The sequence below is a fragment of the Amphiprion ocellaris genome, chromosome 15 (assembly GCF_022539595.1).
Source record: "Amphiprion ocellaris isolate individual 3 ecotype Okinawa chromosome 15, ASM2253959v1, whole genome shotgun sequence".
Classification (NCBI taxonomy): Eukaryota; Metazoa; Chordata; class Actinopteri; family Pomacentridae; genus Amphiprion; species Amphiprion ocellaris.
Genome location: NC_072780.1, coordinates 13,824,081 through 14,112,438, shown reverse-complemented (window position 1 = coordinate 14,112,438; position 288,358 = coordinate 13,824,081). Strand labels below are relative to the sequence as shown.

At 40.6% G+C, this 288,358-nt stretch overlaps 1 protein-coding gene and 1 long non-coding RNA gene across 25 annotated transcripts; both read right to left on the bottom strand.

The window, feature by feature from the left end:
* Positions 1 to 14,740: 14,740 nt before the first annotated feature.
* On the bottom strand, positions 14,741 to 19,157 carry LOC129350748 (uncharacterized). Of its 2 annotated transcripts, none has more exons than XR_008604244.1 (3): positions 17,165 to 19,157; positions 16,378 to 16,536; positions 14,741 to 15,426 (listed from the first exon to the last, which is right to left on the bottom strand). It is a non-coding gene; the product is annotated as an uncharacterized LOC129350748 (long non-coding RNA). The 2 variants fall into 2 exon arrangements; XR_008604243.1 differs by having other exon boundaries at positions 14,742 to 15,446.
* Positions 19,158 to 57,827: 38,670 nt separating this feature from the next.
* adgrb2 (adhesion G protein-coupled receptor B2) lies at positions 57,828 to 284,763 on the bottom strand. Of its 23 annotated transcripts, XR_008604242.1 has the most exons (38): positions 283,859 to 284,763; positions 215,003 to 215,906; positions 175,853 to 175,933; positions 173,869 to 174,057; positions 164,183 to 164,344; positions 158,419 to 158,583; positions 157,881 to 158,045; positions 156,473 to 156,574; positions 152,053 to 152,159; positions 150,846 to 151,040; positions 150,324 to 150,392; positions 149,759 to 149,867; positions 149,284 to 149,430; positions 143,407 to 143,494; positions 142,446 to 142,548; positions 136,148 to 136,191; positions 117,052 to 117,178; positions 106,423 to 106,526; positions 105,353 to 105,455; positions 104,693 to 104,843; positions 101,554 to 101,623; positions 99,879 to 99,945; positions 96,603 to 96,688; positions 94,711 to 94,809; positions 91,523 to 91,622; positions 89,535 to 89,606; positions 87,152 to 87,244; positions 85,580 to 85,840; positions 83,140 to 83,179; positions 82,708 to 82,722; positions 80,042 to 80,214; positions 78,958 to 79,671; positions 76,569 to 76,604; positions 74,398 to 74,511; positions 71,803 to 71,884; positions 66,372 to 66,423; positions 64,106 to 64,159; positions 61,118 to 61,151 (listed from the first exon to the last, which is right to left on the bottom strand). XR_008604242.1 is itself a non-coding variant. In XM_035949391.2 (37 exons), the coding sequence occupies exons 2-36, from the start codon at positions 215,889 to 215,891 to the stop codon at positions 64,122 to 64,124; spliced, it is 5,130 nt and encodes a 1,709-aa protein (XP_035805284.1). In that variant the 5' UTR covers positions 215,892 to 215,906; positions 283,859 to 284,763; the 3' UTR covers positions 61,009 to 61,151; positions 64,106 to 64,121. The 23 variants fall into 23 exon arrangements, 22 of the variants coding, with proteins under 22 accessions (XP_035805281.1, XP_035805277.1, XP_035805275.1 ...); XM_035949391.2 differs by lacking the exon at positions 71,803 to 71,884 and having other exon boundaries at positions 61,009 to 61,151; XM_035949393.2 differs by lacking the exon at positions 64,106 to 64,159 and having other exon boundaries at positions 61,064 to 61,151.
* Positions 284,764 to 288,358: the final 3,595 nt, after the last annotated feature.

The window sequence follows — 288,358 nt, the reverse complement described above, 5'->3', positions numbered from 1 at the left end:
TTAAGAGCTCTCGTGGGTTACGGAACGCTGGCAGATATACAGGCGGGCTGTGGGGGGAAAACAGACGGCGTAAGCAAAGTAGACAGAAAATATTCCAGCGGCTACGGGAAGGAGGGGAGAGAGGAGGGTGGCAGTGAGAGCAATAAAGCAGAGAGAGAAAAAAACAAGGTGGAGGAAATGAAAGGCAAGAGGGCCGAGTGAAAAAAAGAAAAACAGTCAGAGACGAGGAGGAAGAAGTGGGGGGTAAAGGTTAGAGGTGAGTAAATACCAAAGCAGAGGTAAAAAAAGAAAAAAAAAGAAAAAAGAAAAGTGAACGGCAAAAGGTTAGGTTGGGAATATCAGGTCATGTGTAGTGATGGCAGCAGGGGTGAGCATTGATCTGGAAAGAGTGAGAGTGGCGGACAGAGTAGATATGCGCTACATCTCCGTGGAGGCGATTTGGTTGATAATAGGCTGATAAAACCGCCGCCTGCACTCAATGCCTGTCATAAATCTTTCATTGTTACTCTCCTCTCCAGCATCTCCCATTTTTTTTCCTTCATTTTCATTTGGCTTTTCATGGGCCTTCAGCTCTACAATACAACCACCACAGTTAGGGGATGCTTTTTTAAAAATAAGCACCATGGGGGGGGGGGGGGGGGGGGGGGGAGGGGGGGGGGGGGTTGTCTGCAAAAACAATGACTAAAGCCGCGGCGTCTTGACAAGTGGCAATCCTGCTGTCTTCAAGAGTCAAAGTGGATATGACTTTGATACGAGCTGTGTGAAGCCTCGAGGATTCTTTCTAAATAGGTTAGGAGGGATAAAAATGGAAAAGGTACAGAGAGGAAATCCCCGACTTTGACATGCAGAACTTGTATTAACTTTGTCTAACCTGAGGATTTGTTGAGCCACACTTGGACGTTTCATATTTCCGAGCTTTCACCTGTCCTCTCCTTCATTTCCACCCACTGCACCAGACTCACCCCTACCCTCTCCCTTGCCTCCCTTCCCCTTCTCTCCTCCTCCTCCTGCCGATCTCTTCCTTGCTTCCATGTCTCCTCTCCCTTGACACGACCATAAATCACAGGGACTGAGAGGGTCTTGTTTGCGTTGGGGGGTAATTATATGTACCGTATGTAAGCACTCAGGCCATGATGAATTAGCTGCCCTAAATAGGCCACTCCTGACTGACGCAGATGGCACAAGCATCAACCGCCACTAGGGTATCAGAACAGGTAAATAGGTGAGAAGGAGATGGAAAAATAGATTCAAAATGGGAATCAAGGGAGATTTGGTTTGCTGCAAGCACCTCAAATATAGCCATTCAATCCTAATGTTACACCAAGGAGCAGATAGAGTTAGCTGCAAGCTGTGGGATATATTTAACAACTATATAGGTAGATATTTCTAGTTAGGTTTGGTCTCACCAAAGCAGAGCTAAAAGTTGAATAACTATGGAAGTGATATCCAAAGGGTTGCCAGATAAACTTGCCAGTTAACGAATGCAAATATTACCCCATGTCTGCTGGATGAAAGCAGGGAGAACTTGGTTTGTTGAAGTTGCTTTCCAGTCATTGACTAAACCTCTGAAGACGTTTATTTTGTGCATCAACATTACATGTTTAGATGTTGTTTTTTTCCCCATGAAAGTATGCTCAGACACATCAGCTCACCTACAACTCTACTCAAACACTGTTAAACTACCTGTATTTTAATATTAGACTAATTTTGCCATACATGTTATATGTCAGCCCTATTCAATTAGCGGCCCGCGGGCCACATGCGGCCCGAAAGCAACCCTCGAGTGGCCCAAAAGCAACTGCCGAGTGACTGGGACTTGGGTCCGAGAAAAACAGAAAAACATTTTTCAGTAACACTGACAAGTTCTTACAAAAATTCCAACATTATTGCAAACATTGAATGCAACACTTACCGTAACCGAGCAACTAACCCACAATGCATTGTGTTGAGGAGTCACGTTTGAAAAGTTAACATTAGCAGTTCTATACAGGCGAAAATGGCAGCATGTCTTTTTCTATCCTGAAACGACAAATCGGCGAGGAAAACCGTCGGTTTAATCCTGCGTGGACTGACAAGTATTTATTTATTTACCACCAAGTCAGAACGCCAAACCAATGCGTTTACTCTGCAACGAGTGCTTTGCAGCGCTGAAAGATTATAATGTCCGAAGACACCACATTGGAAAAACATGCCGCGTTTCGGACAAACTTTCCCGAGGGATGTCATGAGAGAGCGGCTATAATTCAGAGTTTGACTGCATCTTACAACCGGAGCTGTACTACAATGAAGCGGACCTGCACAGCTCAGGAAAGGGCCACGAAAAAGAGGCTGTTCACAGACTCAGAAACTGTGAAGGACTGCATGTTGGCTGTCGTGGATGAAGTTTTAACGGACGATAAAGTTAAGACGAGTGTGGTATCTGCTATCAAACAGGTCTGACAAGTCAGACATTCGCAGGGTTGATGTTCTCACCACAGATGTCTTCGAGACATGGTAAGTGCAACAAAGCAGCGTGCTGTAGCAGACACTAAAGGTAGTTTTGTGTATTTATGTGACTATTTTCTGTTCACTTATTATAAGTTTAATATTTAAGAAAGACATTTTGTTTCGACAGTTATTTCACTTAGTTGCACTTTATTATGCACTTTGATGTCAGCTTTACTTCATTTCAAAGGGATAGTAACTATCACTGTGCCTACTGTTTATTTTTTTGATTATATGCACTGAAGATGCGACTGTCTCAGATGAGACCAAATATGGACAGGGACAAACTCTGTTTTTTGTTATTTCAAAAGAAGAAAAATGTCTCAAGTTCTGAAAAGTTACTGTTAAGCAAGTTACTTTTTAATGCACTTTGAGATGTGACCAAAACAAAAGATGGTGTTTGTAATCGGCACTTAGTTTTTATGTTCATATGCACCTTAACCTGTGCTTATATTTACCTATCAAAATGTGTTGAAGTTGTGTGTTTGAAATGTAAAATTTAAAGAAGCAGTATTTCAGCACAGGTTTAGTTTAAGTACTGCTCTTCTATTGTGTTTATGTCCTTTTGGATGTGGCAATACGTTAGTAAACATCCAGTGTGTTTGTTATCTTATCTGTTTGTGTTTATTTTAAATGTTTGACTTTGCTCAATGTCTGCTAAAAACATCCGGCCCAGCTCATGTTCTTAGTCTGAAAATCCAGCCTGAGTCAATTTTTAATTGAATAGCCCTGTTATATGTTTATATATATATATATATATATATATATATATATATATATACGAAAATCTACCCTGCAAATTGACAGAATTGGTTTCTTAGGTTTTTTTTTTTAATGTATAAAGCCCTGAATGTCTGAATCTGTGCTTTTAAAACCATTATTGGTGCACTGCAGTTTCAAGGTAGAACTACTCAGCCATGGCACTGACTGCTTATTCCGCTCATGATGTGTGTTCCACCGTATAAAAAGCACCATATGGACGTGTTAACCTGATTTCCACCAGAGGATCTCTTTAACTTTTATAGCTCAAACTGTCTAAAATGCAAATGTTTAACATGGCATGTTCACATTTTGAGACACCCTGAAATGAATTTTTAAAGCTATGCAGCTCAGTAAATCTCTATTAAAAATAGATCAAATGACTGCTCTTCATGTAAGATCCATGTGAACTTTGTAAAGGTCTAATATGTGTTATTTTCAACTGGAACTATGTCAAAGAGACTACAGAGCTCACTGAAACGTGTTAATAGAATTGAACTGTTAGTGTTCTTGGTAACACTTCCTTTTATTCCTCAAAATGTCTGCTGTGAAAAAGACCTACAGTCCTGAACATCTGAAAACAACTGACCTTGAAAGTGATGCCATAGTTTTATTTTTTTAATCTCTAAATCAACCTTCATAAATCAAAATGTTTTAATAACCAGTTAAACTGCTGCGATTTAAGGATCAGATAGATTGTATTCCTTAGTTGAACATACTCAGAATACAGATTTATTACATTTTGTAACATATATCTACATATCACAGTGCAGCTGGGAAATGCTTACACTGTTTGGCTAAACCAAATCTTGCAGCTGACCTAGAAATTGTATAAGCTGTCAAACTGTGGGACTCATCTCTTCTAAATTTAATGCCTACAAGTGGGAACAATATCACACGATTCCCATAAATGTATTGGAAGATTATGTAAAACAGTTTGTATTAGGGAGGCACTCAAGATCAATCCAACCTGTATTTGTTTTTGAAACACATCAATAATGAAGCACACTGAAAAGAAAAAAAAAAGATATCTTATCACTGAGTGCTTTACTTTCCCACAGAATTAATCGATAAAGTGGCTTTTCTAAGAAGGTTTTTGGAAGTTTTTAGTGCCAAGCAATATTAGATGCATTTGATTCTCTTTAATAGCTGGAGAGCATTAGCATTCCTGGCCTAACACACAGAAGAAAATATTTTGAACGCAGAGTGAGACACTCATTGACTCCCAGCCAAGAAAAGAGGACTCCAGTCTGCCTATAATGGGATTTAAACAAAGACGGAAGTAGGTTGAAGTAGAATGTTTCGCTTTGCCCGCGGACCCTCTGCTCGATGCCAGCCATTGTCATTCCTCAGCTGACAAGTGATGCTCAGTGTGTTCCAAACACCGTGACAGAATACTCTATCGTTTCGTGTCAGCCGGCCAGACGGCGGCAAAGAGGAGAGGGAGCAGGAATAATGTGACTGGACCGAAGAATGCAAAATGAGGGAAGAGGGGGTGAGGAAGAAGAAGAAGGGTGAGGAGAAAATACATTTATCTTCTGGCATATGAATAAACTTCCATTTTTTTTTGGCTGTCCTCACCCTTCCACCCCTTCCATCCATGCATAATGCTTTTTTTTTTCTCCATGACTGGAAAAAGGTGCCTGTGTGTAGCTGCAAAAGGTGAGAGAAGCAGCCTTGATGATGTTGATGTTGCCTCCAGTGTGTCGCAGAGAGATATAGTACATGTGCAAACAATCACACACACAGCTGGACATTCTCTTATGCGGCCAGTCTGAGCTGTATTCATGACTCCTCTGATGGTCACCATGACAATATGACACATGCCGGAGAGTTTTCCCCGAGAGGCCGCTCACCTGCACACATGATTTCTCACATCCAACCTCACATGGAGGTCAGGATCATAATTATACGTTTGGGTGTGTTAGATGGGTTGCTGGTGACTTTATCTATGTCATTCGCAAGGTGTTCGGTGTGTTTCATCTTTACCTCCAGGATGGATCTTTCCTCTTCTGCCTGTGGCACCATTGTCTCCTGCCTCCTCCTCCTCCTCCTCCTCCTCTTCCCCCTCTCTTGCTTGCGTTCTTTCTCCTTGTCTCATTGGCACAGAGCTCCTCTCTCAGTGGAGGTGTGTGCCGATCCAGCTGGTGTGTGTCATGCTCTGCTGCTTGGTGCTGCTCAGTAATGGCCACAGTGGCCAAGAGAGCAGCTGGACACATATACACACTTACACACACACACACACACACACACACACACACACACACACACACACACACACACACACACACACACACACACACACACACACACACACACACACACACACACACACACACACACACACACACACAATCGCAGGCGAGAGAAAAGTCTTCCCAGAGACTCACTATTCATTCCCCTCATTACCATATTGCCTGTCTCTCAGAGAGAACAGGGGGGGCCAGGGGGGGCCAGGGGGGGCCAGGTGGGGCGGGTGGGTGGCCAGTGTGGAGGAAAATATGTGCTGTTGTTTCACCCTGGAGCGCCATCCAAGCGCCTTGGAATAGCTTTCAGTGTGATGACCAATGGCACATTTCCATTTCCATCAAACCAGAAATGCCACGGGAGTAAAGGTTTAAGCCTGAACTTACAATTACTGGATTTAAGCCTAAACTGGCATTTGTAACAATACAGCGGCAGTCACAAGAGCTCTGTAAACAAATCCATCTTAGTTAAGTCTCCCGGTGTTTTTTTTTTCTTTTTTTGTCTTTTTTTTTTCTTCCTCAGGCTGATAACTGCTCTGGATGGGCTGCCTCACATCACTCCGACCAGGGGATGCTCACTGGAAACTAGCACCAAAAAAAAAAGAAAAAAGCCATTACATTCCAGCATGTAGGTTAATACATAAACATTGAAATCTTAGCTGTAATGTGATTTTTCTGTACTTGCAAATCTTAAGATTTATTGCATCTGCATTACATCATAAATCTGATCTCAGTGAGGGTGAAAAACCTACAGTTTTTAAGCGATGGCTCTCTGCTGGCTCCTCGCCTCCATGCTTTCAGGGGTTGTGGGTGGTCTGCTGCGGGGAGTGCAGCGAGACAGTAATGGTACTATTCAGGTAATGTTTTGGAAGACAGCATTTTCACTGTCAAATTATTGAGGTTCTACACATCCATGCCTACACAGACTGAGATTTCATGCTACAACAGCTGGGTCCATCACTGCGTTTTTTTTTTCTTGAATCTGTTGACGCAACTGGAAAAAAGGTATCATTTTAGGTAATTCAGCGTCGCAGTTTTCGTGCACACAATATTCCGCCCAACTAACAGGGTAAAAAGAAAGACCATCTGGACTGCGTGGTAACTCATGGCGGCATAGTTAAGCTGCATTGAAGTTGGTAATCCGTTGTGTTTTGATGCTATAATTTTAAATGTTGTTTGGGTTTTAAGTTTATATTCACGTGTCCTGCTGGGTGCTGTTGGCTTCACTCAGTATTTGGAGACCAAGAGTTCTGGCAAAGTGCATGTGGACTAGAACGCGTGCAGCTGGTTCAGGTCGGGTAAAGACCTTTGTATTTTAAGCGCTCAGGTCTCCGCAAACACTGACTTTGTTCCACATGAAAGCAGTCACAGATTTGTTAAAGATCATTTGAGAATCTGTGTGTCTGTACAACTTGTACCCAATGTTCCCTCTAATTTTTCATGAGTCTGAGCGAACACACAAACTCCCTGAGCGTCCCTTGGACCACTGTGAGCAACATCAGACGTGTGCACTGTGGTCACACCAGCATCACATCCATTCAAGTTACATGGTTCATTAAAAGAATCAAATTACAACATTTACATTTCTGTTAAAACAGTTTGTCAACAGGAGCCAGTTGAAGGCTGCAGTGATTTTAGTGACACTACAATGTATAAGAGTGAAGTTATTGAATATTTGTCTCTCTTTACTGTTGCAGCGGTTTTGCAAATTGCAGATGGACCCTGTTCACTCCATAGACACCAATGTTATTCCTGTAGCTTGAAAGACAGCTACTTTTGATAAAACTGGGCTTGTAGCACATTGTCTGCCTTGCAACAATGGGAAAGAGTCACCGTTTATGTTTTGACAACCTATATCGAATGAGTTATTGATGCTGGAAGTCCGAATCTGTGAATATCTTTCCAACTTTACTGAACTTGGGGCCACTACCACCTAAGGCAGGGCTATTCAATTAAAAATTGACTCGGGCCGGATTTTCAGACTAAGAACATGAGCTGGGCCGGACGTTTTTAGCAGACAGTGAGCAAAGTTAACCATTTAAAATAAACAGATAAGATAACAAACACACTGGATGTTTACTAACGTATTGCCACATCCAAAAGGACATAAACACAATAGAAGAGCAGTACTTAAACTAAACCTGTGCTGAAATACTGCTTCTTTAAATTTTACATTTCAAACACACAACTTCAACACATTTTGATAGGTAAATATAAGCACAGGTTAAGGTGCATACGAACATAAAATCTAACTGCCAATTAGAAACACCATCTTTTGTTTTGGTCACATCTCAAAGTGCATTAAAAAGTAACTTGTTTAACAGTAACTTTTCAGAACTTGAGACATTTTTCTTCTTTTGAAATAACAAAAAACAGTTTGTCCCTGTCCATATTTGGCCTCATCTGAGACAGTTGCATCTTCAGTGCATATAATCAAAAAAATAAACAGTATGCACAGTGATAGTTACTATCCCTTTGAAACGAAGTAAAGCTGACATCAAAGTGCATAATAAAGTGCAACTAAGTGAAATAACTGTCGAAACAAAATGTCTTTCTTAAATATTAAACTTATAATAAGTGAACAGAAAATAGTCACATAAATACACAAAACTACCTTTAGTGTCTGCTACAGCACGCTGCTTTGTTGCACTTACCATGTCTCGAAGACATCTGTGGTGAGAACATCAACCCTGCGAATGTCTGACTTGTCAGACCTGTTTGATAGCAGATACCACACTCGTCTTAACTTTATCGTCCGTTAAAACTTCATCCACGACAGCCAACATGCAGTCCTTCACAGTTTCTGAGTCTGTGAACAGCCTCTTTTTCGTGGCCCTTTCCTGAGCTGTGCAGGTCCGCTTCATTGTAGTACAGCTCCGGTTGTAAGATGCAGTCAAACTCTGAATTATAGCCGCTCTCTCATGACATCCCTCGGGAAAGTTTGTCCGAAACGTGGCATGTTTTTCCAATGTGGTGTCTTCGGACATTATAATCTTTCAGCGCTGCAAAGCACTCGTTGCAGAGTAAACACATTGGTTTGGCGTTCGGACCTGGTGGTAAATAAATATACACTTGTCAGTCCACGCAGGATTAAACCAACGGTTTTCCTCGCCGATTTGTCGTTTCAGGATAGAAAAAGACATGCTGCCATTTTCGCCTGTATAGAACTGCTAATGTTAACTTTTCAAACGTGACTCCTCAACACAATGCATTGTGGGTTAGTTGCTAGGTTACGGTAAGTGTTGCATTCAATGTTTGCAATAATGTTGGAATTTTTGTAAGAACTTGTCAGTGTTACTGAAAAATGTTTTTCTCGGACCCAAGTCCCAGTCACTCGGCAGTTGCTTTTGGGCCACTCGAGGGTTGCTTTCAAGCCGCATGTGGCCCACGGGCCGCTAATTGAATAGGGCTGACATATAACATGTATGGCAAAATTAGTCTAATATTACAATACAGGTAGTTTAACAGTGTTTGAGTAGAGTTGTAGGTGAGCTGATGTGTCTGAGCATACTTTCATGGGGAAAAAAACAACATCTAAACATGTAATGTTGATGCACAAAATAAGTGATATATTTAATTTTGAAAAAAGCATTTAGCCATACTTAAAGCTTTAAGTGCTTTATTAACACGGAACTACAAATTTTGTATTCTTTTATTATCACAGGTTCTGTCTGAAAAGAGGTGGCATCATTTTAAACAGTGAAATCAAACTAACAAAATGTAATGACCAACCAGTGTGCAATACTGGATTCTGCAAAAACATAAATAACTTTTTTAAAAATCTAAATCTTAACAGTTAATGTATTAACTTATTTTTGTGTGTATGCATGTATTTATTGATTTATTTAGTAAGCATTTTAAAAAAACAACTTAGGCATTTATTGAGTCACTAAAATACTGTAGAGTACAGACCACATCATCATGATTATAAGCATCCTCTGGTAAATTAACAACCAGATACTGATGTCTCTCACCATATGGACTTCAGGAGATGACTGGGGGATGATAAACTGTGACCTACTGGTTGGGTTCTCTCTGTTCTCATGTTTCTTACATGTTTGTCCCCTGACAGCCGGGTCGTAATGTTTTTTGAGCAACGCACCATACTATGACGTTTATACAATGATGGTTCTACTATGGAACCAGTTTAACATGTTCAGGCGTTCTTTGTGTGAAAACTCAGAGATTTCAGGTATCAGAAGGTGGTTTTCAACTTTCTTTGTTAACTTTCTGCTTCAACTTTAAATTAAATTTCCTTCACTAACCCAGCCCTCTGGACTTCCAGTAAGCTGTGTTCCTATTGGCTGTCCAGGTGGCTGCTTGGTGTTATCAGGAACACCTGAGCAGCTGCTTGGTGTTACCAGGAACACCTGAGCAGCTCACTGTCTTCCTGCTTTATTTAGCTGCAGACAAACATTTCCTCTGCTTCTCTTCACCACTGTTTGGCTCCGTTTGTTCTTTAGGTGTTGGCTTGCAGCTTCCAGCAGTAAAATCGTCTTTAATGTGTTTCTTGGTGTGTTTTAGGGCTTTGTACTGGATAGTTGTCTTGGTAAATGTGGTTCTTTAGCCACAGTTAGCACATGGTGGTAATGTGTGCAGTGATTAGTGGATTTGGTACAGCTGAGTTGTGTCTTTATCTTGGCTGTAGTGAGTCTTCAGAGGTTTTTGGTCAGACACATTCTGTATTCCTGTTTGTGAACCAGCGTTGGTTGTCCAGAAGGTAAGAGTTCCTGTCCTGATTCTCTGTTCTCAGAGGTTCTCTGGTAGGCTGCAGGAGGCTTTAGCGTTTGGGTTGTGCTAGTTTGGTTTTTGTATGGTTTCATTTGGACGACTATCTTGAGGCCCCTCCATGTGGTTTAGTGAGGTTTTCTGCAACAGTTCTACAAAGCAACCTGCAGCAGAAGAGACTTTGAGAGTTTTTAGGAAGTTCTGGAGACCAGACTTGAGAGCAGCAGAAACATTTGTCAGTAGTTTGAGCAGGAGAAGGTGAGCTTCAGAGTAGAAATGAGACAGAAACCTTCTTGACCCGTGTGGTGAGGTCCTGTATGAAGAGTTTGAGCAGGTTGTGAAGAGTCTGTAGTTCTTTGGTCTAAAAGCACAAGAATCGACTCATTAAAGGAGAAAACAGGAGATATTGTTGGTTCTTCTGTCGCTCTGCAGTTTCCTTAGACTGCATATCAAGTTTATATTTTAAATGATTTACCATGTGACCCCAAGAAGACTTCAATAAACTCCCTCCATCCCCTGGACACAACATATTTTATTATGATGTTAATTCTTTTTTTTTCTTTTTTTTTTCTTTTTTTTGGTTTGTTTTTGAGTTTTACTCATAGTTTCAGCATAGTTTTTTCTCTTTGCTTGTTTAGTTTTGTAATCTGTGTGAAAGGTGCTAAACAAATAAAGCTGAATTGATAAACTGAATAATTGACTAACTCGTGATTGTGACAACAGAAGTTTTTTCATTGTGATTTAAGGGTTTGTTTCATTTTTAAGGTTGGGGTTAAAATCTTGACAGAAAAAAAAGATTAGAGAAATAAACTACAGTAAAAAAAGTAATTAAATCAAAGGAAAAAAACATTTAATATAATAAAACTTTTAAAAAGAAAATTAAACATTAAATACAATTAAATTATATTAGACAAAATATTTAATTGGATAATCAAACGGAAGATACAAAGCATGTAATTATGAAATTAAGCAAAAATTTTTAAACAAAAATATTAATAATTAAAGATGAAATATTTTAGATAATTAAACATTCAAAAAAATACAATTAAACAAGAATATTACACATTTAGAAAAATACAAAACATTTAATTAGCTTATTAAACCTTTAAAAGTCAAAACATGTAACTAAAAAATTAAATGTTTAATTAGAAAATTAAATCTTAAAGACAATAAAACTTTAAATAGGAATTAAAGAGAAAATACAATGAAGCATTTAAAAAGAAAATTAAACATTAAAAGGTGGTAAAACATTTAAAAAGAAAAACCTTAAAGATTTAATCAAAAAATTAAACATTGGGAAAGAAAAAGGAATTTTTCAAACAAGCCAATAAAACATTTGAAAAAACAACAATTAAACATTAAAAAGACAAAACATTTCGAAATCAAATCAGACATTAGAAAAGAATAAAAGGTGAGAAAAGAGCAAAACTAAACATTTAAGAAGAATTAAACTAAAGACAAAACATTTGAAAAGACACCAGTTAGACTTTAGAAGATCAAATTAAACAGAAGAGACAATAAAACGATCAAAAAGAGCAAGAACAGATAAAGTTCTTAAAGTGTTTTCTAGTCTGAAATGAAAACATCAAGTTGTTTCTTCAAACATTTCCTCATTCTATGTTCTTGGTTTGATTGTGGACAGATTTACTAAGAACTCATTTCAGAAAACTGCTTTCCAGATAAAGTCTACTAGTAGTTGAAGGCATTGACCAAACTAATGTTATGTTCTGATCTCCACAAACTTTACTGTTCAGTGAAGAGAATCAAAGTTTGTTAAGGATTTCTAAAAAACCCACAGGTGAAGGTTTCAGAAGAACTCAGACGGATGGTCTAAATGTGAAATCAAGACTCATGGTCACAAGTTTTAAGGCTTCTGTTAACCAGAAAGTTCAAACTAACAGAGAAGTACTGAGAAACTTTTAAAACTTCAGTCCTCAGAGTGTCTGAAGGTTCAAACTAACAGAGAAGTACTGAGAAACTTTTAACATTTCAGTCCTCAGACTGTCTGAAAGCTCAGACTAACAGAGAAGTACTCAGGAACTTTTAAAATTTCAGTCCTCAGACTGTCTGAAGGTTCAAACTAACAGAGAACTACTCAGGAACTCAGAAGATTTCAGTCCTCGGACTGTCTGAAGGTTCAAACTAACAGAGAACTACTCAGGAACTTCGAAGATTTCAGTCCTTGGACTGTCTGAAGGTTCAAACTAACAGAGAACTACTGTGGGACTTAGAAAATTTCAGCCCTCAGACTGTGTGAAAGCTCAGGTCCTGAGGACTCGGGAGGTGTGGAGGCTTTGGAAAGTCTTGGAACTGAGGGTTCCACCCTCCAGCACAAAGGCTGAAGTCCAACCTCCTGAGAAAAACGGTCAAGCCGAGACTCGAGTTAAAAAAAAAACTCGAAAACGACAAAAAATAGATGATAAATGCGCAAAAAAAATTAGAATTAGTATCTGAGCGAGTAGCTCAGGGGGATAAGAAGACGGACTACGAAGCGGAGGGTCGTAGGTTCAAGACCCACCACCGGCCTTTTTCTTTCTTTGTCTTTGTCAGGATTTGAGAAAATTTAAGAAGTGTCTGGTCTTGAACCAGCGACCTGCAGCTCCATAGGCAAATCCTTAACTCACTGAGCTACAGATCAGATACAAAGAAATAAATTCGTCGTCCCTTTGACATCGTAGTTCCTGAAGTGACCACATGGGCAGGGCCAAGGCGGAGTCTGGGTGGAGCCAGGGCGGAGAGTAGGCGGGGAGGTGGGTGGCGGCCTCCCCCTCTACTCCCCCACCTCCCCCAACCGCCCACCACACCTTCCCCCGCCCGACGAGTTCTTCGAGTCTCCACGGGTTTTCCCGAGTTTCTTGAGTTTCCACGAGGTCGGAGGCAGAACAAGTTGTCGTGAAGAGGTGTTGAAGTCGGCCAGGATGGACTGACTTTTTACAGCGACTAGAAGGAAGACCACTAGAAGAGCAGGTCTTTAACCACCATCCATGAAATCCATGGAGTCGCTCCACAGAAATGAAGGGAGGTCAACTTTTATGAACCTCCATCCAGATGTTCAACTTGATATCTTTACTTGGAGATTTTTAGCACCACAAACCTTTAGTATCACACTTTATTATCATTTATTAGGACTTTCATGGAATCCACCAGCAGATTTAGTTTTTGTTGAGAAACTTTATTGTCGTCGTGGGACTGCAGTATTTAAAACTGTTCCTTCTATTTGACCTCATGTTTATTAGTTTTAGTGGAGAAAGTTTGAATTGTCAATTAGTCTCTTAAAAACTAAATAATAAATTGGATTAGTCAAGAGGTTTAAATTTCTTACTTTGTCATATTTTAAATATGACAAAAAATATAAAAATAAAGCATCTTGAGACAATTTGACCTGTAATTGGCGCTATATAAATAAAATTGAATTAAAATTGTATGTATCTTGTAATGTTGGAGTAATTCAGCCATATATGTTGGAAAACACATTTTCTTTGTCCATTAATCTGTCGTTTTCTCCAGTAATTCATTTCTTGTTTTGGTTTATAAAATGTCAAGCCCAAATATATTCAGTTTACTGTCATAAAAACCAAAAAGATTTACATTCATGATGCAGGAATCAGACAGTTTTTCACTTTTTATCTTAGTTTAGTCAGAAAGATAGTTGATAATGTGTGAATTATTGCAGCTTGTGAGCCGGAAAAGGTTTTAATCTTTGGGGCCGAGTGTCAAAAAACATTTAGAAACCAACATCAACAAAACACTCAACAAATTGAAATCCAACTTTTGCATGACAATGTCTAATTAAAGGACATTAATTTCCAATGTAAATGTGTGATATTCATCCTCTGGAGCTTTCTCTTCACATCGTCTTCCACCTGGACTGGTTTGGTCGGGAGCATGTGCAATAAACATTTGAAAAACTGCACTTTAACATCAATGAATGACACTGAAGTTTAATCTCTACATAAATGAGACTGAATCTGGATGTGCTGCTCTGTCATTAACTCTTAAGTTTAGGGAAAGTTAAAACAAAAGAGGACAGTTCAGAGAAGACTTGAGAATGAGCTTATTTTTAACAAACATCTCAGACTTTCTGAGCTTCAGCACCTCTAGCAAGATAATTTAACAACAAGCAACTCGAGAGATCCAGAAGTTGGCGAGAGTTAACTTTAGCTGAGCCAAACAACATGTGGGACGCTAACCTAGCAAACATTTCAGACTTTTCTTTGTGAATTCTGAGAAATAATTTCCTATTTAATGACAGAGCTACACATCTTAACTCAGTCTCATTAAAACAGACTCTAATTCAGTATCATCCATCCATATTAAAGTGCAGTTACCCAAAATGTTTGTTGCATGAGCTCCAACAAAACCTGTCCAGGTAGAAGGCCACTTTGACAAACAGGAAGTGGAAGATTCCAAGCAGATTTATAGAAGGGGGAACCAGACCGTACTAAGTGTCGTCGAGTGTAGAGGGGTGTTTTGTGGGTTTTTAAGGCTGATATTGATTATTAGTGAGACATTTGGAGTAGATATTCATTTGCAGTAAATGAAAGTATTTAAAATCTTGAGTTAAACTTAGAAGGACACAAACTCTAACAGAAAACTTTGTTGATACATATTTGTTTTGTTTACAGATGTTAAGTTAAAGGAGTTTTATTTGTGACATATAACCAATCAAATCACTCCAGAAGACAGAGCGACCACAGGTAGATAAAGGTTCAGAGCCAAAGTAGCGCCATTTTAAAATGTATTTATTACCATAAATCAGTAAAAAATAAAATACTGATAATCAGTAAATCAGTCAGCCCACAATTACTACAATTCTACAATGTATGTCTCTTTCCTTTGACTTGTTATTTGTACAATATACGATGTATATGATGGCGTTTTTTCATACCAAAGGCTATACTATGATGTTTTCTAAGAGACATACCATGCTACTCTGTTTGTTCTGGCTCTGGGCCGCTGCACTCCTCCTCTGTTGTTTTCTGGATTGTACTCAGCTGCATGCCTTCGTCCACCAGGCCTCTGTTGACTCGTCCCGCCTGCCGTCTCTGGAACTGAAGCTGGATTGGAACAGACCAAAGTACAGTCCAATCACGATGCCAGCTGCCTCTCAAAAGGCTCCTTCATCTGGCAGGTGGCGGCACTTCTTCTGAGGGGAAGCTGAGCTGGCCCGGCAGAACTTTGGAGATGTGTTCCAGTGGTTGGTGGATGTCTGGGGAGATAGAGAGGGACCTTTGAATTGTTCAGAAAGGAAAACAGGGAACCCATTGGTAGTTTTAGTTTAGGGTGCTACTGTGGTGTGTTTTTGGGCTTGAAGAGGTGAACAGGAAGAGGTTTTTTTTTCGTATTGATTATCTTTTACTTTGTTCCTGGTTGGAATGCCCATCAATATCAACATGAAGTTCACTTTTAGTTCTGTTGATTTATTTTTATTTTACTAACACCCATTTGTTTTTAACCCCCTCACATGTTGTGTTGTTGTAAACTTCCTCTTTCAAATAAATACTCGTCTAACCCTCTGGAAACCAGCGTTTGGACTCTTTTTGTGTTGCTCCTCACCTACTGACAGCTGTGGACTAAAGGCTATACTGTGACGTTTTTAGAGCGACATGCTATACTATGATGTTTGTTGGGTGACACGCTATACTATAGGCTTTTTTAATTGACATATTACTGACGTTTTTTTTTTAGTTTTTTTTTAGCAACATATAAGAATTCGAACAGTTTTAAAAGTTACTATACTTTTACTTGTGCAATGAAATTATTATTCTATGACAATTTTTAGATGACATATTATACTCTGAGGTTTTCTTGAATTACATACTATTTTGACAATATACTGCACTATGACATTTTTTGAACCACGTATCATACATGACAATTTTAGGCAACATCCTATCATTTTGTGCTTTTTGAACCACATAATAATCTATGTTTTGTTTTTTTTTTTCTTGCCAACATGCTGTACTATGAACTACAGGCCATACTATGTTATTCTTGAGTAAAGCATACTATACTTTGACATTTTCTGAACTACATCCTATACTATGGCGTTATACACAGAGTGCTTTGGTTACATGTTGATTTATAATCTAGATTTTTTTCTGTTTTGTTTTTTGACGGGATTACTACAGACCTGACTGTGAACACCGTTGACACCCACCTCAGGGAGACGGTGTCTAAGATCTCAAGGCTGCTTGGTCGTGGTCTTTCTGGCACGTGCTCTTCCAAGATGAGCCGGGAAGTTTAACACTGATGGAATGACACCAGGTCTAAGCCGACAAACTTCCAATTCCTCCTCAACCCATAGTCTCTGGGAAACCTACGATGGAGTGAGAAAAGTAGACAGAGAAGTAATAAGTCTGTACACAACATATTAAAAGAAATCAAGCTAATAATTAGAGTACCAAAGACCGAATTCGCCAATATACTGGAGCCAGAAGCTATTTAATTTGATAAGTATAACCTTGATAGTAACATTTCAATCTATTTGAGAGCAAGTCCTAAAGACATGACTGTAATCCCAATCATAAAATGGGTTTGGAGGAAGAACATAGATGGTAATCTGGATATACATGGGTTAGGCTTTATAACTACTATTGGTAGTATTGGTGGTAGTAATACCAATGTGACTACTACTACTAGTAGTAGTAATACACACTACTGCTGCTGATACTGGCACTGCTACTACAACTTGTAATACTATTACAAATGCTGATACTACTTCTATGACTCTAACAGCTGTTTATACTACTACTGCTGCTTGTACTTTTAGTATTACTACTACTGCTTGTACAACTATACTACAGCTAATATTAATCGTGTGGTATTTGGTTGTCAAGCTGCTAGCTCGCCTTAGTGTTTTGCTAGTGGCTAACTAGTTAGCTCTCATAGACTGGAAGCTCTCAACAAGATTTCATAATGAAAAAAGAGCCAAAAACTATTCTTACCTATGAAAAGTCATTCCAAGTTTCCTTGTCTCAATCGTACGACGCAGTGTGTAATTGTATGCAGCACAGTGAGCCGGCATACTTGTTGTTTCCGTTTTCACGCCGTCTACATCAACGGAATGCACTGAAACTTTGCCCCCACTAGCTTAGCCTCGCTGTAGCACGCAGCTCAAAGGGGCGTGTCCTATCTACTCATTCATATCTATGAGAACAATGGTGGCTGCACATAAGGACGCCTGACGTTGATTAGCTGCGTAAATACCATTATATACAGTCTATGGCAGGGCTATTCAATTAAAAATTGACTCGGGCCGGATTTTCAGACTAAGAACATGAGCTGGGCCGGACGTTTTTAGCAGACAGTGAGCAAAGTTAACCATTTAAAATAAACAGATAAGATAACAAACACACTGGATGTTTACTAACGTATTGCCACATCCAAAAGGACATAAACACAATAGAAGAGCAGTACTTAAACTAAACCTGTGCTGAAATACTGCTTCTTTAAATTTTACATTTCAAACACACAACTTCAACACATTTTGATAGGTAAATATAAGCACAGGTTAAGGTGCATACGAACATAAAAACTAAGTGCCGTTTAGAAACACCACCTTTTGTTTTGGTCACATCTCGAAGTGCATTAAAAAGTAACTTGCTTAACAGTAACTTTTCAGAACTTGAGACATTTTTCTTCTTTTGAAATAACAAAAAACAGAGTTTGTCCCTGTCCATATTTGGTCTCATCTGAGACAGTCGCATCTTCAGTGCATATAATCAAAAAAATAAACAGTAGGCACAGTGATAGTTACTATCCCTTTGAAATGAAGTAAAGCTGACATCAAAGTGCATAATAAAGTGCAACTAAGTGAAATAACTGTCGAAACAAAATGTCTTTCTTAAATATTAAACTTATAATAAGTGAACAGAAAATAGTCACATAAATACACAAAACTACCTTTAGTGTCTGCTACAGCACGCTGCTTTGTTGCACTTACCATGTCTCGAAGACATCTGTGGCGAGAACATCAACCCTGCGAATGTTTGACTTGTCAGACCTGTTTGATAGCAGATACCACACTCGTCTTAACTTTATCGTCCGTTAAAACTTCATCCACGACAGCCAACATGCAGTCCTTCACAGTTTCTGAGTCTGTGAACAGCCTCTTTTTCGTGGCCCTTTCCTGAGCTGTGCAGGTCCGCTTCATTGTAGTACAGCTCCGGTTGTAAGATGCAGTCAAACTCTGAATTATAGCCGCTCTCTCATGACATCCCTCGGGAAAGTTTGTCCGAAACGCGGCATGTTTTTCCAATGTGGTGTCTTCGGACATTATAATCTTTCAGCGCTGCAAAGCACTCGTTGCAGAGTAAACGCATTGGTTTGGCGTTCGGACCTGGTGGTAAATAAATATACACTTGTCAGTCCACGCAGGATTAAACCGACGGTTTTCCTCGCCGATTTGTCGTTTCAGGATAGAAAAAGACATGCTGCCATTTTCGCCTGTATAGAACTGCTAATGTTAACTTTTCAAACGCGACTCCTCAACACAATGCATTGTGGGTTAGTTGCTAGGTTACGGTAAGTGTTGCATTCAATGTTTGCAATAATGTTGGAATTTTTGTAAGAACTTGTCAGTGTTACTGAAAAATGTTTTTCTGTTTTTCTTGGACCCAAGTCCCAGTCACTCGGCAGTTGCTTTAGGGCCACTCGAGGGTTGCTTTCGGGCCGCATGTGGCCCGCGGGCCGCTAATTGAATAGGGCTGCTCTATGGTAAATACGTGTGTGAATCGCATCATTGGCTGCAGCAGCCAGTCACCGGTCACTCACTGACTCACACTGAAAAATAGCACAAAATGAATTGTGTTTATTTTATTTCCAATTTAGGTTGGATTTTTTTTTTTTTTGTGCGCAGCGCAGATTTTCTGTGCGCGGAGACCGTGTCAGCAGTGCGCAATTGCGCACGCGCGCAGCTTAGAGGGAACAGTGCTTGTACGCAACCCTCTCTGTCTCCCTTTACCCCTCTATGAATCTGCAAATACCACGTTTTACGTTTGAGTCCGAGAGAAGAGACAAGCCTCTTTAATGGTCATATTTTTTTATACTTCATTGCATCTGCTTACCTATTTTTAGGTAAGCTAAGCAATTCTTGGTGCTTGCACGGACTTCCTATGTGCACATTAGTAGTGTGACAGAGTTCGAACAGTACAATGAACACAAATAGAAAGAAACTTTTAATGTATCAGAGGCGCAATGTTAGAATCTGTCCCTCTCCGATTGTTGATTTAAACTTTAAAAACTCATCTCTGTTTAACAGAGTTATATATTTGGACATTTTGTTTCCATGAAAACAATCCCTTCCTACTTTAAAATGACTTAGACCTAAAACTGTTGCTTCCTCTATAATGAGTGGATCCACAATCCCTGCCTCTCTCTCCACTGTTCACTGCAGCTCACCTATGACTTTTTTTCTGGAGCAAGAACAGTTTCAGTGAGCTGAAATTCTTCACGAAGCTATAACTATAAAATTACACACGACATCACGGACATAAAAACACTTCTATTATCCAACAGACTACATCCATAAGCCGAATAAAAAAAAGCTCAGGTGTCTGTGCATTAAATTAAGAGCTTATTCAACTATAGAAAATGGCATAAATTAAATTTTTCTACTAACTGTACAAATTGTGGTAAACTATTTTACGTCACAGGGAAATTTTCACAAGACACAACTATATTCTGGTGATGTATAAAATAAAATGAAAAGCAAAAAGCCTCCACACAAGCGATAGTAATGTATGATACATCATTGTTATGTATTACCACATCATACATCAATGTATTCATAAAGTCAGGCATATTTAAATGTTCTTCTTTCTTGAAAATAATCCCTACCTGCCTGTGGCTTAGATATAACTTGACGGTTTTTTCCTCACTTAGACAGTGCAGATCTATGAAGTCCCTGCCTTTCTCCCCACAACACACCACTAACGTTCGCTGCAGCTCGAGCATACCAGCTCACCCATAACCCGGTTAAAAAAACTGTATAACTTCTCAATGCTACACAATGGAAATGTAATATTGGTGTAATTCAGTAAGTTTGTAAGTCTGACTCAATGCAGTTTGAAGGCGCATATGCTCAGCATGGTGATAAATACCTATTTCACTCATGATATGTCCTGTTGTATATAAAAAAAACAACATTTAGACATGTTGACATAGTAAAAAAAACAAACTAGATTTTTACCAAAGCGGGTCTTGAAAATGTAGTTTCTATTCTAACTTGGTTTTGATCCATAATGATTCCCTCTAACTTTTAATTCATTTAGTTTCAGCTTAATGTGATCTTGTGTGATGTGTGGGATAGTAGCTAATGTACTGTTTGGTATCTAGCTCTTATAATTACTTAGGGATTTCCATTAAATCTAAAATCAACAGTTCAAATGTCAACTCATCTTACAGTTTCCTTGCCATCTAATTGTATTTATATGAGTGCTAATTCTAAACCCAGTGGCAACTATTTTGCCTGCTTTTGCTTCAGGGAAAGAAAGGTGGTTTCAGAGGACAGATAAGAGGTTTTCTCTCATATACAGGCTACATTTTGCACAGTGGAGTTTACATCTTGGCATTATTTCAGTGCTGAATCCCATGGAAACACTGACCACACACAGTGCACTGCGAGCTACACAAGAGATTTTTACACCAGGTGACTTTGTCCACTGCCGTCTCAATCTGATTTTCGTAATACAGCGTCGTGGAAACGTTCCATCATTTGCAGCTACTAAAACCTCAGGCTGCTGATTAAAACCAGGCAACATTCACAGATGCATAACTCAGACATTATTAACAGTAAGCTGCTTGGCCATCAAACTCTCACACCCGTAGTTCTGGCCCTGCATGAACCTCACTGATGGATTTAGTTGGGTTTTTAATTCTTCCATTTTGCCTGATTGACTGCACCATCAACACAGCTAACTGGGGAGTAAAAGTTCATTTTTTTCCATTTGAAATACAAAGTGAAAATGGAGTCTCAGTAGGGAAGAAAATTCCACATCTTCCAATTAATTTGACTGACAGGTGCCAATCCATCGCTCTCATCCACTGTGGTTTGCACTTATTTGTCAGACCCCTATGGGAAGAGTTAAGAGACGTGTCACTAATTTGTGCAGTCTGTGTTTGAGTAAGTGGTATATTTTTGCAAATTTAGATATAATAAATAATATCTTCCTATCATGAAATGTAATATTTTGCTCTTTTTAATTTGTCAACCATATACATATGTACAGTTTATTTATTGGTTGTATTTTTTTAATCTCATTTTCAATCAACTCAAATCACAGTAACAAACAGAATGAGAGAAAAAAAGAGGAATAAAAATTTTAAAAGGCTCTAGTTCACAAATTAATATTTCAAAAGTGTGGAGTGGTGATGCTATTGGAATTCGTTCTTTTTGTTTTGTTTTTTTGGAAAAACTTCAAAAACATCTGACTTTGTAAATGATTGACGAACCCTGGATCAAGATCATATTTTATGGAGGAAGTTCAACGCGCTCACACACGCGCTGGCGTAGAGCTGCACATTTGTGAAGACTGATTCGCAGCCATAGCTACGAGGTTCAGCTGTGTTTCAAAGGAGATATAAACATCAAAACGTGGGAATGAGGGAGCAAATGAAAGTGATAACGAGGGAAGGGTGAGAGAAATAAACCAGCATCCAACCTTTAAAACTGGTAAAAGAAGACAGGAATAAATGCAATAATGCGAGTCATAGGAAACAATAAAAGATAGATAGAGGGAGCACATGCGATGAAAACATGAGCAGAAGCAGGAAGATGCAGTGAGAGAGGGAGAAAGGAAGATAAATGGGAAGAGGCAAAACATATCCATGACTAAGCAACTGAGATGAGAGCTGAGAGTCCTGAAGATGAGAGAGGGGAAACAGTCCGGGAGCATGGCAGAAAGAAGAAGGTGAGGAATGGAGGCGAAGATGAGACCACTGCAGAAAGACAGAGAGGGATACATGCTAAAAAAAAAATAAGAAAGGAGATAGTTTTATTTATTAAATCAGCTGATTTAATATAATAATCCTAGACACACATAGACATATAGGAACACACTGTAACCTCTTATACAAAGATGTGTCTCTCTAATACTCTTACTGAGCGAGTAACTGCCACTCACACTGGCTCTTACTGAGGGATTATTTTCGTTTTACCAGCTGCTTCGCCATGAATCTCACTCTGCAGAAAGCGCCTCTGTCAATTATAATCCAATTTTTGAGGCCTCTCTTCTTACAGTACTCGCACGCCTTGTGTTCATTGACGGAATTCACCTTAATCACTCCTGCTCTCCACAACTGGCCATGCAGCAGTAGTGTAACAACACTCTTAACGGTGCAGAACTGTTAAAAGGACGGGCGAAGGACAAGTGGCAGAAAGGTTAGGGGAAGAAAGTTTTATCCAATGACAGTGAAATTGACCGTCAAAGAGCGATGCAGTGGTGAGACAGATCACTGCAGTTTCTTTAATCCCTCTTTGCATGTCACTTGCCTCCAGGAATACAGATACAAAGAGAATGACATAAGCCGTGTTTCTATATAATTGTTAAGCAAAGTTCAAGCGAACCTTTGAAATGTCAAAAAAAAGACAGAAGAAAATGCGAATTAGGTCAGACAGATGACAGCTTATTTCGCACTATAGGCTGTGACGATCAAAGCTTCAGGCAATATTATGACAAAGTAGTGTGTCCCAGTTGTATGCATACTACATGCAATGGTACATACATTGTAAGGACAGCTGTATATAAAGTAAAAAGAGAAAGCAATTTGATTCGCATTCCAGCAGTTTGACAGCTGCTAAAAAAAAATGCAAATTGAGAGAATCAGGTTGTTTTCAGTCATCAAACTTGTAGTTATTCATATATAGCTACTGGTATCGGACATGTTTCATGCTGTCCGGGGATGAAGACAACTATAGAAGTGGTGATCAGTCATGTGAGCTAAACATTTGCTGCATCAGAAATTATTCGTTAAAGTCATTTCCATCTCTCATTATGCACATGAACTCTTTATCCAAAAGCCAAAAACCACTTCAAGCAATCTTTACAGCTTTTTTGTAAAATCGGACAAGTTTTTTTTTTTAGAATTTTAGATATTTACATTTACTTTTTATAATGTGGTATTTGAAAATGTGTATCAAAATACATCACGGGAACACAGCTATGGTTTGTCTACCTGCACAATGTTTGCTAAATGTGAGCAGACCAGGCGTATGTTGCACCTTTTGCACGGTGATGGTCTGGTCACATTTAGTTTTGGATGCTTGCTGTAGGTTTTCACAGGAAAAAATGGTATAAAATGATGTGGATGAAACCCATAAATCTACTTTCTGGACACAAAAATGCATCTTTAGCCATTTGCGGGTGCACTGATTGTGTTTTGTCCCAGCAATACAACTGTGTAGCAACACAAGCAAGAAATTTTGCACTAATGGGACAAAAACCACAATAGAAATGACTTCAGTTAAGCAGTTTGAACAGTCTAAACCTCTTTTTAGATGTGGCTAAACTTTTGAACACATTTTTGCTGAGAACAACGGCTGTGATTTGTCCTGTTTATACCTTCACAACTTTCCCAAACTAAGTATGTTCACCTGCATTTCAACAACGGGAATGAGGGTCACTGGAAAATGCTTTACTCTACGAAATGTGGCTGCTCAAGTGGTAGAACCAGTATCCTGAAGGTGCAGCCATGAACATTACTGACTGGTCAATTGTAATAAAAACTTATCACGGGCATTATTAAACCCCTACATCCTCAAATATGCACATTTTCTATTTGTTTGTTGTGCTTTGACACAACAATGTGGGACTACAGTTGAAATTCTGTTGTAGATGATTGAAAATCATAGACATCAGTGAAAAGTTCCAGGCTTTGGTCAGCAATACACAATGAGAAGGTCTATAACACGGTTTTCTTAAGTTTGTCATCATTTTTGCTTTGTATTGTTATAGTAAAACACCTGTGGCTAGTTGAAATATCAGCTGGCTCACCACTCTGGGGCTTTTTACTGTGATAATAACACCTTTAGTTCCTTGGAAGTAAACACTGCTGTACTGTGTTGTCACTCCTCATCACTTTGTGGCCAGCATGAAGATCAGGAATGATTACAATGACCAAAAACTATATCAGTGTGACATATGAGGTATTGCATATAATGCTGCATAAACACCTGAACCTTGTAAAACAGTAAAACTACACACTTTCAATTTAAATCATCCACGTCATTTAGCTCTGCTGGTTAATATTTATATCTAAACTGGCAGACTCACACATACAGATACACAGCAGAATAGGAAAAGGTACAACACTACTTATAATGGGTTTTGCATATCACGTCACTAGTTCATCCAGCTCCGTTTTAACACATACAGTATAGCCCGATACACAAAATTTTATGCAGCAATGTCAGACGTACTGAGTCTCATCAGTGTTTTTTTTCTTATGTCATCAACAGCTACATCCAGGATATATGAGGTCCCTCCCTCTCGGCTTATTAAACGTCTGCAGCCATTATACAGCAGCAGTAATGATGTGTGTGTTCCATCTGCAAGCCTCTAATTTGAGGGACGTGCCACACATTTTGAAAGTGCTGCACAATTATGCAAACTTTAAACAGTGTGGATGACTGTATTAGAGTTCATCATTTCAAATGACGACAAGCTCCAGCAGATGATGCATACAGCATTCAGTGATCATAGTTTGGCTGTTCCACACAGATTTGAGAGCAAGAAATGTCTTCTAAATGGGTCCAGTCAAGATTTCAACAAGGAGAACATTCTTTTTTCTTTGACTTTACTGAGGAGACACATCCATATTCCTTCAAATTCCTCTTGTGCTGGAACCAAACTTTCGAAAAAGTTCTGCACAGGGCGAGGTTTTCTGTTCAAGCAGAAAATCAAGAAAAGATAAAACTATAACCCCATTAAATCTGAAGGGGAAGGTAATAGCCAAGACCAAATATAACCGGAATTAACCTGTAAGTGAAGGTTGAAGAGAGGAAATCCCTCTTTGTCTTTTCCTCTATCTCTGCAGGGCCAAGACTTGCAGGGGTATTTTGCTGTATGTGCTTGGGGTTTTGACGGCATGTGTGTATATTTTTTAGTGTCTCTTTAAGCAAATTGCAATCGGCTGTTCAATATGTTTACTTACTGGAAATTTAGTTAAATAAAAACGGTATTTTAGTACTCATTAAAGTAATTGTTTACATGAATCATTGCTAAACCTTTCTTACTCAGCACTGCTCAGTCAAAGATGCTGCTGAATGACTACATGTCCTCGACCCCTACACATCACATATTCCAAATAACCATATATAGAGACATTAACAGGCAGCATTTCAGAAGTTCTGTACCCACAGTGAAACTGCAAGGTTCACACACCATCTAACTTTAAAGTACTTTCTCGCATAGCCAGGCTTGTCTCCACAGTGTCAGCACCAGAGAATGGTCTGGCTACACCCCATTAGCGCTCTGCTGGAAGGAGGAGGAAAAAAACCTTGGCCTTATTTGTATTTCTTTAAGCAAACACCAGTTTGTTGGGCGGTGCTAAACCCACTTGTTGTTTTAGTGGAGCAGTTGCACACATTGAGGTGGGCACTGCTTAAATATGGCAAGCTTGAATCATACAAAATGATTGGTTACTTCAAATTTACATTCAACTGATGCATTATTTCTGTGTGAAAAAAGGCCAATTCACCAAAAGAAATGGCGTGTTTGCCTCATTGCATGGTCCAAGTCATGCAAAAACTTGCCATTTTGAGCATACAATTTGCTGTTTGAAGGTTCTAGGTGTTGTTTCCCATAGCAAAGGGGATCGTAAACATGGCAGCATGCAAACAGCAAAACAAGAGGATGTGAAATGAAGATTTAGACCCATAGTCCACTTTCAGTGAGTCAGACTAACTTTGAAGACCAGAGGGCATTCAGAGTCTCAGTAATATAAGGAGAAAACATAATTACTTTTATTTGGTACAGAAATGTGACTGAAGCTTAAGACTTCTTTTTTAAACCTATACTCTGAACAACATATGTCAAATTAGCTATTATCAATTTCTTTCTGTAATGTACTCATAGATGTACTGAAAACTCAGTGAAATGCTCTGATAGAAAAGCAGGTAACTTTAAAAACTCTTATGAGGACTGTCTTTTTGATGATTTCTTAACTGCTTTACTTGCAGTGGACATCAGCGATATTGATATTCTTGGAAGGTTTTAAACCGCACTGAACCAAAAATATGAGAGTTATGTCTGTGTGTGTGGCTGAGTTATGACTCAGAAATGAAGTCAAGTAGGCGGGAGAAAGCAAAAGCTTCTGTCAGTGTCGGAGCATATGGCTATTTCCTGGAGGCAGTATGTAGCGGACCCTGTGCCAAGACAGCACACATCAGGCCAGTATGTGCATCGAAAGCAGAGAAGCCAAACTTTTACTATCCATCTACCCAACTTCAGGCAAAACAGCAAACAAGTTGACCCCCACACTACCAAACCAGCAGAGGATCACACGGATTACAAACTGTATAAACTTCAAATTTCAATCTCTTGAACTACTCCCAAGTAAAAATAATGACACTACAGTTTGTCAGTGCTCAACGCTGCAAATCAGGCTGCATATTCATAACATGGAGCCCTAGTGAGCCATTGTTCAGCTCACTGAAACCACAAGCAAGTTAAATGAGCAGCATTTACACTTTCAGAAAGAAAAAGGAAACAGCATGACAGTTTGACATTTTGAACACCATTATACAGTAAATCAGCGATGACAGAATAATTAAAGCAGTTCACATCCAATCATCTGGATATGTTTTCTCCTCTTCTAGCACTTGTGAGACCCTATTGAATTCACCATTAGCAGAGTCACAACAAAGCTCACCTCACGTGTCAAATCCCCTATTCTTGTCGCAAGACCTCATTTGGATATTGGTACCCAACCAGGGAGCTCAGTGATGAAGAACAAAAGCTCTATAACCCTGTCATTTTCAAATCAGTGAGTGAAATTCCTCCTTTTGTGGAGTTTAGAGGATGACATAAATTTGAAATAAAAAAAAAGTCTGTAAGATAGATTGAGGTTTCGAAGACATTGTTTGGCAATAAGATATCATTAAAGTGCCAGGAACATGGAAAAAAGACTGGAGTGAAGACACTGAAAAGAGTGCAATTTGTTTTAACCCTCAATTATCTTTTGCGTCTCTATTCCCAGCTTTTCCAAGTGGCTTCGTCCATCTCAGCGGCTTTGTGTTGGCTTAAAAAAATTCACAACTGATGTCTTTGCATCTCTGCCCCACCTCCAATTCCTTACCAAAAAGTTCCTTCAGCTTCTTAGTAATCATCAGCCATGCATAGGAAATAAATTGACTTGTCAGCGGACGATTGCTTACGTCTAGTTTGCCATCTCATCTTTTCCCCCTTGCACCTTCCCCCTGCTCCTTGCAGCATCTCTCCCACCTCCCTTCTTCCTTTTCAATAGACGTCCTTCCTCTAATCGCCTCTCTCTTTTACCCTCCTCTTATTTCTTTTCTCCTCCTATCATTTTAGTAATCATTTTCTTTCCTGAATGTGTTCTTCGCTTCTCTATTACCCCCTCCTCTCTCCCTCTTCTTCGTTCTCCCTTTCCTCTCTCTTCCTTTCTCCCTGGCTGTGGGGTGATGTATGGTCCCTGTCAGTGCTGGAATCAATGGGACGCCGGTTGTTTTAATTTAGCCTGGGAGCCCAGCGGATCCAGATCCTCAGTGTCATGGAAGAGCGATAGCGGTGGCCTTTCTCTCCTCTGTTTTTTTCTCCCCCTCCCTCTGTCCTCAGTCGCTTTGCTGCATTGATCAACACTTAGCTCCGGTTGGACGATGCTCCGTGGAGGCCCGCACCGTCTCAAGGCCCAAGAGAAGAAGCGAGCTCACCCTTTGACTGCTGGCATGCTCTGGGTTAACACCAGTGTCAATCGATGAGCTACCTCACAGTCTGAAATGCCTCCAGCAAAAGCATGTTAGCACTCAAGTTGGTTGAAATGGAAATGGATGGGTGTGTGATAGCTGTCACCTCTGCTAACATGGCAAACATATTTCAACTAGCATACTTTTACTTTGAAAAAAAGCACATATCATTCTCTGCTTAATATCTCATAAAAATGTGCCAAAATATGACAGTGCAGCTTTGCAGCTCTGACTCCAGTATGCGAGAATAGGTTGAAAGGTAAAAGGTTGGATGAGCTTCATTTGAGCCATGATATGTGGCTCATCAACCACATTTTCCCTGACAGCTCCTCCTCTCCTTCTGTCTCATATCATTTTCCTCCCTTTCGTCATCTCCCCCTTCATCACCACCCATCGTTAATACAAATAATCTCCCCCAATATTCCCCAATGCCAGGCTTGAGCGAAAACTGTCATGCAAAGCTCACCTCGCGGGCTAAAGTAATTAAAGTGGCAGCTTTGAAACAAAAAGCTGGCTAGAGGAGGGCTTCGGAGATAATGAAAGAAATGTACACAGCAAGAAAAGGAAGCAATCAGAGAGGTGGGTTCCACCACAATGGCTCTGCTGATGAGAAGTGCGCAGCACACATGGGTCATGTATTATTGGGCTTTTAACAGAAGGATGCATGGTGTTGCATCAAAGGCTGGAGTGGTTTGTTTTTGTTTGAGCTGAAGAGTTGAAGAAATACAAAAATAATAGACCAGTTTGCTTAATGGAGATGATGACTTTGAAGGCCATGACACAATGTCATTATTTTTTTAGTCGAGGCCAACTGAGATCACAGAGCCAACTTCTTGTTTTTATATAAGAGTTACACTTGTGCTATTTGGCTCGCTAATTGGCCTTATTGCCTTGCAAACTGACATTAGCGATGCACTTTTCTCAAAGGTGAATGTTCAAATACTGATGTTGACGTTTTTCGAATAGATTAATTAACGGTAATGTTTCTTCATTATGTTGAAAAGATGAATAAATGCGTCAGTATAACTTATTACAGGTTGCAGTTCAAACCTGTGGCTGCTTTCTGGCTGTAAGTAAACATCAGGACATAATAGAAAGATAGTGATTCATACTTTTTGCAAATGCAGTTTGAAATCAAATGATTTGATTAGGTCAATGCAATGAATTTCTCCCTCTACATAGATGGAAATAAACAGCCTTGCAGGTTTTTCTTAAAAGAAGGCTCAACACATGCAAGTTCCAAAGATGATCTGCATGCTGTGAAAGAAAGAAAAAAGTTGGATTCCTAACTGTTAAATTAGTGTTCAGAAGTGACTCGCATTCCACCATATGAAAGGTCTTGAAAGGTACCAATCAAATTTACCAGGAAACATGAGGAAAACATGACAATCCCTGGCAGAGGGATGACAGCAAAGAAGGTGGCAGGTGCCCTCAGGTGGAAATTAACATGGTGCAACATGACAGAGTGAAAAGAGGAGACTTGGTGCAGTGTAGGATTGATGGTTGTAGGATAGGGGTGTTGAGGTGAAGGCAGCGTGGTGTCACAGAGCACCTGCACCTCTGCCTGGTCCGCACTACACTCCATTTAACATTACAGCACTGTGAATTTGTCAGAGGGAGCCAGGCAGAAGAACTGTTTACTGTTATTTCAAGCTGTCACCTTGGATCTGTGTCACACAATGCCTCGTAGGGCTGCCCTGTTTATGACACAAGAAAGAGTGTAGGTGGTATGTAAGGAGGAGAAGAAAGAATCCGCATTATTATATATAAGAAAGACATTTTCTTATCTGTCACTTGTGACACAAAAAAAGTAAATATTTTAGTGAGACTCAACAAATTTTAAGGCACAGAGGGATTATCTTCAGGTAGAAAAAAAACACAGAGATACACAGAGATGATTTTTTAAGGGTTAAATCAACAAGTGAAGAAGGATGTTAGTGAGTTTAGAATCAGTGATTAATTAACATTAGTGTTAGCTTCTTATCATTTGCTATAATTAGCAGCAATGTTGTTTTTGTGCCAAAATGTGTACTAAAACACAGAGATAAGTCTCATGAATCAGTGGTTAGACACCAGAAGGTTATTTCAAAAGAGTCATGAGTTAAACAGTCTGAGTATATAGTGCACTGTCATGCAACTTTCTTTTCTTTACTTACCTGAAATAATCAGAAGTGCCAACAAATTTGATATTACCCCCGAGAAGAAAGCCCTTTCACAACATTTTCTTCTTCTATATTGCTATAGTAAACAGTAAATAATTTAAGTGCTATTAAGATGTGCAGGGGATTTTCGGCTTTGTGTCTAATATCCGGATAGATTTTAAAGTTTTCAATTTGAGCAAATAGAACAAATAAATGGACTCCCGTGTGGATCTACTCTAAGTTGCAAATAAATGTGTTTTATGAATCTAAGCTTTTAATGACAATGTTATGGGATTGTAAAACTGCATCCCTTCATCTAAAAAACCAAAAAAGAGAAAATGATGCATGACACCTCTGTAAGTAAAAACACAAATGAACACACACACAGTACTGAACAATAGTTACAACTCTTAATTTTCAATGATGGAATGGCTGAAACACATGCATCTTTGTCATAATTCATAGATTTATTACAGGTCGTCCAAAAATATGACAAAATCTGCTGGATCAAAAACATACATGCACCAATTCGAATAACTGATTAAATGTCCACTGGCCATTTTTACCTCACTTAGGTGCTTTTGGTATCCACGTGCCTCTGGTTTTATCTTTGACCGCTCTTTTTGACAGAATTGCTGCAGTTAAGCTGAATTTGTTGGCTTTCTGACTCAGACTTATTTCTTCATCATAGTCCACAGTTTCTCGATAGGGTTTAATCAGAACTTTGGGGAGGCCAGTCTAAAACTTTCATTTTCGCTTCTTTTAGCCATTTCTTTAAAACTTTTTTGTGTGTTTGGGCTCATTGTCTTGTTGAAACACCCAAGTGCATCACAGAACCAACCTTCTGGCTGACGATTTTAGGTTTTCTTGATGACTGATGAGGTAACCCTGCATTATCATTGTTCCATTTACTTTGTGTCAAACATCAGTTTCACTGGCAACAGAACAGGCTCCAGAACATAATACTGCCACCACCATTCTTGACGATAGGTTTGGTGTTCTTGGGGTCAAAAGCCTCACTTTCTCTTCTCCAAACATATTTCCAGTCATTGTGGCCAAATAGTTCATCTGATCACAGGACTTTCCTCCAGAAGGTCTTTTCGTTGTTCATGCTATCAACAGCAAACTTCAGTCGAGCCTTAATGTGCTGCTTCAAAAGAAAGGGCTATCTTTTTGCACAGCAGTCTCTCAGTCCATAGTGATGTGAAGCACATTTTACTGTGGACACTGACACCCGTGTTCTAGCAGCTCATAATTCATTGCAGATTTTCTTTTTGGTGATTATTGGTTGACTTTTGACCATCCTGACCAATTGTCTGTCAGTAGCAGTTGATAGCTTATGTTTTCTTCCTGATCGTTTCAGCGACACAACTGTACCATGCACTTCATGCTTACAGACAGTTGTTTGCACAATTGAGTTTGGGATCTGAATCATCTTTGAAATGGCTCCAAGTTAGTCTTCTTGGCTTGCTCAAGTCAGTGATTTGCTTCTTCAGATCTGTACTCAACTCCTTTGACTTTCCCATTGCAGTGCTTGTGGCATTGGAGTCTTAAGAGTGCATCAAATGGTCCTTATTTAAACTGGCTGAGAGACGTCAACAGCTGTAGTGCTTTCATACACAAGAAGGTAAGAGGTCATGCTACTAAGACAACTGGACTGACACAACTTTCAACATCACCACAACCGATCATTTATGTCACTATCTATATTTTTGACCCAGCAGATTTCATCATAATTCCAGAAGACCTGTAGTAAATCTTTAATAGAGCCAAAATGTATGATTGTTTTTTGTGACAAATATGTGTTTCAATGAATCCATCAAAGGAATTAAGAATTGTAGGAGTCACTGGAGACTGAAGACTGCTGTGATATGCATGGCCTTTAGAAGTGCATGTGTATACTGTATACGTGAAAACATAGAAGCTACATATAAAGCAATTTTGACTTGACAGGATGCTGGACTCATTCTTTCCACTTCTTCCCTTCCTCCCTCCTATTATGCAAAGATGAGCAGCCTTCTCCCTGCAGCCACCATTTGTGACACAAATGGCACTAACTTTAAAGCACGTAGCAACAGTTTGCAAAATGTCAGGAGCTGCAGGGCCAGACGTTCTGCCTGAAAATATGCTTCTGTGAAAAAACTGTATGGTGTTTGGCTCCAAATGGAATGATCTGTAGTTCAAGTATAATTATCTCCAATTACATTACCGGGACCTTTTTTTTTTTTTTTTAAAGTTAACTACCATTTCACAAAACTGATCAGTGCTAGGATGACTTTTTACAGAAATATGTATACATGAAAGCACACAGTGTTCAGAATTGAAATAGAATAAATTAAAATAAACCAGTACGGTGCTGTTTGGACATTTCTACTGGCAATAGTGCCCACACATTACTAAGAGTGACAAAATGCAACATTTTGTACAAACAGGAATAAATAGGGACATGCTTCAACTCAAACAGTGTCTCCTGAAAGCCACGTTGCACTCAGCTCTAATCATGAAAAGAAAAAGACAGCTCGAGAGGGAAGTTCAAATCCTGCATGCTGTCACACCACCAGACCAACTGCTGTGTCAAGTTTTCCTGTAGTTTTGTTTGATATTAGCTGTGCTTTTCCATGTGCATGCTTAGGTGTCCTGTATGCAGCTCTTATGCACTGACAGAGTGCCTTTTTGTCTAAGCACCATACAGCTGAACCATTATTTGGGTGCAAGCTCCTATTATCAAGTGGTTTAAGGCATCATCTTTGATTTGGAATGCATAACCATGAGGCATTTCCTCAGTTGTATCAGTAATGATGCCAAGTACTAATTAAGGTTGTTGTCTTGGCACAAGTGCGTCAACATCTTGTCAGCTGAACTGGCCATGTTTGGCTAAATGAAAGTCATCCGTCTCTTTTGGACAATGCAGCTCGTTCAGTTAAATTCACTGGACATCAGCATTTAAAAAAAATAATGGATCAGTCCATGTGGCCATTGCTACAATAATGGAGAGTGGATGGGTGATAATACTTATAGTGGCACATACAGGCATATAAAAATGTTTCAGAATAGAAACAATGCAGAACAAAGACAAGTTTTATGGCTCATATTATGGAAAGTGGTGACAAATCCTGTGTGCTCAAGTGCTCGATTCTGCTTTACTCATTCAAACTCCTAAAAAATTGTTGATCAGCTAAATCCAAAGAAGAAAACAGGCCCACACATGTGCTGTACTACACTGATAAGTCCACTGAGAATAGCCTGTGTGCAAAATAACTTTGACACCAAGTGCTCATGATGTAAAGACTGACACACTATGACGTGGTCGAAAAGTCCACCTGTTTACTCCAAAAGTTCTCAAACTTGACTCACAACTCACGTCAATCAGTTTTATTTGTCTAATTGGCTTGCCCCAAAAACAAAACTTTCTGGGCAAGACATCTATTGCTTAATCCAGGATTGTCAAAGCTTTCATGATGATGTACAAAAACCTGGACCAAAGTCAAATGCACACCAGAGAATTTTAAATTACCGCTGAGTGCACAGACTAGTGCTGCAGTCAACACAAAAACTGCAAGTAAATACAAATAACCTGAGAAAAATCTGATGAATGACAGTTGTAAAGAACTCTAAAAACCAATTCCCAACTGAAGCAAGCTAGCGATTGTCACAGCAAATATTCTGGAGAGGCCACTGATGGTTTTCAGTTTGTTTTGGTAAGAAGATGAAGCCAATTCAATTATTTTCTTTTCATGAATCTCTACAGTTACCAGAATAAAGGCCATTTTTACACAGCTCTCTGAACAAAATGGAAAAAAAACTTTGACTAATGTTTTTCCTTATCAAACTTGTGTGATGGATGCTTAAATTATATAAACTGATGGTCTACTTTTTGTTGAAAAAACAAACAGGAAGAAAAGAACAGAAAAAAAGACATAACCAACAGAGAAAATACTAGATCTTCTGTGATGGGGTACCTGACTTTCTACTCTGCTGTTACCTTGGAGACAGGACACAGGAGTGTATATGTGCACACATCCATGCACGCCCAGTCACATAAGAGAAAATGCACCAAAAGTGGAAAGAGAGGGCAGAGGAGGGGGCAGTCGGCAGCCTGACATTTCAAGTTGAGTTCCTACTACAGTGTGGAAATGTCATATTATCCGGTCAGACACATCTATCAAAGTCAGGAAGAGTTTCCTAACAGTGGACAGTAAAAGAATTATCACTTCATTGCATCACTCTGTGTGTGTCTGGCTCTCTCTAAATTTCCTTTTTTCTTTTTACAGACACATAAAAAGGCGTTAAAATGTCTACACGGGTGTATATTTGTAAGTCATTTTAGCTTTGAATCTTCTGACCGCACCAAAAAACCCCAAAACAACCCTCAGCTGTACAAAGGTGGAAAATGTTGGCAAGTGCTTGTTTTCTCCCATTTTCCCAGTGTACTTAGTGGATGGAACATCACTTGTGAAACACATAAATTCCATTTGACAGCTCCAAAAGAGTCCGTAGCGCTGCTGTAAAAACACCGTTGTCTGGGGAGAAGGAGAAGTGAAAAGAGATTGGAAAGCAGTGGGTGCTACTTTAAGCCAAGATACACACAAACACACACACACACACACACACACACACACACACACACACACACACACACACACACACACACACACACACACACACACACACACACACACACACACACACACACACACACACACACACACACACACACACTGTACTTGCCCTCTGGGTAGTCAAAAATGTCAAGGAACACGCACCGTGCTGTCAGTCAGAGACTCAAAATGGACAGCATGAAACAGGAGTACTCTCCCAGCAAGATGTGCCACCCACAGGACACAGCATCCAGAGCACAGCAGTGGCCCTACGGCTAGCAAACAGTCATCACAAACTGAGGCTGCAGGACTTGAGCACTCCTCCAACAGTCATCACCCCACCCTGAGCCGCACCCCCCCCCACCTCCTAGCCATCATTATGTCCGGCTTAGTTGCTTAAAGGCCATGCGCTCCATTTGGAACAGACAAAAGTGCTTGCTCGGACACAATGCAGAATTATTGCAGAGGAAATGTTGCGCCTGCTGCTTTGCCCAAAGGCATGGATATGCTTGTCTGCAGTGGAGCAGACCACCTAGAGCAGTGCTGAAAGCAGAGGGGAGGGAGTGTGAGAGGGAGAGTGAGGGGAAGGTTCTTGTTGTGGGGGGCAGAAATGACAAAAACTGCATCATTGAAATCAAGTGGAGAAAGGAAGACATTTTAGCAATGTAAGCAAAAATATGAAAATGTCTGTCTCCTTTTCTATCTGAAATATTGTTGTAAGTGCATGTGCAATGTGTCAGCCAGTTTTAATTTCGCTATTGACTGGATGTAAGTCATGATTCAAGTGAATGAAACATCCTGTAATTAAAACTCCACAGGCAGCATCCAGTTCTACCTGTTGCTACTTGTGATAAAGCTGGGTTAGGCAGTATTATTGTGGCACAAAATGTAATGCTAACCTTTTAGCATATTGTATTTCAATTTGGTCTGAGAGGAAACTACACATCTGCACCTCCTTTTGGCTCCATTTTCAGGCATTACAAAGTCTAGCCCATTGCTGCCAATCAGAGGTGTTCACCCAGGTGAGAGTTTATGAATAACAACAAAGTCAGCAGTGAGAGTACGCTGAAGTGGTGCAAGGGCTTCCACAAAGGGTGTTCACTCAGCAGAGTGGGGCCAAATTCCAGTTGAAGTCACAAAATAATACTGACTTTTGGTTTGACTAATTTTCTCTCTTTGAAGTCCAGAGACATTTTCAGATTTTTTGCCTTGCTTACTTACATAACCGCATCCTTTGCACAAGTGTGTAGCAGAGACATCACATATTAAAGCTCAATAAACAGCTATTCTGCTGTTGGAAAATAGATTTTCATTTCTCTTGTTCGCTGATGCAAGACCTCATCAAGATAATTTCACGAGATAGTTTTGCACTCTGTCAAAGCAGCACCCGGTCCAAAATTAACCATCACAGATTACACAATACATCCTTCCGTCAACAGACCAAAACTGTTAATTATCCACTAGTCATGACACAGCCCTGAGCCAAGTTTGCAAATTTTTGCATCCCAACATTCTAAACTAAAATGGAGACCACGGTAAATACAGTACTTGCTAAACATGAGTATCAGGACCCTGGCAGTATCACAGTCCTTTCTATGTGGTTTCTTTGTTTTACCCTTCCCCTATGTTTCTTGTCCAGTCTTCACCAGATCATTCTGCTGTCACTCACGGTAGTATTGGCTCGACCAGACTTTATGTCTATGCTTCCAGTGTTCTTCTGGTACTCTCAAGTAACTCATTGAGTTCTTGTGCCTCTGGTCCTCATCTCAAACTTGCCAGAAAAGCTGGCATCAGTTCACCACAGCCTGATGTCCACCAACAACCTCCTGACCCTGTGCTCAGTTGCTTTAGCTCCTATATGGTCAGTCAACCACCACACCTGTTCTGCATCACACCCAGGGCCTCTGCCAAGTCTGCCTCAGTCATACAGTTCCTGGATTCCCAACCTGAAATCGTCCCTCGACGAAGCCAGACATGGCATCACCTCGCTGGATCCTCACCAAGCCTCCAACATCAATGGGAACTGTGACAACAGATTTAAAAAATATTGTTTAAAGCCTTCTTCCTGTGCATGCTGAGTTCTGTATTTGGATCTAGTTCTTGATTCCCAACATTATAACAGTCATTATGTTAAGATTGTAATGTGAGTGTGCTACCATGCTGATTTTAGTGCTAATGCACTACCATGTTCATGTATAGTCTCACACAGATCCTAGCGTGACTGCAGTCTTGTTAATAATACCAATTTTCCAGAGTGTAGTTTCTTTGGAGCTGTCAGTGACATTATAGTCCCTCAATATGCATGCAAATGATCAGAGGTGTAGGGGGAAAGCAATTGAGCCCTGGGCTTACACGCTGGTGACTTTTGTCACAGTACGGATAATGCAATGCAACCACAGGGTATTGCATTACGAGATAGAAACAGTACGATCTAACTATAATACGAAATTTACACCTGGGTCCAGCAAGCTTAAACCTTTTTTCTTTGGATTGTTGGAAAATATAAATTAACACATTATTCACCTAACACTTGGTAGGCTAATAGAAAGTGAGTACACCAAATGGAACAAATTTAATGGTACATGACCTGCTCTGTAGTGTATCTTGGGCTGGACAGTATAGCTAAACAGTATATAAAGCCATAAATGAAATACAGTTCTACAATTTCATTTAGCAGATGCCTTTACCCAAAGCGACATACATCTGATAGTAGATACAACACAAGCAAGGATCTAATCAGGAGAAAACAACCTGGATAAGTGCCATAAAAAACAAGTGTGCAAGTGTGATAATAGGACCTTGGTGCCTACAGGCAGCGTGGACATAATAGGATTTTTTTTTACTTTATTTAATTTTTTTGCAGTGTCTCAAGTGCAAAGGTGTTCAGTGAAGAGCTGGATATTTAATATTTTCTTCAAGCTTGAGAGTGACTGCAGATCGAACAGCATTTGTATAGCTATCGACCTTGGGCCCTGTTGTGGTGGTTGTATCAGGCGCCTATTGTTGGCCGAGCATAGTGAGCGGGAAGGAACGTAGATCTGAATGAGGCAGTTCAGGTAGGAGGGAGCTGTTTTCATTCTAGTTTTGAATGCAAGTGTCAGAGTTTTGAATTTTATGTGGGCAGCAACTGGAAGCCAGTGAAGCAATCTGAACAGTGGGGTGACATGAGCTTGTTTTGACTGGTTGAAAACCAGACATTCTGCTGCATTCTGGATCATCTGCAGATGTTTGACCATGCATGAGGAGAGGCCTGTCAGGAAGGACTTGCAGTAGTCGATGCATGATGTTAGGAGAGCCTGTACCAGGAGTTGCTGCATGTTCAGACAGGAAGGGTCTGATCTTCCTGATGTTGTACAGGGCGAATCAACACGACCGAGCAACAGAGGCCACATGAGCCTTGAACATAAATAAATATGGTAAAGGAATGATCTCACCTCAATGCATATTAAATAAAGAAGGCAAGTAAAACTGAGAAGCACTTGGAGAAGATCATCAGGAGTGCAAAACTTAGGTGGAAGCGTGTTCTTTGTTTATCAATGTTCTTTCACCAGCCCCTATTGGCTGCATCCTCCACCAGATGTAGTCTAGCAGACTAACATGCCTCAGGAGACCTGCACAAAGGCTACAGGGAGCCAGGAAGGGAGCATGTTTGCGGTTTGTTAATGCAGTAGAATTTCCCTATTTTATCGTGCACTTTCATGGTGGTTTGCATCTCGTTTGTAGTGAAACCATCAAACATTCTGTCATGTTAATGCTATCAATGTAGTGTGTATCACTGGTGCATACTGCTATCATTTCATTTGAATAAATGCATCTGAAGCTGCATCCTTCTATTCAGGTGTTGTTGAAGGACAGAGAGACACAGCAACCTGCATGTGCTTAGAGGGTGGAAGAGGAAAACATCCAGATAAATTCATAACTTGCCTGGAGGTGGCCCTGCCAGTGTAATCCCTATTGCCAGGAGCTTGGCTTTAACATGGCTGAGAGGACTGTCCCCAGCTAGCCATAAATCTGTGACTTTAGCTGCCTAGAGAGCCAACAGGATCCTCTCTCTGCCTTGTTATCTTTATGTCCCCCATTGTGAAAATCCTGATTAAAAGGTGCTTGATTTAAAGTGGCTTTCCGTGTCTCTCCCTCTCCTCATTTTGCATTTTTTCTCTCATTTGTTCTCATTCTCTTTTTTCCCCCTAATTCTATCTCTGTGTCCCTGTTGTAACGCTGGTGTAACGCTTCACTTCCTTAAGAGCATCCAATCATGGCCTCACGCGGTCATGCACAGCTGAACCACACACACACAGACACACTCACAACATATAGGCAACAGAAGAGAGGGAGCTGGCTGCCTTTTATACAGCAGTGCTATAATTAAAGAGGCAGGACTTTTGGGAAATTGATCTGCCTGTTGCTGTTTGAAAAAGAAATAAAGGAGGAGAGGATGGGAGAATTACATTCACAAAAGAAAAATGTACAGTAATGGTTTACTACGTTAATTCCTTCACACTCATTTTTTGATATCATGAGGCACTGTTACTATTATTACAATATAATTTAATATGTATTGTTGTTATTATTTAAACTGAGAAATATTTGGAGATATAGACGGAGAATGTGGATCGGAGTGAAGTATATAAATAGCAGATTTGACATGGCGACAATGTGAACATTGAGCAATAGATGGGGTATATTGATTCTATCTCATGCGTATTAATAACACCAAGGCATTCTTTAATTTCAGGGGAAACGCTTGAGAATCACATTACCCGCCATCCATAATCCATTTCAGGCCCTCCGGACCCCGGGTCATGTTTCCCAAATTAGTTCCGAATTTCTGCCACGACAGGCTGCAGACGACAGCAACACTTTCCCTGTCGAGTTGATACCGTAGCATCAGGGGAGAGTCGGGAGGAGGCAGAGGAGCAACAGCGAGGGAGTCATGATACTTCATTAAAGTGATACACTTCGCTGATTTGTTCTCCCTCCCCTTCCTGGACCAATCTCCCTTTCACCTCAGTAGACCTTTATTTTTTTTATCTTGATATGCCTCATCGTACTTTAGACCTTGCCCTCTTCTAGTTTTCTCCTCTCCTTGAGCACTACTTTTCATTTGATCACGGCTTTATTGTTATATATAAAACAGAACATCTCAGTTTAGAATATTGGACTGTAATGAGACTGCATTAAAAAAACAACAGGACAGGCCATTTGTTCAAACAAGCTACATTTACCTGATGACCTCTTGTGGCCATGTGCATTATGGCTATTGTCTTTTAAGATCAAAGGCAAAAGTAACTTCACTTTGTTACTGAACTGAGCGCTTACTGCAGAGGAAAGGCTGGGTGAGTGATTTGAAAAGCATGTATCTTTCAATTTCCATCTTGTAGAAGAATGAAGGGCTCATGGCACTTGTGATGCAAATACATGAATATATAGAGAGATGGGTCATAACTGAAAAGGTACAGCAGGCTAATTGTTAGCCACATGGTGTTTGATTTGATGGAAAAGTGTTAAGGATAGCAACTTTACCAACATAGTTTTGTGCGAAACAATATCCAAAGCTAAACGTTGCGATAGCAAATCAAGAAGCATATGAATAATTTTCATGATTTATGTCATTCTGCAAATAGAGTGACAAAATTAGAAATCCCTCATAATGGTAATTTTTGAATGCAATAACAAATGGCCAATTTTATCATTTAGTTTTTGTTAATTAGCCAAAAACTTTTATTTATTTTTTTAACCCAGAAATGATCATCTGTATTTCAGCGTAATTCCTATCCAAAGTGAGCTTCTGTGCACAATCCATATGGCATCCTAGAGGTCATTGTCCATGGCTTCTCTTTTTTTAATGCACTACGTTTTTTTTTTTGCCAACGGCATCAGCAAACTCATCACCCTGCCCACCCTACTCCCTTTCTGTCCCCTCTCCATCTCTATCTCTCGCTCTCAGTCCATCTCTTCCATGATTCCAGCTTGGCCCAGGGAGCATCCCGACTCGCCTGGCCAAAGATAGTTCCCCCTCTTTCTGTGTGACTGCCTGGCTGCTCTGCTCCAGGCCCCAGGGCTCTCTCTAGTGCGACTGGCTGGGCATTGCTCCACATGACATGTCCATTTGCAAGACGTGCCCTTCCCCTCCTTGTGAAAACAGCAGCCCTCTAACCACAGAGCACGCTGGCTGACACCACAAAGGCAGCGGGAGAGAAGAAAGTTTTTAAGAGGAGAAGTATTAAAGGAAGGCACACCGTGGGATACAAAAAAGATATGAATTCGGGAGATGAGAAGGTGATAATGCAAAGGAAGTTTAATTAAGGATGCAAAAGGATAGATAAAAGAACACGAATGGACAGCCAGTTTCGATGTTTTGGTCTTTGAAATCCCTCAAATCCATTGGCCTTTCTAGGGTTTATGGCTGAAGCGCCTCATCACATTCAGGAGTGTTTATAGCTCTCTGACCTGAGGGACAACTTAGGCATTAATATGCCACTGGGGAGGCGTGACATGTATTTGTAACATATTTCCTCTCTTGCTTTGCAACAAGACCATCCACTAAACCACCCGGTGCACTGCGCGAGAGTCAAGGGAGAGTCGGATAGGGAAGGAGAGGAGAGAATGTGTTGTCAAGGTAACTAACACGAAACCAGACCGATTAACAAACAGTGAGGCACAAGCCAGACAGACAGAGAAACTGAATGTATTATGCACTTTTTACAGCGCTGAGAATCTGGCACTTCGGAGACGTATAAATGTGAAGTCATAATGTTGTCCGGTGGTTTCAATTCTAGGTCCAGTGGGACAAATCACTGTGTCATTGACCTGTCATTGGACATGTTATAAAGAGGCATCGTTTAACAGTGGCCTCTAAAGCATTTGATTACTTCTTATGACCTGCATCAGGCACCGCGGAGGCTCATATATCACACAGCATATCATGAATGTCTGGAGGACAAACAGGCCGTCTCCATCATAAACATAACGGTACGAGGCGAAATGAGAATTTCAGTTCTCGTGGCACAATTTTTCAAAAGTGTTAGCTGTATTACTCTCCAAACTTATTCATTTTCTTGTGTTGCACTGCACTGTTCCTCAGAATGACTAATCTGTCTGTTATTAATCTCGCACACTATGTGAGAAGCAGTGAAAAAATAAAAGCAGGACAAAGTGCTTTTGATGTCTATCACTGGCCTATCTCACAGAAGAGATAGAACATCCATTCTGTTCAATGTATCACTCCGTACTGACTCGGAGACACCACTCTTTAAATGCCACAAATCTCTGGCTACTTAAAAGCTGCAAACACTCTTTTGCTATTAGTAATATTAGCTTTTGGAAAGAACTCTCTAAATGACCACATATTTAAAGAGCCTTTATGCTTTTTGTTTTTTTTCCTCTTTTTTATGTGTTACATGGTGGCTTTCTATTGCATGTAAAAAGTCTGCCAACTTGTAAAGTCCAAAGTCCACATCAAGGGAAGTTGTTCTCTCTCACAGAAAACTCCTCTTCTTACTTGCTTAAAACATGCCATTTGAAATCCAGACTTTTCTTTCATTAACTATCTATGTCACTTTGTAACATATTTGTGTAACACCTTTCTGGTGGCTTGTTTGGACACATCCTCAAAGAAAGAATCAACAGTTTCCTTACAATCAGTTATTATTTCTGCCTCTCTACTTAGATCCATAACCAACATTGACTCGCTTCTGTCAGGTCAGCTGACCACTCAGAGCGGACTGGACTTTTCAGGAAGGGCTCCTTTAATTAAGAGACAGGAGCTAAAATAGGACTTTTCAGATGGAAGATGATGCAGCAGTGATATGCAGTGAAATAATTAAGTGTTTTTTGAACTTTAAAGCATGTAAATCAATTTCAGTAGACCCACAAAATAAAATAATAAACCTGGAAAAGTGACTCTTTAAAATAAATGCTTTGCGCCAACTAGTATTGTCGACTGTGCTCTAAGCTAATTGCTAACATCAACATGATAACACACTGATGGTGTTTACATTCTGAAGATATAATATTCACTGTGTTAACCATCTTGGTATAGTGTGGTATAATGCTGCTAATCAGAGGTAAACACAAACAGTGCTGAGAAATACACAAATGCTGTCAGTTTTGCGAGTAGAATGTTTCATATAATGAATGAGTCAGGTGATTACCACAACTGCTGTAGTTCATCCTGGGATGAATGTAAAATTAATCTGTGAAAACATTTATGGAAATATTGTGTATCCAAAAGCTGTCGAGACATTTCACTGACTGTCAACCTGCTAGTGGTGCTAATGGACAAGTCAGGGTCATCAAAGTCATTAAGATTCATCCTGTCTGTAAAAAAAAAAAAAAAAAATGAGCCAATCAATCCAGGAGATTCAGAGATATTTCACTGGATAAAAGCACATATTGACCTGCTGGGGAAACAAACTGAAGAGACGAGAGACTTCCATACTCCAGATTGCCAAATTAGATTTGATATGGTTGGACCATAGGTATATGTACCATATTTCTTAACAATCCATTAGTCGTTCTCAAGACACTTCCCTAAAAACCAACAACTATCACCTTGAAAAGTAAAGGGATAATCAACACCAGCAGGGTTCATCTTCTGGGAACCACAGACCTACACTGCATGGCTTAAATAAGCTTCAGAATCGTACGTGACATACTAGAAAAAAATGGTATGACTATGATTGCATGATTATAGCCCCTTCACATGTGACAGTAAACATGCACTTTCAAATTATGAATTGCATATGTGAAGGCAGTAGTTGTCTCTGCAACCTGTTTTCAGTGCAATTTTGAGAACAATAGGTGCCTATGGCAGCTAGGAGATGGGATAAATCTCCAGCCAGTGTAAAAGCTGGCAGTAAAACAGCTCCTTACTGTGGAAAATAATTCAGTGATTTCAGATTTCTCATGAGCATTATTGGCTGTATAAAAACAAACATTTAACCAGTGATAGCATGTAACTTCACTGAGTGAGCTGCATTCACTGAAACAGTATGTGACACCTGAGTATTTCAGCTTTATTGTATTGAGTTTTATCATCTGTTATATACATGTATCATGCAAGCCACATTTAAAACATGCATTACATTTAAAAGAGCAACTAAAGGAACAAGATGATGAATATACTCCCCTTAACTGAATTAACTTCGTAACAGGTTATACTTTAGAAAGTTCAGTGTTTGCATGTCTGTGTAGATTCAAACTTTTTCAAGCTACAGGAACCCTAAGCGCTTCAGTAAAAGAGAATCTGATGTCTTGTTGGTTTTTAAACATGTTCCATCTCTAAGTAGAGGAGGAGATCTGCAACATCAATTATCAGGTGCTTATAATACAGTCTTGAGTTCTTTGCCCCAGAAAGTTTCACCACCATTATCACCTTGAGTCACCCATGAGTTGCAGTTTCACACCCATTTACACCTGGAGAATGGTGAGTCTTAGGTTGTCAATGGGCCTTTAGCCCTGTGATTTCGGGGTGATAATATATATACCTGTGATTCCCTATTAGTTAAGTTAGAATTAGATACAAAGAGGAGGTGAAACGTCATCAAGAACCAAAAGGAGAAGTTTATATTCATTTTGGAAATGCATATACCCCACATTGGCATTTTAGTAATTGCAATGTCTTTTTGACAAAACTTTTATATACACTGCAATAACTACAGTTAGAAATGCAGCCCGTTCTTCTCCATATGTGATGAGTTTCAGAAAAGAAAGCATGATAAACAAATGCGCATAGTTGTGTCTCATCTTTGGGATGCAATTCGTAAAATGATGTTTATTTTTAATAATGTGCTGCTTGATCTTATATATGAGAACACTGAATAATTTTGAGCAGAAATGAGCTTGTCTTAGAGTTGCATCATTGCATCCAGCAACTTTATGAGGGGACAAAATGTGCTGACTGAGAGCTTCACATAAAAAGCCTGCCAACTTGAAATGAAAGTGGGCAGCGCTATTTTGGTTGGAACATCCTCATCAATATTAGTAATTTGTTAATTAATGGTTTGACTCACTATATTGTCTAAGTAAAAATGGCAGAATAAGCACATGCGAACAGTTCAATCTGGAGCTTTTCATTTCTGCACATCAGGCTTTTGGCTGGTTGAAGCAAACTGCGGTGTTATAAGTGGCCTGTTAAAAGAGCTAATCTGATCCACAGAAATGCTGTAGCAGCCTATTGTACATGCGAACTCTAAGGACCTGCTGGGAGCCCAAATGTTACATCAACCCGCTGGGCTCTATCTCATAGAGAAGTGTCTAATTGCTTTCTCTAATGCCATTTCTGTACCAGAAGAGTGGAACACTCCTCTTTGCTTTTGATTTTCAAAGGAACCATAATCATCCTATTGGGGCCGAGGCGGGATGACGTTCCCGCTGACGCTGGCTCGGAAAGTGGCAGCAGCTGGCTGGCATGGAGTGCTAGGTTGAATACTTATAAGAAAATCCACAGTTTTAACCCATTATTATATAGCAACTTTGCAGTATCAATGCACTTGAGGGTTCACAAGGCCAGTAACTACTGATTTACTGCAGGGAATAGTAAAGAATGTCTGGTTATTGCAGTTAAGACAGCTGTATAGAGTTTAATATTATGTCTTGACTGGACTTCAAGCTGATAACAGACACTGAAGGCCTTCAGCATGACAATACTGACACTGGATTGTTGTGATGCTCATGATTCCTTCCTGGAGGCTGAAGCGGACAGAGAGGCAGGTGTAGCAGCAGCTGCATTCATCTTACCGAGATCACATTAATGGCAGCCATTCAAGGCTCATACTGGCTTATTGCTACAGTGGGAAAACAGACTGCACGGCCTGGAGCTAATACAGTTCTACAGGTGCAGGTCTACATTTAAGGTGGAAGAGCTTTTATTTATATATATATATATATATATATATATATATATATATATATATATATATATATATATATATATATATATATATATATATATACAAAACTGTTTGTAGCTCATTCTTACTGTGCCCTTGCTACTTCACATTCATATGTTTACATACTCTACAGTCGTAATTATTTATTATCCTAATAAAACCTTTTTAATAAAAACAATCAAAACACATGCACTTATGATGCTATTCTTTTGCTCAAGAGATTATCTTACTTTAAACATCTCCTGTTCAGAGAGGAGTACTTTCCCTGTAAGTTAACTAGCCCTTTGTTTCCTTAATAAACTAATTTCAAGCTCCAATTTCTGCTCGAACAGAGTTGCTGATGAAGCAGGACCACCACCAGCTGCTGCAGGACTCACAGCATAGAGCCAAGAGAAGGGGCAGGTTGTGGGGGATGTGGGAGAAATTGCCTTTTTCTGTGTGTGTGTACTGTGCAGAGAGGTTTCTATGACAGCTTAAAGACAGAACTATGCAACCGATTAAACACAATGATGAGGTAATATAAAAAAAATCTTACCTTGTGAGCTTGTGGGAAGTATTTGTGCCTTGAGTCTGAGCTCTGCGCTGTTATTATGGTGTCTGCAAACCGCTCTTTTGCCACTGAGATTGTAGAGCCTTCATGCTGGGTTTCCTTAAGGAGTTCTGTGAATTTTATTAAAGATAAATTGCCAGGTATTAGCCATAATGACATGTACAGCAAGGTTAATACAGTTTTAATAAATGCTGTTTGTCTTTACTCTAATACCAACATAATTTGTTTTTTTTACATTTCAACATCCATTTATTTGCTGTTCTGGAGTTTTCGGTTGCCTCAAGTTTTAGTCAACATGGATGAAAAGTCATAAAAGGTTGAGCGTCTGAACATCTAGTTCTATGGCATTTGAGCTGAGTCAAACCAGCTCAGGGGGAACTGTGTGATTTGGCCAAAAGTTCCAGAACAGCTCTGAACCTTGAGGTCTAAGTTCACAATAAATAAAAAGATCTATGCTCTCTGCCTTTCAGTGTGAGTGCTGTGTTTTTCCACATTCCTCTGTACCTCATGCTTCCTTTTGCTTTCTTATTGATCATAGTTCACCTTTAACTATACCCCTGTTTTTGTGAACAAATTGTGCAGTAAGCAAATGCTGCACCCAGTTTCCCCGTCATCACTAAAAAAATGTGTTTCTGACAGGTTGTTCCAGGCAGCTAATTAAAAGGCAGTTTAAATGCATATCAGCTAATTGCTTTACGAGGCGCTGGACACATAAAATGCTGACATTTAGCTGAAGTCTTGTTTTATTTCATGGCCCACCTTTTACTTAAAATAAATGAATTCCAATTATTTGTAAGTTCTCCTTTTTTAGACTTTAGAATGACTTGCTGACGCTGACTGATAACTGGCTCCTTTCTGTTTGACAATGACAACTTAATGCCACATTAGTCACTACCAGCAACACTTCCACATGCAAATCTCTGACCAAATGTTTGGCATTCAAGCTGCACCCTGGTTAATGTAAGAACATATGGAGAATTAATCATTAAAAAAATATAGCTCTAAATTGACGCGACTTGTGTCTCATCTTGTTAGTTTATGAATTCAGACCAAATGAGTGAGAAAAGGCAGTTATTACACCTGTCTGTAAAGCAGGGGATGATGCTTGTAAACATGATCCAATATGCAGATGCTGTCCTATTCTCTGTCTTGTCAAGGTACCTCAGTTTATTAATCTGAAAAAATTTGGATTAAGACCAAAATATTTCAAAAAATCACAAATAGTTACTTCATTACAAAAATAACTATTCTTTGGATGAGTGAAAGGGGGAACGTCTGGGAACATCAAAGTTCCAAAAACTGCAGTTTCTTAAATGACTACTTAAAGCTGGCTCCAAAAGTTATTCTATCCCCATAGACTCCAATGTTGACATGTCTACTTTTGCTGTAGGAATAAACATGTTTACAGCTGTTACAAGAACAAAACAAACAAGCAAACAAAGCATAACAAGCAAACAAACAAACAAACAAAAAAAACAAAACAGTTGTGACCTCTATAGCTGACTTCCCCTTTCATGATAACTGCATTTTTTTTTAACCTAAAGATGTGGCCACTTTGATCAGTTACACTTGAATTACACTAGAATGTAAGTATCTGGCTGCACCACATAAATCTGCTATGAGAAAAAAAAAGCTTTGCATTGTTTATATTTTTCAAAAAATCAATCACAGTCATTGTGGGTGAGGGTCAGTACTGATGTACCTTCAGTGTTCAAAATAGTGATGATGGGATTGTAAAGATGGAACCTTTGTGCGCAGGAACATGAGCACTGGTACTCAAATGGAATACCAAAAAAAGAAAATAAAAAACTAGCAGGGCTGCATTACTGCCCTATCTAAATTTTCAGCAGAACTTGGCAGGCTTATACCCACATCCTACATCCGGTGAGTCAGACTACTCTTTGAGTAACAGGTGGGTGTCACCAGAGGACAGTCCATGGCTTAGAAATATTTACGTTACACACATCAGCTCCACTCACTCTCCCCGTCTTTGCTCATTTTTGGACCAGCTAAGAGTTAGGAGGAGTTATGCGCTGCCAATATGGTGAATGCTGGAGTCACCAGACTGAGGTTCATCCATCCTAATACATAATCAAACACTGTGAGCCATGGGATTCTCCAGAGTTTTTCGAAAGTTATGTCTTCAAACTTCAGTGAGCATGAAAAAGCATCCCTGTTAAACAACATAATGGGTATTCTACAAGGTTCAATCCTGGACCCGTTGCTTTTCAGTCTATTTGCAAATGGCCTGCTTACAAGTAGCCCGAAGGTCAGCTACCATCTGTATGCAAACCTAGTCTAAGTCAGATAGCATAGCAGTGGAGATCCTAGCTGTACACGTGGATGATTGATCAGTGACTGTCACATAATCATCTTGTACTAAATTCAAGGAGAAAAAAAGAAGTTTCTAGGTTCCTTTATTACACAAGGCTCGCTTAAAGATACACAATGAAATAATAGAGGAAGTAAGACCCACCTTAATTATTTCAGATTAATTAGGCACTACATACTAATTCAGCCCGCCCACTTATTTATGTACTCTATGATTTTCTCTCCTTTTTTTCCACATCATATGACAGCATGGGCTCCAGCATCGGCATGTACAATCACACAGATTATTATATTTCTGTCAAAACAGCTTGTCCACTGGCATCACTCTCACATCCTGAAATAATATGATCGACCTCAGCTTTGAGACCTTCAGTCATTTTTGTTTTTTCAAATCAGTTATCAAATACATCAACAGTGTAGCTCCAGAGCATCTTTCCACATATATCCAACGACAAGACAGTAACTAGGAGCATGGTGAATATCAACTGTAAAACGCCACATATAGCTAAATTTGGACAATCATCTGCCTCTATAAAGGGACTGTCAACTCTGAACCACATTACCAGCTGAGATCAACCCAATTAGATATGAAATATCCCAAGATAAAAAGCAAATGGCTTGCTAAAAGCAAACCAGAGCTGACTCCATTTTTAGCTTTTATTTTCTAAATCACAATAAGTGTATTTATTTGTGTGTATTTCTATATGTGATATGCAGTTTTCTATGAGGATGAGAGCTGTAGGATGATAATTTAATGCAGCCGTGTACATAAAAGCCTGACCAGGGAAAAGAGAAAATCGGAAATAGCTGTTAACTCTCTGTGCAGCACATCAGTTTCCTGCTCTTTATTGTAACTGTGTAAAGTGACTCTTCCCTAAAATATTAAAATTCAAACTACTGAACCCAAGCCACTGCAATGCATTCTAAACTTGTGGCATGATCAACCTAGTTACTGTTACTGACAAAAATACCAAATGTATTCTTAGTTATTCAGCTGTGATGTTTGGGAATTTTCGGTACACAGCACTGAAAGTGACTGCGCAAGAAAATCTTCCCGTCTCTTCTTTTCAGCACAATTATTTGGACCTCAACAGACTGCACTTTTCTTAACTCTTGAAAGATTAATGAAGTCCTTGGAACAAGTTTCCTTTGGTGAGGGAGGAGAATCTAATAGGAACAGATTCTGTGCATTAATCACAACATTAATCACTCCGGCACAAATGAATGTCAGTACAGGTGCTGTGATTTACATTTGCCGAAGGTACTGCATCCCCTCGAGTTGCAGCAGTTGGGTGATTATGTGTAAAGAGATATTTTTCTGTTCGTGCTCAATTTAATTGCATTTCTCTGAATTACATGTTGTTTTAGAGTGTGGAGATGATGACTGCGCCACTTTTGAAAGCAGAGACGTGATTCAGACAGTGCTAATGCATGTTTTTCTTTGACAGCTCGCAGTGATTCATCTGTTATCACAATGGGTGAGGAGAGAGGTGTGTGTATTCAAGTCTTAATGGAACAGTGGAACATAGAAATATTCTCCAGTGAGGCAAACGCAAGATTTTGTGGCACTGATGAAAATGGAATTAGTCAGTTGCTCATTTTTGAGCTTTTATGTTTGTTTCATTTCAGCTGCAGAAAGACATAGTTTGTCTTATTGGCTTTAAGCCACAAATAACTTCTGTTTATCAGCAAGATTGTAGGATTTTAAGATTAGAGCTAACTAGCTATAGACAATAAGAATAAGCTGTTTTCTGTTGCAGGAATTTTGGTTTTGTGATCTCATGAACCTTTGTGCATGTTCCAACCGAAGAATGCAACCATGTAGAACCTGCAGCTGGTTTCTTATGCTGGAGGGTCTTTAGAATGAGCTGGAAGCACCTGTTTAGGCTTTTACACAGTATATGTAAGCCAGGTCTGAACATTCTTTGTCTCTCTCTCTCCTAGGATCTACATCTATTGCCTTTACTTTGCTTCTTGTTTTGTTTCTAACTGACAAAACCTATGCATTCGTTTCACTTATCCACTCACCATCAACACTACTGATACTTTGATTCCTCCCACCTCAAGATTGTCATTATTTTCCCTTTTTTTGTTCAATTAAACAGAGATTTAGCATCTTAAACCTGTCTGGTCTCTCCTCTCTATCACTGGCTATGAGTTGGCTTATGGGGGATTTGAACCAAAACCTCTCACACAAGGTCAACAAATGGCACACAGAAATGGATCCAAAAACAGCCACACTACAAGCAACAGCAAACAAACCAATTTCCAACAACCTAGCCACGCCAGTCACCTTTAGGCCTATGACCCAAAACAAATAAAGAAACCAACCAAAAACATAGACCAACATACCAAAAAGGTCAAACCAGACGAACCTCAATTTACTTCTAATGTAAGATGAACAACCCCCCACTTGTCAGGGCCATTTTTAAGGCATATATACACTACCATTGAAAAGTTTGGGGTGACTTAGACATGTCCATATTTTTGAAAGAAATGCATTTTTTTTCAATGAAGATAACATTGAATTCATCAGAGATACGGTCTAGACATTGTTAATTTGGTAATTCTAGCTGGAAATGGCTGGTTTTTAATGGAATATCTCCATAGAGGTACAGAGGAACATTTCCAGCAACCATCACTCCTGTGTTCTAATGCTACATTGTGTTAGCTAATGGTGTTGAAAGGCTAACTGATTACTAGAAAACCCTTGTGCAATTGTGTCAGCATATGAATAGAAGTGTGAAACATGAAATTGCCTGGGTGACCCCAAACTTTTGAATGGTAGTATATAAAAAAAATACACTTGCTTCAAGGTAGATATATGAGTTGCCTCGAAAAAATTGCTGTTCTTGACACTGATTGCTTGAAAATGTTCTGCTCCATTGTGTCCTTGTTGAGTCTTTTCATCTCTAATATCTCCGCCATCAATGTGAAATTTGCCATACATGTCAAATCCTTCTTTGTTGTATTTCTTCAATGCTCATTGAACTAACCTCCAGTAACTATTATTTGTTGTCATTTTGACGCACTCAGAGTTAAAGTTGGGGTTAAGGTGCTGGATCCTACACTGCAATAGAAACAGATACATATTTGAACATTCTATTTAAATATTAAAGGTAAAGAAGGCGTAACTAATCTAAGACACTATTTGTCAGATTTAGTGACTATCTGCTGCAGTTTCAGTGCTTGTACACAGCTGTGGCTCTGTAAATTGTAAACAAGCAAAGTGGCATGGACCAATCCGTTCGACGTGATTTCACCATTTTCTGTGAACGTTTGTGTTTGTGCACAGGAAATGGGAAAAAAGAGAGGATGGGGGGTGAGATGGGGGTGAGAAGGGGCCATGGAAGCAAACAAGATGGTGAATCTGCATATGCTATCTATTTAAATATGCTAACTAGATGAATACCAACAGTCTTACTTCAGAATCACAAATTTCCCCCTTTAACTGACTCAACTCAACCAGAGTGTTTGTTGAGTCCAATTATGACAACGTAGCAATGCAACTGGAAGGCCAAATGGACAGCAAATTATTACTTAAAGTAATTATAGTAGTTTCATTTGACATTTGAAGTGACTCCATCAAATAGTAGTAAAATTAAAATAGTGTTCAGATGTTGCCTTTCAGAAATTCTTTACTTCACACTGACGTGTTTCACAGATCAGTAAACACTGTGTACACTTGTTCACATTTGTGACATATTGACTGTGACAGATGTCATAACGACACTGTGCAAACTTCTATTTGCAATGCAAATAAACCCAATTGCTGCAGTTAGGGCAGTTCATAAAGAGGGGCGTGTGATAGGGAGACAGGCAAGGAGATGGAGGAATCTATTCCTGCATTGCTGTGGGTTGACTTGACTTGGCACAGAGAGGCTCTTTGAGAGGGATCAAATAATATTTCCACTCCCTCAGGGGTGAGACGAGGTCCCTGAACGCATCATGCTTTTATCTCAGGCCACTCTTCAAGGCCTTGAGCCTTACCTAGGAGAATAGAGGGATGAATAGGAGGTGAAGTGAGATTGAAGCATCCAACACATATTGTCTGTACGTTGATGATAGAATTTATGTGGTAGATTTGCTTCCCAATAGCTTTGTTTGAAGGTTAGGAATGAGGCCATGTGCTCAGCCATGTGTGAATGGGTGGGAGATGAGCTAACTATATAATGGCAACACTGGTCGATATCATGAGCGTGCATGATTGTGCCATGAAATTACATGCATACACACTGCTGCCACACACATTGTAATATAAAAAGAAACCATTCACACTCAATACAATGTTCAAAAATACCCGGGCTCCAGCTGCCAATACAGACTCTTGTTGGAACAGACACCACACAGTGCTGAAACGCTACATCAGCATCAGCTCAGTCATCAACTGAATCGCTCACCTTTCAAGCTCAAATGAGTAGCTGCTGAGGGTACTAAACTTAAACGTACCCTGTGGAGTTTATGGACGAAGGAGCATTTTGGAGCAGTGCTTTGATGAGTGGATGCCCTTTTTGTGTGCATCTTTTGTGTTCACTTGCATGTTGTGTGTTGAATATGTGAGAGTATATACACAACACCAATCATGCATACATTCATTAGCTGTACCTGTTTTAACCTGTAGAGGGTTGGAGCCCTTCCCAGCAGACACTGGGGGAGAGGACAAGCTGCCAGTCCATCACAGAACTAAGACAGACAACGTTGCACGCTCACAATAGCACCTACGCCAATTTAGAATCGCCAGTTAACCTACACATGTCTTTGGACTGTGGGAGGAAGCTGGAGCACCCTCAGAAAACCCACAGGCACAGGGAGAACTTGCCAACTCCAATTAGAAAGGCCCCAGTCGACCAAGAGTCAACTTAGAACCTTCTTGTGTTGGCACTACCACGTTGCCAACACCTTTATAATTTATTTTCTATGCTACTGCTACAGCTGCACATATGAATTCCCTTAAATGTGTGGATACTATGTATAAATTTCTTTACACACAATTTTAGGTGTGTGTTTAATGTGTGATGCCATTGGACATCACAACAGCATGCATACTGAAAGAAAAAAAGTATTACTTACCAGTGGTAATAGCCCCAAAACTTAACTCACCAGGAAAATACTAAACAGCTTTTATTTGCACATGTTTGTTCTTGTATTTGTGAAAAAGACAAGATACATCTGGTACATAAATAAGCACAATTTGTAATTTCAGACACAGCCAGCCTGTTTCACCTTGTGCTCAGACTTAGTCGAAGCTAGACTAACAATGTCATGACTACAGGTCTGATCTTAATGTAAAATTATGAGATTTTAATATTGTCATCCAATTTTCATGACAGCAAAGAAGCAAATTTTCCAAACTTTCTACTTAAACAGCCATGTTTTGGATTTTGGTCCAGCTCTATTGAATTTCAGTATCTTAGCCAGCAGAGCAACAACCTCCAACACACACGTAGCTGAAAACAATGACTAAAGTGCAAGTAGGAGGCATGGAGGTGGTTGCCCTCATTTGGAGTCTTCACGACTGACCGCTATTGGACAATTGCAGTTCGAGAGGCCACCATGGCTGTCTCATTACCCCCGCAACCAAAGGTGTGTGTGGGCACATCACGACACCTCACCTCGCTGTCCCTGTCAAGCATATCTCCTCCGCCCTGTCCTCTGACAAACGGCCTGGAGGTTTACAGCCCCCTGCACAGCTTCAACCTGTGTTCTTTTCTTGGTTTTTCTGGCCTTTTGGTATGACACAAGAGGGCAAAGTCGCTGTAAAACATCTAGCATGTCTCAGGCACTGCATTTCTGGGCGTCTCTGGCTGCAAGAGAGGCTGTGGTGGATTGCATTAGTCTAAGCCTACCACTAAATTATGCCAGTGTTTCGAGAAGCCCTTGGCAGTGTGGAGAGGCAATTCATTCTGACTAAATGTAGGTTGCCATGATATGTGAAGAGTGCTTTGTGGAGAGAGCTTGGTGGAGCCAAAAGAAGCTTCAATGAGTCCTTTACCTCAGTTCTGAATAAATCACCCTCAAAGTGTCAAAGACCACTTGTGTTTTATCCCAGTCTGTATGATGGAGACGGAAACACTCAATGGATTAGCAGGGCCAGAATTTGGATGAGGTACGGCGGGGGCATTTCATATGGACTGCCATCTAACACCATTGTTGAAATGCAGTCTCAAAGGGAAAATCTGGCAGTGCAATCAGCACCACAAAACTGGGCCAAAACTGAAATACTGGCGTTGCAAAGCATTCGGGGATCTGATCCATAACAGCACAGATGAGAATAAGCGGTTTAGTCAAACATCAGAAAAAGAGAAGTCTATTACAAGGGGTTAATAGCAGCTTTTAGAAGGTTCAGTTTACATTGCAATCTTCTACTTTGCATTATACCCTCAAGAAAAATTTCCAGAATTATTTTCGGTGTCTCCGTTTGCTTATTAGGGCACTTGTCCACTCCATTCTCCTAATCCGTCAGCCTGCATCTTTCTCAGTGTCCTCTCTGAGCAGCATGTCACTGGAGCCTGTGGGATGGAACCATCTGTCAGCCACAGAGGAGGGACAGCTAGACATGCTACAACCATTAGAGCAATGGATTTCTACTGTTCCCTGTCTCGGGACTAAAACTTCTCCCTTGCATGGCCTGCACACTTTCACTTTACTGCAGTGTCAAAGGCAGACATGCTATTCCACTCGCAGGTTGCTGCATACGGTATCCCCCAAGGTACCTCACACTTGTCACTTTGCTCAAATTCCTCAAGGTTCCAAAGATGCTCATTGCTTTCCTCCCTGGAGTATTTGTTTTGCTTGTTTTTTTGACTTTGCTTGTCAATCGAACTCCTTCTCCTTTTGCTTGCACTTGAACATCTACCTAACTGCAGAGTTAAATTAGCCTGAGGCTTGAGCTGTCAGTTGTGTGTGTGTGTGTGTGTGTGTGTGGGTGTGTGTGTTTTACCTGCCTTTGTACAGATGATTTGACTCGTCTTCTGTCAAAAGAAACATGTATTAGTTAACATACGCCTTGCTTAAGAAAGCTTTACAATTAATTAAGGATGCCATATTGTATATTCTTGTAAATAAAAAAAAAAACAACAAAAAATGACACTGATTCTTTGAGGGTTTTCTGCCCTTGTAAAACATTTGTAAAGCATGTTCTTTGTATATATATATATATATATATTTTTTTTTTTTTTTTTGTCTGCATTTATTCTCATTGTTTAACTCCACAAAAGAGGTGTCAACATTATATGAGATTGATGCATATTTTAGTCTTGCAGCCAAATATTTTAATATTTAGTGCATGTGTGTGACCATCACCAGCCCTCCCTGAAAGCTAAGCAGATATTCTTTATTAGAATTCCCTGTTATGAGCCAGGGAGGGCAGTGCTACACCTCAGTGATGTGCAGGGGAATTCTTTGTATATTGTAAACCAGATGTAGCTTACATCCATTCTTGTTAGAGGTTGCAGCCTTCTGTATTGCTTTTACTGCCCACGCCAAACAACTTCATGTGTCTTGAATGGGCAGCATGTTATGATTATCACAACTGATGTTATTCTTGTCTTCATACATTAAAACAATTTAATCACAAGTTGCTGTAAACCTGATTATAGCCAATTTTCACTCTTAAGGCTAAATCATGGTCATTACATGACAGACAATTATACTACAATAGGTTTTTGTCGGTCTGCTACACAGGTGGTCACATTGTCCTTCATATCGAACACAGAAAAACTGGTTGCCATGGATGTTGCTGAAAGGTTGGAATTTTACTTTTTTTAAAAATTTTACAGGATGTAACAGTTACTTGCAGATTGATAGATGGTAGAGTACCATGTGTGATTATTCCTAAGGGCAAAGTGGGCAGATGGGGGGGATAAAATAAATAAATAACCATTGTAATTGTTTTGGGACATGCATACAGTCTATATAATGACATATTTGCATGTATACCAAGTAGTATGGTCTATGCTGGACTCACCATAGTTTTCTGTGTTAGTGTGCAGTAATATGGAGAATCACAGGTTTATTTAGGAATATGCACTGTGTGAACATGATAAAAGCACCATAAAAATCCCTAAAACAAGATTTTGACAGACACCCTAAAGTCATTGCTCCTGTTTCTGTGCTCAAAAGTACAACTCTTATTTTGTCAGCTATATTAAAGTTTCAGGACTTGCTGTTCCGAGCGCTAAAAAAGGCTAATCTCTCAGCGCTGTCAGGATCACGCAGTAGCGTGTCCTGTCTTTATTGTAAATATCGGTCAGAAGGCAGCTCTGACAGGAGGATCCTGGTGGACACAGCCTCAGTCAAGTTCAAATTTCTTATAGTTGGTCCACTCTTCACTTCGTCTCCCTGTTATTTGTCATCGGGGCCTCTCCTTAGGTCACTAGTGACACACCAGTACCATAACTTAACTACCCACAAACCTTTGGGAAAAATAACCAAGAGGCACTCTTATCATTGTGACTCCTCTGCCAGAGGTAATGTGAAAACCCCTTCCTTGCTTATACTCTGTCACCATGCATTTCGTCCTTAAGGCTGTCTTCTTTATTTTCTTCCTCCTCTGGCCTCTTTCTCATCCCTCTCACTCCCTTGAGAAAGTTCCAGTTGGTGGCCTTACTCCAGGGTGACTGATGGCAGCTCCATGGGCAGACTCATCCACACTTAATTACCCACAAGCCCCTTGGAAGGCAAATGCAGAGTGACTGAGGTATGCATGCTACGTCGTCCCCCTCTTCCTCTTTTGTTCCTTCATTCCAGCGTCCCTGAGTTGACTAGTAAAGCCCGACCACTGTGGCTGTTTTCACTGTTGCATAACAAAACCATTTTTGGGAAGTTCCATTTGGAAGAGGATTGTTATTAGCATAAACATTGCTCAAGGTTGAGACATTTTTAATGAAATAATCACTTTGACTTGACATATTCCCCGTCGGATATTTCAGTGCAACGCAACTTCAAACTCCCAGAACCGCTCTTCTCACATTTTCAGACGGACCAGCAGGCCTCTGATTGGTCACAGTAAAGCTTCAATGCTTCTGGGTAACAGAGTTTGTCATGCCCGACACCCAGAATGATATTCTGAAAACATGGGATTGCGAGCACGCTGCGAATAAAGGATGAGGCCGGCTGTACTCCTCCGCAGATGCCCTTGAAGCAGCGCATATGCACATATGAGACACTGAGATCAATTTGAAAATTTATTTTCATATAAAAAGACACTATGAAAACATTAGAGGACTACTTTGTACAATCTTATGTATAAAAAGAACAAAAATGAAGGAGAAAGGGAGGGTCTTCAGTAATAAATCAACTGGAATGTTGGATGGTTGGAGAAGTTGGTTAACACTTAAGCATCAAAGGCTGAAGAGTGGAGGGTGAAGGTGAGCATCGAGGGTTTTTGAGTTGGCTTCTACATGGAGTTTCAAACTGTCTTTCGCATGTTTCATATTTCTTTATGGGTTGCTGAGTTTGGCAGGCTTTCAAAACTAAAAAGAAAACGACTTGACATAGTAACATACTCTGATAGTCATCACACCAGAGTTTAAGGAAACTTTAAAGTTGCAAGATGCAAAATGAAACATCTCAATCTCGATCTGTCACTTACCGTTCGTCAAGATGAAAACTTAAAATCCAGCCATCACTGACTCTGAAACTGTCCCTGTACTGTGAGCAAAATATGAAAAGTAACAAAATCTCATATGCTGCTGAAATCAAACCTGGACACTTTATCATTCTTTTTGCAAATCCTGTTTATAATTTACTATGGGAACAAGGCTATGTGTGGATTCAATTTTGAGGTTTCTCTCTAAAATCAACAGCTATGTATGTGTATATATGTATATACATGAAAAACTGAAAATGCTATTGTGGCTGTGGAGCTGGCAGACGACTGCTTTGCTCTGTTGGACACTGCAGGAGGCCCGGATAGTGAATCTCACAGAAGGTCAGGTGAATGTGACCTTAGCTCTGCAACTTGGGATCAAACCCATCTCGCTCCTCAGAGAAAGGGCGAGCTGTAGGTTTGCCTATCAGCTGATTAGCTTGAAAGGTTAGAAGGGCTGCACTCTTGTCTCACCATCTGCGCTGTGCTGCTCTACTACCACATTAGGGATCTTTAAACAGATGGTTTGAGGGCTGCATTGGAAAATGTCAGGACAAATCGCCGTCCCCGGATAATTACTGTTTTGAGCACTCCCCTTCTTCTGCATCCCTGCCTGCCTCTAGCTTTCTGGCGATGTATTTTTGGGATCTTTGTTCTTGGCTACCATTTCCTCCCGCGTTCTTCGAATTGTCTAACATCTCTCTTTCTCCGCACTGTTAGATTAATGGCGGCTGCTTTGAGCACAGAAAAGTTATCGAGCTATCTATCGAATGCATCCCTGCGCCCTGGCACTTTCTTTCTGTCGGTGTGTGGATGTGCTGATGTAGCAACAGCAGGAAACTGGTCGTCCTCTTCTAATGACTGAAGGACGGATGTGGAATGTCAAGCAGGAACCGTCACCGACAGCTCCTCTTCAGTCTAAAACCTTACGGCCCTGTAACCTCCGCGGCTCCCTCTCTGCCATTCTATTTCGCGTTGGCTTTTTCTTTTTTTTTTTTTTTTTTTGGCAGCTGTGCTCACAAGCACAGTATACAATCACATCACAAAGAGCGAAGAAGGAATTATATATCTGGCTTCGATGCCAGCATTAAGATTTCATGCCTCCTAGTAGCACAACGCTGGGTGGGCAGAATGAGCAGCAGAGATGTGGTAGACTATAAACAAAGACAGGAATGTTTGATGGACTCATGTACGAATCCACGATGACGTTCTCGGATCAGGTGATGCCTTTGATTGGATTGAAAAACCTCCTCAGGTAACAAGATTTCCTCAGTAAGTGAGGAAGTTGCTGCCAAACTGATCAATACTTCACTCTAAGCTGCACATTTTTGAGGAATGAGAAATGCTAAATGGAGCTCACGGAGATTCCATTTGGGCATTTGAGATATCCTCTTTTCTGGCATTACTATGACTGGTGATGGCTGAAATGGATTCAGATGCAGCAATCTGTAGAGGCTTTTATCTCCAAGCAGTGGGGGAAAGAAAGAAAGAAAGAAAGAAAGAAAGAAAGAAAAGAAACGACGGAGATGCGAGAATCTGCATGATGATCACTATCCTTCTTTGTCCCTCATGGGGGGGATAACATTCTACGCACATTATCTCAGAAAGCAAGCTCACGTTTATGTGCAGTGTGTCCTAAGTAATTTTTAAAAAAGTTCCACGAGTTATTTCTCACAGGAAATGAAAAAAAAAAAAAGAAAAAAAAAAATTTAAAAAGCAGCACAAGCACAAAAAACCCCCCATAAACCAGTCTGAAAATAAATCAATTCTTCTTGAACAGTTAGACCATAAGAACACAACTCAGTTGGTAGTTATTTGTTTCAATCTTATTATTTTTTTCTTTAAAAGTTTCAAACCATAGGGGAGGAACTTTTTTTTTTTAACTAAACCATAGAAAATACACAAAATGAAGGAACGCTGTGGTGACACCGAGGATGCGAGAGGAATGGATGGGTAGGAGCGCTGAACTGGAACCTGAAAACAGCAGAGAGAGAGGGGATGGCACATATCATATGAGCAGCTCGGTCCCTGCCCCCTCATCCCCTATGCATTCGAAATGACGAAAAAGAAAAGAAAAATGTAAAGGAAAGACTGACTGACTGACTGCTTTCGTCATCCATTAGAAGGGAAAAGGGAATAAATGAAAGCAAGGTGCCTAGGGGGGCTACCAGTGTGAGAAACCTCAGTGAGATCTTTTCCCCTTTGCTATAAAAAGAACTGAACGGTGCAGAAATATTCGTCTTTTACTCTCCCCGCCTTCCCTCCCCTCCCCCAAGTCAAACAATTGAAAGAGCTTTTCTTTTTTTTTCTTCTCCAGAATAAAATCAAGACATTTTTTTCTCAGAAATAAGTTTTTTCATAGTTTTGTTTTTCTTTTAAAGTTCATTTAAAAATTCTCTTCAGTCACAGACGTGTCAAGCCCCTGTTCTTTCTTTTCAATAGCCTCTTTGCGAAAATATAGAGTAGAACAGTCTTCTTTCCATGTCTGTCCACTGCAGCAGTAAACAAATACAATATGGGATCCGACAGAGCACATTGCAGGAGACGGGGAGCTGTGTGTGTGTGTGTGTGTGTGTGTGTGTGTGTGTGTGTGTGTGTGTGTGTGTGTGTGTGTGTGTGAGAGATCCTTTGCAGAAAAAATCATGTACCTATGTATAGCTTTTCAGGAGTCCAGTATCTCTGTGTGCATGTGTGTGTGTGTGTGTTTGACTTGAGTGTGTCTGTGTGTCTTCACACTTCAGTCTGGAAATCTCCCTCGGATGAGTCGGGTGTGTTAGCTGAGGAGGAGTCCCAGTTCTTATTGTGCAGCTCCATCCGGTCCTTCTGCTCTCCAGGCACAATGGACAGCTCGGGGGTCATGGTCTTGAAGCTGTCCCAGGAGCTCTGGTCCTCCGGGGTTGACTTGTCCTGATGAGAAGAGGAAAACCGCCTCGTTAGGAAAGCAGATTCACAATAAAGTCAAATCCTTGTTTTATACAAGATGGGTCACATTTGCAAGGTACTGAACATCGTAGCAGAAGCTCAGACAGCGTTTTAAATCATCAGGTTGGAGTCGTGTTCGCAAAATTATCTAAACTTCCTGTTTCCAAAGCCTATGTTAGCTCTAACCCCAAAAGCCCTAGAATGCCCATGCAGCAGGTGTTGTGGTAATTCGATTAACTGCAGATTTGTTTTGCAGTATGGATTACAGCAGAATATGGACGCAACTGATAAGTGACTTCTTGAGTTTTTCCTGTTGCATCTTTACCTTTAAGGCAGATCTGCAATTTTACCTGTGTTGTTTTGGAATCCTAACAGTTTAGCATTTCAGAAAAAAACTAATTAGCGGCCAAGTGGACCACATTGTAAACAGGTACTTTTGAAAACAAAGTTCACTCTGCCTGTATTGGTCTGTTGTTCACGTACAAACTAAGTTTTAGGTCAATGAAAATGAAGTTTTGGAAAAACTCCTTTCCAGGGTGAAGATTTTCAAAAACTCCATTTCTAGTAGACTGGCAAAATTGTGTGTGGGCCATTATCTCCTTCATTGACACTGGGTGATTTTGTGCAATAGCAAGTATGACCAAAATAGTGCCAGTGCAACTTTGCTAACAGGACATTTTACATTAATGTGCAGTTATTCTTCCACAGAGATAGAATCGGTTTACACATCTGTTTCACCCCTTCCTTGACATACCATTGTTGGTGACCTGCCAGGACCAGCAATAGCCTAATTTCAGGCTTCTGATTGGTAAACATGTCTTTAGAATTAGGTAGATAACACTGTCTGTGCTTTGGCATGCTGTTGATACTGCTTTGATTGTGTTTTTAGCTTTTCATGTGGACTGAGATGATTTTTGAGAAGGACGATGGAAAAAATTAGCTTTAAAAAAAATGCATGTGTGAATGTGGACTGGCACTTAGATTGTTTATAGGGTAATATAATGTTTTTGAATATCAGCTTACAGAGTGCAGAGTCCAACAGCAAAAATCCATTGACTAGCTCATGTAAAACTCAAAAAATATCACAAAATCTAGCTTGTATAATCTGCACTAAAAACGACATATAAAGACGACTTTTCGCTGGTTTATTAGAGGTTGTATGTCAGACTCTTTTTGTGGCAGGGCACCAGCCAACGCTCCAGGAAGCTCGGTTTTATTTAACAAACAGCACACTGAGCACAAATCCCAAAATATCAAAGTGCAACTAGTTCATTTTATGCTTACGTGCACAGAGTACAGTTTTAAACGTGCTGTTCATGTTTGTCCTGGGGCCCATTAGTACCTTTTTTTTGCTGCAGTTTTGACCTTCTATACTCACCGTGGCGGCGCGCACAGTTTCCTGTGAAATAGATGATCATTACCGACACGAGGGCACACTCGCTTCTGCTTTTACCATCAAAGAGATTTAGATAATTACACTGAACTGTTTACCACCTGTGTGGTCTTCCGACTGCCGGTGGTTCGTTCCACGTTGGACTTCCTAGTCATTACTTTAATCATTACTTTATGTACTGCACAGATTTGGAGATGGATACATTATTTGCACTCGCAGAGGCTGAATTACATCTTATGCCTCTAACCTTTGCAAATGTAAGCATACACGCAGAGAAGCCAGTCACTCACAGATATTTCCTAACCTCACAGATAGTAAAAAAGCAGCACAGTACATACCTGTAGTTCAAAGCACCTTTCCATCTTTGGATAATCAAAAAAAAAAACCCGACTTCTGTTCTTTTATTTCCAGGAATGACACCTGTCCTCCTTTATCTCCCAACTCTCCCAATCAGTAACCTTTCAAATTAGCTGATAAAAGCATGAAACCTTCAAGGCTTGGTTCTGTGATCACTGCATGTGGTCTGCAGATGTGCCTACCATGCATGTAAAATACATGTTTGGGGATTAGCCCAAAGTGGAATTAGAGGTGGTATTATGCATGAGATAAGGGCCATTATTCAAATTGGACTCGTTATCTCACAGAGATCTCACAGGATGATTTCACAGATACAAGCAGGGTAAGACACGAGGGATCGCTAGCCCGGATGACACTTGGTGGAGCAAACCATGCAAAGACAAAAAAACAAACAGCAAGATGGACGACTTGTGGTGCTTCCCATGGACAAAATAAACCCAGCTGCTGCAGAGGTTGTTTTTTGACTACATGGTGGTGGATATACATACTCTAAACAAACATTCAGAAGATGAATATTCACCGAATTTTCAGTGTACCTTGAGAGCAGATTCACTGAAAATCCTAAATGTCCTTACTAATGCTTTCTTTGTGCCTATTTGTACATATGCACAGAGCTCAACTGTACGCTCCTTCAGCTTCCTTTATTTCCTTTCTCTGCATTCATTTTCTACACTCCCACCTTTTACTTCATTGCAGCAACTCTCCCAAAATTCTCACATGTAACTTTGAGTTATTCACACCCTCAGTCCTTGTCTATCTCTTCATCTGGCACACACACACGACTCATTGATCTGCAGCAGCACAGTGCTACTCCGCTCCCTCACCTTCCCTCTTGCAGTGTGTGATGATCGTTGCCCAAGCGCTAGGGGGCAATATCTGCCTGATTATCATTTTCCCTGCGTCACAGCCTGACAGTTGGTAAAATGAATACAAAAGGCATAATCTGGGAGCCAATTTGCATGCTAAATGCTGGCGAAGGAACATTTTGTAATGCGGGAGTGTGGGTAATGCTGCAGTTAAGCCCAACTTTATCCCTGGGAGACTAGGCTAACGCGATTGTGCTGCTACTGCATGTCTATCCATTCCCTTTCGCCATCTCTGCCTGCCTCCATTCCCCTCCTTGCCCCAAAGCCCCATCTGATCCCTTTGCTCTCTCTCTCTCTTTTTGCCAGAAACCCCCTCTACTTACACTCGACGAGTTCTTTTCACCTCCGGCAGACGAAATGCTCCATCGCTTTTCCCTCTGTGTTGATGACATGGGAGGGAGAGGACGAGGAGGGGGTGAGAGAAAGAGAGAGACAGGAAGAAAGAGAGGAGAAAGGTGGAGGGGTAGAGGGAGGATCACAGTCACTGACAACTCTGCCCCAAAACAACACCACTGTTCCCACACCTTCATCAGGTGAGCGGGCAGTTGTTGCTTTTGTTCTTACACCTTACCCCTTCTCTCACTCTGTCTCCATCTCTCAGTTTCCCTCACCAGAACAAAAATAAATAAATACATACATAACACTCGCACACAACATGTGCACATGAAGACAAACAGTGCAGACAGTGGTCAGTATCGGTGTAGCTATACAGACAGGCTCAGAGTGTGTTGGAACGCCCTGTATTTTCAACATCCGGACCTGTCAAAGCTGAGAGGAGGAAACTGCGAATGCAAGGACAGAGTGATGGGAAAGAACTACTACAAAAGGGATGAAAGAATTGGAAGACACGTGGGTGTAAAGTAATCTTGATTCTACAAGTCCTCACAATAAATCCACTGTGCAGTGCTAGAGGCTTTGCAGCTCATGTTTACGAGATAATGTTGAGGGAGAAAAAAAGGACAGCTAATCTGGTTATTAGTACATGGCAATGCTACAGTATCTACACCATCTGCATTATTGATTTTATACCTTATGTGTTAATATAACACATAAAATAGTTAAAGCATGGCTATAAAGTGGACATTGCTGACTCTGTATGTTTCGCCTCTGGCTTAAACACATAAACCGAACCTCCCCTGCAGCGCCTCTGCAGAGTTATCCATCGTTCTTTTTTAATGTCCTCATCTTTTTTTTTTCTTTATGCAAACTGTTGCTTGTGGTAACTTGCTTCTCTATGATTGGGCTTTTTTTCTTTCTTTTTTTACTGCTGCTCCAAAGTAACAGGTGTTTCCCAGTGGACGGGTCAGAGTTGGAGCTGGTGATGAGTCCAGCAACACCAGTAGAAAAAGCAAACACAAATACAATAGTGTCTGGTGTTGCAGTTCTCTTGGTGGTTGTATTGACTGGGCAGACTGTGTGTGTCTGTGTGTTCATGTCATCATGGGGTTTGGGTTGGGGATTCGTGTCATTTGTACTGTCTAAATCCCAGTCTGTCTCAGAACTGGCCCCAGACTGATTCCCTGCAGTGGATATTATTGAATGTATCGAGTGGAGCTTGTGCTGTGGTGTTTTTTTCATTCACAGTTTGTGTTGGGCTGCCACAATGGGATATAGGCATGACATTATCTCTACTGTTAAAAAGCAAATGGAGATCTTCAAATCAGCGCTATTTCTTGCTTCTTTCGCTCAGCTTTTCCTACTGACACACTCTTTTATTCTTTCTTTTTGGGCTAGTATTTTCAAATATACGCAGTGCTAAAAACTTTCTTTATACCGTATCAAAAGCCTAAAAAAGCCAAAGAGGTTCAGCGATAGTTTGAACATTAACAGCCATCTGCGAAAGCTGAAATAATGACTTATTTTCTGGTCTGTTTCAGTCACCCTAATGAGTGCTTTTATATTTCTGCCTTATAAGCAGTCAAAGCACCAAACATAATTCAATAATTAACCTCTTAAATCACAGTTGTTGGGCCATCATTGGTCACAATTGTAACCACAATATGGATTTTCATTAAGTGATATCACACCTGTGCAATAGCAACCATTTAAAGAAAAACTCACCTGCAGTGCTCCACTGCTGCTTTTAAAAAAGGCATCAGGGGATAATAGAAGTGCTTTCTATTATACTTTGGCAGATATAGCAGGGGAAATTGAGCCCATGTTGCTGCAAGCACCACAAGACCCCCGAATACATTATCTAGCACTGGATGAAGGGGGTGACAGTCAGCTAAATATGATTTTTTTTTGCCCTGCGCTTAAAGTTTCTGGCGAGCTACAAGAGAGAAAACGCTAGAAAGCTGCAAGCGTGACAACGGAAAAGGGACGAGAACAGTTGATTCAGTGGGACAGAACAGACTAGAAAAAGGATGCTACAGCACAAACATCGAACTACATCTCTAGAAGCCTCTGCTGCAGTGTTGGTGGATGAGGCCCACTCTCTGCCACTCAGAGCGCCCTCCCCCCACCCGCCCCTCATTTGGACTGTGGAATTGGAAAATCGTGTCTGGATGTGGGTGAGCAATGTGACAGGCTGTCTTTGGGAGATGATGGGGGAGGACAGGTGGTTGTGGGTAAGTGGGTTAACTTTACCTTTGTTGACTCGGATGCCCATGGTTCTGCTGACTGTCTGGCTACATTCAAACTGGGACATGGCAACAAGCATGCAACACCAGGCCCAGTCAGCAAACAAAGGACGTAAAACAAGAAACAAACAAACAACAACAAAAAAAAAACAGAAATCAATAAAATGTAGCAGTAAGGCAAAGAAAAGACATACACTGAGTGTGAGGTGGACATGAAACAAACTTAAATTACATTTATACATGAACAAAATGAAAGAGGAGGAGATCGAGTGGATGCCAGAACATGATGGTCATTTTATTGCTGTCAGTGGGCTTTGGATCACTGAGCCAGAACTGCATATCTCTTTCATTATATCATCAAGACAATGATAGAACTAAGATTGCCTATTCAGCACTGGCATAATTTATTAAGGGGCTCAAAAATAGACCGTGCATAGCGTCTTTAGCACCACTTACCCCCTTAGCAGGGAAGGAATCTGTGTCACAAATAATAAGGCCCTTCAAAGGAGCCAAATCTGGTGAATGTAGGGTAAATAAATTCCATTAGTGCAACACACTGCAAACAAACGAGCAATCAGACACACAGGGTCGGTTTGCTGCTGTCTGGGCCTGTGCAATCCAAGGCCGGAGCTCCTACAGAGAAAACAGTTCCAGCTAGCGATCCGGACCTTTTCACCTCCCTTTAATTGGCCCAAGGACACTAAATGAGCTAAATTAGTATTGTGCCTGTTGGTGCACGAAGCCACTGTTAGGCTTGTTCCGCCCGGACTATCCGTCCCCTCATTAGGAGCCACTGATAGAGCCAGTGTGCTAAAGCTACACTCCGCCAACCCTCAGTTTTCATGGGCAATTTGTGTGGAGGGATGAAAACAGCTGATGAGTTTATACTCGGCATGGAGAAGGGGGCAAGGAAATAATTAAAAACAAGCTAATGAGAGGAATTAATTATTCAATTAATGCCTCAAACGTGCCACCGCGGGCTGAGTTTAGAGGGAGAAATTGGAAAATAAGGGGAGACAACAAGAGAGAAAATGTCAAACTGTGAGGACGAATAGAGGAGAGAATGAGATATGGAGAGGAAGAAGAGGGGAGGACTTGCTTTATTGCTGGAATGTGAAATTGAAACCCCTTAGCTTAATGCCAGCAAATTGACTATCAAGACCTATGGGTTTAGAAAACGCAGGCAAATTGCCCTCCCTGAATCAACAAGAACTGGCTCTTTGTCATTTAAAATTATACATCTTCATTTTACAGGAGACATCCTCAAAGCGTACACATTACTTTCGCTAAATTCCCTCATAGTGGCCTCAAAACATTGCTGGAATATCAATAACAGACATGTGCATAAAGACAGGACCCTATCTCCCTTTCATGGGCTTTACAAATCAAGAATCCCCTCAGACTGTATCAAAATACATTTCCATATGTAGCCTAACAGACAAGAATTTCATCATGTAATTCACACTAAGCCATTAAGGTAGAATCCCGAGCGCATCTTTCATCATCGAAAATTTGCTCGCCGCTCCTGCTCTGATCCAGCATCAGTGAATCCACAACAAAGTAGACTTGTTGCCTTTGTCTTTCTCTCCTTCCCACCGCGTTCCACACAGCTCCTCGCTGTCTATCCGGAGAGGCAAACCAATCCACGCTTCATTTAATCAAGAACGCAGCAGACGACGGGATGGAAATATATCCCATTTGAGAGCTAAAAAATACATCAGCCAAGCCATTATGCAGTGCAAGCTCTCTCCCTCTCTCTCTTTCACACACACACACACACACACACACACACACACACACACACCCACCGTTCATCCCACACACAGCGAGGCACAATGCTGCATCATTGGGCACTGCATGCAAATTTGTATTTTGACCTCCTGAACCCTGTGGAAAGGATAGAAAACGACAGGCTAACTCAACAGTGACAGAGGCCAAGAAGCTGCGCTAAATCTCAACATTAGTGTCGACACTAATGCTAATACTTACTGTCTTCGGTCCACATTGCATCCTCTCTGTCTTTTGGTAACCCCAATGACTCCATTTGTATCCTGCCCCAATTGTGGAATACGCAATGAGCGTGGACTCCATCCATCTGCTGGCCATATGGCCCCTGCCAGAGCATTCACTGTACTTAAAGCAGGGTAGGATTTGAATTTGTTTTTCAGCATTAGCATTAATGTGAAGAACACTTTCTATTCACTCCACCAGAGTGTAGTGGAAGGATTAACCCTGCAAATATTCATCTTATATGGGGGCAGACGAATGTGTATGCATCAAAAAACCCACTTGATTCCTGTTAGGCAACTGTTGTTTCAGGGTCAACAAAGCAAAGTAAGAGCTAACAACCTAACATTAACATACAGAAACCTGTATAACTCTTTAGTTTTCAGAATGCAAACTAGTTGCTTTCTGCGCTGAAATGGATATGGATGTCTAAAAGAGGCATGAGATAAATATGATCATGCCTCCAACTGACCTTTGTTAGCCGTAGTTTACCAGTTCGGCATTTTGCTGATAGGTTTTAAAGGTCATGCATATGTTTTTCAGAAATAATAACAGAATAAATAACACAGAGCTGCATTTACATTTATTTTCAGACAGCAAGAATAGCTCTGCTAGCTTCAGCAGCCTGATAGAACAGACAAGGTGATTTTCAGCATTGAGGTTAATGGGGACTCCCCCTTTTCCGGTCACGTCTTTCCTCTTCATTTCCGTCTATTAACCACAACACGACAGCTATGCATGTGATAAATACAGGGTTTACCGGTTACCAGGTGACATAGAGCTAACAAGAATATGAGTGGGTGGGATGGAGCAAGGAAGAAAGAAAAGGAAAAGCAAAATTCAACAGTTTGAAGTACGTGGATTCTATCTGTGATGACACATGTAATGCCCAAGACCACTTTAAGCCCACCACACTTACACAGAAAATTGGATAAGATGTGAGTTTAAAAAAAAAAAAAAAGTGCCCATATCTCTCTGTGTGAGACATTTTCTGATATCCACTCATCTCCTCAAAACAGCCAACACAGAAATCCTACCTTTCCAGAGTAAAATGGATCAGGTCTCTCCTGACCCTTTTCTGCCTTTGTAATATTTCGGAGAGTCTCTCCTCAGCACTCATTCAAAAGAGCATAGTGTTTGGCCCTTTTTAGTGCCAATGAGCTAGTTTATGGTCAGAATATCATGGTTTATGAAGTGATCATATACCGGTTTGGATGGGTCATTGTCTTTATGAACTGATTTACCACTTGGCAGTGGTGTTTAGATCATATTTCAGGCACTGAAATGGACTTGGCGACTGTATGGGGTGTCACAACACAAACAAAAACAACAAATACAACAACAATAAAAGCAAACAAACAAACAAAAATCCCCACCATGTTTTGTTCCTCATGGAAGAAAAATCCAGTCCTAAATCAGACCAACATACAAATCCACCTCTCCTGGTATAATGCTTCCAGGTTGTGTATTTCTATATGGATTTGCATAGGAGCCTGACAAAGGAAGGGGAATTAGCATTCATTACCTGAATGCTGAAGGGGTTTGTGCTATGATGCACCGAACTGTTACACAAACACACCACTAGGGGAGCATATAATATCAAGGTTTATCAAAATACAGTCACTTCACAATGAAGCAGCACTGACAGGTAGCAGACGAGCAGCTACATGAAGTAAATTTATAGTTTGACACCATTTGTGTTACTGTAATTACACATATTAGTCTATACACTGATGAGGTCATTCACTTTTAGTTACAAGTTACTCGGCCTGTCAAGCTTTCTGTTCCCACATTGCACACACACACACACACACACACACACACACACACACACACACACACACACACACACACACACACACACACACACACACACACACACACACACACACACACACACACACACACACACACACACAATGCAAAAAGTGGCAGATTTAACTTTATTCTAAATTTTATTTAGGACTTTGTTTTAAACAGGGATACACTTAGCTGTATTCTCACTTGTACCTAGCAGCTGCTGATCTTACCGGCTAAAAAGACCGCTGAGGTTTTCACATTTTATAAGCTAAAATTAGCTGGCAAATAGAACTAATATTAATTATTGTGCTTACATGCATACCAGTATCCCATTTATGAGGCATATCCTGGTTTTAGGTGCAGCGATATTTGGTTTTTCAAATCTACATATGCATGAAAAACACTAGTGTTCCGATTACTGCATAGTGTTTGTGCAAGTGTCTGTGATGATTACAAAACAAAAAGGCAATTTAATCTGACATTCTGCTAACTCTAAGTCTAACCTTAAATTAACCTGACAGTGGCTATAGAAAATGAGGTCACTTTGGCTAATAGCTGGCTGTGCAAGATTAAATGCCAACATAGTGCTGCAGATTTGGCTTATCCACCTTATTTCCAGCAATGGGAGATGACACTGACAGAAAGTATTGAACAAGTCCTCCACTTTGACCTGTGTCAGGCTCTTATTGCCACCATGTAGGGCCAGGTAGCATGGATGAAGATGACTGATATAGAATCATCATGATGGAGTTCAGTGACCCCAAGTGGAGATAATTTACCCATTGTGTGACATAGTTGAACAGTTCATGGGAACAAAAGGAAAAAAAAAAAACAGTACAAGCAGCAGCTACAATATCAGTGAAACAGTAATCGTGGGAAATATCGCTTGGTTTTTGTTTGTGTCTATTGAGGTAGCCACAAGCTGTCAGAAACCAGGATAACATGTATACATGCAACAGTAGCTCAGTTTCTTTGGGGGTACTCCAGTGAGCATATCTAGGTCTCTAAATACCAGGATATGAGCTTCTTAAAGCCAGGATAAGAGCTTATCCAGGTTGTGAAATTGAGATATGAAGTTTACATGCACAAACGTAAAACTGGGAAACCCAGTTGTAACCACAATACTCAAATCCATGTAAGCACAGTCATTGCTAGTTCCATAAGATGTATTAAACTGCTGTCTTTGACTGACTTTAAACCAGTCCTTTTTTAAATCCTTGTATTAGGGTGTTAAATGTACACTTCAAGGGTGCACATGTGATATCATCCTTAAAAAATTCTGCTAAAGCTGCATGTCCCAGGGAAAATTCAGTATCTTTAGCTTCCATGTGGTGTAGTTCCTAGTATTCCAACTACGGTAAAGATATATGTAATATTTCTCACTTTGCATATAGACACATACACATCACATCTCACACATGTGGACAGATCCAAAGCTTGACAGACCGAGTTACAGTTGCTAAACTATAATTGAGCACAGTTTTGCTGCATGAAAACACACCTACAGAACAAACAGTGACAAACTATGATAGATATACTGTTACATGTAGCGCATCGGTTCCAGTCTACTTTAGCGTGAGTTAATGGGGGCTCTACTGCACGAGGTTTATGCTGGGTTTAGTATGTCTTACGTTGACTTTCTTTGTAAACAAGGGACGTTCTGCGCACTAGCGACGGCTCTGTGTTGTGCCTCGGTGGTGGGGGAGGGGGCACCTGTGGTGGGCGAACACCAGCCGGCGTGGTTAGTAGGGTTACAGGGTGTTTAGGGTTCCTGGTTAAGATACTGTTTAGGCACTTTTAAGGAGAGATAGGCCTGCAGAAGTGAGGGGGTTAAGGAGTCTGATGATGAGTAGATGGGAGTGAGGGTTTTCCTTCTACTGGTTTTTCCTGGAACTGACCAGCTCCCTTCATCGTTAACAGGTGAGATGCTTCACAGCGCCTGTCCTTAAGCAACTAAGTGTGTCAGTTTCAACTTCTGCAGTACTTTGGGTGTCCATCCGTGAGAAGACATCCTAATGAAATGCAGTTATGTTTGCTATTAAATCACTCACTCATGCTGTATATGTGGCGATCACTGTCAGCGTCTGTCATATGGCTTGGAAAGGAGGTTGTTAAAGTTATTATGAAATGATTATATCGTTAGTCATGCAGTAATTGTCTCCTAAACACAGTTTATGTGCTTTAAACACAGGCAGCGCAACAGAGTGATCTCAGACATAAAACAATAAGCACACAAACAAAAAAGAAAGACGTGGATACACTCATGCACCACCACACACAGAGGCAGGCAGCCACACACATAGGCACTTGAATATGATAGTGTATGAGCAAGCACACCCACCCACACACACACACCCTTCTCATCTCCATAATTACTGTATAGTCAGCATGTCCGTGTCTGGGGGTGACTCTCAAAGTGAGATGTTGACAACAGCAGCGCTGAACTCAAGCTGGGGCCCGTCAAAAGGCCTGACACTGATAGCATTATCCATGTAATTATTCACAGTTAAGTGAACTGCCTACTTACTTGTACCACAATGGATTTGGATGAGTAAGCCATATCTGCACTGCCCTTTTATTTCATAACTTAAGTGACGTCACTAACCCAGAGGAAATATGCACTCCAATTTTTCTTAATTAGTTTAAATACAACCTATCTATTATTTGTGGCCGGTCTTTCATTTCTTTTTACATTTGGGCATAATTTCAAAGCACACCTGAGCTCCCCTCTGAAGCACATTAGCATGCTGCGGCACAACTATTAGGAGCCACAGTCTTGTAATATATGGCTCATGGCTTTGCAAGCAGCCTGCCATTTTTCTTCTCGTCCATAAAATATTTGCTTGGCATGGAGGAAGGGGGGAGCCGGCCAGCGCTTCTGAAAATCTTGATCAAGACGTTGAGCAAATGAGGAGTGAAGGAAAAGGCCGTCGGTCTGGCATGGGGAAGTGGTAGCATGTATGCATGTGAGAGAGAGTGTGTGTGTGTGTGTGTGTGTGTGTGTGTGTGTGGATGGTTTGTGCGTGGCTACGCGGCATGGGGAATATGAGAGATGTCAGACTAGCCTCTGTTCCTCTGCTGGCCGTGTAAATTAGATGTGAACCAGCATGCTGCCCATGCCAGGGGAAAGTACACCTATCAGGGGTAGGCTAACTCATCATGGCTCCATGCACTAAAGCTCAGCAGATGAGCGGAGAGAGTGTGTGTGCGTGTGTTTAAATCTTAATGAAAGTGGCCCTCTGAAGGTCAGTGCGGAACGAGCAGGGACTCTTTCGTCTGCCGCTAATGGCGTATTAATGATTCAAAGATGCTGCTGCGTCTCATCCGCACAGGTGCCCACCCAAGCACCCCACAGGCACGCACACCCTCCCCACACACATGAAAGAAAGTCACATACGGTACATAGAAAATGATACAGACAATTTACCAGATTGACACAGGTATAGACAAAGCACTTATGGGCAGATGTGTGTGTTTTTTTCCAGCAATTCATTATGTGGTTCGGAAAGAATGACAAATAGTTTCATAGGTCTTAAATTGCAGAATTTAGATTCCATTAACCTGCTATGACTGATTATCCCGCAGCTAACAGCTCATGTGATCAACTTTTTTTTTGATAAACATTTAATAAGGCACCAACCACAAGTGAAAATGAACGAAGCTCAGGCCAGTTACATCAGGTATGAAACTCACTTCCAGTATGAAAGATGGAACAGCATGTGCCTCTGAAGAAATATCTATGAGGTAGTTATTGTGCGATTCTTCCCGGTTGCGAGAGGTGCAACAGTGAATGAATCAAATAGCAATGAAAATTATATAAAGCATTCATATTGCATTCAAATTCCCTTGTTAGAGCAAACAGTTTTTTCACATTTCTAAGGCAGCAATTTGGCTGGAAAGAACGACCATAATGAATACAACTGCTTTCAAAAGTACCTCATGTTTGTAAATGACAGGGTGCTTTGCCATGAATTTTTATGGCTATAATTGTCTGAAAGCTGCATTTACAAGTAAATACAATACCACCACAGTGCTGATAATATTTAGCCCATTCTGACGGTTTTTTGTGAAGCATATTAATACAACTTTGATCACAGCGTGCTTTTCCAGTAGAAATTCTTCAGTGTTTAAAGGGGTGGGATTTAAGGATTGTGACAAAGTGTGGGAGGGAGTGGAGGTGCATGGGTACAGCGGGTTCCCATCCCGCCTCTGGGCAATGATCTTACCTTGAATGTGGACATGGCTGGGTCCCTGTTATACCTGTCTATGGTGTGGAACTTGGACGAGTGGTTGAGCTCATGGTACAGCTCAGAATGTCTTTTGCGAGTGTGCATCACTTTCTGGAAGGGAAGAAAGGAAGGGACAGCAAAAATGAAGCAAATAGAAACAAACTAAAAAAAAAAGCAAAAGGAATGGAAGTAGAGGGTAAGCAAGGTAGGGGCAGGCAGGGGAATGGGTAAAAAGGCTTGAGGGACTGCAGTGATGCCAGCCATGAAAAGGGGTTAGAGAGGGACGCCGACAGATCGATCGATTGCTGGCTCATGCTCATCCATCATCCACTTCCTCAGTCTTTAAGAATTTGGCAGCTGGGAGTGCTACAGAGCAGTCCTTTAAATGAAAATTTGGTGAAAATGACTGACAAAGATGCCATTGTTGCAGACTGGTGCCTGCTAACTGGTGGTTCTGTTAAGCCAGGGTTTTGTCAGAGTCACTAAATGGCAAACAGACGGACTGGAATTTAACTCTTGCCCTAGTGTGAGAATGTTTGACAAAAACTGCCTTACTTGTGTTCTGAATATGCCTGTCTCCAAGGCAGCTAAATCCAGATCTGTAATTCTCTGACAGCGAACTGCATTTGTCAGTGCCACTGCTGTCTCTCTGTGCTAATGGGCAGTGCTGGAGCTGCTCGGCAGTAGCTAATCGTCAAAGCAGCTTGTGAGGTTGAAAGTGACACAGGGGCGAGATGCCAGCACTCACACCCGCACACTTACTGGCCAGAACTGGTGCTTTGCACTGGCTCCAATTACTTCAGAGTGGGCACTCTTATCTCTGCTCAGCTGAGAAGGTGCTACCATCTCCATGCTATATGTTTTTTTTTTGTTTGTTTTTTTTGCAGTTCTAGATTTTCAAGTACTTCAGTTCTAACCTGAATGAACTATGACCTTCAGTGATAACACTCAACAACAAAGCAAACACTGCTGAGTTGGACTGTGGAAACCAGGACTTTTGGTGCTTAATCCATAAAAAATCCGGAATTAAAAGATTTCTCTTCTGCTGCAGAGATGTTGATTATTTCCTGCAAGTACCTCTGCTTTAAGTGCATTGCTAAATCCCTAGAGTGCTCTTTTGAATTTTAACAAAGGTAGTATTTTCCCTAAATGACTATAACTTAATTAAGTTTCAGAGTTGTTGTTGTTTAAGAATACAATATATTCACAAAAAGTTAACTTTTGACAGTTTGAATGGGTGGGCAAACTCAATGGAAACAAAAACTAAAGCAAAAAAAAAAAACCATGGTTGAAAATGAATTTACCTTTAGCTAACTCATAGAAGTTTACTCTTTCTTGTTTAAGGTTCTTCTATGTCAAGCTCTTTCTCAAGAGTCAATTTTCAATTGATGAGAAAAGAGTTGATATCAAGGAGAGCCAGTCTCCTTGTTCATGCAGTGACCACATATGACTCTCCAGAGGATTTGCCAGATAAGTAAAACAATCAGCCATAATCACTGTTAGTAGCTTGTCATAATTCATACCCTCGACAGAAATGATAGGCCTCCACAGTGGGAGGTGAATGTCCAGTCTTTACAGCAATCAAAATCGAGTTCTCAGGAACAAAAGCAGCATATATAAAAGGATGCATTACATTCTGCGGTCTAGGAATATTTGCTCGAGACTGGAGATTCACAGGACACAAACATACTCACGCACACTGCCAAACCATCTCGTTCCAACAGATATAACCAGCAAGTCAACTGCGGCCACATACTGTACGTGTCGACCCAGAACTGAATTACTAGTATTCATCCAGACACAAGAAGCACTCTACTTTGCTGTTTCTTCAACCAGGACCCACAATGAGATCACAGCCTTGTCTGATTTAATTGCATGTGTTGGTGGGATATTTTTGTTTCCATGGTGTGATGATTAATTTACACTTAAGCTGGCAGGCAGTAGGTAGGGACAGTTTCGAGGCCATTGTTGGAGAAACAGCATACTATGTAAGATAGGTCTAAAACGGTTCATTGTTCTAAGTGCAGGGGAGACACAGGTGCGAGGGGGAGGGTTTAGCAATGCTTTTTTTAAAAAAAAAAACTCCTCTATGCGTTAATCAAGTCCTGGCAGAAGCACAAGAAAGCAGAGACAGGCTGATGACAGGGGGATGAGGTCCGAGATCTTACCTCGAAGTCCAGCTCAGAGTACCGTACTCTTTTCCTCTGGAAGAGGAGGGGGCAGGGGGAGAGAAGAAAGCATCAATGACCACCCCTCGACCACTACTGAACCTTCCCGATGTCTCTTTGTGGATCTCTCAGTGCCATTGTTCAGTAACAAGAGGAGGGCTAATATGTGCTGGTTGCCCAACAAGATACAGATATTCTTACAAATGTCAAGGCGAAAAGCAGATTTTTCAGTCTGTTTCAACATAATGAGATTAGTGAAGTGGAATAACCCAAAATTACAACGAAATAATAATTTCTCGGCTCACATACTCTCAAATACAATCGTTACAAGCTCGACATAAATCACCCTCTTTGCTATTTCGGGAGAGTTTGTGGGAGACATTCCGATTAAAGGAGCTGCAACAAACATATGAGAAATGGTTTTCATCATCTAATCTTGTTTGGCCCCTACTGCTCTCATCTTAAGTGCCTCTGTAGCTATAGCAAGTGGCACACAAGCTGCCAATTTAACAGCTGCAGACATTTCCAACTCATCTGGCCCTGACATTGCATTGAATTACGATCCATCTCTGACTTCCTATCGGCTTTCGCATTTGCATTTGGCAGGGAAAGGAGCTGCTCTCCACAGTTAGTTAAAAGCTGTATTCATTCTTTAAAAGGGCAGAGTTGCTGATCTGATGCTGGGGCAGCCAAGATTTTAAAACTCAAAGAAATGTGAACAGATAGAGGCATCTCTCTGAGATGTCCTGTTCACTTTGTGAATTCTCCCACTACTGCCTCCAAAACAGAATGTGATTATGCTCCTCTTATGGAGGAATCCTTACCTTAAACAGAGAAATTCCGTGATTGAGTTAGCTTTGTAACATGGTAGACATGCAACATGCATATACATGTGCAGTATATTGCATGTTTTGGTGGGGACACACAGAAAACAGTCTTTCTTCACTCATACAAAATTCATTCAATTCATTGTGGTTTGCTGTTGTGATGGCATAATGGTCCTAAAGTAATACCCAGTCATATAGTTTTTCATTTGTTTGCAAACATGCACAGTTTCTCATAAGAAGATACCATTTTATATCAATTTACTACTTTCTATAGAACGACGACGGGATAATGTGCCCTGTGAATATTTTTCACGCTTTGACTCGACCACTTGGAGTTGAAATTTACAAGCTTCTAACCAAAAATCAACAGCGAAATGAACACTGTGAGTGCATTTGCGTGATCCCTCCATTATGTGGTACCATGTTTGAATTGAGGAGTAAAACACTGCTGTGATTTAATCTTGAGAGGCACGCTCTGATATCCATCTCCAAATCAAGCATATTCAAACAGGGTGAAATTATAGCAGTAAATTACATCCTGCAGGTTTCTCTACGGATTTTAGTTTTTTTTTTTTTTTTGGTATTCATGAGTGCAGCTCTTGTGACAGTGATTTTTTATGAGTTTTAATGACTTGTCCTTAACGTCCTCGGCCCTAAATGAAGCATCTGCACTTTTCGGCGAAAGTGTCGTTTCCATCTCTTTAATCAACCTTGTGAGTCAGCAAGATGCCAGTGGGGGGGATCCAATGTGTGTGTCTGTGTGTTTATGTGTGCTTGTTTTCGTGCGTCACTGTGTGTGTCTAAAATTAAGGTGGGCTAAAGAACATTCACCAGGGGTATTTCCTCTGATCCTCTCTGTCACAGGCCATCTGTTGAGCCACCTTGTACCGTTAGGAGGGGGTGTCACACATATTAAACTCACTCACATGGAGATGCTAAACTAATAAGAAGCTGTCTGTCATTATGAAAATAACTCATTTCAGCGCTCATTGTCTCGGCCAGCAGTAATAAATACTACTCAGAAGAAAATAATAGCAGCTGTGAACACAAACTTGTTCTTAGGCACCTGTGTTATTACCATCAAGTGATGGATGTATTGATACTGTATATGATGGACAACACGTATTAGAAACTGCCTTGTCTGAAGTATGAATTGACTCATTTGAATACTATACTAATGTATTATATATATATGAGCAGCACATTTCCTTCTTCCCACAACCTTTTGCAGCGACAGATTGATGACTCAAACAAGTTATTGAGTCTAGAATAGAAAATTACATCTCATTATTCCCCAAGCAAGAAAGAGATGTTCATTGGACAAGACAGTTGTACTTTTTTTCCATTGCAAATCAGCTTATTTCAATGGCTTTGTTTAACTGATGGACATTAGATGCAAATGTTTGCATAGACAGATTAAATAATTGGACGTCTTTTGCAGAGTGCTTCTTCTTCGTCCATAATTTTAAAACATCAGCTACGACAAAAAGTTAACATAAAAAAACAAACATTAAACCGCCACTGGGAACCCTTCCTTCCCTTATTCCTTAACCTTTACCCACCTCCAGAGATCCTGCTGAGAGGCTGGTGTTGGCATTGGTGCTGCCCAGGTTGCGTGGCAGGGTCCTGGTTCTCTCCACTGTAGTTCCCCCTGTCAGAATCTGTCTGACTGATGGCCTCTGGCCCGGCTTCAGCTGGAGAGAATGCCCATGGGAATGCATGTGTCCTCCGTGGGAGTGCACAAGACCACCCTGAGCCATCAGGTGACCGTGCCCATGGGGCATGGTTTTGATCGTCCCATAGGAGCGGTTGAGGTTCATGGTGATGTTCATGTCGCCTACACTGGACGGCACAAAATCCGCCGGGTAGGCCTCACTCTCAGCCGGGTGTAGGGTCAGGGGGGAGGGAGGCGGGGGGAAGGGAGGATCCTCCACTGCGATGTTGAGAGGCTTGTCCTCGCCCCCCAGTCCCACGCCTCCTCCCGGGGAGGAGGACGCTGGAGGTTTGAGACTGACCGTCCTACGAGGTAAGACCATGTAGTCTCCCTCCCCGCCTCCGCCACTTCCTCCTCCGCCTCCACTTCCTCCGCTCCCGGCACTTCCGTCCTGGGAGGTGTTGGAGGAAGCTGGCAGTCGAGCCCAGCCCAGGCCACTCTCGGTGCACAGGTAGATTGGAGCACCACTGCGTTGCTGCCCCTGCTGTCTCTGCTGGTCCACATTCACCTCCTTCTTCAGGGGGGTCTCGCTCAGCTCATTGAGGCCTCCTAGGGGTGGAACCTTGTGGAAAAAAAAACAAGAACATTTCAGTTAAATATGCATTTTCTGGATGTGGGTGAATTATTTTGGATAATGTTAAGTAGAATTAATCTTTCATTGTTAGCAAAGCTGCTAATCTTTACAACAATTGGCATTACGTTTTCTGTTTGACTAGATTTCTTGTATTAATATAGTCTGAGAAATTGCTCAAAAATAAGAAATGAGAAAATGTGGGGGGGACTGCATTGCCATCTGCATCTTGACACTATTTTTGGGTGAACACAACTTTTACTCATGTGTCTTCAAGAACAACTAATATGTACTGTATTAGGCCTGTCTTTTTTCAGATTTTAGACAGAAAAGTTGAGCATTGTCAGCTTTAATCCTGTACCTGTACAATAAGGTTGGGAGGAGGGATGTTCCCAGGGAGGGAGCTGAAGTTGACACCCACTCCACCCTCCTGATGGGCTGCCAGCTTAGGATCGTCCTCATCATCCAAGGAGATGCGTGAAAGGGTCCCAGTGATAGTGGCTGGGTTACAGGTGTTCACCTCTTTGAAAATGACTGGAGGGAGACGAGGGAGGCACAAAAAGTCGGAAAGACAGGGAAGGGAGTGAGGACAACCATGAGTGAGCGGAGGATGAGTTAGGGTAGGTGGTGAATTGAAAAAAGCAAAGGTAAAGAGTTTATGAATGGGGGGATAGAAAGGGGAACGGAATATTTGGAGTGAGGAAGGGCAATGGATATTGAATAGACATGAAAATATACATTTTATGTCAAAACAGAAGACAGTAGACAAGAGAGGTTGGCAAAACAGACATAGACAGCATGAATTAGTTACTGCTTCTGAAATTTTTTTGGCAGCTTTGATGCAGCTGGGAGACAGATTGCATCTCTGAAGTAAAGTTTCACTTATCCTTTTGGGCTTATGTGGTTTACAGTAACCAAGATGAGTTTTGTCTGTGACACTGTGACCTTAAGTCTTGGTCCAGCTCAGGATTTGCTGGTGAGCCAGGATTTTTATTAGCCTGGAGAAAGCGTCTTGGTGCAAAATGCTGTGTGCTTCAAATGAAATGGAGCCAAATTCCCCTGCTACTGAGTCCAGTCTCATATCTTGCTCAGAGGCTTATTTTTCCCTGCCCTGTTTGTCGCATATCAGTGTAAGTCTGTGTGTGTTTAGGTTTTATTACGTGTGTGAAGGTGTTTTGTGTGTAAGTGTGTGTGTACATATATATATATATTCCACAATATTGTCAATGACACAACACAAAACTACTGGCAGAGGCTTTAGGTTACTTTTCATGCATGTTGATCAGGAAAAAAGCTACAGAAACTTTACATTTTTTTGAATAGCTACTCCCAAAAATTAACTAAGACATGCTTTTGTTTTGTCACAACTAGCATCAATCTATCAGCACAATCAAACACAAATCAAATCATCTGGAAGTTCATGCCAGATATCATGCTCATTCTGTCACCATCAGAGGAAAAGAAATGTACTCCGTTGCCCCAAAAATCCAATTCTAGACCAAAGCGTGTAGCACAAACCATTTTCATGCAAACTCCATTGATGTAACAGAATGTCAGGCAACACGTTTGATCAAAAATTGAAGCTGGATCCTGCTGAGAGTGAGCATAACAGCAAGGATGCTGGCTGAGTACAGAACTGAGCGTTTTCTCTGTTTCACCGTCCTGTTGGTGCATATTGAAATGGCAGGATTGGACAGGTTTTGGGAAGTCCGACCAATCTGATCCCTTCACATCTGCATCAAACAGCGGAGGCCCAGAGAATAAACTATAGACGAATCCGGTGCTGTTCTGTGTCTTCTAAATCGCCACCATCATTATTGCAGTGGCAGAGTGGAAATGAACACATTTACATTGAAAGCAGGGATGTTTGGATTAATCACGCTTGGCACTCGCCCCCTCTGACAGATGAAAGTAGTCTGCATGAATGTGGAAGTTATTCAGTCTCAAAACACTAATCTGAAATTAATTACTACATAGCCTTCGGGAAAAATAACATTAATGTACTGTTCCTCTCTGTCTTTCACAGTGTGGATGTCAAAGGGCTGTATGGGATAACGGTAGCTTAAACCCAGCACAAAATACTTGCTAGTGTATGATTTAAATGAAAGAGCTCTGAGATTTCTTGCATTGTCATAGAAGTAAGAAATCCACATTTAGTTAAAAATAGGAACACAAGATACTGTAGAAGTGAAAGTTTTGCCACAAAGCTTTTGAACATAAATTGCATTAATATAGCAGTAAATACATATTTGCTATGTAAAGCTATAGTGGAATAATGGCGTCTTTAGGAAACAGTAAAGTCAAAATCCCTCTGAGTGTTATAATCAGAGCTTCTCCAGCAGCTGGTATGGCAGTGCATGGCTGCTACTACATGTTTGTACATGTGAATCCCTCCCGTTGAAACTGTTGACCCTCCCCATGCTTACAAACAGAATGAGAGTTACCTCCTACACCACACTGACAAAGCTAAAGTGGAGGCTAACAATTAACCACTGCCCTTAATATCCCAAGAATCTAAAAACAAAGTATTTTATTGAGGTTATTTGCCTAAACTATGTGCATTTGTTTTATTTTGGTGTGCCCATTTGTTTTTGTTTGAGTTGCTAGTACTCTAGCAACATCTAGTGATTCTGAATGTTGCACATTACACCCGTGGCAAAGCATCAGCTCAGAAGAAATATCTGGAGTGGTGGGCTCAACATTGGCTCCGTGTAGGTGGATCACTTAGCCCGTAGTGGCAAAGACATGAAAAAATAATCTAATGGTGAAAGACGGTGCAGATGATGACGGCTTTCAATTCCTGTTATTTCCACAGTTACAGGTTCCTGTTAAAGCATCTGAAGGTTTTAGAATATAACCTGTGTTTAAATGGTATTATTACTACTTACAGGATCTCTAGACAAAATGGCTTAAGGAACTATGGTAACATTTTAACATATACCTAAAACCGGATTCGTCTATAGGAATAATTGAAGTCTAGGGGCAGATCAGGCAGTGTTAAGCAGGTCAGTTGGGTTCAAAACTTACATGGGTGTCCTCTCTCTGCAGGGGTGGAGGGGGAAAGTGACTCTTTATTAATATTTCAAAGCACAGCATGAAATAAACTGTGGTACATTTGTAACACATTCAGACAGACTATCATCGACTAACGAGTGAAACAGGTCTGAACACATAAAGGAGTGTTATTATCATGCACAATTAAACACAGTCTCATCCAAACATATGCTCACTGAACACTTACTGGGCAGAATCAGTGTGATTGATAACTCAGAACAATTTACACAAAAATGTGCAGAGATGTATAGCCCATCATCTCCTGTCATTTTATCAACATGCACAGCAGCAAGCTGAGTATGCAACAGCCTGCAATGTTAATCCTGTTTGGGACAAAGGAAGATGAAAGCAAAGAGAGACAAAAGGAGACAGGAAAAGAGAAATCAGGTGGAAAGGAGAGCTCACCTGTTTGACAAGCCAAGTCCACATCCTTCTCAAAATCCGTCTGACAAAAGGAGGCATGGTAAGAAGAGAGGAAATACAAAGATTATGTGCAGTCTTCACTACAATAGCAGCAGAAGAGGCCCATTGAGTGATTGGATCGAAAATGATTATGATGTATCCAATGACTCTGATGCTCTGATTCAACTCTATAGAAAAGAAAATGATCGGTTGCCATGGTGACACTTTACAACTCAGTTGATTAGTAATGCCCTTTATGAACAAGAATAAAAAGTGTTGCCTTAAGTCATTCTAGAAAGGTTCAGTTTTCAATTCTTTATGATGAATTTGTCCAAAGCCTTTTTTAAACCCAAAAAGAGCAGAGAAAATTGCTGAATTCTGTGAGCAGCCTACACTGCTGCTACTTTGTTCATGATGTGTATCAGTTCACAGTAGCAGATCCAAATGCAGACTTTGAGAGAGAAGGCTGTGGAGTGTTTGCGAGGTATGTAATGCTACTATATGCCTCATCAGTCACCTCCCTATCATCTCAATGGAAACAGGGACAGAAATTTACACGGCGGCAAAAACTATTATCTGCTGTGCCAGTTGAAGCACAACTTTGCCATCTCCCAGCCGGGCTGAAAAAAAAATGTTTAATGTAAGAATATAAATGCTTTCTGCAATGTCTTCGCACTGGCGACCAAAAAACACACACATACCCACAATGCTGAGTTTAACCTGTACTCACTATTCAGATTTTATGTAGATACGGTACATTGGGCGCTACCAGAAATGATGTTTATTTGCTTTGATCTTGAATTTCACTGGAGGAATGGAGGGTGGCACTGCTCCTTGGGGTACAGAAATACTTCCAAACCCGGAAGGCATCAGGTTGAATGAACAATTGTTTTGTTTTTTTTTCTTTCGCAAAATGGCCACCATTCAAGTTTTTCTAAACTTTAGTGAAAGTGAAGCTCATTGCTATGCAGATGTGGTCCTGCATTCTCTCACCACAGAGCCTCTTCCTGTCCTCGGCGGGATTCACTTACAAAAGCCTTTGTTTGGATAATAAACTACAGATTTTAGACAGTTTGGGCACGCCACGGAGGCAAACAGAAGAGGAAAGGGAAAAATGAAAAATTGAAAGAGAGAAGGAGAGAACGTGCAAAGGTCTCAGAGGAGCAGAGAAGCTCTTAGTACGCAAATCACCCACAGCACCATAAATGGGACTCTGCTAAATGGACGAGGGAGGATATGAAAGAAACCTCTCTCTCTCACTTAGTCTCTCTCTTTCATCCAAATTGAGAAAAACAAATCATCTTTATTTTAACCATTACGCACTCTCTCTGCAGTGGTTAGTACAGTGAGTCATCAACTGTATGTAAATACCATATGGGAACAGGCTGCAGCATAGACTGAGCACACATACTGCAGCGTACACATACAGAGTACTACTGAAACAAATGCCATAAATGTGCTAGTTTTCATAGCAGCTACTCGAGTTTCTTGCACGTCACAGCTATTGCTACTTACATTTAAAGGTGCAAAGTGTAATCAACAAAAATTGAAATCTGACGAAACTATGATGTTTTTTGCTCAACGGAATAGTTCATTTCATCATTATTGGCTCTCCTGCTGACATTCAGGCAAGACTGGTACCGCTCTCACACCTATTTGCTACAAATAAAGATACAAATTCATTTATATTCCTCAGCAGTTCTTGTGCCGAGACCATCGGCTGATGTAGTTTCATTTTTGAAAATCAGATGAGTGGACAAGACAGCCAGGTGCACAGCAGTCTTGTCCAAATCTTTTATCATTTCAGTATAAAACAAGTAGGTTAAAAATGATTAAATATGCTTCAGAGACTAGCTTTTTATGCTTGTTTATAATTCATAAGGCAAGCAGGAACAGTGCATTTTGTTAATCCACAGACATTGTGCAAATCTTTCTTTTTCTTGCAACCAATTGTCTGGTTGAAGAGTAGTTAGGATTTCAGCAGGCCAAGACCTTCCTTAGTTGACCACAGCACAAAGTATAAAAATGACATGTTGTGGTTTGATGCAGGGTTTATGAGGTGGTGTATATCAAGGCTTGGAGCAGCATCTTCCTGGACTTGATCTTGAAGATGATAAAAAAAAAAAAAAAAAAAAAAAAAAACCGAAAACAAACAAAACTTAAACTAAAAGCAAAATTCCAGAAAGTCCTGTTCCCTGCTTATTTTGTTACTTTTGGACAGAGCCAAGCTAGCGGTTTCTCATCTTTGTGATAAGCTAAGAGAATGCTAGCAATAGCTTCATATTTACAGATGTGAGAGTGGCACAGATTTTCTCATCCATTACATCTCTTGTCCAAAACATTTATTCATATTTGCTGCAAAATATTTTACAGATTGCACCTTTTCCACTCATGCACTTCACTATTCTTACTAATGACTTTATCTTTTCTACAGGTGACATACTGGTTGGCTGCTGATGTGATTATGGGCGTGGTTGTGGTTGTGGGTATTGTTGAGGAGAGGTTTGTGCTCATGTGCGTGGCCATGAGCGTGGCCGTGCTCTAGCCCGTAGTTGTTGCGGGGCAGACTGTGGTGACAGGCTTGCTGGCATGTCTGGTGGGCCGTTGGAGGCAGCGGCTGCTGGTGGCAACCCGACAGGCACAGGGTGGTGCCGTAACGCATAGAGCCACGCTGCTGTCCACAGGAGCCCACATTTGAACACTTCTGATGGCATAAAAACAAATTTACGGGAAGCATGAAGTTGAAAAGTTAGAGCAGAACATCCAACCAGTTTAACCAACCAAAGGATTTTCTAAAGGTGGCTTTGATTCGGTTTTAGCAAGAAGGTGTAGCCACAGCTCTACATCTTTATGGCGTCTCGAAATGTCAAGGGTTTAACTTCCTAATGAGATTTCCTGTGAATATAGCGGGGGAACCTGAGAGAATGGTGGTTGCTGTAATTATGAAGCTGACATAACTGGTGGCAGCTTCACCAAATTATCCATCACAATTAAAATTCTCAAGGGAACCGTGTCTCTCATCCAACAGCTCCCCGTGTATGTGTGCAGTCTGAAGAGACGTCTTCAAAGTCGCACACTGTTAGATGAGAAAACTGGAGCAAACAAGAAGCTTTTTCAACTGTCTTCCAGAAGTACAACAGTTGGCATAGCAACCAGCTGACAGGGCGAGTTGGTGTATGATGATAAAAAAAATTATACCAAAAATTAAATAAGTGGAGTTAGACTGTAAATGATAACAGAGGATGAGGATGCGTCATGACGCCTTCACTGAGCAGAATGATAGCTCCAAAGTTTGATCTTGATAACCTCTGAGGAGCGTTCAGGAGCCCATAATCGTTACCACAAAAAGGTCTGAGGGAGAAATAAAGGCAATAGAGATGAGAGCTGCTCATGCTCTCGTTGTGGCGTGACTGTACTGACATTGGCAAGGCAGTTCAAGACTATGATTTATCACATTATTAGTCACATTTGGAAGGCACACAATAACTTTACGGGAGCTCTGTCCTCTTTAAATAAAGATGAAGAAGTTAAGGTTAAAAGTAAATAAAAGTGCTGAAGTGTTTGCGGAGATAATACATGATTAGAGTCTACTGGGCAATTAACTGTATCTTGTACTAAGTACTGTATAGACAATAAAGATGTCAAAAAAACAGTTATATTCATTTTATAAAATGATATAATAGCTGGGTGTTGTTTCACAAAGCTGTATTCGTTACGGCATTACAGGGAGTTAGTTTCAGGCTCAGAACTGGAGAGTGTAGAGTGAAATTGCATTTCTGGGAAAAAAGAAAAAGAAAATGCATAATGCATAAACAATAATGAGTTCCTGTTCAGGTAAAAGTGGTTAAGGAAAAAAAAAGAGAAAGCCAGGTATGAGTTTAAGCACTTCAGTAATGGCAATCATGCTTTTTTTTCCCCTTCTACTGAGGTTGAAGCTTGCAGAAAGCTCCTGCCTGGTTAATGTTACTCTAAGGCAAATGGGCTGCAATGTGGGATGAAATGGAATGCTATTCACCATGATCTGCACCTGTCCATTCTTGCAGGAGTCTGGTGAGTTTTCACTGTCGTCTTTACATCCCCCCATTCGACAGCGCACCGCATCCTGCACCTGGGGTGGGCGAAGGGAAGAGGGAGGTAGCGGGCAAAAGAGAGATGCCGCAGAGGGAGGGTAAAAAATAGAGAGGAAAAGAGGGCGAGGGAAAAGAATGATGAAGGAGAAGAAGAGATGATGCAAAGGAAAGAAGTTAGTGGAGGAACTTTCACTCGAGTTAGTTTGGCGAATGTCGGAACACGCGGGAACTGGCTCCTTAGACAGTGCAAATTCTTCATCTTTATCACCGCCATGACAGGTGTACAGTGAATTCTAAACTGTGTGAAAAATGTAAAAGTAAAATTCTTTACAAGGTAGCTCAGCTTGTAGATTATATAACAGCCACTGGAGTGAAATAGAAAGCACACAGCAGTGCTTCAAAAGTGACCTGTTTGAGCCTTGTGAGATCAGTGGCTTGCAGTTTTAATTAAAATCAACAGTAGAGCATATAGATGTTTTAAACCCTGGGCTTTTGCTGTGTCACATTGTTTTTCTTTATCCTTCCACATAAGTAAACACACAGGAGTCCACTGTCAAAAGGCTAGTTCGTGCAACACAGATCAAATCAAATGCATTCTTGCATTATCTTTCAACTTCGAGCTCCTCTCCCTCCACCAGGCTCTGTATTATAGATATCCTGCTTGCTTGCTGAGAAGCAACATCGCTTCTCAATGTTGCTGCTGTCAAATCCCATAAGAATGTCACGGGTGGAAACAAGAGTGCTTGTGTAAGTAGTGGTACAAGAGCTTCACTCTCATCAGGTGGTCCCCTACATTTGTGTATGTGCTTGTGTACTGGAACTAATGGAGTGGATTGCATCCATGTCTGATTAATACTGCATGGAATAGTGTATTTGCTCCATTGTTTCCTTTTGCCTGATGTTTTCCTCTATATCCATACTCATCCTCAGTGGCATTTGCACACTGTTCTTTGTTAGTATGAGTGTGTTTATGTGCGCTGGCACCCAGTGTAGCTCCTTCCTACTTCAAAGTAGCAGCCCCTCTATGAGTACCTACCTCTCTCTCCACCTTCCAATCCATTTCCTCCTCCCCTACTATCATCCCCTGCTTCACTCTTGAATCATCTTTTTTTTTTCCTCACAGATCTCTGCTTGTATTTTTTTTCTCCACCCTCCTCACTTAGCTCCCTCCATCACATCCATATCTCCCCTTTGGTTTCCTCTCCTAAACACAGCGCCTCTAACGTCGCACATGTTCATCTTCTCGTCTCTGTTCGGTTGATCTCAGCAGGTCACCGGTGTCACCTCGGTCCTTTCATTCTCCACCGACACCCTAAATGCTGTCACAGAGCGCTACACGGCTCTATGCTCACCGGCACGCTTTGTGTCTGGAGTTTACTTTATGTCTCTCTTGTTTTGCACTGTAAACCACCACCACCACCCCCAACACACACACACACACACCACCACCACACCCATCCTCCGTTGCCGTACCCCGCTCTGCCTGTTGTTCTGTTGCAGCTACGACGGATTTGCGCTCAGACTCTTGCAGGGGATTTTCATACATTTACAATAAATAATTCCTGGATTTACTGTACTCTGATCCCTGCCGCTTTTGTGATATTGATTTAATGCAGCTAAGCATTCAGAGCATTTAAAAATTCACTTACACTATGCTCCGTATTCAATATCATAATGATCTCTTGGATGGAGGCAAAGCCGTGTTTGGTGAACAAGCATCAGAGACACAAGACACATTTACAGTTATGGAAATACTGATCACACTGTAAATCTGATAATTGTACCTGGTGCAAGATCTAGATAGTCCAAAATGTGTGTGTGTGTGTGTGTATGTGTGTGTGTGTGTGTGTGTGTGTGTGTGTGTGTGTGTGTGTGTGTGTGTGTGTGTCATTGTTCTGTCTCAAGGGTATGAATACATGTATGTGCATAATGAGTTTAAAATTCAGGCTCCCTAAGGGCACAGCAAAGCCTGTAGCAAATAGGCACTAGGGGTTATTAGTTGGGGACTTATCGTCTTATTCCATACAGCATCTTGGTAAGCTCCTTACAGCAGACTTGGATCAGACGGACAATACTGCATTATGAAGAAGCACCGCAACATAGGACATAAGCGCCACACTAATCCATCTCACGTCTGATCCGCTTGTGTTCTGACATGACTTCAAAATGACCCGGACACTGACGTGATATTTAAGAAAATGAATCCCACCTAGTAGGGGGAGGAAGTGTCGCCGAAGTCACAGAGTAGTACAGGATTATGTAGAACGAATTCAATATGAGTCAGATGCACTCACGGCTTGCTCAAGACAAGGAGGAAAGCTGACTCACCTCTCGGCGCATGGCGCAGTGGACAGTGATGATGACGAAACCTTGGACAGAGTCAAAGACGGCAAAGAGGACCTACAGGAAGGAGATAATATGTGCTCATTAGTTATTGCACAGTGGTTTATTATTGCAGTGGCTTCTAAACTTTTCAAACTCCGGCATCCCCTCTGAATGATTTCTGTTTTCTAAACAGTCCTACATATCTACCAGACAACTCCAATGAAAGTCTCAAAAAGTCAACTATGGATTAAGTTGATAACATTTCTGTGCAGATTTATAAAATATTGAACTTGAAGTAAACAAAGAATGAAATAAATACGTGCTTGTTTGTTAAATGTTTTTCTTTTGTTGTCTATGAAAGTAAATACGCTTGCATTTCAGATTTTCAAGAACAAAAATAAGTATATATGCCGCCATGGATTAATTATACTTCTCTTTTTCACCCAAAGCATTCAGTAGATTTGTGAGCTAAAGAGAAGAAAAGGTGCTGTATTTCATTATTTCTCCTTGCTGAAAAGCACTCCAGTGGGTGGCAACTACTCTCTTCCTTTCAATAAAAACCTGTACGCTGCTGACTGTGACTCTGGCGTCACTATTTCTGATTTCAATACACCTGTAAAGCTCACGAGCCAGAAAGCAGGTTTTATTTTACCTTGACAACCCACAACTGTTAGCTGTCATCACTGTTCTTAGCTGAGGTATAATGAGAATTTAGTGTTTCGTGGCTGTCTTTTCTGCTACAATGGAAAAAGGGGGAACAAATCTTGTGGCATGCTTGAACTCTTTTTAAGGCACCACAGGGTGCTGCGGCACCCTCTTTGGAAACCACTGTGTTATTATACTCTGTATTAGTGTAATATTGTAGTGAAATGACTGAGTAATCATTAGAGAGGCACTGATATGAGAAGGAAATGAGTCAGCTAAGTTGTGATTATTCATAATACATCATCACACTCATTAATGCTTTCATTCACTATTTCTACTTGTGATCTTGATATGGTGGGTTTTCTTGGTTGTTCTTTGTTTTATACATTCTTTATTTATACATGGCATCATAAAGGTTTAATCTGCTGGGCTTTATCTCGAATTGTAGTAAAATATTAAGGAACGCAGCCTTAAAGAAGGCTTGTTTAACTTCAGTTATAGATCTAATAACAAAGATTTTAAAGCCCCTCTTTGGTTATTGTTTAAACCTCTAAAACCTCATGTTCATGTATCAAAATGACAAAGGTAGCAGTGTTTTAGATTAAATAATTTGTTCATGCCTTAAAATTATTCAGATGTAACTCTACACTGTTGCTTCCTCCAGAGTGTGCTGCTCTATGAAGTACCTGTCTCTCTCTCCACTCACCCATCTGCTATTTGCTGCAGTTCAAGCACACCAGCTCACCTAACACAGTAAAACTACGCTGCTTGACACAATAGAAAGATGTAATATTTGAGTAAGTCAGCCAAACACATTTGAACCAGAAACTGACTCTAATAAAGAACAATGATACAGAAAATCCCACCCTCTAGCCAACTACACTGATTCCTTGGGTTTGTTAAATATGAAACCTCGGAGGTCTAAATCTGTTTTTCAGACTGATCAGTACACTGCAGCTTCAAGGTAGAAATGATCCGCCATGGTTTTGATTATTTCTTTTTCTCAACATATGGACTTGTTAACAATGTAAAAAAACTGATCTTCACCACACAAAATAAACAAGTCAATGGAAGAGGCAGCACACGCTGATAATATATAATGCACATAAAAATGCCTGTACAAATGGTTTTCTATTGTGATTCAGTCACATTTTGATAATGAAACACCTAGCGGCAACAAGTGTATATTAACTACATCGTCTTTCTGTACTACAACACTGATATATGCTTAACTTTCTGATGCCATACAAACAAACAACTCAAAGCAGCTTTTCTGCAAAGTGTCATAGGTGTACGAGTGTGAGTTACAGTTTGTCAGCCTGTGCAAGTGTTGTGAGAACCATCACCTGGAAGAGTGTTGAGCGGCGGTCGGTTATGGCCAGCACTGCTGACATCCAGGTTAATGCTAACAGAGGAAGAACCACACAGGAGCTCCACAGAGATGCCCTGTCGGAGAAAAAAGAAGAAGACAGAGGTGCAGGGTAGAGGAGGAGGGGAAAGAAGGAGAATGAACAAGGGATTCAGTCTCAAACCAGACAGGCCGGCTCCGGTAAGTCACGTAACTCCACTCCTCACATGCACGCTCACACACACGGCCACAGATCAGTCAGAGGTTCGCTGGTGGGCAATTTGAAGCTGATTGGCACGCTGAGGCTTGGATCAGACTTAATATTCGAACTGATAAGTGGAAGATGATGTGTAATCATGTAGATAGTTTTGAGACTGACAATTGCTCACAATTACATGGTTGATGCACTCCAAGTGTCATGCTGGTGGACTGCGAGACAATAGGCAGAGACCCAACAGAGAGGCGGAAGACAAGCCATTGACAAGCGCTGACACAGGGGCTTGTGAGGAATAAGTATTTGTGTGTGTGTGACTTTGACTGTAACTCCACAGAGTCACACAGCAATTTAAAATGTTCATGCTGTTTGAGCACATATTTGCGTTTTCAGAAGCGTCAGTCTGACAGACGGACAGCTCCGTCTAACTACACTGAAAAATAAGCATGTCCCTGCAGAGGTGCATGGCCAAAAGCAATGAGGAAAGGAGAATTAAAGCCAAGGCTGTGTTGTCCTCTTGTTCATGTGTAAAGTTTCTCGCTGCTGTTAGCTGCAGTTTCAACCACATAATATGGTCCAGTAGAGTAACAGTAACAACCTGAGGAAAAAGAAAAAAAAACAGCATCGCAAATGTACCTCATCACATATAATAAGTGTTTTTTAATGAGTGGGTATATTTCAAAGTGCTGCAAAGTCATTTGGGAAAAGAGAAATGTGAGGAAAGCTTGGAATTGCTTTGTTGCAATTTTCAAATGGCGGTTACCTCATTTTAGAAATAAATTCCCAAGTAGTCTTTGAAATTTTCACTTAGGTGAAAAGAGACTGGGCGTCTAGTACAGTAATGCTACAGAGAATGAAGAAGTGGGTAATATTTCTACCATTTAGGCCAAAACACCATTTCTGTAAATAACACCTATTACACAGCAGACTGTTTGGTTACAGCTTTACAGTATGGATTTCTGTAAGCAGATTATTTGAAAGACCTTCCAACCAAACAGTATACTGCAAGCAGCACGAAGAAGGGCAGCAACATGAATATGGATGACCATATGCAACGATGGACTCCATTTGTATAAAGCAAAGATATAAGCGGTAGCAAATAATGGCCCTGTGTGCTTGCACTGACAGCAACAGAAAACTGATACACACTTGTTACTGCAAATAAGCAATCCCATCCCATTACCCTCCAATCATGGCAGCCAATCATGCAACAACACAACTAAGACCAGAGCTGCTGCTTTAAATTGAGTGCTTTTCCAAAATAAACACAAAGCCGTAATGAAAGATTTGCACAAGGACATAGTTAAACATGCATAGGATAGTTTGCAGTAGCGAAATGAGAGGAGGGTCTTTAATTCAGAGACTGTCTGCACTGATCATGAAATGACCTCTTGCCAATAGAGCAACAGTGTTGAAAAGGAAATTGGTAAAAATCTTTTATTCTCGGTACACCACAGTGGTTTTAAAGGGAGACTGTGACATTAAGATCATGGGAAATTAAAAAAAAAATACATGTAACTGTATTTACTTCTGTCTCTTTAATCTGTTTTCAACATTGTTTTCGGGGAAAACTAACGTGACTTCACTTAGTTTGGATGCCAGTTGGTGTCTTATAGCAGCATCAGCAGCTTTGGGCACTGCACTGCTTGCATAATGTGTATTTGCAAATAGGAAAAGATAAAAATGTTCCAGAAATTTTGCATGGAGAATCCACAAAGTTGTGAGGTTTGTGAGGAGCTGAACAAAACACAACTGACACAAACTGATTCAAAATCGAGGCCAATATAGTTTCAGTTTTAAGCTCATCCCGTTCCAAACTGGAGGTCCCTGTACTGGGACCAGACAGTATCTGTTCTAAAAACGCAACTGGTGCCATTTTACGAAAGCTGCCAAGCATGGCACATTCACTGAAGAAGCTGCTTAGTACCACTATGACTAAATTCACTGTTGCATTGTTGTGTTTCTATCTCTGTTGTATCAAGTCTGGTCCAGTTTCAAGTAAAAACAGGTTCAATAACAACAATGTCCTCTGGCTCATTGCTTTGTTATTTGCTTGGTAATATACAAGTTGGACCAGGTGGAAGCAAAAATGTCAATTGCTGGAGGTTTTCAAATCGAAGTATTACTTTATACCCTCTATTTCTTATTACTATAAAGCATGATTGTATTTCAGAAGTTTCCCACGTATTTCTTATCCACTGAACCCAAGGTTGTTCATTTTGGTCTTGCTTAAGGGGTTAATATAGTTGTATTTTCCAGAATTTAACATCATAGAATTTCTTGTTAAACTTTTCAAACTCCATCCTGTTATCTTAAGACACAATGTCACTTTAGTAGTTTCTCCAACTGAACAAAGCCCTCCAGAGCTACATTAAATAGCACTCTCCAGGGCTAGTAATTGACTTTCCCAAACATGGCACCTAAAAAAATGCTACAAACTTTGTCTGCTTTGTTGGTTTTTTCCCTCCTTTCATTATTTACCTCCATTTGATATTTGATGTGCTTATGTGACCACCTGTTTGAGGGGGTTAAGATAATGTGAGAGTCACGTTTACACAGTAATGTGGTTAACTGCAGTGCCGTTTGCATAACTGACAACCTTCCTGACATCCTACTGCACAGATGTGTTAAACCTCTGCAATACCGCACTATAAACAAGTTAAAAGAGCCTCTGAAAACGGTTCACAAACACTGATTGACACAGGTCAGATTTGCTCAGTGCGACCTGAGAAAAACCTGCTTTGGATCAAAACAAGCTCTCATTAAACAGCAGCGGCTTGCAGTGCAGGTGTTTTTTCCTTCCATTAGTTTGTATTTTCTATCCAGGCGAGTCTGAATGTCATCCTGCATCATTACCGACAGCCAGAGATTAAAAGGATGGAGGAGAGAGAGGAAGATGGCGAGGGGATGATGGAGAGAAAGAGACAGAGAAAGAGAGCGACAGAGAGATAGAAAGATGAAGATGGACTAACATGGCGCTGCTGGCAGTCGAGCTGGACAGAGCGGTGCTCGAGATCACGCCACACTTGGAGCATTTCAGGAGCAGTCGGCTACGCGCCTCCGCTGGGACACTTTAGGACATGTGCACGCACACACACACACACACACACACGCACGCACGCACGCACGCACGCACACATATACACACAACCATGAGGACAGGAGAGGAGAGGGGGAAATGGGGTGGGGGATGTGTGGAAACAGGTATGACAACAGGTGAATGTGTGGGTGTCACAGTCGCGAACATAAATAAAGAAAAGAAATTAAAAAAAAGAGAGGAAAAAAGTGGACACAACAGAGAGAGGGAGTGGAAAAGAAAAAACGGGGGGAGGGGGAGGGAGAAAAGAAAGAAAGGCAAATTAAAATCCAGATCTTAAAAAGTAGCAGTAATGAAAAAACAGTCAGAATACAAAGATTGATTCAAGTAGAGAGAACGTGAGAGACGGACATTGTAATGTTACAGCAGTCGTGTGGATTAACAGATTACAGCGACACAGACGGAAAACACACCAGCCATTTTATTTCCACTGCCAGTGCATGCAGGTTGGTGTGTTAGTTATCTGCATGTGTCACTGTGCACACTGAAGCTTCATGAGAGGGAGAGAGAAGAAAAAGACTCCTTTGGTTGTTTACTTACAGTTGACTACTCGGATGGAGTGAGAGCATAGGTGTGTGTGTGTGTGTGGGTGTGTGTGTGTGTGTGTCTGTGTGTGTGTGTGTGTGTGTGTGTGTCTGCATATACAAGTGTAGAATGATGGGGCCATGCACGGGCTATGCTACATTAGCGTCCCATCACAGCTCATTGCCTTGGTGCCAGCCACATCCCCATGGCTTCATAAGGAAATACATTACGCTAATGACAGCCTGTCCTGTTAGCAACACTACCAACTACTGTGTGTGGGAGCGCTTAGGTACGCATGCTTCCGTCTGTGCACACGCTTCTGAGAACCTGAGAGGAAATGTGCTTAAGACTCGGATAAGGCCAAGGACTTTTCCTGTAACACAGACGGCTACACCTGTTTGTGTGCAGCTCTTAGTGTGTTTGTACACAACAACTGGTTTAATCTCAGTTGCATCACCGGGTAACAAAAGCTAATCAACCCCCCGGAGAACCAGTCTGTACGGTTAACCCTTGCAGCTAAACACAAATTATCAATTTCAATTTGTGGTGGAATTAGACACTGGGGGGAAATGCAATGAGACCGAGGAAGAGAGAGAGAGAGCAAACGATGGAATCAATAGGTGTGAAAATTAAAGAATGGATTTAGCTGTGAGAGCTCCGTTCAGGATTAGGAAACACGATGAACACCCACTAACTGCTTTAATAGATATAATGGTGTAGACGAATGCATGTGCATGCACGTGTTACATTTCACATGCATGTTTGTCTGGAGGAAAATCTTATAGGATTTCAATAAGTTTCATCCACACAATCCCAGTGTTTAGTGGATATAATTAGAGTTCCATCTGCTATTGATTTTCATAACCACCATATTCATCTATGTCACATAAAACAGAAAAAACGAGATGGTAACCGTATGTGGAAGCGATACTGAAACGCTGATACATTTCACAGAGCAACAGAATGTAACAGATGTCTTGTCATTTTGTTGCCAAATTGGATCGTACTTTTTGATTATTTTTAGTGGAGGCACAGGTGCACAAGTGTGTGCAGAGACCCTTGAAAGCAGTTTGAGTTAGTTGCCATGAAAATGTTGTTTGCCTGACAGAAGGTAAAATTTACCCAATACGGCAAATTTGTCATCAGTTTCCACCAAGAATTGTGTGGATGGATGAGTAAGTGGCTGTGTGTGTTCATGTGTGTTGTGTGTGTAGTGCAGAGTGTTTTGGGAAGTTAACTTACCCCGCTCGCTGCTTTTTCGACTTGTCTGAGATGCCGTCTCGAGACATGAGCTTGTTAAACACCACAATTCCAATGAGCATATTCACCTGAGACACAGAGAGGAGAGTTTCAGCACTGCTGTAACTGCATAACAGTTCATGCATATTATTTTTTTTCTTAATGTTTCCATAGATTGAAATTGCTTTTATCAATTCCAAGACTGAAAATGGCATAGGTCACTTGTATGTAGCTTGTCTAAACAAGGCTATATACATTTGAATCTATTCTTGCTTTGTCATGATGTAGTTGCACTACAGAGGAAAACTATTTCCCTTTTCTTTCTTTTTTTTCTACTATTATGTGCATGCACAAGCTCACAGGTGACACAGTACACATTTCCATCACTGCTTCCACATTACTCTTTTGATCGACGGGTTGCAATAAAAGAAGAATTCTTGCAAGTTCACATGAATGCAAACAATTCAGGATTTAATATGTCATTAATAAATGAAGAAACATCTGTCTGTGTGTCTGTTCTTTGCATATTTCAATGACAGTTCATCTGATCTATTTCAAACTTGGCAATTATTTCGCTGGGACCCGGAGGAAGTGCAGTGTCGAGTTTGAAGCAGATCAACTGAACAGTGTTTGTTTTGGGGATCTTTTAGTGGTCCCCAGCCTAGCCTTGCTCGGACAAAGTGCCTTTTGGTAGGGATGATGTCTCTTTGTTTGTCTTTTTAAATGAGCTCCATAAGTTTTCTACAAAGAGGGGAAATGCACTCAAGAGATAATAATCTGAACTTTGTTTACAAATCACATTAAAAAAAAAAACTTTAGCCCTCAGTTGTTTTTTTTTTCTGAGAACTGATCATCCTTTTTCCAACCTACTATGTTTCTGAATGCCTGAGTCACTGAAATTCCCTAAGACAGGCTCCTTTAACTGTGTATCAACTGCATGACAGACCTGGAACAGGGTTGCTTATAATGAATACCTAAAAATAAAACCAGGGGAAAACACTGATTGCTTCTCATCCTGGCTTCTCTTACTAATGAGGAGTCCGTAATTAAGCCGCTAAACATCTGGCTATTGTGACCCAGTAATGCAGATTCTATTGGACACAGAGATTTGAGCCAAGGCTTGCTGCATGTAGACCTTTTCTACTCTGAAATCCTGCCCATCTGGGAGATTTTCTATCCTGGCGACACGTTCCTTATAATCCTGATCCAGCGTTCACCCATACTTCTTCCACCAGCTATGGGTTTCTCTGTAGAGTCTTTGTTTGATCATTCATCTGGTCGCATTCTTTAGGATGTCAGGGATGAGATGTATTGATATTCACCCCCTAAAGCATACCTATACTGTGTATGCAATGCATTTCTATTCTTATCAAGCTCCTAAGCATGAATGTCTGCTTGCATTCCTTCCTTCAGCTGTCACAAACGGGCAGCTCCTGGCAAAGAAGGAAAAATTTATATATTCAGTACACGGTTGCAAAAAATCCTTAGAGCTGAGCAGCTGAGCTGTTAAAGTCTGACTTTCATGTGGTCAGTTGAATTTCCAGTTTCTGCTGCTTTCTGCTTGAAGCCATTTGCTTTGGTACATCTAAAGTGCGGTGCATCTGGCAGCTTTTACAATTTGCTAAAAACTATTTCTCTCTCTGATCTCTTTGACTCTCGTGTGTGTTGCAGCTGACAACTGTCTGCGATGTGCCAGATTGCGAGAGCACTATTGTCATGCCAGTCATGTCTGGCCCCGGCTCTGTGAGTCAGCATCATCCTGCTCTGCTATTTGCCCAAGGCCAGGTTCATTAATTAGAGAAGAGTCCTGTGGGAAGGTCTGTGTTTCTCTGCCCGATGTCCCACTCTCATTACAGCTGTTTGCTAGAGTGGGGCCCCGGCAACAACACCGGGGGGCCAGGTACCACATAGCAGCGGGGGTGTGCATCGACATTATGGAGGCAGAAATGGAGGAAACATACAAAGAAACACTGAAAAGAACCTTTTACATAATTTTTACATAACTGCTAAAACCTTTTACACATAAAGACCCCCAAAATACTGCAACATTACATTATGTACACATTATGTTATGTGCTGAATTTAACCATTTTAGATTGATGTATTTTGCATCTTTTTAACTAAAGCACCGCCCTCGTGTGTCCTTACAAAATCCTGAATCCAAACATAAAGGTCACACATTTTTTATAAATAATATTTAATATTTTCACTGAAAATCATTCTTGGTTTGCGCGCAGTGTTTTCCGACTATTTAACTGTTAAATAATAGCATCATTGCAACATTGCAAGCCACTGTATTATCATAATCATGAATATTCAACACTATATAATCCTGTATTCCCTTGCATCTCAAATTGCAGCTTGAACAAACTGTCAAAACTGCTGTTCTCCTGTCAGGATTTTACTTCAAAAACGTGCGTATCACTCTGCACACCTGTGACGCTCTCTGATCTGTGCTTCCCTTCTGACATGTACTATGCAGTGAGCGTGCAATAAACAAGAAAATAAAAAAAAAATTCTAACCCATGAGCACACACATACAACAACAACAGCAGTGGCAGCAATTACCAAAGCAAAGTTTAGTACCCCATCCAGACTTATTAAGCTTAGTGGTGGAAATATCCACCCAGGGATTCATTTAGCAGAAATTAGCTGAGCCTCATACAGCAGCACACAAAGACGGATGATTTAAACACCACTGAGATGCAATGAATGCACTCCATTTTGCTGTAGAATAATATAGAGCGATATTTGTTTCTCCATAAAAGCGTATTTTAAAGCAATTGATAAAAACAAACAAAGTGAATATTATGTTTGTGGTGCACACTGTTAGTCACAGCCTGATGTTGAAAACGACATTTGTAATAAAAATGAATGTCTTCTCAACAGTGACTCACGCTTTGAAAGTACACATAAGAGTGAGAGATTGAGGGCTACAAATGCGCTAGAATTAAGTAGAGACATGCGTTGCATAGCTGAAAGCTCTTGTCTGCTAGAATATATTTTAGGTTTTTTCTGGGCTGACATTTTAAACTCAAGGATCAAAGTGCTCAACTCATCATTTTGTCGTGTACGCCCCGGGTGCGTATGCTCACATGTGCATGTGGGAGTGAGGGGAAAGGAAATATCCTCAGAGGTCAACACACAGTTGCTTCACAGCGCTGAGCTCGGAGGCCTAACTTAGCAAAATATTTGTCGAATTATGCAGTGTGACCAGTGAGAGGGAGGCTGGTTGATCTGAGAATGAGGGAATCTCATACGGACAGAGTACAAACTCACCAGCACAATGACAGCAGCAGGCCCGACGAAGGCATAAAGCAAACCGCCCTCCAAGGACAACCAGCAACTAGAGGAAGAAAGAAAACGAAAACAAGAACACAAGTGTTTAAAGTGCAAAACCCAGCAAAATCACAGCACGTAAAATATCACTTCGCCACATTCAGGTCTCACATTTCACTTGCGGAGAGTGCCAAGCACTTAACCACAACAAGTACACATTCAATTAAGTATCACATTTAGTCAGATTTCTTTTGTGAGGGATGAAGCACTTCAATGTGCGGGTAAGTGCCTGTTTCTGTAAATAATGCCCTCGGAGCTGAGCAAATTTATTATGTACATTACCTAAAACATACCCTCAAACTGTAGATTTCATTTGGTGTGAAAGCTATTGAGACATAATGACTTTCAAAGTGTCCTCCAGTGATGTCATCAGAGCATACTGAAACCCCTCTGTCATCTTAATTGCAGCTCAATAAAGAGGAAGCTAAAGATGAAAAACACATGGCCCAAAAGCTAATACACTGTCCTCATATTAATGATTTTGTAAGTACAGTACGGGGGAATACATTAAGCTGTGTATTATTGAATCAATTACATTACTGCCTGTAATGGGAGGTTTTTGTTTACCGGTGAGCCCAGCAGCTTATGTTTTTCATATTCTGCTGACAAATGCAAACAAAAAGCAAAACATGACTATCGAAATGTCTCTATTTTGGACTCAGTATGCAAAGAAACTTGTCCATCTGGACCATCTGTCCATTTGGAGATCAACATTTAAGTTGGATTATCATGTCGACATAGCCTAATTAATCCTGAAAACCTATTCTATCAGTCTGAAAAGGGTATACGTGTTATTTTACGACACACATTTTATGAACATCCACATCAAAAAGCTTGACAGTGACCTGACAGTTGTGAGGTTATCGGTTATGGTGTCATTGCTTTCAGTCAAATCAGATTAGAGTCAAACAGTCCCCAAGCAGCAACTTAGCTCCATTAGCTTTTGACTGTTAAAATCTTTATAAATAAGACTTAAGGCTGTTATTTTTTTCTACTTCGACTTGGACTGTTGCTAATTTAGTTATGAATATTTCAGGTTGCAAAGAGATACTTAAGATTTAAAACCTCATTATCAGGGGGTTTAATGTGTCTTGAGTAGAATCGTGATGTAAATGGCACTGACAACAAAGACTTGTGCCCTGTTAAATGAGCAGCAAAGATGTACTGTGCATGTCACACAGTGCATGTTGGGACAGGCTTCAGCGCCCCTGTGGCACAAAATAGGAAGAGATGGATATAAAAATTGGATGGATAGATGGATGGAGGAAAAACAGACTATTTTGTTGATGCAAATAATGTGAAAAATGCATTCAGGGTTTACACATTCCACTGTTTATAGCAGAGACAGGCTGTCTTCACTGAATAAACAACCAACCTCTGCAAGGGTATAAAATAAAGATGCATAAAATACACACATACTAAAGGGAATGGTGGGATAATAAAGGGAAAACTTTTGACTGCTGTGAATGGTTACCAAGAAGGCCAATGAATGGCGCTGTTCCTCCAGCTCATCCAAACGCAAGTCAGAGGTATGAATTAGTATTAAATTAAGATATTCAAAATGACTGGTGGTTGGCGTGTGAGACGAGACAGGAGGTCTGGAAGCGATACTCACTAGCTGGCTGTGCCGTAACCTCTTGCTCTGGTGAAACCCACTGACACTGCTACAACGAGGGCTGGAAGACCTGCAGACAGATAGTGTAAGAGAGAGATACATCAAAAGAGTGAGACAAAGGATAAAAGGGAAGCCTTAACGACGATGATAAAGCATGTCAGCCAAATAGGATTCTCCAATGTGGTCAACTCCACACGGCTTCTTCCCATTCAAATGCTAAGCAACCACGCAATAGCACGTAACATGTGCATGTATGATTGAAACTGACAGAGTGCTCTGTAGGTGAGCTCTGCGTGTGCTCCCCGATACAAGGTCCAAATACAGGCATGAAAACTGGGCTCACATCCCAGCTTATTGCAAGGATGGAAGCTCTTCTAGGACATTCTTATTGTAGTGACATTCTGTTTGTTCATCTACAGGTGAACACATGCAGCATGACATGTGAGCATATGTTATTAGGAGACAGTTTATAAAAATGTGAGCTATAGCTTCGAACGGTCAATAAGTCATGCATTAATTAGCTAAATCAAGCCATTTGTGTGTGTGTGTGTGTGTGTGTGCCTGCATGTGTGTGTGCAAATGAGAAGGAAAGAGAGTGAGACTGAGTGTCGCACAGTGCGTGCCAGGAAGAGAAGGAAATATGCTGGGCCCGTAATGAGCTTGGCTCTGAAATATTCATGTAATTAACAAAGCTGTGATTATGGTTGCAAATGAAAAGCAATTAGAAAAAGTCACATTAACATTAACAAATAAGATGGTGGAGAGCCAGGCCGGTCCGCTCAGCAGCATGCGCAAAGTTTCAATTAGCCAACAACTACATCAGCCTGCCATTCAACGATATATAATATGGTAACGCGTATAGATCAGCTAATCTAACACTGATCCAGTCACACCCTAAATCCCCCCGTTTCCATGGCAACTGATTTCAATCACATAAGTTTGGGAGGGGAAATTGCAAAAAATGGATGTGAGGAGGATAAGCTGTCTGATCTTCGCCACTCTGCTCAACTGTTTCATGAATTTCATGTACATTTGTAAGTGGGTCGGATAATTCTATGTACCCAACATGCACTCACCCTGTCAGTATCTCGCCATCTCTGAATGTACAACGCTCTATACATTCTGCCTCCTCTGTATCAGCTAAGGGCATCAGTGGCTTGCTAGATTAGACTGGTGGGATCAATATCAAGTGAAATGAGCAGATTGTGTGTCCGTGTAGGGACGGCATTCGGGGTTGTGGTTGTAATTTCTGGGGCTATCTCCCAACATCTTGCCAGTGTTGTGCAGATGTTATCATGTGTTTTGATTATCCTCTAACATCCCCGGTGCCTGTTGCATCAGGTAGAGTACACCGAGGGCACGACATAGTAGAGAGGCAGCAAAGAAAAGAGGTGATGTGCAGCTGAATGGCACAGACGAGCGAGATTACCTGTCGTCTGAATGTATAGCGTGAAAGCTTTTGTGTGTGTATGTATGCATGAGGAAAAATTCATATCAAGCTTTGGCTGAATTAGTGAAAATTACATTAGAAACTGTAATGAATGCCTTTTGGGAAACTAAGCAGCAAATAATAGCATAGAGCAGAGAAAAATGGGATGTAAATGAGAATGGAGCAAATGAAGATTGTTAAGCATTTACACTGCCGAAAAAAAATCAACAGTACAACATAATAAGCTGTTACATTCTCATGCAAAATAAGCCTTTCTCACTGCTCTCCATCACCAAGGCATGACACACAACAGTAGTTCAATCAGCACCCAATTCATGAAAACGTCTTCATTTGCTATGCTGAAAATCATCTGGCACACAGGGACAGGCTATATTCAGTGAAAGAAACCAAGTGTAGTGAATGCCGCTATGATTCTGGATATTAGAATTCATGCATGTCGCATTCCCAGACAAATAGCTTGCTTAAAAAAGCAGCAACTATTAAAAGTTCAGCCACAACAAATGGTGCACTGGTCAAAATGATTGACTTACATGTGATTTCTGGGAAATCAAATCAACCATGTTACCAGACAAAATCACTGAAACTGTTGTGTGGCTGCATTCAGAACACTACAATGAATTTATGCATATACAGGAACTGTCATGCAGTTTTGATTTCAATGAAAATTATAACCACAACAAGACAAAAGAGACCTTACAAAAATGTAGGTATATTATAAAAATGATTACTAAATAATGTAAGAGACTGCTTTAATGCAAAGTCTTACTTAACAACCTACATCCACCTGTGCAATCACACGTAATTGTAGCCTTTTCAGGAGTAAAGTGATTGTCATTTATAGTTCAATGACCAATAATGAAGAAACAACAACCTCACAGGTTAAAATATCCACAGTCTGAATATAAATAGTACAAAATAAAGCCACAAAACACTTGAATGCATCACAGAATCATGCATGTTAGCATTGCAATGTTTCTCAAAAAGTAAGCTGCAATAGCAACTAATGTAATGCTAATATCACTCATTAAAACTGTAGGGCTGGGAATTGGGTTGAAGCAAGCTGTCAACTACCTCAGGTTTTTCTCTTAGCAAAAGGAATATTTCTGTGTTAATACTCTCTTACTTTCTACCAGTTTCTGTCAAAGCTAAATCAGGACAGTGTTTCTTTCTCTTTTTTTCTGATTGAATGCAGCTTCTGCTCTCCAGTAGAGAGCAAAGGTAGCTGCAATAATGTCAGTTGAGCAAAAAAATGTGCCAGTACTAGCTGCTCTGCTCAAACAGCCCGAGTTTGGGAATGAAAACTGCAATTATGAAGGAGAGCAAGAGAGTTTTATAACCGACGATCATGGGGGCTCTGTGTGTGAAACCACTCCAGTCTGGTTCGAGTTAGGAGACAACAGCTGATGATACAGAGTGAATGTACAGAAAGTCTGGTAGCTTCTTCACTGACTAGTGTCATAGCATTAAGGCAGCCAGCTACAGGGGTTAAGAATCTAGCCCTGTGAGTAGTCCTCACATCACTGAGCTTGTAGAACTAAATATTTCACAGACACACGTATGGATTTTTGCCCTGCAACTTTCTGGTGACCGGGCACTGAGATTAAAACTGAATCACAAATCAGCAGCTGAAATGAACACTGCAGCGCTGTGTGTCTGAGCGTGTAATGCTGTGCTCGTGTGTGCGCTCACCCCAGCCGAGGCACAGAAAGCGCTTGCGAATGAGTCGCGACCTCATTTTGCCGATGACGGCCAGGTAGGACTGCCACGCCTCAGTCAGCACCCAGCAGAAGGACGCCAAGAAGAAGAAATGCAGGAAGGCAGCAGTCACAGTACAGAGGCCCTAACGAGAAAAGAAAGTTACAACAAAAGAGAGAGATAAAAACAGTTGAAGATGGTTTATTTAAAAAAAAAAAAAAAATCATTATAATGAATCATGTCTGAGAACTAGTGAGAGGAAGAAAATGAAACGTCTGCAAAATACAGAGGACAAATGGAAAAAAGAGGGAGTCTGATAAAGCAGCACATAAGAATAGGAGTTGAACCTGGCTCTGCTGTGTTCCTCAGTTTGATCGATATTGACCACCACACAATGCAGCTTCGCTTAGTCAGAGAACTCTGCTTGCTAAAAATGTCAGCCTACCACTTTGAGAACTTCACTGTGTGAACTTTTGTCTACACTTGAACCCTGTGAGTTTTAGGCACTTTTGTTTCTAGGCAGTGTAAGGAGCTAGGTCAAGAGCACTGTTACTGGAATCATCAGAGCTTTGACAAAAACTGCTGTGTAAAGCCATCTGTCATGCAAGTAAATGGAATTTTATATATGTGTATCTGTGCTTTGCTGGGCTTTACCTTGCTAAGCGTTTGCGATTGTCCAACCAAAATCAATAAATTGGAGGCCAGGATGGAGAGGCAAAAATTCACCAAGATGATTGATCTCTCCGATCGGATATACCTACAGAGCAGAGACAGAAAATCACAGAGAGAGAACAGGCGTGCGAGATGAGTGTTCATGACAGATTGATGGACCGAAGAGTGACTTTTTGGACGTTGCAGAGTCATTAGCTTGATTTCACCATCTGTCTTGTTTGTTACCAAAAAAAAAAAAAACCCAACCAGCACCCCCTGCTGTAAATGAACCATTTGTTTCCCATTAGGCCTCAATGGAGTTTTGGCAGAGTGGAGGAAACACACAAAACCGAACTTTTCTGCTGGTGGGAACTTCAATAGAGAGGGGAATTATCACTGTGTGCAGGGGAGATGTGTGAGTATAGACACTGGCATAACACATTTAAATATATACTACCATTCAAAAGTTTGGGGTCACTTAGAAATGTCCTTATTTTTGAAAGAGAAGATAACATTAAATTAATCAAAAATACAGTCTATACATTGGTAATATGCTAAATGACTTTTATCTAACCACAAACCATTTCCACACTGTATATTTTGCTCATATATTTCGGTTGCATATATATATATTTTAGGGTGTGTTAATATTGCCTTATATAGTGTATTTTTAATGCTGCTACACGGAGAGTGCTAAACTGATTTTCATTGCTTTCTGTAACAGTGACAATAAAGACCTATTCTATTCTATTCTATTCTATTCTATTCTATTCTATTCTATTCTATTCTATTCTGTTCTATTCTATTCTATTCTAGTTGGAAATAGCAGATTTTTAATGGAATATCTACATAGGGGTACAGAGGAACATTTCCAGCAACCATCACTCCTGTGTTCTAATGGTACATTGTGTTAGCTAATGGTGTTGAAAGGCTAATTGATGATTAGAAATCCCTTGTGCAATTATGTTAATACATGAATAAAAGTGTGAGTTTTCATGGAAAACATGAAATTGCCTCGGTCACTTCAAAGTTTTGAATGGTAATGTATGTGAGTGCAGGGTGTGTGTTTTTACCTCCAGAAGGCAGCGTAGATTAGCAGCAGGATGAGCAGAGCAGTGCAGGAGACCCCACAGCCCACCATGAGGGGCACAGAGGGCATGCTGGTAGGACCCATGTCCTGAAGACAGGGACAAGGAAGAAAATGGAAGGGAGGGAGTTAATATGTATTGCAAAAGGCATTACCCCAAAGATATATGTTACATATCAAACCGTAATGGTTAGCTTTTGTCATTGAAGTGCACGGTATTCAATTAGAGAAAAAATACTGCACGGGGTGTTTCAAGTAACAGTGAACACAGCAGGAGCTTCATCAGCCTCTGTCATGCATTTCCAAATGAAATGAAAAACAATATTTGACAGATAATTAAGCACACATCATTAAATGAATCATCAATCAAAACAGGAACATAGGACAGAGAAATAGATAGATGTGCTATGTAGAGTAATAACTTTTCTGCACAGATAAAAAATCATTGTTGGCATATCTCCTGCTTTGCATTTACAGTATTGTTTCACTCTTATGCTCCCCTAGTTGTAATTCCTCTGGTAGCCCATGCTAATTACATGCAATTACTTTTAATTAGAATTGCAAGACTCTGTTATCGTCGATGAAGCTGGATAATGACACATAATTACACTGCTCTGAAAGTTGCTACCTATCAGAAGTAATGTAACTATCTGGACCAATGTTTTGTCACTTGTGTAACTTTTACAGCCTCCTAATTATAGTTACAGTCTCAGTTTACTTATATTTGCTTTGATGGACATAAAAAAAGCCCCTAAAAACAAAAAACTTGGGATGACTAGTGCCAAAGAAGAACCACACGACAGAGGGTTAAGCAAAGTTTCCTTTGCACCTGCTGTGAACCCATTTACAATTATTTTAGGATTTTCATATATACAAGGGTAAAAGCACTAGACCACAGCACATAATTAAGCAATTTGGGTCATGATGTACAGTGCACCACTGCTCCCAAGGTGTGCCTTTGAAAGGATGAGGATCAGACAAATGAAGCTGCATGGGAAGCATACACCCCACCGCGTCCCAAATGGTCTAGATGTTTGGCCTGCTTTTAAGTTTTCAATCACACAATTTACCTCAATTTACCTCCCACAGTGGTTCGCCCTTTCATTCCAAAGATTTATCACTGTACGCTGAAACTGCACAAGGTGTCTTTTACCGCAAATAAAGTACATAATTACACACAAAGGCGCGGCCAGGTGGAAGTGCTGGCTAATTGAAAGTAAGTGTTTAAATTGCATGAGCTTATGCATGTCTGTTCTAGAGGATGGGAACAAGAGAGAGGACTTCTTTATTCCTTCAGAAAGGAATATAGAATCCAATACAAAAAAGAATGGGATAGAAATTCAGAGACCGGTGGAGTACAAAGGCTTAAGGACAAGTAAGTGAATGTAAAGAGTAGGAAGAGGAAGAAACAGATATAGAAAAAGAAAAATGAGTGAAAGTCAAAGCTTCTCTTATAGTGGTTTTCCCTGGCCCATCAAAGGAAGCCAGTTTCTCCAGAGGAATGTGAAATGGGCTGGAATACCAATACGGCATGCGCACAAACACACTGGGAGGAGAATGGAGTGGAAACATAATCAAAACCGCCTCATAAGAAAGAAGACAGCCACAAAAAAGAGAAAGAGGGCATATGACACGTATCTATTCCAAGAAAAAGGGAAGGTCTTGGAGGACAGTGAGAAGTAATAGATACTGGCTGTTTTTGATATTATGTAGTAAGGAAGGTCAAAGAGCACGCAGTCATTTCTGTGTTTTTGAGCTCCATAAGAACAAACGTGAGGATACATGGGAAATGACAAGCACAAACACCTCACAAGCCTCTGGAGTTACCTTTCCTAAATTAGCCTCAACCAGAAATTTAACTGCAAAAATTATACCTTTCCTAAATTAGCCTCAACCAGAAATTTAACTGCAGAAATTATACTCATACTTGTAATGTGCATCCACAAATTGTCCCTCAACTCTTCAGAGTGTCAATTTGTCTAATATTGTTTCCTTAATTGACACATTTAGGTTTTGTGTGTGTGATAAGATTAGGCATCTAATTTCATAATGTGGAATTAGGAAATGAAAAGAGGAAACTCCCATACAAACAGATGCACACAAACACAACACATCCGGCCGGAGGCGACTGTGCCACGCAAACGACCTGCCCCAAATAGATGTGGCGATATTCTGTTGCAGTGGGAGGAGATGTGCGGCGCCTGTGTTTTGTGTGTGTGCAGTGGAAGCGAGAAAAACCGAGACAGAGACTACAGATTAGAAAGAGTGTGCTGAGGTTTTGCTGTATATGGCCAGGCTCCCCTGGGCAGCTTGGCTACCATGTGATGGAGAAGATAGCTATTTTCAGCTCAGGAAGTTTAACCTACTTATCTCCGCTCACTGACACTCCTCCTCCACCTATCCCGCTACCAACTCCCTCCCTCTCTGTGTCTCCCATTCATCCCCGACTTCCTCTCTACCTTCACTTCTTTCTCACCAGCGGCTCTCTCTCTTCTCTCTCTCTCCACCTGTACCTCACTGGCTCTTTTCCATTAACTCCCCAATCTCTCTTTCGACTGCAAGGAAAAACATGAAGAGCAGAGATTTCACAATACTGCACTTGTTACTTAAATAATGCATCCTCCATATGAGGACTGTTAGAGAACTTGCATTGACTGTGTATGCCTGTGTGTATTCATCACCACTACAGCAGGTTTGTGTTTTGTCTTCTAGTCCCACATAGTGCAGAATGCGAAAATATTATGTCTCTTATAAATCCTAAAAATGTCCACAGTGGACTTTGTTAATCTTTGAAAAAAAAAATGCTCCCATATCAAAAACACCAAATAGTTACACTGTAAAAAGAGTCAGAAAAAATTGTGGCAATTTGGCAGCAAGAGCATCAGAAAAAAATATGTTCACTCATTAAATCAAAAGTGCAATTTTGTAGTTGAACATTGGAAAAAAATCACATTACTATTTGTAAAAATACAGATTATTGACAGGGGACATTATTGACAGTTTGACCACTTTTTAATTTTTATTTTTCTTAGGGTTAACATGTAAATTAATACTTTTTTCTGTGATATTACTAAAAACTATCTGTAATTTAACAAAAGTGGGAAAAATGGTAAAATATCCCTTAAAAATTACAAGTAAATACATTTACAAATGCATTTTTACAGTGTATTTTATTATTGTCTGACAAAGGTACGCATCACACCTTCCTAATCACAGATTCATATGAGCATTTTATAGTGTGAGAGCTCATAAAACTCAACCAAGACTGATGGGAATATTATTCATGTTGCAGGTATTAGGTCATGAACCAAAGACATGGTGAAATTGAAAGATTAATGATGCTTAATTATAACTTTTATATTAAGAATGTCACATCAAAATAGAAGCAAGTGAAAAAATCTGATCCAAACACATGCAAACTGTATAAAAGAAGTGGACAGAGACACTTGATGGGACCCGTTGGTTTGTGGACTATTGTTTTGAGGTCTCCAGTTTGGATGAGAAGGTGTAGCTTCAGAGGAGCAAAGGTTGGATCTGACTGAGAATCTGTAGCCACACCCTAAAGCACACCCTGCATTATTGTGTATTTTATTCTAAATGGAACAACAATTTATAAACAACATAATACATTAAACAAGACATGAGGCTATCATTTGGAACCATCAACCTATTAGAAAAAGGTTTGTTGAGGTAAAAAAAAAAAAAAAAATCTAGTGAAAAGCTGGGACATTTCCCCAAATCAGACTTCTTTTCAGAGGAATCGCACCTTGCTGGCCAATAGAAAGGCATGTCTGCACTGGCTTAACCTTTCAAACCTGGAGGCTACAAACGCTTTCTTACACAGCCGTTATTATCACCTGACACTTCCTTCAGTTCCTTTCAGCTCTACAGAGTGTTCCAGCATCTTACAGATCATTTTTTTCCCCACAACTTTGCTGCTTTTGGTTTGGTCTCATTGCTCTCATCATAGCTATAGCCCACAGAGATGAAGCATGCAGCTGTTTTCAGAGAGGAGGCTTTATAAACTCACTGTATTCACCCTGTCTAGCACCAAATGAATGTTAGCAATAAGCCAGTGGAACATTTAGGTGCTAAAAGGCTACATATTTCCCACAGGAGTTGTCAAAATGCAAAACAGAGCAAAGATGAGACTGAATATTGGACCTAAATTCATCAGGTGCTGGAAACATGCAAAACGAACGCTGGATGCATAAATAAGCAGCAACACATTCACTTATCAGCTTCAAAGGTGACAACGTGTGTAATAAAAAGTGGCCACAACGAGCTTCCGCTGCTTCCAATTGGACAAAAAAAAAGTCAATTCAAGTTTAAGGTTTAGGAAAACATGTTAAGTGACTGTAGAAAATGGGAAAAGTGAGTCAAAGTCACAAACTTCTTAACCCAGCCATTCAGTCCAACTTATCCCCAAATAGGTCTTGCAAAGATAACATTATCACGTCACTTCCATCAGAAGAACAGACATGACTTGCACAACCACAGGAGGATTTTGTCAGGAAAAGGCAAGCGACATGTGGATGATTTCATGTATTTGAACACACAGCCAATTTATTATTTCTGGTAAGGTCATTCACAGGCTGTGGATGCTCGATATGTGTGCATCTGTGCGGTTTCATTCACACTCACCACGGCATTTTTTTATTTTTATCTTTTGCAGTGTGCATCACAGTCCCATGGAGACTGCGAAAATGCTATGCCCCTTGTGAAATGTTGAATAATTCCTGAAAAGATGGCATTTTCAATTCGAGGCGGCCATGTGCTCCTTTTGTGCCCACGCAGGTACATACAAAAACACAAGACAAAACCGTGCAGCTCCACAGATGTTACAACTGTACAAGCTGCTAATCTAGCAAACCTGTTATTCAGTTGCATGTTTTGTTGCCATGGCACCACTTCGGCTGAATCAACTTCAGCAAACCCTTGAGGTTTTAGCTGGACAACCTCTGACTTCTGTGGCCTCAAGACAAACCATAAATCTTCTTCAATGTGTGACAACCTGAAGGGGCCCAACACTGTGAGGCAAAAAGTGAAGGATTCAAGTCACGCGTTAGCCTTTGTTGATGCAGAATGTATCAGCAAGAAAACAAAGGTATTGAACAAAAAGTGCAAAGTAATAGCCAGCATTCAAGATACAATTTTTCTTCAGGGATGCTGAGGATTCACTGTGACATGCCATATTTGTTCACAAATTATCACATTTTATTTAGGCGCTTATCCTCCATATATTGGACAAAATTGATTTTTTTCTCTTTTATTTATTTATTTTTTTGTTACACTGCATGAAAACATCAGCCAACACATCTTGACCCCCTACTTTTTAAAAATTGTTTGCAGGGATTTTCAGACTGTGCCAAAAAGGGCACCGCATCCAAAACAACACCTTCCACTCAAATTAAAATATCTAATTATCAAGTGAATGTGTCCTCGCCATACCCACGCTCAGCCATTATGCATCATGAGCCAGAGAAACAGAGATAGATCATCTCACCCTTCTACCCATCATGTTCTGTGTCATCATCTCCCCTGTCACTTTACTAACCTTCAATTAAGGCGACGAAGGATTCAGAGATCCTAATGCAATTCCACGCCGAGTCCCTCATAAATTTTAGTGACCCTCATTCTTTAATTACATTTGACAAGTGCAAGATATTTGCATACTGTAACCTTGCAGTCCTGCTTCATCTCGGACAGACCTTATTTTCTTTCTAAAAACTGTCTCCAGTTAAATTATAATAAGTTAAAATATGAGCTGCCATCTTGCAGCGCTTCAGTCATCCCAATCGTCCTTCCATAGTCAAATCAGGCACAGTGGCCATTAATAGTCTAAATAATAGACCCAGCTGTTAAATGTTTCCATTCTGATTAGGTGCCTTGAGCACTAATGATAGCAGACGAAACAGACTCGATTCATCTCAAGTAGAGCCAATCATTTCTTGAGAATGATTGGGCCAAAAGCAGTTAGCGTGGCAGGTAAAAGAAACTGTGAGAAAAGACATCACTTCAGATATTGTTCTTCGGAGAAAATTACTTTGATAAAGTAATTGGCTTATAAATAAGTTATGGAAAAGCAGAGAAAAAAAGAACTTTTGCCCACGTCGGCTGTGTTATTTTTCTCCTCCTCGTCAATGCATTTGTGTACTCATGGACTGAATCGAGGTCTCAGCTGCTGTTTGAACCGCTGACCTTTTCGCTATCCTTTCTAGTTACCTGCTTAGGCAAGCACGAGCCGTGAATCCCACTGTAGGTATGACAGGCGCTCGAAAGCTGTAATTAATTTACACGTCAGCTCGGCTTTATGTGCTGACAAAACTGAAGCAAAAGGGGTGTAAGTCACTTTATCGACTTGAGGCGCAAAATGTTAAACTGACTTTTATGAAGCCAATACCTCCTTCAACTCCCAATCCCAAGATCCCCGTGAGCACTGAGGAGGCAATGAGTCCAGACACATCCGTAGGGTCCCGCTTCCCACTGCAGTCACTTTAAGAATTAAGTGGCTCGGTGTATTGTGTTGCTTCATGACCTCACTCAATCAACTCCACCTTCTTTCCCTCTCTCTCTCCCTCATCGGGTTCTCTGAAGTAAAGAAACCTCTGCATTGTGTCAGATAGTGAAGGTCTCTCTGTAGGCACGCACGCACATACAGCAGAACACACATATTCGCACACGGAAATCTCAGAGGCTATAGAAAGTAAACAGGATTAACTGGCTATCCCTCGCTCCACTGTAAACGGCCTGTAATGGCACCACTGCTTCTAAATCCCTCCATCTCTTTCTCCCGCCCCTCCCTCCCTCACCTCCCTCCCTTTTCTATTAAACATGGAGGTTAATCCTCAGCACCCCTTGTCCCTAGCGCCGTGGCCCAGGATAAGCTGTCAGAGCTGGGCTGCTGATACTCAGCTCTGTTCCAACAGCCACACAGCCTGGACGCCCGCATATATGAGTGTGCGTGTTTAATGGCCTTCATGCACATTTATGTGTGCGTCGATGCCGGCGCGTTTAAGTGATTCTAAGTGCATACGTCCAGATCTGTGTCGATGGATGCCTATGTTTGCATGTCTGGATTTTTTTATTTTTTATTTTTTATCTTCAGCCAAATCCAATTTGCATCCCCCTCTCAACCTCTCTTCTTTTATACAATCCAATCTCTGCTGGAGTAAAAAGCTAACTCTGGAGCACTCTAAAGCAACAAAGTGCACTCAGCACCGTCACAGCAGCTCCAGTCTGAGAGCCAATGACACAAAAACACTGACCCATACCTTCTGGTCCTCTGCACTGGGTCTAATGGTGGTACTGGGGGGGCGAATGATGAATTGCTAATGACTATCGCACTCTTCACAGATGTCACAAATGCCACAGAAGTCAATGTGTTTTCCCTTCTAGCCCTCTTTTGCTCAACATGGCCGACCTGCTCGCTGTGTGGCCAGGGAAAAGTCAATATTGTTTAGCTGGAAGAGGAGTCACAGGAACCAGAAACAGCGGCTCGACTGACCCATTCAGCTTATAGGTCATAGCCATCATGTTTTTCTATATTATGGGAATTAATGTTTCCTGGAGTTCTGTAATAGGCTTTAGACCCCTGTAAAGTAACTCAAGCTTAGAGGGACAAAATAATGAATAACCACAGTTGCTCACCTGAAGGCCATCACCTTATTTTGACCCTCTTTGCACTTAATAAAAAAAAAAAAGAATGGGGAAAACAGGGGGTAGAGCAAAAAGGAAAGAAAAGAATAACTGCTAAAAAGTGTGGTAAAGAGACCTCTACCTTTTCAAGGCAGCCGATAATTTCAGGTTCCTGCTTCTGGCTGCCTTTTGAAGGTGACATAAAACCTAAGGTACAAATCGTGGTCATCAGTGTACATTTGCCTTACCCATGTCTAGTTGGATTAAACTGCTTTATCCTTCCAAGGAAAAGTTAAAGACAGCTGCTCTTGGATGGTTACATCCAACTTTGGAAGTTATCAGAAACAGACGTGAAGACTGCTTGACAATTTAGCAATGCAAAGAACCTTTAACCTTCTTTCAGCCTTAGTTTGTGACATACTTGAATAGATTCCCAGTCATCCAGGTCATGGTAATCTGGAAGGCAACTGGACTGAACCAAAAAAAGAAGTCCAGTTGTCTTCTACTGTGACACTCAGGATCACTCTGTGACCTGACACCATTTAGGCATCACCACGTCAATCAAAATTAACTTAAGGAGGCTGACTAATTCATGAAAACAGGCATATGGTGCTAGTTTGTCTGGTCTCTATTATAACAAATGATCATAATGTAGTTGTGTAGTTGAGTGAGCTGTTTCTGCCTCCCTTGGTTCTATTGATTTTCTCAACAGACAATCATAAGTGAGTCACGGTTGGAGCATTTTCACAATTTGGGCTTGAAACCTTGCCACTTGAATCATCACTAAATTATGAACAACTGCAACATTTGAGTGAATGGTTCTTTGATTAAGAAGTCAAAGGTAAGTCCATGGACATTAAAAAAAAATAAAATTAAATGACTCCCAAAGTACATTTTGGAAAGAAAAATCCAATAACAAAGGATAAATATGTGGTATGAGCACTGCTAATGGTGTGCTGCTGCTGTGAGAACTAAAAGTACTGTCTGCAGCTTGAATAAATTCAGTTAAATGATCTGGTTCGGTGTCAATTTTGGGTGAATCCGGCAACCATGACACCAATATTTTTTTCTTAATGGTAAGACAAAAACATTTTAACTGTATTATAACCTAACGCAGACATTAGACCGTATAACCAGAAATTGCTGATATCATTAAAAACTGGCATTTCATTTTGACACTTGAGTAAGTAGAAATAAACTGTGAAAACAACACTGACACACCTTTGTCTTAAAGTTGAGTGTGTGTACAGTAAGTCCAATGGCCAGCCTCTTTTAAGTCTATTTTTGGTCTCTACCAACTACTGAGGGAAATATCTGACTCTTTAGCTACTCTGTGTTCATGATACAGACCGTCTCTTTGGTCTCTGGTCCTGTCCAAATAAAATACAATACAGTTTTCAAGGTTTTCTTTTAAAACAACTACCTAATGAAAACAGTAAAGTTGATGATAGGGCACCTAAAAACTGAGCAGACAACAATGTATTTTGAAAAAGCAAACAGTAACTGCACAGCCCCACTGAGAGCCATACAGAAGTGATGTTATACACCGAAAAGGTTTCACAGGGACAGGTGCCCACATAAGCACACAGCTCTTTATCTCAGCAACACTGGCTGTTAATGCATTACTGGTGAACGCAGACAACATCCACTTTCCATCTTTCCATCTCTGCCACCAGAGACCGGGCTGCCATTTCTGTTTGGTTGAACATTTCCTCCCCAAAATCCACCATCCTTCACAATCACTTTCCATTTCAGTGATGCATGGAGTTACCCTCCAGTACTTACTAGGGATTGGTTCCATTTTCTAAACTAGCTATTAAGTGGGAAAAATCACACAGAAAACACTCATTGATTTGAATGTGTGACAACAGATGTAACCAAACCCGATCTCCTTACACTCCCTGATTATTATATGTCATTTCTGTCCTCCTGGGCCTTAGATGCAGGTAAGCATGGAGACAAATTAACATCCAACACTAAAGGGAGCATTTCTGTGACCACAGCAGTCAAAGAGCTGTGAGAGCAGCTGAAAGTGTTAACAAGGTGAAAAGGAGTGTAGAGGAAGTGACAAAAGTAGGGTGCTGAAGAGGAGGAGTAGGAGGAGGAGGAGAGGGAAAAAGAAAAAAGACATTAACAGAAAACATGGTAAGAAAAATAAAGGTAGCAAGAAAATAAGGGGATAAATAATAAACTGAATGAATTTGTATGGAAGAAAGGTGTGAAATAAATGGGGTGATGGTGTGGGGTGCTCTGTAATTACTGAATTAGGATCTTCTGGATGAAGGTGAACCAAGTGCTCACAGGTATTTGGATGACCATTAGTGCTCTATAGAAGACTTGGCCAATGTGTCAGAACAAGCACTACTCTGAACTGCTAAAAAACCCTTCCTTAATCAAGTCAAACACAAACTGCAAGCCATGTGAACTATTTATAGAAGCCCAGGTTATGTGCTGCAGGCAAAATCACACACAGACGCAACAAAATCTTTCTTTTTTTTCTCTTGAAGCCTCTTGTCTTCCACATCACATGGCAGCAGCTCACTGAACAACTTGACCTTTATTGAGCTTAAGCTCCAAAAAGTTGCATAATGTGGAGAATGGCAATCATCACATAATTAGACAAGCAGAGATGGAGTGATCGAAATAGCATCTTATATAGAATCGTGACAAATTTAAAAACTGACAGCACAAAGTGCACCTGTTTTCCATCAAGAAAAGATGCTTGTTAACAAGTAAGACACCTCATATTCCAACTCTGCCAGTCAAAGAAGCGCTAAATATCCACAGCTCTCTATAAACACAATAAATGACAGCCTTAGGAGGCTGTTGGATTTTACAGTATAATCCGTCTGACAAGGATGCCAGCTAAATTCATAGTATGGAAATTCGTCAGCTCACTGACCTGCCCCCTGGTAGTAGTTTCCTTGTTAGCCCCCCAAGTCCCACAGACAGCATCAGGCATGCACTGGTGACTCACCGGGTCTTTAGCTTGCTGCGCTAACACGGCGTAGGTGGATATTCTGCTGCACAGGCATTTGGTGTGGACAGTGGTTGACGCGAGCGTTTGGCAGCCTTCTGTGCCCCAGTTTTCTGCGCCAGCTTCCCTGGAGGTGGAGAGAAGGGGGGGAGGTGGCACATGGGACATAAACAGTGACTGTAAGACAAATGCAACAAAGAAAGAAAAAAAAAAGCTGTCACATGACTGCACACGCCTATAGTAAACTCCAGCTCCAAAAAGCAGTGAAACGGGGACAGGGAGTTTCAGAAGGCAGACAGTCTGCACCATCAAGTTCACTGAGTTCACCCATTCACTCATAGGTTTAACATTCAGTGATCAGCACTCATGCACACTGACAGGCTTTTTTACCCTGCTGGCATTAGAAGCCAGTGTCACCCCACTTGTTCTTCTCCGTGTTTAGCACTCTAAACACTCTCTTTCACATCTTTGTTCACTCTTTTCCTCTTTCTATCCCATCTCCCTTCACTTGGAAGAATGCCCTACGAGTCTCGAGGGCTTGAGGAAAAATGGAAAGGGTTGCATCGGCTAACAGTTAACAAAAAGCAGCATGGCTTAAGTGGTGGACGGGGGTTAAGCAGGACTAAATGCTGAATTGCTTCGACACTCAACAAGTTACTGGGAAAGCGAGTGCCCAGAATCTCACACAGTGGAAACTTGTGTAGTTTATTTTTGCTACATGTCTCTGCTCTGACCTTCATTTGCCCTGCACCCCTCCATTTCACTCTAAATGCTCCCAATAGAAGGTTGAGTGTGGAGGTCGATCAATAAGAGTCGAACTGAACTAATTACCCTGGCAGTTCACACTGCGCATTAACCTCACATTTAACCCCTAGATATACTTCTATTCTAGTCACCAGAGACCTACGGGAGCATAATGGGAGACATAGGAGCAGCTAGAGAGATGTTCTGATGGGGTCAAGCAGGTCAAATTCATGACTGATGGCAAAGAAGGCCGCAAGAAATGTTTAACTGACTGCTGACCCTGAAGTTCTCACAAGTTTTTGGGAATTTTTGTGTTTCTTTGTTGCTCTCTGTCTTCTTGTCACTGGTTTGAAGTTGGTTAAATGCCGAACAGGATTTAGCAACATGAGATCTTATGACCGTTGTCTGGGTTGTTAGAACACTAATCCAACCTGATCAGGTCTGCCTAATGATCCTCATTGAGCAAATGAGCTGAGTGTAAAATCCGCATAATTAGCACCTATAGATGTTTTTAAGATCCAGGTTTGGTTTCAAGTAGGGCCTTCAATCTCACTTTAAGAAAAAATGAAATAATTTATTGGAAACTACAGAAGAACTAACGCCACTGCTGCTTCATTACTGCAATCGCTGCTGACTTCAGTATGCATGGGTTTAGCGTGGGAAAGCAGTCCTAGGGGAGGTAACCTTAAAGTGTGTACAAGAAATGCTCCACAACAGGGAAAATGTTAATTTAAGGTAATGAAAACAGATCCGGTGACTCTGATCAGTGTAGTCTTCGTCTTCATCGTGGTATCAAACAGTTGGCAACAATACTGAATCTCATTTAAGTTGGAAACTGACAATGACTAAGCTTCACAGTGGAAACCAAAAAATACAGATTGTGTTTGTTCATTTTGTTCTTTCTTCTATATAATGTTTGTGGAGCTGAAAATATGAACTGCAATCATTGCCGACAGCACGTTATGCACTGTTTTTCCACTGCTAATGCTTTAGTGCAGAACTTAATTACCTCTTGCCAAGCTAATAGCAATGAGTACCCTCAACAGCTGATGGAGAGAAAACTTTATAAAGCATTTCCTGTATAAAGACTTCACGATATTATTATCTGCAACCTTCAAATCACTCAACAGGGCACAAAATGTCACCTTTGACTGGAAAAACTGTAAATGTGAGCACTATTTAAATCTCCAACGAATGCTTTGGTGACGGTTTGATTGTATGAAAAATAATAAGCTGCTTTGGTTCTTGTCATAAAGCATTTTTACCTGACCTTTGGTGAAAAATCACACAAATAAATCACTTCAAAAATGCAGTGAAATTCTCTTCTATGTATTATTTTATCTATTTTGAATAGCAAAAAAAAAAAAAAAGAAAATATGGAGAACTATATGTTTCTATGCAGCCACTCTAGTATCAACTGAAAAAAAAACATACATGACATTGGTTTTTAAATGGCACTCTTGGATTTGGAATTGCAGTAATTAAATTATCTAATTATCCCCAACATGGGGACAGGAACAATAAGGATCATCAGTAAAATGGTGAATCACATTGCATCGTGGTTGTCTTGAGCTTCATCATATTTCCTTACGACTGTTAGTTCAAGTGTGATCCATTTACTCAAGTCCAAATTATGTTTCTGTCATGTTAAATGTTTAATCTTTGCAGTATAGTACGATCATTTTGCTTGCAGATGCTTCCCATAACTATATAGAACATATCTTTGTGAACAGTCTAATCAATAACACAACTACCAAACTACTGCAGCAAGTAGCAGTAACAATGGAAACATGTTCTAAGGTGTCATACGTTGTTGAAGAGATAAATTTGCATTATTTTGGGATTTCATAGATCCAAACACGTCGTAGCATCTTTTTCTGCTGGTTTAAGTGACCTTCACTGAATGTATGAGTGCACCCCCAGCCAGGAACACACTTCCTATCAGAGAGTAATTATCCTGAAGGGACAACTGATTACAAAACCATTTGCATGTTTTGAAAATCTGCGAGCATGGATTGCCAAACTATGTGCACAGATTGCATGTCCGTGCACATGGATTACTAATTCTAAAACCACAGTTTACAAACAGAGCACCGATTGACACATGGCTCTTCCTCGTTTTTCTTTCAGCTGACACAATGGGGACTCGGTATATTTGTCATTGTGTAGTTACAGGTGTTGATTTTTGTTTTTGAGGTATTATTGGACTTCATTTATTCACAGTCTCCCTTCAGACACACTGTAGAAAATTTTCTGCTGGTCAAGAACCACCTTCACTGAATGTATGCACACTCCCACTGCGAGGACCACACTTCCTATCAGAGGGTAATTATCCTGGCAAGACAGCGGATTCGCATGGACTGAAAATCTGTGCCCAAAGATTACAAATCCATGCACATGGATTATGGATCCAGGAGCATGATTTATAAACTGAGGACATGGATTTACACACGGCCCTTCAGTTTTTTCCTCAGCTGACACTCATCTTGTAGTTACAGGTACCAGTTGGCATACTTTTCATTTATGGCTAAGCATTTTCTTTATACATGTAACATTAAAATTCAAATAAGCCAATTTAAAACTAGCTGTTGCAGTTTTTGTGCTTTTATATTGAAGTTCAGACTCAAAACTAGTCTTATTTTGATGTTATTTGCCAACATAGCCCAACTTTGTTCATTAAAAATTCATAATAAATCCAAAAAAACTAAACTGACTAAAAGCGTACAAAGCAAAACATCTATCAAAATCATCTAATAAAGCAAGGAAACAATTAAAAACCATTTTTCAATGACAAATAACCACAACACAGTACATCACATCAGTCAAGAATAAACACACTTTTGCTGTGACAAGATCTCAAACACGATTACTGTGATTAGAAATGCCAAGAAGGCATCGACATTAATTCTCAAAACTATGTCTGAGCATGAAGGAATGTACACGCACACACAAACACACATGCACGAACCAGACAAGCACACAGAGAGAGACTGACGATTCATAATGTCAGTAATGAGATGTGAGTACAATTCCCTGATGATCATCATCTGCACGGTGACACTTCAAAGACTGAAGATCGGAAAACGAGTCACAGCACTGAAGCAGAGACAGCTTGACAGGTAGCAACATGGTGCAGGGCTTTGTGTGTTTCTGCGCACGTCAGAGAGAGAGAAGATGTATGAAAAAGACGAGGAGAGCGAGGAAAAAAATATATGTGCACTGGTTACCTTTCATGAGGAAATCCACCAAAGCGTGTGAGGTATTTTTAAGCTTTTTTTTTTGTGTGTGTGTGTCTTACATCTATATTCCTAATTAAGGGAAACATGCACATATGCAATCTGTGGAGCTTTCAGCTATTTATCCAACATCATATGCATAGATAATTTGAAAAACATGTGAGCTCTCTATGTGAACTCCCCAGAGATGTCAAGTAAAGTATTTACAAATGGCTTTGCTCACACAAGTAAAACGTAGCCATATGGATGAGATGTGCATTGATGACTGTGTGTTTCATGAACGGATAGAAGAAAGTGTAGACTGACTTATTTATGTTGGTTACCTTGCAGTCTTGTATTATATGCACATACTAGCGAAAGCATGCCTGCCTTTCATTTACTGACACAAATGGACTGCCTCTATGCACACATATTCAGCATTCTACACCAGTCTGGCAGCAAAACAGGAAGTTGGCATAATGAGAAACTGTCTGACAGCTCACAACAGGGGGTCGCTAAAGATAACACCAGCACACAAACACACACACAAATACACAGTATCTGTGACCTCTTTGTTTCCTTTGTTGAATGTCAACCTTAATAGGCCGCTGACCCTCATCTACTTTAGCTAGATTTGATTGTTGGTTTTGATGTATTTCAGCAAAAATCTAGCTTTGACTTTTTATTTAGTTTAATGTCATACAAAAAAGTTGGCTGATCTTTGTTATTGCAGATCCACTATGTTCTATGGATACACGCTGCTGCTGCTGGGCTGATAGAAGTATTAGATCATCAGTTAGGCTTAGCTAGAGGAAAGATTAAAAGGACGTGGCTTTTGTTTTACTTTTGTTATAGCATTTGAATTTTCCAGGAGCTGCTGCTGACTCTTCTTATCATGGAAAACAGGTACCAGATGTACAAACACATCTACATATCGGTATAGTTGGCTTATAGGCCACGGATCCCAAATCAGCCTGGCACTATATATATATATATATATATATATATATATATATATATATATATATATATATAAAAAGTGTAAATATACATTGCATCGTTCAGTTAGCTAGCATTACGATAATCGATGCATCTGTTGTTTGGTCTTGACTTTGACAAAGAATAAAGTTTGACTTAATGGATGTTAGAGTTGGCCTCATTTTGACAGGTAGCTATCCCTCAGTGCACACGGAGATTACAGAGTTTACTTTGATCAACCTGAGCCACAGCCTTACATATACACACAACGAGACACAGAGATTGCAGCCAGGCAAGTGGCTCTGCGAGGTGGTATAGAGGCTCTGCTGCTTTGAGATAAATGCTATCATCAGCATGCCAAAATGCTGATTTTTCTGTATCTGTAACCTTTACCTTGTCCATCATCTTCAGCTTGTCAGAAAGTTGAAATTTGCCAATTACAGCCAAAAAAACAAAGTGCAGTTGAGGATGATTTGGTCTGAATCCAGAATTTGTCCAATCCAAATTCAAATTTTGACTTCATGATGGCAATATTCATTCAGATGTGCTGCCAATTTTGCCATTACTTGCAGTTGAAACATTTCAATCAAAAATGCAAATGTCTGCCAAAGCAGGGGGATACATCACTTGGCAACCGTAAACACATTTTATGACAATCAATCTTGCAGATGTTGAAATAAATGCATTGGATGAGCAAAAATGTTGACCTGCTGGTAGCACAGGACAAAACGTCACAGCTCACCAAAGCCACTAGGATTAATCCTCTGGGAAACATGACTGTATAACTTTCATTCAATAGTTGTTGAGATGTGAGAAGTGTCAGTCCAGCAAACTGGCATTACCATATGTGTAGCCACACTGTTGCATGGCTAAAAATACGGTTTCATGCTTGAGATAAACCCACGGCGTTACTTCCCTACACTACATTAAAACATATACAGTACAGTGACAGCCAGAGCGTATCAAAACGCTTTCCCAATTTGCTCCCTAATTGCTAATAGAATGATGTTGCAGCTGTTAGGAAAAAAAACAGAAAAAATACTTCCTGAGCAATAGCGTAAATTGACCTTTTAAGTCTTCTGAGAATAAATTGGCACCAACTCTTGACTGAAAGGGCAATGCTATGAAAACCAATTGCCCCCTGTTAAGAAGCACAAAAAAAAGGTTAAACATGCTTTGAATTCTAAAAAAACTGAAGGGCTTGATGCAGGGATTTCAGCTGTATAAAAGTAAAGTCCCTGATAAAGGCTCCCTCCACCTGCCTCATGATGTGTTGCCAGTGTCTTTCATCCGAAGCACCTCTTCACAGCCATGTGAAAAAATAAGCACATCCAATGGAAATTTTGGTGCTTTATTTTTTTTTACATTTTCACATGTCTTAGTCAAACATCTGACATCCAGGATCTTGTGCTCTCTTTATTAGTGAAGCCTGTGGTGTTATCATGCCCAATTCTAAAAAAAAAAAAAGCTCTCTACGGCATTCAGAAAGGTTGTTGATCCCTCTGAGTCTGGCAGGGGATTTAAAGAGATCTCAAAATTATGTGAAATAAATCACTTCACTCTAGGCAAAAACCACTGCCAATTTGTCCAGGATTGGCCGCCCCAGCAAATTCAGTCTAAGAACATTTGATGTGAAAAGTAGACATCAATTACCCCAAAATTTTCTCACAAGATCTCCAGGTAAATCTGAAGCTTTTGGCATCAGTGTTGTCTACAATCAGACAAAGATGGCTCAACTCTGACCTGCACAGTAGGCTTGCAATATAAAAGCCTTTGCTATTCAAAAACAACATTAGAATAACGCTAACAAATACACATCCTATTGGAATAGTCTACTCTAAGTGGAGGATTCAAAGATATGTTGCAGATATATCTGCTTGGCACACACCAACAACAGCTTTTCAAGAGAAGAACCTCACGCCAACTGTGAAGCATCGTGGTAAAAATATTATGCTTTCGGGTTTCTCGACTGCCACAGGGACTGGACAGCCTGCATTCTATCAACTATGATATCCTGCATCATATCAAGGAGTGTTTGAAGATAATGTGAGACCATCTGTCCCACAGTTTAGCAGGAATATGACCTTTCAACAGGATAATGATCCTAAGCAGACTAGCAAATCCACCATGGAATGGCTCAAAGGGAAGAGATGGGGGGTTATAGAACGACCTAGGAAAAGCCCTAGATTTGAATCCCATTTCAAATCCCCCTCCGTCCCCAAACATCTTGCAAATGAAGGACTTTTGCAAGGAAGAATCATCAAAAATTTCACCAGGTTAATATCAGAGATTGCTGGACAGCTTTGCAAAATGCCTACAAGAAACTATTTCTGCTAAAGGGTATAATACTGACGTCTGAGGCCAGGAGTGTACTGAAGAGAATATTGTTTCTATAATTTTTTTGTTGAATAAATGATTGAAAAAATCTAATTTTTTTAATGAAGTAATTCAAGGATACCAAATTTATTTGTAGGCACAGATTCGACGAGAATCAAATGTGCGTTTGTCCAAATGTGCCAAAAGACAGTACTTTAAAGTCAATGGGGTCAAATGCACTTACAATTACTCCTTTATTTGAAGCAATAGGTAACATTTAGTACATTCAATAAAAGCCGCCGTTAAGCATTAAACCAGTTATACATGAGAAAATGTTGTTCTCCATGGCTGTCTGATTTAATGAGGATTACCATCATCAGCTTGTTTCAGCTGCTGGCAAATGCTGCCAAAATTGATTTATGAGATGACTGTAGCCACAACATACAGTTTAGTCCATTTTTACTTGATAGTAATAAATTGCATTCCAATTCGTCCACTGCTCTGCTTCGTTTTGCTCCCTCCTGGCAAAATGTGCCGTCAAATATCTGCAAAATATTCGCCTTTGTGTCATCAGTGGTCAGAAGGGTAGGGAAGCAAATATATTACTCAGAGAAAAAAAATGTGAAAAGAAAAGGGCAAACAGCACCAGAAAGCAGAGATGAAGAAGCACTGGGGGATGACAAAAAGAATTTCATGCACAGATGGAAATCAGTAGCATGTAAATCACAGAAAGTTTTGTCCTCATTACAAAAAAGAATGCTTTCAAGTCAAATTGCTGTAAAGTCTCCACAAGATATTAGGTCTAATATTCAGTGCATAATATTGTGAAGTCAATGAGCAAATTACCCCAGACACTGTGTAACCCAGTGTTTTTATGCTTTTGTGAAGAGAGGAGCGAGTATAGCCACTGTCTGAAACAGAGTGAGAGTTGGTGACACGCCGGAAACAGAGAGCTAATGAGTCACAGACAGAAGGACTAGCAGGAAGGAGAGCGACTGTTGTAGTATGAAAGGATTTGAAGGATTATGGAGGTAAATGGTCTCAAGAGGACATTGATTCAAATACACCAGCGGGTTAAAACTCATCTTTGCACATCAACATCAATGACACTCAACAGCGATAACAACATGGATGTGTTTGCTCAGTTTCTATAAAGTGTGCTGATTATTTCTGTACCTCATTCATGTCATATCAAAATATAAAAGGCATAAAAGTAACAAACATTTAAACATCCTGCTATAATGTACAATAATACTATTTTACGCAACCAATGACGCACTCAGAAAGGTGTTTTCATTTATCTGGCATGACTCAATATCCCAACTTTATGTTTAGATTTGGTTATTTTCCCTAACGTAAGTCACACACAATTCTTTCAAGGACTGCTGGAAAGCCTTTACTGTTTCTGATGAACGGCTTACTTTTGGTGATTTTTTTTTAAAGATAAAACGCAGCGGGTAGCTCAACAGGTTGAGCTGGCGACCCATAAACAGGGGCTATAGTTCCCGACACAGCACATGGGTTCGAGTCCAACCCATAGCCATTTGCTGCATGTCTTTCCCCTACTCATCTCCCCACTGTTCTCTATAATAAAGGCTAACAAAGCCCCCCCAAAAAACTTAAAAATAATGCAGTTTAAACTCATTTGTGGGTTTTGGGGTTCACAGGAATGATAACAAAATTCCAAGTTAAGGTATTAATGCAAAAGACATATAACAACCTAAAAAAATGATGTATAGGCCCACAGTGTCCAAAGATACAGTAACAGGAAGGATGTAGAGGAAGGAAGATGATCTTAGAGAATTACATAATTTACAGTGAATGTGGACCTTCTATAACATCCAAGTGGAAATCTAACATATTAAGGCCTTCTAGATCCCCATTGACTCACAAGTTACACTTGTTAGGGCAGTACAACCTCCAGCTTTTTTCTTGGTAAAAGGTGGAGTCCACATATATACATTGACATTTTTTTCAGGAGATATTTTTTAAGGTTGGAGTTAATGAATTAATGATGGCTCAATTCCATTTAGCTGCTTCATGTTCATGGTCCTTGTTTTGTGCTCCATTTCTTTGGCCTATGTGGGCAAAAAAAGCCATAATCAATATTATCTTGCAAGAAAAAAAGCCATCATAAAAATCACCACATCTCTGCCTGTAATTAAACTGATGGAAATGGATCTGTCTTCATTGTCTCCCAATATGGGACAGACTTCTGCAAAGTGCCTGAGTTAAAGTTCTCAGTATACAGTAGACTGAGTCAGATTAGTAAACTCCAAATGCTCAAATGTCATGAACTGCAAACTTGCAATCATTTTGTGATTATCTGCCTGTATGTTGCAGGAGAACACAAGGGCTGGATCATCCTGCTGGCCCAGCTGGCTGTAACCACAGCAAACATCAAAGGTTTTCATCACAGAATTTCCAAATATTATCCTCTTTTTCTCCCAGGATTTTCCAATGCTCCAGATTGTTACATGTAGAAAGAAAATATCTTTATTTATGTTTTTGTCATAGCTTAATTTGATATTTTTACAATGTAATCCTGTGTGTATTCAGTGTCTGTGACTAGTTTCTTCAGTTCAAGAAGGTTAGATTGTCTTTAGCCATATGTGTATGATACAATGTGGATTATATGATTTGTCTGGACAAAGTGCTTAAGAAAAAGTTCGGTGCAGGATTTAGGTGTGTGTGCTCACAGCGTAATATGTCTTGTCTGCTGATCTTGTAAAAAAAAAAAAAAAAAAAAAAAAAAAAGCATTTTTATACATTTATTGGATGTATCTAACAAAATGTAATCTTTTTTCCCCCAGTTTGAGAATCAGATCAAAAGTGAAAACTGTGCTGTAGGTTATCTACCTTGACACCACACATAGCAGTAACCTCTTTATGATATGAGGGGTTTAGTTTCAATCAGAATTGAAGCTACTGAGAGAAAAAAAAAGTGTATAAGAGTTGACGTTATACAGCTGATGGAATCTATTCTGGTAGATGTGACATCTATGACTACCATGGGCAGAAAGTGCACGCTCACCAGATGCAGCGCATACTGGCCTTTTAACTCTCAATTCAGCTGGAAAGCAATGAAGCAAATCTTCTCATGACACGAATCATCTGTACTTACTCGACCCTTCATAACGCCTATTAGGCAGGACTGACCGGCATACATTTATGCGTGAGTGTTCACCACAGTGTAGGGCCATGCTTGCATTCCTGTGCTGCAGAATGCATAAATGTATTTGACCCAGATATTCTAAACTCTGTAGGAACTAAGCTTTCCTCTTGTCCACTGGCTGATGTAACGATGGGTCTCATAAGCAGAAGAACATGCTATGAGATTATCTGAAGCTTGTTGTGATGTTTATGTGCAAGACTGTACAGCTTATGTTTCTAAATGCCATCTCCACTGCGGCAACTTGAACATGAAATATTTATTGATGCGAGTCCTATGTGTTATGGAACGTATCAGAGGAAAAAATGAATTAAACATCTTTCCTGATGCATGCATCAATCAATATGGGAAAAAAAATGAGGTAGCTATCACAAGGCCAGTGATATGAATATTAGAAAAGATTTCTATAGGATGGCACAAAGGCAGCTTAGAATAGACTCATTCTGGGTCACTTACTTTTAAATGAAAATTTAAATGGGTCTTTTTTTTTATCAGTGACAAATGTACCGTCCTTGCCTAATCCTACTCGTCTTTCTTGTAGATCGTGTCATGTGAGGGTGTCACACAAAAACCTCCTTCCTGCTTCTTTCCTGATTCTCGTGTGAGTATGCTTTGTCAATGACCTCAGCTGTCCCTATCTGCTCCTCTCTGGCATGGCCCTGGGCTAATTTATAAGCTTCTTTCCCAGGATTATCTTTCTTCCTGGTGTGCAAGCTAGTGAGAAAACAGGAAAAGCAGAGACACCGGTTTTGGCTATACCGCCATGAATGGCCTGCCGTTCTACTGCCTGTGTTAACACGGACACACAACTATGAAGGAACTGTCTCCTTTAGAAAATGGATTATTAATCCTGGCTGGGGGATAAAAAGCCTTAAAGCTTGTCTTTTTTAGTGTTTTTTCAACCTTTCAGGCGATGCATCTCATTGAAAATGCAGAGATTTCTCTAAAATATAGACATGTACTGAGTGTCTTGCCAGGGGCTCAAAAAGAAGGCCAAAGAGGCAAGTCTCTGTCTCATAAAGCACTAACACAGTGCCCTCTCAGCCTACTTCCAGCAGCACGTGACTAAAGAGGATAATGTGTGAGTCAACAAGATAAACATAAGGCAAAAAATGCACTTGACAGAAGGCTACATACAAGGTGTTGTACGAGTGTATTTGCAGTGCATAATTGTTAAGGGAGCTTAACACAACAACCACTAAATGACCTAGAATAGATTTTAAAGGATGCACATTCTACTTACCTAGTGGTTCTCAAGCTCTACAGGTCCGGCAGTGAAGAGGTAATGTATTCCAACCGTCTACTTTTCCACTCGCTCTTATCTAAACTTCAAATACTAATCACTACAAACACCTAACATCATCTTCATCTAAGACTCTGCCCACGGGAAGCAGCGTCGGTTCTAAAGGTTACCCCTGTCTGTACAGTGAGATCCATTCGAGCCACACTGGTCACATGGTGATGCAATCAATAGCAATCATGCATGCAGTAAAAGAAATTAGTAAACCCCCCCACTAACCTGATTTAAATAACTTCTTCACTCATATTAAAAAGCAGAACTTTCCTCGAGCCACCCACATGTTTCCGTGAAGTCCAGTCCAAGAAAGGAACCATTGCTAAAGGTTGGTACATACAGCTACTTAAGAGTTGATCTAAGCACATAAAGGCTACTTAAAGGCATCAAAAGCAACCTAAAGCTGACTGTCCTCAACAAGCCCTCGAGCTTTATGCAACGAGAACTGAATCTACCACCTTAACACGCTCTCCAAGGACTGTTGTGATAGCCGGGGAAATGAGCTGAGAGCCTGTCCATGTCTGTAACGCCCAGCGGAGACAGAGCCCACATAAGCCCTACTGGCCGACTCCCTCTTGCCGTACTGACTCGCTGTTTGACACAGTCTTGATCCCTTCTGCTCTGTCAGATGGAAAAGTGGAGCAAGCCGTATCAGCCATCCGCCCCCACCTCCTGGTGGCTGCACTGTAAAGCGTGTTTGTGTGTGTGTGTGTGTGTGTGTGTTTCTGCTTAAGTGCTGCAGGAAAGAAATATGAATGTATGAAAATTTGTCAAATGGTAAATTTCTGATTGAAGGCTAAAAAAACTGACAGAAATATTTTTTTTCGCATTTTGAAAAAAAAGAAATGACGTGCTCAAAAAAAACTGTTTAATCTCAAAGCAATCTCTGACAAAACATCCTTAGATCAAGCATTGGAACTAAGTAGAATGAAGAAGACACCTTGTGTAAAACACTGTCCTATATTATCTCCACCATGTTGTAAATGCAGGGGCTATTACCTTGTATTGACGTAAACATATGGAGAACCATTTTGAGCCTCCTTATGTTTCTCATATACTTAATCTACCACATCCTCAAGAAAAGCAGTCTCTATAGAACCAATGCCATTCTATTATTGCTATCTCCCTAGCTGATTCTCCTTACCTACTTATCCTGCTTAGGGTCACGGTGAAGCGTAGTGTCTCCTAGAAAGCAATAGGCTCGAGTTTGTTCACACAAACTATGGACAGAGGTAATACACATCCAGACAAAAACATGGCTGGTCTATAGGATCCTATTACGTTGAGTTGACCATGTTAGCCACCGCTTCACTGCGCCACATTCAATGCCTACTGTAGAATAAATTTTATTTTATGTGTGTACATGAGCTGATACTACATATGAAAACCTAAAATTGATGCTGGTTATGTAAAACACAAAAATATAACAATTAAGACATCTGTACATTAGTTGCAATACCTGTTTAAAGGGAACTGCAGTTATTTTAAGCAGATTTACAGGTTTTGGAGAATATTAATGCACATTAGAGCGTGACCTGGATATCTGGATTTGTTGGACATTGGTTTGTTGTGGGGCTATTTGTGTTTCAACTTTGGGATTTAAGTATTTGTTTGATTTGCTTTTTGTTAGTGTTTTGTTTCCTAAATGTAGGCTTTCTGCAGAAGTGTATTTAGTCATCACAGTCTTAATATATATTTAAATGTTTTTTAACTGCACTGTCAGTTGAGTGCTTGTTAGACTGATCAACATTAAAACCACCTGGCCAATATTGTGTGGATCCCCCTCATGTCTTCAAAATGGTCTGAAGGCTGTCCTGTGCTACACTAGGACTATGACAATGGAACCCAGCAGGATGGGGCCTCTCTGGATCGGGCTTGTTCCATTGGGGAGTCCCACTGTTGTTGGTCTGCCGCAATGTTTAGGTAGGAGGTATGTGACAAAGTAACCTCCACATGAATACCAGGATCTAAACTTTCCCAGCAGAACTCTAATGTTGTGGCTGAGTAGTGTATATGTTGGTCACCTGACATCCTGCTCACTAGCAGTGAACATCACGCTTCAATTCTCGTTGGCAGTAAAACGGAAGACAAAACGCCCAAGCTGTGTGGGAGCGCTTTAAATTGAGCGATGGCAAGATGGAAACAGCGTGCCAAATATGCAGTTTGAAAGTGGCCAACCAGAACGGTACAACTAGCATGAAACCTAACCACCTTCATTTTGTGAGTAGTAGGCTATTGTTGAGACTATACTAGCTTTCAAACATTGCTAGGTTGCCATGGTGAAGCTGCTTTCATCCCGTGTTCAAACAGCGATGCCACACATGATAATAACGCGCTCTTGTGTTGCTTGAAAAATCGTTGCAACTGGGATAAGTAGCTAAAATGAAATACAAGGAGAAATGTGGGAACATGTAGGAATAAAGCAGGTACAAGTATAAAAAAAAATAAAAAAATTGAGTAGCCCAATGTAATTTTGTCCAGCCAACAACTATACTCAAAGCTACAAAACAGTCCCTACTGTCCCAAAACCCAATGAAAGAAAAGAAAGAGGGAAACAAGATGCTGTGGTAGAGTTCATCACAATGGATATGAGACCCATTAGTGGAGGCAAAGGCTTCAGAAAATTAATGAAGAAGTCGGTCTGTAACTACATTACCCCCTACAAGCGTCAGTGTTTAACACACTCAGTCCTGGAAATACAGCAATATGAAAGACGGAAGTTTAATCTTTGTTCTATGGACTCACAATTCATCAAAGGATAACCCTGCCATCCAAGAAGCTGTGGATATTTGCTGTTTCTTGCTCCTGAAGCTCCAGAGGCCAATAGAATGTTATTTAGGGCAGCCTAAAATTACCCAAAGGTAATGTAGACACTAGGTTTTGTGTGATACACTATTTTTAAGTTGTCTATTGAGTCTGAAAGCATTATGGATGTGCAACGCTAAGCAGATGCAGTTGTCTTTTAATGTAAAGGAAGAGACTTTGAAAGTCAAGTATTATATCCAAAAGGGACAGACAATATACTGAATTTATTAATCAGTTCCTTCACTCATTTACTTAGGTTTACTTGTTTGTTTATTTCGCAGGGGAGATATAGATGGCATTTGGCAGGCCATGAATCTGCCAATATAGGAATTAAAATTGTCACACACTTGGCTAAAGTCACAACTTGCCGCCATGCCTTTTTTGTAAAGTAAATGCGATTCCATTTTGGCCAGGTTTGTGCCCAGCTAGTTTTTTGGCAGTGTGAAGAATATGCCTTTGACTTTTTACTTCATTTAAGGTTGAGGCCGGTGCCAAAGCTGATAGTGGCTCCCGATGAGTCTGAGCCCAAAGCAAGCCTCAATCTACCATGTCAGACTGAGGATGTTAAAGCCACTTGCGCTGCACACCAGGTCTTTATTACTCCGTGGCAGTGATGGGCGGCGATGGTGGGGGGGAGTAGGGTGGGGTTCCCGGCTCTTTAACCACTGATCCCCGATCAAGCTGAAGACCAGTGGGGATTAGAAATAGGATTAAATGACCCTCAGCCCCTTCGAGAGCTTACTGTCATCCATCTATCTAAAGTGTATATTACATTCATCTCGTCCTACTGGGTTATATTTTTAAGCATGCTTTTAAATGAGATTGCTCAGTCGACTGAGTCTGTGTTGCATCGCTGTTTCAGCTTTGTCATTTGTGTGACAGCGAGTTGCTTCTGTGCTTATTAGAAATGAAATGGAAATGTATGAGTGAGGCATAAATAAATGTTTGAGCAGTGCAATGTATATTTTATAGACGCCAGCAAATCTTTCAACAATCTGACGGAGCAACAGTAATCCATAATGCACCAGACAGGCGAAACGTGCTTCTCAGTAGAGTGAGTGTGTGTCAGTGGGGGTTCGGCTAGATATCCCACACCGAGGCAGAGCGAGGGTCAAAGCACAGAGATGCCAGAGGCAAGGTCAGGAACCACAGCAAAGACAAGTAGAACACCCATCACCATTTCCAGTGGAATAGAGAGACAGTAAGAGACAGCAGGAAAGGAAAGAAAGCGAGGCCTTTGGAGAGAGTATCAAGTGAGGATTCAAGATAGACAAAGATGACAACATGAAGACAGTCTTCTCAACTTCTTCTTTCATTCTAGTGCCGTGTATACCTCTGTACACGTTCAGAAAATGTGTATTTTTACTGCTAACAGCCTCCCTTTTCGTTGGCTAACCTGAGCTTGCAGGTTTGAACCCCGTAAAACTTTTATGAGCGCTAAACATAACGGCATCTATTCGAGCCGGCGAGGCAAATGAAAACAGGTTGAGAGTTGGTTGAGCAGGGGGGGACAGGCACGGGGGAAGACAGGGAGGGATGGCAAGCTCAACGATTTGGGTGGGCAGATGGCACCGACATATGGGCCTGTTAGGGGCAAAATAAATAAATAAACACTCACACATAAATACTGAGATGAACTGTGAGTGCCACAAACTGTCGGCCAACTTAGCCAGCTGAGAGAGAGAGCTACTGCTGAAATCGCTCGCAGACTTCTAAACAGAACACCGCTGCTTCAAATCACACGCAGCTGTGATGGGGATGACAATAAGCTTTGCAGATATGAGCCTCCGTGTGATCCGTAATCTCCAAGTAAAGTGTACATTGCACATGTGTGCATTTCGACAATTACACACAGAGAAAATAATCTGTTTCAAATGTAAATGCATCGTTATGCACTAAATATAGGCTCCATATACAGGTTGCAGAGCGGCAAAGTTTCTTTTTTTCTATCTCGGAGCTGAACTTCTTTTCTGCCGCTGTCTGGCTCAACTGCTTGCCGTGTCTGCCCTCTCTCCACACTGCTATCTATACTTTCTCCACCTCTTGTCTGCCTCGTGCTCAACCCCTCAAAGCCTGTGGCTCAGTTGGAGAGACAGCCAGGTTGAGAGAGGTGATATCCTCCAGCAAACAAACGGCTGCTTTGTACAACATGTTCTCTGTCCATATCAATGCCGTGCTCATGCCCAGCTCCAGTCAAGATCTGCTGCCTGGCACAAACAAACAAATGGTAGAGGACTGAAGTACCGACACTGCAGAGTCAGGATATACTGGATATACGCGCTATTTCGGTCCCTGTCCTCATCTCTGCATGCAAGATTTACAGGTGTTTGCATGCATGGGTGTACATTTCGCACGTGATCGTGAGATTTTGCAGTGAAATCTCGACTTCTTGTGTTTCACAGCCTCACACCCTTTAACTAAAAGCATCTCTGCAGGATGTTGTAATGACTCGAGGCTGTTTACCCTGATATGCTGAAATCTGTGCATTAGCTCAGAATGTAAACAACCCATGGATCTCATGAGCAGCCTCTCGCAGTCAATTCAGGAGAGCAGGAACGGCTGACATGAGCATTAAAATTTTGCTGGTGGTCCCAGCTAGCTTCAGTGATTGCAATTGGAACATTATTTTTTTGTAGTTTTGTGTTGCTTGCTACAGGATATCAAAACAATCCATACAGCATAGTAGATTTAATTATAGGCTACACCTCTTGCACGCCGGTGTATTAACTTGGCAGGGACGTGCGTTTGTGTCCTCCTCTCTGTATGTCTGTAAACATGTTACCTGATCCCTGGCAAACACATTTGGATGTTTTCCACATTCCTTCCAGTTTGGGTATGTTTGGTTGATAGTCATCACTGCCACATTGCCACTTTGCATTCTGTTTGGCTCCCTGCCCTCGTCATGTCTGCAAATTTAATTTGATTGCAGCTGTAATCTGTCAGCTACTTAATTGACTTTGCCAAGCATTGTTCCTCTCCCACCTTGATGGGGGGGGTAGTTTGATAAGTTACAATGCCTTATCCTCTCCCTGCGAACCTGCACTCCCATTGTTTGAGTTATTCACTGGAAAGCACTGCCCTAGAACTGGATAGACTAATGTAATCTCGAGGGGGGAGTCGAGCTGACCAGAATTTTTCCACCTTGTTGTCACACGAGACAGTGAGTCACTGGCTCTGTTGGTGCATCATGTGTCAAATATTTCTGATAAAAATTACATTCATAGACAACTTATCTGTATTAGCAAATGCATTTTGAAGGATATGCAATGTTGCCAGAGTTGCATTCTCAATTAACACAACACTGAAGCAATCGACAAACCAATCCCCACTCAAGGTCACACTTATTCACTTGCTGTGCAGCATTTAAAGGTATCTCAGAGTCTTTGTAATCAGATTAAGTTTGCTCCGCTATCATGGAACTGCTCGTAGGTGAACTGTCAAGTACAAGCTCTACACCAGCAAGGTCAGATCCTGAAAGTGCACAGAATAATGGCAAGTTTGAACTTCATTTTCTGACCAAGATGACGTGAGAAGGTTACAAGCTGTAGTACAAGCAAGTGAGAAGACCTTGAGTAAAGAATGATATGTCGAAAAGAAGAGAAAATGTCCATAGGAAGCGCATAATTGTAGAAGAGATTTCGTGTTTCATCCATTGTTCAACTTCATTGTTTTTCCTAATAAAATGACTCAAATAAATAATTAATGGCCTAAACCTAACAGCATGTCCCATATTTTTTTGGTCAATTAACCACACTGACCTCAGCCCCCCAATACTTCCTCCCTATGCTTTCTAGATAGTATAACCCCGTCACACTTGCTCAATTATAAAGAAAAAAAAAAAACATTGCTTGTAAATGTCCTCCAGGCAGCTTTTACACATGTTTGAGCGACAGGATGGAGTCTGAATATAGGCCATTCAAAGACAGTGGTTTGCAATAATTACAGTGCAATCAGACAATGACCTGGAACCAAAGCCTGGTTTAATGGCTCTGAACAAGTTTAACTCCTTTATTGACCAAAAGTCAATCACTATGTGGGTTAATGGCAATACCAGCATGATCAATTGTGCTGGCTTACATTATGTAGCTCACTAGCTGGTCCACTATTCAGGGGAAAAAGTCAGTGGCCTACTTTTACAAATGAGAAAAAGCCCATTAAGTAGAGACTAACACTTCAGGACAGCGATGTCCTGCGACTGCATTGTCCACATTAAACTGAATTCCCACAGTAGAATAAAGACGAGCAAATTAAACCTCCAACGTGGTGCGAGAAAAGGTAGAGACTGAAAAAGAGGGACAGCAACAAAGACAAGCGGCTCCACGGAGGAGTTCTGAGCAATGTTACTTTTGAACTCTTAGCAGCACAGAGAGAATTGTGTTTGTTCTCAGTGAGTAATTTAATTACCACCAACACCGAGAACTTCATTAGACTGTTCTCAGTTCATTAATAAAATGAATCCGACTGGGCGCCAGAGCACACCAGATACACATCGACGCGCACTCTGACGGGCACATGTATTTCTGCACTGTACACACCAACACATGCACGCGAGAGCATCTGAATGTAACTTACGGGTTGCCGTAGTCCCAGACAACGCACTGAGGATCCGATGTACCCTGCAAGACACAGAGGGGAGAGGAGGGGGGAGAAAGAAGGGAGGAGGAGAGGGGGGAGAGAAGATAAGCTGTTATTGCCAGTCGAGAGGATGAGTGAGAGAGGGAGGCAGGGAGAAGACAGAATAGCGCGTTGCCAGAGGAGAAAGAGAAAGATGCTGCATGGCCAATGGAGAGAGGTAAACAGACAATGAAAGAGAAGGATTGAGACAGACGGCAGGAGGGAGAGATGGAGAACGAGTCATTGTCAGAGGACGGAGTAGTTAATAGCTGATGCTGCTGCAGAAAGAGGGAAGGTGTGCGGAGCCATGAATCGAGAGCATTAAAAACAACAAAAGAAAAGCCATTTCATGGACAATAATATGCAGCAAGTTGGGGTCATAAACATCGTGCAGCAGAAAAAGCATTCAAATCCTTTCCTTAAGTACAACCAGAGGGGGAAGTAGCGAAGTAAATGTAAACAGCTACGAAGCAGTAAAAAACAAGTTTAGGGAAATAAAGAAGTGGCCCTTTCAGAGTGTCACCAAAGTAAGTGCAAAGCATGTTAAATCTGTAAAAAAAAAAAAGCGAGATAGTCTCTCAAAAGGGCCTAAACGTACATGATTTGCTGTCTCCTCATTCTTAATCCATCGACTCGCTGGAGCTAACAGCCAATTGTTGGGGTCAAATGGCAGGTGAATCCTGTGGTAATCAGAGCTCAGCGGCGCGTAGTGGTGAAGGAAGACTTGCCACGACTCAATCAGTGAATGAATCAGAGGATCAATATCTTTAACTGACTCATCACAACTTGTTCCAGCGGTGATCTTCAGTGATATCTGCATTGATTACTTTTAAATGGATCTCCGGTGCCCTTTCAACCTGTATGCCTCATTTGATAAGGATTGGATTCTGGTTTAGGTGAACTTTATAGCTGTCTGGTCTGGATCAAATTTTCAGTTTCTTTTACATTTATTCCTCAATGAAAAGAATGAAAAGACACAAAGGGCAGACAAACTGAGCAACTCTGATCCCAGCTGGAGAGAATCAACTATCCACTACACTTTCTGGGCTCTTCAGAGAAGAGTGGTCAGGCCTGCAGTTAATCACCCATAGCTGAAATGCCACTTCTTCCACTGGGCTGATGCAGAGGAAAATGGATCCCTCTCTGTACTAGTCTGTTGGTCCTTCCTGAGTCCTGCATTACGCACTTTGCCTTTGAGCTCCCCCCTATGGCAAAGGGGATTATAGCAGTAACTCCACAGCCAGACTGCTGTGTCCATTATTAAAGGGATGATGTTCACACAAGACTGACTGCAGCCTGGGGATAATTTCAAGAAATTACTTCTTCATGAATGAGGAGCAAACTTTTTGTTTTTTTTTCTTCTTCTGATAATCAATAGTGTTTTAAATGAGCTAAAAAAAAACTTTCAAAATCTGCACTATGAGGATTTATTCCTCCAAAGGCAAGGCATAACTGATCTCCAATGAATCACTGGTCTCTGCAGTACCGGACTTGAAAGGACGGAATGATGCAACATTTATATACAGAGGATCAGAGACGAGGTGACACGGATTGATGGATGACAGCGCTTTGTTCTGCCTCACACGTAGGCCGCCGTCGCCGACATCAGATGTCCCTGGGCGTGCATTAGCGCGGCGAGCTCTGTTAGCATTCAGCTATCAATCAGCGAGCGCCGTGCCCGACTGTTCGCTACAGCAGGAGTGACACCTGTGTACTCCCACGATGTCTGCCTCCTCTTTAGTGCCTTGCATAACGGCAGCGTCTGCTCACCGGAGGCTTCTCAAAGGGAGCAACATGTGTCTGTGATTCTGTCGCATTTGTGGACAGCAATAATGACATCTACCTTAAAAGCTCTGTCTTCTTTTTGTTTCTTTTCAAAGGAACAGCGGTTTTTTCTTCCCCGCATATGGTGAAGAATAACAGCTGTGAATGTGCTCAGCTAATAAAATTAAATGAACTAATGTAACAGAACATGACCGCACTGGTTCGGGGAGTCTTAAAAGCCTTTCAATTTCATATCAAATATTATAGATTCACACAATGAAATGGACCAGCAAGGGTGGTGCTTCTTGACTGATGAAAGTAACCTAGATTACAGGGATATTACCAGGAAGGCTCATAGCTCAGGTCTGTAAAGCTAACTAAAGCTGCCTATTATGATTGCAAAAGCTACATGAAGGATGGCTAAAGGAGGAGGGAGGAGGTTGTAGGGGAATACTTGGCATATGGTGCGCTGGTCTACTGTAGGGATATGGGGCTTTCTGGCCTCCTGCTTCTGACTCACCACACACAAGACACACACACACACAAACACACACACACACGAGGGCACCAGGGAAATGCATGGAGGAATCTGACTGGAGCAGATGTCCTCTCAGTGAAGACATGACCCTGCACCGGGCTCCCATACTCCCCTTTGAGAGCGAGGCCTGAGGCAGCTGTTGCCAACGCCACTGCTTCAGGAGTTGGATGTTTCTACACTGGCCAAGGTCGACACCAACCACAGCTGAGGAGCATGGCAGGAGAGTTGGCACTCTTGAAGATATAATATTTATCGTGTGTACATTAATGCTTGTGTGCAGTAGAGTTTTGTGGGGGAGTCACCGATAAGTAGAAAATGTAGCTGTAATTATGTTTAACCTTCATTTTGTTTGGTTTAGTTTGAACCAAATACCCTGTTTGGATAGGGTTTTAAAGTAACAGTGTTTGGATACACTAGTTGTCTGTGAAAGAACTAGCACCTTGGCTGCTGAAAACAAAACAGAGCAAAAAAATGCAAAAATGCAGCCAAATTCGAACAGTAGTGTACTGTTTTTGGTTTTTTGTGTGTGTGTGTGTGTGTGTGTGTGTTTGTGTGTGTGTTTTTTAATGTTTAAAAACTATAGAATCTGGTATTTCTGGGAGTTTTTTTGGAGCCAAAAACCAAGACTGTCATTGATGGCAATTATAGTGGTAAACATCTATTTATCACTGACAAGTCTAGTCACAGCATTCAACCATAAGCTCACTTACTACTGTGGAGTACTGAAATCACTTATACACTTATTAAATTTTTAAGCAGTTTGCAATTGTAACACTGTAAAAATAAAGTAAAATACCAGCAACTACATCTACAAAAATTTTATTGTGATTTTCAAAGAAAATTTCTTACAAAGTGTCTCTGTCTGAAGGTTGGATTTTGTTATCTCTTGTACAGCTCTACTACAAATGCAATCTATTTTACTTATTTAAGACACAGCTAAATTTCTTCTCTTTTTAAAGTCCTGTATTTAGGAGTTGGTAAAACCACAATTGTGCATTAACACTTGTGTGTAGTTGAGTTTTGCAGCAAGTAACTGAGTAATTATGTTTAACCTTTATTTTGTTTGGTACAGTTTAAACTAAATTTCCAATTTGGATTGGATTTGAAAGAGACAGTACTGAGATATATTTAATCTCGGTAAAACAACTAGCTAGTATCCTTTAACTATATCATTTAGAGATGTTTTAAGTTGGATTTTGTTACCTTCATGCAGTCCTACTACAAATACAATATATCTAATGTATTAAAGACACAGCAGAATTTATTTTTTTTTAAATCCTATATTTAGGAGTTGCCAAAACCAAAATTAATTACAAGTAGCAATAATGAATATGTGTGGCTATGATTAAGACCATGAGTAGTGGTTCCATATCAAGTGAAACCCATAATTAAAATCATAAAAAACCCAAATTAATATTTTTCTAATCACTTGCATCTTCTGAAGTCGTGTGATTCTCTTGCTAAGTGTGAGATATGTATTCATTTCACAGTGTAGCATTAATTAAATTTCCACATCACATATTTCTCTTGATAATAGTTCAGAGTAAAGACGCAGTTCAAAATAGAGAATGTAGGACTAAGCGTTTTTGATGTGTGGAATATACGAAGATTATATAAATATGTGGAAGCCAGGGTATCTTCTTTTCTCAGTTGATCTCTTGTGAATCTACCAAGACTTAGGGAAGAGTCATTCTAAATCATTAGAGAGCACTGGTTCGGGTTGTGCACAGCAGCATCTCGCCCTGTGTCCACTGTCCTAGCAAAGTGCTATGCTGTGTGCCAGAGACGAGCCTGTCCTCAGCGGGAGCCTCCAGCTAGTAGTACAGAGCAGCATGCTAGGATCAGCATTAAGACATCATCCTCTGGACAGAGGGTGTGCAACCTGCAGCGGCTTCTGCTCTGCCAAAAGTGTTCAAAAGCAGAATAATAGGAAGATAAAAGATAGAGGCATATAAAGGAAATGCCATTATTATGTAATGAATCAGCGCTTTAAAGCAGGGAGATGGAGTAGCGGGGGATGGAGAATGAATACAAAGTCTCATTAATGAAACACCCTTAGGTCCTGGTTGACGCAGCAAGAGACTGATTTCATTGGGGAATTTTTAGCATGTGCGTACATATATATGCACGTTTATTTGTGTTGTCTAGAGAGAACAATTAAATATTCAACATTATTTTCAAAACTGTGCCCACCTTTTAGGCAGCAGAATGGCTAATGAAACCCACTTCTTATTGAGGTCGTGAAGCGTGCCTCTCATTAAACCAGCACTTAGTCCTTTCCACTGAAGACACCCCACGAGTCGTTTATAATAACACACTTCACTGTAATATAAACCGAATAGGTATCAGGAGACACTGCGATATAAAGAAGTCAAAAAGGTCTGCATTTATTCAGGCAATTCACCGAGCGCTGTGGCGCTTTATAGCATGCAGCACTTTCTGTTTCATCTGAACTCCGGAAACATGGGTCAGCAGGGAGAAGAGGATTTCTTTAAAGCCTTAAACAAATGTATTTTCTTGACCCACTACTTGCTCAATCTACAAGTGCAAAAGAAAAGAAAGAAATAAATAAAATAAAATAAAAAATAAAAAAAAAAACTAAGTCTTTCATTTGAGAGTACTTCATTTGAAATAATTTACATTTTTGTCCAATATAGCCTACATTGATATTTCCAGGAAAATAAGGTGAATTTTCTGAGAGGTTGTCTGTGGTGATTGGCTACATTTGCATGATAAAAAAAGAGGGAAAGTTCCTAATTTTCTTGAAAAATAACCTGATTGCCCTGAAGCTTGTACAACAAAGCAGGATTTGAGGTTAGCGATGTCAACTCAAGGTTTAAACTCAGGTTTTTTCAGAACTATGACGGTGGTTTGTTTATTACCAGGGTACATCGCCATGGTGATGAATGCTAAACACCTGCTTCTCTTATGGAAAACAGAATAACCATTCCTGGAAGATCTCGCAGAGCTCGATGAGCAGAGAGTAAATGGAGAAGGTTGGAGTTGCTGCAAGAGAGTTCAAATCCATTCCACTGCTCTATAGGCCTTTGTAGAGCGATAAAATCCTAAAGCAGAACCTGATTAAAACATTAAACCTTTATTTCCTCCTTGTTGACCTTATACGATTTGCAGTGATTCTACTTATCGGTTTGAATGATGTTTTTACATTTGTTCTTTACTTGCTCACAAAACCATTAAAACCACCAGGGCTGCAGCTACTGTCTAACATGCAATAACAAGGAGACTGAATGTGAGATTACTGAATTCATCCTTCACATAACCAGGAAAATAGTTAGAGTTTTACAACTTCATTAGTTATTCTTTAAAAATAACTGTGTTTTTTTAAGTATTTTGGGGCATAAATTGACTAAATCTGCAATTCTGTTGAAAAATCTTGTGACACACGATGATAATTAAAACTGAATCTTTAATATTGAATAAGAAGCCCACATCTAAGCAATGTAGGACAGTGAAATTGACAAGCCTAGTTATTTTGCAGTCATAAAATCAGAGTTTTTGGTCAGCTTTGCTTTCTGACTTTGGCTGCAGCAGTCGTGCTGCTTTTAGCCTGTACTATATTTTAAAAACTCCTCATACTGGTTTAGGATTCTAGTTTGTTCTTGCTGTGAGAAATGTGCAGCTCTAGACCTCTTCATGTTTACATCAGGTCATCTGATGCCAACTCCACTCCATTCATGTGAATGCGCTTGTAGCCATTTTCAGAAACCCCGGGTTGACTTACTGAGCTGATAGTCAACTTTGAGCGACCATTTAGCCTGACTGACTGTGGAAGTTAAGTATATTGAAGCCATATCATGAATCTAAATGGTGGGTATGCTGAATATTTCCCATACAACAGGCTCCCGAAGAGCTGCCAGTTTTGTATTGCCTAAAAACAGCATGGGTCCTGCAGTTAGGTAATAAAAAAGAAAGTCTGATTTTTAGTTTACTTACATTTAAAAGTGGTGACAGCTCCACCACCACCATGGGCTCACTGGGTTGCGGTTCCGGTCGTACTGTCACAGTCAGGATCTTGGAATTGATCACCGCAGGGGGACTGCAGAGATGCAAACACATACAAATGAGTATTATTTTTGGATAATTTTGCATCACATTCAAGTTGGGCTCAGATTGTGCCTTTGATTTTCAATAATGACATATAAAGTGCTGATGAGCTCTTTCTGTTTCTCGTATACATGCATGCACTCAGATCAGTCCCATGTTTCGGAGGGCTTTCGAGTGTATTTGCAAAAGTATCACACAAAAAAAGCTAACGAGGAAGATGGAAATCAAAAAAGAGTGCTTTAGTAAAAACAGAATGCAGGACCTATTAACATTCAGCACAGCTACAGGGAGAAAAGGGTTTTAACAGATCCAGCTCATCCACAATCAAGAGCGCTGACCTGAATAAAAGGGCCCGGGGCCAGTGCAAACACCGTATCACAGTAACCTTTTGACAACCTCCTAATTTCTTTTAAATTTTATTTTTGCAAGTTCTAGGTATGTTTCACGACCCATTAGGCCCGCAACAATTCTTAGCCCACTGTACACTTCCAAAAATACAATGACAGTACAAAAGAAAGGAAAAAACACAGAGGGAATGTACTTTCTAAAAGAAATCTGACAACCAAGCAGACAGAAGGAGAGAGGACAAGTAACGGAGAGGATAGTAGAAGGAGACTAAGGCAGGATTGGAGTCTGGAATGAGATCGAGGGAAGGAGCTACAGAAGAAAGGCCACCGAAATGAAAGGTAGTGAGAATAGAGATGAAAGAAAATAAAAGCGAATACAAGGGAGAAGAAAAGTCAGACAAAGTGCTGGAAAAAAAGAGTATCAGAAAGGTAAAAGAAAGGACAAGAAAATAAGAAGGTGAAATAAAGTTCTCACAAAAAATAAAGAATAGCTATATACTCACTTTGGTGCAGGTAAGATCACACCCAGTGTCCTATACAAGATGGCTCCGATTACATAGTACATTGTAGATTCCGAGTCCGTTTCTGTCTCTGAAAGAAAAGAACATTTTGTAACTGATCAGACCAAAGAGATGCTCTGGATTGGCTGGAACACCTTCAAGATGAATTATAAATGTACCAATCCATCAATACTTTAATGCTGTGTATCCCTTGTCATCGTGTGCAAAACGCTGCTGAACACTGAAAACAAAGACATTTCTGGAGAAGCGAGAACAGCGTAAAAAGAGTGAAAACCAAAAATAATTCATGTTTCCCATCTTAAGTTTAAAAAAGATCAAATAAACAGGTAAATGGGTCATTTCCCTGAATTGAAATTTAGAACATGACCAAGAATATGACATAAGCAGATTGTATGTTGATAAGGGAGATACAGGAAGGTATACCAATGTAGGTAAACAGTTTAGCTCAAAACCCACCAGCAGTTTTAAAAATCATGTTATCTTTACAAAAGAATTGCCAAAATCCCATCACGTATCAGAACTCAGAAACTTTCCACATCCTTGAATTGACAATCTGTGGCTTGCAGTTCTGCCAGGAAAATTACTAAAATCTAAGCTCAAAATGGCAACATTTCACTCAAAATATTTCATTTTATATGTTTCATTTAAATTTTTATCAAAAATAAAATGTTTTCCCTAAACAGAACAATGCTGTTCTCCAAATTTGAAACGATAAATTCATTACTGAATCACTTGCAACCAAAAGGCATGTGACAAAAACTGACAAGGTGTCTTTAGTTAAACTGGGCTGAATTGCAGACAGTGTTTAAACAGAACAGATAGGAGGCATGGAAACAAATTAAACATCCAAAAAAAAGCAGCAAAATACCTTTTGCATATATAACCACCATTTGTTAAGTATTGGTAACACCTGTTGGTGCATGGAAAAATTTGATTAAAGGTTTTAGCAATTTTACATTAAATAAATAATGAAACAAATTCAAGTATCCTTTATCATTTTTATGATTTATGTCACTAGAACTTTCTCAGACTGCAGAGAAGCCAAGGTTGTGCTGCTTCCACAGAGGTGGAAGAATTGTGGCAAGAGAAAAAACACTCTTTGGAGTTCAGAGGGTTAAAAGCAAAACCCCGAATTTCTCTAGGCACTTTTAAGCCTAATAATTTAATATTTAGGCTGGAGTGCTGCAATTTAGGACTAATTAAATCTGAGCCAACCTTTTATCGATCGAATAAATGCATTTATTAGGTGGTGAAGCAAACAAGCAATGATTTCAAACATCTCATCAATCTGCAATTTCAGCTTCATTTATTTATGTATCACTAACAAATGCCCTGCTGTCTATATCAAAACAGGTAGTCAGTGAATTGCAGTGCCTTCTTGAAGGATTTGACAGCTACATATTCCAGCCTTATTATGATTCCGAGATGTAAAAGTAAGTCAGATGCTAGATCCTGGTTTCACACTCTGTGTGGGCAGAGACACTGTTTGTGTACATTTGTTTGCCTTTGAGCAGCTAGTAGCTCGCTTATGGCCCAGCTAGACCTGCTGTACTACAGAAGCTTCGTTTCAAAAACCAAGTCCTTCACTGCAGCACGCGCTAAACATTTGCTGGTGTTTCAGACGTCTTTACACAACGTCCTTGCTACTCTCTCTCTTTCTGCTTGCTTCAAATCCCCTTTCTTTCTGCCCTCCTGAGCACTTGCCCCTCTTATCCTCCTCTGTTGTTGCTATTCACCGGCCCACTTTTCAACTTTACCACCCTCTTCAATGGTCCTTCTTTACAACCCCTTTGCCTTCCCATCACTCTATTCACTGTTCTTTCACTAAAAAGAGCAGGGGCTCCCAAGGAGACGGAGTGTCCCTCTGTAAATGTCACTTTGTCTCAAGTGAGGGGAGGCAAAAGGAAGCAGAGAGGAAAAGTATGAGGGAAAGAGTTCATGTTGAGAGATGCCACTCCCTCCTTTGCCCTTTTAGGCTGCAAGAAGCAATGGATGAGCATCAGCAGAGAGAGAAGGGGAGAGGAGGAGACAGAGGGGGCTGATGGTATCAGACGTACTGGGTGACTCATCCAAAATCTGTCTGCCTGCTGCCTGAGAGGTAATACTCGGGAAGAGAGATAGCTGTGCGAGACAGTCGACGAGGAGAAGGAAGAAGAGACAAAAAGATCTCGACAGTGGGGGGAAAAAAGGCAATTTCGAAACTGTGAGGAGGCAAAAAACAGATCAAAGTCAGCATGAGAAAGCCTGTGAGTTTGATGGATCCTAATTGGACAGTGTCTGCAAAGGCATGCAAATGAGAGAGTCAGTGTATTATGGGTAAATGGTAAATCAGTATGTGAGGGGGTGGCGCTCCAGTGCTCAAGGATGATTAATGCCACAAAAGCACTCAATCACAAAACTCTAATTTCCCATGAACACACTTTTCGGCACTCTCCCCTTGCTGAACATCTAGATGATTGGTGGTCAAGCAGTAATCCGGCAAAATGGCAAACCACCAGTCACCAGCTGTGAACTTTAGTGTGCCGTTTATCAGGAAAAGATATGCTTGGAGTTGATGCTAAGCCATAATTTACAGGTTTAATCAAAGATCAAAAACGCCATCCTAGCAGCTCCTTGTGAGTCACTCTTTTTCTCTCTTCCAGGATTCTTCTGCAGTTTTGCTACTTTTTTGTCGCCACTGTGTACATGACACAGAAGATGGACAACTTTCACACAGTGATATTAACTTTCTCATATAATTTCTCGCTTCCTACTCTTTTTCTCTGAATTAAATATAATGTATGCAACAATTTCTAACTAATCAAGCCACTTCTTGGGCCAGTAGTTATAGGAAATATGCACGTCTAGTTTTTTTTTTTTTTTTTTTTACCAAGAAGAAGACAAGACCAATAGCACTTGCAGATGTGCTGTCCAAGATCCAAAAATACTCACTGAAAGCAGCTGCCTGGAACAGTTACCATTGTAATTTTGGCTCATAGTGGGTCAAGCAATACAATCAGATGCTAATGTTTATTGCTGATGGGACAGACATTTTCTAATCCCTCACCCAGCATTGCATTCACATTTCTTGCCAATGAGCAGTGCCTTTGCTCACCAAATTAAAAGTGTCCAGGACAACAGTTCAGTAAGTGTTGCAAAATCGTTTCTTATAGTTTTCACGCTGGAATTAATCTTCATCGTAGACACATGTATCTTTATAAATCTTGAATCAACAGGTCTACCGCTAGGTTTTCCTTCTGCAGAAAGTTGTAACTCCAGGAAGACCACCAGCTTCCCAGGAAACAATGTCTTTCAGGATGAATCTGGCCCTTTCATCTATGCCTCCACCTTTCATGTCTCCTCTTCCAGTGGATTTAGCCACTTGTCAGTTTTCTCAAGTTAGGATGAATGCAGTTGACCATCAAAGTGAAATCAATTGACCTCAAAACATTCCAAAGCGTAATCCGCTATAGCAATTAGCTTATTGAGTTTCCCTGTAAATCCCTAATGCAGTTATGATAATGGAAGTTTCACGCAACTATATTCTGTGTTTGCTTCCAGTCAAGCTCAGAGACAAGCGCTAAATGATTTATGTAAAAATCCTATTTATTTTGAAAGCAACTAGAGGCTTGCACCAATATACATTGTTCTGTGGGAGTCCTGTTTGTCTGAATGGCTTCAAAGTAGGTGGCAACGGTACAACCCAAGCAGCTGGTATAGCCACTTATATAAGAAATACATCAGGTTAAAATAAAATGGAATTGTCCTTTGCTGTGCAGGTATGAAAGTTGTACCATTCTTCACATTTGTTACTCTTTAAGGACAAGTGGGATATCTTGGGAAATACTCTTCTGTATTCTCTTAAAAATGCACAACTTGCTGATTCACAATTTGAAATTCTGCGTAGTAACAGGTAAAACTGCAAAGGTCAATCTTGCCCACGTTACTAGAGTGTAGAGCTCATGTGGTTTGTGTTCTTGCTTGAGTTATGCCTAAACGTTAACGATGCATTGCCGTGTTCATGTACCAACAATGGGGCATTTGAAATATGAAGCCATTCCTGACTTGTATGTTTGGATCTAGGCAGCGTAACACAGTGTGCTGTCTGTATGTGTGTTGGCCAGACAAAAAAAAGGGCAGCCGTGGGAGAGAGGGAGTTTGTCACCTCGAAAATCAGTGAAGAACAGTCCCAGCCTCTGCCCACCGAAGCAATTCATGAACCTATCAATTGGCTGCGTGTATGTGCGCCAGTGTGTGCACGTGTACACACAAAGGTACCGATGGGCCTTTATGAGCATGTTTAAGCTGTCCATCTGAAATAGGCTTTCATTACGGGGTAAATGAACCAAACAAACCGATAGCAATCAACTGAAGATCTCAACTCCTGGACTGCCAATGGGAAGAGGCAGAGTTCCCACAGGGGCAAAAGAGTATTAATAACGTCCTAACTTATGAGGCAATACGCGGCTTGGGTGAAACAATTTACCAAATAGCGCATGCTAAAATGGCAATGGCATGTGCTGAATATCGTATGAGAAAATCCCAGTGTAAATGTGATGCAGCTGGTCACTTTTATTGCACAATAAGCACCACGAGATACATAATATCCACCACGGCAAACTATGAGGGTAAAGGACACAAAATAAACCCAGCAAGATGGTGGTGAGAATAAACCATAACAAGCTGCAAAATGAAACAGAAAGACATGACAAATGGAGAATTGTAAAGAAGAAAACATGCTGCAGCACTGAACAGCCCTAACAAACACCCTAGTATTCAACCTTTCCGATACCTACATTTACTCTTCTATAAAATGTGGGGAAAGAACTTGAACACAAAAACTTACAGACAAATCATAAACAGGTTCCATAACATATCAAGTGTGAGAGGATTTAAAATGAGCATATTGTACTGTGCACAATAGAGAGATTGAGTCTAGCATACAGGATGTCTTGAACGCCAATCAAAGAGAGTCTGTGTCATCAGTGCGAGTTCAGAGGTCGGAGGGAGCTCTGCACTCCTGGCCTGCAGCCTCTCTGAACTTTATTTGGGGTAAGGGATGAGGTGCCAGACAGAAAGACTGCCAGTGTAATTTCCTGTGGGATGTAACCTTTGCCTTTGTTGGTAGTGGATCATATCTGCCTCAGTAATTATACTATCTAGTATGAACCTCTGCCTTCCTATTTTTATATCCTTTGTGTCCCCGTTACAACTTTAGCTCAAGTGCATTCTAAAATCATCTTGTTTTCTGCCCCTTTTTGATTTCCTGGTGTGTATCTGGACAATATCTTTTCATGTTTCTTGCAGTTTACTGGGAACAAAGTGGAATTAAATAAGATAATAGTTAAGACTGGCAGAATTTAACAATCCGGTGTTGCAAAATTTTCTAAACTGTATCAGGACTTGAATTTCAGCACATTTCTTTCCAGATGATCGACCTGCATCTACTTGAAAACCTTCCAGGGACTCTTTATAACCCATGTCCTTCTCAGTGTTACCCTTTAACATCCTCAAGAAACTGTCTATATGATACAATGACATACTCTCTGAGTATGGGCATTTATACTGAGGCAGTTCTTGTTGCTGATACGGTCTGACCTTGGTCAAAGAAAGCAATGAGTGGGGTGATGTCATATGTCTAAGATCCAAGAATGGCAGTGAGAATGACAACTACGGTCCTTTAAGTCTGGTATACATGTTTGCGGGGCTAGAAAACAATTGTTACTCGAAAAATCCTCAAAACTAATACAATGGATCTTGTGTGTTATGTATACAGACTGGATGTGACCACTTAACGCAATGAGTAGTAGAGATAAGTTCAAAAAAAGCCCAAAGTTTGGACCAAAACTGGCCACCGGATATGTGTGTTAGTTTGCTTACCCTCGGCTGGGATGGTGAACACCTCTTTAGGGATGTAAAGCTTGTCTTCTGCTGTTCTGGCCCAGTCCTTCATTCCTCTCCGGCCCTTCATGGGGAAGTTGATATCACTGGAAACTGCTGACACTGGCTCTCGTTGGATGGTTATCACTGGATAAACGAGAGAAACCAAAAACACTTGAAACTCACTGCAGAGGAAAACTGAGGCTTTAGCAAAGACCACTGTTTAAAGGTAAGTAAGAAGAACTAAAAGAATGAAAGCAAAAATCCCACCTTGAAAGGTCACATTAATTTTTAAATTAAGTAAATAAACATCTTGGCTGAATCTGACTGAGGCTGAAAGAATGGAAAAAAATTCACACTCAAACTCTGACCTTAACTCTATATGATACACAGATAAGTAATATCACTGAACGTTAATGGTGTAAAAACTGTCTCTTTCACGCGCTATAAGGTCTCAGCATTGTGTGACACTTACTGAGATTGTTGGTAACCACTAGAAAACTTTGAAAAGGCTTCTGGGCTTCTCCAATGAGGTGAATGAAATCTTCTAATATCCTCATCAGCAAAGCGGCACCGGGAGCGACCTGTGGATGGCGGGATGCAAAAGAAAAGGTGCCCAATGAAAAATGTTTATTCATTGCTTTATATAGGCCACTGAATGTGTCTCAGGGCTGTAAAATGTAATTACGCTGGATAAAATATCATATTTTCTTGCTTGTTTATAATGTCCAGATGGCAAGTAAACACACCTCAACTCAAGGGCACCAAGCTGGGTCACACACAAACAAATGTGCAAGGACACGCACACAAACAGCCAGTTTAATTAACAGGTAGCCATTGTGTTTTGTGAACAGGTGTGCTTTTATGACCCTAGCAGTAAAAAGACAATATATGTTGTGCTCACAACCACCCTCACACACATCCACATATGTACTCGCATGCATTTAAGACACTTGGTACAGTGGGCACCACTAATTATGCTAAATAAGTGTGTACAGGCAAACACATCACCACACATTATGATAAATAAAAAGCTTTACCTGGTGAGCATCCTCCCATTTCTCTAGATTTTCAATGTCCAACATGAGGCTGACTATCTGGAAGAATTTCTACACACAAAACAAACAGGTATTCACTTGTTAAAGCAGAATTGTCACCTCAAAACTAACTTTTAACCTACATTCACCTCTACTAACCTACCAGCTGCTAGCACTGCAGCAATACTGCAGTTAATTCTCTGTCAGTTCTAGTACAGTAGACTTCTATACACAGGCATAGTGTAAAACATTAAAAAAAAAATCTCCGTCAAATGATTGAGTGAGACAGCAGCATTTTGCTCCCTCTTACAGGCAGTGAAAAGAGAAAAACACTGCTAAAAATCCCCCTTTGAGGCCATAGCAACTGTGCAGCTCCAGTTCATTGTCATGCACACCCTGTGCAGTAGAAAGTGGAACTTCTACATTGAATAAATTTCAAGGTGTAGCGAGTGTAGCGGTGTGTGGGTGAGACTGTATCAGTGATTTGTATGGTTTGCGACTTGTCTCAGAGGCTCTGCGCTCTACCTGCACGTCGTCGGGAGCTGGGATGTAGGTTGCTCTTTTGAAGGTGTCCGTCACATTTCGCAGGATCTCCGTGGAAAAGAGAAGGTCGCCACTGTAGTAGCTCCTCCTCTGCAAGAGCTCCAGGAGACTCCGTACGATCTGAGACATGCCCTCCCCAGCCAGGGTCCTCTGACCCTTCGCGAGATGCTCTCGTAACTACAACGTGTAGAGAGAGACAGAAATTCAGAAGGGTTTCATGTCTGCCTGACGATTAAATGCCCTTTGGCACTTACTGATGCACGTGTTGCTGCTCAAAATAAGCAGCTGGAAAAAAGTGACAAAAAACAGCAAGACCAAACAACCACAACTGTGTTTTTGACAAAGGAATCACATTAATATTTTGAATGTGAGCTGAGACACACACACACACACACACACACACACACACACACACACACACACACACACACACACACACACACACACACACACACACACACACACACACACACACACACACACATATATAGCAGTACTTTCAGGCAGAAACTGGATCTCATCATTTCAGAGAAAGAGATACACAAAGCAAGACTGTGTGAATATGAAATGCAGAGGGAGAGAGAGAGAAAGAGAGAGGCAGAGCAAGAGAGACTGGAAGAACAGAAGATAACAGCAATCACAGAGAATTAATTATTGACTCCTGGTGTTAATGAAAGGTTGGAACAGAAGCTAACAGTGCAATCAGCTCCGTCACGCACAATCCCTGACCCTCATCTCCTTATGCCATCATCGAGTAGATGGAAAAGGTTGAAGTTCACAGAGCAGGAAAACAGTCTCGCTGATGAACACATTCATTAGCCATATTCATTAATTGATAAGTGTGAGTGCAAAACTCTGGAAAAGCTAATTAGAGATAGCAGCAAGCCTCGAGTAAAGACACTCCTCTATTTTGAGAAAACTTTTTGAAAAAAAACAGAAAGTTGCACAGAGGTACATTACGGGTATAAAGGTGTAAATTCCAGAAGAACTTGTGAAAACCTTTCTTCACTTTCTCCTAAACTCACTTAAGACACAGATAAACATGATGAAAGTGAGTCATGATTGAAAGTAATACTGCAATTACTTGACAAAGACATTATTTTTACTTGTCGCTGGAGATTATAGAAAATATAATCAGTAGAAAGGGTTTCTGAATTCAACAGTACTTATTTGTTGAAAAGGAACTTACAGATAAATGTAAATATCTATAGTCAAGTGAGATGCATCTGGCGAAGCTCGGAGGACCCCAGAAAGCAACTCCATTATTGTCCAGCATACAACGACGACTAGCAGATCCTAGAAAACAAAAGAGAAAAATATTTAATAGAGAACGCAACAAATCTAAAAATCTAATCAAATCTGAACAACTGCTGTGAATGCAGAGTAAAGTTCATACTTGCAAAAAAAAAACCAAACAAACAAATAATGTAAATTCTGAAACTGTGTACTCCCATTTATCATACAGTTTGGGATAAAATGCACATTCTGACTGCTCAATGGATTTTTTATTTAGACACTGGGAACAATATTGCCATTTATAAAACACTAAAATAAAGGTCAAGTTTGCTCATGTGCCTTTTCGTGGAGTAAATTGTTGGGATTGTTACAACTACAAGATGTTTCATAGTGGCAGTTCTCCAGTGTTTGGCAGCCTACACTTTACAGGCAGAAGATAAACTAGTGAACGCTGCCAAAATAGTTCATCAAGACAAAACCTTTTAAACCAAATAAATATGAACAATAAAAGTGTTTCTCTCTCTTTTTTTAATCAGTCGTAGATTGACATAGTAATTAAATGTAAAGTTTCAGTTAATTAAATGCGACACTTTGATTTAAGATCAAATGTGACATGCTTTAGGCTGTAAAGTTCACTTGCAGGCTACTGGATCCTGTCAAGCATGTTGATGCCAGAGGCAATGCCGTAGTAGTGGCTTAAATTCTGAAGTGCCAATGGAAGTTCACAGTAAAGGTCTGGTGGTTTGAGAATGTCAGCACAGATTGAAAGTACAGTGATAAGTAATATATACATAAGGTTTGACTATATTCAAGCAGGACACCTCTGCTGTATTAATTAAGTGCATATGCTGGTTAATGCATGAGTTGGAAGTGTGTATCAAAACAGCAATTAAATTTTAGAAAAAAAAAGATTTTTCTAGGCTTCAGACATGAATATGGGAATTTAAGACCTTCTTTATTTTTCTCTTTCTGTATCTAGCTCTGCTCAGGCTGTGTATCTGCTGTTAATGTACATTTATGGAGGTAACACACTCTGTAGTCTCTATTGGATGTTTTCCATTTTCCATGCTAATGTAGATTCATGATTCGAACAAAAAGGCTCCTGCACACTGTCTATCTTGATAAAAATCAATTTTTTTTTTGCGACGCGGCAGACCTTCATCAGGCAAATGGTTTGTGACAAAGAGAAGCCATCTTAAGTAGGGAGTTGCTGTATGTCTGTAATCATCATTCATGTTCCCCACAGGAGACCAGAGGGAGAAATCCAGTCACGTAATACAGATATGTTTTGCACCCTATTCCCAATGGAAACTATTGCCGTGGCAATCATGCACAGTGCAGTAACACCATGGAAAGTAATCATTTTTCTAATCCCCACATGACAAAAAATATTGTCCATCACCAATGTCATCAGCTGTGTATTCACACATATGATCTATACGGTACACTGCCAATGTCGGACTGCATATTTTGGAAAAAACACCAGACAACAAAAGTAATCAGTGGGCTCGAAAGCACAATATGGCAAAACGATCAGGATTTTCCCATTGCTGTGCATTTCAATGATAACCACCATGGCATCTCTTCATCATGTGTCTGTGGGTTCAAACTTGTCACCCGGAGATGGTGATCATATAAAATTCTCCAACAGTGTGAGGCTTACTAGATTTTTACTCTTCAAACTTTGGCTCCTAACTGACTAAATGATGCATCATTTCTTTGTATTGTCCTGTGACCAATTAAATTGAATATTTTTTGTGTATATAATTTGCTAGATTGTTTTCTGAATTCTGAATTTTATTGCTGCACAGTGGATCGGTGGTTAGCACCGTTGCCTTGCAGCTAGAAGATCCCCCGGTTTGCGTCCCACCTGGTTTCCCAGCCTTCGCCCCAAGTCAGCCGGGTACAGACTCCAGCCCCTCGGCGACCCTAATGAGGATTAAACAGTGTACAGATAATGGACGGATGTTTTCTGAATGTCCTTCCTGACGAAAAATTAACTCAAGGGATTCCTTGACCAGACAGTCTGTGATATGAATATGTGCATATATTATCAGGTTTATTCACTGATATAAACTGTTGATTTCATCCATGTACAAATGTCTACACTGATTAATTTTTCAGACATTAATGTTTACCGTATTTACATATGGTACAGGGTATGGTCTTGAATATATTTATCGTTGATGTAAATATATTACTGATGTCAACCTTTTACTATATGCTAAGTTAAACGTAATCTCCTTAATATGTGTACTTTTTCCCATTGCGATTGCCTCTGGAGGCCTGCAGGATCTATTTATAGTAACTTAATTTAATGTATACAGTTCTGACATGGTAGAGGCAAATGTGATTACTGTTTTTCACCATAAGTAATTAGTATTTGTAGATTGGAGTTTTATGAAACTTTTTTTTTTAGGAAAAATCCTACTTCTCATCAATGCTCTTTTTCACTTACCATGTAAATGTATCCCTGCAGGTTCATTTAATTACAGTATACAACAGGGAGTAGACCCTTGTACAACATCAAATGACTCAAAATGCAGTAGGAACTCAATACAGTGAAAGTTACTGCACCTTTCATTACTGAGATTCAAATCTTTTACTCTTTTCAAGGCTCCATATGTCCACCTTTACTTCTAATTCCAACTTCCTCAGTGTGGAGGATATTAGTGTTGCTGAAATTTCCGAAGAGATGTTCTGAAGATGTGCTATTCTGAAGGGATTTTCAGGGGCTGCTCGAACTTTCTCTTTAAAATCCAACAAAAGGTGTTCTATCGGATTCAACTTAGATGACATTTTCAGTCAGGTCATAGTCTTCACTTTATTCTTCTTTAGAAAGTCTTGTGTGATTCTGGCAGTGTGCCTTGGATTGTTATCAAGCTGGAATACTCGTCTTTGGGAAAGCTTCTGCAGACTGGGAGTCATTTCATCAGCAAGCGTTTTGGTATATCCACAGGTATTTGCGGTGCCATCCATAAATGTCATCTTCCAGACTTCCTATGTAAACATGCTGGCCCCAATCATCATACTCTCCCCTCTGAGCTTCACTGTCAGGACCATGCATTCACTATGGGAGTCCAAGAAGGGTGGGCACCATCTGGGCCAAATTTAGCACATTTATCTTACTCTGTCATTACAAGATCTGTAGCAAAGTTTAATGTTCCAATTTTGTGCCTAAAACCAAGCAACTCTTGCTTCCTTTTTCTTGCATTTCGTTCTTAGAGGTTGATGTGATACACGGTCCTCCACATTATCTGGGCTGTCAAAAACCTCTGATTTTAACTGATAACCCAAGTGCTATCTCTGAAGCATATAAATGTCTGTTTTTCAGAGCTGGATCTGATGCAAACATGCAGGTGGACACAGCTGATCGGTCCAGAACTCAGAATTGATTGTAGAAATATTCACAGGTCATTTTAAATCACGTTCATACCACTGGGCTGCTTGGAAGTCACAAGTTTACATAATTTCATGTTAGTAATCACTGGGGTATTCACTTTTGTTGCACCAACTTTAAACTTTGGGATGTTCAATATAGTCTTCTAAACTGAATAAAAAAAACAACAATTCTTTAGAATCTAAAGTATTGGTTTATATTACTTGTCAACTTGGAAAAAAATGTCGTTATTGAGCAGTGATACAATTTTGAATCATTTGACATTTAAGTAATCGAATAGAGGTGCACTCACTTCTGTTGTACACTGTATATCTGCTAGATTTCGGAGATGTATAGGATTTTTGGAAATGCCATTTGGAGCGTGGGCTTTTTGCAGGTACAGTAATGATTGTTAGATACTTTATAGTGCGTTCATTTTTTAACTTTCTCCATGTTGTTGGAAGTTGTCATTAGGTGGAATGATATGTGAGATTACTGCTTGTCTATATTATGCAGGTAAGATTGGTTGCAGACTTACAGGCACTCTTCATTTAAGCCGGCTTTGTAACAAACCATTTGCCTGATGAAGGTCTTGCATCGAAATGTGATAAGTAAATGCATTTTTGCAAGTTAGACTCTACGTGGGAGTCTGTTTTTTAATACGCTCAGGCTGTCTTTTTGATATACTCGTCTCTCTCCAATGCACATCTCTCATGAAATAGATGTGCGAAGAGTTCTTTTGTCTAAAGCCAATAGTCTTTCCATAAATTTTCTGCTGATTAAATTTTACCAGGGGTCTTCTTTCTTCACTAAAGCTACTGAGCTACTGTAGTTGTGCTCTTGCTAACAGCCAAGTGCTAATGTAAGCTCATGGGACTAGATAGAGATTTTTTAGACCATTTTCTACTGCACGTTTATGCCTTGTTTATATCTTGTATAAGTGTATCCCATGAACTGGCTTGTTACAGTTTGGTAGCTTTATCATGTGACTGACCAGTGGCATTAGTAGGACACTTGTTGTAGACAGTTTCTCCAGCGGAGGCTCTCTTCCATGACATAGCGAGGAGGTGTTCCTCTTTGCATATCTCATGAGGTGCTGTGGAAGTAGGTGAGAAACACTTAGACAAAGTGAAATGAAGCACAGCTTAGCAGGCGAGCTGAAAAAAGAAAAATCACTGAGCACACATACACACACCGCCAGGGAGGGAAAAAAAAAGAGAGGCAGAAAAGCACAAAAAACAAGATTCAAATCAATGTTCTCCTGCAGCTCCCTATCTTATTCCCTTGTACATTTCTCAGTGCTCTCTGTCAGTGTCATTGCCTCGATACAGTATCTCATTCCCTCTTCATCTTACCCCCTCTTTTTATTCATCTGTTTCCCCCCTCTCTCTCTCTTTCATAACCCTGATGAAAAAACGGGGTAGAGCGCTCTGAAGATATTCCGAGGGGGCAGATGAGTGTTGGCAGAGGCAGATGCAGCGAGATGAAGAGGGACGGAGAGTGAAGAGCAAAGGGAGAGAGAGACACAGAAAGAGAGAAAATATGATACGATGTTCCTGCGCAATGCCAACGGACAAGATCCTTGTCTTGTGTAAAAGCGGCTCGAGAGCTCCCGAAAACAAAGAGGTCATGGTGGAGGCTGCACTCAAAGGTTTATCATTTGTTGCCTGTCAGGGCTCAAAGCGAGCACGTACACATGGGGCACTGGAAATACACTTGCATATTCACACACACACAGCTTCAGTCAAGAAGCATACTTATTAAAGCAGTGTTTCCTGCAGTGGCTGACACTCTGAAAAATAGCACCAAGCAGACCACTGAACACCCTGCACTCTACCGGGGGAGAGAAACACAAAGAAATAAAGCAAGTGAGAGAAACCAGGGGAGATTGGTGTGTTAAAAAGAAAAAAAAAAGAATGTTGAAGAGTAGAAATATAAGGAGAAAGGGAGTAACTCACAGGTTAACAGGGAGGGGGATAAAAAGAGAGCACCACAAGGCAAGGACGTGCAAAATCAATGAAGAGGTAAAGATGGATGGGTATGTGAATTGACAGGAAGACAGACAAGAGACAGATAAAGATGAGAAGAGTGCTGTTTGAAAATTGCAATGGAAGCCTTTGGCTGTGGTGCGAACCGCAGGGAATCGCTTCCATTCTGCCAGATAAACAGTGTGCATGTGCAGATTAGGGCGCACATGCATACACATTTTTCAAAGTCCAAGCTCACAAGAATAGGGATGTAACCACAGAATGGAAAAAAACACAAAGAGGTCAAAGGTAAAAACTAAAACGTTTATACAGGCCTTTGAAGTATGAATACTATATATACACTGACTGAATTTATCCATCTATATTTCATCTCTATCAATCACACACTTAAAATCACACACTGGAGTCACTGACCGGGGCATTTCTTCTCATTACAGGCCCGAACCTCCTCTCCCGAGCCATCGCAGGGGTAGCCCTGGACTCCGGTACCCTCGCACATCCTGAACCGTCGCTGCCATCCGGAGTCACACGTCTTGCTGCAGAGACTCCAGTGGTTCCAGCTGCCCCAGTTACCTCCACCTAGTGCAGGAGAAGGTGTAGATAAGGGAATGGGATGGCAGTGTGGCAACGAGAGTTGTTGATGAATAGTAGCCTACAGCTGTAAAGCTATTTTTAAGATATTTTCTTCACGTAAAAGCCACAATACTTCAACATAAGGCCATTCTGGAGCCCAGGCTCATTAAAACACACCAGCGTTTTTGTCCTCCAGGGCTCCTGTTGACTCAGACTCGCAAGCCAAATTGGGTCTCAACCCACGAATTACTCATATGTGGAAACGTGAAACCGAAACAAGCATGCAGATGCCTTTAGATAATGCATGATCTATGTTTGCATAATGGCATTTGAGAGCATCTGAGTGAGAGAATACTAAGTATTCGTTTGTATGCCTTACCGCTGCATGATGGGTTGGTGCATTCTCTGCTCTCCTGATGCGAGCCCTTACATTCAGCCCAGCCGTGCACCGATGCACTGCAGCGCCTCTGCCTCTGCTGGGTTCCTGTGTTACACGTCACACTGCACTTGGACCAGGGGCCCCACTCCAACCACTGGCCCTCCACTGGACAGCGGGAGAGAGATGAAGGGAGATAAAGAGTAGACAGTGGGGTGGATGAAGTTTTTAAGAGACCGGGGAAAAACAGGATAAATTGATGCAGAGTTTTGAAGGAAAGGAAGGCGAATGTAAGCGAAAAGAGAAGTAGAAGGGAGGAGAGAGACAGGGCGAAGACAGTTAGTAGTTAGGCTACAAGAAAACAGAATACACAATGAGTTAAGATGGAGAACAAATAAATTACACAGGCTATTTGCTTTCCATAAATAGCAACAAACAAACAGAACACACTTCATGGGTCTATGGATATTTTAAATATTTCGATCTTTTATGAAATAGCTGATTACAATTCCTTTCAAGCTTTGTTTTAGTTCACGCAGAGTACATTCAGTTGGAAATTCATTCCTGGTGTTGGAAGAAAAGGCATTTCAACTCTGTAGGCTGGTGTTTGTGCAGAAGTAGATAAAAAAAAAAGATGTAAATAACAATAGTAATTTAAATACAATGCAGTGCCGCCTGTCAGACAGTGCATGAATACCAAACAGCTTAACCAAAGCCTGATGACATGCACCAGTGTAATCAAAGCAACCGCTGTCCCCTTTAATAAGCGGTAGAAAAAGAGGGGGTTACTGGAGTAATTGAGTTGTCAGATAAAATGTCTGAAGTGCTGAAATATATCAAAAATCAAAACCACAGAGATTACATTTTTGTGCTGTGTTATCATAGCTTGTAATAGTTCAGACATTTTTTTGAAGATCTGTGTCACAGAAAAGGCAAAGTGTTGTGATGTGGAAAAACTTGACTACAGGTGAAGATCTGTGCCATGATATCAGTGGATACTTATTAAATTGTTCTTAGAAACCTTTGTAGCAAATACCTATTACACAAACTAATTACTGAACTGTGGCCTCAATTTATTTAAGAGTAATGTCCAAACGTCAACTCCAGCAATTGCCAAAACCTTGCAGGCAAAAAAGCTGGTTTGAAAACGCACAAATCACGTCCGTTGACATCTCTGAAGTGCTTTTGTTGTCTGCGGTTGGTCAACAAATGATCGACAATAGTGTTTTAGTACTGTCTAACTGTATTACTGTAATTAAATGTCTTAAATGGATATTATCTGTGTAGCAGTAACATGAAGAGAACCATTCCGTAATTGTGTTTTCATTGTAAAACTGTCACATCAATTCTGGTGGGTTTACACAGCAATTAATTGCACTAAACAGTCAATTGCTATTTTGAAATAAATAGTTTTGTTTTGCTTCTACTGTCACACATTCCTAGAGGTAATACTTTGAATTGAGTAATAATGCTTCCCTCTGTTGGCAGCAGTGTCACTTGTATTGAAAACACACACACACAAAAACACGTGTGATGCCTCCAGCTGGAATTATTGAGGGACTTGAGCTATGCTTTGACTTTTGCACAAATTTGAATTCTGAACAATGTGTAATGAATTAACAACTGCCTCCCGAAATGTGCTTAAATGTTCGAGCCACATTAATTAATTTATTTATTTATTGATTTAGCCAGTTCTGGGCACTAAAACAAGCTGCAAAACACAACATTGGCATGTCATCACCTCAGAAGATTAATAAGGGTGGACATGCTATCAAACAATGAGCTGTTTACACGTCCAGCAGACTGACAGTAGCATTAGCTTTCATTTAGAGTCAGGTTTCTGACTATGAGGCAAATCCAAGTCTAATATTTACTTTCCTTTTAGCTCTGTTTTGTCCCCCCACGGATTACAGAGAAAAATACAGCATTCAGCTCTTTAGCAGCGAAATTTTACATCGTTTAAATTTGCTTTTTGGTAACATACAGAGGATTTATCAAAGCTTGAAAATGCTGCCAGATAACAAGGTTGAAGCAAACTGAGCCAAAGCAGTAAAATAAAGAAGCAAAGAGCTAAAAGACATTAAAATACCTCATGAAACTGAAAGAAGATACGCTGAACGAGAATTCTCCACGGGTTTATCGTAACAAGCAACACATTACGAATACATTTGATAGGAAGTGAACAGAACAAGATAGAACACTGCAGCTTTAAGATTGATTACAAGTGACATCATTGAAACACTGATTATCATTTGATTATTTTAATGTGAGCTTGAGTCAAGCTAAACTAATGTGGTAGAAATAATTCAGTGCGTGGTGACTTATCTGTGCTGAAAATAAATAAGGAGTCCTACAAGTAGTAGCTTTGTAAGCGGCTGCATATGTAGAATGACTTAAGCTTAGTTATTGCTAATGAAACTTTTAAAAAGGATACTTACAAGGCACCAAAGCTTTTGTAGTGGAAAAGTAAATCTGAATACCTGACTATAGTGTATGTGTGGTTCATTTGCACAGTATTTCTCTACACTGTTAACAAGACAATCACTTCAGAGTGAAAACTCTTCTTGTTCTGGCTTAAAATGATACATCGAGCCACAAATTCAACACACAGGGGCTATAAGTAGCAGGAAAAAAAAATGACGCACAGTGCTGTAAATGTATTTGTCTGCTTCTCCCAAGTGTAAAGGCATTGCCAGCTCTCCTTGGCAATGTGGTCAATCACGTTGTGTGTGACTTGTACAGTGTTCCAACGAGCCTGAGCCAACACTGTGTTGAGGAGATGGTATGTACAGAAGGACTGAACTGAACAGAAGCGTGAATGTGAAACTTCCCAAGGGTAATCCTGATTAATAAAACTGGCGAGTCTAAAATAGGATTTAATTAGAGACATTTTCAGACTCTCTGTCAGTGCCCGCTTCTTAAACACATGAGTGTGCACCATCACATACATGATACATGAGTGGGCTGTGCATAACACAATAGAAGATGAGAACGAGCGAGAACTACATAACTTCTGGCCGGACTATCATGCATATATGAAAAGACGGTACACAGCAGGAACAGCAAAAGTGCCACATCAACAGACAAAAACACAAACAGCATATTTACAGTGATTGTAATAAAGTTGGAATGCAGCATGGCAGCTCTCTGGTAGGAAGCTGTTCACTTGCCAAAGCCACCGACTCTCAGTTTGCTCGCGTTGAAGACAAAATCATTAATCTCTGCATCTGTTTGACTATGAAGTTAACTATTCATATTGTGAGCAAAAAAAGGAAGGTGTCAAGGTGTCACATAATAGACATTTTTAGTATCTCAAAAAGGTCTATTATGATCAAATTAATTATTCATGCTGGCAGTTTTTACCCTCACCCTGTTGTTTGTCTTTATTTGATGCAACAGCTGTAACAATTGCAGCTCGGCCCACATGTGCATGCATTTGTTTGATGTGTAAGCTTAGCATGTGTCTAGATAATAAATAAGCCAGTGTGACAAAAGGTGAGAAATTAGAGTAAAAGCGGCAGTTCTGAATGAATTCAAATCTACGTTGGTGCAATAGAATGTAGCATAAACAGCACAGGCCATGTTGTGAGATTTAGCATAAGGTTTATGTATACAATTTGCAGTGAGATCAAATTATTGAGACAAATACACAAGCATGCGTGCGCACATACGCACACAAACATATCTAGACAGGATCCATCAAAGCTTTATTCTCCATGCATGGTCATTTGTGCCAAAAGGCCTATGCTGGTATTCATCATTTCAAAGGACCGTTGCCTTTGAACTCCCAAAAGCAGGCTGAATCTGTTGTGATAGATTCACACACACATGCATAGATTTCCTCAAGGCCCTCCGAAGAAGAGCCTACCCTTTCTCGCAAACCCTCTATTTCCATCACTGTTCCCAAAACAGCATAGCAAAACATCCCGGAGGCCATACTTTAGATTACAATTTCTCCCTTTTCGTCCCTTTCTGCGACACAACTTTACAGCCTCTTTATCGGGCAATGGGGACAGTTTTTGTTTTATTTAAATATTAACCTTATAAAACCTCAGCTTTGGAAAACATAAAAAAAAAAAAAACAACAGGCAAAATCATGTGTTTATGTATATGTATATATATATATATAGGTCAGTAGGGAAGGTGAGGAAACAAAAATCTCCAGCTCAGATGGCTCCAGCAGAGTTCACTTAAGTGTAAAGGTGCATGCTTTCGCCATCCAGGGAAAAATGATGCACAATTCTTTGTCTTAGCAGCGTTAAATAAAAAGCACTTACCCTGTGATAATTGCTCAGGCTGTGAGTGATTACACACTAAGCAAACACACTCTCACTTGAACTGAAATCGATTCGGGGGGAAAAATAAGAGGTTATTATACAGAAAGCGGCCACCATTTTTGTTTTAAACTCTCTTATGCTTTAATGTCTGTACGTCCATTAATGCCTTTACTCCGACGTGGAATCCACTTATAGTCTGACAACACAGAAAGCCAGAACAAATTAAATCACTGAAATTAATATTCTTTTCTAATGTCAGTGCTTTCAAAGTAAGTGTTTTTGTAAAGGGACACTTGAAATACAAAATTAAAAGTGCACAGAGACAATGCTTATCCCTTAAGTATACTTTAAGTCTTTAAAAGTCAGAGAACTATGCCTTATAAAAGGTACATGCTAGTATTTACATCTGGGGTGGTGTCTAGATCTAGAAAGCTGTTCTGCAACAGGCTACAGTAGTTGTTGTTCAAAGCCTGCCCCAGTGTTTCTTCAGAGTCGGTTGCATTAAGACTTTATTTCAATCACTAGTGAGTCCTATTCCACTCCAGTGGCTGCCTGATAAAGATGTTTCAGCTGGACAGCCTGAGTCAGATTGGAATAAAGTCCTGAGGTACCCTCGACAGCAGGATTAGATGGGGCTGCACCAGTGACTTATTGCGGTTCTTGACAAGGTATAGGCCTAATAGGTAGTCTCAGAGACAATAACTGAGGAGCTGCACGGCAGAACTGCTCAGCAATCTAAACCAAGCCAACCATGGAAGAAGCATATAAGTCCAACCTACGGGCTTTGCTACGAGTCTACAGGTGAGTGAGAGTTTGAAAAGTGGGCATGAAACCCATGACTGACCACAGATGACGATGGAGCTGAAAACTCCGGTGAGGATGCAGGACTTAAAGCAGTGAAAATGAACAAACAAGAAAGATGGTAGCGAGGCTGCCTTTATACAGTGTCTGCATAGCGGGAAGAATGGGACGTTTCCAGTTTTCTGTCCAGGAAGTTACAAATACAATTACCAGTCTTGTAATCATACCAGATCAATAGCAATTAAGCCAAATATTGTGTTTAATGTGTCTAGTAGTTTGTTAACAAATGAATACAGATACAAAGGACATTATAAACATCCTTTGTCCATCATCAGACAGTGAAGAGAACAATACAAATGCAGGAAAATGTTTTCAAACCTCCTCGCAAAACAAACTGTCTCAACAGAGACACAAGGCTAACACGGTTAAACAGTTTCTTTTTTCCATCTGGATGCTTTGATGAGGTGATGAAAAAAGCAACATTTGACCACAGACATTTTGTCAGTAGAAGAATGACAATGTAAGAACACAAAATATAAATGCAAATGCATGTAAATTCAGCTGTGACAGTGACCTGGTTGTTTTTGGTTTTGATTCATGTGACTTGGAAGGAAAAAAAGAAAAGCTGATGCTTTAGAGAGAGAGAAGAGAGAGACTGGGTGTGTCATGTTGATGGGGATGGTACTAACCAGGACACACTGCTATGTTGCAGAGTTTGGTCTGAATCTCAGGCCGTCCACAAGCCACGACCCCGCCTCCGTCCACACAGTTCCTGGTTCGAGTCCTGGAGCCCCGCCCACAGGTCACAGAACACAGACTCCATGTTGACCACTCCTCATGCAGCCCATGCACTGAGACACCCACGAATATGACGCACAAACATACATGACACAGGGATGAGGAATGAGGGAGGAAGGGAGGAGAAGGGGTGGAGTGCCCCATCGCAGGCAAGAGGGTTAGAGAATGAGAGAAAAGAGCGATTAAATGAGTATGAGCACATTCCTTAAAAAAAACATGAAGGAGGTGACCTTCTGACCTCCTGAAAACATTCCAGTTGCAAAGGAAAAGACACGCCGGGCATGAGGTTGCACTTATATGTTACTGCACGAAAGAAAATGAAGGCTAGGAATGGACACTCTGATATTTTATGTCATGCAGTTATGCAGCTTGAGTCATGACGAAGAAATGAATGCGGTAAGTTTGATTCTGAAATTATAGGAGCTCTCATTCAGGCAAGCATTAAAATGCTCCTCCTCATTTTCCTTCTTTATTACACATCTTGTCCCATTTCAGCGAGACATGCAGTTGGAAACGACTAAAAATGCAATAAATGAGCAGTGGAGTTGGACAGAAACTTTGCAGATAATGAACCCGAGACGCTGCTCAACTGAGCGCTAGTTCTTGTAGAAATTTATGTACTTGATCCGTGTTTCCAGTATGTGGCAGTGGCAGATGCCATGTAAGGGAGAAGACACAGATTTGCGCGCACACATTCACAAGCATAAGTACTCAAATATCATTTGGAGACCTCGTAATAGTGGGAATAATGGTGGAGAGAGATATTTTAGAGGAAAGGGAATGCATATATTTCCAAAGACAGAAAAGATGAATGGCAGGATTAATTAAAAAGTGTCAAGAGAGGAGAGAGAATATCAATAAGTAAACATTTAAAAAAAACATTTAAAAAATAGGAGATGAAATGACTAAGTGAAAAAACACATACATTCAAGCTCATAAAGTTGGAAAGACTATGAAATGAAAAGAACAGAGGGCAAGACGATGAGATTATTTCGTAATCTTCAACCGAGAGACCAGAGGAGATTAAACTGTGTTGAAAAGAGGTGGAAGAAAGAGAGAGGAACAGATTTTGGAGAGAAGCCGGAGAGAGAGAGAGAGAGATGGAAAGCAGGATACAGAGAGGAGGAAGGACAGAGGGAGAGAAAGTTAGAGACAGCAGGATGAAGATTGCTGGTCCTGTGTTGAGCAAAGCTAAATAAATCATGGCGATAAATAATTAAGTCTACTCTGTGAAGGAAGGCTCAGAGGAGCAGGAGTAGAGGGCTAAGAAAGAAGGAGAAGATGGTGATATTAAAAAGTACGGAGATACGGAAAGCTGGTAAATAGTGAGATGTCCTTAAATTCAGAGAAACATGGTACCAGCATGTCTTTAAAGTGCTCTACAAAGAGAATATACTGTATGTTGCAAGAGCAGAAGAGAGGAGTGATACAGTAAGTATTTGTGATTCTCTAAATACACATTTTATGAAATACCTTTTAGAATAAGCTCATTAGTGAAGCAGTGTGTTTAGGTATATATTGCTTCTCTTGGATGTTTGAGCTTTATTGTACAGAATGATGCATGTGCACAGTTACCATGAGGAGGATGTTTTCTAATTTATCTGTTGAAGTAGGGATGTTATCTGTGCTCATCTACAACCAGGCTCTAAGGGGGGCACCTGCAGACAGGATTTGTGATATTATAACTAGTTTGGAAGCCAACCATGTGTGATATGGAAACCTAAAGCCTGAATTGCACATGCAATGAACGTTGTCTTTCAGTGATGTTAGCGACATCTTATGAAAATGTATTTCAAATATTTGAAGTTCAAAAAATGAAAAATATTTGCATATTAATGATTTTTTTCCACCAGAGCACACAGGCACATGCCAGTTTAAGAATGCGTGATGAAGTAACTGAACTTCTCTTTTATAGAAAAACGGTATGGGACACCGATCATGATTAAACGTAGAATATTTTTGTCTTTGAGCATACAAGTGACAAGTTAAGTCTTACATTTCCCATGGATGTGTATTCAAAGCTCAGATTACTGCATAGATTGTTCACTCTTCCATACCTATTATAACCCCAGTTTTAGCCTCATTCTTAACATGCTGTTTCAGTATCTGTGGCTTAAAATACAGCTGAACTATTACTGCTGCACACAAGAATTAATCGATTAATCGAGTATTCCGATTCCGGCTTCCGACATACACACTACAGCATCACAAGCAGAAGTGAGCGCGCTGTGCAACAGAAATCACTGTTCTGGCAGAACATAGGCGGACATCTGCGGTGTATTGTATCTATATTTTAGTACAGGTGTAGTCAACTAAAACTAAAGCCATGGGAACCAGACATGTATTTAGTTGGTGATGCAGAAATCACATAAATATCTTTTTATGTTTGGTCCGTTTGGCCACAAATTTAAGTGGCTTCCTTCATTATGAGACCGTGTCAGACCTACATGCACTTGAATACAATATCATGTTTGAATATATGAAGTTTGATAGTTTTATTGTGCAGCTGTCTGTCAGAAATAATCAGTTGCGCTGATCGGTAAAATATAATATGCACGTTTGACGGTTTTCTACCAGCATTCCTGTCTTACATCATATCCAGTAGGGCTTTTTACCGTCCTAAATTTTTATATTCCTCATTGTTCTCCAGCCTGTTAGCGATTCATTTTATGTGGAAAACGAGTCAAATGATGCGTTAAATGCTCCTGTTTGTGTGTATGAGTTTAAAGATGAAAGTCTGAGTTAACAAAGAAAGCTGAAAACCATCTTCATACTTGTTAACTCTGACTGAGGTCTTTGTTTTTGTCGAGCTGACTTACATAAAGAAGTCAGTCTTAAACTGCCTTCGTAGTTCAGCCCTTTGACTTGCTAAATGCTGTAAACACTAGAAAATCTGCAACGGTTAAAATAGAAGTGTCACATCCAATTTAAAATCCCTTTATAATTTATTGATTATAGGTCTGGGTCTGTATAGGATGAAGTCTGGGTTCGGACTCAGACCGCAGTCCGCCAGTTAGTGACATGGGGTCTAGTATGAAGTGGATTAAACGAAGCCTCAATTCAGAGAATTTTGCCTAGAGGAATTTTTGTAATTGAAATACTCGAATAACTCAAGGAATTGTTTCAGCCCTAGAATAATCTCATGCATGCTTTATGAGCTGTCAGACACACTAGGAACATGCAATTCTGTTCACAAACAATGAATAAAAGTAAAATGATCTTTAAAAACAGTCATTTTAAGTAATTACTCTAGCTAGTTGAACCAACTGACAATTTGCTAATGGTTTGATAATATCTAATAGGACTAACATGTTTGAGAGGGTATTTATTGAATGTTGATGAATAATGAATAGAAATGACATTTGAAATGAAGCAAAACATTGGAAGTTACAAAAGTTATGGTGAAAACATCAAACCACACAAAATGCAGTTAGTTAGGTTAGTCTATGCTAATATTTCTGTTTACATAGTGACTGCTTTACGTTGGACAGTGCAACAGATGTTCCCAGTATCTCATTTACACATTACTATATATACTTTTATTATTACATCCTGTATAACAGGCACATTAAATTTTAATGATGCAGCTTCATTAGTTTGCAGTGAGTAGGAGCAAGAACTTGACTGTACATCCAACGGATTTATTAAGAGTTGGTGCAACCTAATCCTGAATTTCAAGTATGGTTGTAATTTTTAAGTCGTTCTGTGGTTGATAACAATTTATCCTAATTTTATGTCTTGTTCCTATAAGCACATTATTCTGGAGTTGAAAGTGATTTTTGAGCTTTGCAGTTGCAATTTAGCACAAACCACTGAGGAAGCTGTGGCTCAGGCAATCATCAATGGTGTGAAAACTGGTACTTTAATGCAGCCGAGTGCATCAGTTTAAATATTTCAGTATCAAGTTTAAAATAAAACTCATTTCCAAAATATTTAACAGAATACATCACGATAATAATAAGATTTAACTGACATTCAATAGATTACTTTGAGATATTCCCTTATGAATTGCAAAACCTCCTCAGGACTGTCACAGACCAGAGAACTCAATACAATAACAAGCAGAGAAAAGCCAAAACAGAACAATACACATCTTTTTGCTGCAACACTACCGGATTGCTTGTAAGACATTACTTATTCATCTGAATTGAATCTCCATCTCTCAAGCGGAGTAGAAGTGTATCTGAAGTCTGACTGCGCAAAGCCAATCAATTAGCCTATAAAATCAAGCTTGAAGCAGCTTTGGGTCTAGGACACACTAAAAGAGGAAAATATCATCTGGAAATGAGGAGAAGAATGGAAAAAAATGTAGAAGCTGATAAACAAATGTATCAGGAGGAAACCCCAAACACCTGAGCACCACCTGACCAGGTAAGTGTTGACCGCCAAGTGATATTTTCAATGACTAAAAACAATGCAGTTGCATCAAAAATGTCTTTTTTGACACCAGTAGCTAAATTAGCATAATAAAGCACATCTTTTAGTTCAACTGTGCACATTAAAAGGGAGTTTATTGCCATCAGGGTTGCAGTCACAGTGGGAGGTGAAAAAGAGCATGTTTACAGCAGCAAAGCGCAGAAAATAAACGCATTAAATGAACTGATCAATGCTGATCAAACAGCCACCGTGACAGATCCGTGCCTCATAACATTCGGTCACAAAATCGAGTTCATGAACTCTACGTTTTCTAACTTTGTATGCTGAAGAATTTGTTGAAAAGGAGGCGTACTAACGCACTCGCACTGGCCTCCATTTCTGATGCAAATGCAAGTAAGCTCAGTTAAGTGAGAGTCCATGCTCACCCTTTTTTCACTTAAAAATATGCATACACACGCACTTTGCAGAGCACATTTTCACAGCACCGACCAGGATGAGCTCTTGTGTAATGAGGATTCATGTCGTCTAAATACGTCTTTAAAATCTATGCTGGGCAGATACGCAGTTATGAAATATACTCACTTATAATGGTGTGCTGTAACATGAGAGAAACTTTTTTTTAATTTCTCACTTCTACCTTTGAGATGAATTGGCTATAATTGGACACATGCATCATATTGATCCTGAAGATAATTACTAGCAATCTCAGCTCGGGTCATAGGACAGCACGACTACATTATTTAAAACCGCTGTATGTAAGAGTGTGTGCAGTTTCATGTGTCATCTGCATGACTCTGCCATGAGTTCATGACTGCATCCTTGGATACAACCTCAGTCTCTTGCTTGAATGATTACTAGAAGTGTGTTGTTGCTGCATTTGACTACGCACTGACCCAGACACACTGTATTCATAATGCACTATTGTTCCACTCCGTGTTTTAAATGTCACTGAATCTATGGTAAATGAGCAGTGGCTAAATAGAACACGAATAGGGGTACTACTTCATTTTGCATGCTTTGGGGCAAGAGAGTTTTATACTTCGTTGCATATTGGAAAAAAAAAACTGAAATTAATTTGCTGGACCAATTACTGCCTAGTTTGCTTTGTCAAGAGCCAGACCATTACTTAAAATTGATTATCTGTATCACCTTAATTTAGGAGTTTTACCCATGAAAAACGCAGTGAAAAAAAATGTCTGTTTTCACTCCATTGGCTTTCTGTCCAAGCTACTTTTCTTTGATGTTCCCTAACTTGTGCAGACACGCACACGCACACGCACATACACACACACAGCCATGCACAGAGATGTGCCCAGAGACATATCCACCCACACTCCCACTCATAACACATCCATACTTCTAAGTCGTAACTTGCGCACAAGCACAAATTAATGGTAGGAAAAAAGAAAGAGAAAGAAAATTCTGGCAGTTCCATCCACCAAATTAAGCATGCAGAGTGCATTCTCCCAACCTCAGGACACTCGAGGAGAAACTCCGAGTGTGTGTGTGTGTGTGTGTGTGCGTGTGTGTGTGTGTGTGTGTTCAGTTATGCCTGTGTGCTTTTTCATGTTTGCTGTGGCGAGTAAACGCATATGAAACAGAACAGTGGATGTTGGGTAAAAACATCTTATACAAAGAAATCAGAGAATTTGGCAGAGGTTTTTTTTTTTTGAACAGCAGCATTGAAAGGCACAACTGTGGTAGTCTCAAGCTGTGCCTGTGTTTGTATACTCAATTTTCTCTAAAAAATGAAACCAGAGTTGTTTAATTTTCAAACATTTCCTTTTCGAGTGAGCATGTTGGCAAGCTTATTGGCACTGTGAGTGTTTCATATGCGAGCGTATAGTGGTTTTTTTTTCAAGCATTTGAAGTTGAAAGTTGTGATGTCAATTGAATTTCACTGCAGTCCTAATTAGTGTGTGTGTGTGTGTGCCTGTGTCTGCCTCTCTGCATTGCACTTTATATTTGTTTATGACTTCCCATCAGACGAAAGACAGGCAGGGTTTGAATCCAGCAATAAAGAGATTAACAAATCAAACAAGCATACAGATCCTAGCCCCCCAAATATGAAATAAAATGAAATTACTTATAAAAAAAAAAAAAAAAAAAACTCAATCACATCAAGTTCATTGAAGACTTTTATGTCTTTTTGCTACCGCCCCCACATTCCCAGTCTACTTAAATTAGATATGATCCCATTCAGGCAATCCCTGGAGTGCCCCTATAAACCCCTCCAGAACCACGTCAGAAAACATCAGAGGAGCAGGGGGAGGAAATGAAAAAATAAACGGAACATAACACAGCAACCAATATCCCATCAAAGGAGCTGCTGAGGATATTAATATCGACACTGAATGGAAAATGAGGCACTTAGACATACAAATCGGGCTGGCACATTTGCATAAAAACAAGATTAGCATATGCACTGACAGGGAAGGAAAATGTTCCTCTCACTTTTCTTCTTTTTTACTTTTTTTTCCATTTAGTTTTATAGAAAGCAGTAAACACTGTCTCCTATCTCACATGTGAAAGTATGGGAATGCACATGAGTACACTTTATGCAAATTCATAAAGAACTCACAAAGATGTGCATAAAGAGCACAAAAAAAACTGCATTTGGAAGCACTAATAGCACTTCTTGGCATGAACAATGTCAAAGCAACACCTCTACTTCATCGTGTGATCGGCAAACAAACCAAATAACCCATTGACGTCACAAACACAACACTTAGAGTGTGTGCATATTTCAACACTGGATGAATCGCATGCAATACGCTGCACAAAGAGAAATGAATGAACACTGCCTACAGAGTCCACAAGGACACTGACTGTGACGCCAGTGCTGGACCGCTTTAGTCTGTATTTAAAGCATTTATACATATTGCTGTATCATTAAAGTGCTGTAAGTTTGATTAAAAACATTCATTCAGACACCATACAGGATGATCACAAATGTTACCTTTTATAGCCCTTGTTCAACAATGAAGCTCCCTACAGAGAAGTTAAAGGCTTACAGCCACCTGTTTTTCAAGCAGTTACATTTGCATAGATGTGAGTAGCAAATCGGCAAAGTCTGGTCAACCCTATGGACGCTTCCTCATTCACTAACTGCTTAGCAACTGGTGAAAATGTGCTGTTCAGTCATGGAGTTGTACAGGCCCAGTGACTGCACGCCATGTTGCGACCCTGACATTACGTCCCCCAACTCCTGCTTTGAATTATGTTTATTCAGAAAAGTCATGGGCCTTGACTTCTCACTCAACAGTGTTCTCAAACACATCCTTTCATCATTCACTGACATTATTAGAGCACTCAGTATGCAGGATAGTAGTGCCATATTCCTGTGATCCAATCTCCAACCTATGAGTGGGTTCAAACAGGTTAACCAGGAACTCCTCCTGCCAGCCTGAAAGGAAGGCTGCATTATCTCTATAGACAGGCCCAACTGCCACATAGACGTGAAGTCAGGACACCATTAGTGACCATTGCCATCATCATAACCTGGTGTGGAAAGCCAGTGGAGTAGACAGCTTTACATTATATCTCACTTGATTCTCTAGATCTCTTGATTCTACTGCAGGACTGATATTCTATAGTCCCTCTCGCTACAATGGAATACCTATCACCAATGCTCTACTTTGTAAAACAGCTCTCACTTCGCTGACAAAGAGGCATAGCCTGATAAAAACTTTGACAGTGAGGCACCAAGTTCACATAAGGATTCACCATTCCTTTGCTGTTGGCAACGCATTCTAAAGCTGGCAGATACCTCGGCCTTCTGCCCTGTGGTGAGGACCATAATGCCAAAGGTTCGCTCTTATGAAGTTCTGATCAAAAAGCCTTCGTGGACTCTCAAACTTCCTCAAGCGTGGGTGGGATTAAAGCTGAAAAATTGGCTGTGATGCCTTAGCCAAGTTCATAGCTGTATGACCACAGATATGAGAAGATGGGTTAGGGGGCAGCTGCATCAGTGAAAGGATTGAAAATGTCCACAAAGGATGTGTTGACTGCAGTTCTATCAAGAAGAAGTGAGTTTTTGTCATCCAGTGGTCGGGGGCTGATCATTAGCAGTGGACTGAGGGAAGGACAGTCAGGAGAGAGGCAATGTGATACAGCAGTCTGCCTCCATTGCAATCAGGCCAATCAAACCGGAGGAGGACAAGGCAGCACTTTACAATTTCATCTGGCAATCAAAGCAGAGCAGAACTAGGATTATTCAGGGTGAAGTATAGTTGCCCCGGTGACTAGATCCAGCTTGATTGTGTAGTCGTGTGTTGCTGAAAAAAAAAGTTGCTCTCTTCTTTTTTTTTTTTTTGCCTTTTTATAGCAAGTGGATAGGGTTGACTGCACTTAGCCTGATTGACAGACCATGTACGCATATGAAAATTTAATTCGGCTGGTTAAATATGTTTTGGAGCTGTCATCGCTGCTAAAACGAGACAAATTCCACTGAAGTCAAAGCAAAAATAAATAAATAGCTGCAGTTATTATTTTGGATGCTTTTTATGTTTATCGCTGTTCTGCGATGACAGATTCACTGTGCAAACCCGTCTTTGTACAGGCGGTAATCTTCGTTTTCATTGTAAATTAAGATACCATCAGAGGTTTGTGTGCTAATTATGCTCGTATAGATAAATTTCCCATCCATGCTATCTCTGGAGACATTTGTAAACAGCGATATATAGACAAGACAGGGGGGGGTGTGAACTGAAATGACAAAAAGCTATTCCCATTTTTTCTCTCCCTTCTACTACATCATGGTTAAGATTATATTTTGGCTGAGCAGATCCCTTGTGATGTGCGTGTTTGACGGTGTGTGCGCACATTCGCATCCCGCCTACCTTCCTCGAAAGTGACAAGAGATTCACACTGTCATTATTTTCTTCAGTTTTCTTAACGCTTTTGCAAAAAAGACAAGTAAACGCTTCATGGGTGAGTGAGGTGCTAAGCAGGAAGATTCTGGTTGAAAGCTACAATTTGACAATTTTTACATTTCCAAAGCAAAACACAGTGGCAAACAACACCAGGAGGCATATCCCAGAAAACACTAGGAAGTAGCGCCCTCCCTTGTAGCATGATCTTTACCACTTGCTTGTTCTACTACATAAACTTCAGCATCAAGGAAACTGCTGTGGGGAAACACAATTTACCGGTGAGTATCATTGAATCAGGTCAAATGGAGTGAGTCTGCTCAACATACCTGAGCCTATGAGTCCAGGTTCACCTGGACAGGAGGCGGTGTTGTTGCACATGCGTGTCTCCCGCAGGGCGCCGCTGCACAACGTCCCGTAGGGAGAAGAAACACACGATCTGGTCCTCACTTGCCAGCCCTGCCCACATGTGAGAGAACACACACTCCACTGTGACCACTCCTCTGCTGCAGGGTCGCCTGAGGAGCAAGAGGGAGACGGACAGAAAGAGGGCAGGTTTTTACATTTTCAAGGCTTCCAGCTTTATATGAGCTTAATGTGACTAATGTTTCTTCAAGTCAAGAGGAAGGGGGCGGTGTGAACCGGACCTCAGCTCACTGGCTCACACTTTGTAGTAGAAAGTGAAAGTGTTGCATACATTTTAACGAAAGTGCATGGAGTTGAAGTTGAGCATGGAGTCACACCAACGGGAGTAGACAGGGACTGTTACTGGAGATGTATGACTATTTCCAGGGACATTTTCATTTCTAGCTTTCACCACACCAAAAACATGTTTTCTTTAGTGGTGAGTAATTGTGATTTTTCTTTGCTCCTTTCTGTCTCTCTTTACTGTAATAAAATGAAAATGTTCTTTTTCAGGTAGTAGTTACACCGCTGCAATAGTACTACAATAAAAAATACAAATAAACAAAACCATAAACTATACAACTGTCAAGAGAAAAGCATGGAACTATCTGACAGATGATGAAAGGAGTTTGTGGTTGCAATAACCAAACAGTGTAGTTTTTGTTTTTCCCGAATGGATTGAAGATATTTTGATAAGTTAAGAGAGCCTGAGTTCATCATTCTCTGGATATAATACAACTTTGCTTTGGTGTGTTTTTAGTAGATTTTCATCATGTATCCCTTTAACAATGACTGCTGTGATGTTGTATATAGAGAGACACTCCTGCACAGCATAGAAACATGGACAGCAAGTGAATTATGGAGGTCATTAATGCCTTTAAGCCTCTTAATGTAAATAAATCTTGACTGAATATTCAAGAGATGATTATGTAAGAGGACTGTGTGATGTTCAGGTGATATTCAAAACATTAATGGAATTATGGTAACACATTTAATCTCATTGCTGAAGGGCTTTAAGCACAAAAGCCTGCCTGCGTGTCTCATTCAAGCCTATGTCGATGTGCACCCATACAAATGTCGGGTGTTCAGCCAGGGCTGACGTAGAGCTCTGCAGGTGGCTGTGGAGAGCGTCCCATTGTTTCCCGCAGAGTTAGCACCCTTGGATGCGAAAAAAACAGCGAGTCAAGTCATCCCCACTTCACTCTTTCTAAATTGTTTATGAGCGCCGTGTCCTTTGATGGAGGCGTCATCACATGGCAAAGAAGGAAATCAAATTAATTGCATGTCCGTTAATCGCATTACATCTTCATTAACATGCCGTGAGTCAGGGCTTAAGCTCATCACACACGCCTAGAGGAACGGGAGAACGGGGGAGAGGCGACGGAGGGGTGGAGGGGTGAGGAGGAGGGGGGGACGGAGGAGAAGGACAAAACAGAGCCAGGGGTTTCCCTCGCGGTAGGGACTCCCTCCTCAACACAGTTGGCAGCTGTGAATATGCAAGCGTGTGTGCATGTTCTGTAAACTCAAATTTGAATATGACCTATCCTAGTGTGGGCAAAACAAGCAACATGTAATGTCATGGATGTAGATTCCTGTTCAAATATACATGTGATATTCCTAATATGTTTAATGTATCACGCCATGAATAATTCACTCGTCCTTTTTCAATCCTATCAATTATGGAAGATTCTAAAATCTCACACACTATTTCACACTTTCATATAGTCACACAAGTGAATCATCACCGATGGCAGCTGCCCTGCGTTTCTTCGTCTTCTTCAAAAGGTAAATGTATAGCAATTATTCATGAGGAACTCACTATTTTCAGTTACACATACAGCTTAAAGGTCAGGTTGTCTTCTTTTTTCCTCCCGGCTGTGAACACTATCACACCCTTATAATACTCACCTGTTTGTGCCTGAAACACACCTGGCTGGTCAGCTGATCGTGGTCTTTGGGTCTTCACCTTGAGATCGTCATCATACGGGTCTGAAACAAACATGAAAAAGAGTTTGTTTTTCCATTAATTTATACTCCTTCTTTGTAATATGATGCAACTTGTGAGGCATGATTGAGCAGTTCAGTAGTCTCCCGGTTTGTTTACTACATGTAATTATATCGTAGCATACAGAAAGTTGGTTAAAAAGCTGCAGTAAATAAGCGTTCATCAGCATCCATATCCACTTTTGTATATTCTGAGAAGTCAAAAAAGGCAACACAGCCAAAACACGACTTTGGCAAAATAAAAATGCAAACGCCTACATTTCCTTGGCTTAGTCCTGGTAGCTGAATATTTAAAGAACATGCTGATACATTTCAGCACACATCGTGCAGAAACAGATAACAGAATGTCAGGTTTGCTGCATAATCTTCGAAAATCAGAAGGAAGTCGAATCTGACTGGCTCATTAGCTTGGTGGGAAAACATGAAATGTCATGCAATCTAATACTGAAATGCAATGTGATAATATTCACGATTCAGCAGAGGAAAGTAAGTAATAAAAAAAGTTTTGGCTTGATAATGAAACTGTACCAATATATATTTAAAAAAAAAAAACATGTCGCTACTCTGGAGAAAAGTCTGGCTCTGATATATCAGAGAGATGATGTGAAAAGCTTCACAGAAGTGGCAAGCATTTGTGGAAGCAGAAATACCTAGAGAGAGGAAGAAAGTATGGAGAAAGTGAAATCATGCAACATATCTAAGCTGGTTTTATCTCAATTGGTACAAACATATGGAGGCATGAGCGCAGACTGTTCTGTTCGCTGTAAATGGATTTGTAGGCTTAGTTTCACCAACATAAGACTTAATCAACTCCCACGGCGGGGGAACAATCTTTGATTTAGCAGATCTTTCTCACTTGGGTACTTCTTGCCCACGGGATTTTTTTGTGACGGTTGCATTTATGAAAAGAAGCGGAGACATACAGCGTGTCTAAGGTACATTATCCATGTGGAAAGCGATTGTGCGTCTGTGTACTAGATTACAGTGGGAATAGGTGATTGACGCTGAAATTTCCTCGCATTAGCTTCTATCAGGGAGCTGACCTAAGGAACAACACAGGAACACGCACAGAAACACACAATATCCTCCCTTCTAATGCACACACACACACATACACACACAAGTATGAATGCCTGGGAAGCATGCTGAGACTCTGTCATGACTACTCCAACGCTTTTTGCAACCAGCCCTCTAATTTGGCCTTTTACAGAATCAACTCTGTCAGGAAGAAATTAAAAAAAAAAAAAAAAAAACACAAAAGGGAATGAAAAGACTTGTTGTTTTTTACTCTCTGGCATCCTTTCTTTTATTCTGTCTAACTCTCTCTCTCTCTCCTATTTCCTTGTTTTGCACATTGTTCTCAGCAGGACCACTTCTGCTTAAAGGCCAAAGTACAACATTTTACCACAGGAAGCATGTAATAACTTTGTTTGTGTGCACTCCAGATGCAATCTGCAGCGCCCTGGGCAAACGCAACTACTAACCGTGTGTTGGTTTTGAAGCAACCTGGAATTAGCAAATGGTGCAACAAGGGATCTGAAGGAATTAGGAGACAATGAGCAGATTTTAATGTCGCCTAATTGCTTTTGAAAAAAAAAAAAAACACAGAATATTGTTGCATCAGATGTGACAATCCAGCATTAAACTACAGAGGCGTATGCCAACAGCCCTGGGACTTTAAACAAGTTTTCGTTACACAACTGTTCTCAGGTCAGCTCACATTAAAAACACCCACTTGCTTCGCTGCAGGTTTTACTGGCATATTTTACACCAAAAACATTAGCGTTGTACCAGCATATAGTCGTCCTTTATGTCTTACAATACCACTGTGTGTGACTGGATTGATTGCACTCATCTTTCTAATACCGTTATGTTTGTGTTTAACTTGTGTGCAAAAAATAACTTTTAAACTGTACTTTTTTTTTCAATTTTTTCTCCGCAGCTCTGACTCCCTCTTAACCTCAGCCTACGAAGACAAAAATGTTACTACAATTAGCTACATTTGCTCCAGTCGTACTAGTTTAACTCAGTGAGAACAGAGTGTTATTTACTGGATTTAGCCTTCAAACATTTCAGAAAATGTACCGACTTATTTTGAGACCAGCATAAGTCCTGATCTCTAAGCTTCCAAATCGTTGGCACAACGTGGCACAAATTAAGCCGTGTGTGTGGGTGTATATTGTATGCTTCTGTGCTCCTGGGAGATGGAGGTCAGTGAGGCAGTACGGAGGAGTAATGTCTCACATAAAATGACCAGTGAGGACTACTTTTCTCCCTTTATTTCTCCCTCTGTCTGCCTCTGTTTGTCTCTCTCGCTCCGGTAGGTCCGCAAGCACGAAAGAGGATTTAGAAGGACACCGGTGTGGAGTCCAGCACAATTGAAAGTAGAGATCAATATGGATAAACTCCTGAGAGTACTGACCTTTACAAACCCCACTATATTGTTTAATGTTCTGGACTGCACTTTAATGGACACATCATCACACACTTCATCAAATTGTCTTGCCCTCTTTCATCCCTACTTTTCTCCCCCTACAGTTGTAGGTGTACCTCCATCTCCAGGGGAATTTATTTCCATCTATATTTGGCAGTATCACTTCAGAGGTGAAGATTTGATATTTTACTTGTACTTGTGCTGAATGGAGTGTCAGGAAAGTAAAAACAAGTTTCAAAATTCTCCTCTTACAAATGCAGAGATGGTTCATCAGATTGCAAGGCTGTGAGGTAACGTGGATCTGCCGTTATAAAGCTGATTTAAAGATGACAACATGGTAGTGAAAGAGCAGAGATATAAAACTGACCTAAACAGACCTCCCATTTCTGCAACCTTTTTTTTTTAGCCTCTGTTCTATTCTTCTCCTGCGGAATACGTTTTCCATCGATCCATCAAGTTGCATTTGGACTCAGGGTGCAAACTACAGGGGAGCCAGGTGGAGCTTGGCTCCTCTCAATAAGACATGAGCTCCCTTGAAAACACCTTTGTGAAATGTTGCCAGGGTCTCTAAAATATTGACAATATGCTATTTTTTGGTATACATTTCTTTTTTGCTGTATCTTCATGACTATAAACCATGTGTAAAATCCAGCAATTATTGATTTATGATTCATGCATGAGGGTGATCCAAAAGGCATGTTTTTCCAATTTCCTGGTCAGATACAACATTTATAAAGGACTTGATTTTCCTTTTCACCTTTGTAAAATAGAAAACAAAATATTTCTACTGAACGTCTTTTTTTTTTTTTTTTTTTAAAATCAGCAATAAAGTCTGCCACCATTACTTCTGGATGGGACTGAATGATGTCCTTCTCCTCACTCTCCAAGCCTCTGTGGTGCTGAAAGACACACAGCGATGGCTATTTTTCATGTGTTTACTTTTTTACATTTTAATCTTCTTCCTATTAAAAGGAATAATGATAAAGGCAGGCTTAGTCAAGCACTTTATAAATGTTGCATCTGTCATTTTGACCAAAGAAAAGAAAAGAAAAAAAAAAGCGAGCACCCCAAGGTAGCTGGCACACAGTCTGGACTGGATGATTTGTTAAGAGTTAGTGTAATGTGGTCAGAGATGTTTGTCAGAGAAAATGACAAAAAATTAGAGTGTCGGCAAACATGCTGTTAGTCATTTCAGATACGTATCAACAACTGGCACAGAGTGAAAGAGAACAGGTTTACTCTTTTCCGCTCGGGGCAGATGCTGGTCTGCATGTGGAAGTCTATGCATGATGCTAATGTAGAGGCTAAAAGCACAGCTACCTGGTTTTATTTTCTTTTCTTTTTTTTTATTTGGCACTGTCTATGGGCCTTTTATTATGTAAGAAATTGCCGGCAAAGCCAGGTGAAGTGCACATTAAGTGATAATTTGTGGCGTTTCATTTAAGTAAACATCTGTTATCCTATTTTCTTTTGCCAAATGACCTTAAACGAATGACACACGTTAATCAAATGAAAAATGCAAGAAAAAAGACATCACAGCAGTAGTTTCACTGCTGGTTCATTTTTGGGATGTGCAGAAGCATAAAAACAGTTCCACAAAGCATTTAGATGTGCTGGTTATTTGAGGGTAACCACTTGAATTGTTTACCTACTTGGACCCTAACTGCTAAGAATAAAGTGACGGTCCTCCCCCGTCCTCATCTTTGCTCGAGGCTAGTGTCTCGACACCACAAACAGCTGATGAAGCAGCATTTAGAAGAACAAGTCGCATTCGCATCACTCAGCAGGCAAGGCATTTGTGAGCTTCCTCAACTCAATGCAATGAGCAGCAGGATGCTTTCAGTGAGCACAGACAAGCACAGACACGCTCACTGCATCTAAATACGCACACAAGCAACAACTCCAAAGCACAAACATACCTGACACGGTGCACACACTTCCTCAGACACACACACAAACCTACACAATAGGAAGTAAATACAGCTGATAAATAAACGTCACGGAGTAAAGCGGTTTTGAGCCAGTACAAAGCAGCAGGCTGGGGAAGGGGATTGGGCTAGAGCCAGTTAGAGCCACAGGCTCCTTTGTCAGACTGAGCCGGGATTTAAGCCTGCTGGGAGGACTGTATGCACGTGTGTGTGTGTTGGTGTGTGCAGCTAGGAGTGTGCGTATGCTAATATGCTAAAACAGCTGTGGGAAGTAGGTGGCATGAACAAAAACATAGTGACACGGAAATGTTTGCCGTTGACCGGCAGCGCTTTTGTTGCAGCGTATATGATTGAATGCACACACTCCTGAACAATTACACAAACACACACAGAGCTATTTCTCAGCCGTATATCAAATCTGAGCTTATAGCTCTCTGGTGCTGTCCATTTACTCCAGGGTCCATCTGGGAGAGCCCAAACTGATAGAAGCGCACCATAATGGACTTTTTATAAGCTACTGGACAGACAGACCCACTCCATCTCTCTCCCTCTCTACCCTCCGCCCTCACCTCCTTCTCTCTCGGCAGCAGATATGAAGAGAGAAGTTAAATCTGGTTGGTGCAGGACAGTGTGCGGCTGAGGATGGGGGCCTCAAGGTCAGTTTTGTGCCTTCAAAAATGGACTCAGTATCTAGTTTTCTCAGCCCCATGGGCACACTGGTGTTGTTGTTTCACATCTACACACACACACCCACCCACACATATACACAGAGAGCAACACAAGCCCCTGTGTGCTTCCCAACTGCCAAATTGGCTTTGTTTCATTTCACTTACATTCTCAATCTCAAAGTGCCTCTCCCCACCCCCACCCCCTCCCCACCCATTTTTTTTAAATTTTATTTCTCTTATTAGATATTTTCAAATCTTCCAACTCCCACACCACATAGTCACTTGGTCTATCGTTCTGCCCTCCACCCCCTCTCCCTCTGTCTTGTATCTCGCTCTCTTCTTTTTTTTCTATCTCAGTTCCATAACAAGATGAAAATTTAGATGGATTTACGGTCCAGCTGACTGTGGGCAAAGCTGCCTCACTACAATCAGACAGCAATCAATGCAGTGATAGCAATAAGCAAGGCAACAATTCATTCAAAGCACTGTAAGCAAGATTACTGCATTGCACTGGCCTGATCAATTACAGACAATGGGTTAGCATGTTTATGAAGGAACCTCTGTAAAGTGCATTTCCAACAGGCCGGGGTAGCAGGGTTTAAAATTGTGGCTTGCAGCATGTTAAATGGATCGATGCGAGATAAGCTTGAGCCCCTGGTGAACTTGTTGCAAAGCCAGTGTTGCTGCACTTTATATCTCTGCCTCAGCCTGACACAGGTTATTCAAAAGTGTGTAAGCCTCATGCTCAGATTTAGACACCTGACCGTCTGTCCACACAGCAGGGAACTGCTAGCAGCAGGTGATTCTTTTACCTGGGTGGGGCCGCGGGCACAGAGAGTTTCTGCTTACACACAAGTTGCTGTCAAGCTCAGTGTACTTGGTATGACTGTAGAGGACAGGATTCACTTGACAGTTTTATCAGAAAAGAAAACACACTCCATCCAACCAACAGCTCAGCTTGGCAACTTCGTCTGTCTCTTTTCTCGCCGAGCATAAGGATGCAGGAGAAATAAAACAATTTGGACTTCTGACATGTCTGTTTAAACTTAAACATCTAACTTGAACATGCATTAATTGCTGAGTGTAGTTATTCAGATAATCCGTGAATTATTTGGCATGCCTTTTTGCTTCATAATTAAAGACCTTCTCCTGTGATAGCTACAGAAATACAGCTCAGCCTAGTTTAGCCGAACAACCATTGTTCTAATGACTGATTATATTTGTCATGTTGTATAGTGGAGCTGGAAATGACTAATGTGCCAACAGATAAGTATGACTTATGATTCCACCGTAACATGGGAAGATGTTGAATAAAGTCCATGAATATATTAAGTAGAAGTGGATACCGCACTCAGAGATGGGACCAAAGTTGCCTCCTACTCCATATGCGCTCACACATCCATCATGTTTCCTCCAGCTTCCTAAAACTGCTGTACCTTGGGGAACATAGAAGATTTATTTTCCGTTCTCAAGTAATCTGAAAGCATGTGTGTCTGAGACCTCTGCCTGGCAACTTCCTGCTGGTTCTTCAAACACATGAATGGCATAAAATAAATCATGACCTTCTCTTCTCTCTAATTTTTCATTTTATTAACGTGTGTGCAGGGCTTTTGATATGCTGGGAGACATATAATGAGCAAAATAAGCACCTTGGTTGAACCTTTTGACTTTGAAGCTGCAATGTAGTCATGACAATCTCAAAAAAACACACTCAGACTTCCAGGGTTTATGCAACAAACCTAAAGACCTTTGAAACCAATTTAGTCAACTTGCAGGGTGAAAGTTTCTAAATCATTATTCATCTTCAAAATTAATTTCAATGGTGTAGAGGCACATCTAGGACATTTTTAGATATTTCATGAAAAAAACACTTCTGTTTCTGAGTTTTTATGGATTAAATCAACTACTGGAGAAGGACTTTAAATCATTAAAGTGCAGCAGACCGAAAAGTGGCACCAGTAGCAGATGACACTAATCAAGATGTAATGTTTGCTATTTAAGTACAACTGAAGCTGACTGGGATTGACTTTTTTTCAGGTTTCTAGTCATTGATATTTTGAACGAATTAAAATTTTGAAGTGGTCAGCTAAATAGTGCAAAGACTCAGCTAATCTGATGTGTTCTCTGTTGTTTTTATGTCCAACAAGTACGCTTTCCAACAATTAAAACCAGCACACATGGTATGTAACTTGCTTTTTGCAGTTGAACAGTGATTTCTGTCAGGCTCATTAGCACAGTGGCTGGAAGGATCCCACAACATGGAGATGCCTGGAATCTCTCATCAGAACCTAAGAAAAAAGAGCTAAATCTTGAGCTCAGCTGACAGCACAGCCTACCATCTATGTCACATGCCATCTCCCCCTCTCTGCCTTCTTTTTTTAACATTTTTTTTTTGCTGCTTCACTCCCTCTCGTGCACGTCTGTCAATAACGTCATCTGAAGACATCGACCAAAGGGAACTTGGCACTTTACTGTGCTGCTTTTTTCACACGACAACAGTGACATGTATGCACACGATGCAGCCACACAGAATAGATTGATTACCGCTCACATTTGCCTCTGCAGTGGGATGCTGTTGCCATAGCAACACCATCATGCTGATGCCGTAAAGGAACGGAAGGGATGCATGGTGGTGTGGGGGGGACCGTGCAGGGGGGACGGAGGGAGGGCGGCGGATTATAAATCAGCATCCGTGATCAGTTGCCGATCCTGTGTCTGAGAGAGGTGAATGGAGTCAGCAGACAGTTGTTTGCAACTGCAATGAAGGGCAGCTGCTGTGCTGTTGCTATGACTCTTGGACTTTTTTCTGCTGCTTCTACTTGTTATGCTTTAGTCCTCTCATTTCTTTTCTTTTCTGTGTTTAATTTGTTCTACTTTCACAAAAAACAGTAGCAGTTCCTTCGACATGTATTACTACCTGCGTGTCGGTGCCTACACTATCTGCATTCCATGTGTCAGAGCAACTGTTAATATTGGACTTGTATGTTCATTCATGCATGGCATTGATTCCTTTCTCTTGTAATCAACAGTGAAAGCAGTCTGTGTATCCTTCTAATAAGAAAACCGTGTGCAATCTGTGACTGCAAGGAATTATTAGTCACATTGGCATACCTGAAATGCATTCGAGCAGGCGTTCATTCATAAACACACACAAACTACATTTGCATGGGCACTTCACTTGTGGGCCAAAGCAACCCTGAGCAAACTCTGGCAGGTGTTTTTTTTTTTTCATGAATCACAACAGAGTACCACGAGAAGACTCTCAAATAGCCAGACTTTGGTTCTCCACTTGCTAGAAGGGGCAGAAAAAAAAATGATACTCAGAAGCTGACTCTTGCCCTCAACTTCTCTCCTGAGTATACAAACACTCACAACACCACTTACTTCTACTCTGTCAACTACCTTTCATCAGCGGGAAGGGTCAGCACAGCAGGACAGAGGGGCAATCTTTGGGGCCTCTTCCTCTCAATACACATGGACATGCTCCCCACATGCGGGCGCACATAAACACACTCGCAGTCATTCACAGACATACGTAGTTCGGCCTGGCAGCGGTGAGATATTGCGCCAGTCCACAGCAAGTGAGGGACCACAATCATTCCCACCTTCCGTTGTTGTATTTTCTTTTCTCCTTTTGAGATAGAAGGATCAACCCATGTGAGAAAAAAAGATGAGAGAGCAGAAAATAGAGGTGAAACCCGAATAAAAAAAAGAGTAAAACAGAGCAGCTTAACGAGTCGGTGACACAGCCAGGCGCTGATAACCCCCCGTTGATTCATCACAATGAGATTGTGTCCTAGATTTTTACATGGTTACTCTCTTTTTTTCAGGTGGGAAATGGGAAATTGAGTTGTGAGATGAAAACTGAAAAAGATACAGCATTTATTCTAACTGTATAACTGATGTTACTATGTTTTCCTTAACGAATGTTCTACGTATGCGTTTTGTTCCGTACTGTATGTACTTCTTTGCAGCTATTATGCTTGGCTACAGACGGGCGCTGATAATGCGTTATCCATTCTTCTGCATTTGTGTTAATATCTGGTTTATTTTTGACTATTCCTTTACAGTGTGTCCTGCTTTGTTCCAAGCAGATTTTCTACTATTCTTAAGATACAACAGTTCTGCACTTACATGATATAATGGCTTACATAATATAACTACTACCGTGTGTTATTTCTCTAAATATTTGTAATTTTCGAGGGGAGGCTACACATTTAGAACAATATGTTCTACAAACCAATGTGCCTGAATGCGCCCTGTGCACCCACTCGCACAAGCAGCCACAACCATGACTTCATGCTCATGTAAAAGGCAAACGCTCATGTTCACTTCCACCCACACGCTGCTTCTACTCCTGCCGGTCGAGACTGACCTCAGTGGCTTCTGCTCAGTAATCAGATGAGGCTGGAATGCGGAGACTTCAGTGACCAACAGTTCAGCTCCTCAGACTAGCAGTAAAAATCGACAAAAGCACTACTAAGGCAAATATCCATCAGTTGCTCAGTGACACAGTGAGAACTCTCACAATTTCGGAGGTGAGCTTGAAGGAACTGCATGATGTCATTCAGCAGAAGTGCAGCTTTAGACAAGGCACAGCACTGAAGTTGTCCTTGCATTAGCCGGTAAGCATCAGCTGCTTCATGCATGCTTAACAATCTCTGGCTCATTATACTTCTTGGATACCAGCTGGCTATAGTCTGACTCACCAGATGTAGACTGTGGGTTATTGCTAGTTCCTGTAGCATTCTCCCTCTCTTCTGCTGTGTGTGTGTGTTTCCCTTTTCGATGGGAAATCTCTGACCTAGCAACCTGCTGCTTATGGAACAAAAATATATAAATTAAGCATGTTCCAACAAAACATGTTCCACCCCAACACTATTTGGCAGGGGCACTGTTGCTGCATCCTGGGCTTAGCATCATTTAGGACAACTGCAATTGGTTTAAAGAAATGCAAACAAGCCAGAGCATAGGGAGTCATAATGAATGCAGGCAGACAATTCTATAGCATTAAAACGATGCTATGAACAAAGTTCTGGCTATGTAAGGGTAGCTGAAGATTAATGGCAAACCAAATTCATGTTGATGTGCTATGCGGTGACTAGAGACATCTCTCACTGCTATTTTGTTAATGCTACCCCAGCCTCTTCTGTATGTGCTAAATTTTTGGGATCATTGATTTATGTATGTAGCTTAAGATTTGGATTAAGAGGGGATTAATTCAACTTTTTCCTTCTCAGTGTTAACATTTGTTGCATTATTTATGCTCCTTTACAGAGCATGTATTGTATATACCCTGCAGAATACCTATGAGGTGTTTTGGGTAGGTGGTGGTGGGAAAAAAATGCAGGATTTGACTGTAGACACCAAAATTTGCATTATAAATGCTGCATGAGGCTAGGTCAAAAGGAAGTAAAAGATAAAGTAAAAGATCAGTATTTAAGAACATCTTTGTTTCATATTAACCAGGTGCTATGAGTGCCAGGTCAAGCAAATATTACACTGCAAGACCAAACAGTCATTGAACTTAAAATAGAATATATAATTCTAACATCCTGTCTTTGCTGTTGCGAATTAGTATTATATAGATGTAATGCCTGGAATGCAGGGTTGTTATGTGTAACCAAATAACCAGATGTCTTTTCTTTTCATAAGTGCCTCTGACTGAACTTTCTTTAGACAGACAGCTATCTTTCTTCAGGGAAATTAGTATTTAGAAGTATTTATGCAATAGCTTAAACTAGGATTTAAAATGAAATGAAAACGTTCAATATCACTAAGCAGTGGTTTTGAATGAAGCATTTATTTTACTCTCCTGAAAACCTTTAATTCAGTTGCTTTGTTTTGGCATGCAGTCCTGGACGATCAAGGACATTTCATGAGCAATAAATCCACTATGGTTCCATGTTTGTTAGCTCTATACCTATGTATCAACACTGTCTAAGATTTTATCTTTGCTCTAACTCCATACTCCGGAGAGGTCTTTCTTGCTTGCTGTGCACTTTGGGTATCTTATGTATTACTGTCTCTGAAATGCCTGCTGGGTAAGGCAAAGTGAAGCATTAATCACATAGGTCCTCATTCACAACAATTCTCATTTCTTTGGCAGAGAGCATTATTATCTGGCATTAACATATGTGACTCTGGTGCTGTTAGCTGCCAACCTTTCCCCCTGGTGTATTAGAGAGAAGAATTCCTGCACCTTGCAGTCTGTAAAACTGCAGTTTGGAGCACATATAATGTTTACGGTAGTTTAAAAAAGAGAATAAAAAGAAAAAGAGATGGCTGATGATGTTGAGCGACACAAATGAGAGGAACAGTGTGTTTCAGATGAACTTTGGTATGTTTGGGCCTATGTGGAGACTGGTAATCCAAATTCAGTACAAACTATAAGAAAACATGAGTCTGCCTTTTTCCAGATATTTTTCTCTAAGTAACGAATAGAAAAAGTACAGTTTTTTGTATCACTGCCAAATCTTTAAAAAAAAAAAAAAAAAATCATAATCCTTTCCTCCACCTCTCTATGTCCTGCACCCCCACGCTCCCATATTGTTAACCTCTCTCTGCATGTGTCTCTTTCTATTGGTTGGACAGTGTCTCCTGGGAAAGTAAAAAAACAAAAAACAAAAAAAAAAAAACAAAACGCAAAGACAGGACTGTGGCCTTGACCTAGAGTTAAACAGTTCCTGAGTTCTTACCAGTGTGCAGCAGTCCACATGCAGCAAACACACCCACACACACAGACATACATATATGGCCTGAAGTGAGAACAATCTTCCTCTTTACAGGGCTCAAGGACTGTCAGGGCCTCATCAGTTCTCGAAACGAAGCCTCTCGGCTCTTTGTTTCCTTCGACTGCCCCGCTACAAAACGTTCCAGGCAATTTATTCCAAGGAGAGAAAAGGTGTTGGGCGAGAACGAGCATCTGGATAAATAGCTGAGAGCAGTCAGGCCACAAGGCTAATCGAGAGAGCGGTGCAGTCATGCAGCATGAAGGGAGCTCCATGCTAAAGAGTTAATTTCAGCCATAGAGGTCAGCAGGGCTAATCAGAGTTGTGCATTTTTCCCAAGGAGAAACGCTCCGTTATGTACACTAGTTATTGGGTTGCTGTGGGAATTTTAATACCCCTAATTTGAAGAACACCATAAATGATTCTGCCTTGAATGATAAAATAAGGACTCTGTCCCAGATTTTTGTATGGTTACCCGAGCTGACGGAAAGTCTGTGTGGGTGTGTGCATATTTGGAAGTGCAAGATATAACATGAAGTAGTTATTCTCCGAAGAAATTTTAGTGAGATGTCATTAAAATGACATAAGACAATCTAATGTTTTGATTCGAAGGTCTGTTCCACTTCACCTTCTGTGGCCTAATTTTTTTTTTTTGTGCCAGTTTTCATCAGATATCCTTCCTCTGTCAGTGTGAAAGAATTGCTACTTGTTGTTTATATCCTGAAGCGATATTTTCAGCATGAGGTCAAGCCAGCATCTCTATTCTAGGTGACCTTCCGTGGTCGCTTAGATACGAACATCTGGTCTCCTCTTCGGATACTGTAGTTTTGCAAAAACTATTTATAGAACCAAATCTCATTCATTTTTTTCTCCATTGGGTTTGCTATAATGTGTCAGAATTTTATGTGTTGGTTTTAAATGTATTTTTTTTGCATTCAATATAAGGAAGAAACAGTCACTTTTACACCACTATGGAGCAACATCAGCCCAGTTTTACTGCCTTGGAAATGGGCATCCATGAACTTTGGGAACAGAGTGTCAAAAGGGGAGGTGTTTGAGTTCCAATATCATCAGTCTTTCTATAGAATTTCTAACTTCTCCTTCAGCATAAACTAATTCAAATTATTGTAATGTGTAAAAAGTGCTATATTTTAAATCCCACTGAGAATCAGGCAAACAGTTTGCAGAAACGTTGTGTTCTTTGGCAATTTTAAACCAATTGATGTGGGTGTAAGGTTCAGTGCCTTCACCTTTCATCCAAAGAAAATGATCTGCAGCTGCTTAGAGTACACAAACTAAGAAAGCCCAGCATCTTCTCGTCATATTTTCTTCTATCTGCCTTGTGGAAGTAGCAGAGAGCTGTTGAAAATCAGGGGGAGAGAGTCAAATATCTTGTTACAAAAAAAAACATCTCTAAGTTATTTTCAACTTAGATTCATCTGATTCAAAGAAAAAAATGGATAATATATCAAATCTTAGTTTATTTGAGATCAAATAAACCAACAAATGTGCAGAATTTGAAAGGGAGCATGAAGTATAGAACTCTTACTGGTAGACCTCTCAGCAATACTGGCATTGTCTAAGTACATTTATTTTTTCAGCAAAAACAAGCAGCATTATATATATGTATACACACACACACACACACACACACACACACACATATATATATATACACACCCTTCAGCTGTGACGCTATATAATTTAACCAAAAAAATGTAGAGAATAAATTTATGTCTATAGACACTTAAATGCAAAGTGCCTTACAACATACAGTAACAAAACTGTACATTTCGACAATTCAGTGGTCCATTGGGAATGAGACTCGCACTGTAGCACAGCACTAGCATCGCACCGAGGTATGGGATCAAAATATTTATAGAGTTTTCCTCTTCTCCACAATGCCTTGTGGAACCATAAGACATTTTCAGTACGTCCCAGTGGGAGGCAAACCCTAAGCCCTGCAGTGTGAGCGCCATCTGCAAACCGACCAAGCTGCATGATCACATGCTGCATGGAAATACACTGTATGAGCCGCTTCCTTTGAAATGGAATATATATAAATATTTTTTTTTATGTAACACTACCATTTTTTCCCCGTCTCTTCCCACTGAGAGTCTGTGTTTATTTTGGATTTCCTACAGTTAAATTGGACATAAGCACTGAATATGCCAAGGCTTAAGTGAATACATCTCGTACTAGAAATACACGGAAATGATTTTGTAGTAGTTGTTTTATGGATAGGAAAAAAACTGTGAATTGGGTGTGACATCAACAAAATGTATTCAGGTAGATCCTGCGTTTGTTTAATAAATACACACATCATTACATAGAAAAATTCACAGAAAATAGAATGACCTTCACTTTTCCTCCTTTTCTTAATCCTTGGAGCAGACCACACAATATAAACACAACACTGACAAACCCTTACCATATAAGGAAAAAACTTCCTGACAATCTATGAGGCACAAACCCATCTTTTCCACTTGGAGCGAATACATACCTCAGATTGGATCAGTAAGCTCTCAGATGAGGACAAGGTTTTTTGCTACCAAATTAATGTAACCTTGTTTGGAATGTAAATATATTTGCTATATAGATAACCTTAACTATAATGTATAATTAGTAATGAAAAAAATATTTTTCTGTAAATACAAGGACAGAGATACATGGCCATGAACAGCACACATTGTAAGAGGCTTTGTTATAACAGAACAATACATCTGATGTGTATGAATCAGTGTGTTCTTATTTGTTGGGTTGTTTTTGTTTACTAGTAAGTCAATAAAATCTATGAGTGAGATGCATGCACAGAGGTGCACAGCTGGAATAAAGAAGATTTTCTTTGCAGAAGATGATCCAGCTTTTGCTCCAGACTCAAGGTCATCTTACACTTGTTAGTTCTCTGTTGGTAAAAATGTAAAACCGATCATTTTCTATGTGTGTTACAGTGATGGCGAGCAGTCAGGATGGAGCGCCATGTAACTGCACCAAAGTACAGAAGGGAAACAGAGACAGTAAGGGGGCTGGAAAACTAAGAATGATTCAGAGATTACACCACCATCTCTGACATTCAGACCACTCTGGACCTCAGACTGATAGAACAGTGGAACATTACCCCCTCAGTCTTTTCCAATTAATTTTCTCCTCTTCAAAAGAACTGTGCACATGTATGCAGCGGAATCTACATTTGCTAAGAGACATGCTGAAAGTAATGTAGATGTTGCTGAATTTCTAACGTTTTTCAGTTTACTGCTATACATGACACTGGTTACACTGCCAAGTTGCCAGACTATTGGAACCAGGGCAGCATCCCTGATGTACAAACCTGCACATGAGTGAAAGGGAAAAAAAAAGAAAACGACAAGATAAAGGGGACAACATGATATGATAAACTGTTTTGCCTCCAGCCACTGATGGACGATGTCTGTGCTGCTTGAAAAGCGAATCACCACACAAGAAGGAGAGCTGGCCATGAGCCGATGGTCACCAAGACAGGTATAACTCAGCATATGAAAGATAAGCCAACAAACTAGAGGATAAAGCTGTTCGTCTTGGCTGATTCCAGCAGCGGCAACACTGTCGACTTCAATGCGTGTGCCAGGAAAGAACATGCTCCCAGTAGTCAGAGCCTGTTGTATGATTCAGTGGCAAGTCTGGTACAGTCGTCTTATCTTGGCACTGGATACCCTGCACACATGGACAGTTTTAATACCAATCCTGAATTATTTCAAGACGAAGTTTGGTGCCGGTGACACCTACAGGGAGCTCTACAAAGAGGCCTTCTGGTTAGGGATTCACCAAGGATTCCCCATGTGACGGAACATGCTGGATTAAAGAGGATCCCATTGTCTTGTGAAGTGGATCGACACATGGGACGTATCACACTGTTTACCCTGCCTTTGCTTGGGAAACAGTGAAAAGGAGGGTGAAGGATGGTGGGGACTGTTCAGCATTCCTTGTTCTGCTCCAGTGGTTGTGTAAAATAAGAACATGGGGGAATAATTTTACCCAGAGGATACCATCCTGGTGGTACCACACTATGTTCTTCCATCTGCTGGTCATCGCCACCACCAATGTGTGTGTGTTATACTGCTGCTAGTGAGCCAGCTGTGGAGGAAAGTGGCTTTTCACTGAACAGGTCCATGGAACATGTTCCAGTGTCCTGTGCCCAAGACTCTAACCAGACCAACAGAGCCACACGAGGGTGTTTCCAGAGCTAAACAGCTAAAGTAGCGCACAACACAACTCTTTGGTGTTACTGGGCGCCTGACATGCGATTGCTCAGTGACTGAAAATGCATGGATGATTGGCACAAACGAAAAGAAATACAAGAAAAATAGTTCTCCATCTGGGCTGTGTAATTAATTTTTACTGTACACAGTTGTGTTCTGATTTGAAAGATGACAAAATCTGATATATATTAGACAGAACATAGTAAAGCTAAATAGTTTATCTGAAGAATACTAGCTTTTATAGTTGAAAAACTGTACATAGCATGCTTGAGTTTTATTTGTGGATGGAATCTGAAGCTGTCATGACATTTTAATATGTGTGTTTGAATGTTCGGCAGCGAAGTAACTTAATTTTTGGTTGTTTTTGGGACTGATGTGCCAATATAGTTTGTGAAATTTTAAAATATATCTTTTTATCAGGTGGCTTAGTTGCATGTTACACATTCTTACAATCTCAATGTGTCAGACAAAACAAAATAATTCAAAAACAGGCAAACAACTTTCAAGGCTTTGAACTTTCAGACCTCTGTCCTTTCAAGGTCTTAATGTGTCCTCCTAACCTCAGTGTTTCTGTGCTATTATCAGTCACTATTTCACCTGCTTGCGATGTGCAGTACTTTCTCTTGTCATCGTGACTTTTCTCTTTCATGATTCTCTGCCCCTGTCAGACCCCTTGACCCAGTCCTCATCCTCTACATCCCCTTAATTACACTCTTCTTCTACTGCTGCCAGCCTCTCAGCAGAATGTCAGTCGAAAAGCTTGGTGCCACTGAGTGAAATTATCACCTCCTCAGCTCCTTCCTCATCCTTCATCTATGCCTTCCTCTTGACTTACTGCTTCTAAATGTTGAAACAATGAACTTTGTCATGAGGCTGCAGACTAGACACATGGCACAAATAAAAGCATGTGTTTTTTTAAAAAAAAAAATTACTATTTGGCTCAATCAAAGTGCAAACTGCACAGAATAATATCACAATGAATTGCAAAACTATCCAATTTAGCAAGCGTTTTTAGACAAATCAAAGCATATCGCAGGTTGTTAGATACAATTTCAAGTTGAAAAAAAATAACTTCATGGATTCTGTGAAATTTGTGATAAGAAAGTCTTGGTATACTCTGAAAGACAAAAGAGAAATAAGAGAGGTAAAAACTGATAAATGAGAGAGAAAACCATAGCAGATACAATATTCCGCTTCAAAGTATATTTTTATGATGAAACGAGCTCGGCTTTATTATCCCCATTTTACAGATTTGGTGCATGATTTTTAATTTAGAATTTTCAACAACAATTTATGAGCATGTTTTTCTGCTGTGTTTTTCGAGATAAACTAGTGATTACACAGTGACAGGTAGACAGCCTGAGCTAATATCTGACTGGCGCATTTGAACGTGTGTGTTTGCGGCTGTCATCTAAAGCTGCGTGAACAACCTGTCAAATATTTTATGTATTTTAATGATGCCTTAAAGACAGCTGGGAATGGAGGAAATGTGAGCGGTTGACTTTGCCATCACCACATTGCATCATATCATGGATATTCACGCTATCACCTCAAGTAAAAAATGACTGCCTGCCTCATCATATTGCATTCTGTAGCCTCAACCTCCCCCCACGTCAACACGCATTTCTGGCTTATGATTGATGTGTGTGTGTGTGTGTGTGTGTGTGTGTGTGTGTGTGTGTGTGTGTGTGTGTGCTGCCTGTGTGTGTGTTCTGACAGACTGAAAATGAAGAACCAAGAAATGCACTGCTTCATGTAGCCACAGAATGCATCAATTACAACCAATCTTTAATTTTAGGCAGTTAAAACATGGTATTGATTAGAACTTGAGTATTGTTTTCTGCTTTGAGAACAAGCTTCCAAACCTCCCACGTTCACAATTATTTTGTGTTTTGTTCACTGGCTTTCTTATGTGAGTCTACCACAGTGTTTCTCTCTATTACGCCTGTTTTAGTATCCATAATCTTTCCACAGAATTGCCCGTGTCAGCAAAATGCTGCGCTGATTAATCACTTGATTACTTCTAGCCAATAGTCACATTGATTAACTTTGCCACATGGTGGCTCTCTGTTGGACTCCTCAGAGAGCACGACTCTCTTTTTGCACACTTCTGATGGGAAGCAAGTCATGACCAGGGTCATCTTTGCAAAACACTGCCATGGAAGGTCAGTCATGTCCATGATATCTTAGAGAGATCACATACCGCTGAGCGACAAAGAACATCGGCAGAAGACAGAGAAAAAGCCTTCTGTTCAGACAGCTACACAATCCCTTGAGGGGATGTTGAAGTTACAGAGAAATACAACATCTTAAAGCCATAGAATCTTGAAGCTGACTAGTGTTTTATTTTCTTAAGCTTAGCTGCCCTCTTTGAACCTAAACTGTTTCAAGAAAAAAAAGAAGACATGTGATGCAACAAATATAACATCAAGCTTGTGCTTTGGTACATGAAGAAAAGCATTTCAATCATTTGTTTCTTTAGAAAAACCTCTTGGGCTGCAATGTCGCCTCATCCAGAAATGTTGAAGGGCCACTGTTACCTTATATCATTCTCTCACTGAACTCAGCCATCACAAATTCACTTGAATGCTTCAAACAACCCTCAATATCAGACATACCGGCAACCAAGCACACACCCATACATACACAAATCAACAAAGGCAATATAACACTAGGTCTATCTCTCGCTCCATAGGTGGTATCTGGTGGTGCAGGAGATCATAAGCGAAATGAAGACACAGAGATAAATGGAAAGGAAGATGAGCTTGAAGGCGAGACAAGTCACGCTTTCAGTGGCTCCCCTCTTTCCATAAGGGATCTGTACATGTGTGGCCGTGTGCACATCTTATATGACTTAGATGAGGGCCAATAGATTTCACAGAGCACATGACAGAAAGCACTCGGAGCAAGATGGAAATGGAAAGACAGACAGGAAAAGAAACTGGTTGGAGGGGAGTGCACGCCTAGCTGAGATCACCTAAAGCTGTGATTAAACACTCTGGAGGTGGAGGGTGTAGAGAGCTCAAATCGCTGCACTTAAGCACTTGAAATAGTAAATGACGCTCGCTAAAAAAGCATACAAGCAGTGTTCATAATCATCATTTGCAATTAACTTGCCTGAATAAGTGCCATTGAGACTTTTTCAATAAAACTTTTATCAATTGAGATGTAATATTGTGGGATCAACATCAACTTTAAAACCTTTTATTTGTCAAGTGTTGCTGTGTCAGCCCCTCGGTGCTCCAAGGATCATTAGAAGCCATTACCGTGGTAACGACCCCTTCAGCCGCGAGGTTCTAAAGGGATAGGGGCAGCTGTCCGAGCAACTATCACAAACTAATCCAACTCTGTTACACTTCATCAAAGCCGCCAGCTGTTTGCGTGCAAGCGCTTCTTTCCTTCGATCTACAAGTGCTGCTGTGCACTCGCGATTGTGTGTTCCTGCATCGGTGTGCATGAACGTACCCAGGGAGAGGGTAATGAGGACCGCTGGGGCTAGTTTAAACAACCAGGGTTCACTAGTGGAGAAGCGAGCTGGAGCTTCAACGGTCCCCAGAGCAAAGGAAAAGCAGAGCGGCGTCAGGAAAAGCAGAGCAGCTTCAGTGCTTCTCCTCGTTTTATAGTCGCCAGCCTACATTGCATCAGGACTCAGCTGCATGGCTCAAAACCTGCACCCTAACCCCTGAACACCACAGGTCCACCACTTTCAGATATCCAGTCCTGTAAGTGTGACCCGTGGAAGGTCCATTATCTTCCCACCTCCACATTGTGACATCTGGAGGCAGGCTTTCTCTACTAATGAGCACACGCTATGCTATACTATGCATTTGTAAAGAATTTGGTTCAAGTTCTGTTAAATAAGCCTGAAAGGAGAAAGCAAGAAGCTCTTTCATAATTAGCATATGAGCGTTTTAAAGTCTATGTCTCTCAAACCTGCAGCTGTTGAATGGAGTCAATTTATGGCTGTCACCTTGGTACAAGATTTTTACACTTTGGGTATTTTTCTCAGTCTAATTGAAGGTTATGCACAAAGATGCACAGGTACATATAAAAACACACTGACAAACAGAATCTCACACACACACACACACACACACACACACACACACACACACACACACACACACACACACACACACACACAAGCACACACAAACTAGCCTCATCACCTTACATTGATTTCCCGCTGGTCAACCAACTGCTTAGCCATCTTTGTGGTGACAGGTTGACCCATAAGGCCTGTTAGATGCCCGTGCACACACACACACACACACACACACACACACACACACACACACACACACACACACACACACACACACACACACACACACACACACATGCACAAACACATGCACGCACACATGCACACACACACAGGGAGCTATCCTGCAGCCTTTAGGGAACTCCCCGAAGCATTTATTGACCGCAGAGAGAAAGTGGCTATTAATCTGACAAAGGCTTAAAAGCCTGTCACTGTCAGTTTGTGTGCGCACGCTCGTACAGGTGAGTACATGCATGTAGGTGTTTGTTTCTGCAATTTTATGCGTTCGCAAATGTGTGCCATTGCTTCAACATGCACAAATGTGTGTGTTTCTCTTTGTTTGCATGCATAAATGAGCATAATATTCGCGTATAAACACCCAATTAAGACATAAATCCAGTTCAGAATAAAAAAAGGGGGTCCTGTTACATAATTAGTTGCGGTGTCAAAGGTCTGTCGCTTGGCCCGCATGACACCTTTTAAAACGTAAGGTGAGCCTGTCTAACCTTCCATTCCAGCAAATTACCGTCATACTGTTACTTCTGCCAGTTCAATACCCCAGAGGCAAACCTACAAGCCTGACAGAGCAACAAGATAATGAGAGGGCCAAGAGAGAGAGACAGAGGGGTACGGGAAGAGAAAGAAACAATGAAGGACAGAGAATGACTTGAAATTGCCTGTGCCTGAGCGTGCATCTGTGCCCGCTCTTATGTCTCCATCCATCAATTAAAGCCTCAACTCTAAGATCGCTCGCTTTTCATCTTGGCAACAAAGGCACAACTTATTTGTTGAGCATTAAAAATCCATGCCGCGGGAACACCGGGGTGTCGTGAGGTCAGAGATGGCGAGGGAGAGAAAAGATCTGTCTTATGTTGCTGTGTTTCTTTGCCAAGAACATCAACTTTGAGGAATTTGTCTCCGGAGACTTGTTATTGTCGACTCAGTGGTAGAGGCCATTGTGCTCTGAAGTGTCACACCAGTAGAAACGCACACACAAACTCTGTATTCAATCATCTCAAACGAGCAATACCAATGTTTTCAGGTTTTATTTCTGCTATTTCTTTTACATAGCATGAGAAGGTGTTGCGAGGCTGTTGTGCAAGTGCTGAAGTCCACGTACGCGGCCTCTGTGTGTGTACGTGTGCGCGCCTTTGGCGTGTCCTTTGTGAATGATGGCTTTGCTAAAGTGCTGCGAAAAGAAACATTGGTTTGCTATGCCTTTGATTCATTGCTGGTGTGAGAGAAATTTGCATAGCAGGCAGACTCAGGGCAGATCTGGGCTCTCGTTAGCCGGGTGGCTAGATACTTCATCATTATCATCAGGCTGGCGCTTTGGTTCCAACCACTCTGCCCTTGCTCATAATCTTCAAGCGGGCTTTGCAGTGGGGAAAAAAAACAGTAAAAGTATCGAACAAATTAGGCTTTGTTGCCTGGGTAAAGACAATAGCAGCCATCTCTGAATGGCATGCCCCGTGTATAAACATTTTTTTGGCTGATCAGTGGTCACTCGTGCAGTAGGTTTGATTTGTCAGCTTGTTATTGTGTCTACAAAGGTATCCCACATCTCTCTCTCTCTCTACCTCTCTTTTTCCTTTTCCTCTGTCTCTCACCCTGACAGGCTTGCTGCAGTCCTTTTGGGGACAGTGCTTGTTATAGAGGACATGCTGACGAGTGTCAATCGATACTAACTCCCCAACCGCAGCATCAGGCTGGGAGCTGTGTTTATGTGTGTGTGTGTGTTGCATATCTGTTGGTGTATGAGCAAGATGTTTGGCACCCAAGACAAACACATGCAGGTGCTGCTGTCATTCATTTCACCGTGCCCTTGAGGCTGTCAGGTGTCATTGCATGGCTGTATGGGCATGGGTGTGTTTATGTGTGCACACATGTGTGTGATGGATTTAGATATCAGTTTATGGGGTAATATATGGACAGCTTCCACAGCTATTTTTCTCTATGAATATTTTACCATCATTTAAACAAAACACAATTTCAATGCAGCTGTGCACACGGCTGAGACAGAGGAGACAGAAAATAAAACTGTGGCTCGGTGCCAAGCGTGTTACCATCAACAGAAATTATAGGTCAGGATTAGAGGGGGGCTGGCACAAATGTAGACTCTCCCATTGAAAAACTTTAGCAAAATTTGCATTCCAAAATGACTATCTGGTTCCACTTGACCACATTTGAGTGAGAATTGGCTGCAGTGGCATAAAAGCACTTGCAGCAGGGTGCAAAAGAAAAGGAAAACGAGACTGAGATGGAGACTAAGAGTGTTTCTTCTTCCCTGAGTCTTAAATCCGCCATGGGTAACTGGTGGAGTGTGACAGTAGGCTTATAACAGCCAGTGTGTCGATAAATCCCAAGCGCATTTATTTCCTGCAAGACCAAGAAAGCATACCTCGCTTTATGTCCCTTGCAGAACAAAAAGGCAAGGTGATTTTTTTTTCTATCCACGTATTTGGCCGGTTATTTATATATTAATGGGTTCACATCCATCATAAAATTTTATCCCCAGCCAGTGCCTGGAAAGATTATGAGCATTAAATATGAATTGTTTGTAGCCTCCTTAACTTTTCATCCTCGTTTTGAGTATCTCTTCTTGTTGTGTGTTTACCAAATGAAAATTCACTTCATTTGCATGTTAGCGTGCACAGTGGCTCACTGAAACATTAGGCAGAATTGTTAGTGATTACGTTCACTCCTCCACACATCGCATTAGATATGCAGATTACTGTATAGCACAAAAAGAGCAATAAACGCCGCTGGTGGACTCAAAAATTATGAGAAAAAAAGCCTAATGGGATCATTATTCAAAGTTGCCCAGACAATTAAGCATAACATATTTATTTGAAGTGCAAAAAGGAACCTCTGAATCAACACAAGCTCTCTAATGGACAAGTCTGTAATTGGAGGCAAACGTGACTGTTGAGGACTTTTTATTCAGTTTTTTGTTCCGTTGTTTCCATTTCTTTCTTTTCTTATTATCACACTAAAGCAAATCAAGCAGAATAATCTGTCAGATCAAATATTATATATAAAATATAGCTCCTTTAATGTCGGATTCCAATGTAGCTTGCTTCACAAAGAGCTGATAAGATAAGGAAAGCAGAAACAGGATGAAACTGATTTGAGAATAGGCAACTCTGCATGTAAGAGGTCACACATCCCACTAATCCTATATACACACATGCATACAAAACAATGCCACACACACGCATACTTAACACAGCCTCCAGTCAAGGGCATTTGTAAGGGGAATATGGAAACACAATTGGCCACTTCTTAAAATGTCACACCCTGACATCCATTTTTCCGACACTCTCATATACCAACAAATGCACAAACACCAAATCTGTAGTTGGCCACGGTGTCTCCCCACTGCTCCATTACTCCCTCATGCAGATGATATCATCTCTAGCTGGCACGCAGGGGAGAAGGCAGGGAGAGAGGGAGGGAGGGGAGGTTTCACAGCCCTGCAGGAGATTGTCTGAGGGGGAGAGTTATCTCAGAAGCAAAGAGCCATGGATGAGTGGAACAGAATGACGGATGGTAAAAGTAAGGAACACACAGGCACCCACCAAAACGCACACACGCACACATGCACACACAGAACCGACAGACAGAAACACACTTTCCCATGTGTTTTTGCTAAACTCGTGGGGCAAGATTTCCTTGTCTTGTAATGATTTCTAAATAGGGCCTCATTGCCCAGGGATATATTTAATTGCCACACACCGGCTGGTGATGCTAATGTGCACTGACAAAAAGAGAGCAAGAGATAGAGGGAGGGAGGGAGGGAGGGAGGGAGGGAGGGAGGGAGGGAGGAGAGAGTCACACTTGTTTTGAAGTATAACTTTGACTTGGCAAGGGCAAGAGTGACTGTCACACAGTGGTCAGCCCTATGCGGCCTGTTGTGTCTTTGGTGGTGGGTTTTACTGTTGTTACTGGAAGCAGCTGCTGTCACATGCCACCTTGCTCGCCCACACCGCCCTCTCTCTCTCTCTCTCTCTCTTACACACACACACACACGTGTCCACCTTCATGCCAAGCTATTGTATTCTTCCTGCACCGCGTTGCCAGATTCCCTCGCAGTAAACATTATGTCACCCCCTCCCTGCTGCAGGCTTGTGGGTTTTTAAGTTGTATGAGCTCCTTTGGGTGGTGTGTTTTCACATTCGTGTGCATGCCTGTGTGTGTTTGTGTACCTTTAAGGTAGTATTTCATTGAGTGTCATCACTACCAAGCGAGACCCACACTGTGGTTCTTTAACTCCCTCTCACTGGTACGTTACACAATGGAGGAATTCACAGGCGGATGAACTACACATATTGTAGTTGCACACATACATGCATCAACAGACAAAGGGTGAAGGCATAAACACAAACACAGTATGTACACATGGTCATGCTGCAGTATGGATTTTGTGTGGGTGTTTGCATCATGTACATTTCCTTACAGAATCAACCTGTGAGCAGAACCATAATCCGATGTGGAAAAATTTTAAGCAAACCAGCATCAAAACAGATGTGATTTTGTAATAAACCCGGGTCTACTGTATGCAAATGCACACAAGGTCTATATGATCAAATCTGAATGTGTATGCGTACTGTAGGCATGTGTGAGTGTGTCAGTGTGTTTCTGAAGCTTCCCCTCCTGTATTAGGATAAATAGCCTTGTCTGTCATGTAAGGCTGTGTCTGACAAACAGATTCCCCTCATGTCAAGCCAGATGAACACAAATGAGTTCCCCAGAGGAGACATTTCAGGGGGAATAGTGTCCTTGTGACACTTATTATGAAGGACATCTTAAGGGTAAAGTGAAGGTGTGGGTGACAGGTACAAAGCAAATATGGCTTCATCATGCATCACGCACGGAGAGGGGTCGGGACAATATAAACATACAGGCCTTAAATGCACCTGTAGGCAATAGCATGGAAATATATCTTGTCGTGATACAGTGATGTGAAAAAAAAATTCATTTACATAATGGCACGCAATCTGTCATAGCCCCTGCTACTTGATATCAATAACCCTCTTCTGTCTGTCTCAGTATGTCTCTCCTGGTGACAATACCATCAGCTCACTTCAGAAAATGGATAGAAGCTGCACCTATAGCACCTTCAGAACGGCATTAGATAACCACTGGTTGTCGGCTCTGATGGCGCTTTCAGTATCATTCCATCTCCAGGCTGACAGCCTCCACGCACACTAAATCACTGTACTGTACCGAGAGGTAATTATAATGCTGCTGTAAATCTTCTGGATAGCCCGGCAAGTTAGATCATCTTCTCACATGCCAGCGTGTTCACAGACATTCAGGAAAGGCACACATGCTTTATGATGTGCATGCCCTCGCCCAGGCGGATACATATGCAGAGTAAACGCTGTGGGCTCAGGTGGCCAGTTGTTTGCCACATGGGTCACACCACTGTGCTTTCCATGCATGATTGAATTATGAGTAGACCACATGCACTTGAAACAATCATCCATAAAGAAGATTGCATGCTTGTTGTGATATAAGGGCAGAGGGTTGGTGCAGGGGTTCAGATTGCAAAGTGCACTTGTTAGGAGTGGCAGATGGAATAGGGGACAGTGAATAGAGTTCTTTAGATTAAAAGTAGGATCATTTTTTCTGTTTACCAGTTATTGTTCCTTCATTTCAGAAGGAAATATAATGATTGCTGGTGGACTTCAGTCATTGACAGTGAATCTGATCAACAGTGTGCAAAAATCTATGGCGTCACAATATGGCAATGCTCTTTCTATTATCTTTGGGGGTTTTTTGGTGCCCCTCTCTGTGGAATGGGTCACTCGTGCACTAGCCATTCTGATGGAAAATAGTACTGTTTCTTCTTCACTACCACAGTCAATGTCTCCCTGTCCAGCAATGCAATCCATGCAGCTGTTATTGTGTTCCAAAGATGAAGCAGTCCAAAGCAGATAATTTTAAAAAAAAGACAAAATGAGGAGAGCGAAGAGGATGTTGGTGGGGACAGAGAGCCCTAGACTTAGACGTACCTGACGATGAGAGTGAAGGCACAGACTGAGCCAGTGAGGAAGGAAAAAGTACTACATTCGATCGCAATGGCAGCAGTCCGGCTGCAAAATAAAACAATCGCAATTTTGGCTGCCCGCGAATAAATGAGTATGATTGACTGTGATATTGACGCATAAAATGCATTCCGCTCGATAAAAACTCCACATATAAAAGACTGTGTTCATAGAAAACAGCCCGTGTCGATAACATTACATGGTTTCAACTTGGGTAAATCTGACATTAGAATCCTCTGTTTCACTCTTTTCAAAGTCATTTTGGGTCACACACTTGTTAAAGTATGCTACAGTGACTTCAGTGGGGAGACTAGAGCAGCTTGGCCTGCATCCAGTGCATAGGCGTGATATCAGCTGACCTCAGGGAAAAGACTGATGACTAATATATGATGGCAATATATATATCACATCTAAAGTCACTGTCAATCTTTAAATCAATGCAAAACAGAGACAATTTCCCATCAGCACGCAAGGTTGACCAATACCATGCTGTACCAAGAAAATAAAAATGAACAGTGAAAAACCTATACAGGCCAAAACACATTCACATATGGAGTTATTAACTTCACAGTAGTCTGTTTGTTCTTTGCATTGAGGCACATCAATAAATACAATGGTAACTTAAAAGATGGATCTATTATGAGCTCAACAAAGCAAGTTCACTAAGACAAAATGACATCTCTTAATCTGTGTGACACTTTTAGCCAGCAATAATCAGTAAACTCTGATACACCAACAAAGCTAAATTAAAAATAATTTATGTTATAGACACCGTCTGCTACGAAGCCTCATGACATAGTAAAATAATCAAACACTGGGTTTTCAAAAGCTAGTCAGTGAATTTATTAAAACTTGTGGAACTATGGAGCCAAGCACTGATGAGTGGGTCTTCATTTCTTTGCATCTTGAGCCACTAGCAGGCGCACAAGGACGCATCTGTGCATGCACAAGCACCGGGGTAATACAAATTTCTACACCCAATCTCATGCTGTTGTACTTATCAACACTGCAATGCACCATCAAAAGTCCAAGGGATTAGGCTGCTAGCTAGGAGATATGGATGTGAAAAACACAGGTAAAGAAAAAAAAGAAGAAGAAGAAGCTGGCTTCTATAGGCTTCAAGGTTACACAAAATGAATTTCAGTGGGAAACACTGAATGTAAAGATAACCGCGTTTGTACACAAACATGTCCACAGGGTATGTTTATCAATGAGGTTAGTTGCACAGCCAGCTATTTCTGTTGTAAACAATCTGTGTATCCTGGTATAGGGTTGGTTTGCTGGAAGTGAAATTGGTCGGGCCATATGAGCTTCACACGCTCCACTGTGCTGCATCTGCAGAACTAGTTGCACAGCATGCCACTGACTAACAAAGTCTATCAATTAAACATATACCCATGATATATTTCTTGGAAAGTCAGTCTGGAGTCATGTTTGCTGCCTTGAATGCTAACAAGGGAGAAATACAGTATATAACAGAAATGAGTAGACCCTTGTGCAACATAAGTTTAATGTCAAATGATTGAAAACTGAACCACCTCTCAATAACTGCAACGTTCATATGTTAACAAGTAGTGTATGTCCCTTTGTGAACAATCAAAAACTAAATACAGACCCCAAAGGAGCTTAATGTAACAAAAGTGAATACACCTGTGATCAGACACACAAGTTAGGAAATATGTGATTATTAAAGCAAAATTGGTTACACCTGTCATTTCAAATTAACCTAATTGCACGAACATAGTTATAAAAAGACATGTGAATGCTAGAACTGTCTCAGCTTTGGACCTCTGAGCAGTGTTGTCTCTATGTCAGCATGCTGCATCATGGCTCCAAATAGGAAGGAATTTATAGAGAAACTGAAAAATCTGGTGGTGAGACTTTACAAAGATGAAAAATGATACGGGAAGAACTAAAATTCAGTCGAAACACTATTAAAGCAGTTATCAGAAGGTATAGAATGAGCTTTAGTGCCACTATTTAGAGCCATCCTTCTAAAATAACATTTAGCTCTGAAAAACAGGCGCTAGGATAAGAGTCACAAAACTGTTGCTCTTGCTTGCTCTTTGGTACAAAACTGCAAGATGAAACTTTGGTAAAGAACATGAGAAGAAACCTAATGAATATTGATATCATAGTATTTGATCAGATAAGACCAAGACAAATTTGTTTGGCTCAGATGGAGTCTAGCAACTACCACAGTGAATGCATAGTCCTGACAGAAGAGGGAGTGTGATGATATTGGCCTCCATATAGGAGTGCAAAAAGGTGTTGGGAAGATGACATTTATTGATGGCACCATGAATGACTGTAGATACACCAGAATACTGGCTGACAAGATGACTCCCAGTCTGCAGAAATTTGACAGAAGAAAAATATCCCAGTATAATAACAATTCAAAGCACACTGTCAAAATCACACAAGAGTTTCTGAAGAAGAAAAAAGGTGAAAACTATGACTTGGCAGGGTGTGTTTCCTGACTGGAATACAATTGAACACCTTAGGGTATTTTAAAGGGAAAGGGAGAGCAACACAACCCTTCCAGCAAAGAGCTGATGTGAAAGTAGTCTCTGAAAATAAAATAAGAAAATAAAACAAAAAAAAGATGGACATTTAAAGTATTGGAAAATTAAAAGATTAGAATCTTAGTTATGACTTTGCTGCCTTGAGTTAATAATTAATTTGACACATCAAAGTAAATACTCTGCTGTTCAACTTCAAAGTAATGAAACGTCTGCATTAAACCATTTTGAATTATTTAACATTTAAGTGGTTTACTCACTTGTTGTATACTGTATAGAAGCACCTACTTTTATGGCTTAAATCATCTGAAGGCCCATTAACTGTAGATCCAACACGCTGTTGTGTCTAAATGTCTCTGAGTCACAGACTAGAGCTGGAATTATCATGCAGCACACATCTGTTTGCCTGTGCAAAGCAGTGAAATAAAAGCAACTTTTCATACAGGTGAGCCATCACTCAGTTTTCACAAATAGTTGCTTAAAACAAATACTTTTCACTCCAGACTGCTTGTCAGTGCTTTGTTTGTACAAAATGTCATTGTTGCAGAAACAATACAGGGGTTTGTGTTTGAAAATCAGGGTGCATTGTCACACAAACATACTTTCTTTTTTTTTTATGAAACCGTAGAGACAAAATGTCAAACCTGTCATACAGATTTGCACGGCTGGAGTTTGACGCTGGAATGCTTTTACATTATCACGCAACTGGAACTTCAACGACGACACACACACACGCAAAAAACACAAGGGATTGTATCACATGACCGTGGGGCACAGGTGCACTATGGGATGCCTGTCTATTTTCTGCACTTAATCGATCACATGAAGTCACTGGAGCTTGACTGGGAGTCAGTGGGCCAGAGAGTGATATAGACTGCGTGAGTATGTGTGAGTGTGTCTGTGCGCTGTGGTAATATATCTCTGTATTCCATTATCATCGAATCGCTCTCCGACCACTCTCGAGCTGCAAGAGCCCTCTGAGACTCACTGTAGCTCTGAGGCTTTTTGTCATCCGCTCATTCACACACACATCATATGCGCACACGCTCACCCTCCCTCTCACACATGGTCTCTGATGGCGGACGTGCACGGCGAGGTCTCTGGAGGTTAGCTAATTTGGCCCACTGGTGCCTTAACCACCCTCGCTTCACTTCATCTCCTCACATGTCGATCCAAACTTCCGCTCTCCTTCTAAAATACCTTTCTCGCAAAGCCGCTCTGCGTTTGCTGCCGCTCTCCTCTTAACATCATACAACTTTCATTAGGTGCAGACAGAGTGATGGACCTAATTCAGAGCCAACCTTTGCCCCTTATCCAAAACCCTCTACCAGTTACATCCCCGGGGATCTGGAAGGCGTTTGGAGTAGGGGAATGGATACTGTACCTTGCAGAAACTATATTCTCTCTATATATTGTGCAAGAGTGTGTGCCTTTTCTATGTGATCTATATTTCATTAATCTCCCTCCCTTGCTCTTTGTAACCTACTATGTAATAATAGAACACACTGCTGGTTTCTTTCATAAAAATACTATGAATAATGAAGCTGCTATTTAACCCCTTTATCCTTCTATGCTATTTTTTTTAAATTGTGAAATCTTTGAAACACAAGTGACAGCTTCAAAACCATGAGGCCAGGAGGAACAGCCTTGAGCTCAATGATTAAGAGACGCTTCGGAGAATTTTAGAATGCAGTAATTCTCCTTATCTTTATCATCAAACCAGAATGAGATTTGAAAAACTCCAGAAGAAACAGACATTTTTACTTCAAAACTGTACAAGCAAACTCTGTCTCCCAGATACTATATCGCAATACAACAAAGCTGCATTGTCAATTATGCTTTAAAAGAAACATATTTACAAACTGACATAGTAAGAAACATTTCCAGTTTGAAAGAGCCACCATATCCATATAAAGAGGATGTACGGCTATTGGTGGCATCAGACACAGGACTTTCACCCAGTAGACTGGAGCTTGTATTCCATGCAAGAACATTAATTTTTAATTAACTTTTATTTTAATTGCAGCTTAGTTTCTTTTTCTCTTGCTATTTGGCACTAAAACTACTTGCTCAGACTTATGGAGATATCATGCTCAACACCCTTTCAGAATTAGTTTGAAGCTTTTATTACATTTCCTGTCTTGTTTTTTGTTTGTTTTTTTTACAGTGACCAGTCCTGGCCCATTTAGTAAATGGCTGGTTGGCTGAAAAGAAGCGACAGTTGGGAAACAATACATTACAAGTGACAGAAAATATGCTGATTTGAAATGTATTTGTGATCTATGACCAATTTGGGAAACAATGTCTCCCTCAAATCGTGATTGAGAATGCAGTTTAGTTATGTAGGACCATAATTTTTAGGAGACAGTGTGAGTTTAGAGAAGAACAGCAAGTCAGTTACTGATGTTTTTGGGTCTGTTTTAAAGATTCTCAACTGCAGCTCTCCCAGATTTGATGCAACAGGCATGAAACACAACAACGCTACTCCCATTTCAGTTGTTTTATTAGTCTAGGCGGCTTATTCAGTGAATGTGCCAGGCTTGGCAACCTTTGACAAATGGGCCAGTTGCATTTTCTAACAAATGAAATGGCCTAGTTTCAAGGCAGGGACCTCCTGGGTGAGAAAGGTCTGGTATATCATACTATACATTAGCGGCTTTCTTTTTCATAGAAAGAATAACTGGAATTTTTGGAGGAACTGAGGAATGTTTTGCATCTATCAGTAAAGGCAGGTAGTTAGAGCTTTAGCAAAAAGTACGTATTGTTTTGAAAGTACAAGTTACTTATGTATAGTTTAAGATTAAACGTTTTGGTAGAAAATACTTGAACTTTAAATGGGATACATGGCCTCTTGGGCTGCACAGTCGGTAGGTGGTTAGCACTGTTGCCTTGCAGCTAAAAGATCCCTGGTTCACGTCCCCACCTTCCCGGGATCTTTCTGTATGGAGTTTGCCTATTCTCCCGGTGCCTGCATAGGTTGTCTCGGGGTACTCCGGCTTCCTCCCACAGTCCAGAAACATGCTGAGGTTAACTGGCAATTCTAAACTGTCCGTAAGTGTGAATGCAAATGTGATTGTTTGTCTGCATATGTAGCCCTGTGATAGACTGGTGACCTGTCCAGGGTGTCCCCTGCCTTCACCCTAAGTCAGCTGGGATAGACTCCAGCCCCCAGCAACCCTAACAAGGATTAAGCGGTGTATAGATAATGGATGGATGGACATTTTCTCTTTAAAGTCACAAAATTCCCTGGAAACAACACAGATTACAAGACGATGAGCAGAATATATCTGGATATAACAACTGGTGAAGATTTGCAGAACTTCATTGGATCAATAGAATCCAAAATTGCATGTTATTAGCTGTTTTGTAGTGAAACTAACACCTGCAGTTTGACACTTCTGAGTTCATTCTGATACATTACATTCTAACTGAATTCAATCAAGTATTTATACTATTTTGTCTTGAAAACTGAAGACACACAGCATCATGTGCCTTTTGTTCTATAGGCATCCATTGGAAGACACACAATACATTTTCACTTTATTCAGATTGATGACATTTTTAATGGCATCAACAGAAAGCTGGCTCATGTGCTGTAAACGGATCCATACTCATCCAAAGCGATCTGTTGAGAAAATGGGAAAAGATCTAAATGACAAGGTGTGTATGTCTGTGAATGTGTGCGTGTGTATGTGCGTGTGTGCATGTGTGTGCGTGCGTGTGTGTGTGTCGAGGCCTTTGCTGGAGCATAAAGAGGCTCAGTGCTGAGCCCGTTCAGTGAGAGAGTCATCGCCCATGAGCACAGAATACTAATTCTGTTTCCACAGTCACCCTGAGCAGACAGTCTTTCTCTCTCACACACACACACCACGTCTTGCTTCATTCTTTTTAGGAAACATCTCCACAGCTACCGCATTCCACAGCACGTAATTACTCTTTGTCACGAGCGGTGGCATGTGTGTGCATTTTTCATCGCGTCTGCATGCGTTGGGGCAGAGTTAAGGGTTATCAAAACACCTGTATGGACTGTACACCGGTGCAGTGTGAAAATAAACACCTCTCAGCCGTGCTGCGAAAGACACACGCAAGAAACCTCACACACCTCTCTCTGCTCTAATTACCAAGAAGCAGATAGTATTCCATGAGGAGGATATGAGCTGATTATGTGTGTGTGTGTGTGTGTGTGTGTGCGCGAGGGGGTTTGCAAGTGATGGACCACTGGCTCCTGCTCCATGCAAGGGTGATCTGGTCCCCAGAGTCCCAGCCAAATCCCACTCCTCACTGTGTTTCTGTCTTTTCTACGGCCCCCTCTTGTCTATATCCTCCCACATTCATACATATGACACAACCTACATCCTCTTTCTATGCTAATGGGGATTTCCGTTGATTGCTGCGGAAGTGCTGTGTGCATGCGTATAGAGCTAGCATGCCATGGGGAAGTGTGGATGTCAGGAAATTAAGGCAGGTGTCCAGCAACAAGCCTCACTTGTGGGACCTTTTGAATAAACAGATAATGAACCGTATACATCCGTCAAGACAAGACAATGAGCCGGACGTCTTACTCAGAGTTATTCAGATGTCGATATTCTAAATATGTGCTCTGAAGTGGGTTATTTGTAACTGCAGTAACTGTGCATAGATAAATTCCACACAGTAAAATTGCAAATCTAGAGGTAAATGCCATTTCTCACACAATTTGTGGAATGGCGAAATGTTCTATTACATTGAATAGGGTTAAAATTTAGTCACACATTGATTTAAAAGGGTCAACAACAACATCAAATCTTTTTCACAGATGTTTGGCTCCCTGTCACTGTACTTCAGATTAAAAATTAAATTTAAAAAAAAAAGGAAAGAAAAAAAACCTCAAATCTAAGTCCAGCTGCCCTTGCTATCCTGCATGCGTAAACACTGCTGGTGGACCTTACAACCGTGACCTGAATGTGTCATGGCTGCACAAAGCCAGACCGCATACACACTGGAGGCAGAGGACACTGCTTCAGTCATTTTATTCATGAATTTTTGGGTTGGCTAGCTGTGCATTTCCAAGCAAAGAAGAAAACAGAAGAATATGACTAAAAATATTTCAGATTTTAATATTATATTCACACCATAGACACTTAGCAACAAAGTGTCTAATTACCATAACTCCTGGCTAGCCTTGTTAAGCTATAAGAACAAAGTGCAACCCGGTAAAACTGCAGTATTGTTGTGGTTCACTTCAGTAGAATAAAAATAGCTCATGTGCACAACTGTTGGACAGAAATAGATTTACTGAATTTTTTTTCTTTACTATTTCATGCTTTCAAAGAAAATAAACTGTGCAACATCTTTCCTCATCCCCAAATTCAACAAGCTGAGAGTTCCACTGTTTATTTCTAGCTTGTAGTAACTATATGTTTTCTGGTCCTTTATAATCCACTGGAATGCATTACTTAAGTCAACACTTCTCGCGTCCTTGTCGCAACCAACAATCTTTGCATTATCGACACCAAATACTACAAATCATGCAATGATTACCACAGAAAATAATGGAAACTATCTTACAGCCCTTTTGGCAAATTAGAAAAGGAAGCTTCCAATTCCAACCCCAAGTTAACATGTGCAAGTCAACTAATTAAATTAAAGGACAACCATGGTAGCTATTGCAGCATGATGAATGAGCCAACACATACAGGATGGTGTAATTTTCTCGTGAATGTCTGATGAATGATTGAGAACAATGATGTTAGCTACGTACTCTGTGTAAAGATATTCCTCGCACATATGAGTCATCCTTATGTCTTTACAAGCTATAACATCTGATGATATTAAGAAATACACAGAGGGATGAATCTGCCGTCCAGGCAACATTTTTTAGATTAACTCGACGCTACTGGTGGGTGAGGTGGAAGCCACGAGGTGACACAACAAGGTGCCCCTCATCTTTGTCCCTGTCGCAGCTCTAACCTCTGTGGTTTCCAATCATCAGGGGAAAAAGGACCGGGAGGCATCCATCATCTATCATAGCGAAAGTGGTTGCTGTGGTTGACACATATGCTGGCTGTACGAGTGCAGGTACGTCAGCACTAGACTACAACATCATAGGATGGCTAATACAGTCATAGAAGCATCGACATAATGGAGAAATATCCACCTTGGTATTCATCTGCAGCTTGATTTTATTAGTCACACTGCGCTGCTTGAGTCCATGTGTGTGTGGAACATGCTGCATTTTGGTAAGTTACTGTATTCTGCCACTTCTAAGTAGAGATATATAGATGGCTCGCAAATTAGAACTGGTCCAGATCAGGAAATGAGATAATACTCAGTGCACTCTATTTTTAAGAAGGGACGAGTAATTCACTGGTTGCCTATCAAATGGAAAATCAATTTCACACATTTTTAATGGCGTAAATTGAAAAAAAGAAAAATGTTATATGGTTTTCAGGCCAGGGCTGTCCTTCATTCTAAATTAAAACCCAAAGAATTCTGCACATTTGCAGTGGCACTTCCCTCTACACTACTGCTATTGGCAAATAAGAATATGAGGAATGTGGTCAGAATTATAGAGCTCTCACCATCATTATATTTTTTGAGTCCATGGGGCCAATTTGCAAAGCATTCCTCACAGCCAGATTTTCAGTTACAGAAAAGCTAACAAAAAAAAAAAAAAAGCTGAGAACGCTCTAAATACCAAGTAAGGGGCTGTGTGCGTTAAATAAACCATTAGCTGAACATGTTGTTGGTAGTTTATTTTGGTTGAAAAGGGGCTTTTCTCAAAGGTAGGAGAGAAACAGAGCAAAGACTAGTACAGAAAAAAGGTTACCATGGTGAGTAGAAGAAAATTAGTGAAAATGAGAGGGTGATACAGAGTGGCATTTTTGTTTTCCTTTTAAACACCCTCCATGTCAAATATAATGTGCATCTGTGTCAGGGCTGTTGACTGACGGGAAAACTAGGAGATTTGAGGTTTTTTTTTCTTCTTTCTTTCAAGCAGACCTGACATTCAGTCACAAAACATCTCAGGAGTTCAAAACCTAAGTGTGGTTTCTCAGACTTGCATCATGAGCAGGGAAGCTACAAAAATGTCAAGAACTCTGTCATAACATCCTAGAGAATGAATGTTCTGTATGTTAAACATTTATATGCTGCGATGAATCTATGCATTTCAGAAGCAAGTACAATGTTTTGGAGTTAACAAGACTGCACCATGCCATGGTAGCTGGGCAAATGTCTACAACTAAACGTGCAGCAAATGTGGGAGAAAAGCATACTATGCACCCTATAAAATATTCCCACAACCATGCATGTAAACATTGTCAGGCCTGTTTTAATCCATTGTTTGCCTGTATTGTTGTTCACTGACTTTTAGTTTATGTGACAAATAGCACACTAATGCTTAAGATTGAACTTCTTTAATGCAAAATGGATATATATGCCTTTCTGTGCTAACTAAAAGAACATATATACTTGCAAAAGTGTACTGTTTGCTTGTAGTTGGAAAAAAAGAAGCAAAGTGAATTTATACAGCATAATTCAGCCTGGCTTCAGTTTTTGTTTTTTTTTTAATGGAAATGAGAATATGCTTGTTTATCTTGTGTTTTACATATATTGGTGATTCAAATCTCTTCAGTGTCATAAAGTCAAACACCCATGAATTTGATTGACAAAGAACCTTGACCTCTACTACTAAAATAAAATTTATACATATGGATTGCAAATGTATTGTTGTTTTATAGACTCTGTTTAGGGAATATATCAGTAATATACTCTATTTAAATCATGTCTTTTTTTCTGCTTACTGGGTGGATTGAGGACAAACAGGCTTTGCACATGATTTGATTGTTGTTAGCCCATTAAATGGCTGTTGTCAGGCTTTATCTCACAGTAGGTGTCCTCCTGGCCAGAACATGTTCTATCATCCATGTTGGCCACTAAAAAACAGAAAGTTATTTTTGGAGACATCTTGTGGTCATGTGGAAATCACCGGGGAAACAGACAACATGTAGCTCTGTGTCATGTGGCTAACGTAACAAAACGGTGCATTTTAACAGCAGACTGTATATAAAAGATTGATATAGTCTCAGTTTTGAAAAGTGAAGTCAAGCAGTGACTTAAATCTGCCTTGTTTTAATGTCCAGCAGGGGGTGACGCCTGTGGTTGCAAAATGAAGTCTGATTGTATAAGAGTCTTTGAGAAAATGACCCCACTTCTCACTTGATTAGGTTTATGCTCTCAATACCTCGTTTTAAGTCTCCTTCAAGACAGCATGGTGCTCATTTGATAAATTATGGTTTCATCTAAAGTAAAACGGACGATAAAGCAGGATATGCTGAAGGGCATGGCTACCTTGTGATTGACAGGTCGCTACTGTATGGGTGTGCATGCATGAGTTCTCACTCAAATCCATCACATGCTCTTCACGTCATTCCAAAAATCCAAGAATGCAGCAGCCAAACTCTCAAGGCTTCAAAAACACTAGTCTACAAACCAATTGGCGACATTGTAGTGGCTCTTAATAGCTCCTGTGTGCAATCTATAACTTTAACTCAAAATCTAAACGAGTAGGTTTGGTGCCTAAATATGAAATAGGAAAATCAAACTAAAAACAAAACCTAAGTAAAGAAATATTTGCAGGAAAAAAAAAAGGTAAAATGGATACTGGAAGCTATGTTTGTGAGAGCCCCTGACTAAGCAAGGGCATTCATGTTTATCTTTTTACGGATAGAGAAATGGTGCGGGCAAGATTCTGGATCTTGCTCTGACGGTGCAATGCTGGATTTACAGTAAATCTGTATTTTTTTTTTTTCTGGGTAATTAGGACATAGGGGAATATTTTGGCAGAAAATAGTGGTCCACATGCAAAGGCTTGCCTACACTTCTTTAGGCTGTCCCCACATCAAGGAGTCTTTGCTGTTCACAGCCGCCTCTGTTAGTGGGGACTGACCAGCCGGTAGCGAACATGCAAGCAAAAAGAAACATCTTTGAGGTGAGACACAGGGCTTCCAGGCAACTGGCAAAAGTTTGATTTCACTTGGCATTTATTTAAAGAGTGATGCGATCCCTTTGTCGTTCGTCGAAAGCAACATCAGGCCAAAGTAAACTGGCAAAATACTGTCGGTAACTCCATCCTCCTACACCACACGTTTTCTTCTGTCCCTCTGTTTCTCCCTCCATGAGGTTATTAGATGATAAAATGCTCCCCTGCTGATTAAATCCAGAGAACGATAACCTTCCCGTTAGCAAGGTAACACTCTCCCTAGAGTTCTTAGTATGTGTGTTAGTGTGTTGTTGAAGGCAGGTCAAGCCTTGCAATAAGAGTAACTGAGTTCTAATTAGACTGCAAAGATGCACAGGAGTCACCCAAAGGAAAATGATCATGTAATTCTGTGAAGTACAATATAAACTCCAACATCTTTCTGCATACCTACCTCTACATGGGTCTAATTTAATTAAATTGAAATAAATACTCTGGTGGCAATGATAAACTGAAATAATTAAGAAGCTTTAGTACAAGCAATTGTCCATTTATGGCTGGATAAAGCACTAATCTATGTTGCTTACAGGCACACAAGGATTTATGTGGACGCACACATGCGTACATATTTCCATGTGTTTTGTGTGTGAAGGGATTGTCTGCTTCGTGTTCAATTCACTGATGTATGAATGACCATGCGCACAGATTTGTGCATGGGTGTCAAATCTGATCTTGTCCTAACACTGTCAACAGATGGTTTCACACACACACATACACCTACACACACACACACAGTGATGTGCAGCATGTAAACTGAAGTCCTCGGAGCCACACCTCTTGGCCACATGGGGGAATCTCTAAAATATAGATCAAAAGGCTGAATTTCTGTCAGGCATTACAAATCTTTTGATGGAGGGTTTAAAGGGCCTCTTTGAACTGCCTCGTCTTTAATTAAAGGCCAACACGCAAAAGACAAAATTCAAATAATAAATTCTCTGTCAAGCAGAGAATGTGACCTCCCTGAGGCGGTTAAACAAGTCCAAATAACAAGACAAACTTTTCTTCTCTATTTGTCGTTCCAAGCAGGGTTTACAAGTAAACCACTGATTTTATGGGATAAAATTCCTTTATGATATTAACAATGTATTTGTAGACATAAATAATTCTCTGTACAGAGAAGTGTGCTCTTGTGTTATGCATTGAAAGTGGCAAAAGCAGTACTGAAATACCATCTCGTATCTCACAGAAACATAATCCTACCTTGTCGGACATCCCTAGGTGCTATGGCGATAGCATCACTGGAATGCAGTTCAGTGACACAGCAGTCATCAGGAACCTGCGATCCATTGCTGAAAGTGTGCGGCGTCTCCGGGAGCAGTGGAACTGGTGGTGCCATGATGTTGTGATTTGGACAAATACAGCCAGTCTGGGTCATCCCGCAACCATCCCCATCTGAAACATCCTGGTCTCCATTGTTATCTGTGCGCAAACACTCCTCAAACCATCGGCAAAGCACGCCACAGGTGAACTGACTGGAGTTCTCATTGTTAATGAGCAGCACTTCAACCAGTCTCAGCTCCAGCAGTTCCTTAGTTACCTGAGGCTCGTCTGCAGCTGGATGTCTTGTTAGACACAGTTGGACAAAATTCTTATCAAACTGTAGGAAGGAGTAAGGTCCATCTGAGTTAGATTGGCTGCCACAGAGATCAATGACTTCCTGATCCCTGGCAGTGGCCGTCTGTAAATGAAGGGGACAGCTTTGATTGGCTAGGTGGTGGTCAAGGGACAGGAGCATGGGTGAGTGTGTCCGACAGATGACAGGGTGGCGGGTGAAGCGGAGGTAGAGGGAGTACTTGGTGGGATCTGGGTTTTCCAGAGACCAGGAACAACCCGGCGCCCTGGAGGGAAAGAGCTCCCTTAGGGAGAAAGAGCCATAGAGCACCCCGGCTACAAGGCTGGAACATGGTGATGAGATGGGCGAGGGAGCCCCCTCTGCCCCGGTGCTGGGGATGCTATCGGCAGCCCCATAGGCAACCTCAACCAGGGCAGAGAGAGGAGCTAGAACGAGGGCAGACGCGGCAGCCAGGGCCCCAGCCACAGCCAGGAGAGAGGACAGCACAGACAGACACACCCCACCAGCAGTGTTCATCCTATGACATTCGTCCTGCAGGGAGAGAGAAAAGAAACAAGGACGGGGGGAGATAGGGTTGGATATTAGACATATTTTAGAGTATCTTCAAACATAGCCTGACAAAATCAACATGACTCAGACAAAAGAAAAACTTCAATGTACTGTACATGTCTAGACTGAAGAATCACGTCTGGCTGAAAATGTTTTCGGACAGATTTCTGCCTTGCCTCAGAGTATAATATAGCCAACTTCACGGCAGCAGTTCTCATGAAGTTCTTCAAACGCACGCACGCACACACACACACACACACACACACACACACACACACACACACACACAAGCCCTGTCAAAAACACAAACACATCCCTGCTGGGCTGGATTAAAAGGGTTGATGACTTGGCTGTTGAGACATGCACTGTGGGGCCTGCTCTACCCTTTCCTGCTGTTATGTGCACACAAACACAGACACATCCATGCACGCACACACACACACATCGCCTGCTGAGCAGCTCCCCCAAGGCTCTGGCAAACTATTACCATCACCGACACAGTGAGGGTCTGCCAACAGCCTGATTTTGACTCGCAACACAAACACACTGCTGACAAAAAACTCCATATACAGTGTTTTAGTATTTTGGTTGAAACTACTTCAATAGTCTCTATATTTTTGTACACTCAGTGTGTCTGCTCCATCACCTGAGACTTTCAAGCGGTTCTGCATAAACGAGGTTTGAGGAGGATGTGTGGGAGACGGGAAATGTTCGCAGCACTCTGCCGATAACCTTACAGCATAATATTCAGACAAGTTCCCGTAAAATATCTCTGTGTTCTGAAATTCAACAGAAACCTCCCTGCAACTTCATACTTTAAACATTTCGCAAAACTTGACAAAGCTATTGCTTCAACTTTGACTTATACTCGGGAGATTATTGAGGGGCGGCTGTCTTTTTCAGTGACATTGTACTAAATTACAAAAACGCAGAGGACAGAAAGAAAAATAAACAATGAAGAGGTATGCTAATAGACAAAATGCAGCTGGTTCAAAAAAAAAATAATTAAAATTTCCTGTTTATGGAAGGTGATTTGCTAGATAAAATAATTAGAATGTGAATTAAAATGAAGTAAAATGCAAAAAAACAGTCAATAATTAATGTAAATGTGAAATATAATACAGTTATATAAAAAAAACTACAAGGAAACTTTACTATTAAAAAAAAAAAAAATCAAAATAAGGTATCCGATGCTAAAAACGGGGGGGAAATGAACAATAATTTTGCAAAACATCTCCCAGCTGGAAAGCCATGAGTTGATGTGATGTGACCTGCCCACAAAAACAACAACAAACAAAACAGACACACAGGCAGCAGTTCATATTTATACAAGGTATTTTATATTACAAAGTGCTACACAGTGTGCATCAGTACATTAGTACAGAGCTCACGCAGTATGCGCAAATCATGTCATTTATTGTGCTGTAAATTTCTGTCTGTGCTACGTTTACTTACAGGTTTTAAGCTGTAATGACGGGTTATGGAGTGCTGAAAACCAACACATGATCTATCTGTATATGCTGAAAAAATACATTTATATCTCACAGCTGCTTGTTTAGAACCAGTTGGCTAAAGAGAATAAAAATGATCCCCTCCTTTGTGAATTTACTTGCAAATAAAATCATTTTCACTGAACCATTATTTGTTTATCAGCTCCATCCTTCTACCATCTTGCAGTAGGGCCTTAGCATTTACACTGAAAATAAATACAGAAATGTGAGAATATGCAAAGAAATATTAGGAATTTCTGATATTTATAATATGTTGCGCATGTAAAAAAGACTGCAAATCTGCTACAGTCAGATAAAACACATAACACTGATGCTTATATAGTTAATAAAGCTTTTAGAAGTGAGCTATATACAGTATCATAATAGTACCAGCCAAGGTTACCAAACGTGTCCCACAACTGCAAAGAGCCACATCACAAAGCATGTGTGTGCCTTTAGAGCAACTCCACTTGCCTAAGGCCTAGATTAATGAAACACAGCAGTCGCCTATACTTCACAGGATTTATATAAGTCTGCTAAGGCTCTCAAGCTTTGCACAGAAAGTCCACAAGGTCTGGGTAAGAGGGAAAGGAACTATGCTTACTTCAACATGTCCCTTTCATCATGTCAAGTGCCTCTTCCTTTCCACGGGGTTGGACAATAAGAGGCACTTGCGCTTATAGGTGTGAGGTGTTAATAAGGGCTAAAAATGCATGAAAGGCATGGGGATGATGGGCAATAAAAAAGGAAAGGTGGCGAGAGAAGTGCAATAAAATGATTGCAATTACACAAGGACTATGAAAATATGTCCAAATGTTGCATCATACATCAGAAAATAAATAAACAATCTCCTTTGGGTTTTAGGCATCCTGCTGATACTAACTCGAGTGATGTACAGTGCATAAGATGGTTGACCGCCATGCTCAAGGACAATCCATCTCCACACAATATTTCTGATGGAAAATAAGTCAGCTACAACCGAGGTCATGGAAAGGGCTTCGTAACCAGCGCTCCACCCTGCCTAGGCACAGTAAATATTAGTAGATGTTGAGGCCAGGAATATTTTACAATACTACAGCACTGCGAATTTGGATGGAATAAGAGCAAAAAACATTGCACAAAGTGGGATATGTAAGATTTAGAAACACTGGATGTCACACTAGAGCACCTGCATCTCAGACCAAAACAAATGGGCATCTTAGCCACACTCTCCTCAAAAAAATTACGTACACAAGAGCTAAGAAAAAAGAAAAAAAAAGTATAATAATTAATAAATCAGTATTGCAAAATACATTGAATGGCTGTAACTAGCTGATGTCAACTTGAGTAACACTATCTTTACTTTACAATCTATTCATGTATGCACCGCTCCATGTGTGTCTGTTTCACCATGAAACACAGCAGAGGAGACAGGGTGAAATATAGACATTTACACAGTATTACAGAGAGCAGATGAGAATGGAAAAGTGCAGAACAATGATTTGCACATAAATGTTTTAAAATAACATGAATAAAGCCTTAATGGACACTTCATTTATTCTGTGTATTTTTTGGGGCCGTCCTCGGAATGCTCTGGACTACGTTCTGTATTGTTTTCAATGCAGTGTGGTGCGTCATTCTCATATTTTGCCAACAGTGTGCTTGTAAACATGACAATCCATCAAAATATGTTGCAGAAGAATTCCAATTACAACACACACAAAGGTAGTGTAATTATACTCTGTACTATTACTACTCCATAACTTTACATAGCAGACAGCTGTTTGCTGCTATATTAACGCCATAATAATGTTCAAAATGTTGTATATAGGACCTTAAGCAAACTGTGATCGTGAGCAGAGACACACTAATAAACAGATCTGCACACATATGTGCTGTTCCCTAGAAAATACACTATGCTGTTGCACATGACACCACACTTCATAAAGCCACTGTAGTTTTGATCACTTATCAGGCAGTGTTTACTTTGGGAGGGGCTGGTAGCGCTGTGAGACAAGTCACCATAGCAACATCATGACCTGCTATCTTTTTTCTGGTTTCCTTTATCTTTGTCTTTTGTCACTGTTTGGCTGGATTATTTTTTTTCCCTCCCACACACACACACACGATTCTCACCTGCGGTTTTTCACACGGAACGCATGACATAAAGAGTTTTTAAGCAGCATTGGCTCCGGCTGCAGTGACACTTTGACAAATGCATGCCACAGTTGGGCTGAGGCAAAGTTAATGTAGCATGTTGTGAAATATGCTCAAGGACATCATGCCGTCTGGCATATGATGGGGTTATAGACTCTGTCACTTGAACACGCTCACCTACTTTCAAACAAATACGGCATGAGAAAACAACCATACAGACTGCATCCCAGCCGGTGACACATCCTGCTAACAATGTGTCAGTGAACTGTTAAATCCAGAAATGCACTGCCAGTGTAATGAATTATTCTATATGACACACTGCTTTCACGGTTGTTTTTTTCCGGTGCACTGAGCAGAATTGTAAAATGCATTGACACTATGTCAATGCTATAAAATATATATATGTATTACATTTTAATTTATTTTCAGTCTTTCAAAGAATTAAAGTGCATCTTGCTACACACCTATCTAATGGAATTATAGACCAAACCATGCATAGGTAAAAACACACACATTTTACGGATGAAAAGAAGTCAAAAGCGTTAAGCAAATTGTTTTTGGGACAATGAACAATGAATATTCATAGACCCACAGTCTGTGCAAGAGTAGGCCCTAAAGTGCTGTCTTCATGAGGCCATTCTGTCCCACTTCACTCTAAAACAGCACTTTACTGTGGGCAACCATAAATATTCATTAGCTTTGATGTCTTCCTTCCCCCTTCCACCTTGACATTAATGTTATCACCAAGGATGGCAAAATATGTATATCCCTCACTCCCTGTCTCTCTTTCCGCTCCCTATCCTCTTGGCTCTGTCTTGATTCTTTAATGCAGTGAAGTGACAATATGAATCATCTGATCTTTGTCCTCACCATAAAACTCTTGCAAGACAGAATAGTGCTGGGACACTAGTTTTAGAATAATATCACAGCACTAAAAGTATCACTGTCGGAGTCTTCGGTGCTATAGTACCACATGTATAGGAGACACATTGCTAAACTTTGTTGCAAGGGAAACACATTGATTTCCAGCTGTCTTGCAATGAAACTTTAAAAGAAAACATGACCTCACTATGCACTATACTTATTCAGTGATTGAACAGTCTCTGGAATAAAAGAATGTTTGTATCCATGTCTTCTGCACAGTGGGATCCTGTACTTTCTCCTTAATGGTAAAAGCAAATGGAAACTATCACCAATTATATTATTTTCCATGTGGCTGTTTCTGGAAGCTCCACAATCTTGGTACACTGAAAAGTGTAACCAGCCTCTGAAATGCCTCTGCAGCACGCTGTGACACCACAAAGCAGCACACTCTGAATGACTGCATTATAAAATACCCACAGACAGTGTTTAAAGATCTCATGCTGCAGAGAAACCATAGTAAATGCTCTGCAGAATTCATGTCGTAGATATTCATTGTGGGGATTCTTAGTCTCTGGAGCTGAGTTCACATTAACAACCTGATACTGGAACTTGTTTATTAAACTCATAACTCATGCTGAAGGTTGATACTCATCTTGCGATAAACCAGAAGCTACTTCCTCTGTTTTGTTTATGTTGACAATTAAGGAGGTCTTATCGCTGTCAAAAGGACTAGAGAAAGCTTTGGTACAAATGAGTCTTTCGAAATAACAAGAATATAGTACTGGAGAAAGTATTTTTGAATCAACACTTCAAGTAAAATATTACTTAAAGAGAATTAAAAATCAGACTTATTCCACTAATTGTCTAATGTTAGGCCATATCTAAGCCAGCATTTTTATTTATTTATTTTTTTATGCCAAAGGCACTCTAACTGCAGTTCAAAAGCCACAGAACACAGCTCTCTTGCAGACAGCTTCAGACTGTCCTCCAGGACTTCCCTATACTCTGCTTCATTTATGTTATTGTCTACCTTTACAAGATTTCCAGGACCTGCTGTGAAGAAGCGCTTCCCAAATCATGATGCTGCCACTACCATGCTTTATGGCGGGGATGGTGTGTTTCTGATGATGCGCAGTGTTTGGTGCTTTCCAAACAAAGCACCTATTGCAAACTCAATTATGGTCACATTAGACCAAACAGCCTTCTTCCAATTTACTTCAAGGTTTTCCATATTCCTTCTGGCAAACTCTAGTTGGGGTTTAAGATGAGCTTTTCCCAAACAATGGCTTTCTCTTTGCCTATCTCCCATAAAGCTCTGACTGGTGGAGCGACTGTGCAATGATATGTTATATGCACATCTCCTTCATCTTACCCACTGAAGCTTGTAACTCCTTCAGATGATTCATAGATGTCTTGGTGGCCTCCCTCACTCATCTCTTTGTAGCACAGTCATTCAGTTTTTTTTTAGTACTGTCTACTGTAGGTAGATCTATACATGTGCCATACTCCTTTAATTTCTTAATGATGAATTTAACTGCTCAAAGGTATATTCACTTATATAGAAAGTTTCTAGTATCAATCCATTGACTTATGCTTTTTAAAAACCTTTTCATGAAGTTGCTTGCAGAGCGCTTTTGTCTACATGATGTAGTTATAATCAGGAGTGCTGATTCACCAGTGAAAGAACCATTAAGATCTAGGTGTTTTTTATGCTACAATCAATGAGACACATTCACTGCACTCAGATGATCTCTATTTCACCAACTGTGTTATTTCTCGGACCATGTGGTTACATTTGTATTGAATTAGGCGAGAGGTGAAAACTCATGCATTCACTTATTTTACATTTCATATTTTTGATTAATTGAAATTCCTTTGAATAAATCAGTTTTAAAATTGAAATCAGACCTTTTTTGTAAATTCTTGTTAAAAAAAAAAGTCAAGTTGAATGAACTATGATTCAGAGTTGAACAGCAATAAAAGGGGAAAACTTCCAAAGATGGGTTAAATACTTTCAACAGATGCAACATAAATCAATTTTAGCATTCACTTTGCAAGTATGTTTGGATCAACCTGTAAGGCACGGTACTGGGAGTCTAATAATAACTCTCCTCTTAATTCACCAGCTAGGTGCTAACTTTTCTGTGGGCGATAAGCAAAATGGGAAAAAAAGCAAAGGGCTTTAAAAGCTTTTTTTCACTGTAAACAGCAGCTTGTTGTGGTAGAAAGGATGCCAGAAGAGCAGTGACAGTGAACCAAAAAAAGTAAAGTCGTGGGCTACAAAAGCACCATAATGAGCTGAAAGATATTATGGGGATCCAGAGCTGGAAAAAGTGTAGAGATGAAAATTCTCACTGCAAGATGACTCCATTTTACATTACACGTAGCCAATGGATTTATTGTTGTCCAAAAATTAGCATTATCTTCTCAACTTTTGAAATGCAGTGTGATCTGGCAATGGATAGCCTTGGCCAATAAAATTTGTGCAAGCGCCCAATCCTGGTAGATTACTTTGTACTGTAGCATGGACAGAATATTTCTAATGTTTACTTGTGGATTGTTGCAACAGAAGATAAAATGATCACTCCCAGACCTGTAAAATCCCATCTCATAGAACTGCATACCACTGTGCAATGTTTTGGCATCTGACAAACCTTTAGACTTATGGATACTTTCCTCATATAAACCCCCATAATGATACAGAAACACCTAAAATTCCTTCTACCAATGCTGTCACGGTTAGGTCAAAAAGCTTGGTCAGAATATCATTATTTTGGCTGTATAAAACACCAATGGCAAAGAAAACTTGGCCATGTGGACCTCAGTTTCATAGACATACCATTCACACCAATCACTCTCAAGTAACTGGAAATACCCATGACGTGTTCTACACCAGAACCTTTCTAAAATAAGCATTACTCACCAGTATATCGTAACATCCATGTGTCCATGACGCATTGAACCACAAGCATGTTCCAGTAAACTTTCTTGTTCTGGGAGAATAATAAAGTGGAAAAGCTCGTGGGCTGCAGTCTTAACAATATCCCTAGGTAGGGTGCTTGTGTTTTGGGGAATGCATTTTGGGAGGTTTTTTGATAGAGAATCATGACACTCTCTTCTTATCTCAGCCTTCCTCCCCCTCTGTTTCTCTGCCCCCATCCTGATCTCTCATTCTTATTGCAGACATCTAAGTGCACTGTGACAGACAATGGTGTCGTCTGATTTATTGATGTGGAGTATTTCTCTCATTTGCAACCCTCAGCAGAGATCAGCATGTGGCCCATACACACACACAAAGCGATGCACACTAACTAACCCATGTGTCTTCACACACACACGCCTCAACCGTTTGAATGCTAACTCTATATCATCAAAAATTCAAGTTTGCATCCTTGTGCCAAGTGTTTGCAGTGTCTCTCTACCACTGATTAACAAGTCATGAAACGTTCCTCTTTCTCTCTTGGCCTCCAGCATAAAATTCTCAACTCTGCCACTTCTCATCTTTTGCTTCAGCCCCTTAGAAATCTCAGCCTTCCTCAAAGTCAAACTTAATTTACTTACGCACATCTACACCCATCCATGTGTGCTCCATTTTAAGACTTTTATCCGCATAAGATCTTCTGTCGTCAATCCAATGTGAAGAACTAATGTTGTTCATCTGATTTATTTCGGTTGACATTTTTGAAGTCGGTATTCTGTTTGTCCTTTTATCAAACGTACTCCAGCACATCATCAAGTCAGTGCTTTTCACTTTGCCTTATCAGTTATTCACAAATGGCAGACAAGCTGAGAGGATCTCATGCTGTGAAAAGAGACAGAAATACTAAACCCCTCAATCACAGAAAAGGGCATTTTGTCTTCCAGCCATGGCATATGCAACACACAAACACACACACACACACACACACCCGTGCACCTATACATATTTATAGAATCATGTCAGCTTGACATGTGTGCTGATTGAGGAACACGGCTTAAATTATAAATGTGTGATGAAACATAAGAAGAAATTAATTAATTATGCAATATTAAACCAGTGAAGGGAGGGAGCCATTAGATCACATACATGAGCATTAACCCTGTGAACCCTAGACCACGTTTCACTTCCTTTACTTTTAAGCTCTTATCTTGGCCATTATAAGGGCTAGTCATGCTTCCTATATCTTGTTTAGTTTTATTTTTTTTTTTCGGAACAGAAAAGGCTATCCACATCATTTATCATTTGATGCAATAATTAATTTTTTTATATACTCGCTTTTATAGCTAAAGGGGAGAAAAAAATAGTTTGTGCCATTAAATGTATCTCCATATAAAATGCTACAATGCAGAGGAGATGTCTTTTCATAATTAAGTAGAAGAGTTTGCCTGGAATCTGGCAACATCAGAACATTAATGGTGCTATCCTCTCTAACTTGTAAACAGGAGAAAGAAAAAAAAAACGTAGTGCCATACTAAAGTAAATGTCATTGCTTTATTCACAGAAGTGTTTATGTGCAGCCAACTTCTAGAGGTGGCAAAACCGGGCATAGACAAACAACTAGAATTATTGTAAATGGTAAATTTTGATGGGTGGTAGGCCGACGTTATGAAACAATAAGAACTTCCCGACCTAGGAGAATGCAAAAATGGGTAAAAATATTACTTTGCAGAAGTCTGATTTGTCTTAATAAAGGTATTCCTTTGGGATGTGCACATAAGTACAAAGTAGTTGCAAAGCTTTGGTTCTGCTATCTCTTCTGGAATGATATTAACATATTATTGCAACGATGCCACTGCATACATATTCTCATATGTAGATATTAACATATTTATGCAACAACGAGTTCCTGGGTGATTGAAACAAGAGTAATGGGTGCAGAGATGGATGTACAGCTAAATGGAGGTCGTAACAATTGCTTTAAGTGTGATGCAAATGCAAAATTAGCTTTCTTGCCTACGCTTGTTGACATAAAAAAGCAACTGGTATTGTTGGAAAAGTGAAGTTCATTTTGTATTTGTTGCACCTTGCTGTAATAAATTCTGCTAAAGCAATTCAAAAAAGAAGAAGAGATGTTATTTTGATGGAAAGTGCATCCATTTGGTTTGAAGGGTTAGAGTAAAACAACCTATAACTGTCTAACACTTTCCAAAATGTTTGTATGGAATGTGAAGTGAAATTAAGACTACAGTGGACATTAAAGACAAAAATACAACACAGAGAGAAACTACATTAGCGGTTGCAAAAAGCCTGAACAGATTGAAAACAGAGTTTACATCTTTATGGATTTGTCTATAAATACACTCCCTCTTAAAGTAGTTTTAACAGTGTGTTGCCACATAAGGGTGAGAGCACAAATGGACTCAAGTAAGACGTGGTAATTACGATTCACAGATTCTGAATATCAAGCCTAGAAAGTTATTGAGAAAGTAATGCTTGCATAATGAAAACAGTGGAACCACACAGGGCAGTGTGCAGATATTGTACAGGTTCCATGCACCAGAGTCACTTTGTAGTTTATCTTTGAAGAAGTCAAGCAGTTGGGCACATTGATCATATCTTAACAGTTAGCTCTGCCAGATTAAAGTGCAATATTTTGCCATCTTGTCTTACGCCATCATCCAGTGACTAATGTGAGTGGAGCACCGAACAAACGAGGTGGTCAACCAACACCTACTGCACCATGTTAGAAAAACTTCAGTCAACTCTGATCAAGCAAAAGGAATAAATCCATCCATAGATTTATCACCACTCTGCCCATCAGTTAACATATGCACCGTAGGAGTTGAGCATAATGTCAAGTGTCATGGTTTTTATTTTAAATATGCACACTAGTTAGGTTTGTTTTCCAAATGACATTTAGAAAATGTTTTGTTTATCAATTTACACACTCATTTCATCAGCGTCTTGCAGACTCAGTAGTGTAATAAGCTTTAAAACTTCTGTAGTTATACATACACACCGTTTCAGACTGTGACCTTCATTAAGACTGTTTAGCTTAAATGGTTCTTATTATGCACATTATAAATCGGTGGCCTGTGGACTTTGAATAGTTTTGGACAATGTGCACTCGAGTAATAGCCTAAAACTGTTGTCCCCCTTTTTAATTGCTGAATCAAATATTGGTGTGAAATTCAGATGGAGTCTGAATCAAATTGTGATGCCAAGAATCGGAACTGAATCCAGCAGTGACACTGTCAGTGATTACCACCCTATTAACACTAACAAACAAGTTTACAGTAGCAAGCAGATGGCTTCATTCTCGGAACATGTGCTAACATCGCTCTTGTAAATGAAGATAAAATGCTAACCGAGGGTGAAGAGGCAGGTTAAAGGTAGTTCAACCTCAGAGGAGTAAATTACCACACTTCATCATGAAATTGCTCTTAGAATGCGTTTACTGTGAATTATTGTTGATGTTTATTTTTGTGTCTCCAAGGCCATTTTTCTTGAGCTCCTGAATGCAGATAATAAAAAATTAAAATGATATCAAGGAGGTCAAGTAAATAAAGAGGCAAGGCATACAGCATACCTACAATTTTTTTTATTAAGTCAATGGGATGACTCATGATTAAGTAGGCCTACTTTCCTCACAGCATGTTAAACACATGTATGATCAACAGCATAAGCTATGAAAATGACCACCACTGCAGGCAACTCTACATGCACAAAACAGTGCTTATTGTGTCATTATCCATACTAAGTTAAAGAAAACAATCAACAATGGTAATGGTATTAATAATGGTATGTCTTAGCAAATATATACTGAGAAATTGCCTAAGCTCCAAGAAAACTGTGCCTCATTTATCAGAATCTAGTATACACCAATTAGCCACATAATTAAAACCTCTGACAGGTAAGGTGTGTAACATTGTTCATCTCATTATAATGCAATGTTCTGCTGGAAAACCACCAGTAGGACAATGCACTCTGCCACACCACAAGAACTACCCAGGAACAACTCCAGAAACCCAACAAAGAGTCCAAGGTGTTGTGGGGTGACACAGGCTCAAAATTCCCTAGATCTCAATCTGGTCAGCGTCTGCAGGAAGAAAGTTCAATCCACGGAGACTCCGCCTAACAACCTACTGGACCCTAAGGATCGAATGGCAAAATCCTGGTACAAGATACCAAAGGACACCCCCAGAAGTCCTACGTCTTTACCTCAACAATTCAGAGATGTTTTGGAGGGAGATCTACACAATATCTGGCAGGTGGTTTTAAAGCTGTGGCTGATCAGTGTAATTAAACTACACATACTATAATATACTCTATGGACATAAGATCATTTAGGATTATTATAATATGTCCTCATAGCCTGAAAGAAACAGTTCCTGGTTGTGTACGAATGAATTGAGGCATTGTTGTTGGAAGAAGCTTCAGAAAATCACGTGTATTTACTGGAGACTTTGCCGTCTCCATTCTGGAGTTCTGATCTAAATTGTTAGTTTGACTTAGGAAGGCAGGCCCCCTGCATATATTTCTACATTTATACTGAGGGACAAGGAGGGATGATGGTCAGCTCTGAATGCAGCACTGTACTTGCTGTTGTTTTTATTTTGTTTTGGAGGCTGCCATTTGTTTGGACACTGCAAATAAATGGCTTCCTATTTTTCCAGCTCATTTTTGCCAACTATTGTTTTGTCCTCCACATACACCACCATGCTACCTCACAACTCTCCTTGCAACAAACATGTTTCAGCTACTAATTAGCGGGATAAATTATTTCTTGATGCAACACATAATTTTTCTTTTCAAAACTGAACAAAATGTCGCCTGTCTTCATTGCACTGATTTACTGACGGTATGTTTTGGTGGATTATAAATTTGCAGATGCTCGAGCATGTGTGATGTTTGACCCTGCAAACCCCAGCACACCCTCTCAGGCTTCTTCACACCCTTAACCTTGTTGTCACAGTGGGGGGGAAAAAACCTAAATGTCACCATCTGTTGAGTGTTTGGATAGAATCTGATACAACAGACACAGAGTCATATCCCACTGAAACTGAGAGCGCAGCAGAGCGTGCTTTTGTGCTCACAATATATTGGCACATGTATACATCTACATAAATCTGTGTCAACGTATGTGTGTGTGTGTGTGTGTGATGTGGAGGGGTCTGCAGTAAAGAGTTGGAAAAAGGCCTTGTACAGTATTGTGGTGGGCCTGGAGGGAATCTGGGTTTCATTGTGAAATAGAGAATCACAGACTTTGGAAGAGGGTGATCGGCTTCCCTTCGCGGTGTATCCCTGCCAGCAGATCAGCTTACACCAGCTTCTTCTTTTTTTATTTCCTCGAGACAACACAGATGTGTAGTGGGGAGAGAGGCAGAGACTGAGGGGGGAAAAAGTGGGTGAGGCAGGCAGAGAGAATACTTGGAGTGAAACTTGTGCTACCTAAAGTTAGAAAAGCTAAGAAAAATGAATAAATACTTGACTTCCTCAAAATTTCAGCTTACTTAAAATGGGAAACAAAATCCTTTTTAAACTGCAACTTTTCAGAAATATTAACTAAACTGTCCAGCAAATAATAAGATAAAATTACTGGCCTAGAAAAGAACTTGACTTGGTCATTGATGTTGGCCATAATTGCTCAAATTTAAAGTTAGGATTTTAGATGGTAATTGGTCTGTATTTTCTTTCATGTTTTTCAATGCAGCGATTACATGTAATTTTCAGCAAACTCATTGATTAACCTCTGAGACAGGAGTACATCTATAATAGCTTTTGAGACAGAACTGGAGAAAGATGAATAAAAAAGGCAATGTCGATGCTCTTTATTTGAAGCACAGAAGTAAGTCTATACGTCTGCAGTGAGTCTGTCATCAGAAAAATAAGTAATGTATTGATCAAGGAGTGCGTTCACGCAACAAAGACACCGGGGCGAGATTTTCATTTCCTCTGTGACAAGGTTAGAGGGAAATCTGGCAAGCAAATAATTAATTTTAAAGGCAAAAATACGTGGAGCAATTGATTCCCGCACGTAAACAGGGAAAGCTGTGCATCAACGGTTCGATTCTCCACATTGCGAAGCTGATAGCGAATTTGGTTTGAGACAAAACTATTGAAGAATACTAAACACTGTTTTAAATGAAGCGCAGAGTCATCTGAATGAGATGTACAGGGCATTTAAGAAGCTTTTAAGTTCCAAAATGCATTGATTGAGCAGGGAGTGGGCTGCAGGGACACATTAATTTAATATATATACACACACACACACACACACGCACACACACACACACACACACACACACAGACACACACACACACATATGTGTCACACAAAGTAATAGTGTACTTAATGCAATTGTGGCCTCAGGATGAGGGATAAAAACCAGGCAAAGTTAAATTTATAGTCTATGTCAACAGAAATGTTGAAGTTAAAAAGGAGAAATGCAGTAAAAGGGTGCATGTTTTACAAGTTATTCATACTGTGCAAGATCACAAATATTTGACAGCGTTGCATGTGCAAACATTAAAGTGTATAGACTGATGGATAGCCGCTACATCAGCCAGGTCATTTTTAACTTAAAATATCAATGAATAAAGGACACCAGCTTATGCCAATAAGCAAAATGTACTGTGCATATGTGTGTACAACTGTGCATTGTGAATGTAAATTATAATCACACAGTGAAAGGACAATTATATTTACATGCTACAACACACACACACACACATGCACACATACTCTGCTCTTGTGTACAACTGAGAATATCTAAAATAGACATAACCTCTGCTCGCCTGCATGCACATATACAATGAATATATGAATAATAAATGTCGTAACACTAAAGCCCTGTATCACGGTTTGCCTTGCTTTGGCAGCATTTCCTTTCACACTACATGGCTAAAGTGGTGAAATAATTAGTTTATGCTAAAATAATCTATGTAATATCACTAACAAATGCTGATCAGTGCTTTGAAATCGTCCAAACTGCATAATGTTGTTTTTTAACCATCCAGCTAAGAGCATGTCAAACTTTATTAATGTGTTTGTGTGCGTGTGTGTGATTGTGGAGGTGGTGTTATCTCCGAATCTTTTCTCTCTCTTTATGTAACATCTCTTCGCTCTCTAGCTGCAGTAGAGCAGATCAGACTCTCCCTCTCTCTTTGAAGTGTTGCCAGGCAGGGTATTTATTTCATTATCTCCCCTCTCTCTCTATTTCCTCTCCTTGTTTTTAGGGCTCGGCATCAAGGAGAAGACAGGAGGCGAGGCAGAGAGAGCTGACGCTGCAGGTACAGGCCCACAACTCTGGACTGGGTGTTTGTGCTGGTGTGTTGTTCACATCTTTATGTGGACAAAATGTCCTTTGCAAGAATGGAAATCCTGCAAAGAGAGGATAAGTCTTTTCTTCAACAAAGGGATTCTATACTGGGGGGGGGATTTGGGTTTAATTGCTGCTTTTGCTCTTACAGTCACAGCGCTAAATATGTAAAAATGCATGTATGTACCTTGTGTTTACACATATTTCAGGCCATTCACATGTGCAAGAAGATGAGAGCAAGTATGGGACATGTTCAGCTACTGAGCATGCACCATTCTTGTGAGTATCCATCATATCAGCAAGAACTGCACCGAAACCTTGGAGGTGAACTGTGCATGTGTGTGTGTGTGTGTGTGTGTGTGTGTGTGTGTGCAACCTTTCACCCGATGTCTGTTTGACACGTGTCACACCTCTGCTGGGGGTTCAGAGGTTAAAATTGACCGTGTCTGCTGTGAAACAGTCGCGCCCACCGGGTCATGGAGGGGAGCTCACCTCTCACAGACCGCACACAATTATTGACCGGGTGCAAGGCATGTCTGCATGGTGCAATATATCCGCATTACTTCAGTGTCGGATAAAAATGTGCCATTGTAGGTAGATGACAATGTAAATTAGCAAGTAAATTAAATGTGATGAGCTTCTTTTGCCTTCTGTTGTTTCCTAGCAATGCCTATAATACAATATAATGTGAATCTACAGATTAACTTAACACCTAGAGTGCACGTCTCATATAGCTAATCATGACATTACAGACAAGGGTAATTCAATTATGCTGCTTTTCACATTGTGGACCACATTATCGTGACTATGTTAAATATTTTAACCTTGTTAACATGCCCATACGTTGTTTATCAATGCGCATAATAAGCAGTCGAGACCATGGTTGAGCGTACAAATGATGGTCTCATTTGTGACCATCATTTCACAGCCAGAGTTTTCATATGTAAGAAACCAATCCTATCAAAATGTAAGCTGCTTTCTGTATTGTTCTTCTTTAGATTTGGTTTATGATTCCAATGTATGGTTGAATTTGTCCAATATTGGAAGTCCAAGGTGAGCTGGTGTGCTCGAGCTGTAGGCTAGTGATGGATGGACAGGTGGAGAGGGTTAGGCAGAGCCCAATTTACATATTCATCAATCTAGCACACTAACAAGGACAAACGAGTTATATCTGAGCCATTTTAAGGTAGGAAAGGGTTATTCTCATGAATAAATATTCAAAATATGTAACTCTGATGAACACGGACGAGTTTTATGGGTTTAATCAAGGACAGTAGAGGGACTTTAAAAGCTCAGACTCATTAACCAGTGTTCATCAAAAAAAGAAGGCTTGTGCAGTCCCTTGATGCTTTATTTAATTTGTTAAATACAGAATATGTTGTCCCACTGAGAAAAACATATAAAGAACAATTTTGCAATAAAAACTAGGCATAAGCTTCTCTTTCATCCCAGACGGCATAAGGCTACTATGATAAGAGCCGCACGAGTTATCTAACGAGAGTAAGGGACATTCAGAAACATCAGTAGGTCACCTTACTTGGAACAAATGTATGTGCTGTTTACAGTTGCATTGGCAGTACTTCAGCTCTCTGCTGAATGCCACCGAATAAACGAAGAAAATCCTGGAACAAACCAAGGATTGTGCTGTGTTTGTTAGAAAAAGTAATCCCATACAAGGGGAGGCTGGATTTGCCAAGATGAAGTCTAGAACATGGAGTTTGCCAAGTACAGTCTCACTCAAAGACAATTATGACCAAATAAGGATGACAGCCAATACACTTGACAAAAATACAAATGGCCAAGCTGAAAGCCTAAACACTTTCCTAAATTCTTCCAAGTATTTTAGCACATAATATTCAAAGGAAGCAAGCAGATAAAGCAGAATTGCATGATTACCGAGGTGATGTGCGAAAGGAAAAGCCTTGTTTTAGAAAGAGATCTATAAAAAGGTGTCATAAAAGGTGTCATAATGCTATTATCTGTTACTGTGTCTTTTTATTCTTGGCTCCACTTCACAGAGCTGTTGATATAGTAAGGTTAAGATACCATTTTAGGATTTGTAGGATATTCATATGACACATTGCACAGCTACTGCCATTGAAGTTGATGTATAAGCCCACTAATAAATGTTACACAACAAATGAACGCAGTTTGAACTACACAAGCACGATTTCAACTTCCCTCTTCATCCCAGAGCGGACGGATTGAAGATGATTCTGCTGACAACCAGCACTTGTGGAAAACGCAGTTTCTTGTGGGAGGAAGTCAAAGAAAAAAAAAAAGCTTTAATTTTAGTCATGCACAGTAAATAAAACTGCAGTGTTTGATTTGCCAGAACATAACAGATATGAGTGGGGTTGCTGCCATGCTCGTCCAAAGGAGTTACTCAGATTAAGTCAGATCAAGACAAGCTCTTATAGGTGCACCAGTACGCCCAAATTTAATTCCCCATCTTCAAGGTTTCAGTTCTGAGCCGAGTTGGGATTAAAATAGATCCACTTAGGAGGCCTGACAGTGTGATGTAAATGAGGGCCCATTAAAATATTGCGAATCTGACATATCACAACTGTCAGGTGAAAACCTTGTTATTGAAATTTTGGTGTTCATGTTTTCACTTTTATTAAAGGATTCTGTGCTCCTCTGGAGGTTTGAGGAAATAGCCGCTAGGTTTAAGACACCTTTTCAAAATTAATTAATAAAATGAAAGCCTTATTTCTCAGCTCTTGAAAAGCTGACATTTTGGGGTTATGTCTTCCTTTTTTTTTTTTTTTTTTTTTAACCGAACAAGAATGATATGCAAAACCTTTCTCAATTAGGAAAAATCTGGCGTTGATGTGCGTGTGTGTCTACAGCCGTATATTAAATCTGGGTTACACTACAGGTTATTCTGGCTATATGAGCATCGCAATGTAAAAATTCTATAAAAATTGATCATTTGACCATACTATTGCACAAACATATCTTCAGTGAACTATCTTTCACTCAGACTCTCTCTACTTATGTCTGTACATGTCATGTTGAATCCGTCCTCGTCTCATTTACCAGTACTGACTTTGTGCCCTATCTCTCATTATCACCCATCCAGCCTACATCTCCCCTCGCCTCAACTTTTTCTCCTCTTTTTTTTTTTTTTTACCTTCCTTCTCCTGTTTATTGTCTTCTCAAATTCTGACAGCTGGCTAAAGGAAAAAAAATCCCTCCCTCGTTTCACTCTAGTCTTCCCTCTCGGGTAGGGCAGAGTATACCTCTTCTTTATTTATCCAGACCTGTCTTTCACTGGGATATATTTCTTGTCTGCTTCACTTCTTCTCCTCGCTTCAGACACTGACAGAAATATAGAGTGAGCGATGCAGAGGAGACAGTGGCCTAAAATGTAAAGAAAGGAAACTGAGAGAGAACAAAGAGAAAGAGGAGATGTTCCGCTCTGTGGAAAAGTGAACTCTTTATCAGTGGCAATGACACTGGACTCAGAGAATCTTGATGAAGGAGATCATAAAAAATGACAACTAAACGAGCCGTCAGAGCACCGGATAACTGGAAGAAAGATAAGGACAGAACAGATCTAATACATTAATATAGGCTAGACTGATGGCGTGTACACATTTCTCTCCTTGAACACCATGAAAAAACTCGCTGGCAGTAGTTGTTGTCCTGCATCACTTTGTTGTTGTTGTTGTTGTTGATTAAGCAGATATTATTATACTGAAAAGAAACAAATATAAGAGAGATAAAGGAATGGAAAGAGAAGCTTTCACAGACAATATTGAGGTCTTGGTCAAATAATTTCCATTGTATTGATGGAAAAAAACATGAGGTCAATGAAAGAAAAAAAAGAGAGAGAGAATCTGGCTTAATTTTACACTAGGCAAAGAAATCATACAATAGCCAATGTTGTGAATGTGGGTCTGCCATGGATGGAGCGTCATGTTTATATAGCTACCACAAGGAATTCAGGGATTGCATTATCTTGTTTCCTTCTGTAAAGGATGGAACTCTGTACCTGCTATACTAAAGAAGATAAGAAAGGAAGCACGGATGCACCTTTTCTTAACATTTAGAGAATACGAGCAGCTCTTATCATGGCTGCCACTTTGATACTTCCAGGTCATTTCATTCAGTTAGGAACCTTTTGCAGCTAATGGGACTACTTGACTGCAGCCTTGGAGTCAATAGACACACCAGTGTTTAGAGCTAAGTGCGAACATCAGCATGCTAACACACACACAATGAAAACTGCAATATACTGATGTTGTACTTATTCATGTTAAATAAATTAAACACAAAGTGCAGCTGACACTGATGGGGATTTCATTAGTTTTGCAGGTTATTTTGTCATCTAAAGTAGGAATAAAAGTTAACATGATCACGAAAGCCTAGGATTCACAAACACGACCGTCAACATGTGTCAACAACACACATGAGGATACATTGTTGAGACTTGAAGCATGTGCACCTCAAGCTTGGTCTCACTTCCAACTTGTTACATACATATGTTATATGTCAGGACTCTTTGGTGTCACATCTGGATGCACTGGATACCCTTAGCACCATTTTTCCAACATGCAAATTAGTTTAATATATCTATAATATTCTCTAAATGTCACAAAATCGAGACAGTAGCCAAATTTTCTCAACTAGTGTCATCACTGTTATTCCATCATTTGCTGTGAAGGGGTGTGATTAACCCAAACTATGAACTTTTCATAAACTTAAAAAAAGTAACTTTATTGCCTGAACCAAACCAAACAGCAAGTAAAAATGACAAAGTAATATAAAACAAAATGAAACACATAAACCTCCTGAGGTAAAGTCTTGGTTTACCTCCGAATGTCACTCTTTCAAAACGGAAATGTCTATTGATGTTGAACATTGATCACTTTTTGTGCATCTGTAAGACGCCAGTAGTTTTGACAAAAAGGCAAGCTTTCTAAGGGAAACTTTTATGCCTTTATTTCATAGGGTAGTAAAGAGAAAGACAGCAGGTGCAGGGGAAAGGGAGGAAAAAAATGCAGAAAATTGTCCCCAACTGGGATTGGAACTGGGGGACTGGTGCTCCCACTGGGTTTTTTGCCCTATTCACTTGACTATTGGGTCACCCCAGGACTGCAATTTTTGACACTCTGGGAGTGGGTTTGGAACCTCATCAAGCTTGCAGAAAAGTCAGTGGGTCCCCAAACTTAAAAAGATTCATCCTCTGGGAACCAAAAATGTGTTAACCAATTGTGCTGCCAATCCATCTAGAAAATGTGGAAACATTTCCCTGGATAAGTGAAAAAAAAAAAAAAAAGATGTGCTGCTGCTGCTGCAAGAGGAGTAGTCCGGAGGTCATTAAAGTCTGTACAATTCATCCTATAGGGATCATTAATGTTTGCACAAAGTTTAATGGAAATCCATTCAAAAGCTGTTCAGATAAGTCAGACATTACCATCCCTAAAGCCAAAAATGATACCGCAGTACAAAAAAGTAAGATGACTGAAAGATCTGGCATTGAATGAAACAGCATCCCTAAAGGAAAAATGAGAAATTAAAACAAAAACACAGTTGGATTTTTTTTCTCTCACTGAAAGCAGCAGAGGATGTCTGTGTCTCGGTTCTGATGAAGAGACGCGTCAATAAGTATGCATGTTTGTTTTGAAGCAAAAAGGAAATTGCCCTGCCAAACCACTTATGCCGCTGTTGGTGTTCAATCAAGCAAGGACTATTGAAATGCAAATGTTAATGACAGTGGCAGAGGACAATCATTCTCATGCAGACAAAATCCGTGTCTGGATATTTGGACACAGAGGACACAATGAATTTGTCTCACAAATCAAACTAAACAATCTCCCCAGATCTGACAACATCTACCAGTCTGGATCCATTTATACCTAATATGACTCAGATAAGCCTAAAGGCTAGTGCACAGTTTGCTCTGGTGTAAGAAAACTCAGCGGAAGTGGAGGGGAGACTTTCCTTAAAGACATCACTTTTGGAAAACCTACATATTTAAAGCAAAGTTGGAGATGTGTTGACATCCTTCTACCTGTGCCAATTACCACAGAGCTGAGTTCATTGAGAATTCAAAAGTGTTAATATCACTTAAGCTAACGATAATAAATATGTGCCTGCGTAGTTGCTTATAGAAAGTCCTTGAAATGAAATTGCTGTCTGGAAACAAATCACAGAATCACTGTGGTTACATGTGTCTTCTCATTGCTGCTTCTTTTTAAACCATCTATTTGCTGTAAACTATGTACATTTAATATCACTGCAGAACATTTTCGAAAGACTAATGCGTGTTTTGTTTAGAGTAACATTTACTTGATTAAATGCAAATTTCTCATTATTTTTGCATTACTGGTAAAGATGACGTATCATACATTCTGTGATACAATCAAAGAATCTTGATGATAGAAAGATAATCGTCTACAATCATTGCATCAACAACATATAAAGGATAAATTGATAGACTGTCGCTGTAGAAGGCACGGCGGCACACTGATTCGCACTGTCACCTCACAATAAGAAAGGTCATGGGTTTGAATCTCCAGATCGCTAGTATAATCGGTAATTCCAGGCTGAACACTTTCGTCCTGTGTCAGCATTTCTAGGTTCCAGTGACACCCATGACCTCTCTGCAGGATAAAGCAAATGGATGGATTCTTGCATCAAAGGAAAAAAGACCCAGAAAGCACTATGCAGACTTAATGGATGATGATTTGATGGATTACATCAAGTCGCTGTGAGCTGATTTTCATAGAAGTGAGTAAGAACCAAGGGCAGGCTGAAAAGGTAGGAAATCAATGTGGTATGCAAACTGGCATGCTTGAGAAAAAGCTTCTCCCAACAGGAAAGAGCAGTGCCCATTTCTCTAATTACCAATGCAATAAACACATTACTAAATGCCTGTGATAGTTCAAATATTCTTGTGTGATCTTCAAAGCCTCCCAGTGCATCGCTCTGGCTTGTAAAAATATAAAACCGTATTATCCTTTCTGGCCTAAAACAGGGTTGCAGAGAGAACACATAAACCAAAGCAAAGCTCCTGTTTGTTCTGTGCAGCATCTTGTGTCCACTTTTACAGACGCAGTTGCCTTTAAGCTCTAAAAAGGCCAATTGCTGTGCAATACGATGGACACAACTGTACATGTGATTCATTGTTTTCTCAGTGCCAGAGGATATTTATTAATGCTGATGACATTTTGACAGATCCTGAAGGCTTTGGATGTTTCAGGTCCTGATAGTTAAAAAGATGTCATCTGAGCAAATACACGATGGTCCTAAAGGACTTCAATAAACACAGAAAAAGCGGCATGAAACCTTTACTGTAATGTCTGTTCTGTGCTACTTGGTGATAAATCAAAAGGCCATGGACAGAAAAGAAGAAAAAAGTAGTCTAAGAGAAAGAAAGAAAAATTTGTGCAACATGTTTTGTTGGATTCAGTGAAATGTTTTTCCTTTTAATTTTTACTTGCTGTAATTTTGTCTTCTGTCCAGCATGACATTTTCAACCAGACTTTAACAACAAAGCAGATCCAAAATTAAGAAAAAAAACAAAACCTCACATCTACTAAATCCCCACCAATTCAAAAACTGCAGTCAGTGAGGAAAATGGTGCTTCATCATCTGAGGTGATCAAAACAACATTAGAGACGACAAATGGAGAGCGAGATAGAGATGTACTGCAGAGCGAGAGAAAAAAAAGAAGCTAGAATGGAATTGGTCTGACGGAGCAGATAGAGAGAAATAAAAATAAAATGCTGGGAGACAGGGCAGACGGAGGGAGCAGCGGGAAGAAAGTGGAAGAAAGTGGGGGAGGAGGGGGAACGATGACAGGGAGTGTGGTGTATTGAAGGACACAGGTCGGAGGGGTGGTAAGCAAGGGGAGAGATAGGGAGATGGAGAGAGGGAACAAGGGAGGGGATAAGAGGCAGAGAGGACGGATTAAGTAGAAAGAGGGTGGATGTGGCCTGCCTTCTCTCCTTCAGGCCAGTACTTTATCTCCAGCTCCAGACTGGCAGCAGCGCGCCAGAGAGGCCTGACGACCCGGCGTGATTCAGGAGGAAGGCAGAGCCGGTAAACACACACTGCTGATTGCAAGCAGCTGATATCTGGAGCACAAACACACACATGGACTCACACAGACACATGAAGCAATATGCACATGTTGCATTAATCGAGGAAACTCAGTACGTGTGCACATGCAGGCGGTGGGTGAATATGAATACACATAATCTACTATGGCACACAAAAAGAAGAGGAATAAAGCAAAAATGAATAAATATTTGCATGCAAGTACACACATTCTTCACTACATTTCCTTTTTTTTTTTTTTTTTTAAAATAAGTGTATATTCACTTGCTGTACCAATTCAAAAAATCCCACTATAATCTGTTTTTTGTATAATTCTGCAAAATCTCTTTTGGAACAGTAGCATCCACACTTCAAATCCATTTTTAAGCAAGAGGATGAGCAGAATACAAACTAATTCTTGGACTGCAGTAGCATCTCACGCCAACATCAATGCAGTAACAGTGCATTAACGCTGCGGGGTATGTAAAGACCATTTCTGCACGGTTTTTGCCAGGGCTTAAAGTAGCACACAAACAGTTGAGAACTGTAGATGCTTGGATTCTAAATTTAGTTTTGATTAGGTCGGTCTACTGTGCCTCTGCTCTATGAAGTCATCTAAGGTTGTTTACTCCATCTGTACAACTTAATGCATCAGACATTTTTTATTAAATGCTGTATTTCTTCTGATTATAAAGCAAAATAATAATAACAATACGGATTGCAATTTGTTGATTTACAATCATGAGCTAGCAAATTCCAAATGAGTAATACTGGCTACAGATTAATTTAATTTCAGCACTAAATTTAATGAATTTTTGTCCCAACCAATATTGTTCAATATGATTTTCAAGCTAAACAACCAATGGCACAAGGACTACCTCTCCATCACACACCAGTCCATCCAAAGAGCTCTTTCAGTTTGACTATGGTATGGTTCGCTTGAGAATGCAGCACATAAATCAGCAGGAAGATTAGCCAATTGCACATTAAAGCTGTTAGGATTCCCTGATCATTCACACACAGGTGAAGCAATTGAATTATCCTCATTCCTCAAGGTCATACAAGATGCAATTGGCAATTTTCAGGGGGTAACACAGAGGTGATGGATTTGTGTGTGATGAATGCACTCCTCCTGGGAAGTAATAACTTAAACAATATTCATTTCGAGTGAGTAATGAGGAATGTGTCGCAGTTTTCAAGTAATAAGGCCGACCGCTGCCACCCAGACACACCCAGATAACAGCCCTGAGAACGATAGCACGTGGTAAGAGCCAAAACACCCGTCTGGTTGCCAGGTCGGCATTGATAGCCCCCCCCCCGCCCTTGGTCTGTTGAGTTCTATTCACAGGCTTGGATGGCTCTCTTGACTGTGACAGGCAGCCCATCGATACCACACACTGGTCAAAGCAGGTGGCTAATCCAGCGGCCAATCAATGATGAGATAAGGAGGCGGTGACTGGCGGGGTCGCTCGCATGAAGAAAGCAAATGGCTTTCTCTTCCATTTACTTCATCCGGCTTGCGCAGTAAAATCGGCTAAAAGGAGACAAGATGTGTGAAATGCTACGTATGAATCATGCTGTGAAGACAGAAGAAAGGATGGGCCGGTGTCTTTTTTTTGCTGTTGTTTTTGAAGAAGACATAAATAGGAAATGTTCAGATGAAAAGGTGAAGTGCTCATAAGTGCTACGGCCACTGAGCTGTTCATTTTGTCAACCGATGCAAACCTTTTGCTTCGAGCCAAACGACCTGGTATTGTCAGCTCTTTGTCTGTTCTTTTAGTCTCCGTATATCCTGAGTCAGCACTGGCCAGAGGAGCAGAATAAAGAGAGTGTGTGCGTGTGTGTGTGTGTGTGTGTGTCTATGCATGTGTGCAAGGATAGGAAGGGAATGAGTAGATATTACAGTACTGCTGAGCGGAGCAGTCTATGACAGGCCGGCTACAGACGAGTTGGGCGGCCAAAGTCTAGACACACACACACAAACACAGAGATCTCACAAAAAAAACACACACAGACTTTCCATCAATCTCCTTTTCCCCCTTCTCTTATTTCGCTCACTCTCTCAGGTGTTGAAAATCTAGAGAAATAAGAAAATTCTCATCAGGTAACAAGTTCTGCATGGTTGTGTATGGTGTGAGTGTGGTGCATCACGTTGGCTCGGTCTGTCTCACTGGAAAGAAACTCATTCCTTTTCAAAAACCATCTTGGATACGGGCACATCGGCAAAAAAGCAGAAAAAAACACTTTCATTACACATGTCACAGTGTCCTGTTGATCTGAAATCTTATACAATAGAGCCTACCTGAACAGAAATTCAGCAGCAAAAACTGCTGCGTTACTCCAGCAACCCCAATAGTTACATTTTACATGAGTTCAAATGTTTAATGCCATATTGGAAAAAAGGGACCTTTGTCAAAATGACCTTGGGAAACCATTGCCTTTCTACACGTGCGTATCATTTCACACTCCTTTTCTGAACAAATTTTCTTCACACCAATAACCTGTTCTTCCCTCTGTCGCTTAAACTTTACAATCATCACTCCGTTTCTTTAACAGCACTTTACTTGCCTCTGTGGCAATTTAGTCAGAGAAAGGTCCTCAGATTCATTCATTATTCCACTCCGTTTAAGGCAACATAACCTTTCAGAATTGCAATGAAAATGACTATGTTTATGCTTGAATCTCAAATTGCACCCTGGGGACAAAAATCAATCTCACTTCTGTCGCTGACAGTTGTTCAGAGAGTCAAGGGCTTTGGATGGATTCATTTCTTTGGCCTCGCGCCTGCAGCCCACATGGAACACTAACAGCAATGATGGGGGAGCCAAGGAAATAACTGCTGTTGAGCGGGCAGTAAACTTGATGAGAACCCTACTGCTTTCTTCTATCTGTCACTCATTTCACTCACATGTTCATTCATATGTGCATACATGATTGAAAATACAGCTTGACACACCGGTAAGCTTTAACATTTACCATCTCCCCGCTGGTTAGTTTTTGCATTCCGAGTTTTGTATGTCTTGAAATACAAATATCCATTCTTCGAACACCCGCAGTGAGTTTTTACTCAAACTAAATACTTGAAAAAAGCGACTTCATGACTCTCCACACGCCAAAAAGCGTACAATTGAGAGCTCCGTTGCTGATGGCTGCCTAGCTTACATAATTATCTTGCTCTGCGATCATTCAGTGGCAGACTTGGATTATAGTGTAATTCTGTGGGCGAACCACTGCCACTCAAGTTGTGTGGGTAGCAGCGAGGAGGGCAGTGGGATGTCAGAATGACAGCAGGGGGAAAATAGCAAGGCAGTTTTGAAGGCTGAATTACATTTTGTGCAAAAAAAAAAAAAGAAGAAGAAAGAAAAAAAATAGAGGAAGAAGTGGTGCCGCTAACTCAAGCATGGCCCAGGGCTATGTGCACAAGCTCGGGCAATCATGTGAGGAAATTTAAATAAGTTGGAATCAGTTCTTAAATTTGATCTATGACAGTGAAGGCAGTGAGTGGATGTCGCTTTAGCTCCAGGCTAAAGCTGCCGAATTCAGGAAGGAAGCTGCTTAGCAATTTTTGGAAACCACGTAGCTTGACTGATAGTGGTTTTTCTCAAAACGCTGCGAGCACTGATTTGCACAGTCGTCCAGTAAATAATTGTTTGCTACTCTTTATTTGCAGTTGATGCAATGCAATTCTAGACAGTTAATGGTGCATCAGCGTATGATGTTCCAAATCCCAAGTGTCAGGTAGCTCTTCCTGGAAAGACAACCCTCTTGTGCACAGCAGGCGAGACATTTTGAAGAATTTTATTACATTGCTTAGAGCTAAAATTGTCTTATTGTCCATATTTAATTAATCAAATGTGTTTTATATCTCAAAATGGTTATTTTCCCTGAGTTTTAAGGCCTCTCAGCTGGTCCAGTACTGAGTATTAGAATGAATCAGCTAGTAAAAATTCATGTAATTAATTTTGTATTTATAGCAATAATCTATCCTAAGGAGGTTGCTTACTGAAATCTCACATTAATTTTTCATAACTCATTTAATTACTAATCTTTTTGTTGTGTTGAGAACATTAATCTATTTAGCTGATATTTCCTTAGAAATAACTTTCCTTTTCACATGCGCGGATAAAGGTTTGCAGGCTCAAATGTGGCTTTTCTTCTAGGAATATTCCAAGCTCAGCAGCAGAGAATGCTTTCTCTGTGCATTCCATTGTTTCCCATACATGCAAAATGAGCCTGACGTCAGGTTTTACTTGGCGCAACTTCATGCAACGAAGTGAATAATGGTTCGGCTCATTTATATCTTCAACCCGAGCAAATATCCAGTAAAGTTGAAAAATAGTGGCAACACTTAACATTTTGAGCCCCCTGACAGATGTTTGGCTTGGTAAATATCACCCTTTTTTTTTTCTGGCAAGGTGAGCATTTGACAGTCAGAAGATATATTCCCCTTTAACTGGTGACTGTCACTTTGTAAGCAATGAGCACAAAACGTCCTGACACCCCACCAAGCCATTTCTATTTCCTTGTCAGCAGCATACTTAAAGGGGAAGGTGAAAGCCATTATTATGACCCCTCGCTCTGTCCTCCCCACTCCTTACGATAAAATAAAGCACCATAAGATCTTGACCTTCAGAACACCCATGGGGTTTGGGAGCATGGTAAGTTCCATTCTCCTCTGTCTCTCGCCCCCCTGTCCTGTCCCCTCTCTTTGCCAGCAGGGGGGAGGGCGGCTAAGGGGTCGGTCCCAGCGGGTTCGGCCCTGGCCGCCGCAGCTGCCTGTCATCAGTCCATGAAGGCACCACGCTAATAGACTTCCTCCACTCTTTTCCTGTCAAACAAATGGCCTGGCCGTGGTTCCCCCTGAGAGGAAGGCCATGTCATAATCGATGCAGCTACTCGCGCATATCACTGCCTCCCTTCTCCTCCCTCGGTTTTGCCGTTGAACTGATGCGCTCACATGCACACAAGGTGAAAACACTGGTCTCAAATACAATCACTTAAAGCCGCCACAGAACTGCTTCCATCCCCTCGAGTCGAACTCCAACAAATTGTAAACTGACAAATAACCATATATACTAATTAGCTTTTTGCCCACTTTTCCCAGATCACTAATCACCATGTAGCCTCACTTAGGGCTCCCTGTTAGTCCTTTACTTCCTTTCGTTGCATCATGCTTTACCGTGCTAGCCTAAAGTCTTCGATGACACTGTCCCCTAATTAACATGGTGGAAAGAAATGGAGAAAGCAGAATCAAATCCAATTACAGGCGTGATGGAGCACATGTGTCCCTGTGGCGACCAGCCTGGCCAGGTTCCCCAAAAGACAACAGCGGCTGAACAACAACCCTGATTGAAATGGCAGGCCTTCAAACAACATCCTGTCCCGTTGGAGCAGAGCTAAACAAGCCTTGCTCCCATTGGGCTCGCGATAATGGGCAGAGCAGAGTGTAATTTAGAAAGTTGCGGAGAGGGGTGCTTCACATACTAATGCACACTCCTTAATTCAATGTTGCGCCTGTGAGAAGGAAAAGGGGAGTCATCAGCGTCAAGTGGATGCACGCTGCCACTGTATGTGAACTTATTCAAACTCCTCCTTAATTAGAAACCTTCAGTGGTAGAAGGTAATTAGATACATTTATTCAAGAGAGTTTCATATTTTCATTTTTGCAAATGTATATTGTTGCCTCCTATTACATTTAGAGGGGGACATTTATTTTTGTATTAAAGACCCCCTCAAAGTAAAAACCAAGTGTTTTCACCCTATTAACATGCCCATATGGTGTTTTTCTATATGCTGGTAGACATCATGAGCTGCAGTGATTGGAGGAGGAGTCAAGAACTTTTGAGTTCTGCACATTCCAGAGGAAGTAACAGTGCAGAGTCATCTAAACCATTTTAAGGGAGAAATGGATAATTTTTAATGACAAAAGCTTCTAAAATGATAACTTTAAGACACAGAGACAACATTTTAGGGGGTTCAGTTAATGACAACAAGGACTTCTACACAGACTATAATATCCTTTTTACGAGACAGGTTGCTTTGTTAGAGATTAAATCAGTGGTTCCTAAACTTTTTTACTTGTAAACATTTTTTAAAAAGCAATATTTTTTTCTGTCCAATTGTCAGCATTTCATGATTTCATTTCAATATCCAACAAAATCCAAAAAAAATATCAAAAACTGTGAAAAGGTAAAGTGAATTATTACTAGTTTGCATTGCAGAAAAATGCTTTAGGATGAATGATCAGATGTAACCCTTTGGAGAGGAGACCAGCCTTTAATTAGAGAGCCACTGGACTATGCCTAATTGTACCTTAAACAACTGCAATAGTACTGACACAACGATGTATCATTTCTGGTATTTTAAGTGGGTATATTTAGAATATTACAATAATACTTAATGGTCAAGTAGAATATGGGGTATTGGTGGATTGCTGTTTTATGATATTAATAAAAAATATTCAGTTATTTCATCTACTTTGACGAGCAAAACTACATTTTAAAAAAACATAACATGACAAAATGTCAAGACATTCAACATGTTTACCCCCAAAAAACAAACAAACAAAAACAAGCAAAAAAACAACCAAAGCAACAAGGATTTAGCTCATGATCAAGTGTTGTTTCTGTAAACTTTCTAACACCAAGGGCATGACAGTGACAGACATACAACTCTGCTCACTTATAACACTTTTGGAACCTTACTACTGCAGGGAGTCTGTTCGTTGAGTATTGAGTGAATGTGTGCAGAGCACTTCAGGAGACACTGTGCAAACTCACCGGGGGGTGTGTGGAAAGCTTGCTTCCTTAATTTAATTGCCAATTATATTAGTGCCTCGACTCTTCGGAGTACAACACAGCTACCAAGTCAAAATAATCACAGGCTCAAACTTAATGTGTAAATACTCCCAGAGGGACAGGACGTACTCACACAGACACAGAGAGTGAATGCAAACACTCTGGCACACGCACAAGCATGCAAACACCAGAAGGAGGGGGATCAGAAAGGGAGATCAGAGCTTTCATCATATTAATCACACATAGCGAAAAGAAAAGGAAAATCGGTGACGGCGGGTCACACAGGCTTTTTTGGAAAAGTCAGTATACCAGTTGAAAACTTTCCACCTCTGTCACTCTTTGGTGTGATGCCAAAACAGAGAGAGGGCAAAAAACATAGAAGGTATGACAAGAGAGAAGGCCAAAGGAGGGCAATAGAAGAAGGAGAGAACAAAGGAAATGCAAATAAGCTATGGATCAAATGCTGCTATGTACACTACATGAATAACCCAAAAGGGATGCAGTGTGTGAGTGGACCTATGCCTAGAATGCTCCATGGCCAAGAAAGGCTAAAGACAGTAAAACGCTGCATTTATAATTCATAGCCAAAGTTGTGAAAAGAGAGGACAAGCGAGTGACAGGTGCGCTCAACTCTCGCCTGCCCTTTGGGAATTCAAAAACGGCCCCCTCCAACTTTAGGAACTGAAGAAGTTTCTTCCTTTGTTCAAAGCCCTGGAAAGCGTGAAGGAGTTGACGTGAAAAGACAAAAAAAAAAAAAAAAAAAAAGTGCTCCTCAAGGTCAGTGAGACACAGAGATGAAAAAGGAATGTGATTGTTAAATCTAAACTCCACGAGAGCCCTGCCAACGTCGGGGTCGGCGCACGCCAACTCCTTCAAAAGGGGGACAGTCAGGTAAGGCTGGTAGGCAGACTTATTAAATACACACCTAGTGAGACAGACATTAAAAAAAAAAGTTCAAACCCGCTTCCCCCAAAGGAATGTCAAGAAAAGACAGGGGAAAAAAGGGAAGAAAGAAAATACAGAGGTCTTTTTTGAAAGAGGGCAGGCACACAAGAATGGCACCTGAAGCAAACAGATTAGACATAAGGCGGCATAAAAGCAAAGTTAAAAAAAGGTGAAAATAAAAGGAATTTCGATATTTTCAGATGGAAAATGACATCAGCCTTTTTTTGTCATTGTCGCTTCTTCCCTCGACATGGTTCTTTAAGCAGAGAAAAGAGAGCAGACGAGGGGAGAGGTCACTAGCTTTCATGCCAATTTGGCTTTATTAGCAGGGTAAAAGAGAGAGAGGAAGGGGGATAGATAGAGAGAGAGAAAAGAGGAAGGGGGGAAAGAGGGAGTTCTCAGAATTAAAAGGAAGCTATTGATGTCTCTTGCTCCAAGGCCCTCTTTTTACCCGACTTCTAATTTAGCATTTCACACACAGCACACAGAGGAAATAAATTAAAGGGGCAAAGAGAAAAAGAGAAAGCTGGAAAGCAGGAAAGACTATATGTACTGTATGCACAGAGGAGGAGGAAAAAAGTGAAGGTGAAGGAATGGTGGGGGGGAGAACTGAAATCGAGAGATGTGAAAGATAAAATGTGGAACAACATGCAAGAAAGGAAGACGAAGCAAAGAATAAAGAAGGGAATTATCTTTTATCAAGGCGTCCTTATCGGTGAAAGGATTGGGGAGCAACCCAATTAAATCAGCTTTTTCACTAAAGAGAATTCATCAACCGGAGGGCTCTTTTAACTAGTGTCTCAGTGCAGGATAATCCGCACTCACAAATCGGCACGTACACACGAATGCTCCCGCGAAGATGCAGGAGCTCAAAGACACCCACACGTAATTGTTACTAATGTTGCTTTAGCATAAGCTGAGTAAAGCAGGGTATTTGAGGCCTTGCTTCGGTTTCAGCTGACTACCACACACTCTTCCACACACGCACACATCCGCGTGATTTACGAGAGCTCATTCCTCATGCCGCAGATTCATTTCCGTGAATTTTATTCTGTCCACAAAGTCCTTTCATCTTAACAACAGGGCATCTAAACACAAACACCCACCTGCGCCCACACATTTGTGTTTTTTTACGTCTCTCTCTCACACACACACACACACACACATATGTACATACATGCATACACAGATTTATGACCACTACAAATCCCCAGCCCGGTCCGATAGCAATGACCGCAGACATAGCGAGACAGAGAAGGGTAATTTCATCCACTGTAGGACGAGTGAATGCTGATAAGGTCCGGCTCTCCTCCCTGTCTCCCTTTTGTCTTTCCTCTCTTTCCTCTATTTGCCTCACCCCTTTAATCTCCTCCTTGTCTCTCCTTTGTGTAAACGCTAGAGAAGACATTATACCCATCCACACATCTCCCTTCTACTATTCACCCCATGTCACTCAGTCTTTATACTATATATATGTGTGTGTGTGTGTGTGTACACTAGTATATATATAATATTTTTACTGTAACAGATGAGATAACCAGTAACAGGTGACTCATTCCTCAAAAACGCAGTTTGATAATAACTGAAGATAAGGGATCTTAGGAAGGACAGTGGCCAGGAGAAAGACACAGAGAGAAAGAAGGAGCTTATGAGAGCAAAAATGTCAACGGATCCACTAGCTGTGGATTGAATAAATGTATTATTGTGTGAGAGGATTACATTTCACTGGTGCAGCACACCCACCAAATGGAAAATGTATTGTGACGGGGGCCATGTGATATCAGTTGGTACAAAATGAAAAACCAACAGCTTAGAGGGATAAGATCAAGCTGAGTTATTATTATTTCTATTTATTTATTTTTTATGCTTGTTCTTAAGCAAAATGCAGACTTTATTTCACAATGAGATATAAAGGTGCAACACACAGCCGCCCACTGCAGCGTTCATGTCCTCCCCGGGTCCTTCATCATGGTCCAATCCCACATATCCACTCCCTTTTCTCTCTTCCTTTTCATCTCAATTCCTGCCTTTGACCCAGGTAAGGTGGGACCTGTCAGGAGAAAATGCTCTCTGAACGCCAACTGTCAAGTTCACTCTTCCTTCGCCTCTCTTCTTGCTTTCTCTTTCAGTCTTTCCTGTGCTCGGCTCACCTCTGAGGACAGCAGAAGCTTTCTGTACTTCACCTTCATGTCAGCTTGGTTTTTAATAAGCAGAATGGTAGTTTGACTGGCCACTGGGAGCGAGCCTCTGCTGTGGAAATTCTGATGTAATGCTGTTGCTTTTCCAGCCTCAGTGCACCTTTTAGTGTTGTATAAAAACAGCTTAACCACTTCAGTGATTAACTAAGGAATGGATTCATCACTGTTATCAAAATAAAAATAACAATGCATATTTGTGCATTGTTGCTTATCGGGGTATCTAAACTTGATGGTTGTTTGGTTTTATGTAACCAGACAGCAACATCAAGAACTAAACACTGAAACCAACATTGAAGTGCCAAAAACTGCCGTTCCTGAAATTGCCACTTGAGGCTGGCTCCAAAAGTGAGTCAGTCCCCATAGATGCCTATGTTAAAATGGCCAACTTTACAGCAGCTCTACGCGTGTTTAAAGCTTGGTACAAAAATGATTTTGGTCTCTATAGCTAATTTCCCTGTTTATGGCAACTGTACCAGGTTGAATTTTTATATAACTCACCCATTTAAATTGTATTAAGGCTTAAAGTTATGGATACATAAGAGTGTGGATGCTATGAGTGGTAGGTGGGTATCATCATAAGCCCTTCCATGGCACAGAGACATTTACTTGGCCAGCCTTAGCTCCACTCATATTCCACCTCCATGCTCAATTTTGGATTAGCCTGTAGTTAGTCTGACTCACCTCTTGTAGGCTTTAGGTAGAAGACATTTCACATAGTATTCTCCTTCCACTATCTGCAGCAACCTACATGTTTAAAATGTCATTTTGCTCAAGATTTAGATCATGCAATAAAGCAGGTCCGCCTGATTCTTTTGGCAAACTAGGCATTTTAGCGAGTGCTTGGCTCCTCATGCAACATTCCACTAAAACAGTTCCATTAAAACAGTTCCCTCATCACTGTTTTGCTGGAGCACCATCACTGCATTCTGAACTTACTACTGCCGAAGACGATTGCGATTGGACTGGCAGAACGTTTATCCCTTTTTACCACCACACTGAGCTTCTACACTGCTTCAGAAACACAAACTATCCTTTATGTTTATTTACATCCTATGGACCAGATTTTAAGACATCTGTTTCCGAGATTACTCTTGCCACCACAATACAATAATGCACAGATTTTCATATGTGATGTTTACAGCAATGAAAACTGTGGTATCCATGTATTGTAAATCTAGTAATCCACAGAACACTGTGGGCAAAGAGGAAATTTGACTTGAATGTAACTATACCGTATAATCATTTTACACAGATTATCCTTTGACATATTAAAGTAACATGAGAGTAAATAATACAAATATCCCCTATATCTCTATATCTAGCCACACAAATAGCAACTTAGCTGGTCTACAGAACTACAGTCTGAACACTGTTACGAAAAGTTCATCTGAGTTTTAGTCAATGTGGTCAAATGTATACAGTCAGCTGCTATATTGTGTCTTAACATGGTGGAAATACAAGAACCTTGGCAGAGGACAGAAAGTTGGAGCCTGGGCTTTGTGCTCTTCTTTAGAATAATTGTCTGATCTGAGTAATTGATGCAAACGGACTTACAGTATTGACCTTAGCTGAGTCCATCTGATCAATGCCAAACTTTAGACTAACTTCATCTCAGTGCAAACTGTACTGTATCCAACTGCTGTTGGAATGGCGGCACCCTTTGCTCTCTTTTACTTTCGCCGTGAGTTTTTTGTGCCCATAACTCCACTGGACAATGACTAATTCCACCTTTGACCTCCACTCTTCAAAAGTTGTAAAAACTGATTTTTTCCTTTCCCTGCAAGTTGAATCAGATATTTAGGCAATTACATCTTACAGTTAGTGTAGCTACTCGATGGCTGAATGTGGAATTTGTGATGAAGCAGTGGTGATGCATGAGACATCCTTTTCTGAAGCAAATCTTCTGGAGATAGCAGCAAAATCATGTTTCCAGCATGTGTGCTGCAGCTGTTCAAAGTCATGATGTAAATTAACTCAATGTAGAATTCTCTGTAGCTTTGTTCACATTTTTAACAATGTCAATGGACTGTTTCTTTGGGGTAATTTCCACTGTACATCTGAAGTAAGATTTATAGAATATTCTATGAATATAGCAATGTTATCTTAATACTTAGTTCAATTAGCTTCAAGTAGGGGTGTTAAATACCATTATATGTGCAGTGTTGATTCATTGATTTGTGGATTGATGTACTTTGTCTTTCTAACAACACCTGACAAGTTTAATTAGTTTCAAAGATACACATTTTTATCACCTTTATCCACACTTTGTTCTAACAAATCTAATAAATCACTGTTGCCTTTACCTCCAAAGGTAACAGCCATTTATAACAGCCTGAGATCTCTGCTCACATGTTCCTACAGTTGTGTGCAAAAGCAAACAGGCGAATACACAAAGTCACTTCACTTGCTCAAAGATGATTGGATGACCACATTAAAGAGACAAGGGGTCACATTAGGGTCATTTTATTTCAGGTCACATGAGAGGTAGAAGAGAGTACATCTACCTAGGAAACATAACAGCTGGACTGTGTGTTTACGTGTGAAAGTGTTTGCATGTCTGTTTGTGTGCAAACCCCATCTCTCTCATGTAGTGAAAGCCTTCATAGACTGACCTATTTTCTATTTATTTCTCTTTCCACTGACTTGTTGATATATAAACTGTGACAGCCATCACACTTGTATATTATCAGTCATAAAATGAAAATGGTGGTTTACATTCTGATCTGATTTACAGCACATCTCAGGTGTGTAAACTGTGTTTTGGGTGGTCAGGGATCATGAATCAGTAATAAGACCTCAATGTTCCCAGGTGGAAAAGACTAGCTGGCTCAGGCTCCTGCCATGAAGGCCACCGCATTTCCCATAAGCCTTAACGCCTACGCTTCACCCACTCACAGCTGATTGGATGCCCAAGAGATGTTTAGGGCTTAAAGTGGGAGAGGGTGCATGTGCCACATCAAAACCTCCCGCTTCCCATGAGGTGTGACATTTCGCATCACCCCAACTCTTATCCGCTCAGCACACACCCACATGCACACATGCATAAACATAAATAGAAGTGCATGTGTGCACATCAAAGTATACAAATTCCATTCACCACACTAATGTCTCCCCCCCCAGCTGTGGCATTAATAGCTATGTTAACGCCCCATAAATGTGCCTGCTCAGAGACACGCAAATACACGCACACACAAACGTACACACATACTAATCCACTCTCCAAAGCCCCTGAAGTCAATTAAAATCTCTCACAGCTGCGATCTACCCCCAGGATTAGTTGTGACATGGACAAAATATAACACACGTGCATATATACGCAAACTTGTGCAGCCATATGCCAATTATAAAACGTTTTCACTAGTGGCGGGCAGATTGCTGGAAAAGTGGGAGTTTGTGAAATGCAGGTATACCTGCAAAAGCCAACGAGCCAGTTATTTAAGACCATAAAGTTGAAGACATGAGAAAGTTGGGGCTCAGAAGAGATCACATTTAGAAAAGCACATGTTGTTGCTTACACTACACCAACGCAGCTGTATACACTGATCAGCTGCAAATTAAAATCACTGACAGGTGAAGTGAATAATACTGATCATCTCGTTAGTATGCACCGTTCTGCTGAGAAATCTTGGATCCTGGCATTTATGGGGATGTTACTTATTAATACCACACACCTAAACCAAGCACTCCGCCATGGCAGTGGCTTCCACCAGCAGGACATTGGACGTTACTCTGCAAAAACTGCTCTGGAACACACAAGAGAGTCCAAGCTTTGACCTGGCCTCCAAGCTTCCCAGATATTAAAGTGATGAAACATAGAAACTATATATAGAGGTCCCACGCCACGACCCAAATATCACTGCAGAACACCTTCAGAAGTCTTCAGTGTTGATGCCTCGACATTTCTAATAATATTAAACAAAATTAGACAAGTGGTTCAGTGTCTAAGAGAAAAGGCAGTTGATGACTTCTACATTTAGTGGGACTAGTCTGAGCCAAAGCAGAACACTTTCACTTATTTATTTGGTTCATTTAGCTTCACAATGACCAAGTGCATATGATCGCTAATTTTATAAATAAAATCACATTTTGGTGACATGTCAGTCTGTCATGTATGAGATTTTGGAAGCAATAGACAGCAAAACAAATCTGAATCCATTCAACAGCAATTTAATGTTCATCTCAGTTAAAGTATAAACCAAATTCAAACCATTACTTAAGACAATGATCAGTAAAGTTCTGGGGTGTAGCATCTGTTAAACAGCTAACAATCCTCAGCAAGAGGAGCTGGCTGTAGTCATAATCAACTCCAGCAGTGGCTAAGATTGCCATCATTTTTACGTTTGCTGTTAGAAAGAACACAATAATCTTTGTCTGGCAAATTATCAGCAGAATTGCTAGCAACAAATCAGAACCTGAACTCAGTGCCCCCTTGATGCAACCTTACTCGGTCTGGTAGCTTATGATGACTACTGATAGCTACCGTTAGCAAAGTCTATACAGATATTACAGTAAACTTTTAATTACTTTATGAGTATTCTGATGTTATGAGTCTTTTCTACTAGTTCAATGGTTACATTACATTTTAGTGTTAACCTCTATGCTATAAATTGAACCGGTTGGTGATACTTGAAAAGTATTCCTTTTTTGAAAATTTCAAAATCAATGCTATGAAACAACCAACCATGTAATAGTTTTAATAAACTTTAAGAAAGACTCTTATCTTCCTGTGAAGGAGCACTGAAAATCTTCAGATACCATGTAGAGTCCGATGTCCTGTTTATGGCTTTCGCCTCGAAGACAGACATAGAAACTGATATACATCACTTTCAAAGATAAATACGATGAACTCTATTCTTCCCAAGAAGAAGCTTGGTAATGAAAGCTGATACGGTACACCACATAGACCAGCCAGACGTTGCTATCTGCTGCAGTTAAATGTGAGTAAACAAATGTATGAGTCAATTCAAATGAAGCCCGGGGCAGTGAAAGCTGAGCCATATACATTGTGCTGTCGCAGGGTTTTCTATGGCAGAAAGCCGCCTTTCCCTCTCAGACTCCCTATTCATAGAACATAGAGGCAGTGAGTCTAAAAAAATACACTCAAAACACCACAGCAGATTTATTATGTGTTTCAGTATGTGTGCTTGAATGTACACATGTACACACAGGAGCACACACACTCGGTTTTAAGCAGCAATAAACCACTGAACTGGTTGAAAGGCAGTTTGGCATGCTATAGCTAAAAAGAGTAGTAAAGGAAATGCCTTGCCAGACGCTTCCTCCATTCATCAATCCACTGAGCCCAGTCCTAACCCAGACTAATGGAGGATGGATGGGACAGGAAAGACAGACATACTGTGATTCATACAGTTCCAATGAATTCCCAGCCTGCAGTTAGCTCTCTAAATTGAATGATATTGAAGATCTAGAGTGTGCAGCAACTAAGATGGCAAGAGATAAGAATATTCAACTTCAAGGTGGCAGGTAGGAACAAAAGCCAGAAATCTGGGCCACAGCATTGGCTTTGGCCCACTCATCTTATTAAAGATGTTTTGGAGTGTGGGACTTGAAGTCAAAGTGTGCTATGATTGGCTGCTCTACCGGGTCCACTGTCAGAATCAATTATGCTTCTTCTGATTATTCATCAAACAGATGGAGGGAATTATAAATATTCATCCATGATTTTACATGCGAAAGGCCCCGGTGTGCGTTGTCACGTGTTCCTGAGCTACAAATGTTTCCAAGGCTTGTCATTTCTGTGATCTCACTTAATGTAAGCAAATGGAGAATAAATATTCCAACATATTATGGCAAAGCAAAATAAGCTAATTGACTTTAAATATGAAGGAGGTAAGGTCATAAAGGGACACAGGAGAAAAAATAAAAAAGGAATATGGAGACAGAAACACAATTCACACAGTTACAGTCAGTTTTGTTTTTTTTTTTTTTATGGAACTGTGCTGTAGGTCCGGGTGAAAATAGTTCAACTGAACTGGCTCAAAGAGGATCAGAAACACAGAAAATGTGATAAAAGAAAGAGAGGAGGGGATGTTGAATAAATGAAAGGCCGGGAACTGATGGATAGGATGTGACTGGGCCGATTTGTAAATGCAGAGTCAGGGATAAATGAAAAAATTAGACAAGCTAGTCACAGGATCTGACTCAGAACAAAATAGTGCAGTCATAGCATGTACACAAAAGGATTGTACATACACATACTTTAGACACACACAGTCCTCCTGCTTTCTAACAACAGCAGAAGCATGATGCTGCAAGAAAAGATGCAGGGAAATAGTGAACATTGTACTGTGACAAAAAAAATAAAAATAAGAAATTACAGAAACAAACCAAATCACGGGTAACAGTCAGCATCAGTAAGTTGCGTATTGACAAGACTAACAAAGTAAGTAACTGCATCATCATGTAAATTCAGTAAGTGCTACCCTTCATAGTAATTTGCCAGCCTAAAATAATGATTATATGTCAGTTACATTGATTCTAAAGCTGTAATTCATGAGTAAGCCACACCATTGCTCTACAGTCAATGGAACCAGCAGGAGCTTTTGTTCTTGGATGACTATGAGAAGGTAATATGGATCAATATACTATTCCAGCACAGCAGAGGGAAACTGCATGTGTCATATGAAACACACTCTCCAAAACACACGAGACAACCAACTCCTCTACAACTACTAAATCAGCTGTGAAATCATGGCAAATTAGCCAGCGTGTGCCTTCACCCTATCTTTAAAGTCTCGCAGTCCTGTAGAGGAACTGGGCTCTGTTCCGATAAAAAACAAAGTAAATCTCGATCAATACATATTCCTCTTTGAAAAATGCAGACTGCAAGAGTCTCCTACAGCTTGTTTGTACCCGTGGGCATACAGGCAAATGTGTAAAGAGAAGCTAAAGCAATCAATATCTGATTTTTCTATTAACACATATCAGAGAAAGAAACCAAACGGAGTGGGAGGAAAGGTGAAAGAGTTGGCTGGTGGATGTTTCCGTGTATGCAAGTAGACATGCATGCATGCCTACATTTATTCCTAAAAATTCAATCTATTGCCCGGTGAAAAGTGAACACAAAGGAAACCATTAAAAAATAAACCCATGCAGTGTGGCAGGAAACATGGATTCCAAGGCAGGTAGACGAGCATCTATTGTAACATCTGTATTTTTGTGTTGTTACCCAACAAAAGGGAATGGATACATACATTATCCAGCACTAAAAGTCATGCTGTATGTTTCCCCGCAAAGCTCACGGCAGTATCCCGACATGAAGGCCTTACAAAGCAAGATTAAGCCAAAATAGCAATTGTGGCAACAACAAAAAAAACATTCAATGACATCCTGCTGGGCTATATAGCTTGCACATTTGCAGTGAAACATATGGTAAGATCACAAATCTCAGTCTGTCTTGTTTTGTTCGTGATGTTTTTCCTTTCCTCGCCCTACGTTAAAACTACGTAAAAAGATACCATTTGCAATAAACAGTGAGATGATTGATCCACCAGATGCTGAAATCATTCAGTGTGGGAGGGATGGAGATGAAGCGATGATGGTTTTGGAAAGATGTGAGCAGAATGAAGAATACTGTGTGTGTGTGTGTGTGTGTGTGTGTGTGTGTGCGTGCGTGTGTGTGCGCGCGTGTGTGTTTATGTTAATTCTTTTTCAGGTAAATAGAAAGCCACACAGACTACCAAATCTCATTATGCTGGGCTGTCATAGACTCTTCCTGTTTCCTCTCTTCCAGATGGGTTGGTTTCATCCTCCCCTTTTCCTCTCTCCATCTCCGTTTTTTTATCTCTCTCTTTCTCTTCACCCCCCCCCCCCACCCCCACCCCCCACCCCCACCCCACCCCCCACCCCCCACCCCACCTCCATATCCAATTTCTGGCTTTAAATAACTTATTTCTGCATGGATGGACTGAAATCATATCCAGGGTGACACTTTGCAGATTTGTCTTCCGGAATTAATTTCCATGACAGAACATAGACTGCTTTAATGAGTTTTTATTGTATATTGATCACGCATTGATACCAGCGACGAAGCATTTTGGTAGACATTATGCAGCGACTGGTCCTTCATGACAGCTGCTGTCTGCATAGAGGCTCGCTGTAGCTACTACAGCATGCTATCTGAAGGCCTGATATTCATTTGGCTAAATTGAATTCCACAGGACAAGATATGCTCTGGCATGTTAGCCCATAATGGGTACAGGCAGTTGAAGCTCAGCATTCAGGATAAAGCTACAAGCTGAGGTTTCAAGTTCCACTGCTGCTTGAGGAATTACAATTAGTTTTAGCAGCCGTTTCTTTTTTTTTTTTTTTTTTGAACGCCCATTCACTAAATGGTACTGGCTCAAGTGACGGTTCATCATCCACTGCTTTTGTAACCTTGTTCTATAATTGCGGCTTGAGAAGTTTCTTTTATCGGAAATAAGTAATAAGTCTGAAGCAGGGGCGTGAGAAATGCTCTAAAGAGACTTAAACCCCCTACTAGATTAGAGACTCATCTTCTGTTCAAACTGTAGGGTGTAAATTCATATAAGGCAGTTGGTGAGTGCCACTGAAAATGTTCTAAACAAGACTCTACAACCATGATTGAACTTTTGTGAGGCTCTACAATTACAATGCTAACGTTACCTTGTTAGCATGGAAGGATATTACACTTGATCCAAATGGGGTTGTTAATATCTGGACCAAGTTTTGTGTGAATCCATGACGTAGATGTTGGGATATGAGTTGGACCTGCCGGTGGTACGATCAGGAAAAGTCATTAAGAGTCATCCAATGAGCAGCCTGCACATGCTTCAACGTGTATGGTATGTGTGTAAAGTATGCAGGTTTGCCTACAAATGTATGCATTGTGTTGTAAAAGTTCCGTCAGGGGGTCTGCTACAGCCAGCGACAGATAATGTTGTTTCATGAAGTTGCACAGCTTCATAACTTCAGCCATTTCGATTTGGGATGTGCAAACATCATCATCTGTGGCTGCTTCTCACTCTGATGTTTATTCCTCTGGTGCAGTTTAGATTTGAAATGTTCCTTTGCTTTATCCAAACAGGATGCTGCCACCTCAGTGTCTCGCACACAGATGATACAGAGCGAGTATTCTGCATCTGGAACTGCAGTTGAACACCTCTTTTTGTTTTAAATTAAATGTTAATATCAAAAACATTTTGCTAGACCCTAAGAATCTTTAATGGGTTTTGCTCATTTTTCCATTGGACTATATGCCTACAGGTTGACATTCACACTGGTTAACATGCATGATCTTGAATAGAATAAATGTCATGGCAATCCTCCCTATAGGTGTCAAAATACGCCATTAAAAAACAAAAATGTCATGAAAAGTCAGGTCCAGTTGAGATATTTCAGCCTGGACCCAAGTGACTGGCTTAACAAAAACATGGCTAATAATACAACCATTACTGACTGCAGTACGTTTGTAGTGGTTTTCATGAGTTTATAAAATTATTAGCAGACATGTCCACTTTGCATTGACTATGAATAATCCTGGTTTATGTTTAAAAAAAATGTTTAAAAAAAGAGGCAGTATGAAGGATGAAAGCGACGGACAGAGGCAAAAGAGCCCTACAGTCTGATCACTGGCTTCACACTCAGGACTTAGAACAGTTTTCGCCCCCAGGCAGTGAGGACCCTCCAAGAGGAGGATTAGTTAGAGGAGGGATTAAAGGCACATCCCTCTCTTCAGAGGCTAATCAAACATGTACCCTCTCATCCCTCCATCCTCTGTCTCACTCTGTTTACTCAGTCAGGACAAGCTGTTAACTGACATCAACTGGTTGAAAGCATCTTCACTTGCATCCACTTGAATACCAACTATAATCAACTAGTTTGAAATTAGCATTATGTTAACTCTCCTAGCATTAAAAAAAACGGGGGCATTGTGGCGGTGCATCAGCAAGGACGTTGTAGTATTAGAGAAAAACACCACCACTCAAATTGCTAATGTAATTACCAGCACAGGAATCTGCTTATCTGTCAGCTTGTTAATCTGTGTATTGTGTTTTAAAACTGTCCAGCCTTTTGCAAAGTCTATTTTCTCTGGAAACCTACTGTAAACTTTAAACACATGGCTGTTGACAGAAAGTAAACATGGAGGTTCAAAAGTGATACAAACACCGTGAACATAATATATTGCAAAAAGCCTCCACAGCTCTGAGCTAATTTCAGTCCTCTTCTGTTTTGTGCATTGCTTTCCCCTTGCTAAGCAAGAGCTGCCTTACTGTACATTAGTTATATATGTTTAAAGAGGAGCCGAGAACAATTCATTAGTTAACAATTAGGAATAAACAAGGGCAGAAATGAGATGGAACGTACCCCAATGGGGCACAATTTAAAGGGGAACTGTGTGTGGTTAGAACAATTCTGCGTCCTAAATGAGGAAAACAAAGGATTGTTTGAGATACTCCTCATGGGGTACAAGCTGGGTTTTTCCTGCAGAGGAGGATTTTTGGCATCCCCAAAGAGGCTTTAGGCACCAAGGGAAAAATCCTCAGCAGAATACATGATTAGTATTGAGAATAAAAAAATAGATCTACTTTTTTAACCAGTTTTGTTAACTAGGCTTACGTTTACTCAAGCATAAGAGGCATTCTTTGTTTAAAAAATGACCAGAAATGCAAAGATTTCTATAAAATATGGCAACAGACTTAGCGCCGTTACTATACACAGATCGATCGATGCTTTTTGTCATGTGTCACTCCCCAAAAAGGCGCATTCTGAACCAATAAAAACTGACACACAGCTTTAACACAGTGTCACAAATCTTTTTTAAATACTGTCTTCCAAATTTATGTGGCTTGGCAAGTTGAGGTTGGGTTTTACTATGTCTGCTCTTTCATTCACCCCAAAAATTCTCTTGCTGAAAGTGTGTTATCATAAAATATCAAGTGGCTAAAAGAGTGTAGTAAAACTAAAATCAGTGTTGGAGATTATTTTTTTCCAACACTTTGCTTGAAAACATCCACAATAATCAAGCAAACCATTAAAACCATCTAATAATCATTGTCTTTTTACTTTTCTTTGGTCCCCACCAACTAAAGTAACTCGATCTTTAGCTTGCTAGCTGCGCCACTCTCTATTTTGTTGGACTTTTCAGCCTTTTAGTGCTGGTTAGACAGTGCATCAAGGCTTCACGAAGCTGCTCATTATACAATAACTATGAGGGAAGGCTGTGAAACCACAATCTAAATACACTGTGTAGAGCTGCATAGTGAGATGTTAATAGTCTTTGATTTACTGCAGGCACTGCAGACAGCTCCTTGCTATGAGCCTTCTGAATCTATATTATCAAAAATACTCATTAATGCAGGTTTAGGGTGTAGAATTTCTCTGTCACTGAGCCATAAATACTGTATTTCTCACAGCTTTGTAGTCTAAATATTGCTATGGCTGCTTTGCTCATTGAGCCCACAATATATGCATTTATGTAATGGGGGCCCAAATGGTTCACACAGTTCAGTGATAAGCCCGCCTTCATCGCTGAGCTGTTAAACACTCATCCTACATGCCGCACAGGAGACTGTATACTTGTATCTGGGTTCAAGCATGTGTGTCATGAGGCTGACAGCGCAGGAATTACAGAGAGAATCACTGCCATTTAACTCCTGTCTGACGAACAAAGGTAATTGGATCATATAAAAAAATAGAAAAAAATCCCCAGATAGTCTGGCCTTAAAGAGGGGCTGAAATATTGTTTGAGTACAGAGCCTAATGGCTCTAAATGGGGACACGGTGATATGTTCTGCATGGCGAATATCCATCTCTCCATAACCATATTCTCATTGCATTCACATGTGACTGGTCAATGCAATTCCATAGGGCAATGAAGATGGAGAGTGCAGCTGCAGCACCACAGCAAAGGTAGAACAATCTATCAGTGGGCGCTGTCGCTAAGCTTTGATGAGTATGGAATATTCTGCATTATATCCAGTGCAGGGTCCTTTTATAAACAGAAGAGTACAAAGAATTTGAATAAAAATCATATTATTTAGCTTAAAGCTCAAAATCACTAAACAGCTGAATCGTCTGGTTTGTCACCGACGCTTCTTATCATTATCCCAAAATAGGTGTGGTAAAAAGAGGATCTGCTTTTTCATGCTAATTCAGGGACAATTGTGATAACAAAATGGGAAGCAGACACAAATAGAAGTGGCTCCAGCCTCCTATGAATACCATCAGGGTGCAGTGTGATGGAATCCTGCCTTTTCTCTGCATTTCTGCACCACCACCACTAAACCCACGGCTGTGATCTGCTATTTGGGCACTGTGATTAGGTGGTATTATTAGTAGCATGATATTAAGTCGTCTCATTTTAGAGAGGCGGGAGCGAGTGACAGCTCTGAAACAAGTGCTTGACACTAAAACCGTCACTAATGCTAATTCCTCCAGTGCTCGTAAAAACATTAATCTTTAATAATGACACAAAGGCCCCTCTGTCAAGGGGGCGGGGTGGTTACTTTCTGTCCCTTCCAAACCTTTTGATAGCCACAACAGCTCACTATTTTTAATTTGGAGTGGTAAAGGGAAAAAACAAACAAACAAAAAAAACAACAAATCTGTTAATTTTAGACTCAACTGAAAGATGACAATGTGACACATGTAAAAGGACTGAATGAGTGTAGTTGTGTGCCCGCGCCTTTGTGAATATCCACCGAGGGTGTCCTTCTTGCTCTCACCATGAAAAGCATTATGCTTGGAAACAAGAAAACATTTAACACGAGCTGAAAGAAAACAAAAAAAAAAAACTATCAGTAATGGAGGTCACGGGTGGCTAGCATCCATGCACTTGTAATTAAACATGAAATCACAAAATGGATTTGCAGTGTGTGCTCGTGTCTCCACTTGTGTCTGTGTGTGAACATTCGGCTAAAGATATTTCTCACAGTGCAATTTACCGGTCCAGTGAGACATTTCCATTTCAACTGTTATTCAGAGACTTTGGCATATATATATGTGTGTGTGTGGGTGTGTGTGTGTGTGTGTGTGTGTGTGTGTGTGTGTGTGTGTGTGTGTGTGTGTGTGTGTGTGTGCAAATGCACGGCAGCAAGCGAACAAGAGATTTAAAGAGAGAGCTTCAAACTGCAGTGAAATGAGTCAGAAGGGGGGATTAGCGAGGGGTTATAAGCCTCTTGTAGGAGTTAGGGCCTTTTTAGCTGAAGATCAGACAGAAGGCAGCACTACAGCCAAATCAGACACTGTGTTCTTCCCACACTCTGCTCTTTGCATCTCCTTATCATTGTTGCCGTGCAATGACTGCTGCGCATGCTCTTGGTTTTAGCGCCAAGCTCTCACGTGCTCTTATCGTCGAGCAGCAACCTGCTTGCAGATGCAGAAAACAAGGCAAGCAAACGTGGCAGTTGGACGTGGATAATGCCCATATGGTGGCAATACCAAAGTCAAACGAATAAATTTCACTTACCAAAACACAATGTCTATATGTTGAATGGCTCAGTCACAATTCATAAACGCCAAAGAAACATGTCTAGCACATAATTGACTGGATAAATGACACTGTTGCCAGTGTTTATTCGTGTTTAAAGCCCCAAGTAGAATATCTATGAGGAGAACATAATGAATCTGTCTTGTTCAGCCATTAGCTCACAGATCCAGTTGGTTGCTTTTCTTACACAAACATGCGCATGCACGCATATGCGCACTTCAAGGCATGTGTTCCCAAATGGAAACACGCATAAATGCATGCCAAATGTCACACCTCCTGTTTGCCTTAGTAAATGAAATGATGCAAGTGTGACAGATGAAAGGAGAAGCACAGAATAGCCTCTCTCTGGCCAAACACTGTGCACGTCTCGAGCCAAATGACTTAAGTACCCATTGTGGGAGCGACTTTTTCCAGCCAAATAGGCTTAGTTATCTTAAATATCTGCAAAAAAGAGCAGGAACCCAGCAGATATTTCACTTGGTATAAGGTCTGCTCTGGTTGCCAAGATGATTTGATTGCAAAGTGTCTGGGTTTATGTTGGTCATAAAGAATTAAAGTCAGCTAAAGGAATCAGTGCTGACACCAAGTTGGCGACCGGTTGGGATACAATGACAAATACGAAATCGGTCCTAGATTCTTACCCAGTTTTCTTCTCTGTGATGAATCTAGTGAGGTGTGAGAGCCACTATTAGCACATTGTTACCATATTTGAATATGAATACGGATTATGTATATGCACCTTTACCCTCAGAGACAGACAGTTTGGGTGGGATTGGAGTCATGGCTGAGTAAATGACTGGAATATGACGGTGCACTTCCCTTGAAACGCACATGCTTATGATGGAACAGGCTGCCAGGAAGGAGACGAGGATGTTGATGATAGATCATTTCACTTAAACACCAAACACACACACGCATACATATATCCAGCCTCATGCAGACAGGCCCAGAGATAAACAAACACACACACACACACACATATTTAAAGCAGTATAGCAATGAGATTCGGCTGTCAGCCAGTGGAAGATAAAACAGACATAATTCATTATTGCCTCGCCCATCTTGTGCCTGGATTATACTGTCTGGAATGAATAGTAACAAATAACAAAAAAAAAAACTTCCCTTTTTATAAAGCAAAGGAACAACAGTTAAAACAAGATTCTGGAAATACATTGGGAGAAGATAGACTGCTATGCTTTTATGATGGATAAAATTCAGTAAAAATCACACAGAAGTTAAGAAAAACTGATTGGAAAATAAAGGTGGAGGCAGTAATGAAGATGGCAAGCAGTTCAGCAGTTCACAGTCACCATGGCAATTTGATCTGATCATGTTAAAAGGGCAGCTGAAAGCACTAGTAGGTTTTACATCAATTGACCACAGACTGGGTGTTAGTGATATGAGGTTACATCATGTTTTTGAGTGTTTTGCCGGCTTTGCACAAGATGATACAAATCAAATTCAGAATCTACAAGAATGAAAGATTGCAGACCTTTTGATGTCAGGTATCTATCCCAGCACAATACTTTTGATATTCTTTCTGGCATCAGCATCACTACTAACTTTCTATATTTGAATGCGATGATCAGTGGTTTGAATGCATATGTATGTTGGCCTGACATGTTGTGTATACACATGTACTCAATAGGGGTTCATTAAAATGCTAAATCTCTACAATGATGTTAATGGAATTTGATGAAGATTTGACTAATTTGGGGCTTGTGATGATTCTCTTCATTTTTACTAAAAGGAACAGCAGCTGTGTCAACTACAATGATATCAGAATTTGTCATGTCTCATCTTTGTCAAAGTATCACTCGACACCTTTTGTTAAGAGGAAGACATCAACACTTAAAAAAGCTCCTCTGAAAACTGAACCCAACTCAAAAATCTCACATCCATTTTAACTGCTTTTGTGAGGCTTTGTCTGTACAAGGTATGGTGAAGACTGAAATAAAATTTAGAGTCTTTTTACTAAAATCTAACATAGCAGCTGCATCAGTTAGGTTCACATGACAAGTTGAAGTGTCTCAGCCTTGGGACCTCCCAAAGCAACACAGAATTATGAAAATAGTTTGTTCATGGCAAGTACATGAGCAGTTATTGAGCAAAAAAAAAGACTTTTTTTTTTTACTACAGTGCCCCCTAGTTGTCAAATTTTTGTCATTCTTCAAAATGGGATCCCAAAATAATGTAACAAGTTTGGTTTTCATCATTAAAACTTGCAGAGATATAATATTACTTTCTGCTTGGCAGCTGATGAGCTGTGATGAACGCTTAGTCTGAAGATCATCTCTGTTGGTTTTGGTAGAGGCTGGATAAAACATGATGGCCTCTGAAAATGCTACGTTTTAATGAAATCCAATTTAGGGAAAATTGTCATCATGGGTAGCTTTGAACACAGCTTGATCCAAGGAATCTAACAGTGTCTCATTTTTTTGAAAATTGGGTTTTAGGTTTCTGAAGTTCTGTGAATAAACGCACCTTTAACTTTGACCCATTGGTGGCACTAGAGTATTTGAGGTGCAGACATGAAATTTTGTGGAAAGAATCAAGGGACTGTCCACGATCAATGTGCCATATTTCAAAACTTTATCACACACAGATCTAGGGGTTGACATAGAATCCAACAGCAGAAGAAGGTGGAAAATACAGCAAAAGATGTTTAAGAAAAGGTAGAAACACAATAAGTTTGGAACCAGTTTTGCAGCTTGGTAACAAGTAACAAGTTGAAAACTGTAACTGATAACTGTAAATAACAATTACTAAAAAGTATCCTGAAAATGATGTCATCTTTCTCTGCCTTGACACTGCCTGTGCTGGGTTATCAATCCCGCCATTAGCCAACAGTGCACACTCTCCATATCCTTGAAAGACACACACATACAGTACATCTATCAAAATATAGAAAACATGAATACATTTGTGTTTTTGATTGCTTGTACAGTAAATTGTACATAATCGCACAAACACCTACAAAATATTTACAGGTAATCTGCTGACTACCTTGATTAGCTAGAAGCAGTTTTTGACACATAGTTTTTAATAAAATGACTATACTCTCAGTTAACACTAAACCTAAAGGTTTACAGTTCTGTGTTTAATAATTCAGATGTTAGAGCTAAATCTCACTGTTGGCTTAGGATAGCAGCTAAGGTAAAAGAAAACATTCCTCAAAGTATCACAGGTATCTGCTATATTCATTTTCATAGATACTATATCAACACCAGCAACTGGTAGTTACCAGTCATACATATTTCACACACGGCTGTCCTTTATTGCCAAAGTGTTATTGCTATATGATTCTTAACAGACACGGGTCTTTAAGAGCTACTAGCCATATGTATATCGGAAGCGTATCTCATTAAATTGACATTTTCTGCTTTCAGGGGGCCCATTACCCTGATGAATTGGATCTCCGGCATCCATGCATGCCAAGCGGGAACCAAGAAAAAAGGGTGTCGTTCACTGACAACAGACAAAAAAGGGCTCATCACAACAATTTTGATCAAAACCATGACTGACATTTATGATTCATTATGTACTGGGAAAGAGCGCAACAATCTGCTCCCGCAATTGAAAGGCTACAAATCCGTTTAATATGGACTCGTTTTAAGTGTATGATAGGGTGTCAATCAAAGTTCTGATCAAGCAAAGAGAATGTGTTAGTTTGCCTATCAGAGCTCTGGCTTTGATTGGGTACATGCTTCAGTGGTGTCACTGGTGTTTCTTAGAGGGCCCTTACATGAATGTAAGTTAGTGGGAAATAAGACAGGAAAGAAGATTGCCTGTAAAGATATAATCCATGCAAGGGATGAGTGAGAAAAACAAACAACAACCAAAAACAAAAAATGTCTTTCAGTACCGCCTCCAGAAGTTGAGTGCATTTGAGGGCGTCTCATGAATTCGTGATGATGGAATCCACAAAGCACTGAGTCACTGGGCAAAGTAAAAAATGTATAGGGAACATGTGGGGAGGGAGAGGGAGGTTTCGTGACACAGCTGGAGGAGGAGAGGGGGAGACAAAGTAACAAACAGTTACACTTTATCCAGCACACAATGGCTTAAACTCAGCGTTGAATGTTTTCTTCGAATTCAGCGGCTCCCGGAATATTTTTTTTGTTTGATGTACCTGCAGGTAAGCTCAAACACCCTTCCATCGACTTCGCACATCATTCTCCAAGCGTGTTCTTGGAAATGGATGAACTTAATGTTATTCACGGTAACTACAAGCCCTGGAAATTGAAACACTTTAAACAGTAATGAACATGTTACTTTTCTCTTTTATACTTTTTCTTCTAACAGACATAATCTGTATTGCAATTTATCCATTAATTTTAGCAGTTTTAACCGTAATCCATTACTTTCAGCTAACTTTTCTAACTTTCTTCAGTACTTTTAGAAATCAATTTTAACCATTTCTTCAATATTTACAGCTAAGCAATTCAACTGCCCATTCTAGCTGATTGTTTAAAACATTGTATCCATGATTTTTAACCAGTTATGGCAATTGTTTATTCATTAAGACTAGCTCAGATAGATAGATAGATAGATAGATAGATAGATAGATAGATAGATAGATAGATAGATAGATAGATAGATAGATAGATAGATAGATAGATAGATAGATAGACAGACAGACAGACAGACAGACAGACAGACAGACAGACAGACAGACAGACAGACAGACAGACAGACAGACAGACAGACAGACAGACAGACAGACAGACAGACAGACAGACAGACAGACAGACAGACAGACAGACAGACAGACAGACAGACAGACAGACAGATAGATAGATACATACAATGTAAAAATAGAATTAATAATAAGCACATTGGTCACGATTATTGATTAAACTACACTCTTAACCTTATGTTAGCTTCTTGAAGCAAATTGTTTTAACTTTACTGGCTAATTGCTCACTTGTTTTCACTGTACTGATGTAGATTTATGGGAAACTTCGTAAAAAAAAAAACTTATACATATCTACACCAAACCCTAGGCCGGATTTTTAAAATTCATTTAATTAGTCAAGTACTCAGTGTATCCCTGGCAACTGTAGAAGTAGGCTACCTCCTGGTGCACAAGTGCCCACTGTAAGGAAACTGATCTAATTAATTGGTGTGTAGGGGAGCATTTAATGGAGCCTGGAAAAAAAAAAAAGACAGACACTTTATTGCTCCCCAACAGGAAATTTGTTTCCACTGCATTCACATCGAAGTGAAGATGTTTGAAGATATAGACAGACAAAGAGAAACACCAAAAAGTATCTGTGTGTGTGCACGTGTTTTCAGGCTCACGGGAGAGTTTCAGAACCGCACACAGAATGCTGGATTTTCAAAGGTAGCAAGCTTGTAACCATAACAACAAGTCTGCAAAAATGAAAATACTAAAAGACACACACAAACACAACAAATGCATGCCAGGTAAGAGAAAAAATGGAAAAAAACCTCCAATATAAGCAGGCTTCAAGAAGGAAAAGAAGCTTTTTAAGTGAGTATATAGACTAGGTTGAGATCTAGGAGGGGACTGACACAGGTAAGAGTGATAGGGATGGACAGAGGTACTTGTGTGAAGACACAGCGAGAGGAGGGTCTTCAGATGTCTATAAAACAGCAAAAACAAAGGCAGCACACATTCCCACATACACTCACATCATTTGGCCTGCTGGATGAGTCATGAATAAATGGCTTAGTTGAGTATGTGTGTGTGTGTGTGTTCGGTCTACTGTGATGGGACCCACTGCACTAATGAAACACTGTGGCTTCTCACATTTTCCTAAAACTAACAGGACCTGAGCCAGTGAACAGATGCATCAAAACACAGCTGAAGAAAGCACGCAGCACGAAAGCAGAAAATCAGTGGAAAACAAAGAAGTCTGGGAATAGACGCAGCAGACTGACCATCCTGCGGTTCCTAAAAGCCAACAGAATCACTCTAACCCTCATAGTCTGCACCCAGATAATAATAAACCTTCCTCCAAACCAAAGGAGGAAGATAAACTCATCCGAGGAGGGGAGAAAGGGCTCAATGAACAGAACAATGGAAAGATAATACCTTCACAAAAGATGCAAATAAATTAGCGCACTACAGTTTCAAGTGTAGCAGAGGGAAGAATGTGAAAGAAGAAGCAACATGGGAGCGAACCGAGAGGTGAGAATGGATTCTTGTGAGAAATATGTGCATCTGACAGGGAAAACTGGTGCAGGCAAACAATGGAAGATGGCTGACACATTGCTGATTGTTTATGAGTGTTACAAGGCATCTCAATCTGCTCCTTTATTGGCCCCATGAGGTGTTAATGGGGAGACTTGAAGGGAAGGCGAGACGGACGAGTTAGATTGCTTCGCGAGCGAGTCCAGTAAGCTCAGGTTGGCCTCCACGAAGTGTGCTACACTGATGGATCTGCTAACACCTTATTGCTGAGCAACATGGCAAAGTCCTCTTACTGATCTTGCTCCACCCTTCCCCTCCGCACCCACGCTAATCTATCCATCTCACACAGACAAGACAGACCCAGTGGATGTATCGCCTTCCAATCAACCTATCATGGCTAACCGCAGTCAGAAACGAGAGGAGAGAATAGAAAAAGTGTTGGGGAGAGAAATAGGTATCGATTTGATCAGATATACTGCTGTGAGCAGGTTCGGCAATGCTCAGCAGCTTAACACCCCCGAAATAGAAGTGGAGAAGGAAAGGAGCTGGTGTGGGTAGAGTGTTTTTAAGACAGAAATGAAGAGGGGAAGGCAGCATTAAGGACTGCTGCAAACAGAGGGAAGATGTTGAGGAGTAGACACACGATGTGAGGCGACAGCCTTCTAGAAATGTGTGTGGATGGTGTGTCGTAAAGAAACCAGGCTGCAAACAGTTAAGCTGTAAAAAAAAAAACTGTGGATGCACATGAGACTACTTACTGTTTCAATTTGCCTTTTGTTTTTCTCTTTCAAACAAGTGTGACTAACCTGGGGATTTGTTTAAAACACAGTTGTCTGACTGTTCGTGTTTCTCGCCACATTTGACTTGTTTTTCAGCAACGGTGCTGCTGGGGTTCAGATATCAACAATTATCTTGCAGAATACAATGTGATTATTAGTGACAACGATGACAGCAGAAATTACGGAAATAAAATCCATGATGCAATAAACTGTGATTATCCTTTAGGTGAAGGATCTGATACTTCGTTGTGTACGTGCATGTGTGTGTGTGTGTGTGTGTGTGTGTGTGTGTGTGTGTGTGTGTGTGTGTGTGTGTGTGTGTGTGTTAGAGCTGTCTCCCTCTGGCAATGTGACAGCCATATGACCGCTTGTAATTGCCTGTTCCACTCAACTCAGTGAGGGGTTAATAATGCCAGTAGCCTCTTCTTCCTGCCATCACCTTCTGCTGTCCGGCTCAGACAGTGACTCTCACTCCGGACACCCTTCAGCTCGCACCACCCATGCACCCAAATGTAGTTACATTTAATCCTGTAAGTGCATGAAGCAGAGCAGATATGGGATATAGACAGATCGAGCCCTATCACTGCACCTCCAGACGCTTGCCTACATGCCCAAGCCGGCAAATCCGCCATCCAAACCACACACACGGCTACACACAATGACTCATGTGTTCAAACCTGCCATCTCATTCTTTGAATAGGCATTTAAAAGGCATTTAACCTTGCCTTAAGGAAGAACAAAAAACACACTTTGAGCATAAAGCCAGTGCATTGGAGCCAATCCTTAGAAGATTCTATGGCGTGTCTATCTTCACTTGTGCCGTGAGAATATCCTATAGGTTTAGTGCTTTGCAGGTTAATCTTCCAGAAGCAGGTCCTTAACAGCAACTCATATTTGGTACATTATACATGTTATAAATACCATGAAAAGCCCTAATGGTAGTGCTAATCATTAAAATGACATCTGAAATAGATTTAGTGGAGGCGAGAGTCCCATAAGCTACATTCCCATCATAGCTTAAGCTCCGTCGGATTCAAACCACATTTACATCAGGATTTAAGACACCATCAGCTGCTATAAATTACCGATAATCATACTGGCCATCGGATCGGTCAAGAAGCGTAAGATGACTAATATGGAGCTGACATACTTATGACATTCTCACTTCATAGAGCACATTCCATGCTTTGCGATATGTACAAATGTAAAATAGGTATTTTGTGCCAGACAGGTGAGATATTTAATGACCCTCTATTCTAAATGTTGCCAAAAGATGAACACTTTTATTGAGGAAGAACACAGATTACTCTGCTTTTGTAATTATAGAAAGCCTAGCTGTGTTGTGAATGTTGTAAATTAGTTTTACAGGACATGCAAGTTTAACAAAGCATCATTTAGTAAATGAGATCAGATCCAATGGGGACATTGGAAACAACGGGCATTTTAACGAGATACTTTGATGTTGAACAAGCTGGTTCAAAAGCAAAAGTTCTGCTCTACTTCCAAAGGATATGACCATGCTGAGAAACCATCTCCATTAAGAGACCCACTAGCCCCGAGTTCCCAAGTGATTGCAAGAAGATTGGCAGCATCTAATTACATTCTGAGGCGGTCTATTCCTTAAAGGTACAAGGGTCCTATTCCATGAAGGGAACTGTTCCAAATCTCCCGGGTTTCTGGTGTGCTAGTTTTAGGATCACCGGCTAAATTGGGTCCGGGAGAAAGGTGCTGATGGTGTAGTGAAAGGATATTGGACTGCTATGATACTGGAACCGCGAGGGGAATTAAAACGCTGTCAGGCCGCAAGCAATAAAACCTATCTAAGCATCACCAGGGATTTTCTTCTTCACTAGAGCACATATGGAGAAAGTCCTAAGGTATTAATAGCTGATTTCAGTGTTCATGTGTACTGACCACCAACAAGTGTACTAAAAAGCTTTGTATATATTTGAGTAGAGATTATCTTAGAGATCATGCTGGTAAGTCAGCTGTATCCGTGTACACAAAAAAAGGTAAAAACATCTTAGTGCCAAGTTTAGGCTGGATAATACATTTAATATCAGAATACCAAGCACGTTTCAAGATGTATGGATGGATCCACATCACTCTTTTTGCTTTTACATTTCCATTTTGTTCCTTCAAAAAAAGACTGCAGTTTAAACATCTTAAGACTTCCCTCAATACATTGCGCACAAAAGCTTTACTGCTAACCCCAGAGGGTTACACTAAATGCCTCTTTGAGCCCCAACCACCAAGATAAGGACATAGCAACATGAAGCCCTTTTGCAATACAGTGTAGCACAGGAAATATTCTTGGATAATGGCATTTGTTGAAGTGTGATTGTAATATGTTTCATGTGTCACAGTGTGCTGCCATGTGTGTGTAATATGAGTGCAGCTGTCACAGCTGAGTGGAGAGCATGTGTGTGTGTGTCTATGGACAGAGTGCAAGGCTGGAGAGAAAAGAGTTAACTCAACAAAAAAAAAAAAAACAAATAGAACAGCTGCTGAGAACATGCATGCAGTGATGTTCCTGCCGAGTAAAGCCCCACAGTAGATATTTTATTCTTTTATTCATTTGGTTAATGTTCGTGAGAGGATGTGATGTAAAAAAACAAATGCAAATTCAAATGCAAATGCACATTTGTCCATTTGTGGCACAGTACGTACACAAAAAGTGCATCCGTAGTAGAGATGGAGATAAATGTGTCTGCTGAAATTATCCTAAAAAGAAGTGCAGCATTTGCATCATGGATAGCACATGAGGATGGCGCACTAGCAATAAAGAAAACCCTCCAAAACAACATGATGAATATAGTTGCTTCAGAAGAGAACCATCACCATTGGGGACATGCAGGATTAGTTGACTAAATGATTCAATATTGCAACCTTCTGCAGCTGGCACCAGAAATACAAGACAGATACACTAATTATTCATATTTTATGAATTAGCAACACCATTACCTGCATCTACAATGTTGCACAGCCTCCCGGCACTAGAAGGCAGCCCAACTCTTTGTACAAATGTTGGAAACTAGCATGGTGGAAGCGGATATCTCGAAAAACTAGCGTGACTTAGCAGTATATTTATCCAGGGAATGAAGCAAGTTCATATGTAAGTAGTGTCAGACTAAACTGACATATAACCAGTCAACAGAGCACATGTATATGGATTTGAACCCTAAAGAAAGGAAAAAGGTTGCCAGTGTCCATACTTATAACATGAGCCTCATTTTGCAAATTAACATGGCCTTGTTTACCGGCAGATGCTGTGATCCTCCCTCATCTGAAAAGATAACACAGCTTATCACAGAAATGACAGTGTGAGATATGCTTCTGCTGTTGAAGACAAAGGTTTTGGACGGTTAATTGAGGCCAAACACATAATGCCGTGTATTTATTCAATTGGTCAAAATTTAAATTTCCATTTAATCAACAGGGAAGTTTGTCTCTCCCTAATTGCCATGCGCATTATATATGCTACATGGATAAAACAGTACTCCAATCCTCCACACACATGGAACCTTTTAACTCTAATTGCGCCATCTGCTATATAAGAAGATATTTTATAATCCTGAATCGAAGCTGCGCTGCAGATAATGCACTAAAATAGATCAGGATACGACAATCACTCTCTGCTTTTCTGCATTCTAGAAAAAGAAAAAAAATACATCTTTGGATGCATGAGGTTTCTGCAAGAGCCCGAGGCAAGTCATTACAATTTCACCAGCGAACCCCTGACTGATTTACTGCTCACATTGTACTGTATGGTCAGGTTAGTTTCCAGTGAGCACAAACATTTGGTCAAGCAGTATGTCTTAGCTTTCCACTCGGCCAACAAACGACCCAACGTGGTCTTTTCCAGCCTCCCATTTAGTCCTAATCAAACCACCTCCATGTCAGCAGAGCACACTCGTGGGAGTGGTTCCAGCACAGACCAGATATGATGAAACAAATCACAGCTCCAGCGATCGTTTTTGGGGCGCTTAATGTCCATAAACCACATGACTCGTTTCAACACAGAACAGATATGACGGAGCAAATCACAGCTCCAAGTATTGGTTCTGGCATTTTTAGCGTCGATAAACCGCATGACGATGTTGTCATGGGTTTGTTTATCTGTCTGATGTACAGCATGTACTACATGTGGAAAATTCTTTGAAAATAGATGCATCCTTTAGTCACATATTCAATCAACATTGTAATTATGTTCATCATTCATGCGACCAGTATTTTCAGTTGTAATTGGATATTCCACTGCAATTCATAATGTAGACAATGACAAATCAAAGCTATTAAATCTGCTGTTAATATTCAGTGTTTACCTATTAAGCATTCATCGAACGACTGGGTCAAAGTTTAATAGATGTGCCATCTGCAGGACTGTCTATGTTTTCTCCATTCCTTGTCGTTCCTTCTCAGCCAAAGCCAGAGGGTCCCTGACTCTGCCTCTTCTGCTGCATCTTTAAGGGCCTTCTTGAGCCTGGAGCCAGTTAGCCAATACTCCAAGAGTCTTCACGATGCACTGAGTGGATGAAGCATCTGCAGCTAATTTCCAAGGAATAGATGATTGCCATCTATCCTGCATCTGCCAACTTGACCTCTAGGAGTCACAGAGTCAAAAGGTCTCCATTGAACCAGATTCAGAAGGTTTCTGAATGCTACACGTGAACCTATTGAGAAAATTCAATTGCATGTTTGCAGAACCAGCATCACACCTTCACAGGTTGCTCAGTTTTTTTGTTAGTGTTGGCTTCATATTCAACTTTATAGTGTCTTTAAATGTGCTGTTTTGGATTTGTCTCTCTGATCAAGATCATTCATGCTCGTCTTTGACGGTCTTTATACACGATTTCCCACACTTACCTGTATGTTGGAAGGCACTTTTTCCTGCCACCCCAGTGTACACTCATCATCTGGACAGTACAGATGAAGCACACTGATGAAGGCGGCACATGTGGGCCTTTGTGACAATGCGTGTACTCAGTGTGTGGGCGGGAGGGGTATTGTTTCATAGGAGCACACTGGCCTCTCGCTCTAAGTTTAATTACATTGCCGGCCTCTGAAACACTCTCATTTCATCTACCTGTCTAATTGCTGTGAAGGTAGCAGGAGGGCCAGATGATGACACAGCCTCTGGTCACGACGTTTAGTGGGGAGACAGTAAATTACACCATGCATCTGTGAAGGGGCGACAGTCTGGCTCCACGAGACCTGCATTTCTCCGTGGTGCTCCATGAAAATCCGAGTGGTGTTATTAAGTGCACTAATTCATTTTTAAAGCTGCAAGGCTGAAGTCAATTTGTTTCGCAGAGGTTGTTTGTTGTTTTAAGGCTTATTGTTTTCTTCTACCCATACTTTTTTCGCAGTTTCCCCTGAGATGGTAAATTGTAAACACTGGAAAGTGGAACCTTATAAACAGTAGTGCCGCTGACCACAAGGGGATGCTCTAATTGAAGGGTAAAGTATTACTTTTTTTGTATTGTGGTTTGAGAAAAATAGAAAATCAGCATTCTACACCAAGCCAAGTATGCTAAATGCTGCCCTTCAGCTGCATTATACAACCCAAGGAGAAACTTAAAGGTGACACAAAAGCATACAAAGTCAACAAACATGCAAACATAAGAGATAAAAATCCAGATTTTTTGTACTTAGTAAAAATCTGAGACAAAGACATGTCAAACTCAGTGTGATGAATGTACAGAGACAACAACAAAAAGAAGACAGTCTGAAGGGAAATAAGAGAAACAACTGGAGCTCCTTGTAAAGTCTGGAATCAGTCAGTCTGAACTGTCATAAACATTCACCGCAAACACATTTTTCTTTGTTTTCTTAAAGCACACATCTGTACTGCCATTTAAGGAAGCATACCCTTGATGTTAGTGACCAAAAGACACAGACTCCATATCACAAGCACAATCAAACGCGCTTAGAAGGAACGAGATGGAGCAACCAACACAGTGACTTTCAAACAAGCTACTCCACACAAAATCACAGCCCCTCGCTGCCACTCTGCGCCACTTACATAACCGGCGAGGTCCAGGCTCCTATATGGGTCGAAAATTGGAGTTCTGGTGAAGCAGATGGAAGTTGGCATAAGCGATCCCATATATTTTGTGCGTTATTTTGGCCCCAACGTTACCTCAGAAGCAGGCCTCCCAGGCTGTGCGCACCGTTCCAACTAGCTGTACTAAATCTGTTGGGCTATAAAAGTTTAGATACTGGCTGTAGACGTGGTTGGAGTCCACTAATTCCAGCAATAGAGATCGATTTGCGCATAGACTCAGAGGCAGAATAGCACTGCTAAGTGTTCTAGGCACAAAATATGCAGGTTTTTCTATGTATAACAATCAAATATGCTATTAGTTAACACCTTTGCAATAACACGCTGCCAAGCTGCCAAATCTCACATTCAACAATTTAAGTTGGAAAGAAGCTGAGAGTCACAAATACCTGAGTCAGGGAGGAAATAGATCTGAAAAACCCAGCATTTTAGTCAAATCTGTGACTTTTTCCTTAATGTAGTCTGATTCACAAGTGTTAACTATTAATCTCCTATATCCAACAATGATAGTAAATAAATTTTAGATTAAGAATAGAACAGGCCAAGTGTAGCTCCAAAGAAAGATGTTAAAATCAATATAATTGGCTTAGGTTGCAGTGTGAGTAATGTAGGCATCAGGTTTAGAAAAGAGAGAATAATGCATGGGATGAAAAAAAGACATTATTTCTCATTCTACTGCATCAATTTTGACTATTTGGAGTGTCATATGAAACTGGTAAATATTTTTCACAGGATGCCATTCCTTGCAGCATTTTATTTTTTCTTCTTCCTGTTTAACAGTATAAAGAATTACCTCATTAATATATGCAGACTTCCAAGCACTGCAAAGAGCCGCATTTTCATGCAACAGGGAATCATTCAAAGGAAATCATGATTTAGACATTGAAGGATGCATGTTGCCTTTGCAGTACATGAACTGACACAAGGAAACTTCAGGCGCACTATCAATCTCCATTAGCCTCCACGTCAAGACTGCAACACGCACACAAACGATGAGAACAGGTATGTACCACTGAGGTCGGAGTAATCATCTCCATGGCAACTCTGCACTGTCAATGTGCACACCTGTCACACCGTGAGTCTACCCAGCATGCCTCTGGCCTGGAATTCCACCTGTCCACTTTGCTTCCTGAAAAACACACAAACTGCAGCTTTGACAAGCCACTGGACCTGGGGTGGTTCTCCACGCACCGACACGCGCGCACAGACACACCTACACAACTCAGCGTGGATGATCGCACACGCATCGCTGAACGCACACATACCGCACAACCTCACACAGAACTAATGAAACATGAAAACTGGCAGCACATGAAATCACAGCATGTTACCCCTGAATGCCTGTCATAGTTTTTTTTTTTCTCGCAACCTTTATTCAAACAGGCAAGCTGCGCACATTCCAAGAACACATTTTATTTACAACAGCGGCCTGAGGGGAATGAGATGCCCTGATTCAAGATAATTTTTTTCACCTTTTACTTTGTCATAAATGTTTTCTCTCTCTTTTATCAATGATAAGTGTGAAGATGTCAGGAATGGAAGGCCTTTATGTGTTAGTTTTTTCTCTCTTGGTTAACTCTATGAACTTGAAGCAGTTTCTGGGCATTTTGGCTCCATTTTTACTCAGAGTGGGCTCATTGTTCACTGCAATATAAAGTCCTGCACTTCAATAGAAAGAGTGGCTAGATGTAGAGAGAAATCAGAAATGTCCTATGTGCAGTATGACACACTTATATTGCCATAAATCTAGAGGGAAAAGGTTTAAATTTCTTTGATAAAACCAAAACAAACACAATAAATAAATAGAACAGAATCAGCATGTACAAGTAACCATCTAAATGCTACAATAATTTTACTATTAATATTTTTGATATTTGTTTCCATACTTCTCTCCCAATTTTTCTGTGCAAACACTGTGTGAGATTCTGCCAGTTCTGTCACAAAGACCCTGAATTTTTGTCACATGACTGTTGGTCACAGCTGAATTAGTCACAGCTTCACAGTTGCGCAGTGGACGTCACAATTTACAGTTTATGACAGAATCTACTCGCTGCAGATAGTTCATTTTGGCTACATTTTAACAGAGGCATGTAGAATAAAGTGCTTTTGCTGAAATATCAAGATTCTAAGCTTAGATATGGATCGATTTGCAGATAGTACAGCACATCACAGATGAGTGGGTCAAGGACCACTGAAAGCTGAAAATCCAATAAATGTTTTTTTTTTAATTTTTGCAGTTTCTGGGCTTGAAAAAATTGTGTAATTTTTGCCATTTTTTAAATAGCTAACATGTCTTTCTACTGTATCCTGTGGGCATGTTTGGGGGTTGAGAGAGTTGAGATAAATATGATTATGCAAGACAGCATTTTAAATGACTGTTACTCAAAGAGGTAGAAGACATTCAGGAATATTCCAAGGTTAATACATTACTTGCAAATTAACAATTAGTGCAGTACAAATGCACACTTTGACCTAATAAATGAATGGTAGCATCACTGTCACAATATCTTTCTTTGAATTCCACAACTGTATTATATATCAACTTGTTTCCACCTATTTTCTAAAATAAAACCCTGCATTATTTCATTGTTTCCAGCTCTTTGGTGCAGGAGAGGTATTTACCGAGTTCGTACATGCAAGAATGGATGCACAGGCACGCATCAGATCCCATTAGAACACACCATGAAGGAGTCTGGACTCCCTCCATCTGCTTCGCCAGAGCACAGCATTCCACTTGTTGGCCTGCGAACACGAATCGCCCTCCTCTATAAGGAGCCGTAATAGGGGCCGATGGGTGTAAGAGCAGGGCACTCTCCTGATGATGAGGCCAATGTGCTAAGGCAGATGAGTCTGTACCCACCGAACACTGAGTTAAGCAGCGGAACTAGCTGCCTGCTTGTGCATGAGCTGCAAAGAGTAGCTACTGTGGGTGTGTATTTTTGTGGAAGCTGTGAATTCGTCCATCCCCTCCATAATGAGAGTAAGCAAGAAGAAAGTGTTTTCAAGTGTGTGCATGCTAATGTTATGGAAAGGAAAGGAGAGACACAAGAGTCATAAAAGAAGGAGTAGAGGTGGGCTGGGAAAGAAAAGGTAAGACTTGTCCAGTAAGATGCTGAGGAAAAGCAATCATGAAAACGTGTTAACTTAAGGAATCCTCGCGGGCCCTCCTGTACTGCACTATAAAACAGCAGCTTTAGATGCTCTGAATCAATACAATCTGCCAGCTCTTGCTCTTTCCGCATCCCCAAGGGCCACACATTATGAAAAACATTACATAAAAGGCAAATATCACTGCTGGGATGCAGTCAGTCACCATCCAGGAATACTGTGCGCACACACACACACACACACACAGCTCCAAGCACACAAAAGTAACAATCTCAAATTGCACAGTCATTGCCCAGCAAAGTCTCCTTGTTCATCTTTACACAAAGAGAGTTATTAATACAAAAAAACCCTCATTGAATTAACTGTTCTCTGTGGTTGTACTGTGGCAGTTTCTTATCCTTTGTGCAATCAATATTAATCAGAGATGTGAATTATCTCAGCAATTCACGGCAATTAATTTGTTTTGTTTTCTGTCCCCCCCCCCTCCAACCCTCACCCCTCCTGCAACCCCAACCTATCTATTCCTGAGGAGGCCCATCCTTTCACTTTTCTTGCCAAAAGGCTTAATTAATTGTTCAGAGCGAGTCTATAGGGCCGGGCTTTTTGTTTCCTGTTGATTTTCCTTTAGCTTCAGCCTCACCCAAGCCCAGTCATGCTTATAGAGGCGCCCCAAACAAAAATGGCACTCCAAATATTGACACAGTCACCCGGGGCTGCGCCAAATGAATGCTTCCCCAGTGACAGAGGCATCTGTGACTCCAAATGGACCATGGCAGAGGATAGGAAGTAGGAGGGCACTATATACGATGGTGAGACGAGGGGGAAAAAAGATACTTTTTTCCCTCTCCATTTTTTTTTAAATCACTCTCAGTGATTCACTTCAGCATGCTGGTCCATCGCTCCTCTCTGACCTATCCTTGAACCCAATAATCAACCCAATGATTATTTTAACTTCTTTTTTCTTCCCTCATTTGCCCTTTCTCCCTTGCTAAGCACTGGCCTGGGTTGTGGATGGCTGATTTGCAGAGAGCTGACGGCAGAGTTTTTAGATGTGATGTTGAAAAGTCTTCAGCCTAGTTGTCGGTGAACGTTACTTGAACAGGTTCAGTCAACCACACTGACAGAAGAAGACCCAACGTCAGCTTAAAAAAAAAAAAAAAAAACATCCCGATCTCAGCAAAATCTGGTCGCTGACTTGGGAATTCTAAAAATTTGCCATTATTGGGAACCAGATAAGGAACAATAACATGCACGAATGAGGTTGGAACATAAGGAAGAGAGATGGGGGGAGGAGAAGAGAGTAGGAAGCTTGTTAGGGAAAGGCCAACAAAGGGGTGGAAGTGTGTATTTGTGTATCTAAGTGGGGGTGTCAGAGGAACAATGGCCCAGCCAGGGTGCAGTGATCCAGGCAAGACCAAGCTGTTGCCTGGCCCCTGGTCCATATGCACTATTTAAACAGCATGCACACACACGCACACACACACAGCTTGACGTGCCGCCATCACTTTTCATACCGTGGTTTCTCTCTCCTGCTGCGTGTGTGTGTGGATGTATGTGTGAATATTTGCCCATAAGAGTTGCTCGAGTGAAAGTGAAATGTGAAATAAGGAGAGAGGGATAGGTAGGGAGGTTGGGGTGTATATATATTGTGTGTGTGTGAAAGGGAGAGAAAGATTTAGCATTGCCAGCATTAGTGCATGACATGTGGGTGGATATTGAAGATGTTATTAGTATCACATTTACAGGCCTTATAAAACTGCCACAGAGCTGGGTGGTTTTCATACATCTTCAGCTGATACGTGTCACACTGTCATTTGTGTTGCATTTCCAGCAGCTGCTCAGATGATCATTAAGTGATAGCGCAATCATTAGTCGCTGTCTCATTTCTCTGTTCTGTATAACCTTCCTGGTGTGCTTTGGACAAAATTGACCACTTCAAAGATTTATTTTTCTCGTAAATCTGCTTCTTTTGCCTTGTATGATTACCTCGAAGCTAAAATGCAGCCTTCCACACTTAATATCCAAGAATGTGAAATGAATGACTCACTATTAGAAAGATTTTTTTTTAAGTTTTTTTAACTTCATGTTTATACTTCACTCCAAGCCAATAAGGAGTTTTCACAACCACTTACTACCACGCATCTATTTTTTAAACAACTCCTACTTTCTCAGATGTCTCACTTTTCTCCTCACGAAACCCAAAAATTACAACCATTTACACCTCGCCTGGGCCAGTATGTAATTGCCAATTAGTCAACATGTCACTCGGTGGTTAGCGCCACAATGAGCAAGCGACTAACTGCAACTGAATAAGGCACTTGGTCCCGTTTTGGACCCTGGCACCGATGAGCATGAGAAAATCCAGGAAGATTCTCCACATAAGGAGGCTCTTCCTGAAGGAGCTGAAGAAATCTCCAAGGATCTTTGTGGGCAACGGCCACGGCCTGTTTGGCAAAGGACACAGAAACTCAGGCGAGAGGCACTGCTTCTGGGGCAACATTTCACAAAACCTAGGAAAAGATAAACAGATAGCAGCTTTGCACTCAAAGAGATGTGAAAACCAGCATCATGTGGCAAAATACTGTATGTTCTGTGCATGCCAAAGATATTACATGGTGCAAATTATGCCTATGAACTATAATTGTCATAACAAACCAGGAGAATTAAAGAGTTGTTTGTGTTCTGGTACATTCAGTTACAGATTCAGTACAGGAAGTTTCCTTTTTTAACTACGGCAACATTAGTTGTAACTAGTAATGAACTACACTAGATATGACTCTAAGTGGGATAGCAGCATGATGAGAACTTTGAACACTCTTTGTTAGTATACACTTAAAAGTCTAGTAGATACTCAACCAATCGCTAATTATTCCTCTTGTGTCACTACTACAGTTTCATTTCTCTTTAATTACCCAAGCCTGTTTTCTCACTTGCCTCTACTGGCACGCGCAAATAGTTCTGGTTTTATTTGACCTGGTTTCAAGGTATCTAAATCTGAGAATCTGCTGCCAGCCCCGATTCAATAAGGTTGAATGGATTTTTTATTTTTTTTTTATGTGGTGCTAAGAAAAATGCATCGAAAACAGTAAGCTCTGTTTCCCCCTGGATAACCAAGAGAACAAGCTGTTTACTGGTTTCACTGAAGGTCCTGTATGAACCTTCAATCAAATCAACCAATCAAAACAAACCATTAAAACGAGAAATCTGTTGCTTTTTAATGCAATTTTGCCTCCACCGCTGTCCATGGTGCTGAATCTGGGACCATCCTGAGCATTCTCTGATGCTGTGGATGTGATTTCACATCATTGCAGGTTAACAGAGGTATCATTTCCACAAGTGACTACAAGATGCCAAATTGTGGCACTGACTGGAAGCTTACTAAAGTGAGAGGAGGCGGTTTTGTTACAAGAATGAGCAAAAAAAACCCTCAGAACTTCATCTGGAAACCACATGTAAAAACAGTGCAGCAATCCAAACCAGAGTTCTCCAAAGCTCATACACAGAACATTGGTTTTGTCCACTGTCCTCACAGGGAATATAGTATAGATCAGCTTGATCAGTATAAGAATGATTGGAAGTTTTGGTTGAAAATGGCATAGATGCGAATGGTTAACTGATGCCCATTGTGCTTAAAAAAGGTGCGTTTTCTCACATTCAACTCGTCAGCCATAATCAAAGGCAGCCACCTCCATTAGTTACAACAGATAAATAAAATAAACACGATTATTTGGTGTGTTGGAATAAATAAAAGTGTGAGGTTATTCACTGCTCTCTGCTCACTGGGTAGAAACAAGACTTCAATGTCTCCAAATGCAAAGTCAATAGTCCTTTAATATGGTTTTGTGGTCATGAATGATTTGTGTCTTAAGAGTCCATGACTTGACGACCGAAATCCCTGAGCAGGATGTCAGTAATACAAGTGGCTGACCTGTTAATCCAGATGCCAAAGGAATCAAGGGGACAGTCACAAATCATGAAGTGTCCCCTGTGAAGGAGCCTCCAACCAGCAGGCTGCAGAATTTAGCGGTATAAGTAGAATACTGAAGCAAATTGTTTAACATACCACAGATGGCTACTTGGAGGAGAACATAAAAAAGAATAACAGTAATAATGGAGTCTGATTTGGGGTGCGTGCGGAAAGAGCGCGCATACTGCATGATGCTCAACAGATGGGTAGAAGAGAGAGAGAGAGAGAGAGAAAGAGAGAGAGAGAGAGAGAGAGAGAGAGAGAGAGAGAGAGAAAGAGAGAATGCTTGAAGCCTCCTTTGCACTCGCGTTGTCGCGTCCCGGTTGTCATTCCAGTTCAGCGTCACCGGAGCCACCTGCTCGCTACCGAGAGAGAGGTGGTGGTGATGTGGGGCAAGGAACCTCGATAAACGCCCGCATACTTATCATTTCACTTAAAACAACATGGAACAGACTGGGCTGGGAAGTGTGTAGAGGGGGGAGATATGGCACCAAGAAGCAGCACTGCGGCAGACGCACGCTGGGGTCGGAGGCGCTACAAACAAAAAATCGCCCCCGCAGACAATAAATCGGACCCCGGTGCGTGATCAGGTAGCTTTCAAAAGGGCTTTTCTGTTGCGTGGTGAGATGCCAGTACGGATGTTAGTCAAGCAGACCCCCCCGAATCCTCCTCCTTCTCATCCTCCTCCTCTTTCAATCCCCAGTGCACGCTCACTGGCGTCTTTGGTACATCCTGGCTCTTTAACATTCAACGGGAGAAAGCACCCACTCAACCAAGCGCACAGTGCGCACAGGGGGGGTGGGTGGGGGGTTGGAGAGTGGAGGGAGCATCGGCAGCAGAACCTCTAACCTAAACCTATACGTGAATCAGGCCACGGATGAGACATCGTCCTGCCAAGAACCATTTCCAGCCATTAGGGGCACTGTTAAAGAAGCATCCGTGCTGGGCGGGAGACGCTCTGACTTATTAATGTTATTCCAAACTCAAAATGGCATCGTGGAAACCCCCGTCACACACAGAGAGAAATGCACAAGAAGCAAGAGAAAATCATCATTGTACGTGGTTGAGGGGGTGGGAGGGACGTAAGCATGTGAATGCGTCGGGGAAAAAGGCGAAGCAGCAATGTGAAAGATGGAAATAAAAGTGTCTGTGCAGGCTACGTGCGCACGATGTGGTGTGTGCGTTTCTTTTGGCCACTGCGCAAAGTTACATGTCTGCCAGCGGCTAGAGGCAATCATACAGCTATGTGTGTGTCTCCCACTGAGGGATCCGGCATCTATGAGGCTTCTGCTCTCCACCTGTGCTCTGTTAATGGTGTTTAATTCAACTGCCGGGGTGTATTTTGGGGGGATTTTTTGTTCTCCCGTGACCGCTACTTCTGGTTCACAAGATCACACATCCAAACGGATAAAACTGCAGCTCAGTCTGGTTGAAAACTGCCCAAAATAACTGTCCTGTGCCGTGAATCTGAGACCGTTAAAATCTGGAATTACAACACAGTGAACCTCGCACATGCATGGCAGGAAGGAAATAAATAAATAAATAAATAAAGCCGGCAGACTGCAAAGCAATCTGGAGTATGGCGCAAAAGAAACACTCAAGCGAAGGTCTTTTTTGTTTGATTGGTTGGTTTTAGAGTTCTGGAAGGTAAAACGCGTTACCTGATCGCTGTCAGCAGTAGTTATTTGATGCGACGGCTATTCCCCGATCGGTTCCGTGGATACAAATTAAGTTTCCCATCCATGGCACGTCTCAGATGGAGAAGGAGACTATCATTCATTCACCCTCGCTGCTGCGCGGAAATCTTCTCAGCCACAAATGTTCTCTGCCAGGCATCCCACTTTCTGCGTGTCCAAAAGCGACCAAAAAAAAAAAAAAAACCAATAACAATAATAATCAAGTGTCAAAATAAAACAGAAACGAGGGAGAAATAAGCGGAGGACATGAAATCATAAAGTAGCCACAGAGCTAAAAGGAAAGAAGAGAAGAACGCACAAAAAAAGAGGCAAAATGAAAAAAGAAGAAGAAGAAGGGACGTCGTTACTGTAGATGGCCAGTTTTGTTTAAAAGATAAATCCACGTCATATAATCTCCATGGTTTTTGCGCATATAGGCACGCTGTATATTCCAAAGCAGTGAGGGAAGGAAGGAAGGAGGACGCGCTCACAGTTAGCAGCGCCGCAGCAGCAGGAGGAGGAGAGGCAGAGTATAGGATAACTGGGATTTTTTTCTAGTGATGCCCGGTACTCCAAGTCCAAGGAAGCTCTTCATTTGAAGCAGAGGATGAAACACAAGGAGAGAGAGAGCGAGTGGAAGGGAGGAGGAGGAGAAAAAGGGGGGGGAAAAAGGAAATGTAGGAAGAGGAAGAAACAAAAAAGAAACAATTCCGTTCACTGCCCTTTTATTCTCTGCTCTTTTTTTCTCCCCTGTCACGGGGATGTCTGTGGTTCTCTCGCCTGCTCTGGCATTTGGGTGATGGGTATCCACAGGCAGCGGCTCGCAGTCGGGCATCTGGCTCCCCTGCAGTCGCTTCACAAGCGGAGGACAGAGATGCGCGCCCTCGCTGCCCTCTGCCGGGGATCCGTCAGGCGCGTTCACAGCGGAACACCCCCCTCCACCACCACCACCATCATCCCCCCTCCCACCACCACTACCATTATGACGTCAGCACGCGCAGTATCCAAATACAGCAAGTGCTTCTTCTTTCTTTTAAAGGACAACACTGCATATTTGCATACCCCCCACCCCAGTTTAGTTTGATTGGTGAGTCTACTTCTGATAGAGCATTTTACACATCTTTAAATATTTTCAACTCCATTCATCTTACCTAAAGGATGCACTTGTTACCTCTCGCAACCCTTTTGCCAGCAATGTTGTAAAACATATCAGAAATCTGGCACCATCCATGCCCTCATTACCAAATCCTGCAAAGCTAAAACTCAGACAAGCATGCGATTATCATACCTTCCATGCCTTTGGTGTCAGATTCCCTATACAACAGCATCCTCCATACAGTAGATGATGTGATTAGACTTTGGAGCTTCTTGCTTGCATATATTTGCATAAGAATGAGTAAAAAGTGGTGGGACATCAGTCAAGTCAAGTGCTTGTTCTGAAAGGCTCGGGGTTGGAGGAGGAGCAGCTTCCCTGGTGGAGATAGATTCCTAACCATCCATGTGTTCATCCATCATCCATTTTTCAATCTTCTTTACAGTTCTGGAATGAGTCACCCCTTTTTTTAGGCACAATTAAACTTATTAAATCAGTCTTAGACAATGATTCTCATAAATGTGACTGAATGACTACTGCAGCTAAGCCAAAAAGAAGAACACTAAAGCTTTTTCTACTTCTTTTTTTTTCATTAAAGAGCAGCCAACATCTGGTTGCTTTCCTGCTCAAATGTAGTAAAAGACAGCAGAACACTGTGTGAAAATGAAGTGCATATCCCTGAAGACAAAAGTGGACGGTAATGCTTTCGCAGTCAGATTTGAAAATTGCTCACCAGTGGGCTCATTGAACACGGACGCAAATGACACAGAGAAAATAGACGCTATCATGGGAATATGTCTGTCAGATCACAGCATTTCAGAGTCTGCATATTAACCACAAAACCTGCAGGTACTAGGAGTTCTGAGATTTGCCTTAAAAGTGAAGCTACATTTTTCTCTATTCCTACACCCTTTTGCGACTCAGTAGGCTGCTAGATTTCCTTTGTGGTTACACGTTTATTTATATGTAAATAGACCCTGGCTTGACTTTCTGGACTTTTTTTTTCTCGTGGCTCTTTGATATTAGGGAATTTGGTGCTCACTCGCTGCGAGGCTTACAGAGCCACAACAGTTCAGTGATTCGAGAAGCATGCATTGCATTTCAGACATGGGCATTTTTTTAATTGGTCAATGATGGTTTTTGGTTAACACTGCATTAGGAACATTAAATGACTCTATACACTCTAAAATGACATGACAGAGTGCATGTGTTTGGTGTCTTTAGATCACTTAGGTTTATTAAAAGTGAATGTGTTTTTTATTCCTGGATGTGCCCTTTGTCAAATGATCTGTCAATGCAAATTTCTCCTCTACTCTACAGCTCTTATAAGAGACTGTCTATGAAGATTCTGCTATTCGCCTGAGAGGATTCTGCCGAGAATCAAATTTGTGAGCTCCCAAATTGGACCAAATGAAAGCACAAAGCAGATCAAAAGGCAGACTGTCTGCCACTGTGATAATCCGTCTCATTTATTAGCATTAGAACATGCCATCGCAACTAATTCTGCGGCGATGTACAGTGATGAAAAATTCCTCACCTTTAATCCACTTACTGACTGACAGGAATCTCTCTTTAAAAATCATCATTTCTCATGAATAAATGAAAATTGAAAAATGGTTAACTATACTAATAGAAGTCACGTACCAGACAATGCTCAGACTTCTGTCTACGTGCCAAATTCCCAAGACGGTGCACAAACATCAGTCAGCCATGCCATCCTTATATCTTCATACATCAACCAGCTGGCAAGACGGCAGCTCGGAATAACATCACAGGAGAGGGAAATTTTTCATCGGCTACAACAGCCTACTTTAGATCAACATTCTTGGCGGAGATAGAATAATCATCATCGGGACTACAAATGTTTCCTTGTGTTGTGCAATGGAGATCATGGGCAGGTGTTTCACTATGGGCATGGACTTCTTATTATTTACTAGTCAAATGTTATGGAATTTGTCCTTGAATGTGATGTGTTGATGTACTAGATTTGTAAGTTTAGCATTGGGCTTTTTGTTATAATTAGTTTGAGCTGGGTTGAGATCCGTAACTCTTGTTCGCATGTAAAGCCAACTTTGGTCTAAAATCAGGCAACAGAAATGAATGACAACACCTGTCATGCTGCCTAATAATGACCCCGTTACTCGAAATATAAAGTTAACACAGAGTGACATAATGGAAGCCGGATGATGGAAAGGCCTGCAAAGTTTGCAAAGTTTGTTGCAATTTCAGCACCGCGGAGAGCTCATTGAAAGTTCAAGATGTTGCTTTTAATGGCACACACACACATACACACACATGTACACACAAACACTCACACATACACACTTTTAAATAAAAAATAGAAAAGTGTTCACATACACAAAAACCTTGGAAGATTTCAGCACCATGGAGAGCTCCATCACTAATTCAGAGAGACATGAAAGGTGATTTGGAGCCAACTTACACGCATTCGGACATAGATTTTGCCACTTTTCAGGACAGCAGAGAGACTGAGAGCTTCTTTGTATAAGATTTTATATTCCAGTCAACCAAAGGGAAATTCTCTAAACATAAATTTTATTACAGCTTTTTATTTTTATTTTCTCTGTTGGACATGAATATTCTGTACGAAGGTTTCCACAGCGTTTGAGAGATTATTGCTCTTTTGCACAAACACTCTTTTTCTAAGCTTCAATTCAGTTGACATTATCCTGCATGTGTAGAGCATCTTTATGACCCTGAGAATTAGCTAAACCTTGGGCAAAAGCAAAGACCATCAGCATTTAAGGAAAAGTCTGTTTTTATGAGTTTCAGTGAATGGGATTTTAAAGAAGCAATATTTACAAAGACCTTGCTGTTTCATCTAAATAACTTGAATAAATGGCTCTCGCTCTTTTTTTGTCTTCTTCGTTCAAATACAGCAATCTGCATTATACCTTAGCAGCAATAACAATCCCACAGCGCTGGAGTTGACCCACACCTCTCGGTGGCCACGCTTCGGAAAGCAGCTAGGCCAAGCTTTGTATTGTCCACGCAAGTGCAATATGTACTGTGCATACGTACACATCAGCACAAGTCAATGGGGCCCCCTGACCTGATTAGCTGACATCTGCTGTGGCCAGAGGGAGTGTTCCTGCACAGACGCTATAGGAACAACCAGTAGAGGAAACATACAAAGCCGGATTACGACATCAAGCAGCGTGTGATGTTTCACAGTTCGAAACATAAAGCAGTTAATCAGACGATCATTGCTTTGGAGTGTGGTATTTGCACTCTATGTATTCACATATGTTTACGGATGCTGAATATCTTTGTGCGCGCCATTAAAAGACAGTCTCATGTTCATTCTGTGTGAAGCAATGAAATAAAGTCGCAACAGCTATGAAGATTTAAAAGTGCATGGTATATATACT

What these genes read in the sequence shown, in the direction of transcription:
- adgrb2 (XM_035949382.2), bottom strand. Translation starts at nt 215,891, where the DNA reads ATGAACACTGCTGGTGGGGTGTGTCTGTCTGTGCTGTCCTCTCTCCTG. An exon ending in TAATGAGAAGAAATGCCCCG is followed by an intron (nt 156,575 to 157,880) that starts GTCAGTGACTCC and finishes CTACTTCCACAG; the next exon opens with CACCTCATGAGATATGCAAA. An exon ending in ATGGACAGGTGCAGATCATG is followed by an intron (nt 85,841 to 87,151) that starts GTGAATAGCATT and finishes TTATGCCATCAG; the next exon opens with AAGTGTTCAAATGTGGGCTC.